Source organism: Neodiprion pinetum, chromosome 2, assembly GCF_021155775.2.
Source record: "Neodiprion pinetum isolate iyNeoPine1 chromosome 2, iyNeoPine1.2, whole genome shotgun sequence".
NCBI lineage: Eukaryota > Metazoa > Arthropoda > Insecta > Hymenoptera > Diprionidae > Neodiprion > Neodiprion pinetum.
In genome coordinates, this window is record NC_060233.1 from 34,092,597 (window position 1) to 34,360,008 (window position 267,412).

A 267,412-nucleotide genomic window follows, 5' to 3' on the forward strand; every position below is an offset into this window, starting at 1 on the left:
TTGGTCTCAGATTCGATTCAAGTGACCCCTACCTGACTAATTGAATCCTCAGGAACTCAGAAAACGCAGCGAAAACAGCGCAAGATCAACAGGAGAGAAATGCCGAGCGAAAAAGCACCTGCTGAAATTTGTCGAAAACACAGGTCTCCGTTTTTTGGCTGTAACTTTTGATGCGTTCATCGCAGCGTATTGGGACTGCGCCCAATCGATTTCTCTTGCAAAATGACGTCCGAATAGTGCATGTAAGAATTTATTGCAGCACTTTTTAAAATCGCGAAAATTTTCGGCAAAAATGCAAAGGGGTTAGCCTTACTTTTTCTTCATTTTTAGAGGCGAAAATTTTTGGTCTCAGATTCGCTTTGTGTGACCCTCTCCTGCCTAATTGGACCCCCAGGAACTCAGAAAATGCAGCGAAAAGAGCGTGAGGTCAACAGGAGAGAAATGGCGAGCGAAAAAGCACCTGCTGAAAAATGTCGAAAACACAGGTTTCCGTTTTTTGGCTGTAACTTTTGATGCGTTGATCGCAGCGTATTGGGACTGCGCCTAATCGATTTCTCTTGCAAAATGACGTCCGAATAGTGCATAAAAGAATTTATTGCAGCACTTTTCAAAATCGCGAAAATTTTCGGCAAAAATGCAAAGGGGTTAGCCTTACTTTTGCTTCATTTTTGGAGCTGAAAATTTTAGGTTTCAGATTCGATTCAAATGACCCTTAGTCGACTAATTAGACCGTCGGGAACTCAGAAAATGCAGCGAAAAGAGCGTAGGACCAACAGGAGAGAAATGGCGAGCGAAAAAGCACCTGCTGAAATTTGTCGAAAACACAGGTCTCCGTTTTTTGGCTGTAACTTTTGATGCGTTCATCGCAGCGTATTGGGACTGCGCCCAATTGATTTCTCTTGCAAAATGACGTCCGAATAGTGCATGTCAGAATTTATTGCAGCACTTTTTAAAATCGCGAAAATTTTCGGCAAAACCGCAAAGGGGTTAGCCTTACTTTTTCTTCATTTTTGGAGGCGAAAATTTTTGGTCTCAGATTCGATTCAAGTGACCCTCTCCTGCCTAATTGGACCCCCAGGAACTCAGAAAATGCAGCGAAAACAGCGCAAGATCAACAGGAGAGAAATGCCGAGCGAAAAAGCACCTGCTGAAATTTGTCGAAAACACAGGTCTCCGTTTTTTGGCTGTAACTTTTGATGCGTTCATCGCAGCGTATTGGGACTGCGCCCAATCGATTTCTCTTGCAAAATGACGTCCGAATAGTGCATGTAAGAATTTATTGCAGCACTTTTTAAAATCGCGAAAATTTTCGGCAAAAATGCAAAGGGGTTAGCCTTACTTTTTCTTCATTTTTGGAGGCGAAAATTTTTGGTCTCAGATTCGATTCAAGTGACCCTTACCTGACTAATTGAATCCTCAGGAACTCAGAAAACGCAGCGAAAACAGCGCAAGATCAACAGGAGAGAAATGCCGATCGAAAAAGCACCTGCTGAAAAATGTCTAAAACACAGGTTTCCGTTTTTTGGCTGTAACTTTTGATGCGTTGATCGCAGCGTATTGGGACTGCGCCTAATCGATTTCTCTTGCAAAATGACGTCCGAATAGTGCATGAAAGAATTTATTGCAGCACTTTTCAAAATCACGAAAATTTTCGGCAAAAATGCAAAGGGGTTAGCCTTACTTTTTCTTCATTTTTGGAGCCGAAAATTTTTGGTCTCAGATTCGATTCAAACGACCCTTACTCGACTAATTAGACCCTCAGGAACTCAGAAAACGCAGCGAAAACAGCGTGAGATCAACAGGAGAGAAATGGCGAGCGAAAAAGCACCTGCTGAAAATTGTCGAAAACACAGGTATCCGTTTTTTGGCTGTAACTTTTGATGCGTTCATCGCAGCGTATTGGGACTGCGCCCAATCGATTTCTCTTGCAAAATTACGTCCGAATAGTGCATGAAAGAATTTATTGCAGCACTTTTCAAAATCGCGATAATTTTCGGCAAAAATGCAAAGGGGTTAGCCTTACTTTTGCTTCATTTTTGGAGCTGAAAATTTTAGGTTTCAGATTCGATTCAAATGACCCTTAGTCGACTAATTAGACCGTCGGGAACTCAGAAAATGCAGCGAAAAGAGCGTAGGACCAACAGGAGAGAAATGGCGAGCGAAAAAGCACCTGCTGAAAAATGTCGAAAACACAGGTCTCCGTTTTTTGGCTGTAACTTTTGATGCGTTCATCGCAGCGTATTGGGACTGCGCCCAATCGATTTCTCTTGCAAAATGACGTCCGAATAGTGCATGTAAGAATTTATTGCAGCACTTTTTAAAATCGCGAAAATTTTCGGCAAAAATGCAAAGGGGTTAGCCTTACTTTTTCTTCATTTTTGGAGGCGAAAATTTTTGGTCTCAGATTCGATTCAAGTGACCCTTACCTGACTAATTGAATCCTCAGGAACTCAGAAAACGCAGCGAAAACAGCGCAAGATCAACAGGAGAGAAATGCCGATCGAAAAAGCACCTGCTGAAAAATGTCTAAAACACAGGTTTCCGTTTTTTGGCTGTAACTTTTGATGCGTTGATCGCAGCGTATTGGGACTGCGCCTAATCGATTTCTCTTGCAAAATGACGTCCGAATAGTGCATAAAAGAATTTATTGCAGCACTTTTTAAAATCGCGAAAATTTTCGGCAAAAATGCAAAGGGGTTAGCCTTACTTTTTCTTCATTTTTGGAGGCGAAAATTTTTGGTCTCAGATTCGATTCAAGTGACCCTTACCTGACTAATTGAATCCTCAGGAACTCAGAAAACGCAGCGAAAACAGCGCAAGATCAACAGGAGAGAAATGCCGAGCGAAAAAGCACCTGCTGAAATTTGTCGAAAACACAGGTCTCCGTTTTTTGGCTGTAACTTTTGATGCGTTCATCGCAGCGTATTGGGACTGCGCCCAATCGATTTCTCTTGCAAAATGACGTCCGAATAGTGCATGTAAGAATTTATTGCAGCACTTTTTAAAATCGCGAAAATTTTCGGCAAAAATGCAAAGGGGTTAGCCTTACTTTTGCTTCATTTTTGGAGCTGAAAATTTTAGGTTTCAGATTCGATTCAAATGACCCTTAGTCGACTAATTAGACCGTCGGGAACTCAGAAAATGCAGCGAAAAGAGCGTAGGACCAACAGGAGAGGAATGGCGAGCGAAAAAGCACCTGCTGAAAAATGTCGAAATCACAGGTCTCCGTTTTTTGGCTGTAACTTTTGATGCGTTCATCGCAGCGTATTGGGACTGCGCCCAATCGATTTCTCTTGCAAAATGACGTCCGAATAGTGCATGTAAGAATTTATTGCAGCACTTTTTAAAATCGCGAAAATTTTCGGCAAAACCGCAAAGGGGTTAGCCTTACTTTTTCTTCATTTTTGGAGGCGAAAATTTTTGGTCTCAGATTCGATTCAAGTGACCCTTACCTGACTAATTGAATCCTCAGGAACTCAGAAAACGCAGCGAAAACAGCGCAAGATCAACAGGAGAGAAATGGCGATCGAAAAAGCACCTGCTGAAAAATGTCGAAAACACAGGTCTCCGTTTTTTGGCTGTAACTTTTGATGCGTTCATCGCAGCGTATTGGGACTGCGCCCAATCGATTTCTCTTGCAAAATGACGTCCGAATAGTGCATGTAAGAATTTATTGCAGCACTTTTTAAAATCGCGAAAATTTTCGGCAAAAATGCAAAGGGGTTAGCCTTACTTTTTCTTCATTTTTTGAGGCGAAAATTTTTGGTCTCAGATTCGATTCAAGTGACCCTTACCTGACTAATTGAATCCTCAGGAACTCAGAAAACGCAGCGAAAACAGCGCAAGATCAACAGGAGAGAAATGTCGAGCGAAAAAGCACCTGCTGAAAAATGTCGAAAACACAGGTTTCCGTTTTTTGGCTGTAACTTTTGATGCGTTGATCGCAGCGTATTGGGACTGCGCCTAATCGATTTCTCTTGCAAAATGACGTCCGAATAGTGCATGTAAGAATTTATTGCAGCACTTTTTAAAATCGCGAAAATTTTCGGCAAAACCGCAAAGGGGTTAGCCTTACTTTTTCTTCATTTTTGGAGGCGAAAATTTTTGGTCTCAGATTCGATTCAAGTGACCCTCTCCTGCCTAATTGGACCCCCAGGAACTCAGAAAATGCAGCGAAAACAGCGCAAGATCAACAGGAGAGAAATGCCGAGCGAAAAAGCACCTGCTGAAATTTGTCGAAAACACAGGTCTCCGTTTTTTGGCTGTAACTTTTGATGCGTTCATCGCAGCGTATTGGGACTGCGCCCAATCGATTTCTCTTGCAAAATGACGTCCGAATAGTGCATGTAAGAATTTATTGCAGCACTTTTTAAAATCGCGAAAATTTTCGGCAAAAATGCAAAGGGGTTAGCCTTACTTTTTCTTCATTTTTAGAGGCGAAAATTTTTGGTCTCAGATTCGCTTTGTGTGACCCTCTCCTGCCTAATTGGACCCCCAGGAACTCAGAAAATGCAGCGAAAAGAGCGTGAGGTCAACAGGAGAGAAATGGCGAGCGAAAAAGCACCTGCTGAAAAATGTCGAAAACACAGGTTTCCGTTTTTTGGCTGTAACTTTTGATGCGTTGATCGCAGCGTATTGGGACTGCGCCTAATCGATTTCTCTTGCAAAATGACGTCCGAATAGTGCATAAAAGAATTTATTGCAGCACTTTTCAAAATCGCGAAAATTTTCGGCAAAAATGCAAAGGGGTTAGCCTTACTTTTGCTTCATTTTTGGAGCTGAAAATTTTAGGTTTCAGATTCGATTCAAATGACCCTTAGTCGACTAATTAGACCGTCGGGAACTCAGAAAATGCAGCGAAAAGAGCGTAGGACCAACAGGAGAGAAATGGCGAGCGAAAAAGCACCTGCTGAAAAATGTCGAAAACACAGGTCTCCGTTTTTTGGCTGTAACTTTTGATGCGTTCATCGCAGCGTATTGGGACTGCGCCCAATTGATTTCTCTTGCAAAATGACGTCCGAATAGTGCATGTAAGAATTTATTGCAGCACTTTTTAAAATCGCGAAAATTTTCGGCAAAACCGCAAAGGGGTTAGCCTTACTTTTTCTTCATTTTTGGAGGCGAAAATTTTTGGTCTCAGATTCGATTCAAGTGACCCTCTCCTGCCTAATTGGACCCCCAGGAACTCAGAAAATGCAGCGAAAAGAGCGTAGGACCAACAGGAGAGAAATGGCGAGCGAAAAAGCACCTGCTGAAAAATGTCGAAAACACAGGTCTCCGTTTTTTGGCTGTAACTTTTGATGCGTTCATCGCAGCGTATTGGGACTGCGCCCAATCGATTTCTCTTGCAAAATGACGTCCGAATAGTGCATGTAAGAATTTATTGCAGCACTTTTTAAAATCGCGAAAATTTTCGGCAAAACCGCAAAGGGGTTAGCCTTACTTTTTCTTCATTTTTGGAGGCGAAAATTTTTGGTCTCAGATTCGATTCAAGTGACCCTTACCTGACTAATTGAATCCTCAGGAACTCAGAAAACGCAGCGAAAACAGCGCAAGATCAACAGGAGAGAAATGGCGATCGAAAAAGCACCTGCTGAAAAATGTCGAAAACACAGGTCTCCGTTTTTTGGCTGTAACTTTTGATGCGTTCATCGCAGCGTATTGGGACTGCGCCCAATCGATTTCTCTTGCAAAATGACGTCCGAATAGTGCATGTAAGAATTTATTGCAGCACTTTTTAAAATCGCGAAAATTTTCGGCAAAAATGCAAAGGGGTTAGCCTTACTTTTTCTTCATTTTTGGAGGCGAAAATTTTTGGTCTCAGATTCGATTCAAGTGACCCTTACCTGACTAATTGAATCCTCAGGAACTCAGAAAACGCAGCGAAAACAGCGCAAGATCAACAGGAGAGAAATGCCGATCGAAAAAGCACCTGCTGAAAAATGTCTAAAACACAGGTTTCCGTTTTTTGGCTGTAACTTTTGATGCGTTAATCGCAGCGTATTGGGACTGCGCCCAATCGATTTCTCTTGCAAAATGACGTCCGAATAGTGCATGTAAGAATTTATTGCAGCACTTTTTAAAATCGCGAAAATTTTCGGCAAAAATGCAAAGGGGTTAGCCTTACTTTTTCTTCATTTTTGGAGGCGAAAATTTTTGGTCTCAGATTCGATTCAAGTGACCCTTACCTGACTAATTGAATCCTCAGGAACTCAGAAAACGCAGCGAAAACAGCGCAAGATCAACAGGAGAGAAATGCCGAGCGAAAAAGCACCTGCTGAAATTTGTCGAAAACACAGGTCTCCGTTTTTTGGCTGTAACTTTTGATGCGTTCATCGCAGCGTATTGGGACTGCGCCCAATCGATTTCTCTTGCAAAATGACGTCCGAATAGTGCATGTAAGAATTTATTGCAGCACTTTTTAAAATCGCGAAAATTTTCGGCAAAAATGCAAAGGGGTTAGCCTTACTTTTTCTTCATTTTTAGAGGCGAAAATTTTTGGTCTCAGATTCGCTTTGTGTGACCCTCTCCTGCCTAATTGGACCCCCAGGAACTCAGAAAATGCAGCGAAAAGAGCGTGAGGTCAACAGGAGAGAAATGGCGAGCGAAAAAGCACCTGCTGAAAAATGTCGAAAACACAGGTTTCCGTTTTTTGGCTGTAACTTTTGATGCGTTGATCGCAGCGTATTGGGACTGCGCCTAATCGATTTCTCTTGCAAAATGACGTCCGAATAGTGCATAAAAGAATTTATTGCAGCACTTTTCAAAATCGCGAAAATTTTCGGCAAAAATGCAAAGGGGTTAGCCTTACTTTTGCTTCATTTTTGGAGCTGAAAATTTTAGGTTTCAGATTCGATTCAAATGACCCTTAGTCGACTAATTAGACCGTCGGGAACTCAGAAAATGCAGCGAAAAGAGCGTAGGACCAACAGGAGAGAAATGGCGAGCGAAAAAGCACCTGCTGAAATTTGTCGAAAACACAGGTCTCCGTTTTTTGGCTGTAACTTTTGATGCGTTCATCGCAGCGTATTGGGACTGCGCCCAATTGATTTCTCTTGCAAAATGACGTCCGAATAGTGCATGTCAGAATTTATTGCAGCACTTTTTAAAATCGCGAAAATTTTCGGCAAAACCGCAAAGGGGTTAGCCTTACTTTTTCTTCATTTTTGGAGGCGAAAATTTTTGGTCTCAGATTCGATTCAAGTGACCCTCTCCTGCCTAATTGGACCCCCAGGAACTCAGAAAATGCAGCGAAAACAGCGCAAGATCAACAGGAGAGAAATGCCGAGCGAAAAAGCACCTGCTGAAATTTGTCGAAAACACAGGTCTCCGTTTTTTGGCTGTAACTTTTGATGCGTTCATCGCAGCGTATTGGGACTGCGCCCAATCGATTTCTCTTGCAAAATGACGTCCGAATAGTGCATGTAAGAATTTATTGCAGCACTTTTTAAAATCGCGAAAATTTTCGGCAAAAATGCAAAGGGGTTAGCCTTACTTTTTCTTCATGTTTGGAGGCGAAAATTTTCGGTCTCAGATTCGATTCAAGTGACCCTTACCTGACCAATTGAATCCTCAGGAACTCAGAAAACGCAGCGAAAACAGCGCAAGATCAACAGGAGAGAAATGGCGATCGAAAAAGCACCTGCTGAAAAATGTCGAAAACACAGGTTTCCGTTTTTTGGCTGTAACTTTTGATGCGTTGATCGCAGCGTATTGGGACTGCGCCTAATCGATTTCTCTTGCAAAATGACGTCCGAATAGTGCATGAAAGAATTTATTGCAGCACTTTTCAAAATCGCGAAAATTTTCGGCAAAAATGCAAAGGGGTTAGCCTTACTTTTTCTTCATTTTTGGAGCTGAAAATTTTTGGTCTCAGATTCGATTCAAACGACCCTTACTTGACTAATTAGACCCTCAGGAACTCAGAAAACGCAGCGAAAACAGCGTGAGATCAACAGGAGAGAAATGGCGAGCGAAAAAGCACCTGCTGAAATTTGTCGAAAACACAGGTCTCCGTTTTTTGGCTGTAACTTTTGATGCGTTCATCGCAGCGTATTGGGACTGCGCCCAATCGATTTCTCTTGCAAAATGACGTCCGAATAGTGCATGTAAGAATTTATTGCAGCACTTTTTAAAATCGCGAAAATTTTCGGCAAAAATGCAAAGGGGTTAGCCTTACTTTTTCTTCATTTTTGGAGGCGAAAATTTTTGGTCTCAGATTCGATTCAAGTGACCCTTACCTGACTAATTGAATCCTCAGGAACTCAGAAAACGTAGCGAAAAGAGCGTGAGGTCAACAGGAGAGAAATGGCGAGCGAAAAAGCACCTGCTGAAAAATGTCGAAAACACAGGTTTCCGTTTTTTGGCTGCAACTTTTGATGCGTTGATCGCAGCGTATTGGGACTGCGCTTAATCGATTTCTCTTGCAAAATTACGTCCGAATAGTGCATGAAAGAATTTATTGCAGCACGTTTCAAAATCGCGAAAATTTTCGGCAAAAATGCAAAGGGGTTAGCCGTACTTTTTCTTCATTTTTGGAGCCAAAAATACAAAGGGGTTTAATCGTTTGATCGTTTATTTCACATCTTTTCCATGGCATCATTGGAAAACATTATTGCAACATTAAAAATAAACAAAGTCTTAATTCCTAAACCTTAGCCTAGTTCTATATTACTATTTAAGAGATAGGGATAAAAAATTAGAACAGAGAATAGAACAGAGAAAGACGGCGAAGACAATGTCAGGGTTAGCCTTACTTTTTCTCCATTTTTGGAGCCGGGAATTTTTGGTCTTAGATTGGATTTGAATAACCCTTACCTGACTAATTGGACCCCCAGGAACTCGGAAAACGCAGCGAAAAGAGCGTGGGATCAACAGGAGAGTAATTGCGAAGGAAAAAGCACCCGCTGAAAATTGTCGAGAACACAGCTTCTGGTTTTTTGGCTGTAACTTTTGATCCGCCGCTTGCAGCATATCGGGACTGCGCTTAATCGATTTGTCTCGCAAAATTACGTCGGAATAGTGCCAGAAAGAATTTATTTCAGCACCTGATCCTACACCTACTTCTACTCCTAATCCTACTCCTTTTCCTACTCCTACTCCTACTCCTGATTCTACTCCTGGTCCTACTGCTGCTCCTACTCCTACTCTATTCAATACTTCAGAACGTTATACTCGCAGTGCACAAATCCTAGTCATCCTCGTCCTCCTCCTCGGCCATCTCCGACCACCGCCAACCACCCTCAACAGCCACCGCAAACCACCACGAGTTATATCTTAAATACAAATTAATATTTTTAGTATTAGAACACATTAAAAATATTGTGTAAGGACTTATAAAATTTTGTTATCGACACATTTTACCGAGAAGATTATGAGAAAATAATAAATAATTGTAGAAAGCTTATCAGCGCATTTATAGCTACTGAATTCGGACTTGCGCAAAAAATGAATTGAAATAATTCATTGTAAACATGACAAGTGTAAAAAATTTCAGATAAAATATAATTACAATTGCAATTAAATGTTACACTCACCGCGCAGAAATGCTCGTCCTCCTCGTCCACCTAGTTCTCCTTGTCCACCTCGATCACCCGTAACCACCCCGTACCACCTCCGACCACCTCCAACGATCACCGCTAACCACCTCCGGTTGTACCACGAATACTAATAAATATTCTCAGTAATAGAACACATGAAAAATATTGCGTAAGGATTAATATAATTTTTTTATTGACACATTTTATCAAGAAGATAATGAGAAAAATACTGTCAAATGAGCTACTGAGCGCCTGTCCCTGAAGTCGATTTTCACCAGGTACTGTACCTGGAGCGCAGAAACTACGGAGCGCTTGCTCTGGAACTCGAGTTCCACCACGTACGGTACCTGAAGCGCAGAAATTACGGAGCGCCTGTCTCTGAAGTCGAGTTTCACCAGGTAGCGGACCTGGCGCGCAGAAACTACGGAGCGCTTCTCCTGGAACTCGAGTTGCACCAGGTAGCGGACCCGGAGTGCAGGAACCACGGAGGTAGAGAACCCGGTACTCGAAATCGGCGGAGCGTGATTCTCACACGTCCTCTCTACTGCGCGGTTATTTCCAAACTGAGGAATTCGGTTAGCTGATTTTCGTCTATATAGATCGAGACGTCAGAAGAAAAAAAATTTTGGGCGACGTCACTTTCAGAACATCCTAACATACAAACTTTGGTTTCGAACTTCAATACTATGTATGATGCATGTCGTATGATATATGATGAAATGATAGGACGCATGATGATTTTAGTTTTTACAATTCAGACAAGAAATACGCACTTTTTTTTCCTGCCAATTCCAGACTCATGCGGCTAGGCCCTTCGATGGTCAGCCGTATACGGAAGATATATTCTTGAGTTAACGGGTCAGCTAATAACGCTGCCGATCTGCGACAGTTGGATGATAAAAATTTTTGCTCGTACCTTACAAATTTGTGTTAAAATACACTGAAAGATTTAAGAAGCTTCGTTCTATTTCTCCTTATAAAGAAAAATCGCCGACCATCACCTTTTTAGGTCTTTAAATCAGAACACTGCGTTAAACACTGGCTCATATACGGAGCATCCGTTTCATCTCGATCAAAATTAGTGCGGTAGACGCGGAGACGCGGTAGACGCGGAGGACGAAGGTGGTCGGAGATGGTCTGAAGTGGTTGGAGGTGTTCGGAAATGGTAGGAGGTGGTCGGAGGTGGTAGGAGGTGGTTGAGGGTGGTAGGAGGTAGCCGAGGGGGACGAGGACGACGAGGGGTTGGGGGAGGAGGGGGCCGAGGTGGACGAGGAGGATAAAGGTGGTCGGAGGTGGTTGACGGTGGTTAGTGGTGCTCGACGATAGTTGGGGGTGGTATGCGGTAGCCGCGGTTACACTTCTTCTCACGGGGATGATTGAGCTGTTCGACATTTCTAAGTTGCAGTTGACAAGTAGTTTTACGTACTCATTTTGTATCGATTCAATCTCAAGCTTCTATACTGACACTACTTTGGCTGCTACGAATGTCGGTGCGAGCCCGTTAGGTAGAGTCGATAGAGCAGAACCCTCCTACTCTCCCAGACCCACCTGGGCCCACTTGCCTGCCAAAAACCGGTCACAAAAATTTACCCTGGGGTATCCGTCTTTATACATATATTTCAGTCAACGAGCACTACATCGACGTCATTTTGCAAAGGGAATCGATTGCGCGCAGTCCGAATACGCTGCGAGCAATGGATTAAATTTAAAGCACCAAGAAACGAAAAAGCTATTTTGATTTTCCTATCATATCATCTTTCAGAGTTCTTCTAGTACGGATAGTCATTTAATCCACGGAGAACACACAAATTTTAATTATTACGGATAACACTCTTGCTCAAATGGACCTTACACACTTTTCAATCATCTGTCAATTTAGATCAACTGATGCGATGGATTGAAATTTTTCATAGATATACCAAGAACATTGTGAAATCATTCGATGAAGAAAAAAAAGTCTGCAATCATTCTTTTATCCTAAAAAATTTGTGAAAAATATTTTTTAATAAATTAAATTGTTTTAAAAATATTTTGTGCAACATAAAATAAACAACAAAAATTACTAAACGAAACACGAATTTTTTTCAATTTTCAACAATTTTGGTCAAAATTTAATTTGCATATTCTCAAGATGTGTTACAGTTGAAAAAAATTGTTCTTTAGCGTACTTTTAAAAAAAAGTATATTCATCTTGCAAACTAATGGAGGTGAATTTCAGAGGAAAAGAAAATGTATTCGTTGAAGAAAGTATCAAAATATGTATTTTTTTTACATATGCGTGGATATTTTATTTTCATTGAAGTGTGATGAATCTTCACTAATTGATGTATCTTTGACACAGTCGTTGCATAAGTAAGCGTGATGATCATCACACATTGGTCCTAAGCAAAATGGACATTGTAGTTTAGTTTTTTTGGTTTTCACATAAGGGCAAAACACACACTTTGCTTTTCAAAATAACTGGTGGTTCACGTTCTAGGACAGCATTACACAAGCATCTGTGCTTCATCTGTTCGAGCATACTTGCAAACAGTGCTTGCAAGTACACAAAATCCCTAAATTAACAGGCGCTTAATCAAGCATTACTCTGTTGCGCGAACAAATCAATGTTTCGTATACACCATCACGATCAAATTAACCCTACGACTTCTTTGAACCATTCAAACCATGCCAAACGTGTACTGCTTACTCATGTGCCTACTACAATGTACAGGGGAAGAATCTTAACGTACATTTAGGACCCCAAGTTACCGCTAAACGGCCGCAGGCCCACCAATTTAAAGATATTCCTGACCAAAATCGATATAGGGGTCAAATTGACCCTCCGTGTTTTCCAAGGGTTACACCAATTCTAAGACAAACAGTTTTTGGCAACAAAATTACAGAAATGTGAAAGTTAGCTATTCGCGCTGCGAACGCCGAATTCAAAGTTACAGACGAAAATCGAAAAATCCTTCGTTTTTCTTTGTATGACATCAGTTGTTGGTTTTGCAATGTTCTTGACATCTTTTTCATTCCTGAAGGTTCAAGTAGCGGTAAAAGGCTCACTCAAACCAATACCCAGACAAGAAAAACCTGGAACCCCAAAAATCACAAATATGCTAATGCTATCTCCTTGCAACTTCTGTGAAAATTTCAAGACTTCGAAAAACCCTACAATGAATTGTTGTGTACGCTACGCTAGCGCAATTGTGCAAGGAAAAATGATTTCGAATAGTTTTACTCTACTACAATCGATGATTCTGAAGTTATAGAAAATAAGAGAAATCATGTCGTATTTCTAAATTGGGTGGTTCGATTTGGCTCTACTTATGTCGTTTGAGTTTGTAGTGTCCTCTAATGGCATCTAATAATCTGTCTCATCGCAATGAGTTTTTTGGCCCAAACAAATAGCATGGTTTCGTAGAAACTGGATATGCAACATTACTTCGAAAACACTGAATTGTTTGTAGTGAGATTACTTCCGTTTTTTCCTGGCTTGATTTGGATTTTTTCTCATCCAGTGCTTTATATCTGTTCCGGATCTTATACCGAGGATAGCAGATTTTGAGTTAATATCACGCATTACAAACGGTGAGTAGCCAGCTACGTAATCATCGTTTAGAGGATCATTTCTTGTTCGTGCTAATCTAGACGGCCGCTGATCAGGCCTGGGCTGATCTTCAAATAAAATTGGATTATTGGCGTGTTTTCCGCCCTGTGGTGTAGGTAGCGAGAACTGGAACATAATAAAGTTTAGTAATTAGTACAGATATAGAGGTAAATAAAAATGCTGCAATGATCAATGAGAATTCTTACAGCTTTAGCATGGAAGATGTTAACTTTACCTTTTTCCCCCTTGCCGTAAGTGGTCTTTTGTGATTAATATGGATCTGTTGTTTGCCGTTTTCATCTAGTGAGACCGCGACTTTTTTTAAAGTCTTATTTCCACAGTTGGGACAGAACTCTTTGGTCATGATGCTAGTAGTCTTGAAACACGTGTAACACCTTAGTATGAATGTTCTTAGCTGCTTAATTACTCTCCCATCCAAGCTAACGACTTGGAGGCCAATTTGTTTCAAAACATTCTGCATAGCGAAATCGGTTGTAAGGCAGGCAACTTTAGCTGGTTTTTCTTCTTGAATATCTGCATCCATATCTTTCTTGACTTTCACAATGTTCCCTGGAAAATTATTATTTTGAATGTATTCACAGACATATTCAATCAACCTATGTTATCATTAGTCAAAAACAATTCAACGGTTTTTTCAAAACCTACGAGGTGTAATCCAACCCTCATCGTTGTCATCTTCACTTTCACTCTCTTCAATTTCTTGGTCCTCATCAGTAAACTCTTCACAATTTTCAGCTGGGAGAATATCGTCAACGTCTTTGCCATTATCCAATTCCAAATCTTCTGGATTGCATTTCAAAGCAGAAAATTTATCAGGTAAACTATCTTTCTCTATGTTTTCTAAGTCGGAGGTTGCTGTCTCATAATCAGAAATTGATGAGTATTCTGACAAATCGTCCGATTCAGAGGTAGAATCTGCGCTTCCATTTTTCAGCAAGATTACCGTGTTCAGATTATTATGCAAATCTAGTTCTTTTGTGTCTTCGTTTTGGTTAAAAGTGCAGTGTTCCACAGTTTCTTTTTCAGTACCTTGTTTCTAAATGAGATAAAAAAGCATTGGTACAACATGAAACCAAAAGTTTTGCCAATTGAAAGTGCTTGTTGTAAGTTAATTTTATTTATTCCCTGTATTGCTTACATCATTGTCAGGTAAAAAAAATCCAGCCACATTATGCGAGTAATTATCTGGGAGATTGATGCTGATATCGGGCTTTACAGGTGTTATAGGTACATCCTTCAAGTGTTGAGTTCCAACTTTTTCTTTCTCAAGCTGATAAGTTAAGGCAATCACCTTAATATCAGTTGCCGAAAGACTGCGGTAGTCTCCAGTCTTTTTAGAAAATTCGGTAACTATGGGACATACGTACGAATAATAGTGATATGACTGACAAAGTCACAACTGAATGATGTAAATAATGCCAAGTGTAAACAAGAAGGCCATATCTATTTGCACACTATTGTATTTTTTGCAAAATAACAGGTATTGGCACGATTGTTTCTACATACATACATCATATGTGTATTGTAGTTGCAGATAGTAGTGAAATATGATGATTCATATAGGACTTGATTACAAAATGCTCTAGCCATATCATTTGGCATGTTTGGAGTATCGCATATAGACATGGAAAGAGCTATAGATAGAGACATGGAAAGACACGGAGGCGTGAAAAAAGCCACGTGAAGAAATAATGAATACAAGTAGGCTGATTGTTTATTTCTCTCACCAAAATGAATGTTCTCTGGAAAGACATCTTTAATAATCAAGTCGTAAGGTAAAACAACGAGTCTTCTGAGCTGCCGCTTGTTGGTTATTTCATTAACAACATCTTGAGGAGTTATAACGTTGGCAGCGATATCCTGTTACGAAAAATTGGGAGATGAGCTTTTATCATGATGTGAGAATTTTGAGCTGAAAAGTGATACGATATCAAGTAATCATAATCTTATCGGTTTAAGTTATGATAAAAAAAGAAGAGTACAAGAAAACGCATTACTAATTAGGTAACGAAGATGGCATAACCTAATTCGAGCTAGTGCAATGTAATTGAGTGTACGCAGGTGAGTGGACAACTGTACTTTATTTATTATTTATCATACCTGTATAGCTGCGTTTCTAATAAATGCACTAGTATCGACAATCAGATACTCCACTTTTGCGTCAGACTTCATTTTTCCCAGTTTCCAATGGGAGCTTTACATGTGGCCACGCTACACGGAAAATATCACACTTCCATTAGGATATTGGGTCTTTAAATGCTTAAAACGTCTGAAACCACGGAGTGGGAACTACGCAGCTCATGTGAGTTGCTTATGTTTTACAATTACGCTAAAAGACGAGGAAATTCTAGACCCCTGTTCCCTTTGAATACACTCTGTAATAATGAAAAAAAATAAACCGCACAAATCATGACGTTACCAAATTTACGTATCCGTATAAAAATTATTAATCCATTCCCGATTTGTTAAACAATTTATTTATCTCAACTTCGTACTACTCACTTTTAGATCTGACGGACAGCAAGATGGCTGACGTCAGATAGTGAAATATCATGATAACGAATCCTCCGAGTGTTTTTCAACTCAGTTTTTGTGTCTTATAATCGACGATACCGAGCGAGCGATGTTTCAAGACTGCACGCGCCTTAGAAATTTGTTCAATACTATATAGGTTTGTATCCTTATAGTTGAAACGTCAAAACCTATCTGCAATGTATGATGAATCAACCATTCGCGAAACGTCAAGATTAATGTCCCGTATATTACTCATAATTTTCGTTTCATTTTTCTGTACCTCATTTCCTAGTCTAATGTAATACTCCCATTGTTACCAAATAGTCAGTTTACATTTCTTAATTTGTTGCTTGTAAAATAGTATTCCATTTACAGTTCGTTATATTGATTCCTCAACAATTCACACCTTTGTTTTTTATGAATTTTATTTTTGGTAATTATCTTCTCACATGATCAATCAATTGATAGCGACAACATTTACAAATTTTGCTGATCTGTTACGTACTTCATTCTTTCCTCTACGCAACTTAATTTCTATCTGCACCTAATTTATTAAATGAATTGTAATCGTCTTTGTTTTTTTGTTCTATAGTCTTACTGCGCAAACCTCAATCTGTATTCTATTGGCTACAAATATTTAAAGTTCTCTCACTTTGCCAACTAACAAACGATCTAAGCAATTTTTGACCATTTTTTAGTCAGCAAATAATAAGACAGGAAAAGAAAGTATTCTTCTAACATATAGTTTAGTCAGTTCTGCTGAGTAACAGCTGGATCCGTGATAAGCTGAATTATAAGCTTTCTGAATCACGAAAATAGAAATATTTACAGATTGATCATTTATATTTACCTTACACCAGAGAATCTGATTCACAGAAAATATTCCTAGATTCCTTGAACCTATTGTTTTCAATGATTTTAAGTAAATTCTACACATTATACTAAATGTTCTTTTTTATTTTTCAGTTATACAATACTCTGAAAGCTGAGTTTTAATATGAATGGTATTTCAAGATTATTTTGGTGAATCACATCTAAAGGCAAACCATGTCACAGTGCGAAGTGGAAGCTGCAACTCCAGGGTTTCATCAGCTTAGCATCACTAGTAAATGATAATAGTTTTTTAAATTTTGCATCCACTATGATCAAGTTCTACCTCATCTACTTATCTTAAAAACATGTTGATTTCCAAGATATATTAATTTTCATTTCAGTTGAAGCAGCCGTATTGCGCAATTCGTCATTTCTGAAACCTAATCCTTACGTTGAACTCTCAGTTGATGACAAGAGTCCTCGCAAAACTGAGATTGCAAAATCCACATATCAGCCAAAATGGGTGGAAAAGTTTACCATTCTTGTAACACCTTACTCCCAGCTGCATTTTAGACTCTTGGATCACAGCACCTTTCGTAGGGATGCATTGATTGGTGAAAAGAGAATTAATTTGTTTCAAGTTTTGTCCTACTACAATGGAAAATTGGATAATGTTGAATTAACTTTGGATTTAATGAGCGAAAATAAACACGATGCTTATGGTCCACTATCAAAGGTTGGAGAGTTGGTAACATTATTTGACGGACTAAAAATTGATATGAACGAAGTCATACCCTCTAATTCCTGCGAACAAGTTCGCCACAATCAAGTTACAAGCGGTGCCCTGACGCCACTTGGTAAGGCCTTAAATCTCAGAGATATTTTTTCGCATTAGCTGAAATGTTGATCGAACATTTTTTATTTCTAGGTTCTTCAAACAGTGACTCTGGGAACAATCGAAGTATTCTAAATGGTGGTGTGAGAGCTCGCATGCGATTACACGGATCAGAGAATGCAGCACCTTCCGTCATGCAGCCAGTTATGCATCGAAGTTCAACCAACATTCTTCACAATCCTAGTCACACTGCAAGTCAACCCAGTAATAATACCAACAATGCTCAAATTGTTGGCCTTACCTCTCCTATGGCTAATGGAGTTGGTAATCATTTGGCTACTGAAAGTAGCAGTGGATCAACAGGGCCCCCACTGGGTCAACCAGCATCTGCTGGACCATCTGGAGTACCCGGGGAGACTGAAAATGGTAATCAACCTGAAGAACCTTTGCCTGCTGGTTGGGAAATGAGATATGACGTCTATGGCAGAAGGTAAATTATGGATTGTCATTTAATTAAAAAGGTTCGTTTGTTTCTGGCGATTTTACAACCATTCTTGTACAGAATATCTGTATCATTGAGTATCTAAAGAGAAATATACTGCTATAAATTTGAAGATTGACGAACTATTTCAGTTTTTTTAGTTTTTTATCGTTCCAGGTATTATGTAGATCACAACACTCGCAGTACATCCTGGGAAAGGCCACAGCCACTCCCACCAGGCTGGGAAGTACGAAGGGATCCTCGAGGGAGAATTTATTATGTAGATCACAATACAAGAAGTACTACTTGGCAACGCCCCAACACAGAGAGGCTACAGCATTTCCAGCACTGGCAGGGAGAACGGCAACATGTTGTCCAACAAGGAAATCAAAGATTCCTCTACCCTCAGGTGATCACCAACTGAAAAAATTGGAGAAAATTTCGTCATTGGAGATGAATTTTTTTTCAGAACAACCAAAAATCTTTTTATTCTTATCTTCTGCACATTTTTTTAAAGGCTCATGGTGGACAAGCAGCAGTGGCTGGTCTTTCAACGGCAGTCGTTGAAGAAGATGATGCTCTAGGGCCCCTGCCAGCTGGTTGGGAGAGACGCAAACAGCCCGAAGGCAGAGTTTACTATGTGAATCATAAAAATCGAACAACTCAATGGGAGGATCCAAGAACACAAGGACAAGAAACAGGAATGGACGAACCACCCTTACCTGATGGATGGGAGATTAGATTAACTGAAGATGGAGTCCGGTATTTTGTGGACCATAATTCGAGAACTACAACATTCCAAGATCCAAGACCAGGAGCGCCGAAAGGGTATGTGAAAGTTTTGAGAATTTCGGTTTAATCGTAAATTGAGTCTAAATTACTCCAAGTACCATAATACATATTTTGGTCACCTTCTTTACAGGCCGAAGGGTGTCTATGGGGTTCCAAAGGCATATGAGCGATCTTTTCGCTGGAAATTATCACAATTCAGATATTTATGCCACAGTAATGCTCTTCCTAGTCATATAAAGATCAGCGTTACCCGACAAACTTTGTTCGAAGATTCTTATCACCAAATCATGAGACTACCGGCTTATGAGCTCAGACGACGATTGTACATTATATTCAAGGGTGAAGAGGGCTTAGACTATGGCGGAGTATCAAGGTAAAAAATTATGGTCAATCAATTTTCAACCAATTTAAATATTATTCCATGTTTAATGATTGGATCTTTTTCCTCATAACAGGGAATGGTTTTTCTTACTGAGTCATGAGGTATTGAATCCAATGTATTGTCTCTTTGAGTATGCAAACAAAAGCAACTACAGTTTACAAATAAATCCGGCATCGTACGTGAATCCAGACCACCTACAGTATTTCAAATTCATCGGCAGGTTCATTGCAATGGTATGTTAGGATTATTAATATATTTTGAATTACGAGAACAAGTAATCAAGATCTTTAATCAATTTTCCCCATTTTTTGCATTACCAGGCTCTTTACCATGGACGTTTTATCTACAGTGGATTCACAATGCCTTTTTACAAACGAATGTTGAATAAGAAATTGATCATGAAGGATATTGAGTCTATAGATCCGGAATTTTACAATTCACTTGTATGGATAAAAGATAATAACATAGATGATTGCGGTCTCGAATTATATTACAGCGTCGATTTCGAGATTCTTGGTCAAGTCATACATCATGAACTTAAAGATGGTGGTGATAAAATTCGAGTTGTTGAAGAAAATAAGGAAGAGTATATGAGGTAAAGTTATCGCATTACACCTTTTGCTACACACATACATGTAAAGAAATAATAAAATATAAGAATAATAAATAATAATAAAAATAAAATGCTCGCATTTCCAGACTGATGACAGAATGGCGAATGACGAGAGGTATCGAGGAACAAACTAAAGCTTTCCTCGAAGGATTTAATGAGGTTGTGCCTCTAGAATGGCTAAAATATTTCGATGAGCGAGAACTCGAGCTCATGCTCTGTGGCATGCAAGAAATAGATGTCGATGACTGGCAACGCAACGCTATTTACAGGCACTACACGCGCAGCAGTAAACAAGTACTATGGTTTTGGCAGGTACTTTGAAACGATAAATTATTAAGGAAACTGAAATTACCTCAATTTTTACGATTATTGTAAATTAAATCTTTTCAGTTTGTACGGACAACTGACAGCGAAAAACGAGCTAGACTGCTACAGTTCGTCACAGGAACATGTCGTGTACCAGTTGGTGGATTTGCCGAATTGATGGGTATGTTGTGAAAAATGTTTTAATCAGCTGAATGAATGTAAAATAGCAACACTGCAGTGTTATCGAATCCTTGAAATTGATAGAGAACATTATTCATTTTAGGGAGCAATGGACCACAAAGATTTTGCATAGAAAAGGTGGGTAAAGATACTTGGTTACCGAGGTCACATACGTGTTTCAACAGGCTGGATCTTCCGCCCTATAAAAGTTATGATCAAATGGTGGAGAAGCTGAACTATGCAATCGAAGAAACAGAAGGCTTTGGTCAGGAATGACCAGTTGCAGTTGCTTTAAAATGAGAACTGGTAAATCAGTTTTTAATTTTTAATCTATCATGTTTGAAATTTCTAAGATCTTCTGAAAAATGTTCAAATAGTGAATTTATTATGTGCTAAGCGTCTTACTTTTTTTTTCATATTTTCAGAATGAAGTCAAACTGCACCAGAGTGTAATGCACTTTTAAGAACCAAACTTTAATGTTGTATAAATATTTCATCATATTAATAGTTAATTATATACAATAGAAACTCTATAGTCCTTATGCAAGGTGAGTGGAATTGAACAACTCTTCTATTTTACTGTGCCTTTGATGGTGCTGAAAGGTCTGGATAGAAATATTTTTTCTTGCACGTATAATTATCGTATTTTTTATACTAAAATACATATGCATACAAAATCATGGGATTAATTCTTACATAATAGTCCGAGGACTGTAAGAATTTCTGCATCTTTACCACATAAGATATTTTTGAAAAATTATTTCTTGTTATTTGCTCAAAATCATGTTATTTCAAATCTTTTCAACTTATACTCTTTACCTTTTATTTTTAATCTGCCCTAGATTAGAGAAACTGTGATTCTAGAGACTGGTCTAAACTTTTCTACAATCGTTGCATTTTGACTATAGATCATTTGGAAATAAAATACATAGCTGTGGTAGCCAAAATTTGGCGCGATTTGTCTCAAGTTAGAGTACTTGGGAGACATTGCCAAATGCTGAGGGATTGTGATTGGTTCATGTAGAAATTGTCAAAAATCGAGAAAAATAACAAAATTTCAAATACAATTGGTGTGATTGTTCTGATCTTCAAAAAGAAAGTAAAAAGGACCCCAAAATAAAAGTAGTATAATTTCTTCATAACCCTACTCAGAATTGCATTCCAATGAATCAGTAAGGCATAAGAATTTTCGATAAACTAAAAATTATATATCTTCGGTAATTGAAAGGTAATAAAATATGAGAACGCTAGTGAAATTCAGTATTTGACGCTTTCTATATCTCACCAATCCAAAGTATAGATTCCTCGTGATGATAATAAATATTGTACATAATTGAACTACACACAATAATTTGTGGCATATATTAAAGCCGTTGACAAGCAATGCTTTTAAAGAAATAGTTATCTACTGTATAAAAAAATTTTAATTCATATAAAAGAACCACGTTACTTTAAGAACAAAATAGCAAAAACGAACCTACAAACTATTTCAACACTGATGGCAACAAATAGTTGATGATTTGCTTGACTGTTGAGTTGCAAACAGGCAGATAGAAATTGAACATAAATTCGTCGCTTGTTCACGATAATATGGTATATATTATATATATATAGATATATATGATTATATTTAAAAAATAATAATAATAATATTACATCAAATTAAATGGAATAAAGCACCTATATGGATTTATTTTTTGATTCACTTACTTGTTTTTGTGAAATTTCTGAACCTAATCAATAATCGATTTAGATGATTGATTATACCTATTTACAAAGTGATCAAAATTTATCTTGTAATATAATTTAACAAGTAAATTCACTTTTCAATTACAATATAGTGTATTTTTGTTAGATGTATATTAATATGTATATGTCGTACGAGTTTCGTTGTATGTCAAAAACAGTATTTATGGGAGTACTGAGGTGCCTAAACTTTATGTATGAAAAGATATTGCACATGTGCAATCGCTTATTATATTATAATTTTCGTACAATACATTTTTTAATCTGTCGATACTAACGATGTTGCATGATTCGAAACGTATGAAACACTGCTAATATTTATCCCTAAGTAACATTAAATAATTTTCATTAAAAATCATTACAATAACAAGTTACAATTATCACAGAGTTGCCACTTTACCTGATTAATAAAAGAATTACGTTTTATTATTTCAATTTCATAAGCAGTGTCTTCACATCGTTTGATCGGTAGTTGTATAAACTCTCAACCATGTAATTAAATTTTTAAGTATACATAAAAGTATTTAATCATCAGATTGATGAACATTTTAATACGTTCTATTGCAAATGTTCGGTGAAGTGGATATCTCCAGGCCATTCAAGGTGACATCGAGTCTTGCGCTCATCGTAGTAAGTGACACCCACTGTACATGACTGCGGTCTACTTCACCATATATTCTCAGTATAAAAAGTTTTATTTATAAATGGCCAAATACTAATTATTCCATTCTCGTACGAGTATATTTTTGAGATTAGAATGAGTTATTTTTACTGAGAAGAAATGTGGTTCGGTTATACACAGAATAGCCCAATGGATTTATTAGATTGTATATAATTATGTAAGGTGTACAGATTATAAAGCAGTGAATAAATTTGTAGCGGAAACACAAAAGTTTTTTTCTCAAGTAATTCAACCTTCCACAGTGTAATTGTATAAGTTGAGATAAGTCAACTTTATTTACACTACATAATCGATACTATTAAGATTGATAACATTTTTACATCACTTTCATCCTAAACATTATATTAGAAGTCTATAATCTACAATTTAGGACCAAAAAACTTATGCCATGGAAAGCTGCTTAAAGGACTCTGCTGCTGTCTCTGATCATCCATAACACCTATGAATGTCTGCTCAGGATTAGCTAAAATTTTTACAAACAAAAAAAAAACAGGTACCAGGCTTGTTACTCTTAATTATATGCAATGTTCAAAACTTTGTGCGACATTTTGCGTAAAAGTAAATTAAATGTTGAAATAATTGTTTGAAATGTTGGTTTGAAGCACGTATTCATTCAGGCTAAAATATTGCCCGTGATCAAGTTTTGCCGTTTGAAAGTTCAAAGTTTAGAGCAATATCAAATCTGTGCATCATTTCAGATTTCAACCAAAATCACAAACTCAATAAGTCTGTAAATCAGGTATGTAGAAGATAGTGGGCTGTAGTTTGGCAGAACTTACTTTCTTCAAATTTTCAGTAAGTAAAATAATTAGCTATGAAAATTAAAAATTCAAATTATTGTCTGATTGAACATGAAACAGCCCATTTTGAAAAAGAAAGAAATATAGTACGTATTTATACAATTTAATTAAAGTTCTAAACAAGAGACGCTTCTATTTGAATTTACAATTGCACAATAAAATTATTACTGTACTTACGTTCCATTGGATTGATGGGATTCACATACTTAGTTTCAGTTTTCTCCCCATTTTTCTCTTTTTTTACAACGACGGTATGTGATTTATCGCCAATCTGACGTGTGACAGTAGTTTCCTCATTTCCTACAGAGTCTCTGACCGTACGATATTGTTCAATAGATCCATCTGGCTTGCGAATAATTTTTGTAGAAATGGATTGTCCGAATGAATGGAAAGAAAATGGATGCTGCTGAGATGTATTAGTACCAGAATTATTTCTTTGTAAGGATGAAAGATCTTTCCAGGCTTGAGACAACTCTTCACTAGTAATCCTGTATTAAAAATGGATGATAAATATGTAACCAAGTGAAAAAGTTTGCATTTCCTTTGCACTAACACAAGTATCTCATTTAGCTTCTTGTCATGGCATATTCAAAAAATAATGTACATTGTTGTAATAAATCCACAACTTACTTTCCATCCAAATTAACATCCAATTTTTCTTCGACAGGTGCGTGAAAATTCTTAGACTCAAAACTTTCGTAACCTGGTTTTAAAACTTCATCCCGTAAGTTTCCTTGTTTTGGTGGTTCAATAAGCATCGAATCCTGAAAATGGCCCTGAGCTGTAAAATGACAAGATCAATGAACAAAATCTGATGTATTATTTTTTATTCACTACTATGACTGACTTAGGACTAATAAATACTATCTGGTACATACCTTTGTCGCCGAACGGTAACATAATACCATCTTGACTAAATCCAAAGAAATTTTTCAACATGTCATCTATTTGGCGTTCAAAGTACTGAGTGATTTCAAAAGGATTGCTGTGAATGTTGAAGTGTCCGGAGCCAAAGATTTGCTGTCCACGTTGCCTGTGATGAAATGATTAAATAAAAGTAAATTAACTCTACTTATTTAGATTTGTGAAAAGATCAATGATCTTGGAAGCAAGCAAATTGCATAAAAAAGTGAATTGCTGGTAGCTCTCCAATACTATTGCTGTTCCAAAGCCAAAATATTTTTATGCAGATGGAATAATTATTGCATGTACCTGAAATCGTCGTTGTCATCATCATCATCCTCATCTGTCTGCCAGATTGGATTCCTAAACTCATGTCCGTGTTGCCACTGGTCTTCAAATCTGTAAATTGAACCGAATTACATCTAATTTCGATTTAACTAAATCTTCACGAAATATTAAGTGATAGCGGTTTTAGGTTTTGTTACATAATGGGACGATTGATAAGGAGTAATAGAGTGCATATTAAATTTTCAAAAAGAAATTGAAAGGCTTATAGCTTGTATTGAATAATAGGGATACTTCTTTTAAAATAAAATAGAATACACAAAGCCACGGCTTAGTATTTTGGCGGTCACGCAATATCCCTTACGGCTGGGAATGTTAAGTGCTGGTATTATATTCACCCGTATTGCGAGTGGTTGTTTTGTTGATTTTTTCGTCCTCCGAAGTTGAAAAGGTCTCGTAAATAATTATAAAATGACATTTTTCACCACTCTAAACTGGTTTAACGAACCGCAGCAAACTGTCGTCTCAACAACAATTGCGTCATGCTTTTTAAAGTTTTCCGAATTACATCAATGCAATCTACCGGGAGTTTAGACTTAGTAATCAGCTGAGTTCATGCGGACTATTATCACGTCCCGACATCGCGTATCCGCATAATTCTAACGTGAATATGATCTCGCTCTAATAAACTTATGCGCACTTGCTTCTTACTGCAGTTTTCGTTCTAACTTTGCTATGACAACGTCTATATGTATTGACAATGAATCCCAAAATAATACTACGGAAAAGCAATAAGTCGTTTCGGTGACAACTCATTGGTTTGAAGTCGCCATGTTAGATGAGATGAGCTATGATTTGTGAAACACTCGACTCGATTCTAATGGCATGCTGACAGCGAGTTCTGTGTTGCTACACGATTATACGAATTGTCGATTCAAAATCTATTTCAACCCACGGCAGGTTTAATTTGGTATATATAGCTAGAATAAATCTGATTCTCAAGGTTTGCTGCTAAAAAAACACATCGAGAGACTTCATGCGGATCAGCACAAGTAAAGTACAACCGCAATATTATTAACAGCTGAATACATCTTCTTCTGATGATGATTCCGTAGAATACTTAACTGCTTTTTTCACGACAAACTTATTACTATTTTGCAGATTCACTAATGTTTGCTGACATTAGTACACCAAAATGATGAGACTTCGGACTTTTGATAGCTAATCTTCGCCGATTCAATGCACACGGAGCACCCTGAAGAGAACAAAATAAGATGAATAACATTTCTGGACAATTTCGAAAGATGACATGGGATCCAATCCTGATAATATCACAAATAATAGCCGTTCAAGCAGTGATATACGTTTGCCTTGGAGTGTGGATATGGATTGTTGCCTCACTTCTTGGATCGACCAAATCATTGGATTATGCTTTTCAGTATAGCGAACTCCACGTTCGTGATCTGGGTGGTAAAATGGTCATCACTATGTTCTTGTTCAATGCCTTAATTGGAGCTTTGGTCTTGTGGTGGATTGTACAAAGGACTAAACAATGTATGGATTTTGCGTGTACCGCTCATCTGATTCACTTACTCTGTTGTTGGGGTTACAATTACAGTTTTCCAACAAGTTTCAGCTGGTGGTGCCTGAACATTGTTTCTGTTACCGTAATGTGCATATTTGGAGAATTCTTGTGCATGAGAACTGAACTTCAAGCAATCCCTCTTGGAATGAATACCCAAAAAACAGCTTTGTAAATATTTGCTTGAATTATAAAATCATATTAATCAATCTAATTTATTATTAAAAATAAAAAACGCCAGAGAAAACCAATGAAACCTAATAAATTTTGTTAACAAACTTTTGAAAGAAAAAACCAGAGTATCATTTTTTATTACCAATGTTAAAGTAACATTAGCCCATAATCTTGTAGTTAACACAGGGAGTGATAGTAGAAGGAAATTAAGGAATTCAGTAACAGATTGAAGTGACGAAGTGGTTGACTAGTGTAAGGAAAAAAATGTTACATTATAATTTATATTATACACATATGGTTGTACAGAGTAGCGATGAGATAGATACAACTAATTCAATACATTCTGCCAATTTCTTGACACACTATAAGTTTTTGTTACCGAACCTACAATCTAGTGAGCATCTTCTTTGTAGAATCTAAGTCCGCAGTACCCACAGGAATGATTCCCAGGTTTGTCCTGTAATTGGTAGAGATTGCTGAATTCTTTGTCTTTACAGCGGTATTAATTTATGTGTATGTCTAGGACATAAGTTATTTGTCTGAGGTGATTCAAGATTATTTATAAAGTTATAATCTACCAAGTTAATGTAGACTTTAGGGTGTCCAGTGGGTCCACCTCCACCGTCACAGGCAACAACTCTCTTCGTTGTTGGAGTTGGCGGAACGTCATCGATTAAATTAATAGCCCAGTTTGGATTCACTTGTTTTGGTTTATCCACAAATCTCACCAATCGATAATCCTTCGCGTCCCATTTCTGAAGTCATAATAAACCAAATTAAATAACTTCAATTGATAGCAGACATAAAGATTTTAAATTTCATGGAATACGAATCAAGGTTTACGTCAACGCACCCAATTAAAAGTGCGGTAACAGTTCATTAAACAGAGAAAACCAAAGAAGATGAACATAACCTCACATTTACGTAACAGGATAAGTCGTAATTATTATTCACCTGGCCAGTATGCGTTTCTTTTTCGACGGGCTCCCAAGAAGCTTTGTTACGTATTCCGGTTGTGAAAGCCGGGACGTTTATTTTGCAAACTTTCGTTTGATTCCCAAGCAGACAGACAACTTTCTTGCACGCCATATTCACAACTACTGATCGGCTAATCCGTCTGAAGTTGCAGTGTTGCAGTGAGATAACAGCTGACTCACGGCTCTCGCTGCGCGACAGTTTCATAAACCTGTTCAAATGAGTACTCACCGTAGTATCTCAACGTGTTTCCCCGACCCGTGCACAAGTATCACAAGTGTTCAAGATACGAGAAAAGTATACCAATTATACGTTTCTTAATCCCTAATTTTTTGCTCTATTGAAAATAAAAATAGCAAGTTAAGCGATGAAGATAGTCGATTATTTCACAGATCGTTGTGATGTTCTCTCCGTATATTTTGCAAGTCTCATGCATGATGTTGATCAACTCAAAGTACTACAGCAATCAAACCGTAACAGTTTTTTATAGAAATGATTATTATAATCCAATGGTGTAGTTAGATTCAAATACATAGATACGTATATGATGAATATCTACGTGACATGCTACAATTAAAACATAACATTTCTTTACAAGTTAGAAAACCTGTATAACCTAGGGTAATTTCATAGTACAAACACTTATTAAATAAATATTTATTTGGTTCTTGGTTTGTTTTGGGGTTTGTTGCCACCTTGATTACCACCTCGACCTAAAGGCGCAGGGCCTCTTCCCCCACGTCCTCCGAAAGTGCCTGAAAGAACATAAGCATAAACTATGAAATCTCAAAATTCCTTTAATTGCTTCATTTAATGTGATTTTGACTATCGAATACCTCTGCCACCACCTCCACCTCCACCTCCGCCTCCGCCTCGACCGCCTCGTTGATTTTGACCGCCACGTCCTTTCATTTCACCTCGTCCCCTCGATTTCATTTGAACGTCTTCTTTAACCATGTCTATAACTTCATCTGGAATTCTAAGATACTTAATGGTACTACCACGAATGTAGCATTCTGGCATCCTCCAAAATTTGTCACCATCCTGTATTGACAATTTGTTATGATGATTAGCAATGATAGTATAGAATAAACTCAATAATTTACAGCAATTTTTATAAACACATTGCAATGAAAGTAGACTTTCCAAGGATGGTTAAACTGGAATGGAACTTTCAGCCTTACAGTACTGCACACATTATTTAACGAGTTTTTGGACGAGGTTACATTCAATGCTGTGCCCGTAGTAAATGTAAGCAAGCTAATTGAACGCCAACTGAGATTACCCTGGATGTGCAGATAACTTCTCTGAGATTAATGTTCATCCAATTATCACAGCTAACCAAGTGTCCATTGTATGTTTCTCCATTTTTGAGTTCGACGAGCTGAAATAAAAAATACCAAACTACAATTGGCAATAAGTAATGAAACGACTAGAATTTTGAGGTTAAGATTTACCATAGGATGATTTTGTGCTGTTCTCAACAATGAAAGCGGTAGCTGGAAAATGAAAGAACATTATTATTTGAATTTATTAAACCATCTACTGATCATAATTTTAGCATGATCAAACTTTACCATTTTTAAAACCTTCCCGCACGATTTGTTACGTGTGAAGTTTTAAACACTTTCAATTTCGACTAATGAAGTAATAAGTCAACATCACAATTCACAGCTGATATCGACCATATCGACTACATCGCCTATCGACTAGCGAGCTTCGATGCAAAAGTTTTTTACACTGTTTTTTTTACCGTCATATAATGCATATAAATTACCAAATGCGACTCGCGAGAGAAAGAAGTTAGGCTTAATGAAATCGATGCCAGAGTGCAGCACTCTTCAGATTACTGCACGGAGGGAATATGCTGAGGATTTAAAACTAACTAATTTTGATTCATATAAGAGGTAATTACAAAACATGAAATGAAAAGCTAATTTATTAAAAATGAAGAATTTACGTCTTCACACTGACTTGGCTCACGGATGACCATTTCAAAAATCTTGATTCTTGGCGCTGCCGACGGCTGACCATATTTTCGTTCAAACTTAGCCAACTTCTCTAAACTCCCGCGTTGGTGGTGCGAGCGCCACACGAGCGCCACATTACTAGGCAGAGGATGCAGAAAATGCTTCTCTTCCGTATATTTTTCGGACACTCCTATGAAGCAATATGAGAGCTCGACTCACCGGCGAGATTTGAACGATGTTACTCCACTTTTTTTTAACTGAATTCTGACCCACCCAATCTCAGAATATGATTTGACTCATACGAATTCCAACATTACTCATACAGTTGGCTGAAGAATTTTGCATAGGGCCCGTAGAGAAATTACAACGAATAGCTTTATTTTGATACTATACGATTGGCGATTTATTGAGTAATATATATTTCTGTGTCAACATATATACATATACATATGTACATATACACGCGAAAAAACACACTGAGTCCTTAAACTATAAGTGTACATACAATACGTAAAGTTTGTATATACTTCGCTTATATACTCCAAGTAAGACTATTCACTGTAATTTCATTGTTACTTAACAATATTGACTGCTTGGGTTGGTAACTATTCTATATTATACGTGTATTCGCAAGATCTTATCATACGTAATGTTTATATAGAGGTATAGATTATATTGTATGTAAATGTGTGTGTGTATATGTATGTATATTTTATATATATATATTTAAAAGTTTGTTTCTACGAGCAGGGTGTTTATAATCCATCAACAAATGTGTATTACATACGAATATAGGTATATGTATACATGAATAATGAATTAGATCAACCGCGTACCTGCACGAGTAGGACTGTAAAATGTGTCAAGATTGGTCCAGAAAGTTTATGGGGAGGTGATCCTTCAGCTTCATCTTGGTTATCGCTATACTTCTAATGGAAATTAATATATAATCGATGACAACGGACTGGACTTACATCGGACTGGACTTACATCATAGTTCGTATATATCGTGTACATGTGATCAAAGAATTATTAGATAAACGTAATTCTAAGTGCAGTATCGACACACGATTATTGATCTCATCTATACACATATATATACACGCACTTCGGAGAGTCGAAAAAGCTGTACGTGAATTGTTGTTAAATTAATCAGCGGAGACTCAAGTGTTCTTCTCATGTTGCGTAACACTAATAATTATCGTGATATTATTCTGCAATAAAAAAACAACAGGTTGATTAGAAATAATTCGAGACAATTTGATTCCAAGATTTTATATCGTCTGTCTAGTATACAACTGCGATTTTATGGAATAAATTAATACGATATTGTATATAATAAGATAGCTGCAATCGACTTATCAATCCCTGAAGTCAGTCTGATTCGTACTTTATGCGTACTGTTAATTGACAATTTTCAAAAACCTGTTTCCTGTACAAATGCTCTAGCCACAATGCATGTAGTGTCAACGGAGCAGCAACAGAGTTCCTGTCAAGCCCGGAACGAAACAATGCTTTCTAATAACATCTACAAAAGACGAAAATAACAATAAGGCAAAGGAAGATAAAACGACTTTGAAGTAATATTAGTACCATCACGATTGAGTAAATTATATTGGGCTCAGACGTATTCCTTGAAACTCTCTGTTGATTACGGGTGAAATCGAAGTTAGGGATTGATTACCACATCCACCCATTATATTCCTCTTTTTTGTTAGGGGCCGTACTTAAATTACGTAACAATTTGAGAGGCAGAGGGAGTCAAACGAGTTTATGACGTAATTTATCTAAATAGAAATAAAAGTTTGGTGATTGCAAAAATTTTGTAAAAAAATTTGGCAAGCCAGAGTTCGTCTATGGCAAATCTGTTAATATCGTGACAGTAGCGCTTCTTGGCATAAGACAAGTCAACTCAATATAGGAGTTTGCATGAAGATGACCAGAAATTTTCAAGGATCAAAAAATTACGTACAATATAGGAGGCAGGGGGAGTTTAATATTTTGTTATGGTCTGTTGTGTGAGGGGGGTTGAGGTAAAAAAAGCAAACTTAAATGCGTTATGTAATTTCAGTACAACCCGTTAAAGTAACAGCCTGAACGTTAATGAGATCCATAATTATCTAGAACTAGTCAATTTTGATTAGGTATTCACTGTGATAAGTTTCCCAGAAAACCGATAAACCGTTTTGCTACACACCAAAGAATTAATAACTGCCCAATGAAAATGCGAAATGTAACTGATAATTTTAACGTTGGTTGTTTCGTGAAAAAAAATCTTCAACTCGGGATACAATTTATTATTAAAATGATCATCCATGTACTGAAGGTGAAGAATAAAAATTACGAATTAAAATAATGAGTTAAGATCCCTCGATTAGCATTTGTACTCGATCATAATGTATTTTCTCAATTTCTTTCAAATTAAATAAAAATAAGTATTGAGTCTCGTTTGAAATGCCTATCATGTAGTATGTAATATGTATATTATAACAATGAAAGCGGTAGTGTTTACAATAGTTATTGTGAATATCACAAAATACGTTAATTTACTAAATATTTATCAACTATTTATGTATATATGTATATATATATTATATGTGTATATATGTATATGTATGTAACAATAATCTTATCGGTACTCTCGCGTTGTATACAGTTATAATATACTATTTATACGTTTCGTCATCGACTTTATCATCATCATCAAAAGAATAAGCAAAACGCAGAACGATCTACAGACTACAATTTGTGTGTGTGTTTATATATATGCATATTATCATCTAGCAATATAACTAGCAAGCTAGTAGCTAGGCAAAAGGCTATATTCTCTTATGCGAGATCGCTTGATAATTGGCGACCCAATAGCTCTACCTTTATTATTTAGACAACGTCGATTTAATTCAACAATATACCCTACAAAACAGTTGTATCATACATTTTTTCCCTCAATTTATCAACTACAATGACTTATGTATACGGTATCATATTACATCGCGCGTTTATTACAACACATAATTATGTATACATATAATCATCGTTAATTGTGAGTCCACCACAAAGGCAGAGCATTTAAACATTAGACAAACGGCACGAGAATGAGAAAACTTGAAAAGAACGTAGGGCACGCATGATTCTTTGTCAAATTGATACTCTCGATCGTACAGATTACAGCAAAGTAGTTTTGCACCACTACGGGGTAATTTTTTTTACCTATTAAATCCTTCCTTATATCACGAACAACTAACCAATGCAACATAGATCGCATAGCGTGACGTGTTATATAATATAAATATACACATACACACGGGAGTAACTGTGTGTGCGTGCGTGTGTATAGGCAGTTTCTTCTTAGACGATGACGAACGACGACCCAAGGCGACGCTACTAGGCTATCCTACTTCGTACGCATTATACACATAATTCTATAGACCCTAGATGCCAGATGTGTTCGACTGTCGATGATATTATTTCATGTTACATCTTATTGGTAGTATTAAACGTGGATACGACGATGTCGTAATATAACATATACAAATATGTGGGTATATTGTATGAATATTATATATCTATTCTATCTCTTTCTCTCTCCCTCTCTTTTTTCAAATCCCACTTTCTTTCCCTGTTTCTTACATTCTTTCTGCTGACACTCAATATCTACATTATCTACACATCAATGAACATTTACTAGGCTAGTGTACCGGTGGAACAGTGTGCTCAGACGGATGAAAACACACAAGTTCAGCCTGTAACCAGTTAGATGACATACGTCATGTAACGAAACTGAAAAAGAACTGAACGAATTATACAGGCTGCATTGTTAGAGTGATCAGCTATGTTCATCTCTTGATTATAAGGGCAAGTAATTCACATATTTCTTCTGTTTTCTATCCTCAGTAGCCAAAATTTGTAGTGCAAATATGCCTGTTTTTTAGAATTGGATCGAATTAGAATCAGATAATTTCAATTAATAAAGAGTTAAAATTTGTTTGGCATTATACGAAAAAATGCTATCAGGCATCTCAGCAAATAAACATTAGATATAACCGTCAACGAACCATTACATAACCCCCCTCCCCCCTCCCAATTAATCGTGTTCTTATTATCACATCGCAGACAACACATCGCGGGATCAACGATCAGTAATGTAATTACTTAAAATATAGGATATAAAAAAAAAAAAAAAACATAAATACACTAGGATTATACAAAGAGAGAAAACGATCGAAGGAAATACTAAAGAAAAAGAGTAATAACAACTAACAACTAATTCGCTACACAACGTAAAGTTTGGTAAATAGCAGCTTGGCGCATCATCTCCCCTGTATCAAATTGTTTGGCCACTTTCTTTATCCTCAGAGTACATCTATTTCCGTTACCCTAATCCTTACCATCAAATTTACACGAAACGGAACAACAACGACGATTACGAGGAGTTTCGTTGGGTCAAACTTATTGTCGTTCAATTGTTTACCAACAAGGTTATTTCTTGCATTCTCTGCCTGTACAGAAGAACACCAGTTATTACATCACATTGCTAGTGCATCAGTTAGCAATGTTTTTAGAGCTCTTCTCCTGGACCCCAGTATCTATCCAGTCCTATGTCCAGTATGGTGCAGATAAGTGTGCAACGGCAAAGGTCGGATAATTCGGACCGCCATTCGCAGTTTCAAGGCAAGAGGGTGATCGGTTCGAGCATATCTTATACGAAAGCCCAGCACTCCAAAGTTTTGACAACAAAGTCCTCGTGCGGTGCGAGGGGTTCATTACCATAGGTACTGCATGATTGTGTCCTACCCTGGTACAAGTCACCATCTAGCCAGAGCCCGAATTTCCCACTATAGATAATCAATTACCACGATTTTAATACATAAATTAGCAACATAAAACGCCAAATGATTTGATTGCATCAGTCGATTTGTTCTTAGTACTTCTTTCGGAAAGTTACCGATCTACCTTACACAACTAGATTGATAACATCGTGAAAGAATGACCACAAGATCTTTTTCGTAAAAATTATGTGATACTAAGCATGAAGTTATCAAATTAAGTATTCTGTACAAGTTTTTATGCCATTACTTTCACAAATCTCATTGTAAAAGTATTGAATATAGTTGATTTTACATTTAAGAGATAATTTTTCGTAGAAATGGTATAAATACTCACTCTCCAGCACCAATAGCAAGACTCTCGTTATTCCCCTTGATAAAGTAGAGGTTGTCACCAGTCCAATTAAATGCCTGAAACTTTGGTGTGAACCGGAACAGCAGAGATTCCCCAGTTCCATAGAAGTGATCACTTACGTGTAGAGAACAGGACGTCAATGCTCCAAATACCTGAAAGATGGAAGAAAATTGACATTTTCAATGAAGCTGCAAACACACAAGCAAATCATGAGATGGGAGAAATTTGTGAATCCTCTTACGTTGCCACCTGTGTCCTCGATCACCAACAGTATAGGACTCTCAAGCTTATTCATTTTACGGTACATGCTGTTCAGACTGAAGCCGTGAAGGCTGGTACTGAATACAAGCTTCCATTGGTAGCCCTCAGCCCTAGCTGGTAAATGACGACATAGGTGTTCTCTGTGCTCATCGCTCAGTATTTCTGTGGTCCCAACTAGGTCTGGTACAATCACATCTGCATCAATGGATCCAACACTGGTTGCGTACAAGGCTCGTCTGAGCTCCTCGCTCTTGGACAGCGCCTGAGAATCACATAGGATCAAGTTAAATTCAAGGTAATAGATGATTGATTGAACGTACATACATAGGTAATCTATAAATACGTATGTATGTCGTTTTCACATCAAGGGTTGTTTTGCTAAGTAGCAGGACACTATAAGTCCTCAAAAAATGAAAATTTGCTCCACTTTAAGTGTCTAGCCAGTATCTTATATGCGTTCAACAATACAAGTCCTTGATTTTTGATACTGCTGAATCTTATACGTCTGAATGTAACCAATCCTACCGGTTCAATATTTTCTAAAACGACCTCTATGATTGTACAACTTCTTGGATACCATAAGTATATGTGAAGAAATTTTATTAGAAAAATTACATTTTTTGTAATTTCAGATAATTGAAAATTTAGGTTTATATACAGTCTGGATGTAAAATGAATGCATCTCGTTGGAAGTTCAATAAATTTAGTTCTTGTAATGAAAAACAATAAAGGTAATGATAAAAATTTGAATTAATGTTTTTTTTACTACTTATCAACTTGACAGAAATTTTGTAAGAGACCAAAAATTCATCACTGAATTTCCACGAAGCCAGAGGGTGTCGAATGAGCTGTTCGTGATGAGCAAACGTGAGCGTAATACATTTTTTAAAGGACCAATCGTGTGCCGCTGATTGGTGTAAAGCCTCATAAGAGTAGCTAGATAACCTATGTATCAAGTGCAAAGTGCCAACTCGAATTGGGGGGCAACCCCACAGCAGCAGGTGCATCACCGCAGACCGGAAACAACACCCAGCGTCGCATGTATCATTATATACATTATCCAAGGCCGTTAAAGGTGTGGCGATAGGAACCCTTGAAATCTTGAAACTTTTAATTTCATCATTTCCCTACATTTTTGGAGCATTCTGTGTTTCGCGTGACAGCGGAGGTGTACCACAACATCGAAATAAATCAGTTTAGTTTAATCTACTGAAAATTAATTATTGTCTTGTTTCTCGGGAGGCCAAAGTTCATGACTACAAGAGTTCCTGGTACCCAGGTAACTGTTAAATGCCCCGCCAATGGCTTTCAACAAGAATGGGTACATTGACAAGTTTAGCACACATCACTTATTCTTTACAAGAGGAATACCTCTGATGCAGAGAAAAAATTTGTTGTACCTACCAGATAAATGTAGTTATACAAAACTCAATGCTTCAAATAAGTTTCAATTACTATATGAATAAACTACGTTTCACTCAACAGGCAAAGTGTCTATTCAAGAAAGATTTGTTTAAACGATGAAAATACTTGTTTATTCATATTGGCGTGAGTCAAATAAGTCAAATAAACGCGATTAACTTCCTAAACAAATCTGATCTCTCTCTCTGTCTAACCTGTGACAAGATAAAAAATAATGATTATCATTGGCGGTTCATTTGACAGATATGAGTGTTTTTAACGACTATTATCTACGAATGCACCAAGCTACGCCACTACATACTAATATATATAGGTATATGTATAGAGATATGTATATATCGGCAAAACATACATGTTTGTAAGAATATACAATATAATTGTATGGATTATAGTCTCAATTATCTATGTATATAGGCTCAACAACACAACGTGCGTACATCCACCTACACTATACTAAAATGGTATTATATGCAGGTAAGTATAATGTATCATGTATCAATATAATACAATAATATAATATAATATATGCGTCCGGTAGTGGGTTGATGTTGCTGTTTAACTGTGTCGTGGGTATGTATATCGGATAGTATAATGCAGTTGTATATCGCCGACCAACAATCACGTGCCTTTTCTTTTTAAAACAAATTTTTCTCGTACAAGAAATTTCCAAAAAAAAAAAAAAAATAGAAGGCGTCAATGTGTTTCATTGCACATCCTGGCGGCTCTATAAAATTGTCTCCCTGTATACAAATTGCAACGTATTCACGGACGAAGGATTAGATACCTCACATAACAAGGGCTTTATTTACCCGCTGATTCATTATTCCTCTACATAGTGGCAAGTTTCTGTAAAATAGGTATTCCGACGATCAGTTATAAACGTTTGCATACTATCTTTGTGTACACGTATAACTAGAATCTTGCATGTCGCACGTCACGTCTGCAATTTGACCAGCAAACAGTCATCAGCGACTGCAATGCGAAGGTATGCGAAAATCACATTGGCCGATGTTTGTTTCAGTGTTTGTTTGTTTATTTATTTATTTACGTCTTCGTCATAGGCGGATTCGATGACGCGGCGCTGTAGGAAAGTGGGAAGGGAATAGAGATAGGAATAACGGGAGAAAGACAACGATATAACTGCGCGATTGCAAGAAGTTTGTTTGTCCGAACGGATCGTGCCGAGATCGGCGACGCGCCTTCCTTTCAAATTATTCCGTCGATACTCGCATATGCATAAGTATTATATTCGGTATAACATAGGTAAGTGCCTACAGTGCTCCTGTACATATGTATAATACTCGATGATACGCAGGTATCGAAAACCAGTTTTTTTTTCACTCGAAGATATTCGTATGGAACATGTAGTCTCGCTCACATATACAATACATTACAATATGATGATAATATGGTATTATGGCGCCCGCGTCATTTGAATTTTCATATCTATTTCGGGACAAGAAAATCTCGCAAACGCGAACGACTCACGGATCTGAAATATTATTCAATAACACATGTAAACGTAAAATTTACCTTGCCCTTTTGCTTCAGGTATTTCGTGATCTTTGCGATCGAGTTGGGTATTCTTGACTTCGGCATTGTATTCGTATGTTGTATACACGTAAAAAAATTATAAAAAATAAAAAAAATCCACTCACGCACGTAAGTATAATATATTTTTTCAAATTTGTCCGTTCGTAAAGAAACCCCTTTTATCCTTCTCGGCCGAAGAAGAGGACAAGAGTGTTCTGATGGATATCACGGTTATCCGGCGGATTGAAAATGCAAATCCGGAATTCGCGGGTGAAAACTGCAACAGAGTTCGTTTCACCTAGCACGCCAGCAGCACCGAGTAACAATAACCAGTTCGTGAATGTTAATCGTGATATATTTACACCGCGCCCACAAGACTGCGACACATTGGCTCGTCAGCTATTCCCATCCCCCACATACACACGTGCACACGTGTACTGATGTACACATATGACCAAGTAAAAATAAAACTTATCGATGTAACCAAGGATCAGTGCGGTGACGATCGTGGGTAAGGAACGATTGATCGATCCCGAAAAACGAATCCCGATTTTGTTGTACCCCCACCTCCCACGCCGAATCTCCTTGTTCAAAGTCTGCTTTGTTGTGTCTCTTGTTAATACCTCGGGGAACTTTCACCCCGAACTGATTAGCACCGAGGCTATTTGAGCAATGACTATCGATCGGTGGGAAGCATCTCGAACCGACACTGCGGGCGACTCGTCAAGTTGTTTGCGCATATAATAAAGCGTTCTGAAAAATTCAGTCCGCGAAAATCGATCTCCCGTTCACCAGTCACAATTTAGCGACAAAGCGGATGTTGCACAATGACCGATGATCGCTGGTCTCCGAGCGAGTTGACGCGATTTTTCTTATTCCCACGATTTTTCTCGTCAACATATCGAATAACGTGAAAGTCCCGGAACCGAGGTTCACCTATCAACGTGTAAACCCGAACTGGTCGATCGGCCAGGCGCGATAGAGGTTGGCTACGCGCCACGCTTCACGTATGTTTATAATGGACATACATGTACGTACACGCGTTGCCGATGTTGCTGCTGCTGCTGCTGTTGCACGTTCTATAAAGTACGACCAGGTTACACCGCAGCATCAGTGGCCGAGAGCGAGTTGCGTGTGCGACGAAACGAACGATCGAGGGAATCGGGAACGATCTTCCCGAGACCAGCGGCTACCGTAATCCATCTTTTTAGAAGCGATATTTTTAGTGTAACACATAAGATGTATGTAGCGTCGTAGAAGTAACGAACAATGGTCAAGAGAATATAACAATAATTATTGACAAACGTGGCGAAAGAATTGTTTGTAGAGAGAAAGAAAGATATAAAGAGAAAGAGCGAGAGAAAGAAAAAAAACGCAAAAGAGTCCGTGATAAAAACAAAGGCGAAACGCCATGCCAATGCAACGTTTTGCAATCGCGCGTTTTCCACCATCTGTATCAGCTTTACTACAGCCATGTTTTTGTAATCGATTTATACTTTATAAATGTATACCCTCGTATAATATGCGTATATTATGTCGAACGGCAAACACGACAATCGCGATGAACGCTTTGGCATTCAAAACTCTCGCGAAACTATTCCAAGGTCCGGTTAAAGAGATCGAAAGAGAAATAGAAAGAGAGATCGTCTGTATAACAAGATAATTGTGTTACACGACTTGTATGCATTATATATAATACTTTTTCAACTCGACGGACCCTCGATAACTTTCGTAAAAAAATATTGCAAAATCGTAGTTTTTCACAACACACAGACGTGTAAAGGCTATACTGATACACGTCGCGTACGCTCGAGGTTTAACAGCCCGGAGGTGAATATTAATTTGAACAGATATCACTACGAGGTGGAAGAGTCAGGAAATTCGAGTTTTAACAAACCCGAGGCTCATCAACATCCCTGCAACTAAATTCAAGGTTCACGTGACATTTGATGCGTGCATGGGTAATTGAGGAAAGATACTCGCCTGTGACAACATACAAATTTCCCCACCGATCGTTAAGCACATGTCTTAATTGCCGTGTCACACGTGTATACATATATGAGCATCGCGAAGGATGTCGATCTTACCTTGATCATAAGCGCGGAGGGAAAAAAAAATCAAGAAAAAAGCAAAGTGGAATGCCGTATTAACCGGCACAACGAGTCACAGTTTTCACCATTCTACATGTATAAATCTATTTTTGAATACCTCGGCACACATGCATAATGTTTAACCGCGACGTATAAGGTAGCTGATTAGAAAGGAAATCCTAGTATGTATCTACCGTCTCGGTGGGCTCTGACAATTATCCCATACGCGATATGTGTGTACGTGATCGCGTTTTATTACGTCTATATTTAACCGTACCAACATAGACCCTAAGGTTTACACAGCACAAAAATACACATGAATTTATATACTGCGTAGGTATAAACTAAACAATTACGACCTACGGACGCGGACGAACGATATAGACGAGCTTTGTCGATGGCAAATTTACCGGACGATCACGCGTGCCCGATGCGGGTGAAAACTGATAACAATTCATATTGTTGTACAAAAACTATACACATGTATATAAGTATGTTGCAAGTACGTACGTACGCGTAACAACGAAACATGACTATAACGAAATCGATCCGGGTTGAAGGTATATTTGTGTTACTGTATACGCATCCATGGGGAAGTTATATACTATACTTTCGCAAGTACATACGTATCGGTATACTACATTATATAATGTAATATAATACTAATATGCATCGTTCTTGTGGTAGGTATTTGTAATATTTCTGTTTGTGTATATGGGAATCGTGTTTGTTGCGATACTGGAGCCGACGATTTACGATGATATATCGTAGGATTTGTACCTCGGAGTCGTGAGCCAGCTGCTCCGAATCGGCCGATGCGCTCGACGTCTTCAGGATGCTGTACAGCTTTGCGTAGGGGGCCTTGATCAGCTGCGGTACGCGTATACATATATGTATCGGTATATATAAGGTATATATATGTATACACACATTCAATATATGCATACACATCTATGATGTACACGTGTTTCATCACCTTTACTCAACACAATAATTAGAGGTATGGAAATATAGCATACGTAGGGTTCGTCTCTTTTCATTGATTCGCTAGTCCAATGTTCCATTCATACACCAATACAGGTACACACACCTACTCAACTCTCAATTATGACCGTATAAGCGAGTAACGCGTATACGCCACCCACCGTCACCGTATACCTGTACATGTGTATGTACAATTATATCATAAACAAAAATCATGAATTTGAAAACGAAGAAAGAAGATCAGAAGATAACAGTGGAAACGTTTTTTTAAATGACGCCCAAGACAATTATCTTTCTGTCCGTCAACACTCACCTCCCATGATTCACGGGTGCGTCCTGATATATCGTCGATATCTGATGAGAGTCCAGATTTCCCGGCCTCGGCGAGATCGGCGAGATCTCTGTCTTGAAGGGGCGAGTACTCCGGCGAAAGTTCCGCTGCGAGATCGGTGTCGGTGTCGGAAAGAATGTAACCCCGTTCCCTCCATAGATTCTCGTCTAGTTCGCCGTAGAGGGCTGGTACCCAGGCGCTTATGAACCGGTAAAGGTCGTCGACCCTAAAGCCACAACACGTAATGAGAAATTTAATTCCACATTTACAATAAGAAAAAAGTGCGGCTCTGCCACCCAGATTTCTGGTTTTTGTAACTATAGTCGAGTCTGTGAGTACAATTGTGCGGCTGTAGTCTTTAATATACGACACGTATTCCGGTAACACGAATGATGCGGCATAACTGCTGGGGCTAAATAATTTGTATATGCGAGTTGTTGTCGTTACATACCAATTATCGCACGAGGAATCTAAAACTATAGTCAGTTCATCTATACCTATGATTACTGCACCATGCGCATAGCTCCGACAACTATACACAGAAAAAGTGCCGAATTTGATTACTAGCTGTATTTTCGAGGAACTACCTACGTACTGCCTGTTTCATTTCCCTCGTTGTAAATAATTGAATCTTTGATTTGTACTAATAGAAATCAGTTTCTTGCGCACTAATTGCCAACTGGCAAGAGCCACACCGATTGCAGTTTACCGTTTCCTAACAAAGTTTCGTTGCTCCTACGTCAGGTTCCAGTATGCAAAACGCAAATAGCTACATTAGTGGCCAATGCGAAAGATTGTCAATTGTATCCTGTGCGGCACCAGATTCCGTGAATAATACGTGGAGCCAAGTAATTAGGTGGTACATGTTTACATAGGAAGTGATGTGTCACTTTTTCGGATCATTACAGACTACAGACTCAGACCTGCAAAAAGTTCTATTAGTGGCTCGGCAATATTTAATTGGCAATACTACTCAGATAGTTGGGGAACCTCGAATAAGAGGATCAAAATTGCCCGTGTTCCCAAAGAGTTATGTGATTTTAATATAACGATAAGTACGCATTTTTAATCGATTTGCGATTGACGGTAAATTCGTAGATACTCAATGTACGTACGGTGCCTCACACGTACGAGATAAAATTACGCGCAGTTGAACATAAAACAATTTTTTTCTGTCCATATAATCACGACAATCTTCGATTTTCAGTGGACCATTCAATATTGTAGGTCTGGTCTACAGCGCACGTGTACCTGAGTATTTCAGTATTGTCTTTACATTATGGCAAAGATACAGTAAATAAAAGTCTGATCTCCCTCAACCTGCAATCCCTACATCACCATGATATATACGATACTGTCTAAGATAGGGATAAAGGAAGAGCCCTCCATCGAAAAACAAAATCTTTAATGTATAACTGAAGAGAATCCGTGCGGGTAATATTACTCATTGTTACAAAAACAAACACGGGAGCGAATAAACTATACATGGATGTTATGACAATGCTGATAATTTCAGTAAGTAATATGTGTACACCTGTATAATTCATTTTGTTGCATGACCCATTCCATTATCTCCGTGAATTTTGAGGAGGTAGAATATTCATGGAATAATGAGAACTGCGTCGAAGCGTTAAATACCGGGGTGATTCGCAAAAATTTCAATCGGGCAGCTGGAAATTAGGGACCAGGATATAACTGGCAGTAATAACAGAACGAGACACGCGGGAAAAAGTAGGACACATCGCGTTGCACAATGTTGGCAAGATTTCAAACTGTTCTATTCGCTGCTGGCAATGCTGCATGTTTGTTCTTGAAAATTTTTTAGATTAGCGTATTATATCGTAAATTGAGGATGTTAATTAATTCATCTTCGTCTCTTCACGGTTTCGTGTAGCGGATACATTATCGAATTCTGTTTGTAGAGTCTTCAAATTTTTTGCACCTGCAACGTCTAACATTGTTTTATATAAAATTAATCAGCATATCGTGTGTCATACTAGACTCGCAAATTAGCGCACTTCATTACAATATGTGGTTTAAAAAAAAATGTCAGTTGGGAGAATGTGATTCTTTAAAAAACAAACTTTTCAAGTGATGGTTCATCAGCTTTCGTTTTGAATTCATCATTTTTTCATATCATATTATGTCTTGGTAGAAATGGATTAACAGAACTTCCATAGGATTAGCAGTTTAGGGCGTGTAAGTAATTGCGTAACAAGTGGTTTTTCATTAAATATAGAAATACTCGTTATAGTCGTTGTCGAAAATACTTTACGCGGCATAATTCCTCCGTCGTGGTTAATAGCCGTAAATCGATCATGTCATATTCATATCTTCAAAATTCTAGGTTGATGACTGATCTGAATATCCGTAATTACTTACGTTCGCGTTACCTAACTTTGCGCAACCTGATGAAGTATAGTTTACTCTTGCATTACTCGTCAATGGATTTTCGAATATTCGAGCATTTGAAAAGCGAAATCAAAAACGGATGGGCCGAATCAATATAAATATACTGACATCGGTCCACTTAGATTTTGAGTAACTAAATAAAAAAGTTATTACTGATCGAATGACAAATATTATCGTAGTCTTCGTATCATTGAAGCCGTAGTTGCCAGAACGTTAACCGATTCTCTCTTTACCTTCGATATTTTCACACCGCACAATGTTTAGCGAAAGTTGTCATGTCTAAATAAACGTACTCTATTTTTGCACCCGTCAGTATCGTCGGAATTGCTCCACATTCGAGATCCATTTATATCACATTTTTCGTGGTACTTGAATACGAAACAAATAAACGCCCAAACTTCCATCTCTGTTGTATAAATAATTTTACATTGCAATATTTCGGCCTCAAAATTCCAAGCTGTAAGTCATCAGATATTACAAATCATTGCAGATACATGGAGTGTTCAGAAAGATTAAAAAATAAAAAAAAATAAAAAAATCATAATCCTGTTTCTTAGTTGGCGCCGTTGTTATTTATTAGGGGCCATACTTAAATTACGTAACAAACGTAAGGGCGGGGAGGGGTCAGACTCGATTGTTACACTTTCTTACGATACGGGGGAGGGGGTCTTTTGATGCTTGTACGTAATTTTTTGAATTGAATGTAAAATTTTTTGATAATTAATAAAAAAATTCAAACTGAATTCCCGCGCCAGATTCTGTTATAGCCAAACCTTCAACATTTTGAAACTAGCGCGCTGCGGTAGCTCTTGGCATTAGATCACTCAACTTACAGTATAAATTTATAAGGTCGGTAAAGAAGTAGATTTATAAGTTTATAACCTATGATACTTGGTGATCTATAAACATTCAATACATATTGATTTAACTTATACGAAAGTAATAATTTTATTTGCATAATGGATTATGATCTCAATAAAGTATATCAAAGATTATTTGATGCATACAAAAAAAGCCATCGGGAGATATCTGCACAGCAAGCTCAAATTAACCTGAATCAAATTTGGAAAGAGTTAAAAGAGTCTTGCAAAACAAAACTCGAAATTGCTGAAAAAGCAGAAGCAAAGATTAAAGAGTACACCTCTTTGTTGATGCAAAAAAAATCAGAAAATATCTTATTAGATTTTAATAAAATTTTATGCTATTTCGTTATTTGATTCCGAAAAATTACGTACAATTTGGGACGGGGGGAGGGGGGGTTGACATTTTGTTATGATCTGATACACAGGGGGGGTAGGGGTTGAAAAGTTCTTGAAATTCCGTTACGTAATTTAAGTACGGCCCCCTACCTGCGATAGAGAAACGGCGACACGTGACGTACGACCGCTCTCAACGGCGGAACATAGAGTAGGTCGAAGAGACGGCTGACAGCGTAGCTCATTTTCAACTTTTTCAAATCCGGGGTGAAACGATAAATACTCTATAATACTCAGGGTATTAATTTAAAAACCCCATCACAACAAATCCGACCGGTACTCATTCGCCGCGCCGCGTGCTTTTAAATCAGTTCATTATTATCGAAAGTGTGATAAGAGTGTTTTCGCGATACGGAGAAAACGAGATTCGTCACACCGCCGTCACGCGATCTATTTCTAGAAGTAGCTGTACATGTCGCGAGCGCGTGTGTGTGCGCGTGCATGTGTACGTGTATATACTCGGGGGCGTAGCGTTCAACCACGTGCTTTCACAGTAGCCGATCTTGGCGTCCCCAGTTTGTGCAGCGTAGTTAAACGAGAATATAAAATTTATTCTTGCGACAGACTCCTTCGCGGATTATAATCCCAAAAATGAACTGTAACGGAAACGAAATTTTATAGTCTTGTTACTTGGACGCGGGAGAACGGATAACTGAACCTGCAGCACACATTACGCAACTCTTTCAGTACACACACACACGCATACACACATATGTCACATACAGGTCTGTATGATAATGAAATCTCGCATACGCGGAGTTCTTTATCCTACTTCTCCTTCTCCCTGCCCACATCGTGCTCTCTCTTTCTTGTTCACGATTTAACATCGCCTCCCGCCACGCGCCCAAACTCTCGCGCGGGGATAGATACTATTAAATATGTATAACTTTCAGATTGTAATCAATCAAATTTACACGTGAGCATGTAGAGAAACTGCATTTTGATAGCTTGTCGTTTAAGTCGATGCTATATTGAGCGAGGAATTTCGAAGTGTCTGTAATTGTGATTGACTTTAGATTTTCGTATTCGTTTTCGTATTTGATGATTCATTAAAGGTATAATAATATAACCGGAGATAAAAATATTTATTAGCATCACTGAAAAAAAAAAATAGGAACCAAGAACTAATTTTAATCCAAAAATTATTGCAGTTTAACGTTTTTCTAAACTAGATTGTTATTTTAGCATCAAATCCAGTAATCTTACGAGAAAAAATCCTTTGCTCGATTACACTGAATACCTCGAAGTTTCCACAATGCTACCTGTCGTAAACGATTCAATGCGAATAAGATCAATTTCACGTCTAGATTTGTGGTAAATTCGACAAACTGCAATGGGCTTAGTTACTTTGAATACAATAATATGTAGCGTTTCGCTTTGCGATAAATTCACCGAATTATCATAACCAAACATGTTTACAGCACATTTTATCATTAATGGCCTGAAATGACTTCATTATGTACATAGGTATAGTTTACTTACCGATTACGCGGTACACTGAACCAATATTCTGGTCGAAGTTTCTTTTTCCCGTAACTCATGATCGGTGTTGATCGTGGTATCCTCTTGTCTTTAGGACGTCCAGTACGAAGGCGAAGGTAGAGCGGGGGATCGTCACAGGATCGGGCCGGCCGCGGAATCAATTCTGCCATAACGCCACAAACACACACATCAACATCTAGCTACCCGCACACGCACGCACGCGGAAAGAGACACTGGCTCAAAACTTGTGACGTATCAAAAAGTCAAATAAAAAGAGGGTGAACAAATTCAAACATCTTATTAATACTATAATAGTGGTAACAATAATAATAGAAACAATAACTTTGTTCAGAGTGGGTATATTGATCGTAGACATTGTGCGTAGATAGGAATGTAATAGTAAGAATCATTTATCATACGTGTATATCAATGATTTTGAGTATTTAATACACGAAACAACATCGACATGACCGACAACGACGACACGACAATAATAAATATAGCATGTCGACATAGAATGATAATAAAATTGGTATTTAGTATAACGTTGTGTGTACCACTGTGTAATTATAAATGTGTATATAGTTTCTGCATCATGCTAGGGATTGTTTTGATAGTGTTAAGAGGCTGCTGATATATTATACAGGCGTGCGTGCGCGTATAAAATAAATCTCAATCCAAACCAGAATAATCATGGCAAAAGCAAAGTTGACGAAGAATGCCCGTATAAATTCATAGAAAGAGATATGGTTGATTGCAGTGCAGTGGAATACCCAATATGCACCTTCAAATAGATGTACAGTGACTGTTTGATAACATGTTTTAGCAATTTTTGGAAATTCTCGGTACATTCTAGGAAAAGGGAAGAAGTTGATGAATGCCTGTACAAATTGGCTTCGCTTGCGATAACATGCGGACGCCGTGAATTTGTATAGGTATGCAAGTGACGATCAGGTTGAATGGTAAGCTAGAATTCTAAGAAAACTGTGGCAAGTTATTAAACTCTACCGTACATCTATATGAATAATATCAAGTCACGTTCACCCGCCTACACCCTTGCCAAGTATACAATTACTGTTCGGCAGTATAATATATTTGCAAAAGAAATCACCGCAAACATTTATTCACCGTCGCAAACGACATCCACCGTGAGTAAATTGTAAAAGAACAAACTGCGAACGAATTAAACTGTTATGTCTTGTATAAAGCACAGGGGTATGCAGGGCGCAAGGAGTGGTAAAGTAAAAAAAAAAATTCACAAGCAAAGGGACTTGGGGTATAACAGATGGTGGAAAGCGAGTATTGCGGGGTTAATAGGTGTAGGAGAGAGTCAAGCAAGTACTACACTGTGAACCTACCGAGGCCTTCGAGTTCGGGAAAATTGGGTGCTTGGACTAGAGGGGCAACAGAAACAGATACAATATGACATCAGTGTAGGTATTAGTATACTTGAACGTAGGTATATCGTATGTATGTATGTACGTCGAGAGATGAAATTGAGAAAGGGAATCGTGCAGGCATGGTTATCTCGAGAGGAGATAGTATACAGAATTTTCAACTCATATTCAATCTTTATTTATTTTTGCTTCAATCCTGAATTAAAAGTATAGATTTCTTTATTAATATTTTTTTTTTCTTCATTAGTCTACAAGACATTCTATTGCAATATCATATTCTTGAAACACCACGTTTTGAAAACTCGTATCTCAAGACTCTGACATCACACATAGGCTCAAATTACTTCCATGTACCCGATGAAAGCAATTAAACTCTAACCAATTAATTATATTAAATCAGGTTCTATTTTTTTTTTGGTGAGTAAATAAAAATTGCTTATTGTATTATTAATAAAAGGTGTTTGAATCATTATCAAGTTTTGCGAAACATTTCATCGTTTCAGTTTGAAAAATAAAGATTAAAATAGCGGTGAACACCCTGTATACACCTGCAAAAACTACACTACACTTAGGCGAAATATTTCAATGATAGGTAGGTAGGACGCGATGCAATTGTATGTTCGTTACGTGTCACACGACGGTGATACATACGGTATACACATGGGTATTTGTAAATGTATACATGGTAAGTATGTACTAGCGAGCCTATATTGTTTAGAATAGATATACTCACTGTCAAAACTGACAAACAGTTCCGGCATATCCTCGACCGATACCATACTGCGGTAGTCCAGTCTCGGAGGTGCCGTTGAAGTCTTGCTTCCACGGCTACTGTCAATGCTGCTGCTGCCAGATGAGGTGAGAGGTTGTTGTCTGATAAAAGTACCCATGGACGATCGTCTGGAATTACACGATTGCATGAACAAAAAAGATTCTTCAAGTCAAATCGAAGACCATCATTGAACCCACGAGATTATTTCATACAAATTTTCAGAATAGAACAAAAGTATAGGATCCACATAATATAATAAGCGAAAGTCTCTGTGGTTGTCGCATAATATGTGTTCAACACGTACATACATAAACAATTAGACAAGCAGGCACAATTCACAGGAATTCTGAATTGACGGATATTGGGATTTAACAGCAATGACACAGTATTATATCATTCTAGACGCAGCTGCATCTGTTAGATAAAATCTAGATATTCCACTTCTTTGCTCCGAGGATAAATGTAGGAGAAATGACAAATATAGATCAAGAGGCAGGCAGTAGTAAGTTCAAGGTGAGACAACGACAACAATAACAACAACAACAATAACGATGAGAAGACCGAGGGAAATCTTTGCAGGGCGAGGGGGGTGGGTCGCTGATATTGACTCACCCGGCAGAACCTCCCGAACCTGCAGGGGAAAACTGCGACGATGCATTGCCGTTGTCTTGGAAGTGGGAATAGGATGAGGCTGAGAGAGGAGGGGTCGCTCCCCCCCTGCCAAAGCCGCTTTCCTCGCTGGGGGTTTTGGCGAAGAGACCCGAGCTAAAGTCACTCACCAGATTGATCGGTGAGCTTACGTTACACAGTTTTTGTTAGTCATGGGAAGGAGGCAGTCATTTTTGTTATTACTAACTGGTTACAACGCATAACTAATCAAATCACCGAAAATGTTTCACATGTCGACATTTGAGTAGGCTTGAAAAGAGTACTAACTTATTGAGCTACAACTCACCTCAAGACTCTGCTGAATACACTTGACTGGGGAGCCTCTGCGCTGTTCGGAAGGCTTGATACTTTGTCTGTGGCAGATTTTCCGCTTTCTTCCTCTCTCTCACCGGTTAGGCCCTCCATCCATGACAAAGGGTAAGAAAGTCGTTTTAGCATCTGTAAAAGGTCATAATGAAAATGATCGTATGTACAATCGAACATGTCAATAAAAGGAGGACTTGTTTATACAATACACTGATCATCAAATGCTTTCGTGACTCGCGTATGATTTCACATAGGGTTGTACTATTTCATGCCAATTTCAGATTAGATAAATGCTACAGAATCCTGCGCACCTTCATGTCGATTTCAAGTAGTTTAATATCCACCAGAATTTGTTTGATTCATGCAATGTAATTGTAGATACCTACAGAGCAATTTTAACTAGTCTACTTTAGATGATTCAATTTAATTTAATAATTTTAAGATGGGACAAACCATGAGAGTTGATGACCATGACTATTCGGTGATAGCGAATCTTTAATTATTCCTTCAATAAAGTCTGTGTATGAGTATGACGACATGATTTTTATGAGAGGTGCTCTCTCTAATGTATTCAATCAGAAGTCTTGAAAGCTCTGTTTATTAGTAGAATCTGAACGTATGATTTAAAAACAGCACAGGAACTTGTGGAGGCAGCTTTTCATATAAGTCATGCCTATTATTCCACGCTAAATAGGATTACGAGAGTTTGGAATACACTACCAAACTATGTTAAAAACTGTGACACAATGCACAGCTTTAAATCAAGCCTACGGAAATATAGTGCAGAATTTTACTATACTGTTAATTGTAGGTAGAAAGGGAGTAGAGAGATACGTAAAGCTAGTCTATAAGACCTACTATGATTATTTCAGCTTAGTTTGAATGCTCGGGATGTTGTATATTTTATATCATTAACATCCATTCATTAATAATTATATATTTTAACGCATATTATGTATAGGGCAGTAGTGCCCATAGATTATAAATAAATTATAAAAAAAAAACGTTGCACAAGTCTTACAGTAGTCACTGATGATGTATAAAATTTGCGTGCAAATATTAAAGTCGGTTACCGATTGAAGTGATTATTTCACAATGTGTTTGGAAAAGCTACATGGCTATGCGTCATGCTGTTTGAGACTAATATTAGCAGAACAAACTTTTGACAACTGTGTCTTTTTTGTGTTTCTCCCGTTTTCTCTCTCTATTTTCAAACGTTATGAAAATGTTGGTGTTCACCGCGATCGCTAATACGCTGCAGCTCAAGAACCAACTGTAGGCCGCACAGAAGAATCATATTACAATAAATTGATTAGATTGAATAGCACGTACTAACGAAATTAGTCCCACCAAATGCCACATACCGCGAGTTAAGATATTACACATAAAAAATGTCAAATGTCTTACTAATATGTACTGCATCTCATAAGCATATCTTGAATTACAAGTGTATTTATAATTTATTACTTACTTTATTTTTCTTGGATTCTTGCTTGTCGTCGTCCCTGCGGTCATCATCTTTATCTGCATCCTCGGCGTTACTGTCAAGGCTGAATGATACAGAACTGGCTTTCTTCCTACCATTAATTGCGATTAGGCTGTCAGTTGGTGTAATGGTCACATTGGTGGGAGCAATAGTTATCGGGGGTACCCAGTCCGATGAAAGGACAATATCAGCATCAGAATAAACTTTCTTTGCTTGAATCGGTTGCACAACAGGTATCGGAGGTAACGGTGGGTTTGGATCGCGGATGTCGATGCCAGAATCATGGCACGACTGTTTGACTAGAGATGCCTCCTCCTCAGGAATTACGTGCGGTTTTGGCTGTTGCTGATCACTCTGTAAAAATCAATGAAAAAAAAACAATCATTAATATTGGTTAGTGAAGGAATCATGAAAATCGATTGCAAGGTTTGATTTGCCACCTTATCTGAACTGCTAACTACAGAGGAATCCTGTTGCTCATCATCGACCGAAAGGGAACAAGACCTATCCTTGCTTGGCACTGCCCAATGGTGATCAAGCATAGAACGCCGGCGTTCTTCCAAGGTCCTGCTTCCTTGAGTGGTGTTAATTATGGTCTGCTCTTCTTTGCTGTCTTCCTCTTTTTCAGTTTTCTTATCCTTATCTTTTTCTTTGGTAGAGTTAGTCCCATCATCCTGTATCGTGATATGGGGAGAAAAATATTACGAAACCATTTAAAGACTAGTTTGAGCAGAATGTGTTGAGATTGACTTACACTCTGTAAATTAGTGGGTGTGACTAGATCCCTTTCAAAAGCTTTGGGAAAAGCATCGCCGTCTCTCTCAGCGCAGCTGCAGACACTCTCGCTATCGTCACCAACAAGTTCAGGAAAATTGTCATCTTTTCCTGGCGATAGTCGACCACGATTGTCGTCAGGCTTTTTCATGTAGTAGATCTCTGGCTTTTTGTCACAGGAATTTGTATCTGTGTGACCAACTCGCATGTGAGCAATGTCGTAGTAAATGGCAGCATTCACTATAAATTCCATGGGTGCTATTACTCCGTATGATTCGGCGCTGTGTTCAATTACTAGCGGGTCTGACACATTCGGATCGAACATGACAGCGTTGGGAGTAACCAACAGCACACCTCCCACCACCCCCTAAATAAGAAAAGCAAAGGACTTGTATTATTCAAAATTAATTTGGATGAGAATGCATTGTTAAGATTTTTGCGAATTTACATTTTTGAAATTTCTTAAATATTTAAACTTGTAGCGTTCATGCAGCCTTGGGAAGAAAAAATTGTATTTATAATAAGACTAAAGGATGGTAATAAAGTTATTCAGCTCTGTTATCAAAAATCACAGTAATAGAAATTGATTTGCAAATAGTTAATCGTAAACTCTAATCGTAATAGTCCTACAGCAGCGTATTTTTCAAAAAATATGTCTCTGTGTCAATGAGGCTTTTATTAAAAAATTGTTGTTACACTCTAACTTTTATATTTACAATAAAATGTCTGCACTTTTCCAGACTTTCCATATCTATGAAAATTCCTCAATAGCAAATTCTACTTGCAGAATTACTGCTATAAATTTCAATTGTAATACCTGTCCATCAGTTATGTGGCGGACATTGATCCTAAGAAAGCGTTCCTTGAAAGGCTGTTCATCCTCATCCCCAGTGACATTGGTGTGACCGACAGGAGTCTTTATTCTTTCCATATGTCCAGGTTTTGGTGACACAGGACGCAGGTTATCCAAAAGTTCTGTAACAAAAAGTTGGAAAGGATTTTTTTTTTGAGTTAGAATTTCACCTGCCTTATGGTAACTAATGAATTATAACAACACCAAAAAAACCTGAGGTCTTAATCAATTTTCATGAATTCTTTTATATCACAGGCTGACGCACGACATAACCTCAGTTCTGAGAATATCACAAAAACAACAGCAAGATACTTCAAGTTCTCATTTCCTCAAAGATTGCCTTGATAATAGATATTATTTAGAGCACAGATGCCATTTGTGCTAGATTTACGGTCATTCTGACATTTTCAACAGAATAGATAGTCATGCACAGCTATGTGTGCCGAAACAACGCCATATTGTAGATTAGCAGCTAACGTATTGCTGACAAACTAGAACAAAAAACTCCGCCCTTTCTCGTCAGGTTTCTGGCACAGCTGTCTTGTCAAATGTATATTTAAATAAAGCTAAATAAACAGCAACCTGCAGCTTTGCTTCTATGTAATGCTCCAATAAATCATGCCTGGCACATGTGAGGCTAACAAAAACAAATACAAGTTAGAATTCTTTTACTACCTGAACCGCTATCATTGTAGTACAGATATGAGAAAAGATCAAAGTAACCACAGCACCAGGTGTACCATTTTCTACTATTTCAGTTTTTTCACCTACCTTTTTCCTCCGGGGGCAAATCGTCGTGGGATTCATGATCAAAGTTGGGGTCAGGGCTAGGGGAGTCCGAGGCAACTGCTCCAACGCTAGTTCTGTTGCGTCCCTCTCCCTTGGCAGGCACACGTAACTGCAGTCCTGGGTAAACGAACGTACTGCCGAGTCGATTCAATTTTGTCAGCTCTGAAGGGGTCGTGTCAAATCTGGCAGCAATGGAGGTCAGCGTATCCCTGTCGCTCACCTGTCGATTCAGGATAGTAAAATGATTGATTAAAAAACATTTTTTGTCTATTAACCAATTCTGATTTCTCCTTTATTTCTTTTAGATTTAAATGCCTTTTAATTTAAAGTATTCTAGTTAGTTTTCGTCGGTATTAATCATTTCAATCTCCTACAGTCTGCCAGAATCTCAGACATTGCTTTTTTACATGTGCAGATAAGTTTCCATTGACATTGTTATGGGAAAATCGATGACATTTATTGCCTCAGGTATTACGATTTATCTATATTTTTTTTCCCATTCAAACGAAAAAAAAAAATCTTAACCACTGATGTAATTAAAGGGGCTTTATTTTTGAACCGATTCGGTAATTTTTCATCGATATTTTGACACACAAAGAAGGGAATTTGGGGAACAGGTAGAGGATCAATTACGCCCTCCACTTAGTAATCAATGGCATCAAAAAATTTCATCAAACTTGCCGTGTAGGGTACAGTTTCGATATGCTGCCAGGCACGGCTGTGCTTCTTGTCCTGAGAGCCAGTTTCATCCTTACCCTCAGAGTCGGAATCTGAAATATGAATAGACATATTTATATGCAGATAACTATATTCTCTTGCATCTTTCCACTTTCCTTCCGATTTCATTTCAACTACGAATTTGTTCGAAATATTTGTGAAATGGTTTCGAAGAAAATTGGCTTAGTGCCTACTCCTTGGAAAAAGTTACCAATGCCTAGTGTCGTTGCAGTGCAAACAGATTCGGTGTTTGTCAACTTATTCATCTATTCATTTCAACGAACAATACGATTCATACAATTACCGGACATTGACCTAAACTGTAATTGGTTATACCTTCTTCACGGATATTAGGTGCAGGCAGGTTCGAATTCCCACCGACGACGTAGAAAACTACATAACCATCGATTTCCGTTTCCGAAATATAAACACTTGTTGATTCATAATCGGTGATTCCACACTCGGAATCTGCATCAGGATAACGGAATTCCATATCGAAACAATAGCGAACGAATCGAGGATTCAACAATTGTCAACCGAATTGCAGGCCGTAGAAACAAGTTTGATAAAGAGGTAAAAGACACATGGAAACAAAACAACCTTTGTGACGTTGAAGAACGTCGAACGATTAGGTCGAAAGTGGTTAAGGAAAGAGATAACAGTCTATTTTTCACCACAAACTGTCGACACACTTGTCAAGCCGTTGGTCGATAAATTCATTTAACAAGACTAAATATCCAAGTACTTAGATGTCGAAGTACACAAGATTGAAAACTCGGCGTCTTTCTACTACTTCTGGAATACCGTTAAGCTGGCGTATACACTGTATACGTCGTAAATCCGCCCAACATGGATCCCTTCCTTTCACCATTGCTGATAGGCGGAAAAGCATCGGTATTCGTCCATGTTTATTGATAAATCGCAATAACAAATAAGTTATATTGTCGTATCCACAGACTGTACCGAGTAACGGGCATCCGACGCCCAACAGCTAAAACAGAAGCTGCGTAATAACCCGAGATTAGCCATAAACACACAATACGTGAATCGCAGTACGAGCTCACTCGGTAAATGTTGCCGAAGCTACGCGTGCCGGCGACTTACTGGAGTCATAGGTTCTTAGAGCATATTTGCTCTAGCCCCTCTAGGCATAGGATAAGGCGCGGATGGGGGCGAAGTAAGAGAGGTAGAAATGGGGCGGGAAAGAGGGGGGGGGGGGGGGGGGCGAGAGAGAGAGAGAGAGAGAGAGAATCCCAGGGCAGAGAAAGAAAGTGCAGGGAGATTCTTATTGTTGGATTTTTTTTACATTAGCCTCGAAGTTTATCAAATTGATAGCGTGCTCAGAAAGCCACGATGCAGGAAAGGAATTAGAAAGGATCAACGAAGTGTAATAATACTGGAACGTGCGATGATAGAATGCATGCCGAGAGAGGTCGTCACGAGTGGTATATTCATCTATCTCGGTGCACTACAATGCAAAAGTTGCATCGATACCATCAACAAAAAATATATTTTCACTGCGCACGCCTCGCCTGGAATAAAAGAAGATACCGCTTGCGATGGTCTCTCTCTCGGCGTGTACTTTCTTACTGCAACACACGCTTTAGCGTTGTTATATTCCAATGATAGGGATATGACGCGACTAATCCATAGCGTTGTTGGCTGCTTATATAATATAAGCAAGGTAAGTGTAACAGTTATTGACCCTGTCCCAATTATTGACCTTTTTTGGTTGCATCTGTTTGATATTTAGTTCTAAAATTACGGAAAAAATTAATTTGTAGTCTCTAACCCTCTAGAAAATGGTTATAATCATCGAAAAATTCACAATTTGTGCAGCCAATTTATAATTGTGGAAAATTAAAGTGTCAATAATTGGGTGTAACCGTATTAACAACTGTTACACTGACCTTAACACGCGGATTGCTCACACGGCGCAGTCTTCGTACGGTTGGTTGAAATCTTGGCAACGGTTAATGCACTAATATATCTGTGATACACTGCGTGTTTCAGCGTTGTTCCCAAAAATTATTGTGTTTCTATTAATGTTCGAAAAAAAAACATGCACGTTTATTACGATCGGTATTATTGTCGTTACTATTTTCGCCGAGCTGACACGCGCGCGCGCCTTCGACAATATTAATTTAACAAGCGAGTTTCGGGGATCCCAGCATCTGATGGTGGCGTCGCCGTTGCGGCGATATTACACGGTACATTATTTTTATACCTTTACAATGGTGTTGATTCGAGCCACGCGATGAATTCGGAATATATACAAGAAAGTTTCCACCAAATGTGGGACGTATAACAGGTACGTTATTATACCGGTTTGAAGAGTGGACGCGAGTTGTTAATCAGAGCCATCCCAAACGTCAGGTAAACCTGTCCGTAACGTTTTCACGAATCATCGTTTTGCCAATACACGTACACCTACGCATGCTGCACATTGCAGATAATATATCGGAGTACTTTGTGACAACGTTAAACGGGCATTTTGCCGCAGGATAAAATCCGCCTGCGATTATGCAATTCAGGGTACATTTTACCGATCGACGTTCGTTCTTGCGGTCCGCAATTGGAGAGCGCGAGGAGTCGGCTAATCGTAAATAATCCGATAACTGTCGATCGGTATAACAGGATGTGCTCTTGGTTGCCGAAATGCAGGCGGAATTCGATAAAGCGTATCCTGAATTGCCTGAACGCAGGCGGGTTCAACCCGGGTTGAAGTCCGATCGATGTGACGCATCGATAACTTCAAGTAAATATTATATTACGTTATCAATCGCGTCTCGTTCCTGCATGGCGATGGTTGAACGTCTTCAAACTTCCCACGCGCCTTCGCCGGAATAAACAAACAACACGGGCTCTATTTTAACTGTAAGATATCATCGTTCGAAAACTCGAATCGTACATAACGACTCTGATTGATCACTGCGAGATGCAGCGAGTGAATTTGTTTTATACTTACCTCAATGACGGAGCTATATAAAGCAAACTACCAATTACCGCGTGGAAAACTAACAGAGCTCACTGTCAACGAACGGATATCTAACCTTGGATTCTGAACACTATCCGGCAATCTCTGGAAGAGTTGGCAAGACGCATATAACTTCAATTTGCTTGATCTATTTGTGAATTTCAAAATCTACGCCAATCTCTCAAATGTTTTACCACGAGCTGAATAACTCGCCAAGTCCGCGAACTTTTCCGTGCAGTATTATTGCAATATTATTACGTACCAAGTATATAATATTATTTTAATCCCATATTTTACGAAATTTTATAAACAATTTCTGCAAATAAATCATTCGTGTTTCCTAACATATGTCGCAATTCTGCAACAATTGTCATCAAAATAAAATAACTAACCTTTGGAGAGTTTATCAACCGACTCGAAACGACCTTCGACCTTGCTGCGTAATGCTTCGAGGTCAAAAGGGGCGGCAAATCCATGATCGACGCTCCGACTTTTGCTCCTGCAAATGGTAAAGAAAAGGTTTAGTTTATTTGGTAATTTGGTTCACCTTCGTCGTATTACTTACGTTTAGGTATACCGTGTAGTGACTACAATTTATATGGGTAGTTTAAGGTACGCTATAGAATATTCTCTATCTATTATAGTATTATATATCGCGGCCTATTACGTCACGCGATGAAAACTTTCACACTTCCCGTCTATCGCGACGAGAGTTTCGCGAGAACTCTGGAATATGATTGGACACGGTTAAAATTTACCGGTTTATAAGGATCATTGATCGTTGCTTGGGTCTAGGACGACGAACAACATCTCTGGAATAATATGACCTAGCCTTATATTATACCTCCTGTTTCGTCGATTCGCCATTATAGCTTACTGCGATACTCAAGGGGGGGTATTAATATGCGATTATTGTTATGCAAGGCACACCGCCACACAACGGTCGTTAAATCATTCTCTTGCATTACATTATAATTCCCGAGGGGCATAAAATATAACAGTGAAAGAGCGAAAAAAAAGCAAAAAAAAAATTATAAAAGTAAAAATGTTAGGATAAAACCAAGCATGAATATTGCGTAAAACTGAGAGTGTACGATATATAAATCCGTGCACGCAAAACGTGGCAGCCAATTTTGCGGTATTTAAAAATAAATACAAGAATATAATATGTATAGCAAATGTGGCAAGCGTGCAAATCTCTGAAGATAATGTAAGTATGTATACGAACCTGAATTGGGTCGACAAATTCTCTGTGGATCTGGTGTGCGTGACGTCCTGGGACATGCGTCGCAACCTGTTAGAATCAAACGAAAGAAAAGAAAAAGAGAAAGTAAAATAAAACATGCCAAAAGGTAAGACGTGCTAAGCTAAAAAATTAATAAAAGTAAATAAATAAATAAATAAATAAATAATAATATAGAACCAACCAAAACATATTTTACGTAACAGCACAGCCGTAAGCGCGGTGCCTATAATATACGTATCGAAACACACAGATGCGTTATAGATATGTCAAAGATTATACGCGTACCTCTGTACATAACCGTCAGGCATATGACGGTGTGTCTCCCTGAGAATTTTATCTGAACTGCGATGTATGAATGAATAGCGTTGTTCGCACGCTCAACAATAATTAATTTTTATTACGCAACCGCGTACAGGCACACATGTAGGTACACAAAATTCGAATAATGCGGACAAAATTCAACAGGCATGCAGCGTCGCATGATTAGAATGGGTATGCCTCCAGGGTTTGGGTCAGTACGGGGGATGCGTGATTAAAAAATAAACGTGCACTATAATCCGCTTCAGCAAAACCTACGTACGTATAACATTCGTGTCAAAGCTGTGTATCGTAAATACACACCGACGGTGCAACTACGGTACATATAATTCGCGTGGCCGTAATGCTCGACGGGATAAACGGCCGCTTGGGTTTGAATCAAAGCTTTGACCCGCATTCTCGTTTGATCTTGGCTTTCAATTAGCTCACTAACCCACGGCGCCCGAATACTCAGGTAAAACCCGAGCAAATGTAGGCATATGTGCGTTTAAAATATATATACACAGAGATCAGATTCCGCGACAGGCGGGCGACTTTTTCGCCTCTCAGTCATTCGCGTTATATCGCGCGTATCGACGTGTTTCTTCTTTTCTATACCTACCTTCCTACCTACATACATCGTAACTACATTTCTTGGTCAACTTTTCACGGTTAGCGATTATCCATTTCTCAGAGATTTATCCTCGCCCGTGTGTCTCACGGCAGAAATATTTATGTACAAAAAATAATGATCGTGCGGTTCTTTCGAATGACTTATCCGGTATTTTTCAAGAACGACGGAAACTTCATTCTTCGTCGAATATAATTTTTTGATCAATCGGTGATCGGAACGTTGATCTAAGCTTTTGTACCAGACCAACCCAATCAATAAGCGAATCAATATATTTAAACGATATACGCAATTTATATGTAACGACCGTCACCGGAAGTTGACAGAATCTTGCGCAGAGTCTCATATGAAATTATATAAGACATTCTGCCGATGATAAGTTTGACCGGAAATTTCCTACGAACAAGTTTTTCGTATAAAGAAGAACGATCGCATTCAGGAGGAATAATTTACGTTATATTGTAACGATAAAAAAAAATTGTAATTTGTCGTGCTAGAAATATGATTCGTTAACAATTATTGACGTTGTTATTGAACCGAATTCTTTATCTAAAAATCGTGCAGTAAACATACGATGTATAATAATCATTTATACACTGTGGAAATATTCGACGCCGAATTAGCGGGTTCTCAGATAAGCGATGAACGGCAACGAAAATTTATAGTAGCATACTTTCGTTTCACATTATACCTTGTAGATCAAAAAGTGTATACATTATACGGTTTAATTTAGTGGCACATAAAAAAAAAGCGAATATAAATAAAAAATCGATAGTCAGGGGTGCGGAAAAAACAGCAGACTCCAGTTTATCGTCTTGAAAAATTAGTAGATACACGCAAGTTTAATTGCATCTGTACATGTTACATTATACGGTAATACGCATGCAACTGTTGAACTGCTCCGCTGCTGGGCGAGAGTCGTTCATTCGTTTTGAAGAAATAGAACATTAATCGAAAGAATGATCGCATTATGAGGCGTATTCAAGGTTGCAAAAATACAGGTTTTTTTCTTTCTTTCTTCTCTCAAGGCGTAACACTGCACTGATGTGTAATCTAAATTTAAAGGTATGCGTATAACACTGATGTATATATATATATATTTATATATATGGTGTTTTCACGAAGATCCGATCCCGCGGTTTATACGTTCAAAGACATTACTCGCGGTTCAATTTCTTATTCTTCTTTAAATCTCGATGCTACAATTTTTACGAGCAGTTAAAAAAAACCGAGATAAAGCTTCTGAAAGCAATTCTTACATATAGCTACGAAACTCTAGGTAACTGTGAATTATTTTTCTTGTTTTCCTCAACATATCCGCACCGCTGATTTTAGATAGCACCTGTAGTCACCGATAGCGGTCAAATAATAATGGTTAATTTAATAATGTTATCTTATCAAGATTATTTTCATGTTTTATAATTCAGTGTTGGTACAACCGGACCCCTGTAGAGTGAATTTTCTCATACATATAAATTTCACGGCTGACGTCGTCCGTCGTCGAGAAAAAAAAAAAAATATGTGCGAACAATAAAAGTTCAAGATCTAATCGATGACCGAGTTTTGTGTATAAATTGTTACCAGATGCTGCAGAGAGCAATAAGCGTGGGTAAAACCCATCGCTGTAGCAGCCGATGGTTTCTCTCTTCTCTTTTCTCCTCGTATCTAACAAGGAAGGTATCCCATTCCAGGTCGATCTCTCCGATTTGATTTCTTTTGTAATACGTTACAGTTGACTAAAAATTAAGCGACACGTACTTCTTTCTTTTTTATCTTCCATTAAACACTTTAAGGGGGTAAAACCACCCTCCAAACTCAGGCGTGTCAAGGGGCGATTTGGCATTTTCACCCACAAGAACGTAATATTTTCTTAATCAATCCACCTGGAAAAGTTTTCTCTTGACGAAAAATGAAAAATGTAATTTCGTCAATTGAAAAAAAAAGAAACTCCCAAATCCCTCTTTGACATGCCTCACTTTGGATGGTGGTTTTACCCCCTTAAAGTGTTTAATATCAGATAGAAAAAAAAAAGAAGATATCGCTTAGTTTTCGGTCTACCGTAACATATTACAAATGAAATCAAATCAAAGATTTCGACCTGGGATACTTTCCTTATAAGTATTGTATAAAATAATAGCAAGAGACTATGGCTCGCAGACTGCAAACAACCACCCATATGGTGTGCCTTATAGAAATTTTATTCGCTACGTCGCGTCGTCTGTTGCGTCGCAAACGTTGCACACGTAGATTATTATACCCATACATACACACGTGTCCAGATTTGAGTTGGTGTGCCAGCAACTCCCAGCTAAATTCCGATGCTCTCGGCCTGCGGAACGTGGCTCGAATTTAACAGCTGATATATACACCTAACTACACACATACATCTACCATACGTACGTACGTACCCCGGATGGCAACGTCGCGCAATGGCGTTGCGACACTGTACATACATGCGGACATACGCGGATAGATAGCTGTACGTATTTACGCGGTAAGTACGTACAATGCGTGCCCGCTTACAGCGTAAGTAACGCAGCGTTATTTCTGAGCTTTTTCTGAAAGCGCGTCACGAGGTATGTACCTACATACATACTCGATTACACGCCGGCTGGTTTCCTATCGCCAAGAAGAGAATAACAAGAAAATCTCTAAAATTGGGTCGCACTGCGGCCTGTCGCTCGATACCGCTCGAGACGCTTCGCCGACTCGTTGCATGTCGGTAAAAGTTGGAAATATGTAACGACAAGGTCTAACGAAGAGGCAACAATTTTTAAGAGTATCCTTCTTTTCTTCTTTTTTTTTTCCTCTCAACGAATTGCACAGCGGCATTCTTTCGTTGTGCTACACTCGCGGCAGGAATTGTTTAACCACATAATTGTGAAGATGAACGATATTTCATTTCATTACTTACGCACGGAGAGAGGGAATAAGAGAGATGGAAAAAAGAATTCGCAGATAACGCGAAAAACGGTTGCAGTCACAAAAGCCGTATAGAAATTTGTAATACGTATCTAAAATTCTTGGTAAAATTCTACAGTCCGGAACTGCAGTTGGAGAATTTTATCCTGGAATGTTAATGTTTTTCGTCAAGATTAATGACTGCACAATCTTGAAACCATGACTGCATAGAAAACTCTAATACCTAAGGGACCTGACTAAAAAATTTACAATTCGTGTAAACGTAAGATTTGACTGTAGATTGATTTCCAGTTTTAAAACATCCGCGGAAGACTTGAAAAATTTAAATCTCAATTTTCTCACGCGCTTTATACCTTGAAGATTAGTATCTTCATAGGTATGAAAATAAATTTCTGCAGTGCAATTATAATATCTTTTTACAATCATGACTGGGTCGTACGATCACTTTTCAACTCAAAGCGAGCGACTAACTGTACGCAAAAACTAGTGAAAGCAAAGTTTAAACGCTCTTCTTGATGCCGAGAAAAAAGTAAATGGTACGCGTACCTACGATACATGTATAATTAAACGATAATAGAATAAAACGTTTAAAAAAAACTTGTTCAACGTCAAGCATTATTCTATCCAACATTTAGCAGACCAATTCATCAGAATTTGAAATTTCCCACAATAATGTACATGTATACGTACGTTGATAAAATGACGAACATGTATAGATATAATCTAACGAATACGAAGAATATATTTTCGCAACAAAATTCGTTGATGCGCGTGACAGACAAAGTCCCAATTTTTGTAACGAAACAAAACGTCGCGCACAACGCTCCGCGATATACGATTACATAGGTTTAAAATCGATTCGCGATGGTGCAGGTCCGATATCATATGCGAGAAATCGTGAGGTATCTCACGTAGGCACGTTTTATACGTACGAGTACGTATGTACGCATATATACACATGTGACTCGAGCGTGTGCGCGATACTCCATAGAAATTATAACATGTTTCATCGTCCGAAGAGCGAAGTAACCGAACAACCTCCGCCCCGTGGCCGCTTACTAGCGCAGCAAGCGGCGAATGAATGCGCGCAGCGGATTCGTTGCGTCGGAGAAAGGTAGGTGGATCGAACGATCGATCGATCTACAGCGATCCCACGCCCGAACGTCGAACCAAAGGCCTCGTCCCCGTCCCCTTCAGTGGGTCAATGTCAGCTCCGGGGCGAGCGGTCCATGATATCCGATATTATGCTTATCCTACTCCGGAGGAGAGTCGATAAGAGCTACGAACAACGACGCGGTGTTCGGTATTTGGCATTTACGCGGTTCAAGTCAGTAGCGTTACTTTAACGATACGCGTTAGAAAAATTCATTTAGTAAATCGTGACAAAGCAAACCTGTTGATATTAGTTCGAAAAGCCAACGATTTTTTCCACCATGTTTCGTTATGATAACGTTACCAACTTCGGTCTCGTTAGTATTCAACACCCTATCATTCACCCTTACTTCTATTATCTCGAGTACGAAGGTATTGAAGCTTTTCATCGATCACTGTATTACGGACTGCATGGCGAAACGAATGATCTGCAAATCCTGCGACGATGCGACCAATTTTTTTCCTAGTTCCGATACAACGATGCAGAAGCTGGTAGCGCGAATTAGCGGCCAAACGTTTTAATGTTCATTCGAATAAGGTGATAAAGTTCGAGAATCAAAATTTTGTGAAATACCTTGAACCCCCGAAACTTTCGTACAATCATGAGGATAAAATTGAACTACATTGTTTTTATTTCCAAAAAGTTTGAAACGTTTGGCTGCTAACTCTGGTTTCTAGCTCCAGCTTCATTCCGCATCAGATTATACCTGTGCGGTATAATCGCGACCTCTGCCAAGGACCATGAGGATTAATTTCGCCAACCTTGACCCCAATAGGGTCACTGACCCCAAATCGCGTATGCGTGCGGAATAGACGTACAAGAATACAGTGATACGATTCTTGGATCTTAGAAATTACATTTTACCCGACTGTACGCAGGTACGTATAATAAACATGACGTGTAAGAGTTGCGTACAAATGTGCAACATTTTCTCCATATATAGGAATAAGGCTTGATCCACGTACGGAAAGAATTATACTCGTAGTTTTGATGGATACATCGATCCGTGCGAAATAATGATGGTAAAAAAAAAAAAAAAAAGAAAAGAATTTCGGAAGGTTATATTACACAGACGGACTTTCATCGTCGTTCAATGACGTCGGGTTCCACTGGCCAATGAAACGAATCCGTGGGCGTGCAGCGAGTTCAATTATCGAATTGTTCCGTCCGCGCCACCTCTGACGAACCCCAATTCATTACATTGGCGTTTGCATGCTAAATATTGCGAATATGCATAATAAGATAGTTTTCAAGAATCGCAAAATTAGGAGGAAAACGATAGTTAGCATTCTTCTCAGAAATTTATACCGCGACGTGTGCTAATTTCAAGTTCAATTCGTCTCTTCTGACACAGTCGTTGTAGTCGTTGCGCCGGCGACTACTCAATTTCGCTCGACTCTTCCTTCTATACACGCGTATATACATGTATTAAAATTATGCGCACAAATTGGCAATATGTGTATACCATAAATATAAATCGGGATTTCCCAGCGACGGACGAGACATGACTGAAAGCGTACGTACGCAGTAACTATCAAATCGGAATAGTAGGCAATAGAATAAATAGTCGCGAAAGAACAAGAACAAAATTTAAAAAAAAAAAAAAAAAAACAACCTATTATAAAAAATGTTGATTCACAAATATTTACAGCGTACGCCGTATCACCGCCGCTGTTTACAACTCAGAACAATACATGAACATCACACGCATATGCCTGCATATAATCGATGTTCCTTGAAGTTGAATTCGACGATTTACATACACGTACCTAAATTTACAAGGTAATTCTAAATTCCCGTGATTTGATTGAATTTTGCGAAGAATTGCTTCAATAATATTTCGTGATTCATTGTGCAACACAACGATGATATACCAGCTCTCAAAGCGCCAAGGATACTCTCGCCCGCGGAACTACCTGCTTTGTACGAGAGAACCACAACAGCCAGTCTACCATGCCACGGTTATAGGATACGACTCGTCGCGCGTGTTACACCCGACGCGGACAAACGTCACGTAGGTACTCCTCCTAGGTAATAATGACTTGGATCATCGGCAGCGTCGCTGACCTCCGACGTATACATCCGCATGGGCGTCGTCGCATCGCTCTCGCATAGCTAAGTGCCCGACACACTCGGTATATGGTCATGTATTTGCCCGGGCCTCGGATCGCCTTATCGATACGGGCGACGAATCGCTCGGATAATCACCAGGTATATCATATACGGCATAGTTGCTGCACGTTCGGTATTCCAATCGCGCATTTTTGCCGCGATCAACTGTATGGATTTCCTGCTCCCTCCCCCCCCCCCCCCCCCCCGTGCCGCTGGCCCAAACGGTTCGACCCTCTTCGCCATCCGCGAAGCGTTATACCGTATAACATTTAATGTAACAACGTGTAACGTAACCTTCGGTGTAACAGAAACGTCTGCTGGATTCTTCTCTCGCATATCTGTAACGCGTGCTTGACACGCGAGTCGATTACATGCACGTACATCAACATCGATTGTTTCTCGTTGTTCCTGGTTTTTGTTCTTACAATTGATTGGGAAAAAGGAGACAATCGGACGCGAGAGGAGTGAAAATTATTGGAAGACACGGCCTCTGCGCTGCTGCTGCAGCCGCTGTTTATCGTCGTCGGTATGTTGCATATATGTACGGTGCATCGGGGGACGGGGGAAGAGGGGAGGATGCGATCGTTATTACACGCACCGTAATGTACGTTGTGTACATAATCGCGAATATTATTATACTGCAGTGCACCGCGTGCTGCGGATGAAACGTAAATACGCCCGTGCAGATGTTCGACGTGTAACTCGCGATGATGATACGCGTCTGTTTTTATAACCGCGTATTTTGACGAAGCGTATCAGTGGGCAGTCTACCTGCCCTGCGATAACTGATCAATCGGATAAATAAACATATATTTTTAATCTTACGACTCGTGTATGAATTTATGCGCCACCGAAGCGAGCGATTCGTGATGCTGCGAGAAATTTTATCCATCCATACGCTTATACACTCATGCATCTTCGCTGATTTGTACACACATGTATAAACATGTGTTACATACATGTGTGTATAAATTGCTATTATACGTATAGCATGTGTATCAGACTGGGCCAAAAAAACGAAGAATTTTTTTTTTTAATGGTACTGTAAAAACATTGTTCATGACGACAAATAAAAATTATCCTGAAAGTTTGAGCCCTTAATATTAATATAATGTGTATAATAACAAGTGATAATGGTTTTACCGACACGGTGCAGAACAATTTATAACAAATTTAGCGTTTCCGTACCGTTTTGCCCGTCTCTCGCATGGGACGAATTAAGTTACAAATTGATACGACCTTGCCGGCGATTATATACCTAACAAAGTGCAGCACAATGTTTCTGCACATCGAACGCGACCGGATTCAAGTCTCCGGTCTTTTTACCCCGGTAGAATGGTTTCGTTGTTTGAAAAGAAATTGGCGAAAATTAGAGTGAAGAGGGAAGTCGGTGAGACGGAGGAAAATTCAAGCTCAATGAAACAACATTTATCGGTGTTGTGTGAATATAAAATTAATCGTGGAATCATGATTTAAATATTTCAGATTTAACCGTTGTACAGGTTCGATTTATCGATCGGCGATATCTCTGTCGTAGTGGTGATAAGCGAAAATTTGGTATAAAGATCGAAGAAGCTTCATTAGCGGTGAAAAAAACCAAGCAACGGTGAACACTTGTCAAACACGAAAGATCGATTTGAAAGCCCAATATCATTCGACGACAACCGAGTCACTTTGCTGCTGACAAATTATCTTACCTGCAATTTTGTAAATGACAGGGTTTATTGATTGATAATGTATTATCTAAAATAAGTTTTATTAAGCCTGCATTAACCTTGACTCATATATCGCAACAGACGACTGTTTTGCGCGTCGTCTCTAAAACGTCGGTTATCGCTTTCGAGCATTGATAAATGCGTATCGAAGAATACACGGATTATACGTGAACTTTGTGATTTGAACGAAGGAAAAAAAGGATTGCACGTACTGCTACGTTATATGAACGAGTGAAACATCATCGGTCATTATTTAAATGAACAATTTCATCCAAATCGGAGTAATACGGATCACGAAATCGGAACTAGGCGAAAACGCGATCGGTTACTTTGACGAACTTTTGTCAACCAATTACACGTGTAACGATATAATCGAGAATCGAGATGTTCCATACGATTCTAAAAACAGTATTAAACGAATCTGTGAATCTAATCCCAATTTGATTATTCTATACTGATTTTGCCCACCTGTCGATAAAACGATTTTTTTCAACTTTTGAAACGCCTACTTGTAGTACGTGACCGAATCGGAATCTGCGCACCTTCGCAGTTTCTGATAGTGAATTTGGTCTGAAAATCCGTCTTAGTCTCTTCGGCCGGAGTGGAATTCTTTGGAGGCTTTATAGGAGCCGTTCTCCGTTATCGAATACGGGATCAATTCGAAAACCGAGGCCTTTGATTCCGCACGCCCTCGGCCATCTAGGCTAACCAACACAACGATCTGAATCTGGTACGGCAGCATGCTAGCCTTGTTGTTGTGTTCGAGTCTCCATAACGCGAGAAGTTGTTGTACCTTACCAACTCACTCACTCACTCACTCACTCACGAACCAACCTACTCTCTTGCAAGTCGGACGAATACGGTCGACCTCTTTACTCTTTCAAGAGAGTGCCGGCCTGGCAAAACGGGTTGCAGCAGCACAAAGTGGGCAGCAGCAGCAGCAGCAGCAGAAACAGGGGACAGCGACCAGCCTTGGTTAGCGGCGTCGAGTTGCGCTCGCGCGAGTTGATGCGAGTTTTTTAACTTTACTTACTCGCGGAGCGAGTAAAAGTGAAAGAGACCGGCGTGTATACCTTCGTGCATACATTACAGAGGTATACAAATATACATAGATATACGAGTTGTACGTATGCGTACGGACGAGGAGTTGACAACGCGAGACCGACTACCTTTCACGTTGACAATGAATCGTGCGTCTTACGATTAGACATAGACGTTAGACATACTTGCGGTGACATGAGCCGCTGAGCTGCGTTTACCCTTCGCCTAATATTATCCGCGCGTATTAACATTATCGCAATGTCGGCAAGGCCGGTGATCACGCGACGAATGGTTCCATCTCCCTCTATCCAATTGTTCGGGTGAAATGAACCCAAAAACTCGAGATTCTACTTGGTACCTTCCATTGGAGTGGGGGAAGAGTGCTCTTCTCGAGTTTACGGTCTAACGTATAGTTACAACGACATTCTCGAAAGAATCTTACAAACCTCGAGAGTATTCTCGTGCGCAATGTTATTTAAACAAGCGTGTAATCTATCATCGAACAATTAATCAGCAAGTATGTTGCGTATACCCTACACCCAGCGTCACGATTACACGTGCATGGAAAGAGATAAAGCAGCCGGGTGAGCGCGCGAGCTGTTTTCAAAACATAATAATCTCCGGCATCGATTTGACCGATCGTCGCACGATGCATCATGACTCGCGTTGCTCTCTTCCATGAGCCGAGTATAAAGATAATCGAGCATAAAAATTACTCGCGTTACGACGTGTAACCGGACACACGCGGTTTCTCTACCAGCGGCCGGCCACCGCTGCAACAGCAGCAACAACGTCGTCGTCGTCGTGGTCGGGGAGACGCGGTCCGTTACCTGAACCTTGTCGGTGTTGAGTGTGCTGCCTTCTCCTCCAGGTACTTGAATCTCTCGAATATTTCTTGCCCGCAGTACTGCAGGAGTAAAAGGAGGAGAGAGAAAGACTCGACGACGATGGTTCCGCAACGGTACAAAACCGAGAGAGAAAGAAAGAACAAAGAGAAAGAGAGAGAGAGAAACACCGACTCGCGTGCCGCTTGATCGCTGTTCGGGCCGTCGAGTTGTCGTCAGTTCCGGTAAAACGGTAATAAATAAAAAAAAAAAAAACCGCACACAAAGTAAATGAAAGAAGGGGAAATAAGAGAAACTAGATTAAGCCTGTAAGTATGTGACCGTAACCGGCGAGGCGTTTTCTACCTGCTGTTTGTCTCCGTGGCGAATATGTTCCACCAGGATCCTCTCTTTTGCCGAACGTTATAAACACCCTCGGGGCTGCTTCCGGTCTGCGGCGGTACGTTCGTAACACCCTTCCTCCGCTTCCGTTCGAGCTTTGGAGGTTTGGCGAGGGGATGCCATGACCTTCGCCGGCCCTTCTGGTCCTTCGCTTCCGGTTCCGCGACCTCGATTTCGGTTTCCGCCGCGACGTTAGCAGCCGCGTCGTCGTTCTCCGTTGCCGGATTGTTACTTTCCTCGGGAAGCTCGTCGGACACGTAGAATACCGAACCTCGACGGTTGTCGTCGCTGCTCCGTCGCTTCTCCCCCTTGACGACGACGGCGACTTCGTCTCCCGGCGGAGGTTTCTTCTCCCTGTCCTCGAAGAGGCTGCCGCGTCTCGCCCGTTGAAAAAGGCTGTCGCGTCGTGCCCTGAGATCGTCCAAAACGCTGTGACGACGCCCCCGATTTTCGCTTTTCTCCCTGCCGCCCCTCGGCGGTGGCAAAGGCGGCGGTCCTACGTCGTCGACGGCCTGGACGAAGGATCGCTCGATAAGCGAGGGTATCGAGTCCGCTGACGAGGCGAACTTTACCGAGTTTCGATGATTGTTGTTCTGATGATGCAGGCTGGCGTTATCCGTGATGTAGACTTTGCTCTCCATCGCGCCTTCTCACGCTAAGTTATCGCAAGTGGATTCGTTACACGCAGCTTACAGTTTCGCTCGACTTTTCTTTCGCCTTTCTTTGTCAATTAATTTCTTCTTCTCTAACTTATTTATTTTTTGTACTCTCTTACCAACCCGCCAAACATTCGCACACACGCACGTAAGCACAAAACACACACGCGCGCACACTCGGCGCACAATTTAGCGACGGCCTTTGACGGTTATCACCATCGTCGTTATCGTCGCTGTTCGTCTGGCTCGTCTGTCTTCTTTTCATCAAGATCCCTCCTCACTCGTCTAATGCGCAACTTCGCAGGTTATTGTACCCCTGCGATTTCCTCACTGCGCATCGAATATCATATCCCTTCTTCGGCGGAACGTTTTATAACAACCGGGGTAATTCCTCCGGGGTTCGTATAACAGCAGAGTGTGCTACGCGCGTAAACAACAAAAACTATAGTCACTCATGAAAATAATGGTTTTATGTTACACTCTCCCCTTCTTTGCAACCTCCTCCTCTTCCTCCTCCTCCTCCTCCTCCCCGTTAGAGCGTTGTTGCAATATCTCTTTCACGATTCACTTTACAACTTGTCTCTTCTTCTTACATTATCGTCATTAATACTATATATCGCTTGTATTACGATTACTTTATTTTCACACAACCGATAGCTGCGAGAACGAGAGACTGAGAGAGAACTGACCGAGTGAGTTGACTGACTGCCACTCCGCAGCCGCTGTCGTTGCCGCACACTTTCACCGGCAGATATTTCTCTCGAACGTAGATACGCAGGATACGTCTCCGTATTCAATTGCACACATGTGTCCTCCCGCCTGGGTGTGAGTACGTGAATGCAGCGCGTGCGGCATAAATTCTTCAGAAACGCATTTCCCTATACTTGCGGTTCGTTCACTCTCTTTGCGGGGGGTTAAACGGTAGACCCGCTTCGAGTGGTACGAACAAGTTCAAGTCCGATTCCTCTGGACCGGCGCCCTGCATGTCACCCTGGTTATGAGGTGCAGCAGCGTTTCGAGTAAATTTTACCAACGACACGTCAGTTTTATTCGTGCACAAAACACCGCACCGCGCACTTTTCGTTTTTTATTTTTTCAAATTTCCTCGAGTTTGCTTCGTTTTATTTTGTTCATCTCCTCTCGTACTTCCAGAAATCGTTACATCCGCCGTCAGTCCCGCGAGCGTGAGACTGCTAACGTAAGTGGGGATCGACGCGACTCCCGTACCGGTAAAATACAACCTACTAACCGTCCGCCGTCTGACTCGGCCGTATTTATACGGTGCCCCCGGTGTCTACCGTCTGGCAGCACCCCCACCGTCTTTCGGAGAGTACGTCTCCCGACGCCTTATTCCCCGCAATCCCCGCGATCCCCGCCTACCACACTTGTAGTCGTCTTCGCCGTCGTCCGCGGCCCGACGCAACCCGACGAAACGGAACGAAACGAAACGAAACGCACCCCGCGATCCATCGAATACTCACACACAGCGCAACGACGTACGTGCGTAATGTTCGATGGGTGAGCGTCTGCAATAACAACATGCAATGAATTATTGGGCAGTTTGAGAGTAAGAAAAGAGAGAAATAGAGAGAGAGAGAGAGATTAGATACAACAAGCAATGGCTTCGGTGAAAAGAAAACAAACGAAACGACAAAACTGTGTGAAATTGGGGGCGAAAGGTTGTTTGGTGTTTTTATTTACTTGGCGACGTTTGTGACCGTCGCGGAATCGGCCGTTACTGATATCGTCAGTGGTTCTCTTCTTCTTCGTGATATAATACGTATTATACGTAGAATTGCGAGAGATAGATCGAAACGAAAGAGTGGACAATCTTTGTTATGTCGCGGCTGGTTTTGAGGAGCGACAACACCGACGATGAGGCAGAAACACCCAACGACATAATATTACCTATATCGCGGTTATATTCTTGGCGCAGCTGTTGCGCTTATGCATATGCATATGCTGCGTTTTGTGTATTATAATAAATATACGGCGCGAGAATAGGTAAGACGATGTGTGAAGAATAACGTGTGCAATTAAATTCCGACGGACGTAGGATAATATGCCACGTGATATGCCTGCGTGCTGCATATGTAATGTAATGCACATTTTTTGAATTACGCATAAACCTTGTCGGTTTTTTCTTTTCCTTATTTTTTCTCCATCCTCCGCGGATAGCCGTGCAGCCTGTGAATTTTTATACGTACAAGTACTCGCGAATAATATCGTGACGCGTGTTTCTCCCGAGGACGAACGGAGTCTCGATTCGTCCGCTTGATTTTAAGATTCTTCAAATTGATGTCTTTCCACGTGTATCTCTGATTTTCAATCACACTCGATCAATGTGCCAAAGTATCGTTTCGATTTGATTAATGGAACAAGGATTAGCGGAGCGGCCGAACTGATGTGTATCTTTTATACGTCGTAGTGTTACACGATCTTTCACCGACCTGCTTGCCAGCTAAGGCTGAGAGAGAAGGGTATTTATTATACTCTGAAATCTGGCAAACGCTACTTCCACGTTACACCGCTATCCAATGTATACAGCTATAATACTCTGTATAAGTGCGTCGTAACGCATCAGCAAAAGCTCGTCTTTTATCTCTCTTTATTCTTTTCTGGCAGAAGGCGACGATACGGGGTTCAAACTAAGGTAAATTATCATTATTATTATTTCTTGTTTGTTTCTCTCTCTTTTTTTTTTTTTTTTTGAAAGCAATATTATGTTGATTATGCAATGAGCGTAAAGGAGTATAGAAGAGAAAAAGTAATAATATCAAGAATTTCGACGGATATGTATATTATCAAAATTGCGCGAGCGTGATACATGAAATTTATTTTACAGAACGGTAGACGGTGTATGTTTTTATTTTCTCATGATGTTATTACTGTCTCGCTTCTCTCTCCCTCTCTCTCTCTCTCTCTCTCTCTCTCTCTCCTCTCTCTCTCTCTCTCTCTCTCTCTCTCTCTCTCTCTTTCTTTCTCATGCCTGATATAATTTTATTTTCTTCTTTTCCTCAACGTAAATATTTGACACTGTTATATATTACGGCGTCGACGGTGCATATATATGCAGGAATCGGTGGTAAAGTGGAAGATACTCGATGGATATATATACCTATAATGCAAGCGCTACAATAAAGATGTCGTTATTTCTAGTAAATATCTCTGATTTATACTCATATTATTTGTATGTGTGTAAGTGCGTGTTTAAAATATTATACATATTACGTCAACCACTTCAGTACGATATCAATAAAAGAATTATATACCCCATGTAGGTGGACAATACATGTATGTAAAATAAAATTTCTAGTATTATAATACAGAGAGTAGGTATAATATATGCATGGATGTACGTACACACATACAATACGAGACTCGCAGAGAAGCTTGCAGTGTGACGTAGATATGAAACGTTGAAACTAGAGGAGCATCATGGCTCGTTAAACTAATAAAAAGAAATGACAACGATGACAACAACGAGGATCACGGTTAGAAGAAGGAAGCAGGAAGCAGAAGAAGAAAAATAAGAGAATGAGAAATGAGGAAACAGAAACAAGAAAAGGAGAATGACAATGGGCATTGAAAAATACATCAACACATCGCGAAACCCAATCACGCGCCGAAACGCGTACAAATTATGTATAGGCATTGTGTATATTCAAGTATATTTAACGTACATATACATCTATAGGTATATACACAGTGAATTTATAACGATAGAATGATCCGTCGTCTGCTACAGTTGAATGCGCATGCGCTACAATCCGAGAGCAGTTGTTTACCAGGCTGCCAACCGTCATGAACGTAACCTCAAAAATTTCGACAACTGTCGGTGTCGAACACAACTGTCAGCGGCAAATGTAAAACTTTTCGAGGTTACGTTCACGACGGTTGGTCAGCCTGGCAAACAACTGCTCTCGAATTGTAGCGCATGCGCATTCAACTGTAGCAGACGACGAACCATTGTAACGTTAGAAGTTCATTCTGTACATACATGCGACATTGTACGTATAGGTATGTATACATATGCATATACTCACGCTTGGGACAGATTGCATTATCGTTCGTAATTGTATCCCCCCTCGGTCCTGTCGTCGATGATACGTAAGCAAAAATGTCCGGCGTTTGCCAAAAAGGATTTGAAACTCGTGACCGCGTACAGCCTTGTTTCGACGTCGCCATCACCTCGGAATGTGTGCCGCGTGTGTCTTTTCTTTTTTTTTATTCCATTACTCCTTTTTGTTAAACGCACGCGAGAAAAGCTGGCAGTAATGTGACGATATCGTAGTTTAAAATATATGTATACTCATCCATGCAACAGGAATTGGATGTATGTACCTGCAGGGTAGAGAATATCTGTTGCATCATCCTGTAACCTGACCGCAAGAATGAACCGCAACTCTGAATAATACATTCGCATTGGCATCTCTGCCATTAATAATAAGTGTGCAGCATGACGGGCGTCAAGAACATTATCCTTATTAACTCGTATAACATACCTATGTACAGAGTGATTACCAATCGACAGAGTGGTCCGTCGTCTGCTGTTGTTTAATGCGCATGCGCTAAAATTCGAGAGCGGTTGTTTGTCAGGATGACCAACCGTAATAAATTCAGATGACAGGTCACCGCCGTGTACGTAACCTTGAAAATTTTTCCAGCTGTCGGTGTTGAACACAACTGCCCGTGACGGCTGTCGAAATTTTTGAGGTTACGTTCACGACAGTTGGTCGATCTGGCAAGCAACTGGTCTCGGATTGTAGCGCATGTGCATTCAACCGTAGAAGATGACGGGTAATTCTGTCGATAAATAATCATATACATATATATGCTATATATGCATATGTATACTCTTGAAAAGGATAATGTTTTTTAGTTACCGAAAAACCGGCGTACCGAGAAAAAGTTCGGCTTTTAGATTTTAAAGATGTAACCATCGGAGAACCTTCGTCGAATTTGCAAATTTCCATCCTACAGAGAATTGTTCGCATTCAATGTCGCGGTAAGAAATTACACGTGCTATCAAGTTGCTTGCTCGGCTACCACGGAACGAATACGGAGTATTGAAAAAACGAAAATTGTTGCGATTCTTGCTGCAAGGTAAGTGGTTTTTTCTTTCCGTTTTTTAATATCGCGAATTTCAAAAAATGTATTCATTTTACTTCGACTTAGGTTCTTCCATACGAATCTTCTTATCATGCAAACTTGGTACGAAACTATACATATAGTATATAAGGATTTGCATATATTTTTTATCACGCGCCGTGGAAACTCTGTGACTCAATGCCGTATGATTCTAGCTACATACGCAGATCTGTGATAATACAAGGTTATACTTCTTCTACCAGCAAATATATTTAAAAAAAATATGTTTGTTACGGTTAGGGTAATTAAGAAAAACACGGTTTATTGTGACGAGAGACTGTATCACAATATATCTAAATAAACGTGCACCCTATATAGATATATAAACATACGTTTGAGAGATATATATTTCAGAGTAAATCAGACGAGAATGATTGACAATATCTGCAGATTGCGAGGTGGCTTCCCCCCTCTGTTCCCCCCCCCCCCCCACCATCTATCGAGCTGTCTGACAATGAGATAAGAATTGCGAACGTGCTCGGAGATTTTCATCGCGGGTTCTTCCTTCTCTCCCCTCTCCGGCATCAGGCACAAGAGAGAAAGGTTGTAAAACCGTCATGTCGGTATATTCTACGCGAATATATTTACGCATCTATATATGTATGTTTTATATGTATAATGTATATAAAAAAAAACGGCTGCGCGTATATATGTACTAGGGTATCAAACATTTACTACCATGTAACCACGTGGTGGTGGTGGTGGTGGTGGTACTGCTGCTGCTGTTGCTGATGATGATGATGATGATGATGACGACGATGACAACGATGACGATAAAGTCAAATGAAACAAACAATATGACACGTTTGAAACGGAAAGGCAAAACACATCATCGCAATTCGTGGGCTTTCAATCAAGTTATTATAAACTATAATAATCGAGGACTGGTGATCGGAGGTGATAAAAAACTGCAGCTGCTGCTTTCAGGTTTCACAGTCCGACTGGTCTTTGAAATTGCTGTATCGTTTACGATGTAAAGGGAGGGGGGGGAGGGGGTCATTCACCGAAATCACCGAACACGTCTTCGAACCTAAAAATAGACATGACCTGAAATAACATCATGGAATTGCCAGAATAAAATTAATTCGAAATCGGATTAAATCGTCGGAATGTCCAAGTCGCTTGTTGGTCAAACCGTCCGAAATGATTTGATATTATCTGTAAACACTTGTACTGTATTATTAAATATGATACCGCGGAGTGTTAAGAGTCTCTCGACTGGGCGAGAATCGCATCTGGAATAAAAAAAATAATGGAAAAAGTGAGAGAAAAAAAAGTAACTAGTACCCGATATGATACGGTGGCGTTTATAAATTTAAAAATATAAAGATCCGTAGAGCCTGCGTCCATCTAAAGTTGTGCAATTATTTTTCGCTATTTTTACTCATCTTTTACTCTTTTTCGTTCGCCACGTTTCAATTATCTCGAGGCATGTGACTAGCAAACTGTGTTACATGTGCCTATACGAATATATACATACATACGTAATGTAAAACTCCTAAATCACTCAATCTCGGTAAGTGGGTGGTGTTTAATATGTTCACGTAATTCGAATGGCAAAAATGCTTTTCGCCTACAACGTCAGGGGCGCAGAATTGACAAAAGAAGAAGGGGGGGGGGGGGGGAAAGTCAATATTTTTTTAGACGCACAATTATATTACCTGCTGCATCGTGTTTTATTTTCTTCTTCTTCACATTGTACGTACAGCTGATACGCGAATGTGATTAAAGTTAATAGCGATTCAAATTTAGCCAATAATTATATGCGATGTCCGTCACTTTGAAAAAGTCTTAATTCCCTCAGTGCAGTTGGCATCAACTTTCTTGTTTCTTGTCGTTAAGGAAACAGTGGTTTCGATTAGGCAAAAAATTCGGGTTAAAGTGTAGAAATAAGAGTAAGAGGAGTGAGTAACGAATCGCGCTAGACTCGGGGAGAGGGAGAAACGCCAATAAGTTAAGAACCTTGAAGTTCGTAACGTTGATGTAACGATTTATTTTTAGGAAAAATTATTATTTCGCAACTGTAGGATCGTCTCAAATCGAGTAATCTATTTTTAAACATCAAAGTGTATTTAGTTTTTGAAAATTAAACTCCTTTAAAGTCGTTCTAAATTTTCTAAACAACGATTTAAATTTCAATATTTCGTTCCACTAACGTTACCAACTTCAATCTGGTATGAATTATTAATCTACGGAAGCACCGCGCACTTGCGGTGCAGCCACGACGATTACGACAATTGTACGCCCTTGGTGCCCCGTAAACGGGATTATGGGGGGCCCCATTCTCGTTGCACACGCACCAAATAGGTACATCCGGCACACCGGCCAGTTTTGACGGTGTCAAGGATATCACCAATTTATCCTCCCGTATAATACATCGCAAGGTATAATTGCGTGTACCTGTAGTAGCGATTGTTCGGCGTTAGGCAAGTGTACGCGATCGGCGAACATAGTATACGAGGCATTCCACCCCGAACTGACCTACATCTAACCTTCGTCGTCGACGTTTGTTTTTTTTTCTTCAAGTACGGTGTAAAGTAGGAGTACAAAAGAAAAGCATACTCTTTAGGCCGTACTTAAAAATTTAAAAAAAAAAAAAAAAACGCCGATGGTGAGAATCAGACGTAGGTCCGTTTGGTCTCGAATGCCTCATATATATGTGTATATATGTATATATAACTGGACTGATAATCAGCAGTGTGATGTATGTAATACTCTGTGTTAAAGAGAGTTTCAACGAAGATGATTTCCTGGCTAACTTCTTTTTCCAAATCGTTTCCAAAAAACATGTTTCAAGAGAAATTTTTTTCATACACCGCTCAACACTTCAATTTTTACAATTTTTACTCGCAATAAGGTTCATATTTTTAGAAAACATGTTAATAATGTAAAAAAAACAACCATTTTGCTTTAAGATAAAAATAGCGACCTCTCCTCGACATTTCCCGCGAACGACGAACTCGGACGACGACCTTCGGTCGACAACAGCCCGTAACTTCGACATTTTCGCAAAAAATTACTTTAAAAAATTTGTAAATGTAATTCAAAATATCCATAAAATAATGTCAAAGTTAGATAAAACTTGAATTAATTTTTTCCACTGAAAAAAAATGCGGTTTCCCCCCTTAAAGTATACCAAGGGGTGTTTCGCTGAAGCAAAAATTGACACCACGATTGTATGTTTCATGATTACACTTCCACTTTACAGAGTAATTACGAGAGATTACTCGACGAATAATTTTACTTTGACTAATTGTAAGTAATTACTCACGATTTCTAATATTTCATACGATTTCTCAAGATTACAATGACATTTCGGTAATCCTAAATGATTTCACCGATGCTTACTAATGCAGAATTTTACTTTGACATTACTGATTTCAGGTGTGATTTCGGAGACTACAAAGCGATTTCGAACGATATTGACTGCACCACGATCCCTTGAGTGAAACAAATCCCTTCGTGCAATGACGCGTTACAAAAATTTAATTCATTTACCTGTAGGTATAATAAAAATGAAATCGAAGTCTGTAAAAAAATGGACGTGATTTCGAACACGTATAAGAAACATGAAATCGTCTCGTACAAAGCGAGATCCGCATAATCTAGGAAGTGTTCATGCCGTCGCTGTTCCACTAATTATGCCGTAACGCCGTATTTACGACCAGTGTAGAAAGTCTCCCCGGCATTTGTTTGTAAGGTGTATTTACGTGTCTGTCCGTAAGGGATATTGCCTCTAACTCATTTCTATCGGCGACGAGCTTACCGCTGCAATTTCTTCCTCGATTAAAATTACACCTAATTTTTAACGCTAAAAATAATTATATCTATATATCATCCGTGTATAATACCTAACGTTGATTCGCATAGTTTGAATAATATTCAATTGCAGAAGGTTACGATTTCTTTTTTCTTTGTTTTTGTTTTTTTTTCATATAAATATATAAAAGTTTGAAACTTTCAGATTTTTTCTTTTCAACTCCGTTTTCGCTTATTCTTCAGGGATCGTTCTGGAACAATTTATCTAGCGCAAGAACACCGCGAAGGTAACTGAGCGACCCAGTTTAACAAAATGCAAATGAATATTGACAGTAATAATGAAGACAGTTTTTGGGATGTACGTTACACGTGAGAAAATAAATGAGGAAACGTTATTGTAATTGTTGACTAATGCGTCCTGTCATTATTGAAATTGAGAAACTCGGCCATTCCCTTAAAACTGCTTCCATACCATGCACTGCAAACGTTAAAAACGTAAACAATTTGTTCATTATACTATAATATTAAACAAAACCTTCATTATGATCAAAAATTTAACGGAACGATGACAGTGCCGGATATTGATTGACACATGTGCATGTAAGTTTATCGCGACATTTCATTACGTCATCGAAGAAAAAAAGCAGAAAGTAAACTTGGCAGGAAATTGTGTGTCATATTATTTTTTCGTTGAATATTTTCTTTGCGCTACATCTGGAAGAAATGAATTGCGCGTAACGTAATTTTATACTTCTACCGAAATTAACTAGCTTCTTCTTCTTCGTCCATTGCCTGCATCTTACATCACGTTTATATTACATATAAAACGCGTATATATATACCTACAATATAACGTTATAACGAACGGATAAATATTTGTATAATTTTGCACGAAAGAGGAATTTAAATAATCAAAGGATCCAATTTAAAAAAATGTGCTTTACCCCCGTTAATTAAACGAATGAAATTATTCGAGGTGAATATAAAAAAAGTTTCCTGACGAAAAGCTGAAAAAACAAACTAAAAAGAACAAGTCTCCACATAGCTATAGAGCCAACGAATTACATTTATTCGTTCGACTTAAATGAAACTCCCAAGCAAAGCGGAAATGTCGGCGTAATTTTCTTCTTCTTTTTTCTTTATTTCGTTATCAATTAATCAGTTTAATTAACGTACCTATATACGATAAAAACGATCGAGAACGACGACCAATTACCTCGATACATTCGGTAGGTAATTATTGAAACAAGTGTCGAGCGGTTGATTATATCACCTAAAATCGTTACACCTCGTGGATAACACAAAAGTTCAAATCGCGGTCCAGCTTCTAAATTACGAACTTTACACACGTAGATCGTAGCTGCATACCGAAACAGGTACATTGAATATATGATATTACGTGCAACGGCACCGCTCGCCACAGATTCACCGCACAATGACACAAACCCAACAGATATGCAGGCGTGCGTGGAACGCTGGCATATCTCGAAGTTGCCGCATAGGTTGTAGCTCGAATGTAGGTATCGGCTTTTCTCGTTCCGAACGTTTTCCGACTTGATTGCAGGAGGTAGGCATCAATTATATAACGTAGGTGCCTACCTACGTTAGACGCGAGACCGGAAACTAGGTCGGACTCGAGATTACTGTTTAACTACGACTCGACGCGGTACGTTCAACGTTCCTTTGCATATGGGTTACGGGACTTGGGACTCGGTCTTGCAGGCATCCGCGGTGCATTTTCAAGGTACATAATACGATGCCGCTCCTCGATTATACCCGACTCCGTTATACGCGTACCGTGCCGATAACCCGCAATCTTTTCTCCTACGCCTTCGATACGCGGGCTTCTCTGTACTGTTCGTTAAAACGCTGGCAGCGAAAATTTGCTCAATTTTCTCCAGTTCGCGAAGCCGTGCATTTACAATTTTATAAATATTTTATTTTCGGTACAAACTGTACCCGTACGTTTTATCGTAAAGAACGGGAATTGTAAAACGAACGGTAAACTTTTCCCAATACGTTCACGTGTAGGAAAATAATCGGTCTTAAATTTTTTCTGTAAAATAACGAAGGTGAACGTCTATTTTCGATAGACGTCAATTATATTTACCGAAGTCGAAAGATGAAATATTTGCACATACAGATGTGCGGAAATATACTCGGTAATTATAATCGTAACAAAATGTGGATATCATGCACACACGATCACCGAACGATCAGGTTTTAGAGAAAATAGTAAGCACGAATAATTCTGCAGAGGGTGATTTTTTTCAATTTAAAATAATAACGTAGAACGTGGGATGATGTTGGGAGAGAAAAGAATTGTTACTAAAAAATACGTAACGGTTTTCAAAAGCGAGATTCAAACGTCGACGTTGTTTGCGTCTCATCTCCCGTCTACTGTAACAAAATGGCGGAAGGATTGGAAAAAGCCAGCGCGTTATACAACGTATCTCTGTGCATTGCAAAAAATAAAAAAATAAGAAATAAAGAACATATATATATATATATATATATATATAAACGAATGAATATAGCATGAAAAAGAGCGAGAATGAGAGAGGAAAGGAGAAGGAGGAGGAGGAGGAGGAGGTAAAATCAATAAATATTTATCCGAGAATCGTGCCACCATCCATAGCGTTGCCTCGGGGTCGGGCATCGATTTCGCGCGTTGGAAAATTACGAAAATAGTTTGACGGGTGCTATACGTATATATATAATGTACATACATATATGTATAGTTATGTATACACGCGAGTGTATCCAATGGCGGTTGAATATTTCATCAATTGATACGCCACGGCGAAGAATCCAACAATAAGCGATCTGATGTCAGCGGAGCCTTTTCCCATATTTTATTTATATAAATTATATAGATGTAATGAGAAATTCCAAGCCATTTTCAATGTTTTTGCAACATCGGTATTACGCTCGAATACAACTTGTACCTGCATCATCGGTATAATATTATTCGTCAAGATTATGCGACCCTGCAAAGTAAGCGGTTTTCTAATTTTTCAAAACCTTTGTGATGATTGTTAGAATTTTAAAAGGTGTTTAAAAAAAGAAGTTCGGAACGGTGACCGTCTGCGAACGCTGGTTAAATCAGCGTGGAATTTTTCCCATATTATACAGCAGATATCCGTTTTATTCTGTAGATAGTTGCAGCATAATATCTACGTGCAGTCGGTCTTCGCGTATTTCTATAGTCTCGACTTTTGCGCTCTTTACTGCATCACTTGTTACACGAACGTACAGAAGAATTAAGACGTCCGCTTTAGTGGGTTGTTGTTTTCGAGTTTCAAGATCGCCTGCATGGTCATATCTACATAATATACGATACATCGAATAAACACGTTTGTTATATGTGCGATAATAGACCGAGATAATACAGTATTGACCGAGCATATCAGCTGGGACCAACGGTCAAAGATCATGCGACGTTGTCTTTTTCTTATTCATCGCGTTCCTAAGAGCTTCTTATTTTCACGGATATTTTCTTTCGTTCCATTCCTCGCTGTCGAGAAATTCTTTTCGGCGTAATTAATTTTGAAAAAATTTCATGGCGAGTTCAATCGCGAGATGCGTAACGATTCTTTTTTAACCAGTTGTTACAATTGCTACGAGCGAAGGTTACTATACGTATACTATGACTGTCGTTATTTGGTGTTGATGATCGTTCAATCACGTGAGAGGTCCTTTACCTCAACGGTATCACGTTTTCTAATGCGATTTTTATATAACGAACGAATTTCCGTGTATACAAGAAACGAGAATGACGGTAATTTCGTACCGTCCAAAACTCTTCGTATTTGCATCGTTACTTGCTGTATTAATTCCATGAATTGACATACGTTGGAATAAAAAAAAGTCGAAGATAACCGTCAGCGAATTTGATATTAAATATGGGACCAGCTGTCTACAATGAAACTTAAATATAATACAAAATTGATTATGTCTCGACCATATCTATAAAGGTCAGAGCGATAACGTGTAACAGAAAACGAGAGATGGATATTATACGCAGCAGCAGCAGCGAACGATTGACGCATACATTTTATTCACATCGTGCAACAGAAATTTATCTTATTTATTGTTAAAATTTATGTCTACGATTACACGAAATATACCGGGCGTCAAAGTGTATACAATATAATATAAATTGCTTTAATTTCAATATTTAACGTTCGTCACGTGACTCACAATCGGTCATTATCACGGAGGCTGTTCATTTGTCAAAACGACTAATCACTCATTATCGTATTACTTTTATTATCCCTCCGAACGACCCCCGCGACCCTTAATCATCTTTCCAAACGTTAATCCGACGAATTAACGAATACCACAGTTGTACGGACACCCGTTCAGGATACGCATGATCCAAAGTTTCGAGCGTTAGATTACACTTCCGGGCAGATAGCCATCGCAAGATCGCAGGCATCGACTCGATGCACCCCCATCGACGAAAGTTCACATCCCTTGCACAGGGCTCGGGTAGCTCCCTTTCTCCGTCTCTCTATCCCTTAAAAATTGCTGAAGATAACAAGAGGAAAATAGAGAGAAAATGTGGAAAATCAGCAAAAATTTACCAAGCCTTTAATATCCACGGCTGGTTGAAAGGCACGAAACGATCATCCGCTTACCGCGTTTACTTTACACCGTCACGTATAACGACGGCTTGACTCTACCTGTATAGCGGGCTTATTATACCACCAGCTACTGTCTGAAGCTGCAGATAACGCGAAGCGCAGACAATCGCTCGGCATTACGCGGTACAACGTAGGTTTGTAAGTGTGGACGTGCAAGTTAATTGTTATATCTGGTTATTTGCGTGGCTCGCAAAGTGCGCCACGATGCTACTACACTTGGATGTAAAGGTATACGTACAACGCCTCGCGGTTACATCCATTCTCTGTTTTACAGACAAGTAGGATACGAATGTGCCGCACTAACGTCACGAAGGATTATTTGGCTCGGTGAATTGTGAATGACGAACAAGGAAAGAGAAACTCGTATGGAGATGTGAATTGAATGTGAGCGACGATGAGTAAGAACGTAACGCACGTGTTATACGATTTAAGGCGATGTCCCGGTTGGACTGGAAGTTCCCTCAACGTCACAATCCTTGTACGTTTTACTCCTCGGCAGGGTTATATTATACCGCGAATGCCTGATGCTGTTCTCGGGATATCGTTTGGTGGCGTATGTATTGTTTGAACGAGAAATAAGAACGACTTCTGACCTCTTGGAAGGTTGGGAGAAGAGAAAAAAAAGGAGAAGAAAAAAAAAACAAACGTTTGAAAAGACTTCGATGAATGAAAAATGAATCTGAGCAAATTGGAATGGAACACGAGTCGAGATGCAATAAATAATTAAATGAAGGGGGTTACCCATTATCGAGAAAGTTATAATATTTATGTGACAGCGTCACTCGCGTGAACGGGAAAAATAGAATGCTTGTACACGCGACGAAAGAAATGTAGAAAAATCGAGTGGTATCAATTCTGCGTAAACGATGATACATATCATATGCAGACGTTTGAAACGCGGTTTTCACGTTCACGATTACTGCACTCGATGTCGGACGGAGGCGGCGGTTCGTTAGCAAGCGATACGCTCTGCACGTCGGATGAATTTGGTCGTAAATCAATTTTTGATAGGCAAGATTTACTGCCGATTAGTAAGTCTTGTTATACGCGAGTACATAAATAAAATGTGTAAACATACTACTCGAGCTTAAGGATAAACGACAGACATCAAGCCGCCTAATCTCGTCTTACGTTTGCTGTAAGTATTTAAGTCAATGCAGCCTTATCTGACAATTACAATCAAGAATCGAAGTCAAGTTCCGGCGTGGTTTGTCTCTTTTCCTCCTTCTGTATCCAGCGCACTTTCAATCGCTCGTGTACCTACGTATGCGTTTTCACAGCAATGATCCGCGTACAATTATTACCCATAGGCCACTACGACTCGGAAATATCCGTGACGTTTTCTCGAACAGATATCCCTGTGAATTCTCGCACTCGCGACTCTGCGTCAATTCCAAATTATATCCGGAAAAGACCTTGATGCAGGGTTGAGGTTGGGAATCTGAAAAGTTCCGAATTACTTGGTGGCGATACTTGAAGTAAAGAAATCAAACTTTGAAGAAACAACAAAGTTTCGAATCGTCGGAAGACCGACGGTTCAAAATTCCAGGTACGATGGAGCAAAGTTCTGAAAAATAAAGTTTCGATACAGCGTAGTTCTCTTAACGAGCGGATGTAAAAGATCAGAGAAACCGAAAATCAGAATGACCAGGATTCCGAACGTAAAAATATCGAAAATCCAAAACAGAAAAAGCTCGAAGCGATGAAATTTCAACAAACCAGAAATTCACAGAACTGAAAACTTGGATAATTCGGAATTTCGATGTTTCAGATTTTACAATTTTCTCATTTCCGCACTTTTGGAACTCCGAATTGCCGAGGTTACGCCTTTTCGACATATTGTCCTTTCGAAATTTTAAGCGTCGAGTTTCAGACCACGTTCGAAACTTTATCGATTCGTCAAAGTTTCACATCTCTACTTTAAGTTTCGCCACAAAAAAAATTCGGAATTTGGCGCTATCGTGACGTTTCAAATTCGAAACTTCAACCCAGCCCCGAGACTTGTAGCGAAAAAGATTTTCGCTACTTGACGAGACTGTTGAAGATACGTACGTAGGTTGTACGCACAGACAATGCGGCGTGATCTGTTCCACGCGTGCATAGCGTATACCGGTATTAAGATCTAGCGATATTAGGAGACCGGCAGTTGCAAAGTGACATACTTGATTGCGTGCTGCGTGCATTGTAAACGCGATAGTGCAAGGCAAGTGTGCCGTTTAATACTCACGGTTACGCAGCGGATCATCTTTGACGTACACTATATGGAGCATGGTTGGAAGTAGGTTGGAGGGGCTTCATACCTACCGGTATTTATCCTACGTATATACGGCCGGTATGCATCTGCTGTATACATCACGTACTTACGTACATACACATGTGTGTACATGTAAGCGCAACTCGTTTTTCAGGATAATTTTATCCCAAGAATCGAGAACGTTCACCCAAGATGTGCCATTGATGACGGACATTATACCTACGGTTTAAATCCAAGGTATACTCACCTGTAATCAGAAAAAACAAAGAAAAAGGTGATCAATACACAAAAGTCATTATCCGAGCGCGGGTATGAACGTAAAGTGTACAGTTTGAATCTCGCGTTTCGATTCCTCGATACCATTCGTCAATCGCATAAACATCGATGATAATTCTTCGGCGTCATTCGATACAAGCGTTTTACAATCAGCCAAAAAATATATTATCCCCGACAATTAATGACTTTCCGTCTGTATAACCAAGCTATAAAAAATCGTTCCATCAAATAGTTTCTCACACATAGACGTGTACGCGTAGTTATCGTACATCAAAAGCGTTTGATGCACAATTACGAGCCGACTATTTTATCGGGCGCAGTTAACGTATCGGACGTTGGATCGGATCGGCCAAGTCGACAACGATCTTTCGCTTTACGGTAGCGTTGGCGTAGCTCAAACAACGTGTCATCATTGTGGCGGCCCTGCGAAAACACGCCGGCACCGTATACCTATAATTCGTGTTGTTTGATCAGGCGAGGATTTATTTACCGCAATTTACGAGCGGGCCGAGTCGAAAAACACAGGCTTCCGTAGAGAGCATCCACCCACGATGCACGATGCGTTAAACGGAATCGCGCGTATATACGTATGCGGCCTCTGAACGTTACTCGTTGTACTTACGAGTGCAATATATCTAACGGATATAGGTATATAAATAAAATACCGGATGCCGCAGGTTACTCTGCCCGTAACACACAAACTCGCACCGTTTGACGAATCGTCATCCAGGCTTTGGTCAATTCCTACGTACCTCACACGCCATGTGTTTGAACCGCTCTATGGCGAGAGCGGCCGATGAGCGACTTGGAACGATGCGATTATGCTTAATCGCAGCCGGAAATTGCTGATATTACACTCGATTCGGAACGGTGGGAATGTCTGTACGATATATACGATTCCCCGATCACGCGTGCAGCGATGTATCGTCACTTGTACCGGCATCGTTGTGTAACGTATTACACCTACGTCCGACGTTTTGTAATTGTTTTGTTGTAGCGTGTGTGACTGTGGTATAGCTACATGTGTGGGTTAGGAAGATATAGCCTGCAGCCCATCCGAGACGGAGGGCCATCTGTTCACACGAATCAAACAAATTGGAAATATTTTAACATCCAGTCTCTGTAACACATGTGCGTATTTGCATTCGAACGACATTAAACTCTGTGTTTGGATATATAACGATGTTGTCACTGTGTTTCTCGGAACGGTAATTAACTCTTCCTGAATCATCTCCTCAAATTATTTTACCTGCGTACTGTAGGATGTACGTGATATATTACAGAGCGTCGTAATCAGGTATTTCCTTACAGCCGGGATAAAACGCGAGTTTCGTTCGTCGTCTGCGAATTGGCCGGTTGATCGTTGAAACGGTTCGGAGCTGTTCGAAGTCCGTTCGGAAGACAAGATCGCCCGAAACGCATCGACGAACAGAAAGATTCGTGAAAATTAATGACGAACGACATTTAGAATAGAATATTAATGTTTCGAGATAACGGAGAAGACGTTTTGTTCATTTCTCACTGAAAAAATTCCGGGTAGAGACGCTCTGTGCCAAGAAATGTATATAAGTGTAATTAAGTGCACGGATATTACCGAAACGGTTGATTTAGCATTGGAGATATTTCAGTAGATATTTTTGTCGGTTTCCCGAGTTTTACGAGGTATAAATACCTAATAGCTCCTAATGTTGTATTAATTCTGAGAAAAATTCGTTCGAAGAGACAGAAATGCATAAAACGTTTATCTCGTTTCTTTTGCGAAAAGATTTCGAGATTTGGAAACGCTATACCTAATTTTCCTGGAGAAAACGACTTTGTATAGTTCAGAATCACCGGGTCGAAGAATACAATAAAAAAACGTAGAAATGTAGTTACGTGTCTTAATTGGCTGATTAAATTCAGTTTTGTGATGAGTTTCGAGTTTGTGCGAAGTCGAAAATAGATAAAGGGCTACAGCTTTCTCCTTTTCTTTGCCTCAAACTTCCAGGAAAAATATTTTGCTGACGAAATGCAAAATTTTTATTCGCAATATAAGGAATACTTGACTAAATCGTTGGAAACGTGTTATTATTTCAGTTTATACTTTATTTTCACACCGATATTATCACCAAGTTTATTATTAAAATTAATCTTGTTTAATACTAATCAATAGCGATGGCAAATTGTATCGCTTCTCGTACCTAATCAATTGCACAAAAGATTTATCGGTTATTGCAAGATATAATACCGATACAAAATATTCAATGAATGAATAAAGTATGACGAAACTTTAAGCCTAGTTATGACTAATACGTTGTAAAGAAAAATGCAAACACACAAACTTCGAGTGAAACGGTGCCTAATACAAGACAAAATTAACGATACTTGCTATTTATGCGAAAAATTCCATATAGTATTATTCCGTGAAATAAGTTCGGAAATTGGATGAAGGAGTAAAATTTTTCAAACCATAGCACGAACGAAGCTTCGAGAAAAATGATCTAAGGAGACAAAGAAAAAAAACTCGTTGGGTTCGATTAAACAATATATTTTTGACCAAGTAGCCTGTTTCTTTCGCGCTAAAATTACCGAGTATAATACGTATGTGTGTACTTATGTATCATAGGTTTGTGTAAAAGCTATTAAATTGTTCCCGATAACACGGTAGATTTTCCGATAACGTCGCTTGCACGCATTAAAATTCAAGTGAAAACGTCGTGTGAGTAAACGTCAACAACGGGTTTCAATCACTTGGAATATATAAAAATCATAACGATTCACCAGAGTAATCGTAAATATATATGATATTTTATATCGACCTAATGACCGATGAAGTCTTCGTGTCGTGGACGAGAAATGTAATAATAGATAAATATCTCGGACGTTATGAAAAAATTTCACAATCACTATAATTTCAGACTCGAACTTTTTACATAACCGAGATCACTTGCGCCCTCGATTTTTATCGCCAGTAATTCACGTGGCCAACTTTTTTTTCTACTTTTTTTTGTCTCTTGAAAACATTTCGAGCTCTGCCAACGAGACGGAGATGTAAACAAGTATATACATGTACACGTAGGTGTTGCTTATCAGGGCACGGAATAAATGTTTTTATAAGATTTATCCTAAATAACTTATATAAGTATAACGAATTCGGAGGGGAATGAATGCGAAAATAAAACATCCAGATATAAACGTGACGAACGTGTATGTTGTGTAAGTATATTAAAAATATATAGGGAATGAACGTACAAGCTAAAGGGAATTTAAAACCTTTGAAATCAGTGAAAAACGTTCCGATCTTATCGCGTAGCAATTAATCGAAACAGGATAATCGCAGGTTGCAATGATACCAGAGTACAAGAAAAGGATATTTAAAATTAAAATTCTGACAATAATGTTAAGGGAAATTGCAAACTGTTGGAATTCCATGAATCTTTCTGTAAAGGTAAAAAAAAAAAAAAAAAAAATAACAGGAACAAATAATCTCCATTGAATGACGTCACTTTACTTTGCGTACAAGGGTATTCGTAGAATCATTCAAGAAATTTGATGTTTAAAGAAAATATGCACTGCGTGTTTAGACACGAGGCAACGCACAATAATACTTCGAATTTAAATTGGTTTGCGAAATGAAGGATGTACCTACGGTGTAAACGAAACCACTGTAACGTCAACGAACGATATACTGTACGTATACCAAATATACGTAGATACGTGATCGCGAGCAGACGCGACGCTTCTCTGTAATTCGATTACGCATTCCCACGATCCTAGTGTGCCAGATCTGTGATAATAACGGGCAATGCGATGCGATGCACGTTGATTGAATCGCGAGAGATAGATAAACACAACGGATAGGAAGAAGAGAAAAGGTGGAAAAAAAAAAAAAAAGAGGCAGGTCCTTGTCGGAGCGATTCGATGGGTGGGCGAGGCTTCGCGAAATGACAACTGCACCCACACACGCGGATTGACAAGCCTTTGTTCCCACGCGCTAACAGGCGGTGAAAATACGTCGGCATATTAAGCAGGTGTGAGTCGTCCACGCCTATGTATACCTATAATAACAGAGAGGTGCATGTGTCCGTTAATTGAGCATTTTATAAGGTACCAGAGCGACCTCGGATGGATTGGCATCAAAAACGAGGACACGATTCGAGAAGCCCGACTTCCTTGAGTCCGGTGTTCGGTCTGTTAGTTATTATTTCGCACTCGTTTGAATTTCTTTATAATTTTTGCGCCTCTCTTTTTTTTTTCCTTCTTCTTTTTCTTTTCTTCCGCCACTTTTCAGGTTTACTTTTACTTTCATTTCTGTCTCTCTCTCTCTCTTTCTCTCTCTCTCTCACTCGGCGTTCGCTGAAATAATAATATATTAATCCTCGACAATCTTTTCTGCAGCCTGTGTGTGTGTGTGTGTAATGATATACGACTGCACGTTTCGCGTACAAACGCTTCTTGCCTCAACGCGACTGCTGTCCTTCCACCCGTTAAATCGACGCTTCAATTTAACGCCCAATTGAGTAATTATCATTTATACGCCAGGCGAAACGAGCTATAAATTACGATCTAATTCATTTCACGTTGCGTATCGCCATGCAGCAGCGCCGCGGGTATATAAGCAGAATTCTAATTGTACTCGTTAGCCACACTTGTATGTCACACCCACCCACATATAGCTGTATTCACGCATACATATGCCTGCTTACACACGTGTGTATTATTATTGGGCACGCGCACACACGCGTATATATATATATATATATATATATATATATATATACTGCGTTATAATGTATTTATGTAATGGGATTGTAATAAAATATCTAATGATAATGAGAAAATAAAAACACTGATCTAGCGAGCTAGACGCTGCGCGCAGAGGCGCCGTCGGCGCGATAATTGATAAGAAGAATATATGGATACATGTATATAGATACAAAGATACATGGATGTGTAGTAGTATATCCTTATATAGACATCACCTTGTTAGACGCGACTCTGAATGAAATTATGCATCGAGTATAAAATGACCGCGGTTTCACTTGGACGAAAAGTTGTCTCCGCCTAATTTGACTAATAATATGTGTGTCATACGTACCGTTTAGTCGAGTTATTAATGTATAATTCATGGTCATTTCATTGTCAGTAAGAGGAAAACGTAAGGAGTGAAGAAAATAAAATAAAACAGATTTCAAAGATACCGTACAAAGTTTACAAAATAAAGAAAAAATTCGAAAACCGCGGCTTGAGATCAACCGAAAACGACTCGTTGGAATAAATCTATCTTACACCGATGTATAGAATGCGGTTTGGCAAATTTTCGCATAAAAATTGTACAACACCCGTTACATATTTATTTATACACCTTACGTATTTTTCATTGCAAATTTAGTAGTCTGCCAAACTATGTTATACCCGCACGTTTCAATGAATCCCCTTTCCCTGTTATATCGAAGATTATAATCAAGGGAAATATTAGCTCATTTCGACCGAAATTAAGCACACATTTTTATGCGTAATTTTTTTTATCGCCTTACTATCATACCTATATCTAAGAACGCGGGTCTGCGGAACAGGTGTCGTCATGTAATCCACGGCTTTACAGACTGAATAGGTTGGCACGAATGTATTATATACGTTATACCCTGCACTGCACCGCACATCGGCGTTACATGTGTCGTTACGATGGTGTGTATTATACGAATTACAGTCGCACGCGTAACGCGAAACAACGTGCGTTATATATCAGGCACATATTGCTGCTCGATTCGTCGCAAGAGGTTCGTACATACACCTACCTACGCGCATGTAACATAAAATCGACGGTGTTGAAATGTCGCGACACGCAGCCGGTGAGAAAAAAAAATGTTTATACTTTTCACTACTGTAATTGTACAGTCATTCGCTTTGATTGTCAATTTTTATAACCGTAACCGAAAAACATTTTAATATATATTATAATTTCGGTAATAGAATGAAAATTTCATCAACTTTCTACCCGTAACTATAATAGAAAGAATCGAATATGATACGTGTTACATACTCTTTATATTATGTATATTCTTTTTGATCACGCAGGTATAACTATTATACTTGTGTATACATTTTTGTCTATCCAGATATTGCAGCGATAATTCAATGTTGATGGGACGATAAATCGATGTTAAGATCTATAATCGTTCGTCTGACAAAAGTACAAGTAACGACAAAAACAAAAAAAAAAGAAAACCACTGATTTTTAACGCGTTCCAACAAAGATATCCAAGCAAGCCGACGATGCAAATTCGGTTACAGAATTTCCTACAAGTTTGCACGTAAACCGCAAGGAATGAAATTTTTCTCAGCGCATAAATAATTGCTGTAACTGCTGTTGCAAACGGTCCTTAGCAGCAAACGTTCGCCGTCTTCCCAAGGGTGTGTAGCTCTCCCCATATTTCCGCGGCCTCACTCCACCCCCGTCCAATTTACAGAGATGTTTAAACTCTCTCACCTCGTAAGCGTGCAGCACACATATGCTCGTATCCTCGCCCCGCCAATTACCGTAATTGCGACTTGAAAGTGTTTAATTGAAAGCCGGCGGCGCGAGGGGCGTGTATAAAATAATAAGAGTAAGCTTTTTGTTTATTCAAATTAGCATTCAGGCTTCAACGAGTATCCCCAAGATTGTTATTTTCTTCGACGAAAATACAGCCCACGCATTTTTAATTGTTAATCGTTCGCTCGATGCATTCTCCTCCTCCTCCTACTCTTCTTCCTTTTCCTCGTCATCGTTGCACGCTTTTTACACGCCACCGGTTGTACATGTGTGCAAATACCCCGAGGACAACTGCACATGACCCACATTTGTCACGGTCAATCCGAGTCGCAATATTTCACGGAGATGCGGTAAAACGGATGATATACGCATGCATTTCCGGAGGTCCTCGCGGCTAGTTCAGATTCTCAACTGCAGAAGCCGAACGGAAATCGCATCGCGATTACGGATAATTTGTAATGCAATGCTGTGCAAATAAAAAAAATAAATAATGTAATTTTGTCTAATCGTCAGGTCGCAGATTCGACTAATTATTATTCAATTCGGATATCGGACAATTGAAAATGTCGCCCAATTAACCTTTCGCTCAACGATTCATGTAAATTTTCTTTATTACAATATCGACTGACTCGAATTATATATCGGTGTAATTATATTATTGGTTAATAATCGCGGTTTTTTTTCAATTTTTTTTAGAATAGTGAATAATTTAGCGAACAATTACATCACTGCGCTATTGCGGCGCGGTTGAAGTAGTAACTTTGAAACCGCTATAATATTACATCGTAATAAATTAAATTAATAAATCGTGAAAACAAATCACTTTATTTCACTACATCGTTATACGGGCGATAAAATTGATAATATTTTTTGTTGAAGTTACTTTGTACATACTTACGTATAACAATTAAAGGTATCACAGCGTGGCATCTGACAGCCGAGGGGAAAATAACTCACTGAATTGATGTGTCAATTTTTTCTTTGTCAATTAATGCGGAATGACTGAGTTAACCAGAATCAACTGAATTATTAAAAATTGACTGAAATAACGATAATTAACTGAGAAATAACTGAATGACGGAGAAATTAAGTCAAGTTGATTTGAATTAGTGCCAGAATTATCCGTTTATATAGCATAAAAAAATGAAATCGAAATAAAACAGTACAGTTGAATTTAAAAAAATTAATTTCAACAGGAATTACAGAAAGAACGAGTTGAAATTATTTTAAACTCACTTCTATCACAGTGAATTATCGATAATTATCTAAAAAAAAAATTAAGTTGCAATGCATGAATTGATTTAAATTAATTCAAGTCAAAAAATTATTGTATCACTCAAATTTCAATTTATTTCTGCCTCTACAACTTGTCGGGTACAAGTTTTTCATTTTCCGGGTTGCCTGGATTTATAATTGACTCGTTGATATAATAGTTACGTCCCACGGCCTGGGTCACGATAGTTGTCAACAACAATAACAATAAACATTGTTCAATAGAAATTCGAAACCGCTACGTAGACACACATACAGTAGCGCTAAAAAGTATTTTGAAAATATGAAATTCGTTATTACTTTGATCCGTGATTCTTCTTTTTTTTTTCTTTATTATAACATTATTTTTTAACGAACGAGAGTTAAAGTTCTACAATTATGTAGAACATCGAATTTCCTTGAATAAAAAATATCATTGATTCTTGTATTTTATATTTGTACCTAATCAACCCAACTTCTTTGTCAAAATACTATCGAGCGCTACTGTATATATATATACACAATATTCAAAGAATCGTTATAATAATAATATTAACAATAATGATAACAATAATATACGAGCCTGATTATAATTAATTCCGTATAAATTAACTGCACCTGTGCAGACGCGACGACAAGATTTCATCTTGAAATTGTTTTTCTTTGAAATCTCCTTATCTGTATAATTTGCAGAATTTACAACACATCGCGCCGAGAGAATCCACATATTCCGCATACATCGCCGCATGTTATACACGATACGCGTCGGCGCGTAACGAAAAAATTTCACGCGAATTTCGATAGTCCCCGTAGCGAGCTGGAGAGGAGGAGCGCTATTGTATATCTTTCCACCTGTCAGCAATCCCCCCGTTTTCTCCTGGTACGTACGTGACACACGGTACTCCAATTTCTTATCTTCGGCAACGACCTCGATAAAATTATTCTCGGTAAAAATTTTAATGTAATTTTTTCTTGCTTCTGTTTGATAAAAGAATGAGTCTTTATCGTTAGTCACAATATTAATTTCTAGTTCGAAATTCGAATTGGATATTATCCTGTTTTTCTCTGTGAACTTGGAACCTGCAGTGTGAGAATGGGAAATTCGAGGGTTGTGTCATGGTCAGCCTAGAGCAGTTTGTTTTTTCCGTGGGTACATCAAGCACGGTCCTGTTAAAGTCACGCGTTTCTCCCTTACACAATAAAGAGGTAGCGAAACCTTGTTACACATGGATAAAAAGCACGTGGTTGTGCAGAAAACATTTGAACAGGTGTCGTCGCAGTACAGTGTCGATATAACACCTTATTATATGTTTCAGCAGATAGAGAGAAAGAGAGAAAATGACAGAGAGAGAGAGAGAGAGAGAGAGAGAGAGAGAGAATTCGCATACGCGTACAATGTACTCGCGGTGTCGTATACCTACACGATAGGATAAATTGTGGATGTACAACGTATAATAATGTATATACCTGACATACGCGGGATTAAAAATAGCGATTACATAAATCGACAAGACGTCGCGTCGCGTCGGTTGCGTTAAATGAATTTTTACAATCTCCTTGGACCAGTTTTATTTTTATTTTAAACGCACAATTGCAATTAATACTTAATGCACGTGTATACGCAATGTGTTCTGGTTATTCGCGAATGTAAACCTGCCCACTGTCCCAGCGTTACCGAGAATGCACCATTGCCCCTTCGTTCCGATTCATGCTAAATAAGCGTCACTCACTCGCGACTCTGAACACGGCGCAACGATCCAAGGTCGAGAGGGTTAAGTGCGATGATTTAAATTATAAGTTCAAAGACTTTTTCTTTCCTCTTTACCATTCTATACTTCGTACGTGTCTCTCTCTCTCTCTCTCTCTCTCTCACTCTCTATTTGTGTTTCTGTGGGTGTTCGATCGTTACACATATATGTATACATACAATAATTCATAATTGCAATATCATTCGAGGGCCGTGTGTATAATAATAAATGCATGTATCTGCACTGTGCGTGAATGCACAGAGTGACGCTAAAATTAGGATCGAGATTAATAACTATATAATGAGTGTAAAGAAACGAGCTATTTCTAGTCTCCGGGTACTTTTATATGAAATTCATGCTTTGGATTAAAGCTATACGTATACAAAGCATTTCACCCTAAACCGATCTACGTATGACACCAAGATGGAAGTGAAAAGGGAGAAAAATTGAATTAAATATGATTTTACATTTTTTAAATTTATATTTAATTCGATTTCGCGGAATGCCTTATACATGTATAATTATCGGTCCGGTGTAGATCGACCAGGTATTTATTACAGCGGGAAAGCGATATTGTAACACGGTAGCTGTAATCAAATCGATTCTTAACGCGATTGTTGATTGAATTTTTATCACGAGACAAAATTAATTACGATTCACCTGGCTGTTGCGTGAATAACGTTACATGGAATTGGTGGAATACTCGAAATGCGTACATGACACAAACTTCCGAATGAAAAACTACATCAATATTCAATGCTTGGCGTTCTAATGTTTTAATTCAAAGGAAAAATAACTACATACAATAAACCACAACGAATAATTTAACTTTTCCTCGGCGCACAAATTCGTTGTTACATCACGTTAGATTTTCTTTCCATTTTTATTTTTTCCAACAATGTTCTATGCCTAACGAAAGAAAATAAAAATATATTGGATACTACTTGGACAGTCTAGACTTCAATCGATTGATGTATAGAGCACAAATAACAGCAAAAAGATCTTTCGAAATAATAGTGGTAAAAACTATACAGTAAACGTAGAAATGTTACAGAGGTCAGCACGCATTTCTTCGTCGGCCGAGGGGTGAGTTCGAATCGTTTAAACGACCGTCTGCGAGTGCGGGAGGCAACAAGATAAATCTATAGTTATAGTTATAGTTATAGTTATAGTTATAGTCACACACACCCACACGCAATGATTTGCGAGAGAGTTTCCATAGTCTTTTGGCACTGCGTTCGGTTATCCATGCGCATAAGGATTATACGGGCCGTTTGTCGTACCATGTTCGTGGCTATACGCCGTTGCTTGTGTATACGTACATTCAGGCATACATACCTATACATATGTTCTACGCACAGTGTGCAGAATAAGAAGAGATCGCGTCCCGAGAAAGACTGGACGTATTATCGCGCGATAACTGTCAGTCACAGCCAGATATATGAGTATATATTACGTATATACATGTATAAGGATACAGCGTAACACGGCACGTGCGCGTTACTCCCGTTACTCGTATATTTGGCGAACTAATCGCCAGTTTCTGGGTGATTTTACGCTACGGCATATTTACGTTACAACCCCCATAAATTTCCCGGCTGATGTATCGAATCAATTGTTGCCCCGCGGTTGTTATTATTATTATAATTTTAAGTTATACATGACTGCGATTTATTAACGCGTTGACGGTTATAATAGAGAAACTCTACGTATTCATCACATATGTAAATTCTACAATGTATGCACGTATGGTACGTAATTTTCCGTATATATTAAACGTGCAGCACATCGTGTAAACTGCAGAAATACTATGTTGTGTAATAAAGAGGCAAACTTGGTCTTTTCGGGTCGAGGGTTAGTTTGCAATATGAGTCGTAGGTGAGTCGAAGACAAATATTTCAAACTTATGTATGATTCTTGTTATGTATGTATAACTCGAGTATGTTACGCGGTTTTTCACAAATCGCGAAATTGAGGTTAGGGTCGCGTAACGTCAGATTTGTTCGCGACAGCGCATGCGTGCAGTGTAGAAAGTGCCAGTTTAAATATTCGCGCATGCGCATTCGCGGACTCACTATACCATTATAGAAACGGGTACTTTGTGTACGGAAAATACGCATGGAAAAACGCATAAAATATGCTCGCGTTATATAAACATATTTTGTCTTCGTCCTGATTTACATTTTGAGGAGGTTATAAAAACCGCACCAATTTCAAAACCGTGTATTTGAGAAAGGAATAAAAATTTCACAGATCTTCAAACGCGAAAGGAAAGGTTTCTACTACTACTTTCGAACAATAAAAAGTTTCTGAAACTCGTTTCATCGCCGTCAAATTTCATTCGCGTTTTAAATCGATCCGATTTATTTATATTTTTTTTGCCAAAATTAAGACGATGCACGATATCCAGAAGCTTTGTTATATCAAGTTTAATATCATTGGTTTGTTTATTCTAGATTCGTATATAAAGGCTGATACGTGTAGCGCAAAGAGAAGGAATTGAATTGACGTATTTTTACCCTCACCGGGTTTTTTTTAAATATATTCAGTAGCAAACATCGAGCTTACATTGAAAATACAAACTACAATAAAATCTGGGTTAAAAAAGAACCGTTAACCTATAAAGATTCAGCGATAGTGAAAATCCAGGGCACGCAATTATTTGAAACCTAACTACGTCGAATAAACGACTTGATTAATGCTCGCCGATGAAAAATGCAGTGCAGGGATAATTTCCCAATTCTCAGTCTCGATTTAACGCGTGTTGTAAATCCACGCGAAAACACCCTGATCCGCGGATTTTCGAGTCACGTATTTAGGCCAACAGACTCACAATCAAGACACTGGGTGCGAGTGAGTGAGGACGAGGAAACAAAAACGCGTCCAGATCCCAGGGTATCATTGTACGAAAAGACACAGAGGTTAAAAAAATACCTCGACTTTAATGCGCTATAATACTGCGTGAATTATGTGTACCGTATGTATTTATATGGTTTGTTTATCCACGGTCCACTTTGTGTTGCATTACGTATGTACGATATACATACCTATGTATATGTATCTATATTAATTCTATATACAGCGCACTCTCTCAATAGGGCCGCAACAATACAAGACGGCAAGCGATTTTCCAGGAATCGGGGCCCCCCCCCCATTATTGCGAAAAAGTCGCAAAATCTCTTATTAGAGCGCAGCCTCTCTTGTTTACATCGTTTGGACTCCAAATTCATTTCGCGTGTCAAAATTTTATTAACACATCCGTTTAAATGGGAATAAGTTTGTTTACATGGTAATAGAAATGACAGAACCATTGCATTTGTTGCGCAGCCCATTGAGAGAGTTGTACTTCGTGGATAAACTTGGGCAGTGTAAAATATCGTCCATGCTGTTCTTCACATCCCTGGGCGTAGTGTGATATTATTATTTCTCCCGCAGTACGAATATATATGTATTAAATATACCCATATTATACACATACCGTGTGTGTGCTAATAATGTTGTACTCCCTAACATTCATCTCAATTACCGTTATACATGTGTATAACACAACGTTTCACTGTAGATATATACCGATAACCTTTCCCACCGACACGGCGATGCGTTAAACCGTATTATTATACGTATAGCTCTGTACATGACACATTGACCACTTCGTTAATTCCAACAATTCGTCCAATTTGACCCCGTAATATGTGCATGCAGTACACAGCGCGAAAATGTCGGAGAACCGCGGTGGCATAAATTATGTATAATTATTATATGCCCATTGGCTTTTAAATGCTTTTGTAAACATTGCTATCCTGTACAGAGTGAGTAGCTAACGGTCGAATGGTCCAATGCGCATGCGCTAAAGTTCTAGAGCAAAGACGGTAATTTTGTCAGGACCACCAACATTTTTGAGGATACGTATACAGCGGCGACCTGTCATCTGAACTTACGACGGTTGGTCAACCTGACAAAACAACTGTTTTTGCTCTAGAATTTTCGCGCATGCGCGTTGGACCATTCGACCGTTAGCTACTCACTGTGTAAATTACTGTTATACATATTGTATTGTGCTGTATTAAAACATACATATATATATATATTACACGTAAAAACGCGAGGCGTGCCGAATTTGATTTCAATAATACATATTAAATTCCCTCCGTGTAATCCGTGTCTTATGGTATATTGTAGTCAGACTATGTGCTAAAAATAACGAAGCTGAAGTTAGTAGCGTTAATGTATCGAACCGTTGAAACAAAAATTACTATTTCGCACCATTAGAATATACCTGAATAAGTTGAATTTACAAAATCTAAGTTTTTTAATACTGTAGTAAACCTAAAGTTGCCAAATGACGATTATTTTCCATAGATTCATCGTTACAACAACGTTGCAAACTTCAGCCTAATTAAAAATACAAGTATCTATGTATGTATCGTGCATTTCGCCTATTTATAGGCAATGCAGGGCACAAGTTTACTCTGAGAAGCTCCGAGTTTCGGCATCAGCCGCGTGCCAACAACAAACAAATGAACAGCGTAGCTGCTCAGAGTGAACGTGAACCTTACGATGCGCGTTCACAAAAGCGTTCGGAATGAGAAATATCGTGTACTCACTGCCATGTAAATCCTCCGGTGATTCCCTCCCGAAGACGATCCCGGAGGCTGCGTTGCCTCGAGGGTCCGGTTCCGACGGGTGGTGCACTCGAGGAAGACTGATCGGCGCCAGGTACACCCTGAATGGTAACGCCGCTCGAAGATCCGGTCGGCGGCTGATCGCCGCTGCCAGGAAGCAGCGCCATTATTCAGCCGTTGCAGGACTTCCCGATCCTTCCACAGACCGCCTTAGGATGTCCCTTTGCCCGGAAGTGAGCGCGCATTCGCCTTTCCGATCGCGGTTCAGTCCCCTCGCGTTTTCGCAAAAATGCCGCTGCACCACCTGCAATCGAGGACGATACCTATAACTGCGCACCGAATTTTTATCCCAGAGTTTTACTGCCGCGCGGAAACGCCGGAGAAGCAATTCGAACACCCGCGACTCGTACAACGACTAATAATATCGCTTATTCGACGACCGTAGGATTATTCGTTGCCAGCTGTCATTACAAAGATATCACCTAGCCGATGCCTCTCGGCCGTGTTTATGTCCGGCGCCTTTGGCACCATCGCTCGTCTTGTTTTCTTCCGATCGGATAGATTATACACGTCGAAACGATTTCTCCCCCTTGTGCCTGCCTCGATTCTCAGCCTCGTTTCGCTCGCACTTGTAATAAGGGACAATTATACGTGCCGATGACGCAATCGAGCGATTACCTACAATCGATAAAACGGGAGATAACGACACCGGCCATCGTTACCCGTGTTACCATTTTCGTACTCGAAATTGCGCGCAGCGCTTTCACATTTTTTATATCCTTGAGTTTGGGACGTTTGGATTTTAACGACGACACGTTTATTCTGTTCCCTGCGACAATTAAACGAACCACGCGTATAATAATAGCGAATAACTCGAGGATTGTATGTATTGTGTGTATGTTGTTGTGAAGGGCATTCTTAGGATAAGCGAAATATCTCCCCGTCCCTTTCAGCTTGGGTCGGTGCTCCTGGGGTTTCGAGTAATTGTACGTAAATACCGCGAGCTGGGTACACGATCTCGCATATTCTGCAAAATGAATGACTGGCCGACAACAATTTGCTGGCAAAGACCAAATTTAAATTCACAGTTTAGGGCTGTGCACGTTTGTTATATTATTGTACCAACGTATACCCAGATGTGTTTTCATCCCGCGCTTAATTGTCTTCTGTTATAATTTTTATAAACTTCTTTCTGTTCTATTAATTACACGCATCCGATCTGCATGTAATACGTAATAACGCATGCGCAGGGTTTTGTCTTCAGTTTGAAAGAATTTTGATATAAAAAAAACCGCGAACGGAGAAATCTGTGCACCATTGTTATACTACACACGAGAATCTTTATAGAGCCAAAAATTTGTAAGATTTTTGCGTTATGTTTGTAGAAATTATTATATACTTCTCAAGGAAAAATTCTCTCTTGAGTTGAACTGTTTTTGCGCTCTTGGATCTATGATTCAACAGCTTGGCGAATTAAAACGGCGTCATCTCGACTTCTTTCCATTTACATTTGAACCGCGCATAAACCGGGGATAATATTAGCTTTATAAATAAAAGAGACGAGCTCAACAACTTCCTGTGGAATTCAGGGAACGGATATATGCGAAAACAAACTTGTAACTTTTACCGCAAAAAATCGTTCACATTGAAAAGCAAATGATCATATTCCCCGCAGTTATACACAGGTATACACATTACTAGTCAATTCTTCGAAATTTCCGTATGTATATATGTACATAAACATTATACGAAATTTTTTGGATTACCGCCAAAATGATTTCGCCGCGACTAATTTTTGAATCCATGAAAGGCTGCACAGATGAATTCCCGATTAAACTTGATCCTTCTCGTTGTATTCCATCAAAGTTCCCCAATTCAAACGACAGTGAAACGCGGATGTTGCGGATACCTCGTAGTAATATCGACCCGCCATAAAGTAAAAATCTCTGTATACGTATCTGGAATGAAGAAAGAAAAGAGGCGGGCTCGCACAATCCTACTCGTAGGTGCGGAGCAGCTGTTGCGGCCCGTCGCTCTCCGTCGCTCTCGTCCTCGAAAAAACATCCCTAACTTCCTCGTTCTGCCCCCTCAGGTATTGATCGTCCTTCTCGCCGCCGGTAACCAGGCCGACATTACCACCCCCACCCCTCATCCCACTCCCACCTACGCCACCACCGGCACCCGGCAACAAACCGAAACGGCTGCACCTTCCAGAAACCAACAGACATCGGTATGTATTTGTATTCTATAGACTTATTACGAACAGCGATCCAGATCTCTTATTATTCCTTCATCTTCGTCGCGTGCGAGGGATATTCCAGGTTTTGATATTTTTTTTTTTTTGGATACGGATGTATTGTCAAGTATCAAGTTCATGGGTAAGTATAACAACAACGGGATGGTTGAGTCGATACCGAACCGTGCGTCGGATCGGCGTATATTAGGCTATTTAATTTGCTCCATTTCTACCTTTCGATTCGTCCTTTTCGACACATTATAATGTACACAATATATACGCTGCGTCGAATAATATCAGTAGAAAAGCGCCATTTAATTCCTGAATCATTGAAATTTTTGAACCTTTGCCAATTTTTCAACACATAATATCCATCCGTCATCGTTTACTCGATCGTGTAAGCGTGAGTGCTTTAGTTGAATTATCGTATAAATAATAATAATGTAAAATGTTTGAATTGAATGAGAAAAAAAAAAACCTGTTTAAAATGTAGACGTCGCGGTTCTACGTGTATACGTACATAAAGTACGTGCCTACTTAACGATACGCATATATGTGTATACTACACCCGTGCATAGATCGATGTAGGTGACGGATGGATCGGCGGTGGGTCTCGAACGAAGAGATGTACGAACCGCTGGGGGGTGGGGGGTGGTTTCATGGCTCGAAGGAGAGAACTAGGCGCGTATCGATTCGGCGGGGTGAGCGGCGATGAGAAGGGGAGGACGAAACGGGGGCGAAGGAACCGCCGATTGACCGACATACCGCAGTGTTCAACCTATTTCTCCGTTCATGCCGTTACCTGTGTAGGTGCTTTGTATCTTACGGGCACAGTCAAGATGACGAAGACGACGCCCCTCCTCCGAGAAGAATCGACTCGCGCGGTTTTTACCCCGCGGATATAGGTGAGTATATACCTATTACCTACGTACATAACGGCTCCCTCATCAATGTCCTTCGCACCGCGCTCCTATCGAAGATTACGTACCCTGAACCCGGCCGAATATCCCCATTCACTCGAGTGGCGTTAAACGAGCTTTAAAGACAATGTCACGCGCCGTCGTACCGAGTGCTCGCGACATCGATGGTTCTCTGTTTTACTACACAGATGATGCATCCCCCCCCAGCCCCCATCATCATCGTCATCCTCCTCCCGTTCATTCTCGGCAACGCGGTGAGTTTTAAGGGGTGCTAAATCCTGAGGAGGGTAAAAAGCACCTTTTGTTTTCGAGACTGCGTCACCACGCAGCAATCCTTTTTATGCTCCGATGGTCAGATTTGAACTTTCGTTATACACCTATAATACGGTATCGACGGAGGTCGGGTTTTATTATCAGAAGACGATCTCGTGATTCGCGGTCGTGTTGTTTTTGCATGTAAAGTAATATTCATTTATGCCGTAAACTTTCGGCTCACTTGTTCTCGTTCCGAAACAAGATGCGAGTTCGATTCTTTACAAATTAGGTAACGATAACTGGAGATGAGGTCGACGTGAGAGATTGGAAGTCATTGTTAGATAATTCGTATAGAATCGAACTCGCATTTTGTTTCGGACCGAGAACAAGTTAGCCGGAAGGTTAAGGCTTCAATGAATATTATTTTGCATACCTGTATCTCTAAACACTAAAGCATAGTTCGTGACATAACGTTTAGTCGAAATTACCTCCACTTTTTGTTCCCGTTTGTACACAAGTTGCGTGCAATCGATTTTTTTTCTTCAACACAGGACCTCGCGGAATCCTTATGGGAATTGGCTCTCATTCAAATTGGCTGTAATTTTAGTATGTTGAAGTACGTACCTTCCCGATCAATAGTTCTCACCGGTACAAGTGTGAAAAATCCGTAGCTTCCGAGATACAGGCCTCGAAAGGGAGGCGTGCGGATTTTTTGTTACCTCTCGATTGCGCGATTTTGACGAATTACAAGGCTTCAAGGGAACTTGAAATCAAACAAATCACTCAAAAAGTTACACGGTCGATTTTCAAAGATAAGCAGGAAGCCGCGATTGATTCCATCAATGAATTTATTCCATCCACGAACTCGCTGGTTTACCGGCAGGAGGTGCAAGGTCAGATTTCGCGCGAAGAACGAGATCCTCCGGCTCTTGCAATAATCGACTTGCCCTGTTTTACACGCGTGTACGGAGTCACTGCGAATCGGCTGTGCAGTTTTTCGGTGTGATATGTGTTATTTCAGGTCCCCTTGAAGCTTTGTAATTCAAGAAAGCTGCGTAATTTAGAGGTACCAAACTAAGGATTTTTACACTTGTGCCTGTGAGAACTTTTTCAAGAGAGCATATACTACAACATACTAAACTTTAAGCCAATTCCCATAAGGATTCTACGGGGTCCCTTGTAAAGATGAAATTTACCCTTGTTCGGAATTTTCGGGTTTTCAAGTGGACGCTTCCAAATCCTGCGTGTCGTTATACGTATATTATGTAAAAACAAAATACTCTCTTGACGATACGCGAGAACTTCCATCAATGGAATGATAATATTATCGGGTTATACTCAAGTACTTGCCGTTTGTGAAGCGTTAATTGTTGTACATACAATATCTGAATTTGCTCCCGCTATCGTCGTCGGTTACACTTCTCTACGTGTCATAGCATATAGTACGCTGTAACCGTTTTGTTAATGCAAAATCGATTAGGTCGGTTTTATCTTCGTATAAATCATACAGTCGTGATAAGTCCGACTACTGCGTGCAATATCGTGACAGGCTGTCCGGGCGAGCACGCCTGTCGACATTCGTACCTCGTTCAATGTATCTCGTCCTACCTGACACTTAGAGTTTTTTCTATTACATGAATGATTAGGCTCAAAGTACGACGATTCTGTCAACAATACCAAACAATCGTCGATCCAGATTCCGGATGTGAATTTAGATAAACGTAGAGTAAATGGGGGCAAAACTGTCAACTGCACCTCGGCTAAAATTGTGAAAACTTGTATTTAATTCCTTATAAAAACGACTCGAAGAGAAGAAATTTGTGGAAAGTAAACAGTAATTTTTGTTCGCAAAAAAATCTGCATCTTCTCTCGGGTTTACGCATACTTTGCTTTTTTTGTTTCCTGCATATTAGTGCCTCGGACAGTGTGAACTTTATACAAGTTGTTCGAAAAATCAGCCGCGACCCTTGTGAGTCAGTGAACAGGTTAGCGAATGTAAAGTGAAGCTGAACGTTTCCAGGGTGGCGAAAAATTTTTGGGAAAAACATTCCATGATATATTTAGTTTTTCCAGGACCTAAAACATAATTTTCCCTGACATTTTCTCCCTTTCTTACCTAACTATTATAAGTACCTGGTATATATATTTTGTGTACATATCTTATTCCACGGTTTGGTGGCTACGTAACGGAATATAACGTAACGTAACGTAACGTAACAGAAATATATCAGGTAGGAAAGGGTCACAACAGGGAGATGGAGTGAGAGTAAGTTATAAGGAAGAATGTTGCATAATCCGCAGGTTTCGCGAAGACAATCAGGAATCCATTAAACCGTCGTCGCCGCGGCCGATCGGCCGGAGCTATAAGAGAGTCCGTAGCGGGCCGTAGTTCTCGCGTAACATTGTTTGATTAAATAAGAAGCCAATTGAGCCCCATCATCCAATTACTCGTGAATGTGGGTGGGAGTGGAGGGGGCGGGGGAAGGGGGAGGGAAGAATTGGATACCGGCCCCTGCACCTCCTCTCTCTACGTCGAGGAAATTCGTCATCATACCAGTTGCCGCTTAACCGATAGGTATGTACGTACGTACGTACTTATACATACAGGCATGTAACTACATTGTGCATACCTATAGGTATGTCAGTGCGAACTGTGCCTACGCGTACAACCGTCCTGTACGCACGTATACACACATTCCAGAGCTGGAAATTCGTCACTTCCACCCCGTCTTACAGGACCCCGTTTGATCGTTTCGCTCTGCAGGGTGTGGAATTAGATTCTCTGATTATTAGCTAGTCGACGTCGTTCCGTATCACTATATATATATCTAAGGTTTCTAAAGAGGAATGGTGCAGAACAAAGAGACGATTTCGCGTCAATGTTAAAGTATAAAAATTTACGCAGCATTCACGACGGGTGGACGTAAAGTTTATCTTTTCAATTCAATCCGTAGGTACCGAATCCCATGGACAAGTTAACACCTTCCGTTAGTTGTTTCCCGTGCATTTCAAAGATCTTAGAAACTCATCGTCCCGACGACATTGCATATGTATTAGATATATGTACATACGTATGTATTCGCGAACTTTTCCGCTGCAGCTTCTCGCATTCAGGCACAAGTCAGACATCTGCTCTCGGATTTTTGAGGGGTGGGAATGTGCAGAAGGCCCGAACCGTATGCGCGGTCCTCGACGTTCGCAGTCGGTCAGAACGGAGGCGACATTGACCTTGTCTCGCTCTTTGCCCTGTCCATCGGCTCTTCGTAGCGTGTATACATAGGTATATGTGTGTTAGGGGGATTCGGTGCGATCCTACGACGCATAACGCATCTACGTACGTACATGCGTAAATGACACGTTCCAAAAGTCGAGCAACACGTTTTCAGCCATATCTCCCCCCTCCCCCCCCCCCCCGCCCCCCCTCGTCGACCAACCTCACGAGCCTATAGCTATCGAGCAGGAATGCGAAAACGATCGATCCTCGCTACCAAGGTCACGTTCGATCGAGCTCGGACTTTTCGCATCCGCGACTCTGGTTTTGCGGCGAAACTGCGGGGAGGAAGGCGATCAATCCGCTAAAGTCTCGAGAAATTATAGAGGGTGGCTTCGACTCACGTTGCGTATTTTAGAATTAGGACTAATTCTCCCTGCACGCGGTGAAACAAAATTCACGGGGATTATCTTCCTCCTCCGGAAGATCTTGAATTTATTTCGCAAGGTGTTCGCGGGCAGCTGTGATACGATACGATCGCGATCCACGCTTTATTCACACACGGGCACTACGTTCTTTCACTCGAAGTGGTGATCAGTCGGATCGCGCCCTTGGCAGGGCTCGGGACCCGCGCGTAGGTGTTGTCCTCGGAACACTGCTCGTCGTCCTCGTCGACGTTCGCGAACCCTCGACCCCGCTCCCCGGATCCCCGAACGGCGAACGGCGCACGCCGACTCCCGTCTACGTTCATATACGTATAGGTGTGTAGGTATATAGATAAATAGGTATATATTCGACTAGGCGGCGCAAAGTTCGAACCCCCGATTACAGGCGTATGAGCCTCCATCGTCCAAGGATCGAGGCACGCGCCTCCCTTAAATTAACGCGCCATTAAGCCGTGACGACTAATCGCGGGATTAAGGCAGCCGCCTTATCTGTTATCTTTATATTTTCACATCGATGTGGCCGTTTTTGGTCTGTGGATATATGTAGATAGACGCGTCGCCTCCACTAGACGAAAAAATCATTCTACGCCACGGGCCCAATCTCAACCAGCTATTCCGTGACCGAGTCAACGGGACGATCGATGCTATCCCGATGATGTCCGTTGTACGACGTGCCTCCAGATATTGTTAATTCATGAAGCTTGAGCTAGCGGACAAACGTGTGACACCTTTTTGGAATCCGAAAATGCAGATCAGTTTTATTATAATAATTCTGTAAATGTATCGGGAGTTCAAGGTGTTTCACAAAATTTTGATTTTCCGACTTTAGCTATACCTTATTCGAATGCACATTGGAACGTTTTGCTGCTAGTTTTTTCAGTTTCCTCACGTTTCGGGAAGTCAATTTTTTTAACGTAAATATGAATAAATTATACTTTCTTACAGCGATTCATCATTGAGGGTCGAATCGGTATCCACGGCTCATTCGTCTCGCAAATAATTCCTCCTTCCTATAATCGACCAAGTATTTTACTGTGATTACGTATGCAAAGCGTACAAGTAATAATAAATGTACACGTCGTCGATACGTGAGTCAGACGATCGGAGTCTTTCATTATTTTCGAATTTATATATAATGTATAACGTGGACTTACAACCGTCTCGTCTTTACTGCGAACAGTCTTTACAATTTCGCGAGTTTTTTGTTCCAAGCGTAAGCTCACTTGCAAACGTATATATAATATATACACTTGGGCAGCGCGATAACGAACGAGCAGATTGATTGATAGTTCTTCGGTTATCGAAAGTAAACTGTACATACACACATAAGTACAGGAGATTGTTCGAGAATCCATTTTCACGAAACGATATTAAAGTTAAATTAAACTGTGATTGGGCCGTCAGCCTTGCTCTCACTGTTGCTGTCTAGTTTTTGCGAATCCCGCTCACCCTTTCAAAATATATCAACGTCGGGAAAAGAAGATCGGATCACACGTGAACCACCCTCGTCTAGAACAGATTCGTGGCTTTTACTTACATTTCTTTACTCAATCTTCCAGCTTTCGTTTGTCTCCCGTTGACGAAATCCTGGATCCGCAGCACCGTTACGAGTCTCGAACCTCGGGACGAGTCAGTTTTCAGTTTAAATACGCGAAAACTGACGCGTGTCGAACTTGTCGTCACACTTTGCCTGGCGTCTTTTCTTTTTCTCCGACGATCATGCACACAGATATTTACGAAACTCGACGAGAGAAGAGAATAAAAATAGAAAAAAAGAAAAAACAAAAACACGCGAGAGACACCAACAGCCCGCGTTGCAACGATACGCAATCACGCAGGGACCCGAATGAAGTCCGGTTCAAATTCTAATATTCAACGCATTTACTCGGCGGCATTCGGTTGGCCCTGCATATAGGTATGTATCGCGAAAGGCAAAGACCATAGAACGACGAGCACATTCTCGAGACGAACGACACACACGTTGCATCCGTCTTTTTCTACGGCTCTGTTTTCTCGCCGTGGAATCGCCCTCTCGCAGTCACTCTCGGCACGTTCGTCTCGACGGCGGTGACGGTCCGTTGTCGAGAGTTAAAAGAGGAAGAAAAAAGACCGAGGAGGATATATATGACAACGTCATACAGGGCAACCTGCACTTTTGCGCCACGTACACCTCTACGATCTGTCTCCGTGTAACGTAACGACGAACAACATGACGCGCACCTTTTCACAACTCGGCTCTTTTACTTTTGGCATTAAAATCGGTCCTTTATCTTTGGAAAAATAAGAATCGGCGAACAATAATACGTACCCGCGATTCTCTCATCATCGATCGTTCCCGCACCTTGTATACGTACACATGTATGTATAATTGTATGCCTACATGCCACCTTGCCCGGCGTCTCTAAAAAACACAAACAACTGGCGCCATCTCACGGGGGCCTTTGGAACACGGAATGAAATCTGCCCGCCATCAATTGTTTGTTTGTTTTTGGTACGTGGGGGAGTTTATTCATTAGCACGAGCGAGCAGATAGCAGAAATCTGATAACCATAACACCGTGGAATGAAAACCAAAGTACGAGAAGAAGAACAATAAGAATAACAGTAGACGGCAGCGGGAAGAACAAATGCGAGAACTCACATTTATATATATGTATGCTTATCATTTCTTTATATCTTCACTAGAGTTCAAATGTACATTTGTTATCGGCGATCCGTGGTCAGGGTCCGCGTAATGTGTGTCTCTCTCTCACGGACACACGTTTGAATTACATCCAGTAAGCGTGTTTCTCGCACTAACTCTGCTTTGGCTTATCCTCGGACGATTTTGCCTGCGAAAAACGATACAACGATGCATTTATACCTTCATTATTGGTAGATTTATGGGAATGTCGGTGCTTCGATTTACCTCTTTAGATTCCGACAAGTATTCCGACGCTTTGCTGGCTAGGTTGCCGATGGTCTCTCCTGCCACTGCTCCCGTCTCTACTACCTGATCAAAGAGCCCGTTAAGCGACGTCGGTATCTTCAGCTTAGGAAGTTCTGGAAATTGGATCTCCAACTGCTCATCTCCCGGTTTAACTGAAAATTTCTTCCTTTTCTTTCTGTATTTTGAACATTTCCGATATAGCTTATGACTCCTGGGATTTGGAATTTTGGGGTAGGATAGGGACCTGGTGGTTTCATTGTGTCGCTAATGTTGCTTTTTACTTTTGCATGTTTCTTTGTGTGCTAGTAACGTTGCAACTTTCTGGCTCCTTATCCAGGGGATCTTCCGTATCTAGTTTATCGAGGAAGTAAAGAGGATAGGAATTGTCAAAGATATTCGGAAAACTTTTAAACTGTATGCCGGTATATACTCACTTCCGTAAGCAAAGTTGTAACCTATGTTTGCGTAATGTTTGGCAAGATCAACCCCTTCTGCGGCTTGTTTTGGGTAACAGAGCGAGGCCACGAGCAGACCACCCGTGGTTGTGTACAACGTTTTCTTGAACGCACCGCCTCGGAGGCTCAGTATTAGACCAGAAAGAGCTCCGATCCCGATCGCTCCCATTCGTGGCAAAACATTGCTCTCCTCCTTCAGGTACTCGTAGAGGGCTGTAGAAAAGACGAATTGTTATGAAGATGAGAGTTTTGTTACACGACCGTTTCTATTCATGTGTAATAATTTTTTAAACCTTGCAGTAAAAGTCAACGGAGAATACAATAGTTTGCTGAAAAATTAAATTTTGATTTTGCACAGCATTTTGCAATATTTTATAACTAGACACCTCCGCTGTCCATGTATTTATTTTTGAAACCAAATTTATATTCGCGTCTAACTGTTTTACAAATTCTTGAAAGGTAATTGTGACTTGATTGTGGAAAACATTGCGTAAGTGAGAAATCTATCCTTTGAAATGGGTGTTTTGAACTCTCTCTACAGGATGGCTGAGTTCTCGATACGACAGGATTTCAAAAGCAATTTCTCGTTATTCTTTACAGCGAAGTCAGTTACCAAATCCAGATAATAATCATAGCAGACATATTTGATGTAAATCATTTTAAAATAGATATTCCCAACTAAATCTTATTTCAAGATTTTTCCATGATCCTCTGTTGCAAAGTGGAATTCTCAACTAGAATTACCTTAATTTTCAGCGAACATCTTATAGCTACATAAATTTGTTTACTGAATGTATATTTAGAAATATTTGAGAAGATGGGGGAAAAATTGTCATAAGAATCGGATCGAAGGAAAAATTGTTTCGTGCAATTCATCATGGGTCGAACCTGGTATGCTCCTTGCATCTTTGAGCAACATTTTTTTATACTGTACATGTCGAACTTTGTCTGGATCCATTATAAAAGTCCTTATTAACCAGACACGACGGGTATCATATGGAAAATTTTTTCTTCGTCATTTATTTTCTTACAAATTGGAGTAGCTGGAATATGAACAAATAACGTTTGATTGCGAGTCTAGCAGATGCTAAGGACCTACGGCAGTGATGTTCTGCTTCAAATTTGAATTTCCGTTGTTTACAGTGATACGAATAAGTACATCGACTTACATTCACTGTGTGCAACTCCTGTATCTATTTTGTCTGTAATAGATTCGGTAATATGTTGATACTGCGTGAAAACACCAGACAAGGACTTCCTGATCGTGCCAAAACCCTGTTCCAAGTACGACGGCTCACAATTGACAGGTGTGGGGCTGAAACAATGCATGTCTAGTTTAGAACATCATGACTCTCGATAATGTAAGCAACCTAAGAAAAATTATGTCTAATACTGCTGATACTTGTGCTGAAATAATTCACACATTTTATGGCTGAACCAATGTTATGAAGTGCGGGATAAAGGGGGACGCGATCGAAAGGATGCCTTACTGGGTTCGTTTGCTCTGAGGGACGTCGAGTCAGATATCCAAGCATCAATTGCAGGCTTGACTGAAAACAATTCTGAGCGTTGATCAATTACTTGCTTTACCATTGGTCCACTTTTGACGGTGAGCCAAGCGTATATATCGGCAACTCGGAGGGGCGAATCAACTTCTTTTCGTCTAGTTCGCAAGGCGTTGGACAATTTGACGGAGGAGGGGCCGGCTTGACGATCGGTGTCGCTGCGCACAGCCCACAAGGCATCAGGAATTTCTTGAAAAACTTAAGTAACAACAATTGTTAAAAATATGAATTGAAAATAGAATTGGAAATCGGAGTACTGATAGAATTGATATCAAAATTTGAAATTAAATGTCTTTCTACTCCGTCACGCAATATTTACCTTGATTCCGTGCATGTTGGTCGACGGATTATTTCTCTTCTACTTATACCGAAAGGTCGGATAACCTATCAAGAGTGTCACTGGTCAGTCAGCTGTACCAGCAGACATTCACGTGACGTAATCGACGAAGAATATTCTTGACCGGAACGAGCGGAACGGGCGGAACGCGGACCCGATTGTTTAAATTTAATGTCCGCGTGATGTTGGGAAAAAATTTCACAACAAGCTGCGATTCGGATATGCACGATACCAACGGTTGTGAAATGCGAATATGCGAGGTAACGAGAATTTGAAACGGATGTTTTTCGATGCTATTAACGCTATGTGTGTATAATTAACGGTAAAAACATTTTCCCTCTTCGCAGTGTCAATCACGCATGCAAGTGAAGATGGAAAAAACAATTGACCTTGTTTTTACAACTCTCGACTTGTTCGTTATTCCTTTTCTTTTACGTCGTCTCTTTCTGTCAATTATTAGCCACATGTTGTGCGCTTGTACAACTATTGCATACCCGTTATACATCGTCCTGCATCTTGAAGAATTATCTTATCTTTTCCTCAATACCGACATTGAACTCATGGACGATCCATGCGCACAGCATCGCTGAAATGGGTCTTAAAAATGACGTGATAAAGATACGTACTTTAACGCCGGTTCGGCCAAATTCGACCAAAGTTCCTGGTTGGTAGTCGTCGCAACGATCGACCGGCTCTCGACAAGTTATGTCTTTACCAAAAATATTGCCAACCGTTTTTTCCAAAATACTGTGCACGATGTCCTTCATCCTCCGTTATATTGGTTCTTAATCTTTCGCTCACGTCTTACATATCAAACTAATAATTTACCATTTGGATTTGTTCCGTTTTCAGGTTGAATTTCGGGTTGGGTCGTTCAAATATGGCGGGTTCGTCGCAGTCCGTTTCCAGCTTTCCACTCGGCTCGCGGTCCACCGTCCGCGTTCCTATCGAGGAAAACCTCGGAACGCAGCGTAAACGCCATAAACGCACGTATGTCGGAGTTTGACGGCGCATTTGACTTTTCTGGTCGAATAAACACATTGGGATACTACAAAAGTTGATTACCAAATTCACGGTACGAGGATAAAGCGATGGCACTATCGACCAGTCCAATTTCACCGTCGGTTGACCTCAGCTCTTATCGTGACCAGCACTTTAAGGTTCGTACTTCGATCACTCTACGCTAACATAACCTGTTCAATAACATTATTCGACGTGTTAAAAAACATTATTACTCCTCCTTTAGGGATCTCGAGTTGAACAGGACCGATTATTAAGGAACTCGACGACTCTGTACATTGGTAATCTCTCGTTTTACACTACAGAGGAGCAGATATATGAACTATTTTCAAAGTGCGGAGACATTAGACGAATTATTATGGGACTGGATAAGTACAAAAAAACTCCATGTGGATTTTGCTTCGTCGAGTACTACTTGAGACCCGATGCGGAAAACTGTATGCGATATGTTAATGGGACCCGTTTAGACGATAGAATTATACGTACGGATTGGGACGCTGGGTTCATCGAAGGCAGACAGTATGGTCGAGGAAAGACAGGTGGTCAGGTAAGATACTTTATTCTATACCTGAATATCGGGGAACTTGAATACGGAGCACCGACTAATTCTGCCAGTCAGGAAACTTATCTAATAGTTTGAATTGATTTTAAGATTCAAGTTGATACTTAAACATGTTGCGTGAGTTACTATAATGATTGATAATTTTCATCTAATTACCAGGTCAGAGACGAGTACAGATCCGACTTTGACGGTGGCAGAGGTGGCTATGGAAAAATAATCCAACAAAAAGTAACACCCGTTGTGGATGGGGCATTTGGTCGATGAAGTACACACCTATGGATGACAATCACATTTGATCATGATCGGTGATGTGCGTATTGTTTAATTCTATTCATTGACAACTACAGGCATATTGTGATGAATATACAAAGTTTTGTGGTGACAAAGAACTTTCGTGTGCGAAAGAGTTATTCTATCTGGTTCTCCTTATTTCATTTATTTATATTTGTGTAAGTCATTAAATGATTCATGTTTCGTGACAAATGGAAGAAAGGTTTTCACACCCACAATATGCACGTAAAAAAACTTTATTCCTACGGATATTATATTTAATATGTATAACGTACACGCGCGATACAACTTTGGTTGACAGTTGAAGATTTTTTTTTTTATTAATTATTATATTTTGTACAGAAAAGACACACGTATATTCGCACATTATACATTACAATTATATATGCATATCGTATTGTTCTGGATATAAGCCGAGGTTTTTTTGTCGTTGACAGCAGCCGCCAAAATCGTCGTCGTCTAATACGCGGACCAGTCTTCTGTGCGTGTAATCAAGAAAAACATCCTGAAATACTGTCGCAGAATTCGGGGACCGCTTATACTCTGAACAATACTGTATATATATATATGTATGTACACGGCAGGACTCGAGAGGGATTCTTTGGTTATAATTCGTTCTTTTCGCGTCTTTTAGTATCAGAAATGAAGCTTCGGCGATATAACTTGTCCAATCATAATATTAATGTTATTAATGGTAGGCACCGGTTAAAATAATAATAATAATAGTAATGCTAAAATTAATAACAATAATCTTATCGTTTCTTATTGACGGGTAGTCCCGTAACATCAACAATTTTCAAAGTACCGCGTGAATATATGTGATGTATACGATTGTGCTTGTATTCCGTTTCAAAGAATACCGCACAGTCTCCGCGGTGCCGGTTTTTTCAGCACGGATCTAATCCCCTCTACAAATACCTCTTCCAGTCCCTCTGACTTTATTGCCGAACATTCGACGTATTTGTAGGCCTTGATTCTCTTCTTCATCTTCTTACATTCTGCCGGTGTTATTACATCCGTGTCCTCCCTGTTCCTCAGGTCACCCTTGGTGCCTATCCAAGATATATGATAAATAGTTTTAAGTGGAATCTAAAGTCTGATCAGTTGTTGGCAAACACACATCACTCGTAGCAGCATAATGTGGAATATTGAATACTTGAAATATTTATTACGCACTTACCGACAAGGACAATTGGCACGTTGGGACAGTGGTGCTTGATTTCCGGATACCATTTGCTGGCTACGTTTTCGTACGAACTGCGCGCACTTATCGAAAAGCACAGGAGAAAACAATCCGTCTAAAATGAATATCGTAGTTTGGTTCGCAAAAAATATAATACGGGATTTTTGTAGTGTTAAAAATTTGATAGAATTTTCAACTAGTGTACGAAATTGAAATTGTAAACCTACGTTCGGGTACGACAAAGGCCTAAGCCTTTCGTAATCCTCTTGACCGGCTGTGTCCCAAAGCACCATATTGAACTCCTGTCCATCTACGCATATGTTGTCTGCATAGTTGTCGAACCTGGACGAAAGAAATGTTGAAAGTAACTGAAAGTATAGCTGATCTCTTTTCTGTTTACACTAAAAATATGTGATCACAGCATTGCGGTAAGGAATTGCAAATGTTCCTAGAATTGAAGCCCTTTCTTTCGCAAATCTTGACATGAACATGAATTACATATCAAATTATTTATTTTTTAAAACTTTCATTGCAATGAATTCGAATCAGAAAGAAATAGAAAACTTTTAATATTAAATTAAGGGTTGAAATTCACCAGAGAGTGTCTTTTAGTCTATGAAAAATTGTATAAAGTTTGGTAATAGAACAGATTCGATTTGATTTGAAATTAGGGAATTAGTATGTCCGATTTATTTGATGTTTCTTGATGCTTACACTGTGGGAACGTATTCGGTGGGGAATTTCTTGGACGTGTATGTGATAAGCATGCAGGTCTTACCGACCATGCCGTCACCAACCGCGGTGACCTTTATCGGTCGTATCCGAGACACCATACTCGCGTCCTCTGGAACAAAGAAGAGAATTTCCGGTGTTAAAATTTACGCGCGTGCACCCGTAAACTCGTTAATTATCGTTCATTCGCTGATACGGAGTGAAGACTTGACACTCTGATCGTAAAACTTTATTCTCGCACTTGACGAACTCTTTAAAGAACGGTCGGAAATCGATTACCGAGTAAAATTCATCCTGACTACAACTGCGTCGCACGTTCATTTTATCGACAGTTTTTTGGGCCGGTTGACAATTTAACCCTTTAACGGCCAAGCCTTTTTCCCCTTTAAAAAAAAAAACATATCTTCCAACCGCTTGAAATTTTTCTCAATCAAAATATTTGAAAAATTACACCTTTTAAAAATACGATTTTTCTGTTTTCATCCTTAACCAAAAAGTTTTTCAAATGAAATTATTCAGTGAAAATTTTCTTTACCGTGCGTTACAATTTTTCAAATTATTTTACGGCTTTTAAATTCAAGTTGAAGATAATGTTAGAAAAAAATAGCTGTTTCGTCATTGTCGCGAATATGCTGCAACGGCAGTCAAAGGGTTAAAAAAGAAAAACCTATGCCTTACGACCTGCAAGTTGGAACAGTTGTAGCTCCTTGTTCGTCCAGCTCGGAATTCACGCTCGGCGCGCCTTCGCAAAACCAATTCATTAGACTCGCTCGTGTCACTCATTGTCAATCTACGCATCCTGTCCTCGCACGCGCTCCGGTAGTCGCCATAGTCTCATAGTCTCTCTTATCTCCGGCTCGTTTATTGTACTTAATTCCTACGTATTACCATCCCTCGGAACGCGCGGCCCTCGGAGCAAAGCACTTGTGCTCGCCTGTGTGGAATCGCAAATATTACACCTACGGAGTCGGTGCGTTCAAGTATCTCCTGCAGTGCATACGATGCATACGATGCATATTGGCAGACGGACAATCGTGATAAGCGGAAAAACGCGATGGTGACCACTTTGAGTAGGTATTTGTTTTTCAGACGAGAAAGAAGTTATCGCACGATACCGCCGCGTTTCTCCCCGTGCGATGCAGTTTGTGTCCTCCTCTCTACCACGGTGCAAATTATTTATACGATTTTCTACGAATTTTTAGGAAAATTGGGACATTTCGTAAAATTTTGTACAAAGAATTGTTTTCCGTGAAAGATTTTAGATTTTCATGAAAATTTGTATTTTTTCAATTATAAATCTACAAGGCACTACAATTTTTAAATAACATTGACAAATCATTACGAAAAATTATGCGTATTTACAATTTTGAAAGAAATATGTAATACGAAATGGCCCAATTTCTGTAAATATTCTCAGTAGTAGAATTTTTCACCAGGATCCCTCTATCTTCTTAATGCTTGAAATTGTGTATAATGTTAATAACGTGAATTCTAACAGAGCCCGCATTAACTCGGGACGATTTAATTACGACGCTTACTTCATGCACGTTTGTTCTAAAACTGCAGGGACGTCCTGAGCCTCCCAAAGGCATCTTTTCAGCTACCAACAAACAGCTGTGGGTTGATAGATATAATATGATAATGAACACGCACATGTGAGTAGGACGACTGTGTGTATAAAACCGTGCTCGTCCTACATCCGGCGGGCAAGGCTCATATACTTATATGCAGTATCAATGGGCCTGTGCGGCGCCTCGCGCCGCATGACAATCAACTCTCGACCTTTTCCTTTTTCTTTTTCAACGTCCTACGATTCCTTCTCTCGGGCCGAGAGAAATTTCTTATTATCTTACATGCCGTATGATTCTGCACTGCCTGTAATACGAATCACTCGTTGGAGGACGTGTCTGTTCGTGAATCGTTATTTTCTTGATACCTAAAACTTGTGCTAATTAATCGGTGCCATGATAATTCATTCTTATGCAGGCCTTGACACGAATTTTGAAAATTAGCTTCTTTTTCTACTTCGAAGATTCGTGTTTAAAGTACAGAAATTGAGCTCGGAGACATTTTCGGTGTGCCTATAAGGCGTTGATATTTTTATACTTTCTAACGTAGAATATTCAGCTGAGAAAAATAAAACTTTCTATCTTTGCGTATTATTATATACGGTACAGGTTTTAGTCAAATGTGTGATAAAAATATTTGTATTTATATTTCGTAAACGTGTGTTCGAAAAATTGTTGCTTCCGTCGTATCGGAACATAGAAAATTTAAAACGCGTAGATTTACAATAGTTATAGTCCTTTGAAGTTTTCGTGCAAGTCATATGCTCATTGTTAGACGGGAAGTAGAGACTAACGCGCGATGGATCGTTCATATATCAATATTCATTCACGAGAAGAATTTCAATGTGTTTTAAATCTGCCTTATCCATACTGTACCTCTATTTGTACACGCCTAATTCGTTTTACGAACGTATTACACACGCGTTTTTAATTCTCAATTTATACAATGCTGTATAACTTGAGAATGTACCAGGCATACAGTCTGGTTCAAAAACTGTAAAAACTAAACAGTCATAGAACAAATGCTTGAACATTGATATTTATAAAGATTGTTCAAATAACGGTTGATTTTGGCATAAGCAGGGGAAAAAATTGGAAATAATTTAAGTACTGTGCCAGTCAAATTTAACCATCTCGATCCTTCCTGCATAACGTTTTTTTTTTTACCATAGATACTAATCTTCCAGCCAGACTGTACGCCCGATACATCCGTAACAGGAGTTTATTTTAACCGAGTATTTCTGTCCATAGACATCCCGTCTGCATTATAAAAGCGTTCTTAAAAAAATGTATGCGTACATGAATGGTGCCAAGACTCTTTGACGTTGCGGGTACGTAGACGCTGCTCTAGGATAGGTCAGGTCGGTGACTTTGGTGCGATGCAGGTAGTCGTCACTTGGTTACATGCATGATAATAAACACGGCGCGGCCATGGCGGTCCGATAAAGAGGCGCAGCGTTCCTTCTTTCACAGAAATTATCATACGTACCTTCCGACGCTTTTCCAACGCACATCGGACAGCCGTCGCAGCTCTCTATCCCTTGTTCGAAAGAAGCTTCACGTATATATATTACACGTTGAGCAGCTTCTTCTTTCGCTTCGTCTCGCGTCCGGCGTTCCTTATCGCGCCGTAGGTTTTTCAATCTGTTGTTTTTTTACTCCCAACGTTTTGTTTAACAGTCCCTTCCACGCGAGCTTTTTCCTCTCTATCTTTATCGCTTCCTCGGCTTTGGACCAACGGCTACATTATCGTTCACCACCTAAAACACAGCACAGATTCAGCGTTCTCGTATTTTAAATCGACCGACAACCGAGACGCTTGTTGGAATACACACTGGATACCATTATGCTCAATTAACCGTCAAAAGGATCGGCCTAGCCGCTTCGGTGCGCAGAGCTCGAAACGCGAACTGTTATACTAATTGCTCCAGCAGTAATTGGTTATATGATCGGGGGAAGCCTTATCGCGTTTCTAGCGCTGTAAGCCGGCATCGATTCGTACCAATTTCAAGCAGCAACTAATCAGATGATGATTAAAGAATATCGGGAATTGACCTGTTTTTTAATTCTTTTAATTTCTTTATTTTTTTTTATTCTCACACATTTCTCCACCATGATATCATCATTGAACATGGTATGCACCCTTTTTGTCTCATATCATATAAAATTATAATGCATAATGTTGAATAAAGCGTTAAAATGAATATTTATTCTTGCTCCAAGATCGAATTATAATACTCGCAACTTGTACGTATAATCAAGGTGAATACTAAAAGATGCTAGATTCTCTGGTAACATGGTAGCTTACATGTACAAACTCACGTTCATGTCGTACCGAGAACTACTTACCTACAGCTACGTTAATTGTTGGTCATGGTGAAAAATGAGGAGAATCAAAAACCATACGGTAACCACTTATACTAGAGAAATTTCTCGCGGTGTGAAATTCACGGCCTCTGACGCATGACTAACGTTTTCATCAGGGCGGAGGGCGAGGGTCTCTGCAGAGGATGACTACGGTTCATAGAGCAAAGGACGCGCGTAATTATCCGAGTTCTGATGACGAGGCGAGAGGGAGTGAGAATTAATGTTCCCAGTATTTTGTGGTGCAATTTGAGGCGAACGACGTTACGCACATCGTATTGTCTTAATGTCGGCGTTCATAACCGCGATCATCCCTCCACCTCCTCCTCCTCCTCATCCTCATTTTCCTCATTTAATCACGCATTCGGTGACGCCCCAGCTCATTCCGGATCCGCGATCATTGCGGAACGCAGCTGCGCGATATTGCCGCGGGATGTCGAAAGGCGAGACCGAGTACCTTCCGCCTTCCCAAGAATCTCACCTACAAATATACGCGTATAAACACCCCGGTCGACCATACGACTTACGAGTATTTTCAACAAACTTGCTCCACTTTTCTTCCCTACGAGTTATACGTGTATCCCTAAGCGAAGAACCGTATCACGAAACATGTCGCGATCTCTCGTACGTCTCTCTGCTGGTGAACTTTACTCATGTATGCGTGCAGTCATTGTTTTCCGTGACGTGACGGGGAAAACCACTTCCTTTGACCGATCGTCGCCGCCCTTCCGTAGCTCGCTGCGCAGCGTCAGTACGCTTTGAACTGCTGCCGATAGAATGGAAGTTAATTTTAATTTTTTTCATTTGTATTTTACACGTCGTGTAATCGAAACAGGACAAGCTTCGTTACTTTCAGGCTTTTTATCACGTCGATTTGGCTCTTCTACAGCAGGGTAATGTTTGTTCGTATTGTTCGGTCGTTTGTTACCGAAATGTATTGGCTGAATTTGGCAGCTGACTTTCAATGGGTATAAGATTCAAAATTAGAAGCCAAAACTAACTTGAGCATAATTTTGCCGGGTTAAACGATATTCTTGGAGCCTATAAACCTCCTTTTCCTGTCAAACCGAAATTGCGTTCCCCGAAGACTTCGCCATATCCACGTACGAAAATATAACACAACCGGGATTCCCGACAACACGTTAAACGCTGGAGTTTTCTGCGATTAAAATGCGTCGCAATAACGCGTAGACTATATTTCCCCGATCAGAGTTATTGCGGTTTTTAACAAACTGAATCGGGGAAATTTGACAATCACATTTGACGAGCAAGTTTATTGAAATTTTTACGGATGTAGTTTTTCGTACGTTTAGGTAGATCAGGCGAGTTTTTAGCACTTTGTTGGCTAACCGTGAATCGTGTAAATGCGAGCGCTCTGCGTATTATCTGAATGACTACATGTGAAATGCCGCTGAAGTCAGTAAAGACTTGCAGGTTTTTCACCCCGACGATAATAGTAGCCGGTACATGATTCATGTATACGCCGGAGAAATGTTTAAACATATCTGGTCAGATTAGATACATAAACCACTGCACGAATTCATTACAGACATCGTTGTGTGTCCTGTATGCATGTGGCCATTACGTTATTACAAGTGGAAAACGATGGAAATATTTCTGAATTATTGCACTGATACGTTAGAATTCTTGTCGCGAGGAATATCGCTGTAAAGTATCGACCAGGGTTGCAAATTTTTTGATGAAAAAGTAATGCATTAACCATTACTTTTTCAATTCATAATGGAAATAATTTCCATTGAAACATTAAATTTAATGTTTTAATGGAAACACTAATGCAATTAAAAAAGTAATGCATTATTTGCAACTCTGGTATCGACGAACGAAGACGTGGCAGAAATGCTTTCCATCATCGAGCTTCACAATGCTGCAATCTTTCGGCAATGCTGTTACGCCGGGTTTAATATGCGCTAATTGCTCTGTCGCGTGTCGCTTTGACAAACCACGTTGTGCTTTTTCGGTATTACCTACATGTCACGCGAAAATTGTAACTGTCCTCATTTTTTCGTTCTATGTACAGGTACGCACGAAGCATGAATGTCGAACTCTGTTTACACGGCTTTACCCCGGCCTTGGCTCATATATGCTGGATAAAATATTTACGCCAGAAATAACCAACTGCATTGCGGCTGAAAATGAATAATTTCGGAGAGTCTGACCCTCGATTCTTCTCGCTAGTCGGACGAATCGCGAAATTGTCTCGGTATATCGGTATGGAAACGCTTTCAACTTGCGTTTCGATCTGCATTTTCACCGTTCGCCAAAGTTGCGGCAGACTGGTTCCCTCGGAAATCCAAGCAATCGGAGGATATGCGGTAGGTGGGTAACGAAAACGTGTTCTTGTCTTTATATGCCGTAGGTGCACGTGCGCATTCCTGGCATATGCATGTACGTGTATACTCGACTCGTTATCGACGATTAGGAATCCCATTTCGTTGCCAACAGCCGATCGTTAATTCCGTTCCATCGACGTCGATCGAGTTAGGAACATACGCACTGGCATATGCGTCGCACAGACATCGTGTACTATATTTACGCCGGGACTTTACCACGTGTAGCGATCATTTTTCGTCTCTGTAGGTACTATACGTGTATAAAAAATGTTGCCATTCATCGTGATAGACGATCATTCTCTTTGCATACGCATAAACAGGTACGCAAACTGACTTACACGCGGAGAGAATAAAAGGGCAGATTTTACTTGAAACTAAAGGAAAGGAGGGACACATCAGGTTTTTTTAGTAAAATATGCTTGGCAAAATGCAAACTTTACTTCAAAAACAGTGAACGATTCTGTGCGCGGACTAAAATCTGAAACTGAACTGAATCTACATTTATAGTAAAAGTTACATTTGTCATGGGTATTATTTACCGAAAACCTTGGTGTGGCCCTCCTTTGCCCGCAGTGTTGATTAAAGTCTACTCTTTTCGTTCTATCCGTGCAGCAAAGCAAGAAAATAGTAATTAAAGTAAATTCTCTAGAAGAAAAATCAGATAACGAAAAATTAGAGTTTATATCAAGTCTGGAATTTGTTCGGTAATTTGCAGCAAGAGTTCATCGAACTTTAGTTCAGTTTTGAAAAACTATTACAAACTTGGCTAGTAGCAGATCCTTCCATAAAAAGGTCTTTGAAATTCAATCTCGTGACAGGACTCAAGTTTTGTGGAACAGATTCTGGGACATGCTAGTATTGTAAACAGTAATACTAAGTTGAAATACGATCCAGTGGTAAATTATCATTTCAGTTTGATATGGGGTGTAAAACGCACCACTAAACAAACACCTAGCTAGCTGATATACGTTTGCCGGCTGCTTTGCCCTATCTAATTCAAAATTAACCTGAAAAGTCGCTGATACATATAAATTGTTTGGAAAAGCGATGGGATTATCACGTATAATTATCATATATTTCCAATTAGTCGCTGCCATCCCGATAGCAACACCACTGTGTTACATAATCGGTGAGTTTTTTATGCCGGAATGATGTGTACTTCGGTATTCACACCTTATATCATCTCCCCCTCTGGTAACATACGACCTGCAGCCACCGTGAATAAGAGTGAGAGTGATGATCGTGAGGCTCCGGCGATCCCGTAACGTTTAAAAATAGAACAGCTGTTACGCGATGTCTGTTTTTGTTTACTGAACCTTGTTGTCAATTATGAGTTTTGATGAATATTCTATGTATACGTAAGTTCTTATGGCCAACTATGGCTATGGTTTGAAGATATGACAATGTGGTTACGGATCTACAATGACTTGCAGCTTGAGGCGATGGAATAGCTTATAACAAATTATATTTATCGAGGAATTCTGGGAATACATTTCTTTGAATAACTCGAAATTTCGTGATTGTACCAAATAGATTTTCATGTTGATCTTTCGCGATAGATTACGTTTAGAAATTATAGTGTCATTTGAAATTTATGTACTTGAGATGCTGGCCGTTTACGGGACTCCTATTTTATTTGTTCACGAAGCAAACTCAATGCACAGCTTGCACATTCCGCGGTAGACGGAGAATTGCGAAACAGTTGGTATTTCCTTGTTTTTACAATCGTTAAGCTCAGCTATAAAAAAAACCATTTACAAAACTGCGAAGCCATACTTGCGAACGAGGAATTGTTAAAAGGCGCAGGAACCAAGGCCTGATTCTTTTCTCTCGATTCACCAAAAAAGAAAAGAAAAAAAGAAATATATTACGTTCCTCGTTTACATTCCAAACGGTACAGCAGTTTTATTCTATCGAAATTAATATCATAAATGTATCGCTGAAGAAAATAACAAACTACAACTAAGTTCGCGTGTATCACGATTGTCGCCGATGACACACAGAGATTCAGTTTGTGGTATGGAACTCGCGGTGAGATAAGATTAGCCCGAGTTGATATCGCGGAGCGAATTCTAATCTAGATCCCAGGGTACCGAGTCCCAATTTTTTTAATGTCATCGCCGAGTATCGACTAATGAGCAAAAATCACGCTTCGCCTTAGAATTCGCTTACGGTACTTTTGTTGCCTGCATTTTTACTTGCGGTGATAAATGCAGGTGGTAAAAAATTTTCTGCAATTAGATTTCACTGGATTTCACTCGATCTGAAACGACACCTCGGCCTCCAGATGCTACCCCACTCTACAATGCACTCTTTAAGGCGCACTTCGCACGTGTAATTGATTGTAAGGCAGGACCATTAATGAACCATTCAATCGAAGTACGGATGCTGACCGCAGGATCGGCAAGCCAAGGACTAGGACACGGTGAAGGACCCTGCATCGACTCACCATCAATAATCCTCCACGCATTGGTGACACGTATTTCCCCTTGCATTCAAGTGACAAGCACAACTACTGGGCTGCGGTCCAATTCTTCCTCGCGAAATTGTTACGGCACTGATAGATAAGGACGGTTTTTTTTTATTCTTATCGATAAGAATCGAGGTACGCGCTTCGACGACTTGCAACCAACTGGCGACCAGGTATCTCACTGACTGCGTGACTGACTGACTAACTGACTGACTGACTCGCTGCCGACAATTGACAAGGAACGTGCTGCCTCCGAGAACCATGCCCCTCCACATCGACTACCCGGTAGAAAACCGCAGGACCAGCGACCACCAACATGTTCCAGGTAGCCTTTCCAACACGGATGTATACAAGAGAATATATACGGATATTGTGAAAACCTTTGTCCAGCTGGGTTCGATCAGCGATGACCCACTTGCCGCAGTGAGCACGGAATTCGTAAACCAGGTATAACTTTTTCGCGGCGAGCTGATACTCCGATGTGAATTAGTCCTTCTCGAGTCGAAAGTAACGATCGGATAGAGAAATTTTTAACTAATTAACGATCAACTTTAATCGAGGAATTGTTACGCCGTTGAAATGCTGCAAAGGTGACATTTACGTAATCGGCTTTTCAAGCGCATTTATAAAACTGGTTTAAGTATCGAAATAGCAATAGAATTCAAGGATGGAATTACGCTTGCTTTACAAATTTCACAAATGCGATTTCAAACCGGAAGAATCGTATCTTAGAAGCTTTATTGGTAATATAGTAACGGTAAAAGGTTGTAAGAATAATGGGAAATAAATATGAATAGATGTTTTCGATAGTTCTCGAAAGCTTCTGACGAGTTTTTCGTGTTACACTTCAACCCTTTCGCCCGACGATTTTCATGTCAACCTTAATTACGCTCGTTGAGATTTAAGACGGGATTTTATTTTCTTATCAGCAACAATGCGAAGACGGGTGATTATTCAATGCAATGAAAGAACGTAGAATTATTTTCTACGGTGAGTCTACCAATCGTAAGAGCGCTGCGCATGTCTACTATACCGTCTTATCGCGACGTAGAAATGATACTCCGGGCGACTTGTCGCTTATAATTCGAATTCCAATGAAGGTAAGGAACGTATAATGGTCGCGCGGAAGAGAATCTCGCGCAAAAACGTACACGAGATTTCCGTCGCACAATGCCCCGTGCAGTCTTTTATCGAGGCTCCCGGTCACGTTGACGCATTAAAAATTCTTTCAGCAAAGACAGCTCTTGAGGGTGTCGATTGTTCGACGAGTATGGCGCAGCGCATAATTACTCATTGCACGCAATTTATTATACATGTATGTACATACGTGGTATAGGTATTTGTACGGATAGACGTGTGTACGACACGCGAAGATGCGGGATAGCGTATCGTTGTAATACCGCGAATTGGAATTCGCTCGTAATATTCATGGATGCAAAATCAGTCATAAATAAACATGAGTTTTACTCCAAATCTTGCTTCCTGTCGGCGTGGCAATTTATTCGGTGCATCGCTCCCGTTCGGCACAATCGACATTGCCTATTTTCAATCCAAATCAGTTCCATATTAATCAAAGTTCGAGTTATACGACTTTGCGCGGTTCAAAATCGGCTGCAAGTTTCAATGTCAATGAGCGACACTGCAGGCTGAAAAATTCAAGGTGTCGTTGAACCCTCCGCGGGCAACTTTTTTGGCGTCGGTAAGAACGGCGTGTGGCAACGGTCGGTAACGGTAGTTCGTAGTTGTTTTAGATGTCAACAGATGTCACCGCGCGCTCATGTCGAAGCCAAACATGATTCAAACCGACACTCTGTTGCCGGTTAGCAGCCCATCGAAGAGTTCAATGGATTTGTACCTATGATTGCTCGCTTGCGTCATGCGTGTGTAGGGATCAATAATTGATTGCTCGCTGGCAGGTTGAAATATTGATCGACGTTCTCGAATCCTCTTTGTACGCGTACGCAGGGTTTTATGAATTATAGAGGTCGGGTTTGTAGTCCCGTAGACGTAAAGTGACGGATGTCGACTGTCGGTAAGTACAGCTAAATTGTGTAGTAGAATGGGTAGAGACGATAAGAGGTATAAAGTAGTGACGATATTTTTTTTTCATCTCTGTACTACATGTTTTATGTGTATATTCTTAGCAGAGTGTTTTTTATGCAAATAGGTTTATAACGATTTTCAGTAAAACCTAATAATATATATTGAGAAATTACGAGGTCAGGGCTTGCAAATAACTAATTTTACAAGAAACATGAACAACTAATTGTCAATTCAGGTACCTATTGGTTGAAATTGTTATTTTTTCTTCAAAGTTATCAAAATTGTAATCAATTTCATTTGAATTTCGAATGATATACATTTAAAATCGTTATTGTGTGGGTAAGACGATGAAACACCCTTAAAACCGCGATACGGTGCACGATTCGATGATTTTGCTTCTCACGATCAACGATTTTTTTAAAACTCGCGTAACAGTCAGAATGATTATTATTTTGGTTCTCATCATCGTTAATCACTATTTTTAATTCTTAATGTTTTTATTCGGATGAAAACTTTTCATTCAGAGTGCCGTGATTTTAAAAGAAAACTGGCGAATAGACCATCGTTAGATGTTAGTATTTTCAATTATATCTATTTGTTCAAACCGTAAAGAGACTGAGCCCCCCCCCCCCCCCCCCTCTTCAATTTAATGAACGAGATTATAACCGTATTCCATATTTCCAAATCCTGTTTTCTGGAGTCACATGCAAATCTATACTTTGATATATTTCTGGTAAAACAAAAATTGCATTTTACGTCATAATTTTCAAACTGTAAATCATGTATTTTCCGGGATACGCCCGAATACGCTAATGTAAAATAAGTCGTTCGCGAATCTAAATATCTCTGAAAAATTATCCCGCGTTGGTTGGATGGATGTAAGATATTTACACGTTCCTATATTTGTGTTTGACTCGCAACGGAATTGGTATACGTGATAGGTAATTGAACCGAAGCATTATAAAATTCGAACTTCTAACTTTACGGAAGTGGAAAACAAAAAAAAAAATAAATAAATAAATAAAATGCTCATGGTACCTTCGACTGCTTAAATTGAATTTTTCCCTATATCAACGGTCTCTGACATTTCCAGAACTGAATATTGTGACGATTAAAAGAGATACCTAATCGAAGAAACGAGTCACCTCAAGAGTGGTCGAATTGATTTATTTTCCGTACCCTCGCAGCGTCGGCTCGTCGCGGGTTGTGCTTTACCCAGCATGATCGGCGCAACCCTCCCATCAGTACCGCGTAAACAACTCGTACCCTTAGCCCTCTTTTAGCTCGTGTAAGGGATAGGCGTAGCCGTTTCCGTCGCCATTTTGTATAATCGTATTAGCGCGGGGCGTGTCTCGGGTGTGGGAGGGGTCGACCTGGGCGATACCTGGGACTGCGAAGAGGAGGAGGAGGAGGAGGAGGAGGAGGAGGAGGAGGAGGAGGAGGAGGAGGAGGAGGAGGAGGAGGAAGAGGAGGAGGAGGAGGAGGAGGAGGAGGAGGAAGAGGAGGAAGAAAGGGCTCCCGCCGCAGGAAGACCGAGCGATTCGAGCCGGGCGCGCGCATTCCCGTGTCCCCGAGTCGAGAGAGAGTCCGCGACGCGACCCAAGCGAACCGAATATATACAAACATTATAAATACACATTACGCAGAGAACCGGAGGCCCCTACGTCCCTTGACAATAACCGAGTCCGCGTCGTTCTACGAAGGAGGAGTAGGAGTAGGATGAGGAGGAGGTGGCGGAGGGGCAGCGAGGGGGTGGGGGGGAGGGAGCGGTGAAAGAACGATGAAAGTATAATTGGCCCGATCACGTGTCGGACGTGAAAACAGCGCGTTTAGCACCCGCGAACGCCGCGCCGTTCTAGTGTGAAAATTGTACCGAGATAGAGAAAGAGAAAAAGATAAAGAGACAGAGAGAGAGAGAGAGAGTGAGAGAGAGAAAGAGACAGAGAGGTTTTGTTTACCTTAGGCCAGTCGACACTCGTCACTCGCACGGCGTAGGACAAGCTCCGCTCTCCCGCGTTCAGGACTGACTCTCAAAGTCTCTCGTCCCGTCGATATCCTCTACGTATCCGTCACTTGTATCGGGGTGTTTTGTTCTTACATACCATGTACGTGTGTACTTTACTGTGCGCACACACGCGACGGGAAGGAACATCGGTCAGGTGAAGAAGGCTGTTGGATTCACACTGGTCGGACTGATTTCGAACGGCGCGGACGTACGTATTTGACCGGAGTGCAGAGTGTGCCGTGTCCTGTAAACATCTCGTGTCGGGGGAGCTCGTTTTTCGTTCACAAATTCAAGGATGTACGCAACGCGTTAAGACGAACGAAATAATGTGATAACCAGGTTGACGACGTGTGTGCTAATTTATGCGGTATAACTCGATATTAAACTGTGCTGCGGTATTGGATATATATATATATTATATGTATGTATATATATATATATGTGTATACACACATATATATCCGTCGGTAATCGACTCCAAGTACAACGCGGGTCATGCGGATATCGAGTTTTATCCCTACAGTGTAGCGCACGTGGCATTCCCGTGACAAATATACAAATGTGAAGAGGGGATAAAGTGTTTAACGCTCGGACGGATTAATGTGTACATGTATAGTAAAGTATAACGTATAATCGTATTGTGCAACGAAAAACGAACCGGGAAGATATTACGCCGCAATGCCGTAGGTATTGATGTTATATCTGATGACGCTAAAGAGTTGGTGCAAGTAACGCGCAGGAACTGATGCCGCAGGACGAATACGTACAAGTATTGTCGCGAGCGTATTATCTATCCGGTATAATTAACGGCATTGGTGGCTGATTTTATGGGCAATTATTTGACGAGTGAGGTTTTTGCCGCGTGCCTTCTAGATTGTTCACGTAACTCACTGCGCGCACATGAGAGGCGGCACGCGACCCGAAATCGACGCCGCGTCGAACAGTGACGTTACGTTTGAAAGAGGAAGATAGCTGGATCGGCATCGAGGAATTTTGGAGAGACTGTGCCGCTCCGGGATACGTATGATGGATTTGAGGACGACGCAACGACGCCCAACCGACGGCCCGGTTTCCCTCCCAGGCGATCTGCACAAGACCCGGGTCGCCAAGAGCGTCTTCAGCATCCGGAGCCTCGTCGACGTTGGCGATTCCGACGGCTTCCCGTCCAAACCAGCGCAACGCTCCCTGTCGACGCCAGGTAAACACCTCGATTTTATTACACGATCTATGAATTTTGACGAGAGTCGATATTTCCACTTTCAATTTATTGGTACACGGGTGCAAAAAAAAAAAAAAAAAAAAATAGTCATTTGCTTTTTTTCGAATTTTACATGTAAGTGAATAAGTTTTGATTCTGTACATCGAATAACACGTAATGCAGCAGGTGGCGGCGCATTGAAATAAAAAAGCAAATTTTATCTAATATAACTATTTTTTCTTTTATTAGTTACGTGGACAAATTCAAAATTTGATGTATAGAACCCAAACTCAAAATTCGTGTTGACCGGTGTTACAGGTGTGAACGCCGATGTTGAATTGTCAATAGTTTTTCCTGAATTTCTTCTGCGCCTTTTTTTCCACGTGTGTGGATTTCATATTTTTTAAACTCGAAACTCTGGATGATAATCGCTAGACGTAAAAAAAGTGCGGATTTTATTGACAGCCAGTAATATTGTTATCAATTATATGTAGTATACAGTTGTGAGCCTCGCAGATATATTTCAAAATTCAAGACTTTGAGACATAGGTATTTCAAATTCCGCTGTAACACTGTAATTGATATCGTTCCATTAATTAACGATAGGTACTCTGCACCTACTCATATCCTCAAAGTTGAATTGATTCACTTGACAGCGAACAATGTAAAGCAAAATGATTCGTTATGCACATTGTTCTACCACTGTGTTCTAATGTAAAGTTAAATCTTTCTTTTTACATCCTAGTCGCAACAAGGAAAATCTTTACTCCGATTAAATTAGAATGTGAATTATTCCTTCTCTTAGTATACATTTCTGTGTTGTTAAGTATTTGAAGTTGCCCAATTGTTGTTTGCACTTTTTCATCTTCCATACGTCGATGGTTGAATTTCAGCGTTGCATTGGTATATGCCCAAGCAATTGAACGGTACGAAACAATAAAAAGTGTCTCACTTATCCTGGCATACGTACCGATCGTTCAGTCATTATATATACCTATGTAATTTACATGTATACTCGTACTATTTTTTAAATTGACAATGATTCGGTACATCTACGTACATTCAGTCTTTACGGATTGAGCGAAAAATCACTTATTTTGACTGTTGCCTACGCTTACGCATCACTAACGCAAAGAAGCATCGGATAGCGTCGTTCTATACATGCAGTGCCGAGTGATCGAATATCTGGAAAAAGTTTTGTTTTACGCAAGAATAATGCCAGCACGTGTATTCCTGTAATTCAATTACCACTTATTGCAGGCCTACGTTTCCTGGCGTTATTCTCGCATGAAACAAAAAAAGAAATAAAAAATTTGGGATGTCCTGTTCGGCATTGCATGTAGAATGGCGTTGTAGGTAACTTTTTCTTTGCTTCAGGGATGCGTAAGCGTGGGCAATAACAGAATTCAGTGACATTTCACTCGGTCGGTAAGGTCTTAGTACAGTATCCTCTTAATCTATGGAACATCGTACACACGATGTATAATACGTACGTCCTTTCTTGTTCTTAGGTACTGTTCTCGCTCGCGATTAGAAACAGCAGACCTCGCTTATCCACCGACGCTTAAACTTGACTCGGCGTCAAGTACGCGCATCATAATATACGCTTAGACTCTCTAAATATGTATAACAAGAACGTACATGCAAGACGTTAGACGCGGTTCCGCGTTGTGTGTAGATTACAATCGGCAGAGCTGGAGCGTCTCGCTGTCTTGATATCACTGCCGGGGACAGGAAAAAAATTTTTCATTCTCTAGCGTGTAACTCTGTCTTAGAACCGCGTAGATGTATAATTAATGATCAAAATGGCGTCCAATTAAAAACGCATTATTATAACTTTCCGCGGGACAACGCGTGCAGGTGTGCATATGTATACATATCACGCATTTACGTAATTTTCTCTATTCTCGCCGCTTTGTTGTGAAATCTTCTCTAGTTCTCCAAGATCTTATTCAACCCTTATCCAATTCTTCTCTGTCAAAATTCAAATCATATTTTGCAAACATTTCTTGCAATCGGTAAATTTTTAGTGTACATCTTTGTGTTTGCCATAGATTGTTATAATCGTGGTCGAAAAACTGTCGCGTGTCGCACTGTTTCAGAAATAAGAGGTAGCAAACTAAATTTTACTTGTATGTAACTTCCTGTGTTCGTTATACGGAGTGCAACGAACTTACGAAATCAGATTAGAGATCCGTTAAAATATGTTTCGACAATCGTGTCGTTTCGCTGACAAGTTGTAAATTTGCTGTATGTAATAAAATATCATGAATAAATTGCCGAATGATGAATAGACTGAAACGCGGTTCAAAACCGCTGAACGGCGTCATTAATATCAAAAAATTTCTGCTCGTTAATGTAAAAAATTAAGTTCATTTACGCAAATAATTACAGCGTGTCCGAAACTGCGTTTTTGCTCCATTTATCAAAGTTAGCTGATACGTTACGCTGGTCGCGTGAGATGGTTGAGCCTCTCTCGACGGACCGAGATTATCCTGTTTTGCAAATTAACTCTGATTATCTACCGAGATTATCCTGCGTTTTCAAACCACACTTCTATACACAATGTCTTAATGGTTATTCTTATTTAGCCAAAGTTTCGTGAACTCGGCAACACGTTTCCCGCGTTGCCTGTTGATATATTTTGATCGCGTTAACTCATGTATACGTTAATCTTTCATACATACCTATACTTAACTTTGCAAATTACGCTGTACAACAGAAATTATTTCTTCACTGACCTTGTCCGACGAAATCTATATATTTCTTTCATGGGTCCAGATAGAACTGAAAACTCTCACCTTTCACGAAAAAAATCTCAGCTTACCAGAGCATACGATAGTTGATGGTCTAAAAGTAAAGTTGTAGTCTTGATTTATTTGTAAACAAAATTTCGTTTTTTTATTTTATAGTCATTAGATAGGTTTTTAGATTCTACTTTCGACACGATATCGCATAGAAATCGCCTGATGTATACTTCACGCTGAGTCTGAATTGAGTCGGCATGTATTCAATAATATATATTGATGCATTATTTTGTATTCACTATACGGTTATTGGATTGCTAATATATGCTGGAGTCTGAATAACCCGAAAAAACATTTTATGATATTGGTGAAGGGTCTCAGAAAAATTCCAAAGAGAAGTTATAATCGAAAATTGCAATGAATATCATCTCGAATGAAAGTTTATGATTTATTGAAAAAAGAGGCATTAATTATTATTCTTGAGAAAATTTGCTTTGGTTTTGAAAACTCGACGGTTCGAAGTGAATTCGGCAGTCTGGTAGAATCTCACGGAATGTTTTACATTAGCTGAAGTGACAATGACAAACACGACGAAAATCATAAATTTTTTTTATTTCTCTTTATTACGAACATCTAACAATAAGAGTTGCGATGACAATCAACGTTTACCTCGGCGCCATGAAGTTCGCCTTACCAAAACAGTCAATATAGGATAGAGAGAAAAAAAAAGAAGAACAATTTATTCGATCACCAAGACAGATTTTCGCGCGTCGTCCAGTGTTATTGTAACGCGAGAATGAAAATACACGATTACCAGTAATCCTCGTCGCCGCGACTAATTATTCAAGAAAAAAACAAATCACGATTGTTTTTATGGTTTCAACGATACGCCTCGGACTTCCTTACGGTGACCGTGCGGCGGTTATCGCCCCAAGAATACGTACCTACGTACATACCTACGTACATAAGGGTGTAATACAAGAGGGAGCTGCCACTCGGGCGTACACAGTGCGGGTATATAATGGGTGTTGACGGAAAGGCGATAGTAATTGAAAAGATAAGTAATTACCCGTTATTACCCACTGCACTGCGAGCCGTACAGAACGTATAGATATAGGTACTTATAACTAAACATTTACGTGTATATCCACGTATGCAAGCGCGCACGTAAAGTATCTAGAAACCAAGTGGGTATGTATTAAAGATACAAGTCCATCCACCATTATTAGGTATGTCGAACCTCAACGTACAGGTGCTTGTAACGCTTAAACGTGTACCTCGATACACACACACAGGTAGGTACGAATGTACGCATGCGTGCATGTATGATTCGCTGCCGCGTATATGTATAATTGTTCTGCGGGCGATTAATCAAATCCGGCTCTCTTTTTCCGCGATAGCTGATTCCCGATTCTACACCATCGCGAAGCTGACGGATGTATAACGCAGCTTGTACAAGGTACCCTGACCGTATAAATTATATACAGATAGACCGTTGTTGGTATAATCTACGAGGGAATGGCGTCGCCGGCTCGCGGCTGATTGGCCCTCGCGATTCTCGTACACGGGGTATCACGCGTATCACGATCCGTACTGTGGCACGTGATAGGCGCTACCGAAGGGGGCGAAGATCCCCTTCCTTCCTCGAAACTTGGGGGTAGTAACACGTTTGTTACGGGGGATCGGGGTAAATGGAGTATTTATGCGTGGTAGGTGTGTAACATGTACGAAATATTGTCAAAGTCTTGTGTATCCATCGCGCCTTCCTCGGCTTTTGTTATTGCTACTGTCAGGAGATATCCCTTTAACAAGTAATGTCTGTTACGCGTAATAAATTAACCGAGTGATTGATGACGAACGGAGACACGAGGTGTAGTCCTGACAATGAACGCTTTCTATTACATCTATGGAAACGGCTATTATTGTTTACTGGAAAATTGAATGTTGGGGAATAGTGGAAGCTCGTTGAGCTACCGCGGGTTCGAGGCTGCGAAGTTAATTGTATTTACAGCGGCGAAGAATTGACGACGAAAAACGGGGCTGCGGGTCGATCATTGTATACCTATAGGGTGAAACGCGACGTTGACTCCGATCGGGAGTACCTGGTCCATCGGCTTTTAGATGGGGAGCTTCGGCTGTGTAAGTTCCTGTAATTGCGGAAAACCAGTCGGACGCTTTGCGAATCTGAGAATGAATAAATCAACCGATTCTCGAGGCTCGTGTTGTCTCGTTTAGAAGCTTTTCGGGGACTCGATAGAGCCGATGTGGTAAACTTACCTGTATTCAAGCGGCTCGTCGCGTCGCGTCGGTCAGGCCGAATCACGAGAGAAAACGAAAGAAATAAAGCAAAAGATGGTGGAAGGAGGGGCGAAAATCGCGAGCCAAAAAGTTGGCGAGTGCTTTCTGAGAGGCAGCGACTATGCGCCGGATCTGCTTCTCTAATTGCGTTTTATCGGTAACAGCACCTCCTCTCTGATCTTCAGCTCTCCCTTCCCGCGTTCTTTCTTCCGATCTTGGCTTCTTCGTAGCCCGATTCTTTTCATTCTTCGGCTTTTCTTCCGAGGACCGATCCCTGTAGTCCGTAATTTGGAGAAACCGGCTCGTTAGCTGCAGCGATGATCAGGTGATCAGGCTTCGCGATGCCGGCGTGGATGGTTGCCGCTGATCTCAAGAATCGTACCCTTCGCTAATTTAAAGTTGGTGAATTTGTTTCTACGTTTAGAAAATTTGTTTGTCACGTAGTTGGAAAATTGTCGCAAAGGTCGACAAATTGCAAATCGTAAATGGTTTTTAAAACAGATTGCCTCGCATAGGTAGATCATCGCGAGGATCTGCTTGTTACGGAACAATCGCAAATTCAAATTATCTGCACTTATTGTTCCTTGGTCTTATTTATAGCAAGATACGGTTTCGGATGAGTCGAGCTTCGATTGGCGTTGATTCAGAAGGAAATATTGTAATTGTTTTTTTTTTCCGTATATTATTTACCGGTAATACGAGCGAAGAGGAGTAGGTATAGATTACAAAATTAAGTTATTACATTCGACGATAGTTCGCGTTGCATTGCGACTCCAGACGAACACGAGGGTATGTAAAATATACAAGCACGTTCCCTTATTAAAATTCTAGTACGGTTTTCACCCGGTCATTTAGCCGCATGGTGCAGGTTTTGTGCGTTAAAGAACATGTAATAGCCGGTAAAAGGCATACGCAAAGAGCGCGTCAGCTGCACGGATGCAACGGTGGCGATATATCGGATACATATAGCTGAGGGTTGTAGTTCGTTTCTACCTATCGAACATGCCCAGCTATACCTACGTTTATAGGATCAGTTAATTGGCTCGAGTGCCTCCGCCCTCCGTTCCCCTTGGTCCACCACGGTATCGTTGGTAATTAGCGATTAGCAATTACTCGGAACTAATGGACGCGCCAGGCTCTTCTCGTCCGTCTGTAACGCTACTCGTCGGGTTGGGCATACATACAAATGTACACGCTCATCTCACCTATTAAATGCGCCTAGGTGTACGTGTGTATGAATAACCAACGAATCGACGCGGGGGGGAGATCGGCTCGATGGAGCGATTAATGGTGCAATTCGCTAATACGACGCCCACTCCGGCCGCGCGGTGTCACGCAACGATTATTCGGCATTGGTACCTGCGGAATCGACGAATATTGTTGCTTCTACCTACGAGATATCGATGTTCAGGTAAATATATTATTTTTTTTAATTTATCGCTCCGGGTGATTTTAGATTGATTTTCACAACTTGACTCACGTGCCGCGTCGCGGGCGAAGAAGTTGAAATATAGTTTTTGACATTCCATCGCGCTAATTGCGTGCTTTTTATCGGTATCAGCTCTCTACGGTAGTTTGATCTCCTAGTCTGAAAGATCAAAGCGTAAACATCTCAGATATACCTGCATTCTTTGAGATCCTATCAGTCATCAGGATGCTTTCAAGTCGATTCTAAACTTCCCATATATCTGCACACTACTAGAAGTATACTTCTGCATCAGTGGAAATCGAAGAATTTACCCCGTGTGGGCAAAGATCGTTCTTGTTTACGTATTCGTCGCAGCGAAATGATAATTTTATCTGGCAATATCGGAATACTTGCAGAAATGACAATTTTTTTTTTTTTTATACCTTTCGCACTTTAATGCAATACGCGTGAGGTATTGTTATAAGACTGCTCGCAAGTTTGAACTTATAACGGACGAGTCGCCATTATTGCAGCGAGCCACGTTTGGCTGGATAATAAATAACAGGGATTTTTTACCTAATTAAATTTCGGCCTAACAAAAATGTAAACAAGCTACGATCCCTCCTCCCGGTCAATTAGGGCTAATAAATGGTCATCGGGGGTGGAGACCTGCGGCCGAAAGCTCCCGCGCCTCTTATGTATACCCCCGGCATATCCCTCCTTCACCCAAACGTTACGTTATTAAAAATGTAAATATCTCGGAGTCGGCTCGTTAACGGATGTAAATATGAAGCCGCCGAGCGGCGCTATTCACCGCTTTGTTTAGTTATTTATTGGAATTTGCTCGGTCCGATCCTTTCATGTATGCATAAGCCGTCAGTGCAGTGCACAAGAATTAAGCATCATCTTTTTTCCCCATCTTTATACCTACACATATACGTATACATATATATGTATACACAATCCTGCACCGCGTTGCGGGTATTCGCAATCATCCAAAACTGGGCAGTAAAACACCGCGCACTGCAGTGCACGACGTATGTTATAAATAACAACGCGTCATTATTTCATTTCGAACGAATAACTTGCACAGGTTTCGCGAATGAGTTTTACCAATTCAAAAAATAGAAGACGGTGAAATTTTCGAAACGATGCGGTTAAATTTTTCAGTTAAAATATTACGGACGATCGTACGTACGTACCTGTATCGATACTCGTACTCGGTGGAATCTAGATTGTAGAACAAAGTCCCGAGAGGGTTTCAAGATCGAGGAAAAAAGCTGCATAACCGCGACGAGGGTGTTTTCACAGACGATCTGCAGAGGCAAGAGAGGCCCCATCGTCTCTTCGGACTGCGGCGAGATTTGATATACGGCTCAATAAAACAAGAGCCAACTCTCGCGGCAGCTTGCAATCGGTCGTAGGTATGGCACGGCGTCTCACACGTATACGTATACATATATGTATACATACACACACCTGTATCAAAAAATCAACCGCAGGACCGTTCGCATTCACCTCGTTAGTAACGATCTTGTTGGACAGGAATATAATACCGCGAGTTTGCTGTTACACGGCAGGCATTATATTGTATGCATGTGTAGGTATGATGCATACCGCGTGGCTGAAGGAAAAACCGCGATCATCCCGCGATATTATTATATTGAAGTTTTTTTTTATTCAGTTTCAGTACTTATCATTTACCGCAGTACGAGAATATATATGAAAATGTCATTGGAGAGCTTCATCACCCGTGAAATATGTTTGCTCTTGCGTTAGAATTCAGTCGGTTGAGAAAAAAGATTCAATCCAGACGCGCCGGATGATATCCCCAATCTTATGGAGTCGACCATTTTTAGCTGAGAAAGAGAATTTAACTAACGGGCTAGTGGGAAGAAAAGTAATTACGAAAAAATTGTGTGAAAATTGGCAAAAAAAATTGTAGCAGTTGTAACGAGGATCATAAAATTGAAATGGAAAAATTGAAAGAAAAGGGAATTCGTGTTCATAAGTTAAATATCAAATTTTATCCCTAAATTCCGAGCTGCTGTTGCGATACTGAATAATAATAGGTTCGAACTCCAACGATGCTTTGGTAATGAAAAAAAAAAAAAAATTTGCCACTTCCCAGCTTTAGAATTGTTTGAAATTCAATAAATTTAATCTAGCATTAACGAACACGCATTCTTCTAATTCCACCCTTTCAAACTTATACCCATATTCCGAAGTTCGAAACAGTGATAATTTCCTTCTAACCTTTCGTTTCGTTGTTACGTTAATCTGTACAAATAACCTCGATCTTATAAATTTTCTTGCTTATTTGTCAGATGTTACAAAATTCTCACCACTCCGCACGCTTCACTTATACAATATGAATTTATCAGCGTCTATCTACACACCTATCTGCAATGATAAACGGGACTTCTATACACGACAGAGTTGCAAAAATTTGAAGGCAATTTGAAGATGAATTTCAAGTATAGTTAACTATTCAGAACTAGTGTATATTTTGTTTACAACGGTTTACTAAACTTCGGAAAGTCATAAACGTGTTAACTAACAGCGTTTTTTACCAATGACGCGTCGTTACGGTAACGACGCTACTCGCTTCATCCTCACGACACAGATCCCTCTGATCCATGCAAGACTCACGGAGGTGTGCTCGAGGCAAGGCGACGTCGTCCATCCGGTAAGAGTTCCGCGGGCCGTGAACCGGGGGGTTGGCCGAGAACAAAGCGATTACGACAGCGTTTCTTTTTCACGCGGCTGCGGCTGCGGCCGGCTGAACGCCCGGCGCTGCGGACAACCGGCTGCTGCAGCGGGGGGTTACCGCACCGACGCAAAAGGTGTTAACCAAAGTTATACCCAACTGCTGGTATAGTTACAAGGTACCCCGTCAGGGGATCTCTGCAGCCCCTCCAGGAGGATGGCTTCTTCGCGTATAAAGTCGTAACGGCGCAAACGAGCGACGAGGGAGGATGCGGAGGACAAGGAGGAGGCGTACTCGCGAGGAAACCTGCGGAACCCCCGGCAATTCCCTCAGCCTTCTCATCCTCGCCTCAAACCGCTCGACCTTCGTCATTTTTTTCGCTCTGGTGGTGGGATTTTTTCTTTATCCATTTTTCGACTTCTCGTATGTATATATAATATATATACACACGCACCGTTCCGAAAATAATTAATTTCTATTCAGTCCGCGTTATGCAGCAGAATATTCTCGTCGCGCGTCGAGCAACCGTGAAATTTCTCTGAATTGAGTTTCGTCGCGCGCTCTGTACCTACCTAGGTACGTACCATCCGATCTTCTCGCCTTTCCACCCGAGTTATGTATCTACCTCTACATAACAGGTATGTAAGGTGTATCTACGAATTAACAAATTTATCCCGCAGGCTAGCCGCTCTGATCCTCCAACACTGTACCGTACAACAAGTCGAGCAATCGTACACGGGTAATGATCCTAGCTGTCTCGGTATCTACCTTTTATCGACCTGCACTATTCCGTGGGGACAGGTGCGCGTTCGTAATGCAGCTACGTCTTGTCGAACATGAAAAAAAAAAGAAACATGTATACCTCTGTCAAGAATGTCTCATATTTGTACAAAATGTGTCACATATACCTGTATAAGCTGAAATTTTTCAACCATACATTACAATCACTATACCTAGTACATACGTGTAATATGTGCAAGGTTTTAATTAATTTTCATTGCTGTACACGGCAATAATATGTATAAGTTATAAGTATACGTATTATTTACGTTTATACACATATACATTGTACATATGTATGTCGTTATTTATCAGCAGTTATTTATCCGTCGTATCGACGCTCCCCGGCGTGACCGCCGTGCGACGTTTCATCGTCGCGGCCGTCGTCCTGGTTTTCTTAGTTCCTTTTTCTTCGCTGTAATTTTTTACTCCCTCACTCGCGTAACTAATTTTTGTGGGCGGTCCCACAGGCCGCAATATTTGTTTTCACTGCGCGGGTGCGACAGGCAAGAAGGCAGACGGTCAGGCAACGTCTCTGGATAACAATATATTATAATACGCCTAACCATCTATATACTTTTACGTAAAAGCGGTAGTCTAAGACTTCGAGGAAAAGAAGCAGTGAAGAAAAACGAAGCAAGAGAAAATTAGCGAAGAATTGACTATTTAGAGATATTCATATTTTTCACTTCAGATATATACCTATATATATATGTACAAGGTAAAGCTGCGCAGAGCGCCGCTATTTTATTCCTGCAGTGTTTGATTATAAATTTAAACTTCGTTAAACGGAAACTTATTATTCCATTGGTACAGAATTGTTATAGAATCGTACAAGTGTGCAGGTGTTTTGTCGTATAAGGGGTAACAAAACGTAAAGTGGTTTGAAAAATATGTGTGAAACCACCGTATTATGTGAACGCTATGTCTCTTGAGCGCAAAAAACACAATGCGGTTTTATGTTCGGATGAGCCGCGTTTAATTTGGGAACGAATTGACCACCGTCACGGTAATATTCTCTGCATACCGACTCGAGTTCAAGTTGTCATTCTGGATAATTTATTTGGCGGAGCTGCGGCAACGAGTGTAAATGTCGAGCACGTACGTTCTACGTACAAGAATGTTGAATCTGACGATTATTTCGAGGCCATGTATACACGGTAGACAATTTCATCATTAAACGTAGACGGCCCGGGCAACGCGGAGTTCGAGACGAGTTCATAAACCGTGACGATCGAATTTCGAAAAGGTAAATTAGTCGAGAAGAATCGATTCCTAGGCTCCGAATTGACTTCGGCCGTAATCTTGGGGGGTTCAACCTGCTCGAGTGTACGTTATCGGTATAGCTATGCCAATGTCTGTATATATGTATATTATCGAGTCGAGATTCGAAACCGTCACGGCGGAACGACTCGAGATGTCGCGACGCAATAAAAACCCATCGATCGGTACGGTGTAATTAGCGTGGACCGAATCTTGCCAGTCTTCTTATTCTCACTACCGTTCGAATTCTTTATTTTCATGTAGGACAGCGTCTTTGTAAATAAACAAAGGCGCACAGTGAATGGCCGCCCCCGATCGCCGAGATCGCCGAGATGAGAGTGCAGCGAGATATCGAAGGAACGAAGGAACGCCTTCCGGTTCGGTACTGCAACGCTTCTCCTCTTTCAAAATATACAGCCGGCTATGGTTTTTTGTCATTAGTTCCGCCCGGATCGCGACGCGTCGGACGACTAGATAGATAGATCGGTATATCTGTCCCGATCCTCCTCCTCCTCCTCCTCACGATCGGTAGCTCGAGAATGAAATTACCGATACCCACCGTCAGGTGCCGTGTAACGAGATTTTCCAATGACTGCGTCCGCCTTTCTGTTACACACAATCTATCTGCCTGTAACTCTGTTCGATCTATCATCGACCGTATTAGACCTTATTATTAAAAATATCGATGTCGCAGGTCGCATGGTGTGTAATTATGTAGGAAAAACGACTTGCAATCTATTTTGCCTTGGCTTTTTTCACTCCGCGTACAGCCCAGCGATTGCAGCCCCTGTATATCGCGAGAATGTCGTGAGAATGAATATATTTACAGTGCGATCGTGGCCGGGGTACTTTATACTTGTTATATCAGGTCTGTTAATAATCTGTTGGACAAAAAAATGTACTTTGCTTCTCCGGTGTAACGACATTTACTCACGGAACATGTCAGCTGTATATCATGGGGAAACATGTTTGGTGTCGTGAGGTTATGGGGTATCGAACTGGGGATTCCTGCATACAAATTTCATACGCTTTCCTCGAATATCTTGATTCGGAACACTCGTTTAGATTGATTTAACAGAAATCACTGGCCGTTTAATCGGAGCTGCTAGAAGCTACCGTTTGTCTGTTAAATCAGCCAGATATATTCAATTGACAGCCCGTGACCGTCGCATTTATGTCAATCAAACCAGCATTTTGTTGAATCGACGATTTCTGCAAACACCTCGTGTACCTTCGGTATACTCGGTTTAGCCGAAGACAATGCCAATCAAATCACGCCTATCATGACAAGTGTATACCTAAAATAATGGATATTTTAAAACTGTTGCGGTTTCACAGAAAAGCGGCAGTTTCGGCTGGAAAATATGTTATCGATAAAATGAAAGAACCCGACGATATTTTTTTGAATCGCTAATTCGAAAGAAAGGATATGAAAATCTCGAGCAGTTGAAAACGCAATGTCAAACCTTAACCGTCAACTGATTCATTCTCATTTACGCTCTACTCGCGAAACAAAGTCACGCGTCAGTTAAACCGGTAAATTTTTCGATCAACATTTGAAAAACTGACGATAAAAACGAAGCTAGTAAGAGAGGGGAGGGAAGCGATGCGTTTCGTACAGGAAACTATCCATGCTTTCTACGTCTGTTTCTTTATTGAAATAAATCCTTGCACACGTTAATGTAAGTCGGAGAGAAAGAAAAAGAGTGAACCGCAATCGAGTGATCGTTCCGTGTAAATATAAGTTTAGTCGGTTCGTGAAACTTCTGGTAAATTTTTGCCCCGTCTGGATGTATAGACGAGGAGTTTTATAAAACCAATCCAATTTCAGGCTGGACGTTGAAAAACAATGAGAAAACTAAACACGGTTACAAAAACAAGGGTAAAAACAAAGAATGACTAATGTTTCTTAAACATCCGTTGTAACGTTATAACGAGTAAAAACAAAGAAAGAAAACTCATCTATACCAACAATATTATCTACGTGGGTACCCGGTACATCGTATTATGCGCTGTGCCCAATTACCATGCGAACTATTGCTATACTTATAAACTTCTCGCGGTCCATTACGCACGGCCATTCTTACGACTATAAATTTCTTTCTATATGTACATTTATATCTATATAACAATATAAATATAGGTGTGCAGTGTGTACGCGACGTCGATATCGACGTTATGGGTATCACATCAAGGTGCAGCTGTAGGCATTGCACGATTCTATGTAAGATATTATCGTGACCACGGCTTGATGTTGTCGATGAAAAAGTTAATTCACTCTTTTTCGTATAACTATTGTACGTGTTGTACATAGGTGCAGGTGTAATATATACGTGGATTTGAGGTATCACTTACCTCGTGTTGTAACAGTAAGGCATGCCACGAACGATGTTGAAGCTAGTAACGTTACGGTGACGAAACATCGGGGAAAAATCACCGCTTTCCTAATTTTACAACGATCTTGAAGGTATCAAGATTTCGAAATGGGACTGTGTTTTGTTTTATTACGGTCTACCGGATTTCGGACGGTTCCAAAATCGCGGACTAACAGTTTTTCCTCAGCACGAATCGTTACAGCGACGCTTACCGACTTGAATATGATTTCCACGATCAGCGATCGTACACAGATTATACGCAGCAATCACGTCGAGATGCGATTGTGTAAGAAGAGATTCGGGATGACGACGAAGAGCAGGAGGAGGTGGATGAGATGATAGACGACAAACGGTTTCGAGCGATCAATTGTCCTCCGTTTCCCCTCGTAGTCGGTCGAATTCTCTCTTATTCGGGATACCGGACTGAGCATCCGTGTCCATGGAGAAGAACCCGAGCATATCGGTTCAGCCGCCTATACGTATATAGGTATATAATTGTATACAGACGCTCGTACAGCTTCACGGTAAATTTTAATAACAAAACACCGACCTAACGGTTGTTGGCGCGACGCGGACTTGCCTTGTGACTTGTTGATTTAGATGTGATGAAATTTGTAACGCTGTACCTGGGCAAGAACCGATCTACCTGTCACGTAATTCGACTCGATTAAAATTTCATCCGAAAAAGAGGAGAAAAAATTATACAAATGAAAGAAAAAGAAGATGAACAGAAAAACAACCACCCCGAATCCCTCCACCTCCCGACGAATAAACTTTACTAGCTGCCCGCGTTCCGCTATGTACGAAATTGTATTATACGTATACGTGTAACACGGACAAATTATAGGTACGTAATTACTCGAGGGAATTGGTTTTGGTCGAAAAAGTGTCGACGGAAGAGATTGACAAAATATATACGTGCGATGTCGAAAAACCACCGCAGCGACTTATCTACGGTGAACTTGACCAGTTCAAATTTCGTACAATCGTTATCTCGTTAGATTCGAGGAGAAAAAAAAAATGTAACAATGATGAAAGAAAAAATTAAAAAACAAACAAAAAATAGAGAGGCTTGCGAACAATTAATGTATAATTATGGCTGTTGAGGTTAAAATTGACGATGGTTTTTCTCGAATTCTCAACTTGGCCGGGATGCAGGGGTCGTCTGTAACGACCATTTTGTTTATCCACGGAAAAGAGCGGCGAGACTAGCTCGCCGTTTATCGGTCGAAGCAACCGCGAGATTCGAGATCGGAAGCCGGACTTGGCCGGGGTGCGTTTGAGAAGCGGCGTATGTTCTGAGAATCCATTAGAAAACTTTGGCTCAGCAGGCCGTGTCACTCTGGTCCGTGGTGTGTGTGGCGCGTAGGTGGGTCGTGACACGTGCCCACCCTGCCCGACGATATCGCGAAGGGCATTCTCCAAATGCCACCCCGAATGGCTGCACCGTAACGACATTTTCGAAGGGTATAAGAGTCTCGGGGAGAGCGGCGCGCATTCCTAGACATGTGAGGAACCGTTGTCTTGGTAAATTTTGTCAATTTTACTCACCGTCAGCCCTGATAGTTTCGTTTAGATAAACGCGGGGGTTGTTGGTCTTTTTGGGGTAACGGACACGTGCTCGGTCGCAAGAGTGGCTCGTACCTACCTTACTCAAACCGCGATCGTCGAGGCTGCACAGTCGTCGTTTGTAAATTACGAATCGTGAGATTGACACCGCGTGACATTTTTATCATCTGTTGTAAATCGGAATCGTTGCGAAGAAAGGATGTCTCGTTGGTAATGACAGGGCGATAGAAATATAGGCGCAAGTCGCTGCAATGATCTATGGTGGAAAAGTAATTATGCTACTGTATACTAAAAACGGCGAAACCTTGTTGTATTTTCTCAATGGTTGAACTCGCGATGTTTTGTCTGAACGTTTTTTGACACACTCAGGTTCCGATTAGTCGGATATAAGCGGTTACGAATCGATTCTGACAGAGAAAAAGTTTTCGCTCCGCGTAAAATCGCAACTTTGACAAAATATTTTCATTGGATTATTCTTATTACATTCTTTTTTTTTTTTTTCTACAATATCCAAGCAATTATTTTATTGACTTTGACGTTTGCTGCGAAATGTTGTGTCTCGACGAAAAAATCTCCTTAACAATTGCTCGGAGAAATCGATTTCTTTAAAAAGACAGAAGCCTAGTCTTCTGCGAAGGTGTGCTTCATTGTTTTATGAATTTATCAGTATATATAATTTCACATTTCTACATCTACCATGCCGCATTAAAGGTGACGCGCTAATTGCAAGTACCTAGTAGTTTTAATTGCGTTTGTTTTTTGTGCCGGATTCGTCCATTTTTCATTTTGTCTTTCTCTCAGATAGACATGTAAGATCGGCCTGCCAGACAGTTGAATATTGCGGCGTTCACCGTGCCGATTTAATCTCTACAATCTTATCAATCTTCACGGAAAGTGAACAAGTTGTGCAACACTTTGAAACTTTAATGCTGAAAAACATTCGGAATATAAAGTGACCCTGTTCAACGCCCGCGTTAAGTAAAATTACGAACCGATATAATTTGTATGTAAAAAAAATTTGTCCGTTAATCGTACATTTCCATTCAATACTCCGCCGATCAGCAACTCGTACGAGGCGCGTGCGTCGAATGGGTCCTCGGACGACACCTCTGATCCGTGAGTTGTTACGTCACTGGATACACTCGCACTAATGGATTCCTCGAACTTATTTTGCATGATTAATCCCAGCGGCCTTTTTTCCCTTCTCAATTCTGTATAACCGAAAGTATCGAGAGTAGAAACTGCGTGTACGCAGATAGAGAGACGCATGCCGCGGGTGTGTGGGTGCGACATCGATATACTCGAATATTACACACGAGGAGGAGTTAGCTGTTTCGGACGGCTATCGCGCGGCCTGCGGTTTTCGGCCACTTATACTTTTATCAAAGCTCTCAGAAACGTTTCGCAGATTAATCGACACCTTATTAATAATACCTGAAAACCTCTCGGGGCCTGGCGCCTTTTCCGTCTCGCCTTTACCTACATTACTCGCATCTGATCTATGTGTAAAGTATAATTTATACTCACATGTGGTATAGGTTATAACTCTGAGCTGTATATCTCCGCGTGTCATGAGCGCATAATCACTTCGGTCCGGGTTTTTGTTAGTTCTGTAGTTCGATATGCTTGTCTATTTACGTAGGTATAGAGGGATTTCCAATTAACCGATGCTGCGGTAATCTCCTGGCAGAAAAAAGAAATCGACTTGAAATTAACATGCATTATATCATACTTGTTATAAAGCATCCGCTGCTTCATACGTGACGTGTATAAAGTGTTGAATCTTCTCTTATACCAAGGTTTTTTTTTATCCCCTGGCGAAAAATTCGATCCGATGCGTATATTTTTTTTATAAAATATACTCTTGAAATCAACCGTGCGCGTCATCAGGTTCAATCCTAATTTATATTCTGACAAAATTTTGGGAATGACCTTTGAAGTGGTCGGATTCAATCATCTCTATAACTGTATCTGTACTTTGGAAAAAAAAATGAGTTCATCTATGAGAATATTTTACAAGATCGAAGCATTGATGTTTTGAATAAAGTAATTATTCTTTATTTTTATTACCTCACCTTTCATACGCACGAGAATCGATTAAATTGCTGCCGAAATAATAAATTAAGATTACACTCGATGAAACGCTGTATTACTTCTACGTTAACTCACACACGTATAGGTAGTTACACCGTGACGCAAGGGAGGAGGTGAAATGCTCGCGTGCGGATCGACTAATCAACGCGAGGTAACATTAATTGTCTTTATCTCTGCCTTGTTTGTCGGAGTTGGACCTTAACGCACTTTGCGAGGTACTAAACAACAACCCCGCGGAAATGCCAGATAAAATCGCTTTCACACACCTACCCGTATGTACGTATTAGTCTGACAAGCATTCGCGGATAGGTCTATTCACGCTGTGCAGGTATTCCACCATAACGTGTGTAACGGGCGAGTATCGGTACGGTAAATATTGTTTAAAATAAGCGTCATGCGTAAGGGGTACGCGGACCCTTGCCGACGCCTTGCATCGTCAACTTTCGTATCATCGCGATATGATCGAACTAATCAATCGGTGCAGAGCCGGGGGCTGGATAAACAACATTTCGCTCATCCCTATATAAGGTACCTACTTCATTATTATTACACATGTATACTTCTCTTATACGCGTGCCTTTAATGTTCTTATATGCATGTATGCGAATGGTATAACATATGTACGTACAACGCAAGTATAACGCAATGAGTTACATTGCACAGTTGTTACATACACGTATGCATGTGTATAGGACTTGTCGCAACGGGTTGATCCGTACAAATTGGTAATTTTAAGATTTTTATTTTCATTGATCTTATTAGTTTTAGTTTTTCGTTTTTTTTTTTTTAGTATTTTTCTTTTGTTTTTTCTACATTACATCGCATTTCGTGCGCGGCCAGCTACATAACAATATAATATAGAGCGTCTCGGTAAATACGCTGCCGAGCTTGATGGAAGGGGCAATGGAGAAATCGATTGATCAACTTCCGTACATGTATTCATACGTAACCCATATCGTACACGTATACCTTTATACAAACCGCCGCCCTCCGCCCGATGGATCCCACGCGAGGACCACCACCTAATTTGTAATTACCCAGCGCCGGGACGCGGTTTAACCGAACCAATTAAAACTTAATCTAGAATCTAGATTGTCCTCTATTTGATCCGTCCGCGGGATCCTGCCGCGTTGTTATTGGGTGCGGTCGGATTCGTATCACCGACTCAGGGATATACCGTATCGGTTTGGACCAATGAACCTCTTTCAATATTCTTTGTCATATTTCGCGACACTTGGACACGAACGGAGCACAGCTTTTGTATTATAGAAACTTTATATCTTCATGCCCTTGTCTGACTTTCTTTGAGAATTAACTATAGGTAATACGTACATTGTCCATCAGGCTTTTTGACCACTTGTGGGTGGACTTCATTACTTTGTTCTTTTTTTTTCTCACCGATCGATGGTACATTTTGCTTCAGTTTTTATACGGATTATTACAGACTTGTAATAAATTACTTTGTCTATACTGCATATTTTAGTATGGTACTGAAAAAATCTATCAGACTCGCGTGTCAATTCGCGATTCTGAGAAACAGGCCGCTGGAGAGCCGTGAAAAGCTTATGAATCGACGGGGGAATTTTTATCGAATCATTTGCCATAATTCTAAACCCTCGCTTTTACTGTTTTATCCCTTCAATTTTTTCTTTCCTCATTTTCTACGAGCCATGTTCTATATTCAGCACAATTTCTGGATATTGCGCGAGCGAGTGATACGTGTCGTCGAAAAAACGATCACGACTCGAGGGACCTGATCGTGCAGGTTGTTCTGTTATTTACTCGTTTACTCCTTCATCAGTTTTATGCCCCCCCGAATGAATCGGATCAAAAAAGTGTCCTACACTTTCCATCTTATTTTTATAGAGATGAAATTCCAAGACATTCGTATCCGGCGCTTCGTGGCCGCGGGTAATCTTAACGGTACAATAATTAATAATACGCGGGGGTTCGTTCTCTCTGAGTTACTAGTTTACGTGCACCCCGTGCAGTCCCACGGCTGATTTAATCGAGCAGGGTAAGCGTGTATAATGAGACGTTCTTGCTCCAAGTTACAGATCACCGTTTACTCGCCTCGAACTTCCACGCGTATATCCGCTGCCAGGGTGCAGTGAAACATTGCCGCTTTCATAGGTAGACTCTTAATCGCATCCGGTATATAATACTTGTAGACCCGCGATGCGATCGTAACGCCTGCAATACCTTGCAGAATAATTAACTCGCTCCTGATTCAATCAAACTATCACGGGTTTGACGGCAATCATTGAGATAAACGAACAAGTTATTTTACACAGTATGTTAACAACCATTTTTCACTTTAGTCACGAGAAAAGTAAAAACGAATAAAGATATTGTGCCGCATTGGCATTTTACTATATTTGGAAGACGCGGTGGCGCGAGGAGAAGAAATTTCAAATTCGTGGGTAAAATTTTAATGCGATATAATTTATCGGACGGGCAAGCTCTCGTTTTCCTAATTTTCTTAATTTTTTGCAAAACGATTTAGTTCAACTACAAGAACAATAAATAAATAAATAAATAAATAAATAAATAAATAAATACTGTACGATAGATTTCGAAACGAAACGTGTTTTTTCCAGTTGGCGTATCATTTCGTTTTCCCGTAGGTATAAATTATCAGGTACAAAGTAGTTTGAACCGATACTAGCGAGCAGTCAGTAGGTACTTTGTATGCATTGATGCATGATAATTGGTAACACAACCGTAAAGCGTATCTGCGTCTCGAATGCCAGGTACCATACATTAGACGGAACGTTGAAATGTGGAAATTCCGTATCGAGGAACGCACCGGTCACAGATACACAGGCTGCAATTATATTCCACGGCTGTAATTTATAATGACGCCGCGACGCGGTGAAAATTAGTTGGGTAGTCGTTGATTATACGTCTTGGTATATTTGCACGCGGTTTATTCAACGCTGCAGAGTGCACGCAGGTATGTATGCGCCTGTAAGTGTGGACTCGCGTTAGATACACTTTACGGCGTGATACGTTACGTACAGTCTGTCCGTGAATTCCGCGCCACTAGGCGTTTCGATCGCCGTTGCTGCACCGGCAGAAACGAAAACGACACAGTGTACGTTGGTACTTAGGTTACCCCATTCGCCATGCTCGCGCGGCAATTATAATTGAGTATGAAACCGGGACGTCGTAAAATCCAATTAAACGTTATTACCCTACTCCTCGATTACGGCAGTCCCGCGGCCATGCGGCGAACGGCCGATTGTACCGCTTGTAACTAGCCGTATTCCGTACACCACAGTTCATACCATATGCTCGGCATCGTGCAGCACATTAATTGGTATTTTTTAAAAATTTATTTAGTTCTTTCAAATTCGTGAAGCTTGTATACGAAAAACTGCTTGTGTTGTGAATAATAAATTGTCAACTTGTTAGACAACGTTCGTGGAACTGTAGAATTGTATGGAAGAGAATCCGAAAGTATGTCTTATATTTACGATTCGGAGAAAATTCACACCGGCAAGTTATCGGGTACATTGCTGAACCGTGTCAGAGCACTGGAGTTCAACTCCAATCGTGTGGGATTTTCTTGACTCTGGTAGAATACTGCGTTTAATAGTTGATCCATATACATGCGCGTTAGTTTATTCCAACGAGCCACTAGTGGACGAGTATGCTGTGAATTTACACGGCGTCGTAATTATTCGTTAGGTAAGAAACGGTGATTTGACTAAGAAGTCGGGATCTTTCGGTCGTAAAATTCATCCCCCGCATCCCTGAACCTATTAATCAGAACCGAGGAACGGCGACGACGGAAATGGATCCACTTAGGGTAGAGGGTATATAATACAGGCTTGCGCATGCGATGTACGGTTGGATGGGTAGGTACCTCTACGTATCCCGGAATATATATATATCTAAGGTATTGCCGCCTCGGATCATGGTCGTTTCTTGGAGCTCGTCCGATCGCAGAGGATCGATCATCGCCCGAATCCTATATAATTTGTTAAGCTGGGCAGCTTAGGCCCGTCATTACGAGCAATCACACTTGATTATTTTTGTCTACAGAGCTAGTTATAGGTATAACGCCGAGGCCTGGGTTTCCGTACGGCCATGCAACATCCTTCAGCTCGGCTCGTTTCTCGTCTCTCGGATTTCGGATCATCAGATTATTCTACTATACGAGAAGCATGGGGGCACGAGTAGGTTTGCGTCCGCGCTATCCACACGGGATTCGTTGGGGTTTCGAGCAGCTTTAACCTCAGACCTGGTCAGCCCAGGGTAGGGGGGCTCCATTTACGTGATTACCGCCGAGCTAGCGGGGCCAAGGGCGAGATGCATACTACGACCATCGACGTGTACGAATTCGAACCGGTCAATCGGATACCGACGTTCGATTACCACGAGTCGGGGATGTCTTTTTACGTATATACGTATTTCTCTCTTTCTCCTGCTCCGCTCCCTCCCTCCCCTCTCTCTTTCTTCCTCTCTTTCTCTCTTTTTCCCTCACAGAGACGATCCGATCTTTCAGGGTACACGCTCGATTGAACCGTATTACGATACGGGGATCGAAGCTCGAATCGTGATTATCCCGCAGAATTCTCTGCGCAGCGACCAAGGCCAATCGTTAATTTTCCTCGTCGAATCGCAATTAGGACAAAGTTTGCACGAGATAATGTAACAGGTTCAATGATAAATCGGTATCGCTCTGCACGTTATATACCCAGCGAACGTTTACTTATTCCGCGAGAGATTCGTCGAGGATTGGGTATAATAAGGTACGACGACGGATCGAGGATCACGGTTAGGACGGGCAAAAAGTTCGGGCCGGAAATCGTAACGACTTAAGTTTCGGTCCTGTGTGGAAAAACGACTTTGAACCGGCGCGGAAACGGCAAAAACAAAGGGCGGGGGGAACTCGCGTCTCTTCGGTTTCACTGTTTTACCACATCAGGTGGCCTTATACAGAGTCCTCCTCGTTCTCCTCTCGTGTCCATCGTCCCGAGACACTGCTTTATTAAATTAGACTTGTACGTACCTGGTAATTCACGGTTGTTTAGTAGTTCTAAATTACGAAATCGCTTCTCTTGCTCGGTTCCATCCCACGATGCAGGAAATCATCGATGTTCGAAACACGTTTCCAGGTCAGTTTTACAACCACCATCGTCATATCAGTTTTACTATATGTATATTTATTTTTGCGGGATTCTGCCGCAATTGTCCAAGCTAATCGTCGTGGAATCGATTACTGCAAAAAGATGTCGCCAATCAGCGGTTCTTTGTCACTGCTCCGTTAGGTAAAAACGTATATATGCATCCGGTGTACGTGATATAGAGCCTACGACGAAGTCTATCCCGTATAATAGGCGGGCTAAGACGAAGCCAGAGTTTATCGGTCTTACACCTAGTATACGAGAGTTATTTGCCACCGGATCTCCGCCTTATCTGTTTCTCATTAGCTACCGCCGTACCGTCGGTTCGTGCACGAGTATCTAAGGTACCAGTGACTCTGTCATGGCGTCAAATGATTCCAACGAGTCGGACAATGAATCAAAGTCGAAGCGATGCGAGAGTGATTTCATTACACTGTTTTTCGACTGTCTTTGGATCGTGAGCGATTTTTATCATCGCGAGTGAGTGTACGACAGTGTGACATGAGCCATCGATTTTCCTTGACGGCGTTGGCATCTACCAGCGCTCATACTTGTAGGCGTAATTTGGTGTAACCGTTGTCGAGTAGTAACGTAATTGCAGTAGCTGGAGGCGAGGCTCTAACCAATTTATTGTACCTAATATGAAATACAAGAAACTTTTCTTCATCTATTTTCATACCTCGTTGTTCCTTTTTTCCTCTTTGGTACGTTGTATTGGTGAAGTGGACGTCCAGCTACCGAGTGAGGCCAGCCCAACAACCGTTTAGCGTTCGGTGTTCGAGCCTTTCTAATTACAAACCCGTAACCACGTCTTCCCGTTCGTTCATTCGTTCGTTCGTTCGTTCGTCCATCCCACGCTGCACACGTGCTCGTGCGCGCACGAGCTCTTTCCAACCGTCGGTTGAAAGTTTACAACGTATATACGGGTAGACACGTGATATCAATATGTCCGGTTAACGAGCTAATGGACGTCTCTGGGACTCGCCTTGTTCCCCGGTCAAAACAGGATATCACCTACGTACTTTATACCTCGGTGACACCTCCCTGGTAAACTTTCTCTCTCTCTCTCTTATTCGACACGGTCGCGACGATACACGTGACTAGTTGTCTAGAGATTTTTATACTCTCGAACTCGTACAATCGACGGGCTCGATTCGTACACGATTCGGGAACAAAGTCCTCCGGATACAGTATCGAAAAGTTATTTCGACGTTTACCGGAACGAAGCGTAGGTACACGCACGTTCGAGTTCGACTGAAATATGAGAATAATCATTTCTCCGCACGTCATTTCTACCGGTACACGATGGTAATGATAATGTATGCCCGATCTCCGCGCGATGCCGTGAATAGCGGGCGGGGGCGGATCTCGGCTACTCGTTGTTTCGCACCGTCGAGGAATAAGTCGGCGTGAAATTGGTAGGAGTTGGTCCGAGGAGAAAGATGCCGAGTCACTCGACGATCCCGCGGACCCGCGATTCGTCTCGGGATTTGGGATTCATTGCCCAGGTATAGGTATAGATTATAGGTACTCCCCTTACACTCTCGTAGGCATATTAACTCCCGGTGGGATAAGGTATAGACGTACGTGTAACGATTCCTCTTGGGAGGTGATGCTTTTTACCGGACTCTTTCTTCATTGAGCATAACAAACCTGTTACTTTTTACAGAGCCCCGTGTTGGCTCTCATGTTCCAACGTTTAGACGTTCGAATTTTCCGCACAATTCTCGAGCTTGCCGCGGTGTTGGGATCCGTGCTGGAAGCACCTGCGAGGGCTAATTGTTTTTTCTCATTTTAAATTGCCAACTAATTCGGCTGGCCTGGGCGCGGTGCAGCCCCTGGGTCGGTCATCCTGCAGCTCTGGGCAAGCGGCGATGATGAATGCGCGACGCCTAATGAATATTTTTCAAATTCATCACCCGGTTTGTGTATCTTTTCGAATTAATGCATGGGAAAGTTGCGGTACCGCATCCCCCTTACACCCCCGGTTACTGGCGCCCCGGCCTGCGGCTCTTGTATTCCGGCGCTCCACCTTCACCTTCGGGAATAATCATTTGTCTCGAGGACCCGTGGAAAAGGTGCGAATGCCACGCATTATACGTATTATACGTATTATACGTATTAGTGCAGCATAGCATTTTCTCGTTACAACTCCGTCGTTTTTTAAACATATTTTATAACGCGATGATGTTGTATATACCGGAAGTGGCCGTTAGGTGTTGATGCCTGACTCGGCGCGGGACGGAGCCAATTGTGTATGAAATTAGATCGGCAACGATCGGGTAAATTAAGGAAGTGAAACGTGCAGTGCAGGATAAAACTCGACGAGCCGGCTATGATGCTCGTTATTCTGCTCGATTGAACAGAAGTGCTGGTTATAATGAGTTACCCACCTACTCGTACCTATATTTCATATTATATTTACATCGGTGCAGCTTCTATACATACGACATATATGTATATACACGCTTTTATTGCTACTCTGTTATTTGCTTTTATTCCTAACACTTCTCAGATCCTCCAGCCGTTATTCTAACCATTCGCAGTCATTGATCAATAGTTACAAAATTCGTTATGCTCACGGAATTTCTGATTTCTGTATTTCAAGTCGGATCTTGCAGATTAAACGGCACTTTTAGTCAGTGGAATGATTCCTCTACCGACGATTAGGTTTCATAGCTACCCTGTCCATGCTACCCTTTGAGTCTAGGATCACCCTTCACGAAGAGTCTGAGAGATATCGGAGGCATACGGGGTAGGTCTGGAATATCAAAGGGCGACACGTATAATGACAAGGCTTAGCGGCTGCGGTCATCTGGTATAATTTCTAGGGATAGTCATCCTATCCAGCCTCTACCCCGGGTGCAGTTTGACCGTCGCCGAGGATCGCGGTCTGGGACGTTTGCGGTTTCCACGATCGCAGCAAACTTGGAAGTAATTTGTTGACGCGCGATCGTCGAGGAACGAGGTCTACCTACGTAGTTATAAGCCGTGTGTATAAGGGAAGCGATGCCCACCACCTTCTTCTTCTTCTTCTTCTTCGTCGTCTTCGTCTTCTTCCTATTCCACTGCAGCTACGCTTCGCGGCATACGCAGGACCAGACGAGATGGTATCACGTTCGGTTTGTTTAAGCCACTCACACACAACACAGACGTACACCTGGCTATACCTTTTAGCCGAGGTAATTGATTCTCGGCTTGGACTTGCGGGGCCCGCGGGGGCCTCCGCCATCAATCACCGAGGGCCCGCGCGGGACCTGGTGCTCCGACGTCGTTCGACGACGAGGAACCATCGCGGTTCGAACGGACAAATAGCACCCCCCCCCCCCCCCCCCCTCACTCCCCCACCACCTCACTACCCTCATTCTCGCCTCCCACCGACACACGTTCAATCAGGGGAGGGCGAATGCTTCCAAGATAGGGTGTACGTCCAAGTTTGTACAGCCTCCAAGTTATATCTACTCGTACTGGAACGCTGTAATGCGATTCGAAGACGTTTCGTGCGTATCTTTGGTTGATTGGTCTTAGGCCGGTACACAATACAAATATCCTTGGTCGAATATACCTAAATAGCTTTTTCTCTCATTTTAATGCGGTAACGTTGTCGGTTGACTTTCATTCTTTGTGAAAATTTACCGCAAGTACCCGTTATGTACCTACTCGATATATTATTTACTCTTCATTTAGTAAGTTGAGTAAACTCAGTTAGCTTGTTCCGTGAACCGTGTTAATTGGTTTCTTTCGAACCTAGGGGACTCGCTTGATTCGTTTCTTTGCGTTGCTGTTATTCTAATTTATCCAGGACATTTTTCTGCTTATCGAACGGCATGTCACAATTTTTTGGAATATACCAATTTTAACCTGTTTTTCTCCCTACCACAGCAAATTGGTTGAGAAATCTGTCTAGGCATTGAAAAAATTATAAAACTTGAATAGTTCCGGGACATGGTTGGTTAAAACGTATTTTCTGTCGAGAAACGTGATTCGACGGTTGCACTTTATGGTTTTTAAAACCCCCGTGTGATATGCTATGGTTATAAGACGTTGTTCGGATCAGAGCTTACCGTTCAAAGCGAAAAGTTCTGATCGATCAAATAGATACAGCGGACATGGCAGTTTCTCATTCCGCTATGCAAGGCTAAGTTCAGTTCGTAATTGACTACTCGAACTATGCAGTCAACTTCTGATTATAATCAAAACAAGTCATGCGTCTCTTTTTGTTATTTTTACTGTCGGTCCGTCAACAATTGCCAGAGTAAGAAAAACTCTTGAAGCTTCGGCTCTCCGAGCAGAAGATACTTTCGGTACGGGTAGTCGTTCGCCCCGATCGCTCGATGTCCAGTGGACCGAACCGCGAGGACATCTTTTGTTGGCGCGCGCTGGTCAAAACGCGTGCAACAGCTAATGGCCGTGATTGCCTGCAGCCGTGGCCGGCCGATTGTCAAATTATTGATAATCTCGCTAAACCAACAACCAGCTGCGGGTGAGATACACATACGCAGATATACACTTTCTACGCCTGCAGCTTGAGTCGGTTCAACCGCAGACCAAGATTATTACACAGCTCCACGTCTCGGTCGCGGTCGCGGATGGATGTACACATTATAGGTGTACGCGGCATGCCGTAAGTCTATACATATTATTTACTTACAGTCGCTCCGCGTTTGTGTGGGTACACAGCTTAACCAAAAACTCACTCGATTGAACAATGGTCGATCGGTTTCCTCCCGTCCGTACCTTAAGCTCTTTGCCTCAATAATTGGCTATAATAATATAGGTGCACGGACCGAAGTGCACTGAAATCGCCAGTCCTGCAGGGGAACCGGCCGCGTTGCGGTACATGCGCGGATTATCGCTGGTATCCTGCTGTAAGGTATAATATATGCACACCGGACGTGTTGCAGTATCCATTGCACCTCGTTTAGATCACTTGGAACCAATCCCATTGGAAATTATAGAGATTATAAACTCGCATTTATCAATCGGAAGGTCTCGCTGCTTCGCAGAGTCTGGAGTGCCGGTGCCGCTGATATAGGAAGAGCGGTAGGATAGACGGTAAAACACTTTGATTAAAGATCTCTCGTGGTGACAAGTTATGTGTCTAAGAAATTGAACCAATTTCTTGGGTGGTGAACGATAAGCCTGTACGCTTTCTCATCCTCGTCTCGCTGCTGCTGCTGCTGCTGTTCCTCGTGCTGCGAGGCCAAGATCCGTACGCGGCAAGGAGGCGTAGATTAACCAATCAACCGGGCTTTGGTGCCACCGCAGCACAATGGCCACTTTAACGAGTGTTGCCCATAGATATTATATCGGGTAGATCGATCCGTCGTTCGTTTCTATCGGTCATCGGTAGGTAGCCCTTTTTTGTCAATCTCTCATCCAATGCCAGCGGGGGCGATGCCTACGCGCGTAACAACCGGCAGCGTGCGCGAACGAATATCGATTCTCTCGGTGCATCCTCACGCGTCGAAAAATCAGCCGAGCTGCTTTGGTGATGGATCGCGCGTGGAAATCTGACTGTATAATTGTATTACTTTTATAACGAGTTTGTTTGTAATTTTTGAGGGCGTCGCGCGCCTGTTTTACGCGTCAATTTGCTGTTCTTTTGCCGCAAAAACGATAAAGGGAAGCCCCGACCCTCGGTATAATCGGTTGAAAGGAAACGATTGCGTCACGATGATGTCATTAGCAGGCGCCACGCCCCCTACGGCGCTACCCCGTTACGCCGCGTCATCTTTCGATGACTCGCGATCGCTGGTTTCGGTTCCCGATCCTCCTACTCCCCGTTCTCCACAGGGTCCCGCTTCTTCTTAGTTTTTTCGGGAAGGTTATACGTACGCCAACCGCATTAGGCATGGCAAGCAGGTGAACGTATTTACCGGTGAAACAATGTAATTTATCCACCCTAATGGAGTCTAAACCTTCGTAATTATTTCAACCGGATCCCAGGTTTCGGGCAAACGAGAGAAAAAATAAATAACGGAATGGCTCGTCGGCAAACTGTGCAGGGTTGACTGCTCCAAAGACCCTCTAAGTGGTTGCAGGTTACGGATGGCACTTCGCCTCCATTGACCGGTTTCCCCCTTTGCGGCCTCATGATTATTCTCATCTCCGATCGATCCTCGTATCTATTTTTTGGACAATTTGCCGTACGTTAAGGCTCGGCACTGTTTAATAATAAATTTGAACCAAAACTGGAATGGAATATACCTATACTGCTATCGCAAGTCTTACACTTGCTTTCGATAACTTTTTTCTCCAGAATCTGTAACATAGTTTCAAAAGTCTACGTATACAGATACTGTTAGACATTTCATCATTTTGAATTTATCGTTTGATCGACCTATCATATATAGGTATCCACATCCAATTGATAACGACAGCATGTTATAATGCAGGGGAGGTTCGGTTGGGTTAGGTTAGTCATTAGTTTATTACTCGTATAAGACGCGGGATAATCAGATAAAACGTACACGTAGCACACGCCTTGTATGATATACGTATAAGAGAGGATGCGCGGATCGGATATAGGCAATACTGCAATCTAATTGCGCGTAATGAGGGTTATAAAATTCGATTATCCCAACTCCTGTTCTTATCTTTCACCTTCCGTTTAACTCACTGCAGACTACACACTCATGTTTCTGTAACCCGTGCACGCTATGTACTGTAACAGCTATTACACCGTAGCTCGACTCATACTTTATACCGCACACAGTTTCCTCGAACTCAACTGTGATGATGCCAGACTCATGCTCACCCATGAAACCATGGTGGCTCATCCACACGCGCTATGTGTATATCTCTATGTGTCTGCAGTCAATATGTTGCGCAGGGAAAAACCGGCTATCTCCCATATGCTTTTTCGTCCGGGCAACGAAGATGACGGTGATGATGATGAAGAAGAAGAAGGAGGAGAAAAAACAAAGAAAAAGGGGCAGGGGGGAAGTTATTGGGAAGCTACGGGCCGATCGGTGATAATTATAATCGTATATAATTTCTACTCGGTAGCCAGCCTCAATCATCTTGATCAGATTAAAGCGGCATCTGCGGGATCGGGCACAGAGGGATGTCCGAGGCTCGTAGGTTAATCGTGAGATAACGAAGATCGACCCGCGCGGTGCACGATGCCTATGGAATTGACTCGCTGCTGCCGTTGCTGCAAGGATCGTTCACGGTCATCGGCACCGCGATGATAATGATGACGATGACGACGACGACGACGGTCCGCGTGATCAGCTCTTGCGATCTCCGAGATCCGGATTTCTTCTCTCTCTCTCTCGGCACTCGATGCGTGCATGGTCCGTTGGTACCAACCCTGTTGCTACGTGCTACCAAATTCACCCTCGTAGGGAAAAGGGCGCCGAGGATCATAGCGGTAAGATCGGTGGTGGTTACGCCGCGTTTCCATACCGGCGGTATCTGGTTGGTTGCCATTCCAAGCGACATACCCTCCCTCGTCTCTTCTCCCCCTCGCGTTTCTCCCACCCCTGTTAGTCCCCGGAGGGCACGACGAGGCAGGTTAAGAGACGAAGTACCGCAACGTCATGGGCGGTGTTGCGTACGCGTAGGAGCCCAGTGGTTAAGTCGTACGGATGCGGCTCGGATTGGTCGCCGAACAACCGACGGGGAGGACCTGCGCGTTCGCGGGCGGTTACCATCGCGGCTACCAAGAGAGAGGAGGGACACGCTCGTTCGACGGAGAGAAAGGCCGAGGGACGAGGACGAGGGAGAGCGGGACGAGGTGGGGCAAACCGGGTTGCCGATGCGGGAGTCGGGATTCCATCTGCCTCGCAGGCACACCGTTTCACGCAGTCGCAGTGACCGCACCTACCACAACGAACCGTGTACACCTACCTGTAAACACCGGCCGTCGCGCCTCGATCGCGTTACGTTAGAAACCGAAGGCGTTGCGTAATCGAACCCGTGTACTTGCCCGTCCACGATACGGACGTTTCGCGCTACGCGTATTATCATACCTCTGACACTGGGGTGCGGATCACGTAACGATCGAACGATCCGTCCGATGATCCCGCGATCGCGGCCGAACGGTGGTCATCCTTTGCCTATGTGGTTGTACACGCGGTTGTGCGTTGTACCACGGTGTTGTGACAAATATATATATATATATATATATAATACATGCATGTATACACACGTGTATATGAATGTATGTATGTGTAAAGAACTAATATTTAAACAACTGTGTTTGAACTGTCGCTCTTCAACGACCTCACGTTTCCTCACCACCGATTGTGTGTCGTAACCTAACCGAGTGCAATTTAACCTCCCTCACGAGCCCCAATAACACCCGGACAACGCGATCATTAACCACGTCGTCGTTTGTCAAGAGTAATCCTGTCGACGCAGAAGGGTGAGTCATTAATACCGCACGCCTTTGCCGCAATTTCCCGATGACACGCGACGAAGAACAACTTTACGCCGACGATACGAGCCGGGGTGTCGCGATGCAATGGTCAGTGTTCGTACGCGCGCGGATAACACTTACGAATTACGCGGTTCGATCGATGTTATACACACTTACGTCCTGCTGCACACGGGCATGCAACGAACCGATAAACTTTCACTCTATACATCCAGCTTCACCCTTGGTGTATTTATTTATTTATTTATTCTTATTGATTTTTTTGCATCACAAAACACGAATTACGCACGAGACACTCTACGGTGGCTCGGTCGATCTCTCCGATCACGTAGAACTGCGGCGAGGTACAGAAATACTCGAAGCAAAACACTAATTATCCGAGTAATAATCGAGGGGATATAATAAAGCATTCAAGTACATTTCTTGGTCGTGGTGGACGTTGCTGCTGCGCCTCCTTACAGCCAGCCGAGTCTCCGTGATAATTTGATTTTAACGCGCGAATGATCGTGCCGTGTGGTTACCATGCGCTTTACGTACAGCGACGTCATGCCGTCAGAATCGATTGCGAAAGCTCGAGTTGTTTGTCTGGATATAATTATCTACCGATGAAGTATATGTAATACCATGGAGTTGATTGATACCGAGTATGTATAATATACGTATTTTATACTTAATACAAACAAAGCTTGGAAATATTGTTGAAATATTTGAAACGCTGTGCCGTGTCAGATAAATATAATATATATATATATATAATTTAACGGTAATCGTGTTCTTTGCGATAAGCAATCTTAATTGGATATTACTTATATATATGACTACAACATCGAGTATTTATGTTGTATACTTTCCTGTTACACGATGTGTCGCGATTATTTCCTCTTTTCTTTTTCCTCAATGCTTATTGACATTGCGATGGAAAATTGTAAGCGAATCGTATGTATTATATGTTCTATGAAAAGTTGCTTCGAGGACTTTTATCCATCGACTTACCGTTATCCCGTGCCCTTTCAACGGCAATCGCTAATGGACCGACAAAGATGTGGCGCCCGGCGTGCCTAACATTACCTGCAGACCGTCGATGCAGCTGCCATGCACCGAACGAAATCGGAGGCGACCCTGGCAGTGATTCCCGTCATTCCTACGCGACGGATAAATTCCACTGTATCCACGCGTGCACGCGTCGAAGAAATATCGAACGACTGTGGCGACGCGGTCAATTCCGGATTCCGTATTACACGCCCATACATCCCGGTACCGGAATAATTGCATTGTGCATGTGAGCTTGTTCAATAAGCTTTCCGATAAGAGGCGCGTTTACTGCCGTTCGAGGCTGACGTGTTCCAGAGCTCGGTTCACATCGTGTACAAGATTCAATCTATGTAAGAACATACAATTCTGTCACGATTAGATAAGATATGCATTATTGTATACACGAAAAGAGCTGCGGTCGAACGAATCTCCTCGCTCAAAGCTGTGTCAGCACGTGTAAATGTGTTCGAGCCGCAAGGTATGCAAGGGATATTTCATCGGAAACTCACGTTACACGGCACGAGGATAATCTCTTACGAAGCTTCGACCTCATCGGGGCTTGTAAATATACGTACGAGTTTCGTGGAAAGTATACTCAGGGCGAAAAGATTTTGCATCTAATCCGGGGTCGGATGCAGGAATTAAAATTGCAAATAAGAAGTGGTGATAAATGAATTAAAAAAAAATGAATAAATAAATAAATAAATAAAAAACGCCAACGACCGCGGGATCCTTCCTCGAATGACAATCTCTCGGTCGCGGGCGAGCAGATTATTGTATGAGTAACGCGGATGGGCATATATATATACACACACACTCACATATATATATATGTACGCCGTGTCCGGGAGGCAGGGAGGCAGGGAGAGGCGGCTGATAGGGAACTAGTCCTCGGGATCCCCATTAGCGTAATGGGGCAGCGTATATAGTCCCCTTGCGCGGAGTGACGGTCATCTCCGAGTGTACCCTACCTGTTCGGGACCGACCCGGGGTGCCAGGGTCGACTGTACCGTCGCCCGATACCTCGGGCCCAAGGATTATGCCAGCTTTTAATAAGAGGGGATCGGGGCGAACCGAGATAACGACGGTAAATAACTTGTTTATATCTACGGCAGCGCGGACTCAACCTGAAAGCGTACGTTGTACCACCGACAACGCGATGCTCACAGAATTTCATGGTATACCGGTAATTCCGGGCTGCGGGAGAATGTCACTCGACGTTGCGTTCGAGGTTACGTCCTAGTTTTTGAAACGAAAAATGGAAGCTGGGAATCCCTGTGCAAAGTTGACACGCGGTAAGCTTTCCTGCATCTTTGAAAAGATGTTATTCTTTGAGGGAAATGTGAGGACATCGTCGAATCGAAGACGATAGATATGCGATTTTGAGGGAATCATGGCATGACCCAGAATAAGACCCGTTCAAACATAAAACGTGTCTACTAGTTTCGCTCGTTGGTTAAACTTAAGTTTCAAATCAACCGTGTCGTTTTTGTCGTGTAACGTCAATTAATTCGTAGAGATGATACTTCGGATTTGTTGGAATGTCTAAAACTTTTCTACTTTTGATTACACTCAAATTTACATAATGTGTCTTTGCAACGATTGTACCACGACGCAACGAGAGATATTCGAACAAATATTCCATAATCTATACGCGTATGCTAAATAAATCACAGCGTTTATCGATACTTTCTGAAAATTACACCGTTAATTTACTTATCGTTACTTTTACCTGTAGGCGCGGATCTTTACTATGTGAAAAAAATTGAGGAACAGGTTTAAAAATAACGCCAAAGTGGCCTCGCAAGAACCACTTGGAAACGATGAGGACCCTGTGCTAAAGCTCCAGAGGAGAGATGCAGAGGAAAATATACTTATAATCTGGGGTTGAATTACCGGGATTTCAGAAGAGTGCTGGAAGTTCCAGAGAGAAATAAACTAAAAACCAAAAAGAAGCAGGATCGGTGAGTAAGTGGGAGAGAAATCCTGTGGGACTACCAGGTCGTAAATTTTTTTTACACAGTATCCGCCGCTCTGTTATTTGCGGGGGTTGCGGAGATCCACTACCACTCTTTTCGCCACCGGTTCGTATTACACCTATCTACTAGAACGAGACGGAACAACCCTAGCTGGATGTAGCGACCTGCGGTTACCTGGGTGGTAGCTGCCTCCCTTTACCCTTGGACACCATCAGGCCTTACCACTTACCGGCTGCATCGCTTCCGGTCTCTGGGTTTCTGCTCATCGATCCACCGTTTATCTCGCCGAGCAGAAGTCCTCGTGAATTTATACCTGCAGCACTGCGACGCGTTGTTGCACAAGGTCCTCGAGTATCCTGCGAGGAACGAGACAATGACGGGAAAACGACGAGAGCCTTGTGCATTCGCAAGTCCGCTCGAATGACGGTGTAATTTGATCCGACGCGGAACGAGAGTCGCTGCCGGTTTCAATCGAACATGTCAAGCTATAACACCGTCTCTCACTGAAACATAAGGCACCGATAGTCCGTCGAGTGGACAGTTTTGTAAATCGATTTACCAACAATGTAGGAAATCGCGGTGCCTAAGCTTCGTTGGCCGAAGTTTTCAATCGATGCACCATCATTATTTTGATTTCGGGAATTTTGAAAAAATTCCGCACGCCTCGCACTGTCGTCCGAGATAACAACCGGCATCGAATCTTGCTGTCGAAGAATATCACGGTGCGTTACATATTTCCCGAAGCGAAAATGCATACTTGCAGCAGCGTGCATAACTTGGCATAAACTTTAGATAAATCTAGACAGTCCTCGCCCCCGGCGGGGTATAAATTCTAGCGTAACCGTTGGAGCTTTTCCCCGTGGTTGACGCGGGATGCGTGATAATAAACGTGTTGCCGCGAACACCTCACTCCACCCTCCCTTGCGCCTATTTTGTAATTGTGTACTTACGCAATCTTCGCTGTAATATAACGCGGGAAAGGATGGAGGCCAGCTCACGTATTACGGCTGCATAAATATACAATTCACGAGCATCAAAGCGAGAGGGTACCTGCCTAGTCCGTCAGGCATACATGCGATGCAGGGAAAATGATGACGCGGCATTATCATATATAATGCAAGGAACATTAGTAGCTCGTTAAAGATAGGGAAGTTAACAAATGGATGTGTTCCAAATTAGCACCAAGACCACTCACCGTGCTCTGCGCCTGAAGACCACGTGGCGTTAGGACGCACCTACGCGTTACGTACCTACCTTTGCAGTGTGTACCTAACGCACCCTACAGAAATTTCTACCTACGTGTATGTAACTACCTTATTTCCTCCGGAATAGACCTCGTTACCGTACGCGGCGATTTATCAAACCTGCCGGTTACTACCGCCTGATGATATAATGAATTGCAAATTTATTCCAAGGCTATGGTTAAAAGTGTCTTGTCCGCGGCGTTGTAGGTGTACACCCATCACTCCCCTGCCTCAAACGTTCATTGTACTTTCGTACTTGCTTCTATTTTTTGCCCCAAATACGACGAGACAACGATCGCGTTACATCGTGCGTCGAAGCTGATATCGCGCACAGTCTGCCGGATAATTCAAAAAGAAAATACCTGCGCTGGTTATGTTCTCCGAGAGTTTTTCATATTATTAAACATGTTTCTGACGTGCATACGTTACGCATACCGCAGCTTAACCGTCGTTCATTATAGTGGTAAAAATTGAGGAGAATTTATATCTTTAATGTCGTTATTGCGCCGATAAAGTATATGAACCTAGAATATACATCCGTGATTTATGGTTATCGCCAGACGTAAATGTTCCGTACAATGTTGAAGATCAATTATTGTTCGACCACGTCGTCATGTGACGGCTGATAAATGTGAGGTGTGGCTGTGTGTACACAGCGGTACGCACACTCGTAAGCCAAATTCTGTTGTACATATATTATACGTGCGTTCGTATGAAATAATCGCTAATAACGTAGGTATGTCGCGACGGAGGTTGATTACATTTTACGGATGTTTACCGAACAAAAGCCTATTCGCGAGGAGGAAAAAAAGAACGATCAAGGAAAAAGGGGCAAAAAATGGTGACTCTGAAAAAGTGCGCGGCGGTATGATAGTCGGAGAGCGGAGAAACCGGGCAGGGCGTCATGGAATAAATAAAAGCGAAAATCAACACAACCTGCTGCAGGCCTAGGTATAGGTAGGTAGGTACCGTAACGGGGAAAAAAGTTAATTGTTCTTGCCGAGGAGGAGATTTCGGCGCTCGGCAAGAGGGTGCGGCGATGAGAGAAGGTGCTCGCTCTAGCATCTGTAAGTCGAATGGTATACGAATTTTGGCAAAGAAGATAACGCGTAACGCGCTGAAACGGGGCCATTCAAGTACTAGCTAACGCTAAAACAGGGGTTGGCCAATCAGAGAAACCTTGTCGAATGTTACCCTACAGTCGTAGGCGTTTCGGGCAAGCGTTAGCTAGCATAGGAAATTCCAAGTCCGTGCTCAAAGCCGACACGCCTGTTACAAAGCCTGCTTGAGAAAAATAAGAAATTTTCTTCAAGGTGGTAATAATGCGTTAATTGCTCAATAGTAATATCTCAGCAAATATAGTGTTGATTGCATGCATTTAAAACGAATGACAATGTATCGTGTATTTAATAGTCAGTGAATAATGAATCGAATACCGAACACTTTAACGTGTATTGGTAATTAATAATAATTAATATTTAACGAAGCAGGGGTAATTGACTACAAGTGGCATTTTTGCCATTCCCAGGTAATGAATCGATTTTTCAATCATTTATCGAAAAGTATTAGTTAACGTTGAAAAAGAGCAGTTGGGCAAAACAAACTAACTTTACCAACCGTTAACACTGGGAGTGGGATGCAAACATTTGCAAAAAATGAGTTAGCTAATACTCGAATGGACTCAAGTCACCGGAAGCAAGAACCTGCCGATGAAGACCGAAACTTCCTCTCTTTCTCTCTCTCTCTCTCTCTCTCTCTCTCTCTCTCTCTCTCTCTCTCTCTCTCTCTCTCTCAATCTCTCTCTCAATTTGTTCACGTGTTTCAGGCATTATACTGCAGCCATTCTTCCTGTGACAATTACATTATTCCTCGTTTTAAAGATCATTATATATTTGCCGGAAACGAGACCGGGCAGAGGCCCGGCAACACCTGCTGCTGCAAGTGCGTAAGCTGTTCAGCTGGGCAAGGCACCGGGTGCTTAAGTCAAGTTGCCCCCGCGGCTCGCGTTGTTTCTACGGGCAAAAGTACTTTGAATTCCACTTAACAGCATGGTATAAACTACCCTCTCATTTCCTAAGTAGTCGGCCATTAATTATCCACCTCGTCTCTATACCCGCTCCGCCTCGTGGCATCTTCTATAACTCTCTTCGTTCCTTTTTAACATATCTATTAATTACCCTTCGAGTGAGGAAAAAGCTACCCCGGTTATTAGCTCTTTCAGCTATTCCAATGGTGGGACGTTACGGTATATATTATATGTGTATGTAAATATTCTTGGCGCCCGCACATCCGTTCCGATCGCACTCGTTCTTTCCTCGGTCGTTTTTTCCTGCGATGTACATTATAACGGTTTGAATCAAGACTCGTCGATTCTAACCCATGCATGAAATCCGGCTTTTTAAACTGCCTTGCGGCGGCCCGCATTACGGCGTTCATGACTACCTTATATCTCCACATCCGCACCGTTAACAACTTTTACACAGTACACACGTTAACGTCGAGTTGTCCGGCCACAGGATATGACTCGATACTCCTGCAACAGCTCGCTTGAGACCTCAATTTACCTTGAGCAGCTGCACATGCCTTCGGCACGAAGAAAGTAATGGGGATCCTCTACTTTATGCATTCATTTATCATCTTATACAACCATTCGATTCCAGTTGCACATCATCACCACTCTTCGTGTAGTTTTTTTCAAGAATCCTCGCGTATAATCGACCGTCAAATAGAACATTCAACAGTGCATTTCGGTAAGTCGGTCTGGCCCAGTGAAGTTTGCGCCTTTTCTAACGAGCAGTAGCTCGGGTGAGCGTGCAGGTGATTTGGTCTCGTGGTGGCAGCTAGTCGTTATCTCGATGTCGGGGCTTCCAGTTAATGGCAAACCTCTCGTCGTCGCCGGGCTAACAGCGTCAGTCTCTCGATGCACGAGAGATTCCTACGGGCCCCAGAGAATTTTTGCTGGAACATCAAAATGGGTCTCTGTACCATACCCTGGACGATCCGAAGGCCTGGTCCAACCTAGTCGGTCCGGTATCGCGTTATCGATCGTGACCATTTGCCATCTTCTCGGTACATGAAGAGGCAGATAAAACACACCGTCTAACCCTCGAGAGAATTGTGTGTTCCTCATTGCGCAGGTAGTAGTACATTGTACCCAAAGTCACGGTTGACACGTTCTGTGCCACGAGTACAGGTGCGGAGAAGCCTCCGTTTCGACAACCTGCAGACCCGCTCGTTTCTTACTCACCTGGGGGCATCGGAGACGCGGAGAAGGCAGGTAGGGAGGCAGGTAGGAAGGTATTGTCAGCGTGCGACGACTTCATTTCGGACTCGGCAGGGAAAAAAACTGGGTCTGACGGCCGCGACTCGCTACTATTAAACGAAGATCAAGACGGACCTAACGCCGAGAATTAGCGATTATCATCCAGCGGTAAAATCCTTCCCTCACTTCCGTTGTCACGCTACTGTGATGTTGTACACCAGGTAGACTTTGGTCAAAATTCTCTCGAGATGCACCCGCGGTCTTTGAGCTAACAAATCGCATTAACGCCGAGGTACGAAATTTACCGTTAAACCGAGTATAAGGTCCCTGTACTACGCGGAGTACAGTTTTTTAAACCACCACTTGCATGGTTGGAAAAACTTTGTAGTAGCAGTACTATATTGACCATAGACCAAGTTTCGCGAGTAAAGTTTACTGTATTTTTTTTCTCCTATTGTCACGACGCTCGTAGCTGGTAGCGAAGAACGGCACGAGGTGATTGTCGAGTATCCGTAGGTATAGCTACTCCGAGGGAGACGATTAAATAAACCCAAGATAACGGCATTATTCCATTGTACCTACTCTCGTGCAATTAACAGACGGTGGTAATTATTCTCGAAGTGCACGTCGAAGATAACAACATAGGTATACCTACATTAAATGTATTCAATGGAAGGAAATTGTTGATCGATTTTCAATTACCGGGACACCAAAGTGGGTTTGACTCTTGTAATTACCGCAAGATTGGTGGAAAAAATTAAAAATTCCGTGTAATTCTGTCTTCTTCTAAATTACAAGGCGAATTCGCAAATTTCGTTCTCGGAATGACTTCGTGCAAGGAAAATCGCAACAGAGACGTAAAACGCAACGCGGTTCCTTGTAAGGTCGCGGGAGGATTCGGCGGTTGGCCAAGTCACAGCTGCGCTCGCTCGAGTTCCTCACCGCAGTCGAATCCGCGAATCTCGAACCTCCGCACATTCGCGCGCGTATGCACGTTGCACGCAGGTACACGAAATATGTACGTTTGCGCGCGTCGTCGGTACGAAATGAGTCGCCGGCTGCGGTATAGCGGAATTCCTTTATTCGTTGATGGAGTTTTTGCGCGGAGAGGAGGCGAAATTCTTTGCAGTTCGTTACCGCGAAACCTCCCCGCACCTGACGAACTCTCGGACGCCTTGTCGCGGCTACCCGGAATTGACTCTTTCTCCAGCTATTGTAGGTATACTGCCATGCCGCCGCAAATGCCCGATCCTTGCCGTAAGGTCCGACATCTCAAGCTCCCGGTCCTCGGCAAGAAAAGGAGCCGCTCGCTCATCGAAGACACGTTAAACGAATTAGACAGGAGAATGCGACCGCTCGATGGATTGCCTCGGACTACCTCCTGCCTCGTCTTGCCGAACGATCGTTCTTCTTGAATTAGAAATACGCGCTTGACGAACACCGCGGTGTAAAAAATCGATTCGACGGATCGCTGCCGCGGCACGTTGCGTAGACTGATAAATCTGCAGAGTAATTGGCACTCTTTCGTTTATTGTGAAAAGAAATACATATATATCGTGGATATTCGTACCGCATTCGTCGAAAAAATTTTTCATGGAAACTTGGAACGGCTGGTTGTCGCGTCCGCGAGGACAACCTCGACCTCGTCCTCTTCTAAATACGAGGTCTCCTCTTCACGCCTGCGGTTGTATACCGTAAAATGACGAGGGAATGACTCTTTGCCGCGAGGTATCGCGACAAATGTCACGCCTGTCGGCGTCGTCTTTCTAATGGGACTTAATTGTGACCCGGTATAATTTTGTTCGCTTTAAGGGCGCGCTTGACGAATCACACGTCGCGGGTTGTAATACGCCTTTACCTAAACTGTTGCGTACCTGCCGAATGCCGGTGGCTCGGTTATTTCACGTGTAGTTCCGCGGTTGAGATAAGCGCGTACACAGATATACACGTAGGTAGAATACCTGCCGAGCCACCGTGCTTACGGAAATTGAATAATAATTGCCGCTGCTGCTCGCTCGCTCGTCGCTACCGTACGTGTTATACCTGTTTATGCCTTATACCTGCTATACCTGCAGCAGCTACGACGGGGTGAAAGTCCGTGTAGAACACACGCTCGATCTACGTATCGCGATGAGCGAGTTGCGAAGACCACATCCATTCACATCTGTTATACGAACGTACACGTATCATCATCATCATCATTTAATAAGCCGTCCGCGGACCCGCGCTTTTCCCGCCCCGAGTCGTTTCTATCCTGCGCGATCTCTTTTAAATTAGGATCACTACGGGGAGATAAAAATTCGAAACAATGGGTTGTAATTGTTGCCTCGGGTACGCTGCCTTTTTCATCATTATTTTATCATCCTTTCCTGTATTAGACTCGTCCCCGTCCGTCTAGCATCTTGCCCTCCATTCTCTGTTGAATATTGACGATTGAATTTATACGAATTCACGACTCGCTGTGAAAATATCAATTATTCGCGGGCGATGTGGTTAATTTTTTTTTTTTTTTCACATAAATAAAATTTATTCAGTCATTATTCTATTATGTGATACTCAACAAGTGTTCGGATAAATTTAGCAAGCGAAACGTATCCTGTAATTATCAAGTGATCAAAGATAATTGAAAGTGGTTTTGTGAAATATAATCTGCTAAAATCGTGGTATTTGGTATCTCGTATTTTACCGGCCGAATCCCGATGCAGTTAATCATCATCGCTGGTCTCGGTTGTAAAAATGTTCAACCTACGTGGTGTACCTATACACGCGTAATGTGAAATGAATTAAAATGGTATTTTTATTAATCATAAAACGATCAGCTACGCTAATAGCCGACATCCGTTGCCTCGTACCTTATACTCTGCCGCTGTATATCCGACTTGTTTGTTTGCGCGTCATACCCGCAGGTCTGATTGTGAGAGGGGATAGGAAGACAGCGAAGCAAACTCGCGAGTGAGTCGCCTGCGGGGTTCTCTGCCATGCCGCCTCGATCCAGAGAATAATTACGCAAGCTGGGATCCGGCAAACTTCTCCAGTCCTCGTTTTTCACCTTTGGGATCGATGTTGCGGGCATGACGTATCGTTTATAGGGAGAAACAGTGGAAAATATAGGGGTTCATCTGCGATATTGAAAGACACCTGTGTTTCATTGAAAAATTGGACATTCTGCCATTCGAGTATCGATCAAAATTGCAGTTCAATACTTTTCACGGTAATGAAAAAAAAAAATGCCAAATTTTACCAATATCCAACCACCGGTAGGCCTACACGTACTAGCCAACTACATGAGAGTATACGCACAGCTGCAACGCTCGCTTAATTAACCTGCGTGCTACGTGCGCGCGTGATGCGCGGATCGAAGAAGACACGTACGTATCAATTATTATCAATTATATAACGAATTGCAAAGCGTGTAAAAAACGTAATTATACTTCATAAATCAGCCGCGTCGTTCGCCGCTGGCTACCGAGCTTCTGCACTGCTGCAGGCCGTGCAGCGGCTGCACGTTGCTACGGCAAACGAGGAACTCCATCGGCATCGTGGAAGTTGGTCGCAATAGGGATGTCGCCGATCGGGGTGAAATGAAAATGCGTTCATTCTTTGGAAGAAGTAAATCTCAAACTATGTTTCAAGCAGGTATACAGGCATGGGTAATTGCATTCCGCACAATCCGCCTGATTCGATGTAGGTATCGTTTTGAATGAATGTTATACTCGCGTTCAAAGACTCGAAAGAAAAATAATTATATAATCTCACAAGGTTTGCATACGTCGTATAACGAGTTCGTTTAATTTCTAGTACAGCAAAAACGTCTTGTCATATTCTCGGCTGTATACGAACACTTCGAGATTCTGTAATAAATAATCCCAGTTTTTTGCAAAAATAATCGAACAGGTTATTAACGAAGGCTGACTGACAATGAGTTAATTGAGCCGCGGCAAAATAACGCTTACGATTAGTAATGTACATTGTACAACGCGGTTTATTGCGCATGCGGAATCAACGACGGTAAATAATAGAAACGCATGTGATTCCGTCGTTGAGCAGGTACAGGCGCACACACCTTACACCGGGGTAATTTAATAATTAATAGTGACATTGTAGGTAATTACCTGCCGTGGATAATTGCGATTGTGCCAGAAGCCATCGTTCGGTGCGGAACAAGAAAACCTGACAATATTAATATCGCCGCCTCGCATATCACGCCTGCGTGTATCGCGCATAAAGTGCCTCGTATACCCGCCTATTCTCATTCTGTTAATTATACCGCTACGTGTTCAACGGCGCGCGTCAGTTCCATCCCTAATATCGGGGAAATTCTCGGATGGTCCGTGAAAATTTTTAGTCATTAAATTTGACCGCGCGAGTTTGTTGGCCGCGAAGTACGATAAATGACAATATCTCCTCATCGTTGGATAGAAAGTTTCCAATCGTTCCATAAACTTGGACACGGGGCAGGAGTAATTAATGCACGGTCTGTTACGTGCCGCTGCTCCGTCGTCTATCCCCACGCAGATCGAGATCAAAATATGCAAACCACGTATCTAATCACTATTTATTGATTGGATTATAGCCAGTCGTTACTGTGGAGAATTAGGGAACTCCCAATCTCCCAGTTTTTATGTCAGATTCGGAGGCGTGCTCGTAGGAAGCATGCCAGGCTTTATTCAATTATGAAAAAACATTCTCGAGAAATATATAGAGGGATAAAAATGTTCAAATCGACTATCCAATCTGTTCCTCGTTAACTTTATAAAAGTCTTTCGATTCTTTTAGACTATTTATAATATTCAATTCTACATTTTTTTTCTTTCCTGTTTACAAAATAAACGCATGTAATATAACCGACTCTCGTATTCGATTCATTGAATTGCATAATGCAATGACCGCGGACTGTAAAATCTCGGAAATTTCTCGTGTCAGGTAAGATGGACATTTGTGATTGGTTTTAGCCAGAGAAAAGGTCTTCCAACAAGAGTTGTAGATATTGTAGGTACCTGTAGCATAGGCGCAAGAACCCGCAAGCGTTTGCGCTCGTTGCGCACCTATTATAACGTACGTCGTAAATAAGGAGGCGAGGCTAGCTGTAGTATCGTTTAACCAAGGAGGAATTAAACATGCGTCAATTATTGTACCATAAACATGAAAATTATCGCGGCATAATAAACTAATTAACCGACTGATTGCGGTTGGATGTTATACCAGTGGTATTTTACAGGTAATATACAAACGCGTGGCGGTGCGTGTGTGCGACGTTCGCGGGTTCGCGTTTATTAGATCCGGTCTTTTTTTTTGTTACTGAAAAGATACCGTGTACGATAGGCTCGTACGTGGCCCACCTAAATGCCCAATGGATTTGTCCTCACATGACGCGCTAATGGAACGTATTAATTACCGGCGAAAAAAAGATAGACACAAATATACGCGCCGGTAAGAAATCCCGGCTCCCAGCCTCCGGGGAAAAAAACTCAGCGATATTGTATTCACAAGTAATACATGCGATGTAATGTAATCGGCGTACTTTCGAATCATACTTGCAAATGGTATTGTATTATATACGAGGCGCAAAAGCAAGCAGGCAGGCTGCGTGTCGTGTCGATACAGCACACTGTGTATAACACATCGGACCTCTCCACCGTCACGTGCAAACTCTGAGGCACAGTCCGCGATGCTTATCCAAGTAATTGAGTAATCGACCCGGGCAGTCGAGTGTAATTGGACGTTGATTATACCCGCCGTAATACACCTACCGACGCTTTACATGTTTCGTGGCGAACAAGACCCGAGGGCCAAGAGGCGGGAGTCGAGAATCAGGGACTCGCGGATGTCGTACATGGAAATCGAAGCCAAGCCGGTATCCCGCTGCTTACCGGACGCGAGTCTGCCGCGGCAGTGTCGTGGAAACTGACGAAAGTCATTCCTGGGTGCGAAGAGTCGCGGGAATCGGAACCAAGTCGCGACGACGAATTCAAATCCGACACCCACGGACGATGTTGAATTAGAAATTGACACGGCGCGGAATACCTTCAACAGCTGTACGGACAAATTAACGTTATCCGTGGTGCGCGTCGTTATTAAGTGTACAAGGCGCGGTGGGGGGCGTTTTATTTTACATTTTATTTCACCTTTACGATCCGTTGATTGCCTCGTTATTGCCGGAGAAAGTATAACCAGCCGTAATGACGGACAGACCAATTAAAACACAACCGTGCATGGTTGCCGGCTCCGTATCACTCGGCGGCCTCTCATCTCCGTCACTTCCCAACGCGATCTTACGTCCGTGAGGTCCGTGGGTGTCGCGATGCGCAAGGTACACAACCACGAGCGAATACGAGCGAATACGAGCGAATACGAGCGAATACGATTTGCGCAGAGTAGAATATCACGGAATTTCGTGACGTATTCAATTATCTCTGTCGGGCCCCGCGTGCACCTGGGGGTCCTTTCACCGACCTTGTTGCCCCTTGAATAACGCCTGTCAGACTTTCCGTTCGTATACAAGCTAATTTCATACAATGTTGTTGGCGTATCTTACCTACGCGCTTGGCTCGAATTCGTTTTGGATATTATTCTTGACTTGTAATACATCTCGACAGGTATTTCACGAGTCGGGCAACGTCTGCCGAGTCACGCACGCAGCTTTTAAACGAGAATCCAAAGATCGACTTCTCACGATCGTTTGAACATTCGGAATTCAAAACTTGTGCCACGTGTTCTCGAGACTTTGTCCTTAACTCGATATGTTCTGGCGAAATGGGGATCTTGACATTGGACAACTTATACTTGTACGTGGTATCGCGTATCGGAATTGAACGACAGATTCTGTTCAGAGCGGCGACGTATGCACTCGCTTCTTGACTGAAATATCGTTCGTTCAATTTTCAATTTACGACAAGTGTAATTATCCCCTCTACGCATACACAAGAGGTATAAGGGTACTCTTTTGTTTCCTTCTTCCAAATATCGTTTCGTCTCCGTTGTATCCCCTTTTATTTCATTTTTTAAATCAACCTTTCTGCGAGACGCTTCGTGCGGCTCGAGTCCCAACGCAGAGACAGCTTTAGGGAGATTGCGGTTAGGCTGTGGTACGGTTATACCGAAGATCGGAGAGGCCGGTTTATGGCGTTCGAGCCCCGGAGCTGACTGTTTTGCTCCGGAAACCAGACCACAAATTTTCCAGCGTGTTCCGGGAATCAATTATGATAATTCTACGCTCACGAAACGGTAATGAGGTTAATGGTCCCTCTCCGCCGCCCATTGCAGGCTAGGAGGCATCCACTCGACAATGAATCCCGATCTAATACACCGTAGCGTATCGTACATAACACTGCAGCGAAATCTCACTCTCGTGTTGTTTTTTCATCATCGCTGAGGGAATATTTGGGCCTTAATTCGTTGCAGAGAACTCGGTGCCAGGCAGCAGCGAGGCGGTCCCGCGGACGAGTCCCGCGGGCAGCTCGAACGGGTCTGTAACCGGAAATCACCCGTCGGCCCAAAACGTCCAGACGGCGTCAAACCAACAAATGGGGATATCCACCGAGGATGCTCGACACGACGACGACGGGGGTCATCCCCGTGCCGCCGCCCCCGCCAGCCCCGAGAGCGAACCGGAAACCGACGAATACACCCCCAAGCGGAAGCAGAGGCGGTACAGGACCACCTTCACCAGCTTCCAGCTGGAGGAACTCGAGAAGGCATTCTCAAGGACCCATTATCCCGATGTTTTCACCAGGCAAGTGCACTTTATCCTCAATTTATACTACAGTGATCGCGGTACGATAAGTACCCACGTTCAATGCAGCCCTCTTCGTTAACTGCTAACCCATGCTCCGTGTTATTATACACGATCTTGGGGTAATTTGACGGAAACGATTTCTTTCACGTTTCATTTCATCCTTGCGTATATGCCCTACCGTTCGCTCTCGCGAATCCTTCAGGTATACCATCGACTCGCCGGTCCTAACAATTTTCAACTCTTGGTCGGTTTCGATTTCGAATGGCTTTCGCGCGAATGAGTCCCTTCGAACGATACAACCGAAAAGCTCATCTCTCCTTTTGGATGGCGACGAGTAAAGAATGCGGTGGCGTATTTTCACTCTCGAAATGCGGAAATCACTTATCCGAAGAATCTGAGCTTGTCTGGAAATTGAATATTTCTCATATGTAGCTCGCACTCTGCAGCGTGACATCGTCGACGCGAAGGCATAAATCACGGTACGTAGTCGTGCAGTATTTGTGCGCCCGCTCGATCACGCCTGTATGCGACTATCGGAATATACCAACGAAGACCTGGACCAGTATAGTTTTCCTGCCCGTACGAACGGGTATATACATACATCCATACATCCATACATGTACGTACGTACATACATAATATACATAGGTCTCACCGTTAATTACAAGAACCCACACCGTGCCCGCAGCGCTGGGAGCGCACCTATTACGAACGATTACGGCGCTATTAGTTACCAAGTCCGGTTTAAAAATCTCAAGATAGATTACCCCGTTGCAGGCTCGGAAGCCATTCCACCCATACGCTTCGACTATGCCTCACGATCCATCCATCGAGAGCTGGGTCATCACGGGTCGGAAGAATTCTGCTGTAATACGTGCATTACACATTATATCGGGTGTAGTCCTTCCGGGGATGTCACGCGATATCCGTATGCCCCATTTATTTACCTGTTTATTTATTTAGATTATTCAAATTCGAACGCCTTGTGTTCTCAGACGTGTGCTTGGAATAGTTATTGCGACAGGAAATAGCTGAGGTGTAACGAAGTGTATTTCTCCTGCGACCGATTCGACTCGTTGCGTTCTCCGAACGGTACGTCTGAACTCATCCTCGCGCAGGCGACAAGCATTCACGAAGTTTCGGCCTATGTAAATCAGACATCTTGATATCATAATTCGAGAGAACGGCTACCGGACGCATTAATTTTTTCCTCACGATCTATTAGACAGCGCGGTTAATTTCAACGAGCGCAAACTTTCAAAGGTCCAGGTTCATTATAGAGGCGTCCTCCTTCCGTCTCTCTCGATCTCCTGACTCGTATGCCGCGTGACTATTATAATGGTCAAAAACTAACATCGATCGCGGATCATATATATCGATGATATACATTTATCGAGGCGTGCGGCGAGTAGGCGCGGTAGCCAGAGTTATTTTCTTTATCTAAATTAGATCTTGGAAGAGGCGGCAGAGGGGCTGACGTTTATGATCAAGGAGCGTATACGCGCTTTACGTGCCTGTATTCTCCGTCGGTGCTTCACACCAAAATTACGAGCACGTGTTCGTACACTATGAAAGAAATATTCAGCAATTAAGACGATCGAGATTTTGAAAAAACGTTCAAGCTTTTCGAGACTCATTTTAGATTGCAGATCGTTCGTAATATTGATGATACGGTGATATGGAGATTAACGAACGATTATTTTGTACTTTAGTAAAATGAATTTTTGGTCTAAAAACTTATTTTCAAATCAATGATCGTTGACCCGTAATAACAATTACATTTCTTTTTCGAAATAATTAACCGCGTATCGTCGAGCTCTGTTCGTGACAGTCAAATTTTTTTTTCTAAACAAAGTCCGTCACTTTGTCAATACCGATTAAAAAATTACCACATATTTCTCGCTTTCGTGAGCAATTGTTCGGTATTTTGAGTCTCGTTGCACTCGCGGTTTATCAAGCAAGCTTATCGCGTCCCTGCACAGTGACAGTCAGGGTGCAGCCGATCCTCTCGGCTCCTAGAGGTCTAGACGATAGCTAAGAGCCAAGAGCGGTTGCGCTTTGGGATGGGATAGGAAGGCGCGTATACCTACATAGGTATAGTTATACGGACATGGCATAACGGAACCGCGATAGGAGCTACACCCTTCTATTAGTTTGTCCCCTGGTCGAGACCTAATTCCATCGATAGCACCGATTCCATTCTCAGTGCTCCTCAACCGGGTGGCTGCGATATCGTCATACTCAAGATTCAAGTTGGCTCAGCCAAGGTTTACGGAATCGGGGAAAATGGTATTTTCAACGCATTCTCGCGTAACGGAGTAACAGAGTAACAGAATCTTAAGCCAAATTTTCAGGGTGTCAAGCCCCTCGTTCCATCCTTTCTTGGTACCGGCTGGACCACGCGTGTCGTACAGAGCCAACTTATCGCACACGCCTCGCGGCAAACAAGATGGCCGTGTGTCGCCTTGTGGAGCTATCACACATGTCGTACAAGAGAGAAAGAGAGAGGGGTATAATATACTCGACAACGGCGAGAGGAAAGTAACGGGACCGGTTCGATCTGACTGGACAACTCTGATTGGTTGGATGGATTCCGTTTGAAGTTTGTTTTGTATACTCTCTCGACTATGGCTTTTGCAACTCGTGAAAAAAACGTGCAACGGAATTACGTTTTCTGCTAGCGTTCGCTAAATCATCCCATCATTTATATAGTATTAAAGTTCGAAACCAAATTTTGGATGTTCGGATGTTCGGATGTTCGGATGTTCAAAAAGTGACATCACCCAAAATTTTCTTTCTCCTGACGTCGTCGATCTATATAGACGAAAATCAGATAACCAAATTCCTCAGTCTGGAAACAACCGCGCAGTAGAGAGGACGTATGAGAATCACGCTCCGCAGATTTCGAGTACCGGGTTCTCTATCTCCGTTGTTCCTGCACTCCGGGTCCGCTACCTGGTTAAACTCGACCTCCAGGACAAGCTCTAGGTAGTTTCTGCGCTCCAGGTACGCTACCTAGTGACTTTTGACCTTCAGGACTAACTTTCTATAGTTCTGGCTGTCCAGGTCCTCCACCTGGTGAAACTCAACTTCCAGGACAAGCGCTCCGTAGTTTCTGCGCTCCAGATCCTTCACCTGGTGAATTTCGATCTCTAGGACCAGCGCTCCGTAGTTCGTTATAGTTCCTGCGCTCCAGGTGATTTGCCTGGTGAATTGCGACTTCCAGGTCCTCTACCTGGTGAATTTCGACCTCCAGGACCAGTGCTCCGTAGTTCTCGCTCAGTGCAGCGAGCAGTGAGGGCGTGAGGTAGCTCATTAATCTCGTATCATCTGGTAAAACACTAATAACGAGGAAGCAAGCGCAGCGAGCGCACGAGCACAAAATCCAGCTACACTAGGCATCCGACAATAGGTTTTACAGCTGGTTCACATTATTATTAAATAAATAATATAAGACAAAATTTTGTTTTGGCGATGAGAAACGTCGAGCGTATACTCGAGATTGGTGCTCTATAACTCGATTCCGTGGAAGCCGTATACTTAATATCTGCGGAATCCTTAGTATAATACTAGAACAGCCCAGTTCGCCGGAATTCGTCTCATCACCTGTTATTTTCGAATTATTTATTTTCTTTCGCTGCATCTGTAGCAGTTGCTTTGTTGCGTGAATAATTAGCCGCGTCAACCCGCAGGTACGTTCGTCCTCGGGACGGCGAGTCAGTCAGCGAGGAGGTTCAAAGTCGGGTTTAAATTGATTAGATTCGTGGGTGAGAGGTGTGGGTTATTACGGCACAGATTTCTGGGAAAGGATTCGCGCGTGTGTATAAACAATTATAAATATAGCTATGCGGTTCGCATATATCTGTAGCGCTTCTCGCGCTCCACGGGACGTGTCTAACGGCTGGTACTTTGTACTTACGCTTATACGTACTCGTATATATGCATTTGTATTACACCTACACATGCATACTAGCAGCCTTCCAGGGTTCCAGGCAATTCGAGTAATTGCCACACAATTACATTATCTAATTAACCTCTTGGGGGAGCTGGGGTCCCATCCAGCCGTGATTGTTCGTGCCGCAATCCTAATTATTATTGTTAACTGCCGCTGATGCTGATGCCGATGCAGCCGCCGTGCGACGCACTGTGCGGCAAACCCTTTTTTTGCAGCATCCCGCACACCTCTGACTGTAATCTTTGCAGTTTACACGATTCGCCGGAGTGCAGCTAGCTACTTCATCCGCCTTGATACTCCTTGCATATTATCCCCCCGTGACCTTCGTTGGAAAATGTACCGCAGGATCGCAGCTGAACACCTTTTGCACCGGCACGTCGTCCCTTTTGTTTAATACTTGTTTCTTAATTACACTTCGCTCATTATACACAGTCGTTTGAAATTTGCCCGCTGCTGCAGTACGACGTATAAATTCGGGGTGCGGTATCGGTGGACGCGCACACACGAATGACGCGTACACGAAGGTACACCTACCCGTGCCTGTACACAACCTGTAATTTATACACACTCGAATTTCTTACGCCATTGCGGCGCAAGTGATTCTAAACGCTGAATCGCGGCTTCTGTATAATCAGGAACATTTACCGGCGATTTTGCGAACATCTGGAGCAATTTTCGATCCAAATGAGAGCGCTCGGCTTCGTCGGCCGCCGCTCAAGGGCCCCGAACCCCCGGGCCCCGGGGCCTTCGGGAAGTCCTCCAATCGATCCGGTTAATGCTTTCATCCCATCATCCATTTGGGCTTTGGTGTACGAGTATAGAGAATTGATGATCGAATCGTCTCTGCTTTACCACTAATTTTATCCCCTTTTGTATTTCAGGGAGGAACTCGCGATGAAAATTGGACTTACCGAGGCTCGCATACAGGTTGGTCATATCTTTTTAAGCATTTTCAAACTTATATTTACACTTGTTTCAATCCGGCATAATTGCGACATGTTTTGCGAAGAAGTAGATACTTCTCATTCTTGTATTACAGATATAATTTGATGTAGAGTCCATGTAGCTTCATCGCCCTCAACTCGCGTATTTTCAAATTCCCATATGTGGTTCCGGCCCGAAATTCTAAAACAATCTGTACCAGTTTCTTTTCGATAAAATTTTTCGATCATCCAACGTACAAAGGTGGGAAAACTTGTACACCCTTATGGCGAAATACGTGGTTTACCATGTAACCCGCGACCTTCGCGCCGGGAATGAGAAATGAGATCTCGGGTCGCTTACCGCGGGTTTTCACTGCACTTATAAGGTCGTACGATAGACAAACATACCTACCACAGGTATAATGTATAATAATGCACATTACAAAGTAGGTAAATGTCGGGGGGAAGAAAAATCGCGCCGTGGCAACGGCTCTGTTGGTATTGCGCAAGATGAAATTGCACGGTCTCGAGAGCTGGCAACGAACATCAGGCACAAGGCTTAACAGCTCAGACCTCTCGGAAACGATTTAGATCGGTGAGGTACGCCACCCGCCCCAACCAACTCCTTTCGCTGCTCCGTAACTAAACCTGCAGGGTAGAAAAATTATCCTACGTCTAAAGGAGCCCTTCAACGCAGGAACTGCTAGGCAGGTAAAACGCGGGAATAACCAATGGTTAATTTGTGCGCGGTACGACGATTCGGCCGGGAGGTTGATTCATTCGTTGAACGAGAATTGCCTGTATATATATATATAGAGGTATATATATACCTGTATAATTGGAGCGGTAATTTCTTGGCAAATCGTAAAAATTATGCTCCCTCCGTTATTTATAAACATTGCGTTTCTTTATTATTTTCTTTCTCTCTTCTTTTACACGTTACGAACCTACTTCGACCCATGCAGCAAAAGTGTAATAAGATCGAATTGTTCCCCGAGGATAGATGATTTCTCTCATTGCAGAATTAGGTAATTCTTCTCGTAACGTGGGGCAATTTGTTTTGTTTCGTTTTTTTTTTTTTTTTTTCCCAAACATACTTCCGCCTATTTTCCGATCCATCCGAGACGTGCGGGCTTAGTGTAAACGTGGCTGAGAACCACTGACGGAATGACACGCATCAAGAGCCAACAGATAATTATTTCGAGGAATCACTCAAAGTCTTAAGTAGTAGCCTGACTGCGGGATCGCTTGGCCGGCCCTCCATCTCTCTTTCTCTCCACCTATTTCTACGTCTTTCTCCTTCCATTTTTTCCATTCTATTCTTTTTTTTCCCCTTCATCTCGTCGTCCTTCCTCCTCGTCCACCTTGTCCGAGTCTCCTACCGTTGCCTCGCAGCCTGTGTAACGATAACCCTTCGAGTCACCCCGCAGCCTAGACTGCAGGCTACCGTGCCGACATAATACGAAAAAGCTGCATTGTCCTCGTGCGGGATGCGGTTTGATGCGAAAAAAGGGATGAATGACGAAAAGCGAAGAGTCAGAGTCAGCTTTCTTACACGTATTATACCTACTGATACGTACGCGGATGATACCTAGCTAATATATTGGCTTCGTGCCGCGTTGCATTATCGCAGAATTTATGCAAAGTGCTGATTTATTGGCTGTAAGCAAGAGCAAGGCGGACATTAGGGTCCAACTGGGGGCTCGTCCTCCTTCTTCTCCCAGCACTTACCCCGCAGACGACGGCAGCAGCAGCCGTGTTCTACCTTGTAATACCAGCATAATAGCCGCCGTCGCCAATTAGGAACGGGTCTACCCTTCGCCACTGCCGCGAGACGAGACGAGACGAGAATCGGTTTGCTTTGCCTCTCTTATCCTTCGGCTCTTACCCGCTCCTCGGGCACCGATTACGGAGACGAAGACGACGACGAAATGCTCGCGAAAGCGACGAGAAACGAATGAATTAGGCATCACCGTAGCGCGTGATTCCGATCGAGAACACTCTGCGCCACGCTGAATCGAATTAAATAAATCTCGTATCTCGTTTGTAATGCGCGCACACACGCGCAAAGGGATAGGTATGCGACTGTTATGTTGTGAACCCACCTTTGGCGAGATTAATCGGGGGGAATGGAACGGGAGAGACGCGACTATTGGACTTGATTTCTATATCGGGTCAATTAACGAGTATCGCCGACGTTTCAATTTTGTATTTGCAATTGATTGGTTTCATAATTTGCGATATTGATGCGCCTGTAACGAGACTTAACGAGCAAATGATACTGTCGTTAGATTATAATCGCGCGAAATTCTCGTCACCAACTTATAAACTGTATTACGATCCCTGTAAAAATATATTCAATCGTATTAGCTCAAGTTTCAACATTCCAATTTTAAATGTTAGACGTATAGTTGTGTTTTTTGCCGTTTGTTTATTACGCGCGTAAAGAAGTTGGCGCCGTTTTTTCAGAGTCCAATGTACGAATAGGCGATTCTCTCTTTCTGCGCATCCAAGTCATCCTGAAAACAAAGAAACAGGTTCGCAACCTGTTTCATTGTCGGATGATCCCCATTAAGCAAGTCAAGCCTTCGAAGTATAAAATGCGATTTATAACGCGTGTCCGTGTGGATCGATTTGGCGGACAATCGTTTTCTAATCGTCACATTATCACGGTCCACCAAACCCTATAAGATCCGTAATAATTGGCTGCAGGTACGTAGTGTAAGAAGAATAGCCGGCAAGTTTTATTCAATCAAATTGTACTGTTACATAGTCTCGTTTCAGGGGATTCCGAGAACGACATGCACGGCCATGCCACCGTGTGGCTCACGTGTATATGGTAGCTGACTAAACAACGTAATAGAAATAATTTCGATTAATCACGTACCCGTGTCCGTGACCGACAGCAGCGCATCTAGCATATCTACACGCGTTATGCAACGATCATTATTCACCCCAACTTCCTAGAATCTCACGCTGCTGGAATTAGATTTTGGATTTATAAATTTTTGGTACCGCAATTAACGCGTCTTTTCAAGTTCAGTTCATTGTATTACGCCAACGTTGTATTTACATGTACCACGTGACATACGTTGAATAGAGAACAAATGTAGAACGTGTATCATCGTTTCGTTGCGAGGACACAATGAATACGAATTACTGTCGTATATTATGTAGAAACAAAATGAACGAACGTTAAGTTTTTAATACAACCAGAGTAAAAAGATTCTCTTCCGACAGTGACTGGCTTGTACGTAGAATCGTTTTAAAACACACAATATATGCGGTGGTATGTCCGCACGCGGCGTTGAGTGCGGGAAATGGCTAATTAAATATATAAAAAAGGTGAAACATCATCAGAGGGCACCGCTAACTCGACGTTACGCTGGGCGAGTTAAGGCCAAGGTTGGAGGACTCGTAGGTAGGATACCTTTCATACAACGCCGTGCGTATGTGCCGCGCCTCGCATAGAGCACATATTAGGTACCTACATTAGAGCCTGGGTACCATATCTCGGGGTATTATCTTATCCCGTATTTCTATCGCAGCTACTCGCCCCGCTGTCGCTAATCGTTATTTAATCGAAGAACTTCCTGCACAGGCGAGCCTGCAGGGTCGGGCTGTTGGGATGTCGAGCGCCCTTGCAGATGGACGGATTTCAGGGTTACAGCTTATGAAAATATTGTAATAATGGGACTACAAGCCGAGGCGGGAGCGAAACGGAACGAAAGACTCCCATGGTAGGATTAATTGGGCGCCGGGATGGCGAGGAAATGCAGGAATTTATCGTTAACGCGTTAATCGAGGTACACGTGTACCTGTTTGAATATCGTTACCACGCATGCACGCGGCAGTGCGACGACATGCGTGGTGCTTTTTACGCCGGAATCGCGCGGATGAACCTTTCCTGACGCGAGTTGACGTCGGTCTGGAGAAGGAAGATGCCACTTAACCGAGGCAGCGGCGATTGTGTGAGATAAGCGTAATCGTTCTTCCCTAATGGTCGTACCTTTCGGGTTGCCCGGTAGTAAATTTCTACTCGGGAAAAATCCTGACGACGCCCTTTGCTCCCGAAGCATATCGAACGAGCTTATGCCCGTAGGTATAATAAGCCGCTGCGATATGGCTTGGCATGCGTGCTTCGTATATTGCAACTCGTTGGTAAACGCGATTATACTCAAATCATGATATCGCGTACAAGGATCTTAATTCAGGATCGGGGTGTAGCAGTTCCGATGCACTGTTCGATTTTATTCGACATGTTTTTTTTTTTCAATGTCTAATCCATGTTGAAACGGAGTATCGAAACTCGGATGTTTTCAACAAATTCGACGGTGCGTGGATTAAAAAATAAACCCTGTCACGTAATAATTGTTACAATTTTATAACTTTTCGATTCGCGTGGATTAATTTCATGTGATATCAATCTTGAAACTGTCTTTTTTTTATACAAGGTAAATTATCGTTGTAACGCTTGAGTGGATTGTTCGCTCCGATACGAATCAATTTGCCCTTCTAATATCGTATAACGGGTTCACGTAACTCCCGAAAGCCAATATGCCGTGTAAATAGCCCGTACCACGTAACCAAATTGTTTTTCACATTCCGGGAGTGGTTCGTAAATCTCTAGAATGGACACGTACGCATCAAATTCTACAAGTAATCTAACACAATAAAACGTTTCGGATGATGGGACTTGACGAATAACCGCAGCTATCTCCTTCCAAAAAATTCATCCCTCTATGGCGTATCCTCAGATCACTTTGAATATCTCACCTCTTCACAATTAACTCGTAATATCTACAACATGTGCCCGTTTATCCAGAAGTACCGAGAATCCGTGCAGAGGACGCATGTGCGACGATTGTAGGTACCTCTTATTCCGGATCGCGAGTCCAGGAGTCCAGGTTCCGAAGCGTTCGATGGGGCAGCGCTTAATTATCTCGATTGAGCGGAATGCCAACTGGCCTCCTTCTCCCCGCGACCGTCGGTCGGGTCGAATGGCCGCTTCCTGGGGGCCCGGACGCACGCGATCTCTCCCGCGCGTAGTTCCAGGAAAACCCCTGAGCGACAACGACTGGGAGAGGACGATGATGGGGGCGGGAGGGGGCGCCGACAAACGGCGATCGACGCCGCGGTCCCGCGGGGACCACCATGAGCAAAGCTTTTTGCTAATCGCCGATTGTTTCTTCCCTTTTTTATTTCCCATCTAATTTCATTTTTTTTTTTTTTTTTTCTTTTTTTTATTTCGACTCTCTTCAGATATCTATCTTTTGTCTATTCGGTAGATTTTAGGAATGCGCTTAACTTGCACAGAGAGTCTTGGGACGACACTGCGCAGCTTTTTGCCCAATCAGCCAAGATTTTCGGAACTTCTCGAGTCGAGGAATTCCGGTTTTCTGTAGAAAAATGTTTCCACCAGTTTTTAGCCTCGCGTAGCTTACGTAGGGTATAATGGTATCGCGAGGGATACTCGAGGGCGCAAAGAATCTACATCGTCGTTCCACGGACGTCTTGAAGTCACGTGCAGTAGGTATATGATACACGGTTTGTTTTTGTTGCACGTTTCTCAGGTCGACAGAGCCATCGATATAACCGTACGAAACTTTTAGTTCCAGAAGAGTAAACGAGAATATGATTGATTACCGATCACGTGTTTTGCCGTTTATACGCGATGGAAAATTTCAACTTACTTCGCTTACAAATACTCGGTTTCTTTGGCCCAAAAAAATGACTTTCAAGTCGGTTTATCATAATTATATATATTGATTAGGTTACACGCGATACGCGAGAGTAATAACATTAGGAGGAAAATGCTATTCAAAGATTGCCGAATCCCATAGCTACGGAGGAAAAGCTAGGCAGGTAGGTCAGTAAGATATACAGGTATATATACGGATTATACGTATATAGTTCGGTGCAGAGAGCCATTGTCCGTGTAATTAATGTGGTACAATTAAGTCCGGAGTGACCGCGGGGTCCCGCAGTTCGTCGTCGTCGTCGGCTTGTTTTGTTTTAACCCGTCGATGTTTAGCGTCCTGCTGGGGGCAATCCTGGTCACGGCGGGGGGGCCGATCCCCCTTGCCGCCGACAGGCGAGGCAGTGGCGCAGGGGGCGGCCAAAGAGGCGTCGTCGTGGAGTAATGAACCGGCGTGCAGCATCGGGGAGCGAAATAATAACGAGAGAAACAGGGAGTTTGACGAACGCGCGGGTGACACCTCGCCTTGATCCTCGAGGACCGCGGCCAATATCCGCAACGTCGCGGCGTCGGTAAAGGCGGATATATCGTACGTATAACGCAATAACCGGGCTTTATTAATCAAATTTGGGAGTCAAAGGGCCGCTCGGAGTTGTAGATTAGGTCTAAACATGCCTCGGGACAAGGGCCCGCGGCCTCCGCAGCCTCGTCATCGGCGATGGGGTGTAACGCTGACTCGGCAATCCTCTCTCTGTACCGTCCCTGTAATAATTCGGGCGCCAACCCGGGGGACGAATAACCGACATTGTGCCCGTACGGCACCCGGAGAGCAACGCCGACCGTGTGCTTCGTGCGGCTGGTAGCGGTCCGTCCTTTACTCCCTACCGACCCCGAACCCCATCCCGGATTCTAGCCGCGGCATTGCATCGGTACCGGCACCGGGAGCTACGTCGCATCTTGATTAAACGAGAAATCGAGCAGTGCACCGTCGCGTCGGCTTCTCATACACCTCGGACCGGGCCAATCAGCCGTCCTTACACGTTCGGTATTATACTATAAGGTATAGAGTGAGATTGCTCGACGCTTGTACGCACAGGTATACTATGCATACCTGTACCTGCTTGGAGAACGTATAAAGAGATATAGTAATTTCGGTGGGGGAGATTAGCTAAATTGGGACAACTAACGTTTCAATTAAATTTTGATACACGCGTGTTTATATACTTACACGTGTGTATAGACTTCGATCATTACCACGGCACAAAGGTACTGTGCCCTTCTGTACTCGATAGAAATATGCTTACCCACAGTTGGATATATTGGATAGAACTGTTCGATACTCGGATGTGCGATGATACTGAGCTTTGAATACCGATTACTTCGTTGAACTGATACTGTAATCGTAATCGCGTTTACAAAGTGTACATCAACCACCACCTCCACCGCACGGGAGATTTATCGGGATATTTATTTTCCTCCGTTCACGCGTGATCAGAGAGTTTTTCATTCTCTCAATGTCAATCCTCGAATGGGAGATTCGTATGACATACGTTAGAATACCGCATGCCGGTACTTCACACATGTTTTCTGCAGATTTTTCCCGCAGGTACCGAATAACGTGTAGTTTTGTCCCGGATTCGGCAACCAGACCTTTATGTCTAAAATAATCAATCATTATGAGTGAATATTTCTGCCGATGATTAATTGCGGTAAAATGAAATGTTCTTAAGCCCTGTTTCACTCCGCTTATCCACACGTCATGTCGCATTATGTACGCTGTCGGCGTCACGTGTTTGCATTTTAACCAAGTATTCGGAAATCCCGAGCCGCGACTTGATGCACGGAGTAAAGTAAAATCCTCACCCCGTCGCAACCCTTAGATCGACGTTCAGGTCTCGCATAGTTACATTCGGATTGGATAAGTTGAATTTGTTATTGACATCCTTAATCTGACTGCGCCTTGTCACGGCATTTCGGAATAACGCGGCATGCCAACCGCTATCTACTCGTACAACTCCCTCGCCACCCGATACAACGATCTCGAAGCAGCAGCCATCGGACTGTCAGAGGACGGCACGGATTCTCGATCGATCCAACAAACTCGTTGCGTTACGACGGTCGCAGTGTTTTGTAAAAGCTGCCTCGATCAACGTAAAAATATATTTACTTAGGATAGGTACAAAAAGGTGGGATAGGTATCAATGTTGAGGGTTTGAGCCGCAGAAACCTCCAAGTCACGGACCATCGCGATCCCTCGTTTTATGGTGCTTATATATCTGGACGTGGAGTAATTTTTCTTTACATGACAAAAAATGGTCGCCGTACATACTGGATTGAAATAATATATCACGTACTATCCGGTACGTAAGTCTACCGTTATGCGAGGGTGTTTACCGCACATCTAACCATTACTCCGTGCCCGTTTCTGTTTCAGGTCTGGTTCCAAAACCGTCGAGCAAAATGGCGGAAACAAGAGAAGGTTGGGCCACAGGGTCACCCTTACAACCCTTACCTCGGCGGAGGCGCGCCGCAACCGTCAGCGGTGGTTGCCCCGACGTTGCCTAACCCATTCGCCCACCTGGGTACGTTCGCGCTGAGGAAGCCCTTCGACGCCTTTCGATATCCACCCCTCGGCGGGTACCCGCCGCACCCCTATCACAGGGCGCCACCGCCCCTTTCACCCCTGTCGCCCCTACTTCCTCCGGGGATTCCCCTATCCTATACGAGCGCAGCCCAATCCTTCCAGAGCTTCCTGGCTAACATATCGGCCGCCCAGCGTCCTAAACTCGTCGACGTGCCGCCGCCCCCGCCCCAGAGGATCGGCCCCCCAGCCCCGCCACCCCCGACGACGACACCCACGCGAACTACCAGCTCGCCCCAGGGCTCGCCGAACAACGGAACCAACCACGGTGTCGGGGTGCCGCCGGACATGGACCGCAGAACGCACAGCATCGCCGAGCTGCGACTGAAGGCCAGAGAGCACGAGATACGGCTCGAAATGCTGAGGAAAAACGGCGACCTTGTCAGCTGAACCGTGGCGTTCGAAGACCGCTGAAGAAGCGCGGAGGATACGCACACCCCGAGGGATAAGATCGCGCCGTATCATTCCGTTGATCGGTAGGAGTTATCGGTGGTAACAACGTCGATCCGGGCGGTTTCGGATCGGGGTTGAACCGTCGTTAAGCACGCGTTAGCGATCTTCATTCCCCGTTGGGTTGATCAATATTCCCTCGCAAGACTTGGGCGGAACGTCCCGAAATACCGGCTCGACCGACACGTCCCACGGATCCTCGCTGACGCAATCGTAGAACCCAAGGAGAGACGAAAATGTGGGACCGTGAAAAATCCCGTTTAATAACAGTCAAGTACTGTTTTGGTGATATTTTTCAAGGATCTCTCTTTTGGATTCTACGCTTCTGTCGTCGCGGTTTAGCGAAGTATCGGTCGGACGATGGAGGTCGAGGCTGAATTTTCACTGAAAACTAGCATTTCTTCTTCTTCTTATTCTTATTCTTATTATTGTTGTTATTATTATTATTATTATTATTATTATTATTATTATTATTATTATTATTATTATTATTATTATTATTTGATCGTTATACGCAAGAGAAAAACACTGTCGTATACACAACGCGAACGTATACATACATAGGTATAATTTAAGTGTAGAAAATGGATTGCTACAGGATTTACTTCACAGACTTGTGGCGAAGACGAAGGCGTAAATGACAAGAAAACTAACTGTATAAGAAAGAACAATTACCAGCTAGGGAGCTGAGAGAGGTAGAGGTTATACTCTACGACATCTGGTGATATCTACAACCTATATCTAGTATTTATGACAGGCATCTTCACCACATCTTACATTGACTAGAGGAATTGCTCCAGAAACCGCGGCAACGTGACGTGCCTTATTTACATGTATAGGTATACATCATCCCTATAATACTACCGATTCACATTGTATGTATGTATACATATATATATATATATATATATATATAGATACATATATATGCCTGTGTACATGTATGTATGCATATGTATGTATGCATATGTATGTATGCATGTATAATATAATATAATATTTTTCGCCAAAGTATTTCAGGGTATAAACTTGGCGGCACCCCGTAGCCGCGGTATCCTGTCTCTATTTAACCCGGTTGCCAGATGCTGCACAATTATTATATCCAAATATGTGTTAATCAATTCCCTGTCCTGTTTTATATGCATATACACATGTGTGTGTGTGTGTGTGTGTGTGTGTGTGTGTGTGTAATAGATGTATGACGTTATGTATAGTTTTACAACCGATATGTAATACGGGTCAAGGTAGGAAGAAATCCAAGTCCATTGTGGGATATCCGTCCAAGAGTTCCTTGTTATAATAGGTGTGGCTATTTTCACCGTCGGGTGTAAATTCGTCGTCGCCGCGTTACATTCGCGTCTATAGCGCAATTTCGGTACGACACACACACATACCATACACACATGCACACGCAATCATCGCACAATTTACTTACGATATATCAATATACCTAGATAGATATTTATACATATTATTACTATTATTATTATAATTACGACATACTATGATATTAATACTATTACTACTGTTATTATTAGGTATATTATTATTATTATTATTCTTACGGCTACATTAACGCTATTACTATTATTTTTTAATTGACGAGGCACGTATATATGGAGTAATATTGTAAATTGTATGATATATATAAAACTTCCAAGTGTACTTACAAATATATAAGTATACATATATATACATAAAATGTATGCATATTTATACGTATTATTCAAAAGAAACATTCATCACGTGATTAAATATATATAATACATTTACATGCGTACTGATTGTTGCTTTTGTTCCAGCAATTTATTTTGGTTATATATTACGTATACCGACTATGAGTAATATATAACCAAAATAAATTATAAATTATAAGCTTTTCGTATCGAGATGCAGTATCACGCTGCTGCTGGCAGAGATAACAAGTATGTGTATAATGTATGCATATATATGAGTCAGTATGTGAGCTATGCACCAAGTATATTGCATACATGTAACTGCTGTAACATGAACAAGGCGTTAAAGATGCGAAACAAGAAAACGAAATATCAACGTGAATGACAAATTGAAAATTGTAATTGACGTGCGAAATATCGCGGGTTTATCTCATATCGGAAGTACAAAAAATCTTGTAAGATAGATGAAAAAAAAAAGTGCACAACTTTGCGCTTCGACTGACGAACCCTCTCAATCGGCGAGACTGAGTCAAAGTGTTAATCGCGGTAATTTTCATGCGAGGTAAATTAGCGAAATAACTTTGACCAATCACGCAAGCGGGATCGGTGCTCACGGGTCGCGGAACACGCGGCTTATACGGACGAATCTTGGGGCGAGAAGAGGATCGGATGCCGAGACATCGCCGCGGACTTGTTTACATCGAAGTAATTTGCTAATCGGGTAGATTCCCCCCGGCACTTTGCAGGGCTTATTGAGATCGCGGGCGCGTGATCCGCACCCAAATTCTCGTCGTGTAAGATATCGTCAAGCGGACCGTCGTTGGAGAAGCGAGGAAATTTAATCAGATGTACCCCGAGCCCCTTTCAGGCCAATTTTTCATCCCGCTAAACGGCACCGATGCACGTGTGCAATACGCTCCATCGCCTTTCAAGACTTTCAACCAGGCACCGCCGCACCACCCTCCGCCTCTCGGCAACGCTTTATCCATCCGCACGTACAGGCACCACTGAGCTTTATCCTCGATTAAGAAGCCTCGATTACGGGTTATCCGATAACCAACTTAGCGCGAGGTCTCCGCACCATGCCTCCGGTATGCCACCGTGGTTCCTCCTTCGGTGAATGCATTTAACACAACCTGTGCGTTACTTTTGTACAGGACGATTCACAGATGAGGGATGACTTCGCGCTCTTTCGATGGAACGCAAATCGGTCGGGTTTGCCGGTTTTGAAAACGTAAAAGACTGCGCTTTAACGGTTCCGGGATCTAGATATTTGCAAATCAAATTTCGAATCGTATTCAAGTTTGACGAGTAAGGTTTAAAAAGATAAAAAATTCTGCAACACCGCGGATGGTGACCGTTTAATTTGCGCGTCTATCGCCGGGAGAGTATCGGTTCGATTTTTGCCTCAGAAATATCTGATCCGTGTTTTCACCTGTACGCGAGACGGTATCGTCTACAAGGATCCGACGATGTGAAAGAGTCTGTATAACGAACACCCGGTGGAGCGGGAGGCTGGCCAGCGAGATGAAGGATGCGCGCCGTGACGGTCTAATTGAGGCCTTCTTGATTGCATTTACACCGCCGCTGCCTCCCGTATATACCGGCTTATGTACCTATGTACCCACATACATAAACACAATATCCTGCACCCGGTTCTCCCCGGGAACCCGCCAAGAGTTACACGTGCACCAACCGTCGGCAGCAAGGTCGGAGGAATATGTATAATATTATCACGTCGAGCGGTTGAAACTGCGCCAGGGAATTCCGTCATCTTGCTGGTGTTTCAACTTCTGAGCGACGATAGAGAATGAAAAGGAGCTTGCACATATTCATTGAACACGCGTGCGTGGGTTCGAGAATCAACGGCAATGGGTAAACATAGGTATCGTCAAAAGTGACTGTTTTCAACGGTCCGAAACGACGCCTCGACTTCAAGGGCTTATACAATATGCCCTGCGGTATTATCGAAACTATTACCTCCTAATTTATTTCCTTATTCAAAAAGCGACGCGTATCACAGTTGTGCCCGGCTCGCCTCGTTTCACCGTGACGTTCGAGTCTCGTGACTCAGGCACGGTGTGCTGCGTCTGTAATGTTGAGCGAAAGAAACGTTTATACTGAAAATGATTTGTTCCAACATTAATAACTTGGGCTTGTACTTCGAGTGTTACACGAATCGTGACCGCACACACATTACGTCCTGATAAAGTACAGAAGCACCGTGATTTTTAGTTATTTTAACAAGGATCGTTGGTATTGGCCATTCCGGAGTTCGCGTGAAAGATCAATTACGTAGTTGCAGTACGGTTCAAACGTTGAAACGGTTTCGGGTAAGACCGATCGAGCTCGCTAAAGGCGACAAAATTATGTCCGAACTCTTGCGATCGACTGTACCGCGAGGTTATAATGTCTGGCGTGTAGTTATATTCGAGTGAGAGATACGTTATTGTGGTCAGTAAATTGCTGGGGCAGCGGTCGACGTTTGCGCCTCCAGCTGTGGGAAACTGCAAGTTGGTGATATGCACGCGTGCATAGAGGTGACCATCGTCGGACTCGGAGATCTATGCCGGGTATACGGATGGTACGATTAGCGGGTTGACGAAATCCGCACGTCGCGAATGCACGACGACCAGTATCAACCCGCATTCGTGCGGTGCGCGAACGTGACGCGCGGAGACGAGGTCACCGGCTCTTTGGCAACGACACCTTCGACCCGGCCGCGGTGCACCCAAAGCCGCAGCCTGGCCGTCGTCGTCATTAGCGGCGGCAATTTAGTCGGCATCACGAGCAATTCGCGGCTGCGGAAATCTCTCGCATTACGCTGTGCGCCGCGTGGCGTCGACCGATATGCAACTGCGGGGTTGCGAGGCGACGTGAATATGCCGGTTGCACGCGCCCGCATCTCAGCTGGTGCACGGGGTCAAATGCCGTGGCGATAAATCAGCCTGCACCTTCCTACGAGGTAGTCGATGGAGAAAAAGCCGTGTGGATCAGGAAGCCCGGCTAATTCGGTGATTGTGGGCTGTGCGGCTTCTTGAAATTAAGCCCCATTGTTTAAAAGAGAATCCATCCTGATTGTCGGTGAATAATGTTGCAGGCGCGATAACGCGCGCCCTACGGCACATCGTCAGAGCTGAAGATCGGTGATGAATCAGGTGTAGGAGGTCGTCGAATGGGAACGGGAAAAGAAATGCGTGTGTGTGTAAACGCAGTTCTGCCTGCTGGCTTCGGTGAACGTCGCGTCTTCTTGCTACTCCGGCAGTTGGCACCCAATGCTCGTGCCGCCGCGTTGCCACCTAGAAAGTTCCGAAGGAAATAATAGATCGCGAACGCGGACAAGGCCGCGTCGCATGCCGGCATCCAGGTATTATTATAATAAATACGACCCACCGCAGCTGCGGAGAAACTTTGCAGCAGCTCGATCCTCTCGAGACGCGACGATGCTGCGGAACTGCAGCTCTTATCTGGACCGGCTTCTGCGCACCAACCGCGGCATTAGGTACACCGGTATTGGTCCTAATTGAAATGTGCAGACTGGCACAGGGTGGTAAACGGCGCTGTGCTACCTGGCGTTGTCGCATCTCTCTCAATTTCATACAAAAACTGATATCGCGTGGGCTCTTTGGAATGATAATTAACGTAGACCAAATAGCCAAACTTCTAGCGATAAATTTGTGCCAATTAGGTCGTACCTCGTATCGAGCTTCCGGTCCCGCCACCCTGGCTAACCAACGCCAGACACGCGATCGTCGCACTGCGATGCTTCCCGAAGTTTTCTTGGATATCAAGTTATACCGAACACGGTGTGCACGGTGATTTTTTGACATTTTTGCTTTATGCGTACTTACGTGTTACGTAACATATCTTACAGGCTTCGATGATACAGCAGTCGCTTACAGTCGCATTACACGGAGGTACGAAATTTTTTGGCCTGAACAGGCGATTTTCGATAACAGGTGAAAATACTGATTTGAAAAAAAGCGGAGCACCGGATAATAGCGAAGTGCGCGTACCCGTGGACGCATGCGTTGATGATACAGGGAGGTTGAGTGCGGATCGGCGGGTATATAAAGCGGGTGAAATTTCGGTAATAACGCGTTCGCTACCGAGCCGCGTTCGCGGGTACGAGGGGACGCTAATCGGCAGGCATTATCTCAATCACGTAAAACTCCAAAATTGCATTTACCTTTTTAAATGAATATTTGGCGGGGAACGGGTCCCAGCCGTTGCCTACGCTCGGTAAGTTAATTTACCCTGGAATGCCGGGTAACGCCCTATGCGCCGCGCTCCTCGAACGACGCGAAGATCCTACCACGGGGAAATTATTGTCCGTGCCTCCGACAACATCTTCTCGATCCCTGATCGAAATCCGACGATATACGCCTCGCGATTCCTCTGCTCCACTTTTCGAAACTTATCGGTAAAAGACAAAAAACAAAGAGAGACAGAGAGAGAGAGAGAGAGAGAGAAAAAAAAGAAAATTGCAGCCCCGAGGAAAATGGTCGATACGTCACACGCTGCAAACCGCGACCACGGACCGATCCAAGCTCAACTCCCATGAAAGCTCGGTTAACAGATTCCCCGCGGTCCTCGGTATCTTCCCATCGGATCATTCGGAGGGTTAATTACACGGTGATTAACGGGATCGGCTCCTGCGCACCACTCCTTTTCGCCCCTCGTCTCGGGAGCCAGTTCGTAATCACTGACGTGCCGATGATTCATTTCTCACAAATTTGTGTGCTTTTGGAATCTGTGATTTTTGGCTGTGACGCCGAAGGGTTCGCTGGGATGTTCGATCGAATCTCGAGGCGAGACTTTTCCCGCAACTTTGTAATTTTAGGTACATTCGGGACGATTCCGTGATTAGCACGAATTTTCGCTGTCACGTCCTCGCGGGCTCGGACCTTTGCAATATTACACGCGCGCCCGAGTCCGCTCGGCGCAGGACTGACCCCTAAACGTCCGGTTAATTAGACTTTTGTTCTTCGATTTCTTAGCTCGAGCCCCCTAATAACTCGGGCCAACCGTAATGAGGAGTAAACTAATTATTGGCTGCTAGTTGGCCGGTAGAACGATATTTCAAAGTCGCGCTGACAGCCACCAGGAGCAACAAGGACGACGCTTTTGGGTATCGCTCGCAGTCTGCGGCGGAGGAGGCTCTCCCTCTCTGCAGGAACGGGGGACGGGGACAGGATATGCTACAAACTTATAACTACGGCTACCTTGCTACCATAAAAGTGGCCCGGGATCAGGTTGCGCACCTTGTTCGTTTGCTGTGCGAATTGCATACCGTGTTCCCGAATATTTTCCAACTCTTCGACATCGAGCACAAATCAATAAATGGGAATTTCAGATTTGAATAGACATTCTCGCGTTTTACTAATTACGGTATTTTCAAGGTGTTTCAACAAATTTGGAAAAACCATTTGTTAACATTTGCTAATGTACGGCAAGTTTGCCGTTCAATCCGTTTCACGGAGTGGATAGAAATATACTCGTACGAAGCTCGTCAAGTTTAATACAAGTGCACGGATATATTGTTCTCAGCATCGATACTCAAAAGTTTTAAGTCTCTGCATTTGAACTACAATGAAAAAATCGAACCACTTCTATTTACCGGTAATTATTGTACTCGAGCTCGAACAATTTTGAAATGCATCGAAAGGTGTCCGTCAGTTAATGTCACGGGTGGTTTAGCGCGGGCGCCTTCGCATAGAAACGGACACATTATTTACGTACCCGTTGACCGTAACCGAAAAGAGTTCGGTGAACAGGTAGATTAATACCGATGCTAAGTACCTGACTGGTTGAAAACTTACCGGCAAAGTTGTGTGCGTGTTATGTGTCGGATGCATAAACGGGATGAAAAAGAACAAACGAATGACATTAGGCGACTCGCTGACTAGACTCGTTGGCCGATAAATATTAAGTGTAGAAATTTTTCCACCGCGTCACTTAGGGTCGCTTTTATAGTCGAGGGTATTATATAGTTTCGTAAAAAGTTTCGAGGTCGTAAAATCTGGTTTCCCTTTGAGATACGACGGCCATTCTCAAATTTTAATCAGTTATATCTCACCGTAATTAACTTGGTTATACAGTTCACAAAGTTATACGCTGCGTATACCGCTGACATATATAACGTACGTATAAGGTACGTCGGCCGGGGGTGGGCGGCCTTCGTTTACTCCGATGTGCGTGTATCCAGGATATTCGAGTTTCCTCGGGATTTCAAAAATACATATAACCCATACGTACGCAACAATGAAGTTGAACCGCTTCCAAAGCACGCACACCCCGGCGAGAGGGCCGAGAAGATGATGGGGGGGTGCGGAGGGAAAGAGGCACAAGACCCATGAATACGAAATCAGTTCTTCCCCGCTACGAAACGGTCGGAACCTCCTAAAATGCTCGGTTCGTAATAAATTGGAATATAATCGTAAAAATTCAAGATCCAATGCAAACAAATGCATTCGAGGATTCCGTCGAGCGAACGGACGGGCCGTCGTTAAAGAATAAAGAATGTGAATATTATGCCAGCCGTTTAGGCCGACCCGGACGCCGATCGTCGATGCCATGGACCTGGATTGTAACAGAGGTTAGACAATGTGGCGGGAGAGGCGTGGATACAACAAATCAAGCGCCTCCCTCGAGATAGATTAATTATTTCTATGAGTCCGAATATCGAGCGGGTACACGCATGTCTTATATACAGCGTTGGCGATAGCAGCCTCTAAAAAACCGTTCTTTACGAGGGACGAATGCGCCGCGCCGCCACGGATCGACTCGGACACGCCCATCCGAACCAGGTTCCGAACGAATCCTAATTTAATTAAGACAGACTGTTATTAAGTTCTGATCGGTATATGGAAATTAGTCGCCGACCCGGTCCCACTCGCTCTCTCGCTCACTCGTCCACACACCCAGACACGCAGACTCGCGAGAAATTAGCCGGAACATACGAGACAGTGAGCACCACCTCATCTGCCGCTGTATATCACGATCCCGATTGTCCGCTTGTTGGAACAGTTTTCATAAAGGAGGTGAATAAACAAAATTACAACAAGAATAAGAAGCCATTGAAGAAGAGGGAGGAACCACTCCCCCGTGGTTCCATTCAAATAGAGTCCGTGTCCGCGTCGTTTTTACCCGTTAAGATCGGATTTTACGAGAGGTAAACGTCGCCTTGCTCCTCGTGAAATAATGGGACCGTAATTTGATAATTTAAAGGTCCCAGTGGCGCCAAGCTGGGCTGTTCGGAGGGATCTCTGGAGCGTATCATCCTAGCTTCTATAATCTTCGAGGAATTCCAGTTCCTATAATACGTGTGTAATGTTCCTTAATTTTTTTTTTTTTTTTTTTTTGATCACGGTATCCACGGTTAAACGTACCAGTTTCGGTACAATCTTCGCCCCGTGAAACACCGAGCTACAGTATAGTTCTTTCAGCGATCCGTGAAGTTTTCACCTTCACCGACAATCGTGTGCGATATAATTTCATTCCCACTTTATTACTACGGAGCGAAACGAGCCAAGCGTTAGTATCCTCGATCGTTTTCGATCAGGAATTACCTGCAGCGGCTCCCTCCGAATCCTCGCCCGCTCGGTTCCCCCGTATTCCCGTAGTGCCGAGTGTCTTAATTTCGGCGTTGTCGCGACATATCCGTATTCGACGTTAGGCGCGAGAGCACGCGTCTCTCGGTGTCCTGGAGCCGCAGGTACCGGGCCTCCGGTGAGCTCCCGGGGCGCGCACCGGGTTTCGACACCCACACGCCGTGTCGCCTCACCAAAGGCATAAATAACGCCGAACGGCCGAGGCCGGCGTCGCGTCGCGGGACTTACTAAGGGGCCCCCTGAATTCGCCGAGTTGGCAAGTTGCGAGTGTAAAGCGGGCCCCCGAGTAGGTACAAGGTGCGACGGTTACGATGTTCGAAGCGGATGTGGGTCCGCCGATCGGGCGGCAACAGGTGGCGAACGTAAGGGGCGAGACCACCCCGAGTATCCAATCCCCGTTTATTGGCCCTCTCGGGGCGCGGGCAGCAGGGCGCACGGGGGTGGAAAGACGCTCTTCCCGCACGAGGGTGACCCGGGCGGGAGTTCGTTGTAATCATCCCTAATTCAATAACTTGTTAGTTTTACGCTGGCGTGTCGCGTACGCCTTCGTCCGTCTTAGTGTTGTTTCGGGCGTTCCCGCCATGCGGCGGTAATACGTACACATGCATTGATACACACGCACACACACATATATATATACGCACAGCCGGAAATGGTATTTATATTGAGATCCTCGCGGTAACGTACGAGCGGAGTCTTCGGCCGGTAACGAGGCAACTTTACCGAGGATTCCGTATTATGAGCGTATACGGCGAGGGTAGAGCTGCCCCCCATATGACGCAGCCTGCAGGCTTCCGAAATATTATTTATTTTCTTTTTCCTATTCTTCCGACGGTCATATCTCATCAAATATCGAGAAGAATGTTATATACGGATGGTGCGCGGGTATTTACCTTATACACACACCGGGGCGATCCGGCGCTGAGTCGTAATACTGGAAATTTATAACCGAGAGTCGGTAACGTTTATGCCCTTGCGTCTGCCCATCTGTCCGTCCGGCTGCAAGTGTATGCCCGCACATTCACGTGTACAATGCACGTTAAGCGGCAGAGGAACGGCGAGACTTTTCAACTTTCGTAAACTTTGTCGATATCCCCCCCCACCCCCCCATCCGGGAACCCGCGGGCACTGAGAACGCGCGATTTTGGCTCGCGAGCAAACGAAAGATCCTCCCACGCTATTTATACTCCGGGTATATCCACGGTGACATAAATTCCTCTAACTTTATTTTACGACCCCTGCCACTTCGTCTTTGCGAGCCTCTCGCGAATCCTTTGTTGTAGTTGTACGTAGTTTTGTTTCACGTTTTTACGGCACGCCGAATCGTTTTTCCGAAATACTGCTGCACTCGCGGCTGTTTTTCAAACTTCTCAATTCCCGCACGTCGCGTGGGAATTATAGACGTATATGTAACAAACGCCTCGCTACTCGGCTAGCTTCGCCGTATATCTGCGCCTCGGCGGGGGGTCGCGAAATTTTATTTCGCAAGTTCTGGGGAAATAAACCGCGATGCGACGCGATAAAGTCACACCGGCGTGCCGCGACGCGGCGAACGCTATTACCTTTATTGCGATTGACACCGGGCGACTTTGCTCGCGGATCGGACCCGCCGCGGGGTGTGCGACGAGATAAGGATCGCCGGGGCGAAACTCGAATCTCGGACTCTCTCGCGTGTTCGGGAACTGACAATTACCTTTATCAATAAATAATCTCGACGAAGACGGGCCCGTTGCGGGGCTTCCCACGGGCCCCCGCTGGGTATTTAAAACAATTTCACCCTTCGCCTCGCTTCGCCCGCCATGTTACGCATTTGCATGCCGGGTATAATCCGAGTAGCTTGTACCACGCGGGCACGTATAATTCCCGTCGGCGGCCGCTCGCCGCGGACACGCGTTTTTATTCATACCGCAGGTTACAAACGGAAGTAGGCACAGAGCGCGTTGTCGGTAGCTGATCATCGCTAATAGCACCGCTTTACCCCGGAATGCTTGAAATATATCTATCCGACGATAGGTAATAATCGGTTGCCGCTAATTCCACGTCGTCGCCTCCACGTACCGCGCCTCTGTCGAAGGCACGGCACTCGGGGGAGCCGCGGGACCGAAAGACGATGCTCCGGGGCCACCGGCGGGTAATTCCGACTAATTCTTACGGGCGATCGGGAGGATCGGGGCGAGACAGGCGCGCCGGGCCTCCGGATTCTGCCCGACTCCCCGTAATCGGCGATACCACCTCGCTCGCTCGCTGGGGCATAATGGGATGGAATTAAGAGGAGACGTGCCCTCTGCTAATCTATTAATTCCTCGGGCTCGACGGCCATCCCGCTCAACCTTGCCGCGGAACTGAAGATTTAAAGTGAACTTCGAGCTCGGATTTTCGATAAAATCGGTCATGGGTACCGTCGCACTGTATTAACCCCTTTGGATTTTTGGTGAAAATTTGACGGTTTTGAAAAGTGCTTGAATAAGTTGGGAGAGGAACCAAATGCGCGCAATCTGAACACGCTGCGAGCAACGAGCCCAGATTCACAGCCGAAAAATAAGAACATCTCTTAGTGTTCCCTGAGTTGTTTTTCGAACGTTGCTCTGGATGTCATTTTTTTTTTACAAGGGACTCATTTAGTCTATCAAAAGTCTCACTCATTGATTCTAGACGGGAAAATTTCGGGGTTCGAAAATCGCACAAATAGTAATGCTGTCCCAGTCGAACGACGGATTAAAAGTTACAGCCAAAACAGATCAAATAGTTTACTGGGTTCGGAAAAAGGGAGGGGTACAATAATCACAAACCTATTACTATCAAGTTTCAGCTGTTTATTCAATGCGCCTTAGTTTTAGCACATGTGTTTAGGCGTCAGTGTGCAGTATTTTAACAATTTGCCACAAACTAATCTAGTATTAAAGACAAATGGACGTGCAAAATCAAGATTGAATGTCACATATTAATTCAGATTATTTTAGTAGGAAAATGGAATGCAACACACTCCATTTTCAGCACAATAAGAGAATTATTATATCAGGTCGTCATTGTTATAGTTGGTAAGTATATTTCAAAGTTTCGGCTTGCGTACAATCGTAACGTGAGATACGGGCATAGTATATACCGTATTGTATCGTTACTATTCCTTGCAATTTTTTGCCTATACGTGCAAGATTTCAATGCAATGCAACCACTCTTCTTATTATTCGCGCGCCCTTTGCCAATGAAAATCGTAAGGACCATCAATCAACGTTCATCGCTTTCAAGGATTGTTTTTTGAGTGGAATATTTCAGGTTCAGGACACCGTGATTGCTAAATGAACGTTACGTGCATCAGAACCGATTTCCATACCGTTCCAACCGTTTCCCATTTCTTTGAAATACTCGAGGTATATGGAGGACGAAGTATGCGTATAGCCCCGGGAAATATGTGTATAAATTATTGAGTGCCGCTCGTAAACGTCGTCGAGCAATGCGCCCGTGAGTATCGAAAGAATGCGTCCTCAATTAACTTTACCCCGTATTGAGATTTGTTATTAGTTACAAATGTCATTAGATAAACTCTCTGCAGGTTTCGTAATATGCCCGGCACATATAGATGTAGATATAATGCACAGTTATATTATCGTAAGGTGGTTGATTTATTCAGCTCGCAGCGTCTATAGGCTTGGAAATCGAGAAAACCGAGAGTACATTCCGCGCGGTTATCTCTGCACCGTTCTTGTCCACCGAGTGCAGCCGTACACTTGCAGCTTCTTCCGGTGATTAGGGAAAATTTTCGTCCTAGACACGTCCTTAAGAATCCGAGAAAAACCACAGCCGCGAGTAGACGCACCGCATAATGTGGCTTAGGGTATCTGCACCAATTCCTGCCGGCGCCGTAGACTCAAACTCTTACATTAGTAAAATCTTTGCGGGCTACTCGCCCTCTCTCTCTCTCTCACTCTCTTTCTCTCAGCTCCGGAGAGAGGTTTAGGTGAGTCATCATGGAATGCGTCGACGGACGGCGTCAAGGAGGAGCTCCAGCTAGGACGACGGGCAGCCTCTTATCGCGAGAACTAAGAGTAAACATTCGTCTCGCATCGGCTTATCACTGCTACTTGTACCCCGCCAACCCCACGCTACAATAAGTAAACCCATCCGTCTTTTGGCCCTTAGAACGGCCGTCGGCCGTACCTTTAACCCCCGTATGTATGCGGCCCTACAGGCATACGTACGAACTCATGACGGCTCGTTGGCAGCGGAGAGACTCTTTCGAATCGCCTCTAATTGATCTCTGTATCTCAACTTTTACCGCCAAATTCACAAATTCACTCTGTTGTATCGCAGAAGCTGTATTTCTACTTCGGAAGCGCGTACGATCAAATCCGCGAAATCAGATTGCACGGGCGGATTTGAAAATGTCTTAAGGGACTTTTACACTCGGGAATTCAGTTTGCGTAACACAGATGTAAGTATACGACAAACGATAAGTGGGTATCCTTGAATTTGAGGAAGAGATCTTGACGGGCATAAGATCGATAGGTGTCTCCTTCCATAATACGGATAAGTGATGCTCGTCCACGGAGAGGAACGCAGACACATCCAGCCGTCGGAAGTTGCGCGTTGTCTCTCGAAGCAGGTATGAAGGTTTTAGCTCCTAATGCCTACCGATTAAGCTCGACACGGCAATCTGCCGCAGCTGGGCCCTCGTCCTCGGAGGGTCACAAACGACATTCAACCGGCCGAAAATATGCCTCTCGGCGCGAAGGATTCCGTGTCGGGCTAATCAGACGCCTGGGCGCCGTGACATAAATTTTCGAGGACCTATCAGCCCTCGTGACTTCACCTCGTCTCCTGCAGCGACGATCACTACTTACGGACGGAGTGAGCAGTCCTCGCGATATTAACATTTTCAAACCCCCCGCGCACCTCATCGTACAACGAGTTACGAGTGGCGCGCATGAGGTAGTTGAACGGGCTACGAATGCAACGAGTTTGGATATGCACGTACCTACACACGAGCCGTGGGCAACCGGTGAGTCCGGACTTTACTATTACAGAGACGGTGGGTAGGTGGGTAGGTAGGTAGGTAGATGGGTAGATAAGGGGTGGGGGGAGGACTGGCGCTAGGGCTCATTACGGTGATTGGCAGATTCAATTAAGGTCCAGCTCGACTCGACGGCTCCAGTTTGAGGTCGCGCCGGCTTAACCCCGGCTAAATAATATTAATAATAATCAGCTCATTACCAGCTCCATTAATTATATTCGGTAAGGCGAGAGCGGTCCAGATTCGAGTCGGCCATTCTACACCGCGAGGATATGAAATTGTATCACGGTGGTCCCTCTTCGTACAAACAACGATATTACCTTATACATATATCCCGTAGGTATACCAGGCATGATACGACCGGCATTCGAAGCGTTAATGGGGACCGCGCGCGTTTCACCTAGTCGTATTGTGTAATGAATACGATTATACGCTGGTATGATTTGTTGTTTGTAATTGGGTTCGAGGAGCTGCTCCGGAACGAATCCATCAATACGCGGTCCGTCCACACGCTTCCTGGAACATGGTACAACCTATACCTACGGATCGGGACAACTCTACCCGATACCTACTCGTTGCTCCCAGTCTGACCTGGGAACATACGAACTGTGCGTGCGCGAGTATGCGCGCATCAATTACGTTTGATGGTAATTGATTTTCGAACTTGCACAATTTCGAGATGGGTATTGGTACCCGTCGTATCGTGAGGCGTGGCCGGGCAGTAGGTACGGCGCGAAAAAAGTAATCGGCAGCCGATCGATTCGGGTCAATTGTATACTGCAGCGAATATCGAGATACCGAAACTTTGGGTTCAAATTTTTATATTTCGTTAGACTCGCATGCCATGCAAAAGGATTTCCATCGTCGGACATTCTACTCCGTCATATTTTCCGCCACCAGACAGCGTTCGGCAATGTGACTATACCTGTGTAAGTGTGTATGTATAATGCTTCCACGCAGAGGTCGGTCGCAACCGTATGCGCGTGCTGATCACTCTCTCTCTCTCTCTCTCTCTCTCCCTCTCTTTTTTTTTCCCTCCTCATCGCGATCCTCCGAATGCTCCGAAGGTAAGGAAGGGGCGCGGGGCCCCTCGGAAACCGATATGATTTACGCGACGCGGTCCTTTCAGTTTTTAGAACAATGTTGTTTGTTGCGCTCTCGCTAATGGCTGCCGCGGGGGCCTTAATTATAACCAAATACGGGCCAATCAGCCCGTGGGGACTGACCGGGTCCCGCCGCTCGGGCTCCGCGGCGTAAAACGTGTGTGCGCCGCGTCGGTGTGAGAGCGCGATACCCCGAAGCTGCCGAGGGTTGCGGGACGCGTGTATGGGTAGTTATATCGTGTCCCGGTTATGGGTACGTGTAGGTACCCTGCACCTTATACCTCCATACACGAGCGCGATACGCCGCGATGGCCCCGGCTCGTTAGCACGGGCCCGTAAATCAAACCGCAGGGGTGCCAACCGCTAATACCCGGAGGATCGTTCGCGGTGTGGATCGCGCACGGCCCACGGTAAACGTTAGAAATATCTCATCCGTAATGAGTTTGTTAAATGGATTAAATGTTGCGCCTTCCCGCATTATACGAGAACCCCTGCATGCAGGTTATACGTATAACCCGTACATATTCCTCGCGATCGCTTGCACGTACAGATCCACGTAAATCCACGCCGGCCGCAATCGGCTCGTCCCGGCTGCTGCAACCGAACACGAGCGAGATGAAAATTTTCCGCGATGTCCACGCTGCGTGTAACAATGTCCGGGCCTGCTCGTACGGCCCGGATAATTGGGCCCCTCGACTCGAGCGCGAGGGGCACGGTAGGCCGATCCTTGACGCGCCACGCGCTAAGATTTACCGTGTGCCGTACGCTCTTCGCGCTCGTAAAATAATCAATAAAATCCAAACTGAGCCACGGCGCTTGACGCGCGTTCGTGATTTAGAGAGCGCCCCGTCCTGCCGCCTGCTTGCCGCGACTCTCTCCTCGACTCTCATCCTCGCCCTCCCCCAAGATCGTCTCTACGTACGTGTAATATCAGTTTTTCTTACAGGTACCGTCGGTTCCGTATAACTTTCCGTATACGCCTATCCGGTATAATTCTTACGAATCCAGTGAACAGGTGATTTGCGGTTCAAGCCCCGTGTAACCAGCCGCGGGGAGTCGTGGCATGCACGCCGCATTGATTCGATGCCGCGCGGCTCTGTGAAAAAATCATCTTTATTATTCTTATTATTACTACCTACCTTTTTTTCATTCGGTACTCCTCGCTCCCGCGAGGCGGAGATGCGCGTCGTTGATTGGGCGGCTCGTTACCCGCCAATTAAACAGCATGGCGTATGCCGTCTCGCTGGTTCGCGGGGTTTCTTCATCACGGCGCTAGCGGTCGGGACTTGAATGTCGCGGTATCCAGCCAGGGGAAAACGATGTTGCACTCTGCCTCACGACCGGGTAAATATTGGCTCGGTATTCTCGGTTATAACACGCAAGGTATCAAATTATTGAATTCATCCAGTCACCGCGTGATACGGAATTGCTTTCTGTAAGAAGTTCGACGGTGACGATGACGGAACCAATGAAACGAAATTATCTGCGGAAATTTCGATACCTCTTACAGAACCCTTTGAAAAATTATACGACATTCGACATTCGATGCTCCATAATGCCTTCCAATGGACGAATCTTCATATTCGAAACTTTCCACGGATCCAAGTCTCTGTGGAGATTTTTAGTTCCGACTAGTATTTTTTGAAATTCTGTACCTATCACGAGACTGCAGAAGCAATCGATCCAACCGAGCTGTTTGTCTACCCGTGTATCACGCGTATTATTTAGGCTTGACCAACGAGAAATAAAACTGGGACACGGGTCGATAGAGCAGGTTAAGAATAGGGGCAAATAAAGCGATCTGTCGCACTCCCCCCCGATACGCAACGCGGCAGCGAAACTTTCCGGCCGTGTACTGACTTGCAATTTAAATCGTCCGATTCATCCCGTAATTCAGGATACTTCCAGGAAGAATCGCCCTCTTCGTGGCGTTGCTTGAGTAAGGACGACTGTTTTATTTTTGATTTAGCTTCTTTCACTTTCTTTTTTCAACCCTTTATCTACCTAGTTCGAGGCTCACTCCTTCTGGGAAGCATCGAATGGCCGCATCCTTCGCAGGACCGGACAGTGCAACTCAATCCATTTTAACAACAACTTAATCCACCAGGATGCGAAGGGTTGGGGTTGAGAATCTAGCCGCACGGATAGAAAATCGGTGGAAGGGGTGGGTGGATGCCCGATTGGAAATGCTGCTGGCAGCGAGTCATCGAGGTAAGTAATTAAATCTGGAAATCGCGATTGACAAACGAACAGATACCAGATTTGAGACGGGGTTTAACGATACAAGGCGACGACTTTTATACACTATGCGGTTCGCGGAAAGCATCGGTCCAACTCCGCCACGTCTTCATTTTTTCAAATCGAATTCACCCTCGCTTCCAAGGATTCATAATAACCGTACCTTTTGTTGTACTAATTGTGTGTTACCAAAGTACACACTGTGCCGAGAAATCCCATTCACCTGTGGGCTGCGAGCAAAAAATCAAACCTTTTGTTAGGTAACAACCGACCGCCGGTGTAACTTCTCCGTAACGTGATCAGCGCAGCTCGATTCTCCAGGACTGCAGCCTCCTCAATCGACCCCTGCAGCTCAACTTTGTTAGCGTTTAAAATTACTGGTTCGAAACGCGCCTTGGACTTACAGGTGTATTTAGATGCGGAAGAAATAAGGTACGGCCGTAAGATCGACTTATCAATTCGATTTTTCATGTATTCATCTATCCACGTTTCCGCTGTTTATATCAGCAAACGAAAGTCGTTGCAATGATACCGAGGAAAAATTCATGTCAATACCTACTTACATTTAAAGCAAATCAGCAAATTACCTTAGGCAAATAACGCGAAACGACGTTGGAATTAAGAACAATTGTGACTCACGAATTATATAAAAGAAGATGTAATAGAATAATAATAATACTATGTAACCGGATGAAATAATGATTGACCGTACTTATATTAAATTTGTAAGATGTTTAGATTAGTATTATTGCCATAATTCTTAGTGTGTAAGTCAGAATTCATTGTGTTTCTGAAACTCAAATTGAGAGGTTGTGGGTTGTCCTATTTCGGTCATAATTTGACTGATTTCAAATATTGCTATAATTAATCATTTGATGCCTCATATCGACGTAATATTGCGAATGAAATCAATTTTGTGCAGTCTCACGTCGCTGCGAGCAACTGAACGAACCGTATTTTTTTTTTTTTAAGTTTACCATGTTACAGTCATAGGAACAGTTGATTTCATTTTGTATTAAAACAATTCTTGAGGTGACACCGATATTTTCTCATTTTGCTGCAACTCTTGCAAGTAGATCCCTAAATATGAGTTTTAATGTTTTTAGAATACTGATTCAAACGGCGACCGTTATTCAGTTCTTACATTAACAAAATTACAGAACGAGATGAGGAATAATCAAATTTTTTTTTCATCTACGTCATACAGGGATGCTTTATAAGCATGCAATTTTTTTATATTTTTATGTTTTTGGTGTTAGTTTCTTTATCAGATAATTCAGTTTCGAGCGCTCTTTCGTTTCACAAAGTGCGAATAACAACTTTTCATTTCTCACTCAGTTTTCCGACCTTCGTCACGACGCTGTGCTGACCCATTCACAGCTACAGTAGATTTGAAGTCTTAGTTTACATAAAATATCACGAATAACGCTTTTCCATGATGAACAGGTGGGATTCTCCCCTCAAGTGTCACTGGGCTGTGGACTCAGTGCCGAACATGGGATTGTTGAAAGTAGATTTTGCGGCCTTGTAGATTGGATTTGTGCCCTGTAACAGCGAAGCAATGTCCCGTAGCCGATTACAGACAGGAATAAACGTTTTTTTTTCAACGAAACGTTGCGAGTAATCTTTTCTCAGCAAAAGTAATTCTGATTCGGACTTATCAATGCCCCATAACACGTGATTTGATTTTTTCATCTATAATTCAGGGGAAAAATTCGGTTGGCGCCAAAATCAATCGACGTCTAATAAGCGGAATAAAAATTGGGTCAGATCGTGTCTCACCCCTTCGTAAGTAGCGCATACGCGTTCCTTTTCAAATTTGACGTATTCTCGGTGATCGTGGAACATCGTCACTGCTTTCCAGGCAAGAAGACCCAGCAGCCCAAGAAAGAGCGTAAGCAATATCACTCCCGCTGCCGTGGCTGTAAAAAGAACAACGCGTTTTTTGTTTTAACTTTCTACTCTCACCCCAAATTCACGAAAAAAATATGCCGGGTGAATCACTCCACACCGTGAAGTTGACTTATACGTAAATAAGTATTCTGTAGACCGTGCAAATTAACGCATAAACTTACTTAGCGGGCTGAACAAAGGAAGAGCACTGCATTTCTTTTTCTTTTCGGCAATTACTGTGTCAAATCGTTGGTCTCCTCTTTGGTAGCCTCCAACCTCATACTTGAACGCGAAGGTACAACCATTGTCGTCGGGTACCACACACTTCTTATACTTGGAATCTGCCTCCGGCTCGTCGATTGTTTCAACCTGAGGTATTGGTATCCACATACGCATCGTTAAGCAATTTTTTCTCCTAGTCATTGTATAATTGAACTCTACGCGGTGTGTACGCACCGACGGGATTGACGTTCTTACGTACATACAGTTAGTCATTTTTATACCCACCTTTTCGGACACTTCAACGTTTCCGCACTGAGTTGAATCGCAACCATCTCCGACCACAGCGAGTCCAGTTTTGTGAACATAGCACTCAACACAATCCTTCAAAGTCTCGCAGTACTGATTCGAACACGTCTGTAAAATTCAGGTTTATGATAAACGATACCTTCCTCGGTCTATCTTTGAAAATGTAGAATTCGTATAAATTTTTACTGATCGATTCGTCGATGTCTCATCATATGAATTGTCACGGACCGTCCACCGACCTTATCGAACGTGACATGAGACATGAAATTTCCCACACGATTTTCTAAAAACATTTCTACAGTCGACATCTCGACCATACGAGGTATTTTACGTACCGGACAGTCCTGACAGTATTGCCCGGTTCTTCCCTTGGTAGTGTCGCATTCGCAGATACCGCATTTGCATTCCCCGAACCCGCTGCACACCTTCTCAGACACCGGGTTAATGCAAGTATTGGACGTGCTGCACTCGCAAGAATCACCGTTCCAACCCGGCTTACATTTGCACTTACCGCAGTAGCACGTTCCCCGCGATGGACCACCGCAAACCTAAAAAACGTGGAACGTGGTGAAAGCCTTTTAATGGTAGAGATTTTTTAATCAAGATCTCACCTTTAGGTTGGACCGCGGGCATGAGAAGTTGTCGCACTCGCAAAACTTCCCCATATATTTATCACCCTGTTTTGGTCCCGCGAGGCACTCGCACTTCCCACAAACGCATTTGCCACGATTCTTTCCACTGCAGGGCTCCGCTTTCGTGGCGTTGGCAGGTACACAGCCGGTGGATGATATTTCCGTCACTTCGGGGCCATTTCTTGGGCAATAGCAGTCTTTGCCTTGGAAATATTTGTTGCATTCGCAAATACCACAGGCGAGGTTACCTTGGCCGTGGCACTCAGGCGCGTTGGCCTTGAAGTACTGCGCGAATAAAAAATGAAATTGAACGTAAGGACTTCGTCAACATATAGTAGTGACTTTTGCCATCAATCAGAGGAACAAAGTTTTGTTAAATTTAACACTAAAACGAGATTGGATCTGAACATTTCTGTGTCGTATATGTTAATCTATACTCACGTATCCTTCAATATACTACACTGGGAAAACAATCTTATTTACGTTATTGAACAATTTTTGAGTAACTAATTCCACCCCAATCGCACGGCGCTGACCAAATCGCTTTACTTGCAATTAGTATAATGAAATTGAACGTCTGTGTAGAATCTTACCCCGTTGTCAGGTTTGGAACACGGACAATCGCAGATTAGATCGACTTCGATCGTCAGTCTTTCGTCGACTCCCTGCGGTTTGATCTCGATTATCTGGTGCCAATCTTCGGGCCGTTCGGGACACTCGATGGCCTGCATGCGACCGTAACGAAATCATAAAAATTAAAGAGTATCAAGGTATGCGATTTCAATTCATGATCACGACATTTTAATTTCCCCACCTTTATAGAAATCTCAAATTGCACGGACTTATTTACACGGATACCGCCGCATTCGTTAGTCTCACTGAGTGGAGCCGACTGGTTCATACAGCGGGAGAAAAATTTGACTTCGATGAATTCTGGGTGGCTACTCGTCATCGTGATGCTGTTAGTTAGTGTCTGAAACAGGATTGCAGCGAACATTCGTAACTCTTCCACAAACCCTAATCGTCACTCCAGTGAAGAATGTATACGCTACCTCGTACTGACTGAGGATGATATCCACCACTGTCTTATTGTCAGACTTACTGTCGAGGAGCCCGACGGAAGAACCGTTGATACGCAGGCTCAAATCCCGGTAATTCTCACTCACAGCTTTGGTCACGTCGAATATAACGTTAATGCTGTTCTTTTGAATTTGCTTATTTATCTGTAATAAATAATTAATCAATCTCTAGGCTTGCAGTCTGCATTCTATCCCACCCGGTCTTCTGAAGTATTGCTTACCTGCGTTATGGAGGGATAATCGAGGATTTCAGCGTGTGTATAGGCACCTTTTTCGTCCAAGTGGCACGTCTCGTCGTTTGGTTCAACGATTCCTGCTAGCTGTAAAAATTATTTCTCCGTTTGATTACTTGTCACACCTTTGAAAGGAAAGTATTCCGTTTTTTTCAGAGAGTGCGGCATGGTCTGGAGTAGCTCTTATTAATTAAGACCCATCACTCCCGCCACTCATCTCAATTTGGTGGCTTTATTTACAATGAGTTTCACTTTGAATCGACGTACTGTAGTGTATTACACGTATATCATACACACCTTGCCATCGCCAGCTATGTGATATGTGGCATCGGATGAGTATACCAAAAGGCGACGCGCATTCTTACGCCAACCGATATCATGCTGGCAGACTATGGCTTGCATTAATCCATCTAAACCGCCTTCTGGGACGTCCAGATTAGCAGAGATTTCCGCCTTTTCTACTTTTGTCTGTTAAAAATACAGGACTTGAGTGATACACGGAGATTTGACGTATTAACTTGTTGTAGATGTATCGGCAGAATCGCACATACCGTAAAAAGTGAGACATCCGTGCCCAGTTTCATTTGATGCTTGAATTCATAGGGTAAAGCACACGGCGTCCCATCCTTCAATTTGCACATTTTTAAAAGCCTGAAATTAAAAAGTGATACATCGAGAGAGAATAATTTTTAATTTCATAAATATTATAGTAGAATATACATATTTCGGATTTTCAATATTTTTCGCATTAGCATTTATTTCTAATTATGTTGATAAAATTGCATATCTCTCCGAGGAAAAATATCAATTCATACATCTATTGTGTCATAGGCAGAATGAGAAGAAAAATAATTATGCAGGCGCATAGATATTTATAGATAATCACACGATGAATAAACTCAAGACTCATTCATCCGAATGAATGAAAAGGTGAAGAATGAATTTCTCAGCCTAAATACTAATAGACACTGTTAACAATTCGAATTTAAAGTATGACGTAAGTCTTTGATATTTAACAATTTTTACAGCTTTCCAGGCTTGTCATCAGTTCAAGATTATCCTTGATGCCTACCATTCTCTCTCCGTGTTTGTCATAGGTAGGACTACCTTGTCGATGAAGCTACCAAACCCGAGATGAAAATTGGAGGTAAGTTTGCCCATGGCTTCTACCACCTTTGCGCCTAACTTAGCAAGATTGTTTCTATAAGGTTCCATTGATGCGGATAAATCCATGAGGAAGTAGAGATCGACAGGGTAATCATTGGCTTGCTGATAAGATATGTTTATGCGCAGCTCTTCCTGACGGCGCAAGGATATCTTTACGTGTTGCGGCTTCACCTGGGTTTGATTATTTTGCTGGGAGGAAAATGGATCATCGTTCAGGACCAACGTCTCGTTTTTATCCACTACCAAATCTATGCGACACCATGATTCACTGTTGAATTTTCGGTGCGTGCAGCGTGGTTGCTCGGGGATATTTTCAACGGCATCCTCGGACTTGATTGGTCGCTGTAATGCAACGAGCATACGTACGTTTTTAAAGAAATAAATTTCAAACTTGACGTGATAAAAAATTAAAAAATGATGTAGGTATCCAACGAGCATACGCGGTGAAACTTTTTAAATTACCCGGACTTCCGTTTATTGAACGGCAATCTCGTGAACATGAGAAATACCATTGCTGTATTAAGCTTCCGTGAATCGTTACACAATTTACACTTAAAGCACACTCGTTGGCAGTTTCTAACTTCTTCAATTTTCTCTAAATTTTGCGTCGGAAAGATTCTCAACTGCGAAACGATCCCATTGATTCGAATGAATGTCAGACGAAAGATTATGTAGTTTAGTTGAATCGAACGCGGAAAGTCTTACGAAGACTTCATCATCTTTAATTCAGGAATAGCCACGGTTTCTATCTCGTCATTGGAAAATTCCAAAATTTCAGCAATCAGCGGTGCAGCAGAGGTCTAGTGCGCTGATTTTTCGAACACCCAGATGTCGTTAATCCGCAGCATTGTTCTTGGCTCGAATTCCTGGTTCTTTCAATACTATATATATATGTATATATATGTATATACCTATAACGCATTCAATACTCACAATATCTGCACACCATACGCATTGCGGTGTCCGGATGCATGCCGCGCAGGTTTCTTTAGTCTCGCAGGAGATGTCTTCGGTGTCCGGGTAGCCGTATGCAACTATTAGATGAATAGACACTAGGCACACCAGCACCCTGACTCCCGGCTTAAGGCCCATCGTTCAAGTCAACTTCGCTATTACTATATCGTTCTTATTGTTTATTTATTACTGACTATTACGTAGGCCCACAATAATTAAAAAATCTCAAGTCCACCTTGCAGATACTGCTCTAAGTACCGTGAACTGTCAGCTCATATCGTCAAGTGAAGACTTTACGACAAGGGCGAGGCACGGGTGACGAGAAAACAGCGGAAGCTGCGGTATGCCCCGGAAGTATGACGCAGCGATACAAGCATAGCGTCAGCGTACAGTTTTGATTGCGTTCAACCTCCACAGTGTCACTTCTGCGACGAATTAGCCTGCACTTATTTATCACACGTATACCAACTTTCAACACAACACGTGATTTGCGGTGGATTTATCAAATCGCTGAGTGTGTGTGACATTTCTTTCCTTTCAGTGCTCCGTTTTATTCGATTATATAATGTATACTGGAGTTATTAAATATTTAATTGTATTGTATTGAGCTATGATAATATCGATTATTTTTTAACGATACGAACTATTTGACTGTTACAAATATGGAGCTAATTATGGCACTATGACTTCACGAGGAGACGTATTAGGTATAACGATAGATTACATTATATATTACATTACGTAGAGTGTTTTATAACTTGGAGTATAATTAGAATAATGCGATTCGCGCGGAGTTACGTGGTTTTGCCAAGGTGCCGAGCTATTTTTCTATCATTGCGCTTTGTCGTTTCCTGAAGTTGTTTATTCAAATGTTCAATTCGTTTCCACTCCGAATTTCTGCTCTGATTCGCTTTGTTCCTGCATGGTCATAACATTTTATTTACGAAACTGTATAAAAATTTTACTATAGGGTTCGTCACAATTACCAAGCATCTTTGAGCTTCTGTAAATCCGTTACACCTAATTCGTGACTCGGTATCGCGCTTACAATCCCTTCCTTTATCTCATACTTGGACATCAGAGCTTCGACTTCTCGATCAACCATTGCGATTCCTTCCTGAAATTCTTGGTTTTCACGTCTGATATTGCCAATGGCCGCCGTTGCATTATCCGTGGACTGTATGGAAAAATGAAGAGATTATTCATAACGTGAATATAATCCACAACCGATGATGTCTAGTTGACCTACTCACGTAATAGGTCAAGGCATTTAAAAACTTTGGCACCGCCTCCGCAACCCTGTTTTCGAATATCACTCTGAAAAATATCGAACGAATTTAATCCATTGTTCGTACCATAAAATTCCATGTTGCGTGATGGGAGCCCAAAGCGATGTAGTACATATTCTCAACGCACCGAAACATCTCGTCTTCGATTTTTCGGTGAATTAATTAACCAACAAAAACTAAGAAAATAGGTTTGAACCTCTACAGTACATTGTGCGTTACAGCAAGATGCTGAGAAGTTTGTAAAAGAAATAACGAAAAAATTTGTCACATCTGCCTCTATGGAGTTGATAAAGGTATTTCGCACAGTCAAAGAACGCCCAACGGCTGGTAACGCAGTTTTAGATATAAACATATTATCATAATCACAGTTCATTCGTTCGCAGACTTTGGGTCCGATCCGCTGCGCCGTTTATCCCCTTGATCTCCTCTCGCTTCTTGCAGAGGAGTATCCTAGACGCTTCGATGGATTCCTCGTGGGTTACCTCCAGACCGCGGAAGTGTTGAGACTTCTCAGTGGCTGCAGTTTCCATTTCGTCATATCGCCGAAATTTACGCAGCAATTCGTACGACTCTTCTCTCAGTTTGTTCTTCTGGTTGTCGAGGTTCGCATTCTGCGGATAAACGGTTAACGGTTAGTTCGATTAGGGTTACCTACAACCGTTCTTGTCCAACTCACAAACCTTTGGCCTACCTACGCTCGCCAACTTACCTTCAGTATGGATGCGTCGATCCTAGCCTTTACCGAGGACTGGCTACGGGCTAGTGCTTGTGATTCCGCCATTCAGCTTTCTTGACTCGTCTCAGTGGTAACAGCGTGTAATTCTGCGAACGCTAAATCTTTTATCACGTCAATTAAATCCACCGTGCTACGTTAATATCCGGCGTTCCTTGTATCAGGTTATGTAGAAAAAAACAAAAGATATTAGGGTGTAGAATAAACAGCAAATAAATTGCTTGCGGTTAGGCGTTTACCGCGCTGCCCCCTTATTGATAAAAAAGGTATCTGCGCGGTATAGCTATCGGCGGGTTGCCTTGGATCAGGCGCTATGCACAAACTTCAAACTACCTTAATCAACTCTGTTTAGTCTTGAATCATATTGAACGTTGACTTATAAAGACAGTTGCCCTAATGGACTTTGGTATGACAACCAGAAATCGTTACCGATTTCGACATGATGCTGGCAGCATTCACCTTCCGAGTAACACAGTCTTCGCAATGGTAAGCCCAAGCCAGTACTTAGTCAGTGTGTACTTACCGACTTGTCGGCGATACAAGAAATCAATAATGCGAGAATAAATTTTTTCCAAACTTCGTAGCAAAACAGTGATTTAATTGAAGTATAGGTACCCGAGAGAAGAATGTACATATAGATCATAAAAGATAATGGATCAGATGTAATAATGATGCAGAGACCAAGAAGTATATGTGTATGTGCGGTTCACGTACGATATTAATATATATGATCCATTTACGATTAATACGTCATACATACTGTAAAATTTTATAGTTTTCCAGGAGACAAACTAGATTATCTACAATAATGCGGCTACGATATGAAAACAGACGAATTATTGATTTCGAAATGGGATTCTATTCGACACGCGCTAGATGTATTCCATAACATTAATATTCATAATTATTCCAACAACTTTTCATTTGCTCTCTCGATCTTAGATTATCGTGAGAAGGAATCAAAACGCTGTTTTAGCTAGTCGCAAGTGAAGACTCTACGTTGGGAGAGAAGCAGAATTGTTTTTCGAGAAGTGTTTGTATGGATGTGTTCTATTACTGAGAATGTGAGGTGGTTAGCGGTGGTCGTTGGAGGTGGTCGGAGGTGGTAAGGGGTGGTTACAGGTGATCGAGGTGGACGAGGAGAACTAGGTGGACGAGGAGGACGAGCATTTCTGCGCGGTGAGTGTAACATTTAATTGCAATTGTAATTATATTTTATCTGAAATTTTTTACACTTGTCATGTTTACAATGAATTATTTCAATTCATTTTTTGCGCAAGTTCGAATTCAGTAGCTATAAATGCGCTGATGAGCTTTCTACAATTATTTATTATTTTCTCATAATCTTCTCGGTAAAATGTGTCGATAAAAAGATTTTATAAGTCCTTACACAATATTTTTAATGTGTTCTGATACTAAAAATATTAATTTGTATTTAAGATATAACTCGTGGTGGTTTGCGGTGGCTGTTGGGGGTGGTTGGCGGTGGTCGGAGATGGCCGAGGAGGAGGACGAGGAAGACGAGGATTTATGCTCGGTGAGTGTAACGTTTTTATAATATTTGATGGCAATGTTGATTATATTTGATATATAATTGTTCAAACTTGTCATGCTTACAATAAATTATTTCAATTCATTTTTCCCGCAAGCACAAATTCAGTAGATATAAATGCGCTAAAAAAATTTATTATATAATTGATTAATTAATTAAGTACATTTATCCTTACACAATATTTTTGATGTGTTCTTATACTGAAAATATTTATTACTATTTCAGGTATAACCCGAGGTGGTCAGCAGTGGTCGTTGGAGGTGGTCGGAGGTGGTTGCGGGTGATCGAGGTGGAGCACGAGAACTTATGCTCTGTGAGTATAAAATTTTTATAATATTCAATTAAGTAGGAGTAGGAGTAGATGTGGGATCTGGGGTAGAATCAGGAATGGGAGTGGAATCAGCAGGAGGAGCGGGAGGGTAGGGTATATTAAAGTAGGGTAGGATAGGGTAAGATAGGGTAGGGTAGGGTACGGTAGGTAGGGTAGGGTATAGGGTAGGTTAGATGCTGGGTAGGTTAGGTTAGGTTACCTGCTGAAAAATGTCGAAAACACAAGTTCTGGTTTTTTGGCTGTAACTTTTGATCCGCTGCTCGCAGCGTATCGGGACTGCACTTAATCGATTTGTCTCGCGAAATTACGTCGGAATAGTGCCAGAAAAAATTTATTCCAGCTCTTTTCAGAATCCCAAAAATTTTCGCCAAAAATGGAAAGGGGTGTTGCGAACGGCCCTATTGGACTTTCGCGACACGCGCTTGGCGGCAAGCTGCTTGCTCAGCGCATTCCTCCGGGAATCGCTGCCCCGCACACAACCAGATGAGTCAGGAAGTGCACCGATACCGAAAGGTGGCGCGATGGCTACTCTGCAGAATAACGCCCCACTACCGACGAAACCGAGCTGTAACCGGTAATCCGTCGACACCATCAAATCAGTCGTAATTGAGAAGTGTAAGATCATCGAGATCTCAGCCTAGAGATTAGTGAGTGGTGCACCCCATCGATCGAACCGGCCGCTGGAAAGGACCTCCCATCACCCAGGAACGGCAACGTGGAGACTCTAGCTTTCCTGACGGAACGGCTGGGCAAATCGGTGGTGCGTCCTAAGAGTCTCCCTCGCGCTACCCAAGGTGGCCCACTCCTTGACTCACCTTTTCCTCAACCGTAACATAGTACTTAGTCATACTAAATTCGCTCTGTCACATTTGAATAGTTTGTTTGATTACGCTACTCGTTCTTAATCTCTCTTTGTAATTTGCAATACTGTACTTAATATAATTCAGTATACAAAATATAAACCGTTGTGGACAAGACGTTTCCCATCTATTTTTCTTGTCCATACCACTGGGATCCTGTCACCCAGAATCCCAGACTTTCATCACAGCAGGTGTGTTTACACTTTCTACAAGCGAAGCCCAAAGTAATCTATTTCTAACCGCTCGGAAAAAGATTATATATATATATTCTTTCCAAGTCACGTTGATCGAGATCGTTCAGATCATCGTCTGCACGTGAGGCAGACGGGTGAGGCCTACTTTTGTATTCATTTTTGGAGCTGAAAAGTTTTGGTCTCAGATTCGATTTGAATGACCCTCTCCTGACTAATGGGACACCCAGGAACTAAGAAAACGCAGCGAAAAAAGCGTGGGATCAACAGGAAAGAAGTTACGGAGGAAAAGGCACCTGCTGAAAAATGTCGAAAACACAGATTCTGGATGCGTTCATCGCAGCGTATTGTGACTGCGCCCAATCAATTTCTCTGGCGAAATTACGTCCGAATAGTGCAGGAAAGAATTTATTGCAGCACTTTTCAAAATCGCGAAAATTTTCGGCAAAAATGCGGAGGGGTTGGCCTTACTTTTTCTTCAATTTTGGAGCCTAAAATTTTTGGGCACAGATTCGATTCAAATGACCCTCACCTGACTAATTGGACCCTCAGGAACTCAGAAAACGCAGCGAAAAGAGCGTAGGACCAACAGGAGAGAAATGGCGAGCGAAAAAGCACCTGCTGAAAAATGTCGAAAACACAGGTTTTCGTTTTTCGGCTGTAACTTTTGATGCGTTGATCGCAGCGTATTGGGACTGCGCCTAATCGATTTCTCTTGCAAAATTACGTCCGAATAGTGCATGAAAGAATTTATTGCAGCACGTTTCAAAATCGCGAAAATTTTCGGCAAAAATGCAAAGGGGTTAGCCTTAGTTTTTCTTCATTTTTGGAGCCGAAAATTTTTGGTCTCAGATTCGATTCAAATGATCCTCACCTGACTCATTGGACCCTCAGGAACCCAAAAAACGCAGCGAAAAGAGCGTGAGATCAACAGGAGAGAAATACGAGCGAAAAAGCACCTGCTGAAAAATGTCGAAAACACAGGTTTTCGTTTTTCGGCTGTAACTTTTGATGCGTTGATCGCAGCGTATTGGGACTGCGCCTAATCGATTTCTCTTGCAAAATTACGTCCGAATAGTGCATGAAAGAATTTATTGCAGCACTTTTCAAAATCGCGAAAATTTTCCGCAAAAATGCAAAGGGGTTAGCCTTACTTTTTCTTCATTTTTGGAGCCGAAAATTTTTGGTCTCAGATTCGATTCAAATGATCCTCACCTGACTAATTGGACCCTCAGGAACCCAAAAAACGCAGCGAAAAGAGCGTGAGATCAACAGGAGAGAAATGGCGAGCGAAAAAGCACCTGCTGAAAAATGTCGAAAACACAGGTTTTCGTTTTTTGGCTGTAACTTTGGATGCGTTGATCGCAGCGTATTGGGACTGCGCCTAATCGATTTCTTTTGCAAAATTACGTCCGAATAGTGCATGAAAGAATTTATTGCAGCACTTTTCAAAATCGCGAAAATTTTCGGCAAAAATGCAAAGGGGTTAGCCTTACTTTTTCTTCATTTTTGGAGGCAAAAATTTTTGGTCTCAGATTCGATTCAAATGACCCTCACCTGACTAATTGGACCCTCAGGAACCCAAAAAACGCAGCGAAAAGAGCGTAGGACCAACAGGAGAGAAATGGCGAGCGAAAAAGCACCTGCTGAAAAATGTCGAAAACACAGGTTTTCGTTTCTCGGCTGTAACTTTTGATGCGTTGATCGCAGCGTATTGGGACTGCGCCTAATCGATTTCTTTTGCAAAATTACGTCCGAATAGTGCATGAAAGAATTTATCGCAGCACTTTTCAAAATCGCGAAAATTTTCGGCAAAAATGCAAAGGGGTTAGCCTTACTTTTTCTTCATTTTTGGAGGCAAAAATTTTTGGTCTCAGATTCGATTCAAATGACCCTCACCTGACTAATTGGACCCTCAGGAACCCAAAAAACGCAGCGAAAAGAGCGTAGGACCAACAGGAGAGAAATGGCGAGCGAAAAAGCACCTGCTGAAAAATGTCGAAAACACAGGTTTTCGTTTTTCGGCTGTAACTTTTGATGCGTTGATCGCAGCGTATTGGGACTGCGCCTAATCGATTTCTCTTGCAAAATGACGTCCGAATAGTGCATGAAAGAATTTATCGCAGCACTTTTCAAAATCGCGAAAATTTTCGGCAAAAATGCAAAGGGGTTAGCCTTACTTTTTCTTCATTTTTGGAGGCAAAAATTTTTGGTCTCAGATTCGATTCAAATGACCCTCACCTGACTAATTGGACCCTCAGGAACCCAAAAAACGCAGCGAAAAGAGCGTAGGACCAACAGGAGAGAAATGGCGAGCGAAAAAGCACCTGCTGAAAAATGTCGAAAACACAGGTTTTCGTTTTTCGGCTGTAACTTTTGATGCGTTGATCGCAGCGTATTGGGACTGCGCCTAATCGATTTCTCTTGCAAAATTACGTCCGAATAGTGCATGAAAGAATTTATTGCAGCACTTTTCAAAATCGCGAAAATTTTCGGCAAAAATGCAAAGGGGTTAGCCTTACTTTTTCTTCATTTTTGGAGGCAAAAATTTTTGGTCTCAGATTCGATTCAAATGACCCTCACCTGACTAATTGGACCCTCAGGAACCCAAAAAACGCAGCGAAAAGAGCGTAGGACCAACAGGAGAGAAATGGCGAGCGAAAAAGCACCTGCTGAAAAATGTCGAAAACACAGGTTTTCGTTTTTCGGCTGTAACTTTTGATGCGTTGATCGCAGCGTATTGGGACTGCGCCTTATCGATTTCTGTTGCAAAATTACGTCCGAATAGTGCATGAAAGAATTTATCGCAGCACTTTTCAAAATCGCGAAAATTTTCGGCAAAAATGCAAAGGGGTTAGCCTTACTTTTTCTTCATTTTTGGAGGCAAAAATTTTTGGTCTCAGATTCGATTCAAATGACCCTCACCTGACTAATTGGACCCTCAGGAACCCAAAAAACGCAGCGAAAAGAGCGTAGGACCAACAGGAGAGAAATGGCGAGCGAAAAAGCACCTGCTGAAAAATGTCGAAAACACAGGTTTTCGTTTTTCGGCTGTAACTTTTGATGCGTTGATCGCAGCGTATTGGGACTGCGCCTAATCGATTTCTCTTGCAAAATTACGTCCGAATAGTGCATGAAAGAATTTATTGCAGCACTTTTCAAAATCGCGAAAATTTTCGGCAAAAATGCAAAGGGGTTAGCCTTACTTTTTCTTCATTTTTGGAGGCAAAAATTTTTGGTCTCAGATTCGATTCAAATGACCCTCACCTGACTAATCGGACCCTCAGGAACCCAAAAAACGCAGCGAAAAGAGCGTAGGACCAACAGGAGAGAAATGGCGAGCGAAAAAGCACCTGCTGAAAAATGTCGAAAACACAGGTTTTCGTTTTTCGGCTGTAACTTTTGATGCGTTGATCGCAGCGTATTGGGACTGCGCCCAATCGATTTCTCTTGCAAAATTACGTCCGAATAGTGCATGAAAGAATTTATTGCAGCACTTTTCAAAATCGCGAAAATTTTCGGCAAAAATGCAAAGGGGTTAGCCTTACTTTTCCTTCATTTTTGGAGCCGAAAATTTTTGGTCTCAGATTCGATTCAAATGATCCTCACCTGACTCATTGGACCCTCAGGAACCCAAAAAACGCAGCGAAAAGAGCGTAGGACCAACAGGAGAGAAATGGCGAGCGAAAAAGCACCTGCTGAAAAATGTCGAAAACACAGGTTTTCGTTTCTCGGCTGTAACTTTTGATGCGTTGATCGCAGCGTATTGGGACTGCGCCTAATCGATTTCTTTTGCAAAATTACGTCCGAATAGTGCATGAAAGAATTTATCGCAGCACTTTTCAAAATCGCGAAAATTTTCGGCAAAAATGCAAAGGGGTTAGCCTTACTTTTTCTTCATTTTTGGAGGCAAAAATTTTTGGTCTCAGATTCGATTCAAATGACCCTCACCTGACTAATTGGACCCTCAGGAACCCAAAAAACGCAGCGAAAAGAGCGTAGGACCAACAGGAGAGAAATGGCGAGCGAAAAAGCACCTGCTGAAAAATGTCGAAAACACAGGTTTTCGTTTTTCGGCTGTAACTTTTGATGCGTTGATCGCAGCGTATTGGGACTGCGCCTAATCGATTTCTTTTGCAAAATTACGTCCGAATAGTGCATGAAAGAATTTATTGCAGCACTTTTCAAAATCGCGAAAATTTTCGGCAAAAATGCAAAGGGGTTAGCCTTACTTTTTCTCCATTTTTGGAGCCAAAAATTTTAGGTCTCATATTCGCTTTGTGTGACCCTCTCCTGACTTATTGGACCCCCAAGAACCACGAATACTAATAAATATTTGCAGTAATAGAACACATCAAAAATATTGCGTAAGGATTAATATAATTTTTTTATTGACACATTTTATCAAGAAGATAATGAGAAAAATACTATCAAATGAGCTACTGAGCGCCTGTCCCTGAAGTCGATTTTCACCAGGTACTGTACCTGGAGTGCTCATCCTAGGACTCGAGTTGCACCAGGAAGCGTACCCGGAGTGCAGGAACCACGGAGGTAGAGAACCCGGTACTCGAAATCCGCGGAGCGTGATTCTCATACATCCTCTCTATTGCGCGATTATTTCCAAACTGAGGAATTCGGTTAGCTGATTTTTGTCTGTATAGATCGAGACGTCAGAAGAAAAAAAATTTTGGGCGACGTCACTTTCAGAACATCCGAACATACAAACTTTGGTTTTGAACTTCAAAACTATGTATGATGCATGACGTATGATGTATTATGAAATGATGCGACGCATGATGATTTCAGTTTTTACAATTCAGACAAGAAATACGCACTCTTTCTTTTCTGCCAATTCCAGACTCATGCGGCCAGGCCCTTCGATGGTCAGCCGTTTACGGAAGATATATTCTTGAGTTACCGAGTCAGCTAATAACGCTGCCAATCTGCGACAGTTGGATGATAAAAATTTTTGCTCGTACCTTTCAAATTTGTGTTAAAATACACTGAAAGATTTAAGAAGCTTCGTTCTATCTCTTCCTATAAAGAAAAATCGCCGACAATCACCTTTTTAGGTCTGTAAATCAGAACACTGCGTTAAATACTGGCTCATATACGGAGCATCCGTTTCATCTCGATCAAAATTAGTGCATCCGTGACGTATTACAGTTACTCTGAATTTTCTTTCACACAAACACTTCTCGAAAAACAATTCTGCTTCTGTACCCAACGTAGAGTCTTCACTTGCGACTAGCTAAAACAGCGTTTTGATTCCTTCTCACGATAATCTAAGATCGAGAGAGCAAATGAAAAGTTGTTGGAATAATTATGAATATTAATGTTATGGAATACATCTAGCGCGTGTCGAATAGAATCCCATTTCGAAATCAATAATTCGTCTGTTTTCATATCGTAGCCGCATTATTGTAGATAATCTAGTTTGTCTCCTGGAAAACTATAAAATTTTACAGTATGTATGACGTATTAATCGTAAATGGATCATATATATTAATATCGTACGTGAACCGCACATACACATATACTTCTTGGTCTCTGCATCATTATTACATCTGATCCATTATCTTTTATGATCTATATGTACATTCTTCTCTCGGGTACCTATACTTCAATTAAATCACTGTTTTGCTACGAAGTTTGGAAAAAATTTATTCTCGCATTATTGATTTCTTGTATCGCCGACAAGTCGGTAAGTACACACAGACTAAGTACTGGCTTGGGCTTACCATTGCGAAGACTGTGTTACTCGGAAGGTGAATGCTGCCAGCATCATGTCGAAATCGGTAACTCTCTGATATTCTGCAATAAGTTCTCAACTCTACCGTTGGAACATCCCAACGAGCGCAAGGGTGCAAGCGCACGACGATTTTCGGTTGTCACACTAAAGCCCATTAGGGCAACTGTCTTTATATTCTTCAATCAACGCAGGAGGTGTTTGGACGTGGTTGGCGGTGATCGGAGGAGGTCGAGGAGAACGAGTACAACGCGGAGTACGCGGAGGACGAAGGTGGTCGGAGATGGTCTGAAGTGGTTGGAGGTGTTCGGAAATGGTAGGAGGTGGTCGGAAGTGGTAGGAGGTGGTTGAGGGTGGTAGGAGGTAGCCGAGGAGGACGTGGACGACGAGGGGGTGGGGGAGGAGGGGGCCGAGGTGGACGAGGAGGATAAAGGTGGTCGGAGGTGGTTGACGGTGGTTAGTGGTGCTCGGCGGTAGTTGGGGGTGGTATGCGGTAGACGCGGTTACACTTCATCTCACGGGGATGATCGAGCTGCTCGACATTTCCAAGTCGCAGTCGACAAGAAGTCTTATGTACTCACTTTGTACCGACTCAATCTCAAGCTTTCATATTGACACTACTTTGGTTGCTACGAATGTCGGTGTCAGCTCGTTAGGTCGAGTCGCTAGAGCAGAACACTCTTACTCTTCCAGGCCCACCTGGGCTCACTCCTCTACCGAAAACTGGTCACAAAAATTTACCCAGGGGTATCCGTTTTTATGTTCTTCAGTTAACGTATTGAACTACAGTGTTGCAATGACAGAAATGAAATAAACATTAAAAATGAAACCGGTATCGGTATGCCCTCGACATATTTTTTTTTCTTTTCCTTGCGACAGATTATTATTCAAACGATGTCTGTACAGCAAACGGAAAGAAATCATTTCCACATTTCAAGAGGACATTGAGCGGGCTTAGACAAATTTTCATTCATTTTGGGCTTTATTATACAATAAAAGTCACTAATTCTAACGTTTTTATGCTGACTACCGCACGATACAATAATAACATTGATATAATATATCATAGTATCATACACGTATATCGCTTGAATACAATCCATAATATTATGCCATAGAATATGCGTAGGAATACAGTATGTACAAAAGCTCTCGTCTCACTTACAACAGCAGACTTGATGTCTAGTTTTATGCCAAATAAATGGACTGTCTTTTTCGCATATAAATATCGTTAGTATTTAAATAAAGTATGATATACGTATCGTTACATGCAGTTGCATTTCAATTATATTATTTACGGATTAGTAAGCACGCACACTGTCTTTTGTGATAGGTGTTCATTATAGTGGTTCAAAAGAATTTTCTCATCATCTTTTCTTTTTAAATCTCTTTAAATCTCTTAATATACCGTATGACCTACAATGTATACCTGCATATGTATAGATTTCCATTCGATATTTATATTTTACTATTACTCATTTTCTTTCCCAAGTCCATTTCTTATTTGATTCTGATATTATTCTTTCTTAAATGACTATAATGAATCTCGAATGCAGAGAATTTCGGTGTCTAAATAAGCAATGGTATAATGTAATTGAGTTGAGAAAATATAGTTTGATATATTATCTCAGAATTCAAAGTGTTCTACATTGCTTTGCCTATATTGAATTGATTAAAACTATCCACTCGACAGTTTTGTAGAATAAACAATTACAATGATAATTAGTAATATTCTACCAGCGAATGGTTGATGATAACAGTAATATTAATAAGTAATAATAACAATAGTCGACTCATTTATTAATACGGGTAACAAATTGCATGGTAAAAGTATAATGAGTAAGGGAGAAAAATGAAAATAAAATAAAATTAAGTGGCTAAGTACGCGAACGACGAAACGAACGATAAATTGTAATATTCAATTTTCTTTGCATTATTCATTATCGATAATGAATCTACGATATGGTAAGCTCGCTGATCATATTTACCTCTTACTCGAGGTACGGGAAGATTATGCTGATTGTTGGGAAAACGACGTCCTCCCCCACAAATTAGCCGGACTCAAATATCGCCACTTTTCTCGCGTAATTGAAAATCGAGTTCCGTACGTGGGAGGCATTAGACTAACACCTGGCTCACAACGAATATGGAAGGCACGGGGTATAAGGATATTGAAAAGAATATTCTTGAAACTGTTCAGGTCAAAATACAGAGTAATAAAAATATCGTCATCAATCCTCGGTAGCTGGCGACTCTCTTCCCCAATCCGTGCCTGCCCAGGCGGGCAGAGGTGTTTCGTATTCCCATCCTGGACCGCGATAACGCCACGCATGCAAGTACATCACAAGATCGGAGGGTTTCGGGTCCCTGTACTTCACTTTGCACTCGTAGCAGTGGGGATCCGTCGTTACTTTTTCATTTGCAAAACTTGAGTCCGGAGGTTCCGACCCAGTCTGTGTTCCGACTGTGACTTTGAGGGCTTTCAGGTCCTCCTCGGGTGGGCTGGGTGAGGAGGAAGGCGAGGCGGCGTCCTTGTCGTTCGTGGCTAATACCTGGTCCTCGATATCGAGTTTCGGTTTGAACAGACTCATTTCGGAGTCTCCGTCCATCCCCAGCCAGTTCTCGGCATTGTGAATACCAATCAAATCCTTGACCAGTTCTTCGTCCGTCTTTCCGATGTTCCCACCCTTTCCCTTCATCGGACCAAATACAACGTGGTTGTAGAGAGGATCGTTGACGACCGGGTACCCCAGGTACTGAAGGTGCACTCTGATCTGATGCATGCGACCTGTCTGCGGTTTGCACAGTACCACCGATGATTTTCCGTTAAAACTTAACCGCTTGAACGTTGTCACGCAATCCTTGCCCTTCTCCGACACTTTGCAGACTCCGATCTTGTACGATACCACCTCGATCGGTTCCGCGCAGACTACCTCATCTTCCGGAAACTCACCGTCAACACGGCAGACATATTCTTTGTGAACCTGAGGGGGGAAAATAGAAAAATTTTTTAATCATAGGAGCCTGCCTTACAGTTCGGAGTGATTGATCCATGAAGCCTTTCACCTCGCCGTGGTTAAGTTCTTGTCTCAAATACTCGGTGATACTAATAACTTTTCTAACATTACCAAACTGTGTTCTACCTTCGATTAGATTTTGTTCCAAGCAAACTCGCCTCGACTTTGGTGAATTATTTAATATATTCAAATATTTCAATTAATTCAGAAGCCCAAGCTAAGCTGCGGCCTGTGGTCGGCTCCTTCTAAATTTCCCAGATTTGCAAACACCGAAATTCAATGAAAACATTGAAAAAATTCTAAAACTCAACCCACTCTTCATTCCAACATAAAATGGGACTCAAACTGTAAAAAATCATCAAGTTTACGAAAGCAAGATTTTACACGAAAACTGATTTGATTTTACGGATAAGAAATGGACAATGTAATTTTTGCCCCGTTTTACGTACACAGATATATTCCGCAACGTTTATCCATTCTCCCCGTGTACGATTGTATCGGTTTTGTAATGCATGATAATTAACGAAGTTCCCCGAGTATATCGAAGGAGAAATCTAATAACTGTTGGTGGCGTACGAGATGACGGCATATGAGAACAATAATTACATGTAATTAGGCGATCAGTGCAGTTGGACGTAGTTTTTCTATTACACATATTTTTTTTACATTGTCCGTGCGTATGGATTACCAGATATTATTCTGCATAGTAGAATAACGTTTGTTACAGACTATCTCTTTATACTGATTCTTTGCAAACCTGTCTATTTCTAATTTGATGCTCCATTTGTCTAGCTTTCTTCGGCGTTCGTCCAAAGAGTAAAATTCCACTGGTTAATCTGTCAAGCCTGTGAATGGTGCGAAGATTCTTCAGGTTGTACTCCTTGGCCAGGATGAAAACGACCGTGTTGTGCCGGTACCGCCCGCAAGGATGTACCTATAATTGCATTTCAATTATTTTACATGGCTCAAAAAATATCGCTTACTACGTTGAAGATTATCGGCAGATTTATTGTAATATAAGTTTCAAATAACACTCAAACAAATGAGAGTTAGAACTCTGACGGATATTAGATGAATAATCATCGATCACAATCCATTGATAGTTTCATGCCGAATAATTTACTGATTCAATGATTTATTCGTCTTTTGGTCTCTACACAAAGGTTCCGAAATTTTATTGGCGAAAACCGTGTTTATTTTCTCGACTGAAAATGAAAATCTGCATATTGCGCATCAAATCAACGTTTAGGTTTTAGTGCTACGCTGCGTACACGCTGTAGTGCAAGGAAAGGCATAAACAAATGTACATACGTGTATACATATGAGAGAATCCTGTAAACAGGAAAGCAGCTCGCGTCGTAATTCAAGTTAGATATTTGGAAAACCACCCGACAAATCGAAGACTTTACCCAATTTATAGAGAACATACTAATAAATTATACAACGTTTTGAAGGAACACTCGTTATTCAAAACGAAGACCTTTATATTATGTACACCCTTAGCGAGTCATGATGATATCATACTGAAGCGATATCAATATCGCGTGATAATACCGTGATAATAAATAGAATGAGAGGGGAGGATAAACGCCAAGTCGGTGTGATAATAAATCCATTAGAAAATAACGAGAGCGTGTTAGAATTTTAATACAGGATATACCTGTTTGTTTATTGTCATATATAAAAACCGGAGGTTACCCCCCTTTCTGGCAAAACAACATCATCCTCGGAATACGTCGTCCCCCGTCAGCACTACGTGCGGGGGGTAAAATTAATTCCGACGAAAGGGTGAACAACAAAATTGTTTGGCCGCAGGAAACGTCGAGAGACAATTAACCGGTAATTTAGAGAGAGCGGAAAGACACATCTAGTGAGACACATAACGCGAATGCGAGTCAAGGACCGAGTCCGTCCTTGTCATGGTGACTATTATACGTCTGTGTGCAATGTTCATACTTATACGTAGGTGTGCGCCTTGCAATATTTCGCGTAATACAATTTTACCCAATTTTCTGCCCGTAACTGTCTTCTTCACGTAAGCTTGAGGAGCGGGCAAGGCTCCGACTAGCAATGAAACGTAATTAGAGACCATAAGAAAAAAATTAAGAAAAAACAGTTAATGGAAAAATGAGGACGAAAAAAATACGGCGACAGTGAGGAGAGAAAATAATCCAGAGATGTACGTTGTTACAATTTCTTGGCTTTGATCGCATAATTTTTACACAGAGAAGCCGTTTTCGGATTAGTTAATTAAAATTTATTGCACAGGTATGCATGGCGCGATCAATAAGGCGCAAGATCTCAAGGGGAGAAGTAAGTCGTAGTAGTATATAAGACTCAATATCCAGACAACGGTGACTGTATGCATATAGATCTTTCAAAGAGATTCCCGAAGTCGCTGAGACGCGTTAAAATCTCTTTGTGGCGTTTACGGCAGGCAGGATGTATTGCAATTACAGTAAGACAGCTGACGATCGATAAAATACAGAAGCACTGCTACGGTACGGAGAATGTTATATAATCCGCAGTAATTGATCAAGAGAATAGAGTCTGAGAAGATAAAGAAGAAAAACAAACAGAATAACAGAGAACAAGGAAGACGAAGGATTTAAACCTAAAAATAAAACTTATTAAAAAAGAAAAAAACAACCGAGCAACATAGCAGCAGGTAACCTTTGTAGTTCGTTTTGTTAATTAAAGACACGCATGTCGCGTTAGTGTCCAGATAAAAATATCAAAGAGAAAAGCCTAATCGTGAGCAGTCGAGGCTCTATAGTAACTATATTTAAAAGTATAGAAATGAAACGTGAAAGAAAAATCGACAAGTTGTTCAAAGTGGCGTTTCAGCTACTGAGTTTTTCGCAACATCGAAGTTGGATGAAAGAGCATCAGAAAAAATATAACGAGTTTCCAACACACGTGTGTCGTGCAAGCTTTTTACACAAAAAATAAACAAATAAATAATAATCTACGTAAGTTACCGCCATGCGACATGCGGAGCATTGACTAAAGAACTCTGCAGAGGACTTTAATTAATAAATAATAACGTGGTTTCTGTGCGAGAAATGCGTTGGTCATGTTACACGCGCAGACAGATAAGTTGTGTCAAAATTATACTTTCAAAAAGACCGGATAGCCTTGAGAGAGAGAGAGAGAGAGAGAACGAGAAAGGAAGAGAGGCACGCGCAGGTTACCCCGGGTTAAGGTAAAATATGTGTATATAGTAATGTTTGCACGGCAAAATTTGTATATGTAATATCCGATCCGGCGAGAATTCGCGAAAAGAATTTTGAAGGAAATAAGTGGAGAGAAGATTGAGAAGAATAAAAAATTGCAAACATGTATTTCGAACGTCACACGGCTGCTGCGGCAAAATCCCTGTACGTGTGAGTAGGATGTGTACAAAAGCTTAGCTCGAGTGGCTCCTTCTGCTTTTTAAATCGTCTCTCAGAATTCTTCCGAAAAGAGATAACGGTGAAAATTTTTCGGGAGACTGAAAAATCATATTTCACTGTAAACATCGCGTATAAAATTACGAATGGCCGAAGGGTGTAGCCTGAAAGAGGCGACGATCTGCGGACTTGAGCCATCTTCCATAAAGTGTTGGACGAGGGATCTACAGGATTGACAATCGAACCCAGAGAAGCCAGTAATAGCAGACTTCAAAGGTTGAACACGCATGCAGGCAGCCAGTGCGAAGTCACGAATCGTTTGTTCGCGCCGCGACTACATTTAGAACTAAATTTAAAACTATAAGTTTAGAAGGTAGCATCCGCGATGCTTTGAAAAGACAAGTCGCGTGTTAACAGCAGTTCGGTTGGTTACGTAACCGTCCGAGGAAAGCTCGTTCTAAAATAACCGGGAACGGAAAAAGTTCGTATACGTATTTAATAAATTCGTGACTATAGCTCAATGCTCAATTTTTGCGCATTTTATCATAACTCCTTTTTCCTTTTACCGTTCGGGAAAACCTGAGCCACCCGTTAACCCTGAACCGCGACGTTCGGATATTTGTTTATTAGCGAGTAGCTAACCGCTTATTTATACACTTGAGGAAATCGGTAAAATAATCTGTTCATCGCGTTCATACGTTCGAGGCTGGATGATGCGTGTCGCATTTGAATTCTTAGCACGATTAAGCGAGAACGTAAGTGTATATATATGTAAGAAAAACAAGTAATTCAACTTTATTCTCAAGGATACCGGGTTTGGCATGAACAACAGTCATTATTTTCACGAATCACAAAGCATTGAAATTCGACTAAACTCGCAGAGTGTCGATTCCGATTTTCCTCTCCGCCAAGGAAAAAGATTGCGGACAAAGTTTTTAGCAAAAAATTTTCCCTATATATTTACTCAAGAATTGAAGGATGTCACAAAGGAAATCGTACGTCTTTGTGAATAAATATGGAAAAAGTGTTTGCAGTTTGTTTTTTTTTTTTTTTTTTGATAAGACGATAATCCGTTGGCCTCTTTTCCGCAGAGCTCGAAACCCTAAAATTTAACGAATACATGACCTGTAAAGTCTAATGGAACAACTCCAAACTAGTGAAACGATACGATCGATTCCAAATCGAATTAAAGTGATTCAATACCGAGTTCTTCAGGGCTAAGATATTCAATTACTGTCAACGAGTCGGAAAAATCGATTGTTCTGGAAGAATTCGATCGAAAAATTGAATCGTAACTAATTGTAAGTCTCTCCAATGTTATCCCAATTTACAAAGTAAATAATCACCTTCCGGTTACCTTATCGCTGTCATCTCTTTATAAAATACTTATTTACATCAATATGATACATGAGAAATAAGGAAAATTCGAAGATACATATGTACACGCACATGTATCTAGGTACATCGGAAGACATTGGGGTGAATATTTACAGGCAAAAAGTATTGAAGAATAGAGGCGTGAAGAAAGTGAGATGTACACACACACACGCACATATATATATATATATATATATATATATATATATATATATATATATATATATATATATATATATATATATATATATATATATATATATATATATATATATTTGTATGTATTTATATTTATGTATGCATGTGTGTGTGTGTGTGTATATATATACTATATATATATATACAGGTATAGATGGTAGGAGAGCGAGAGTGAGAGACAGATTGGCAGTACAGTTCTAGCAGTACACCACTTACAGGGATAGATGCGGGCTTGTTGACCACGACCAAGTCTTCGTCCATGTGCACCACCGTGATCGGCTCCGAGGTGACCGGCACCTCGTGTCTGCAACACACCAATCGTAACCAGCTTAACATGGCTTTGTTTAGTCGAGCTACGCGACCTTTGCACATAATAGCAACAATTATACGATAGGTTATATACAGATACATATATACGTGTCACAGGTTGGCCTGTGCTTGTAAGGATATGTCTATATTCATGTATTCGTCAATTTCTCTATATACATACATATATGCGTACATACGTGTTGTTCTTTATCATTTTGGTGAATTTTCAACGTATATGGGAATATACCTATATACCAAGCATGAGTATTGTTAGACAATTGAAACAAAAAAAAAAAAATTAATTTATTATTAATTAAGGGCGGGGAATCGATGTGAGCGGAGGAGAGGGCGAAAATTTGAGGGATATGGGAACGAAGAGTGAATCATTTTTATAAATTTATAATATATATATATATATATATATATATATATATATACATATACATAATTATAAATTTTGTAGTTTAAAGCTGAACTATATGATTATAGGCGATAATAACATATGATTTCTCATTCTTTTCAGAATGAATTTATTCCTCGCAGGTTGGAGAAAAAACAAATCACAGGTTCAACATTAGAAGGGGCCGTGAAGCCGGAAATAGAGGAGGGGGGAGGTTATACGATTCTAACACCCTGCAGATGTGAATATAATGTGATGTAAACTAAATGAGTGAATGAATGATTGCTCCAATTTTTTTCATCGAAGGGAACGGGCATAAAAATTGAAGTTAGGACAACAAATGAACATCAACTTGTTGTATTTTTCTGCATCGCATTACTCACTTGATATCCGTGACGTTAGTGTACCCGATCAGTAAGAATCCTATTTGGGAAATACGAGGAGGATGTAGAAAAAAAAAAAAAATTAAAAACCAACGAAGCATAGAATTATGTGGGGTCAGGTTTTCGTTTTCAAATTTCAGGGTCCAACCAGCACAGATGAGGTTCCTGCAGGTCTCGCGGGTTGATCAAACGCGAAGCTGCCTCCTTTTACCTTTCAATATATTTCACCATAGCTTATATACGATCCCTATACCGGTCATGCTCCTGCGATTACCCAAGAGCCATTCGATACACGTACATAAAGGTTGTTTCTCTGGGGTCGCACGACTTTGCGTTTTATGGGTAGATACTAAAAGCTGGTCTTGTGCGAGGAAAAAAATTATATTCTCTCTTGTCTCTGTCCAAGGTAAAATTAGATAAACCGTATGCTGAGAAAGTTGCCTGTGCCTTACTCTTCTGTATTCGGGTACACAAATGTAACTAAAATAGAGAAGACCGTGTGCAGTTGCACGGATATGTCACCTTGTTATGAAAAATAAACTTTCAAGACGAGAAATTCGAAAAAGTCCGATGAAATTTTTCTTCCCATATTCAAATGAGCATGAAACTAAAATCGGATTAAAAAGAAAAAAAAAAATTTATTCGAATATCAAATGAACAAAATTTCCATCGTTCCTTTCGGTTGCAGGGTTCTTTTTTGGACTTGGGGTGCATCTTCGAGATTCGATGTAATGCAGAAGTCACCGTTTAGCGTTTTAAGCGTAGTACATTACACCTGTTTATGTATATGTTATTATGTAGGTGCATGTTTTATATTTTTGTTCCATTTTACTTAAAGAGGGCTCTTTGCAGACTCGCTCTATGATATTTAATCGGTAAAAACAGAGAACCATACGAAATGCTGCTGAAATTGGTTGGAAACGAGGCGGCCACTACAAACCTATATACCTACTTTGATGAATACTTGAGCTTTAAAGCCGACACGCGTACGGAAGACCGGGGTAAGTGTATTTTTTTACGAGCGCGTCGGGTGTTGATTTGTTCAATAGCAGATTCCCGTTATAAAACGCCTTCGCCGTTAGTAATTCGTATTTTCTTTACTGATTTTGGCAAATTCCAAATTTCGGTATTCAATTACAATCAAAATTCTATACTCCGCGATTATATCATAACCGCGCGGATAGGAAAACAACGCTCCGACTATAATTCATTATACAAGAAAAATTACAAAATTTAAATAACGTACAATACTATTTAAAATTCAACAATAATTTTACAAAACAGATTTTTAGATGTTCGAAATATCCAACATACATTAAAGTCACGTGTAAAGTTATTTGAATGAAAAAAAAACAAAACTTGTCGGTGAATGGGAAATAAATACACTTGAGTTAAATTTTCAAAGAACTTGAAAAAATCTGCGAAAAATACGATGCGAATAATTTGCGATGGGTGAAAACCCGCCCACCGTGAATGTGATACGGTTGCCTTGCGGCGAATAAATACATTCTTCGAGAATATCTGTAAGCGCAGTACGTGTATGCATAAACCCTCGCAAGTCCCGAGGGGTTTTTGTCCCATCCCACCCTCCCATCCACCCCCCCTACCCTGTCTGTCCGCGGGGGGATTTGTTCGTGAAATTATTCGAAAACGTGGAATGACATATTACGTTCCTCGAAAGCGGGCGTATAAGTTTTTTCTCACCGCGATTACACAGGGGGATGGCCTCGGGTCGGTAAAAAAAATCTCAATTCGCAGCGCTAATATACAGTCATTCCGTACTGCACGGAATTAAGAATCAAGTTTGAAAATAATCCTTTTTAGAAAAATAAAAACTTGTTGTCGAATCCGCGTCGAACTCAAAGCTTGAGGGTCGTTTGTGCGCGTAATAAAAATAATGAAAAAAAAAGACTGAGGATGAGAGAGAAAAATGAAGAAAAAACAACTAAGTAAATTACCTCGAACGCGGCTGGAGATCAACTGAACGACGAAGGACGGTGGAAGGCGTTAACGTAATCCATGTTAATTATATTATACACTCAAGATCCTGGGCGTTTTTCGTTTCTTGGCATAAAATCAAATAATTACAATGATTCCTCGGAATTATAAGGTATACGGTGAAGATGCTATTAACGGACACGTTAGAAATCCCTGGTGGAAAAGCATTGCCTCTGATGGAAAATATATCCCTTGATAACAGACGCGAGGACACTGCCTGGAATAAATTTGTAGCATGAAAAATAAAGAACTAACCATTTTTCGAATAGCGGACACTTCTCAACAGCGGACAAGGTTTCCGGTCTCGAAGGTGTCCGCTGTTGATAATTTTCACTCCAGGTACCGATAACCGGTATAACTCAACGTCTTCGCCGTTGTAAAGAAAATTTCGTTTTCGCCTCGTCGACGAAACGAATCCTCGACGTTTTTTCCCTATCTATAATAATAATAATAAAAATAAAAATAATAATTTTCCTCGATCTTTTCCGCAGACGCGTAAGATTGTTATTTCACGGATCGCGTACCGTTTTCCTCGTCTCTTTATCACCTCGTCGTTTCCACCCTTGACAATTACTTTAGAACCCCCTCTGATTTATCCCAGGATTTTCTTCCGCAGGATACTACGGCAGATTTCTTCAAATTTCGCATCGCGCAGAGGCCAACGCGATTAACGAGGCACTCGACCGGATTATCGTCACGCGCGCTAATTCGCGGTTTGCAAATAAATTAACCAATCTTTTCAATCGCGGGTATCGACGATGCCACGACGATACCTGGAAACGAGTTTAACCTTGACAAACAGGCGATACGTGCATGCGAGTGCGCAGGTATTGAAACGCGTTTATCGATTCATGCATATATTAATTAACATCGAGGAAAGTTTGCTGCATTAAGCGCACTTCGAAGAGTGCGAAACGGGTTCACGCAACAGCTCGATACAATTTTACCGACGATACCCGGCGTTGTTAAAACCGAGTAAAAACCCGAAGTAGTTGCATCGGGAAAAAGAAGCCTTGAGGCGTGTGAAAACGGGCTGTGAATCATCAACGAACGCTGTGTATATGTATATATACAATTATACTTGAAAATTACAAGTACATTGGGAAAGGATCTGATTATCCGTGGCATCTTTCCACACAGAGAGCTGAAATTGCGTTATATCGTACACGCGAAAAATTAGAAGACCGCACAAAGGGGACTGAATCTTCTTTCTTCGTTAGTCAATTAAATTAAAGTGACTCATTATCCTCGAAGCCCGAAAACTCGTTATAAAGATATCACGTTGAAAGTGAACCGAAACGCAAACGCAAACGTTCGGTTTAGATTTCGCGACAAAGTCAGGGTGAAGAAGGAAAATGCGGGTGTATTGTTTTACCCGGATAACGGCGATCCTGTTTCCGAAATAGCCGTGATATTATGCCTGTACGATAGATCGGAAGGAAAAAAAAAGCTCCCCACAGCTGTTGCGGTATTATAACTACCAAGCAACACCGCGCGGGGTAGAGTAAAATACAACAAGGTAGGTGCACACCGACACACGTACCGGCGTACATAAGTTAGGTACATACCGCAAGATACTATCTCCCGCATGAATGATATATCTCGATGCCGTTTGCGGTACATGCGAAGACACAAAGCGCCGCGGTAATGTGTGTCAAGGATCGAACCGATTCCCACACACGCACACGTACGTTTGTACTCAAGAGTATCAGGAATGCGCACGCGACCCTGACGCTTTCGTACGAAGGTTCCGTTCCGTTCTTTCTTCTGCGTATTATCTTATTCACACCGTTGTTCCCGCGGCGTTATCAGGGTGCGTATCGGAAGGTGGAGAAAGGGCGACGACGACGTCGAACTCGTCACGCCTAGACGACGTTGCGAATTAGACGCGGATCGGGCGTTAATCGCGTAGGTTCAAGGGGGTCGGAATTCGGCTCGAGTGAATTTCGAGGACGTACCTGTGGACGACGTTCGCTAGAAGGTCGTTGTGCCGGAGCCTGTAGTCGATCTCGACCCTCTGGTAGTTAACCGTCAGCGTTCCTGCCCTGATGCACCTCTCGTACTCCTCGGCCGGATGGGCGCGAAACTCCCTCGCGAATACTTCAAGGATTTTTTCACCCACCCAGCGCCCTTTCGTGAACGTCGTGAAGGTGAAGTAATACGGGTAAACTTTTCTGAGTCCTGAAAAAGTAAGCAACGGGGAAATTTTTCTTCATTCTATAAGGTGTACTGCACGAGTTTGATAGTCAACAATGAAATTCCTTTCCTGCTGCAGGTCGGCGTGATGGAAATTCGGTGCGTCAACTCGTTCTTGACAAGGACACGCACTGTTCAACTTCGTTATTTTACTGTCGTGCAGTTAATCCGAATATATTCTCGCATATCGCGAAGTTGATTGTTCAAACATGATGGAATTTTTCAACTATAGCAGTGGACAAATTACGTTGAAATCGACGAATCCGTTGTTATCGGTGCAGAGAGTATTATTGGTTATCCATTTTTCTTTCTCTCGTTTTCTTTTTTTAACAGCAGCGAGCCGATGAATGAGTTTGCGCATTGTTGTCGCGCAAATGTTGTGCATATTTTTCGGCGTAGGATTGTTCGTTCCATTTGCATACGGAGAACTCCGATTAGTACCGCATTAGAGAGCGCCGCATGCATCGGTATTTTCAACGCGAAGGATTTGCTGTAGAGGTACGCAGATGAATACGAACATGCAAAGTGTTAGAATGCGTGTGTCGTTACAGGCATGTATGGATTGTTGGCACGTTCTGCTTGCTTGTTCGACACACAATCATTGATTTAAAATAAATAGTTATCTATAAGCTTGTATAAAGCTTCCACCTCCATTCTAAGCCGTACTCAATTCTTATTTTTTATTCTACTGCAGCGACTCGTAATTGGAATGTAAAACAAAAGTAAAATTTGAAAACACCGCGTTTCCCATTTATAGCAATAATTGTCTATACCCCCTTTCCAAATGTCTGTTTTTGTACCAGTACCACAGTGTACACCCTGGCATAAAAAAAAGAAAAAAATCACAATATCCGAACCGGAACGACGGGTATGGTACACACGAAATTCGAATAAGCATAAACCAAACAGCAGAGTCGGCCAACAGTCCTAATATTTGCAGTTTCAAATGTAATTTTTCGATCATACAGCGCACAATTTTTCTATACGAAACGTTGTACCGAGGCAGAACCATGGCTACAGCATCACGAGGTAAAAATCCTATAAACGCGACATAGTTTATCAACAAATGTGATAACCGTTGACTAGTCAATACTTCGGACAAGGTAGTCCTCCGTGAAGGGGTCGATCCGAAAAATCGTGACAAAGAACCCAAGATAAATAGAGATAAAGGTGAAGAACACGGGCCTGCATAGAGACGCACACACACGCGCACCTAAAGTGTACCTACGTTAAACCTCGACACGACGATAGCGCGGCTTGACTGGGGATTCGGGTGGCTGCGGAACAACTCGAAGAGAGACAATGTCGACCGCATGATAAGGGGGAAGGGGGATCAGAAGCGGAGAGCTTAAGCCCCTCAGGAAGATGCCCATTCTGTGCGGTGGAAAATCCGGTTGGGGGATGGGGGTAGAAGAGGAGGCCTACCTGGTTGCCTAAGAACCGGAAACGGCGGGGATAAACGCCGCGGAAAGAGGAAAGCCTGAAGGCCCCACTTGACTATTCGGTGAAAAGCTCGGGCGGAAAGTTCCCCCACCTCAACTTCCTCTCCTCGTCTTCGTCGTCTGGTGTGCGAACCGGCATTTCGACCGGGCATATTCGAGTCGTCGAGGTTCCCTTGTTCACCGAGTAACGCGGATTAGCATCAGCGGCATTTGAACTTTGACGACGCGGCCAGGTACCCACGTGTCTTCAAAGGCTTAGAGTATACTGTACCCTTGTAGAATCCCGGAAGAGGAAAAGCTCCGGTGGTCGTTAACACGCTGCCGCGCTGCACCGCGGAGCTCCGCATGCTGCATGCGCTCAAATAATACCGGGACAAAGGAGGACGGAGGAACGGAAGCCAAGGGAAGGGAAAACAACCCCCGAGTCGGTAGCGGCTTGCACCTTCCTCGCGGTATCGATTTCTACTTACACCTGTTCGTTAAACTGATTTCCACCGGACTCGGAAAAGGAACGGATGGAAGCCGCTGCTACGGGAGTCCCGGTGACGTCAATTAACACCAACACCGCGGTATTCAAATGTATTTAAATCCAGCTCAACGTTTAGCGAGGTGTAACGGGCATTCCGATCCCTTTCTACCGCGTGCCCTCGACTCTCGCTTAATCACCTTCCGTTCTTTCTTCCCTTAAAATACAAGCTGATATCGCTTCTCTGTGATTTGTATCGCAAAAAGTTGACTACAGGTTAGCGAGAAACGTAACGCCAGAATCCATTCTTCCGTGTCCCCATTTTTTCTTTGTTGCACTGATAGATGAGTTTATCTACCGTTAAAAAACGTATATTTCGATATGGGGAAATAGATGTTTTGTTTTTATTATCAAATTTTAGTTTAGTCAAATAGTGATCGATGGAACTTTGTTAATAGTTGACAAATCGTATTTGGCTCAACTAAAGTTTGATAATAATAACGAAACATTTGTTTCACCATATCCATAAATATACGTTTGTTAACGGTAAGTAAACTCTTATCTCAATGTGTAAAATCACATTTTTCTAAATAAAATAAACAAAAAAATAATCGCCGGCGAAAGTTTCATGGAATTTATCGGGGACACCGTGTATCAGTCGCAGCTGGTTAACCCCTGGGCTATAAATGCTAAGGAATGCCCCATATACTTGTAAGCCCGCAAGAAACAGGGATATTCGATCGTGTTTCAAGCTGTATAAAATTATAGCCCACGGTTCACGTTTCGCAAAAATTATTATTATTATACATCGAGATTGTTATCAAAGTTAAGAGTGAAAAATAATATTCTTTGATAGCCTCAGGCTGCTAACCCCTGTATAAAATCCAAAATTCATACGTTACATGTATTCCTGCCTGCCAGGGATGTGCAAAAACTGCAGAGTATCAATTCGCCGCACGTCGACGAAATTTGTTTCCCGGATAAGCTCGAGCTTTCCGATTTCAAGGTTATTATAAGGGAAGAAAAAGAGAAGGGTAGAGAGAGAGAGAGAGAGACGAAAGGAAAAAAAAGAACAAACAACTTTGGACTGACCGCGGAAATGAGACCGCGGAGAGAAGATGGATTGTTCGAGGATAGGATAGGATATCAAATTATAAACCTCGTGCTTCACGTCCGTATCTCGGCATGAGATTGTCACGCCCTCTCGGCATACTTTTGCCCCCGAGTAATTTATTAATGCTCGATTAAGCGTGCAGGATGGCGATGCCCCGAAGAGCTGAAGTTGGATGGGAGAACCAGTCAACCTTTTTTTTTTTTTCATGTATTTGGTAAATGTTGTAGAATCGGATACTTGAACACTAACCGAGATACTCGCGTATCGAGAACGTGCGCGAATAAAAAAAAATAAGGTTTGAAACGTTCAAAAGAGTGAAGAGGGTTTGAAAAGCGTTGATACTGGGGGAAAATGCCGATGACACGAAGAGGAAACGAGGAGGAAGAGGAAGAAGAAAAAGAAGTTAGTTATTTTATTCGAACGTCGAGAGGAACGTCGCTTCTCGCAATGCACGCATTCAATTTCCCGTTCTTCCCGCAGTTTACACAACCAGCTACGACTCTTAAGGGTGAAAGTCAGAATTCTCAGAACAAATATGAACCGCCTCCCCCCTCCTAGGTTATACAAACAATGAAACGCTCACGCACGATATGCCACGTATCTATAGATCGTATGTATCTAGGTGTCTACGTTTTCAAAAAAAGAAAAGAAACAATTGTTTGTTGGATAAAGTTTGCTTTTGTAGAATCCGGAACGATATTTTGAATGTTAAGAAAAATTGCTTGTTAACTCAAACATTTATTGTGAATAACAATTAAACAAGCTTCAATTTCGCGTTTAAATCACTTTTATTCCAAAATAATATCGCTTCAGTTTTTTATTGCTAAATAATTGAAACAGAACTCTCCTGGCTACAATATCAAACTTCTTCCAAAAATATTAGTTTTTGTCTGTTTAATATCACTTGGCATATAACAGTCACGTAACACTAAACCCCAGGAAAAAAATCTCTCAAGACATGTGTTAGCAAAATTATTAAATCGGTATTATTTCTCCCAAGACTACAAAAGCAAACTTTAAGGGAGGTGTATACATATTTTTCCATTGTTTAGATGCAGCACAAATAAAAAAATAACCAACTCAACCCAGGCACAAATATTACATTTTTTTTTTTTTTTTTGAGCGGTAACATCTGACGAAGCAGATTAGGTATGTAAAACGAATGTGTGTAACGAGTCAACGAGTCAACGATTCAAAGTTCATTGGTACAGAAGTAGATCCGGCGTGACTTCGATTCAATTAAAAGGGAGCGTAACCTTCGTCCGATTTACAACGAGGAATATATTCAGGTATCAATTTTCCGTCGAGAAACTCCCTAACGATAAGAGGAAGCTTTTAAAAGTCAAGCGATTTTGATCACGAAAGCTGACTTAGCGAGGCATGCCGCAGGATTTCTTGGCTCAATACCTCTAGATCGATGATAACGGCGAGAGATGCGATCGAATCAAGATTTGAATCACGTATCCTCACACCACCCGCGCCTCCATACAGCAGGTATTACCGCCACAGGTATATTTACCCGAATACAATTTTCTCCATATTCTACCCTGCAGGAGTTGCCCGCCTTGAATTCAACCATGTGGAATAAACCGAATTGCTCGAGCGTTTACCTGAGGTATCTATATAAACGTTGCCACGGCCATGCCGGGGTATGAATTCGACACGTGATTAATCCGGGCGATATTGAATAAGCGAGCAAAAAATTGAAAAATTTTGTTAAATATATTTCGCACTTCCATTCGTCGGATTTTTTTTTTTTTTTTTTTTTTTCACTTCTTTTAACAATTTTAATTTTTCTCCCAGCATTGTTTGTTGAAAACACAGAGCGGCATCGGCGATGCGACGAGGGTGACGCGCCCCGGGGAGCCAGTATTAATAGGTCTTTGTTTCAAGGAGGTTTTCCTCTCCTCCTCGTCCCGGCTGTCTCCATTATTTGAATATGGAGCAGATATCGGTTGTCGATATTCCAACGTCACACCAAATATTATTTTCCAAGGAATTTTTCAAACTTTCCGCAAACGAGATTTTACGCGGGAACTCGTTCCCAACGAATATACGTACGTACGTATCTGCTGTAAATATGTACACGTTATACAGGTAACCACGGACGTAAGAATTTTGCGAACCCTTTAATTTCCCTCTCGCCGATTTCCTTCTCTTCCTTGCAATATTGATATTTGTATTCAAATCGGTAGCCTCGAACCCCGAAATCGTTTAATTTGAAGCTCTTCGTTAGGAAGACTTACCGCGGGTACGATTGAACTTCAACGAACGAAAAAATACCTACTCCACAGTCGCAATCAGTCACATTTTAGGGCTAATAAAGCTTCACCTTCAGGCATATCGTCCGTTGTTGGGGGCCGGGGTGGGTAGGAATTTAATTTTCTCGACGAGGTACGCAGGTATACATGCATAAAATAAAATAATAAAACGATCCGTTTGTATATGTATATTCCTTGAGTATACGAGAACGCGTATAATATCGTACCTATATACCGATGTATATTGTACGTATAAACGAGAGTTCCATCAGGCTGCGTACAATACACAACGAGTTGGACAAAGATAGCGGCAGAAAACGGCTGGCTAGAAGAACGGTTAATTGTACAAAGCGAGCGCTGATTAAAATAATATATTTACGCGATATTTTTTCTTTTTTTTTTGTTTTTCTTTTTTGCAACAACGTCCGAGTAACGCCGCAACCGGGCCAAATTTAGGGGTACGCGTATGACGTATATACCCGAACGAACTAAAACGTAAAAATACAGTTCATCCATCAACTCACCATTTTCAACGTAGTAACTCGTCTCGTTGTATCGCTCGTCGGTAAAACCAGGCCTCTTGGCTTTCAGCGCTTTAGTTTCTAGCTTTGCCTGGAAAAAAAATAAGAGAATTATTACACTAACGGGATGTACGTTAAATATATTTCGATAGCGAAAACCGATCGACGATCGCAGCACCGAACCGGAACTAAATCGATTGGCGTAATATATTATGCATCGTTGTTAATCTCGTGTCACAACAGTGCGTATTATACCCAGGCAAGAATACGGAGTATGAGCAATTGCAATTAGACTTAATGGACGCTGCAATGTGCGGTGCAGCTTCTAATTATCCCATTAACAGAGTCAGCTCTGCACGCGCGGCGCAACGCGTTTAATCGAAACGACCGATAAACTGTCGGAGTGAAATATCTCTTCGTTCAAAAATTTCCCGCGATAAATAAATAATAACGCAGGCCTGCATAGCACGAGCGCTGGGATAAATAAATAACGGGAATCCTTTCAGGATATATAATATCTGGCCTATACGCCATGGAATATCTCGGCGAAGAAAATGCCTGTATATGTATATGTATATGGGGAATTCCACGCGGACCCAACCACTGTCTGATCCTCACCATTATTAATTTCTTTCAATATTGTTTCTGCTGTTTCCCAACTCTTAAACAGTACTTTCAATTTTTTCACATTTTTTTATGCCACTGATTAATTATTTATTTATTTATTGTATTTTCTTTCCCAAAATGAGGAAAAGAGAGGGAAGTTATTCAATTAGAGTTATATAGCTCGTTATTATATTACTAGCGGCACTTAATATCACGGGAGGCAATTTTCCTCCGACATATGGGCGTCGGTCCGCCGGATGGCATCCGCTCTCCAGACTCGTTGATGATCGAGCAAACGTAGACGAGGGGTTTCGCATGGTTTGTGTAACGCATAAAGAGGTTCTATTTTAGTTGGGGTAGACGCCGCTAATCGCAAGATGTTAAGTCGGCGAACGCTGCAGAGAAGAGCAGAGTAAAGCGTCCTACACGTGGTTTCCTAGAGTTAATAATCTTAACAACGTTGCTACAACCTTCCCAAGTAACTCCGACTCGAGTTGTAAGTTGCGGGGCGGTAAAAATTAATTACACGAGAAAAGGTTACGGAAGGAAAATAAAAAAAAACAAATTTCGTACAAGTTGCCAACACCGTAACTAACGGTCTTTCGTTTTCTTTCTCTATGGTTTTTTTTTTTTTTTTTTTTTTTTTCTAACCATTCGCAGAAAAGTATCATGGCTCTGAGTGAAGCATGTAACAACGAGATAATATTAAAACGACTCACGTACCGCCGTTGATACGACGACGATGTTATTTGTTTCCCTCTAGGGTGACCTATAGGTAGGGCTCTCTAGTGGCTGTACAACAAGTCGGGAATTTCTTTCAATGGACTCTAGCGAGTTTCATTCCGTTTCGTAGAAGAGTAAGAATAACACTGGAACAACATCGGGAAAATTCTCGTTCCAAGTCCTAGGAGGGTCAACTTTGTTTCACAATGGCGGCCTCTAAGCTGACTCTTGTACCTATAGCAACCAATCTACCCAACTTCCCGTCTACTTACCTACCTTTCTACCCACCTACTACTCGGCGCTAATCCCAGGTGTAAATATTACGCCAGAGCTGACGTCGAGAAGAAGCTTCCAGAGCTTTCGGCATATTCGGTCAGTCTTGACTTTCCGCGACTTGAGAGGAGGCGCAGCGTCAAGGGAGGAAAATCTTTCCATTGCTCTGGAATTCCAGCAGCAAATTCGACTCGAAATTTATACATAACAATGAAACGTTACAGCGCAAGTTGATAATTAGTGAAACGTGATGGGATGGTGAAATTGTTCTCATTGATAGTTGCCGCGAGCCCTTATGCGTCAATTCTTTACGTTCCCCGAGACAAATCGTCTTCCTCGGGGTTTCGAGCATCAAACATCGTCGCGGTATTTACGCATGTGTAAGGTAGTTAGCGCAACTCCTCCTGAAGGACGACTCTCGTTATCTGTTATGGAGTTTAGAGTAGTGTCGGCTTTATCGACCGAGCCGAATGGATTTCGTCACGGAGTCATCCCGGCGGTTTCCGCAGCCCGCTTCAAACACCCTGGATTCCAGTGACTATATAAGGATGAGGGGGGAGGGCACATATTCCGAGAAATGCGCATCCGCCGTTTGATTTTACCCGGGAAATTTTTGGGTAGAGGAAGTCCGCGAAGGGCAAAGAATCGGAAACGAGAATTGGTTATACCTTCGATTTGTCCGAACCCTCTCGCGTCCAATGCCTGCTACCCTAAACGGTGGCTACAGTTCAAGTCAACTTTTCAATAAATGTAACCTTCACACACACTCAAGTGGGTTTATACATATAAATACGAACTGAAATTTAAATCCTCAAATTCTTTTGTTCCCAAGAACACGGAGCGTGAAATTAGCGTCGATTTGCTCTAAACGAAATTCCGCAGGTCCGTACATCCAGAATATCTCGTAATGAGAATTGGTCGGCGAAAAAAGCGCTCGAACCCAGCGTTGAAAAAAGCGGTAAAACCTAGTTGGCCACTCGCTAAAACCGGCGGGGAGCCATCCGGCCGAAAGGTGGGTCGTTAGTCATCCGGCAAAACGTGGAACGCCTGTTGCTACTGGCACATCAACCGAAGAGGAAAAGCATAGTCGAGAGCTGGGATTCGCAGCAGTTTCGGGGTCGCCACTCGAACGTCGACGGGAGCCAAAAACCGCCTCTCTCAAAGAAGAAGAGGACCAAGAAGAAGAAGATGAAGAAATGGTATGAATTTTTATTTTTACGTAGCTTTTTTTTTTTTTGTCCACCACATGGAAAGAAGATGAGACGTTGTATATTTAGTTAAGGTCGTGTTCAGGGTGCGACAGCTTGACGGTGGCTAACGACAGCTGTGACGCCCGTCAGAAACGCCCATCAAATATTGACGAGACCGAAACACCCACGCGTCCTATACGCCTGACTAAAATACGTATCTTACGCCTTTTTTCCTCACCCATGGCACGATCGCGTTTCTAATTTACCCCAATGCGTCGATGAATTTCGACTGTTTATACCATTTCATCGGATGTGCGATTCTTGTGGATAATTTACATGATTTTCTATTCGTCGATTAACCTAATTCCTTAGTACGGTTAATAAACTCGCAGTTGTTTCATACCGCTAAATTATTGGGCACATTTTTCATCGTACATATATACTGATAATACATCGTGCGGAATGATGGATAGAGTGGCTCAAGCACTGAATGACTAGAAAATACTTTAATTCACTGGGGAGTATTCAAGAGATTATGAAATAAAATTCTACCTTCCAACGTTTATTTCTCGGGGGACAAAACTTTCTCCAAGAGATTATGAGACGGTTTTATGAAAGAGAAAAAAGGGTGGGCGAAAAAAGGAGAAGAGAAAATAAAAACTAGAAACCTCGCATGCGATTCGTTAACGGAATATTAAGGCATTCGCACGACATAAACAACTTTTGCGACATTTTTCATACGATATCATTAAAAAAGCGTGGGTTCGATGAATATTTAATCGAGGTGACAAAAATTGAGAACAAACTCTGATTGTCAACATTTCGTTCCGAGTACGGTGAACGGATTAGATATAACTATGGATTTACCCGATGCGAGCTTTCGCCCTCGTATAATAATCAATAGAATACATATGCATACATATATTTTTTATTGTAGTTTCAAAACGTGTGCCACCGAAAGGCTATCAAGTTTTTAATTGAAAAATTATCGGAAAGATTTCGCGCAATTCGAAACAAAAAGAAACCGGTTAAGCAAGAATGAAAATTCTTCACGAAATTCTCGAATCTATCGAATTATTCGGATCAGGCTTATAAACAAATCATCGGCAGCTCAATACATACCAAAGAATATTATTTTGCTTCGCCACACGACCGTCCGTCTTTTCTCGCTTCTGTTTACATATGTATATAATACATGTATACATGTGCAAAAGGAAAAAAAAAAATAAATAAAAATTTCTAGTAAACAGGTTCAAACGTATTATTTAGATACAAAATTACGCCCATTAAAATTTGAGCTTTTAATATTGACATTAAGAGATTGCGCGTCGCACTTTTCTGTTTTCCATAAGAATAACACGGGAAAAATGGTTTTTGCTCCTTATGATTTCTATAACTATCTAACGATGCGTCGTACACAAAATGCACAGAAATATTTTCGTAGGGAATCGGACGCTCTACAAAGAAGGGTCTGTTATCATTTTATGATAAATCTACTCTTTCAAAAGTTATTTAAGGTCAAAGGTCAACAAAGGACCTTAATGTTAATATTTTTATACCTAAACAAAACTTTTGATCCTGTTTCCGAGAATTTTTTTTGGCATATCCTAATATATGTTTATGTATATGTATTTTGTGCGTGTTTGTGTGTATTAAATATGCACATATTTTGAGGCAGTCTTTCATTTGACCTAAACAAACTTTTCAGGGAACGTGCGACGGTGGAAAATTGCAAATAATTTTTTTTTTTTGCCGAAACAGCATAATACACAAAATGTCGCGGAAGTAGAAAATTCAACGGTTATAACTCAGCTCGCGCGGCAAAGGCATATTAGAGTATTATAAGCAGGAGGATCGAGGGGCGGAGACACGCGTCGCTCTTCGAAACGCGTAAATCAGGGAATGGAATGGGCCGATCGTTCGAGCGGCCTATCGATCGAAAAAAAGAATCCGGTAAGGTCGAGAAGCCGAAACAGCGCGTATACGCGTACGATACGTACGATACGTACCTGACCTACCTACGTACAGGCGGGAGTAAAAAACAAATACGCTCGACTCTCGGCTTATCTCATAAAATCGAAGACGTTTCTTACGCCGCCGAAGCAATAAGAAGGGCGGAAAATGGTAAGATTGGAAAAAGAGAATCCAACTGCAGACACATAAACATAAATAATCGAGCACTCGCTCACCTTTTTCAGATCCTTATTCGCGTCGGCGTCCTCCGCCTTTCGCTTCTCCGTAAGTTTCGGCGCAGCTGTCGTTATCACGGGCTCTCTCAGGGGCTTCAAGTCAACCTGGAACACGAAAATATCGAGTTTTGTTATAAGGGCGGAAATCAGGGAGGATCGCACGCAAAGGAGGGGGAGAAAATTGTACGGAACCTCAGCTCCGCAGGGCGTGATGGGCGTGAAAGGTGCGAAGGGTTAGAGATGCAGGTTCGCGTGTCTGTCTTTTATACCTGCCGACGCGATGCGATGCGATGCGATGCGCGGGCCAGATTACGGCACGTATTTCTGAGCCCGGCGATGCATCAACACTGGAATCACTCGGGAATCAAGTCTTGGTCACCGCCAGGCGCTAAATCTAACCTTCGGGTTTAGTTCCCCCCACAGGTGGCAAGGGTTGCCCTGACAACCTCCTTATACCCGCAATGCAGTGCTCAACCATCCGATGCACGGTTCCACCTGGTATGCCTGATTATTCGTTTGCTCGAAGCTCGCCTCGAGTATTCGAAATTGGGATGAAATAGGGCACGAGGATCGTACGAGCGGTCACTTTTCGAGTTTGCGGATGATTATGCCCAACTCAAGAATTGGTCGGCGGTTCGTTTGAATTACCGTAGAACGCAACGGCGGCGCACTTCAGCGCACAATACTTTGTTACCGATCCGTTGCAATTACGACATTTTTAGAGGTATAAAATATATGTATATACCGTTAAATTTTGAGAAACCTGTTCTACGATTATTGCGTCCAATGAGGATAGGAGATAAGATTGAAAGGAGAAGAATTCGTGACTGAGTACGTGTTAATCGAGAGACTCGAGACGGTATTACAAAATAATTTAATTCTAGAGAATATCTATCTGTGCCTAGGTACATGTAATATTCGTTTCAATTCTGGGATGACTACAAATTTCTCCATTATCGTGATATAATTAAATAAATGCATTACGTTGCGTGAGATAATTAAATTGCCTCTGTAATTTAAATCACGGTGAAAGGAGAGAAGAAATATGAAGAATGGATCGAGTTAAGTAGAATTGATGGTTCCCTCGGAAGGCAAGATTAGAAGTTAGAATACGTGAGTGTGGCAAAAATGAGACGAAATAAGGGGGTTAGAAGAACCGGAGATAGCGAAGAGAGAGAGAGAGATATATATGGATAGATAGATAGATAGACAGATAGATAGCGAGAGAGAAACGAACTGCGCTGGAAAGGCGCGAAGTGATTAGACACAGCAACTTATTGTTAGTTGGACTAAGAAAGTCCGAGGCTCGAGGTAAGAGTAGTGTAGCAGCTCAGCGGATACATGGATAGCAGGGGTGGAATTTCGGTGGCGGTAGATATAAACCATCTGGCGAACTTTTGGGCTAGATGTGAAATGCAGTGATTCATAGGGAATTAAAGCCCGCGGAGCGAAGAGAGAAAGGCGCGAACGGAGAACGAACGTCGTCAGCTCGGGTGCAAATAATAGCCGAGAAATCATCATAATTCACTGCGGGGAACGAACGAAGGAACGATGGAACGAAGGAACGAACGAACCCTGGAGGAACGGGGGAGGATATCGTGCCGGGAGGCGGCGGCACCAACCTTCCCTCGCTTCCATCCCTTCAACCCATTCAATCCCATCCCCTAAGCCCCGAGCAGTGCGTTGCGTGCCACGGATGCTAAATTGTTATTAATTTGTTAATCGTTATTAAATGTAACACTGGGTACGACGGAAATGGAATTTATGCATCTGCTAATTGCGGACAAAATGCAATTACTAATCACTGAATTGAACATCTTCTATATTTACGCCACGTGCGCACCACACTGTTCACGGATTTATTAAACAGTTCGTCTACCATTAATTAAAACCTCGTAACAAATTTACTCACGATCAGGATCAGAGATTATTACATCCAACTTGCGCAGCAGTTTTTCAGTCACTGCTCAAGTACGGTTATATCTATTTTCTCTGCAATATTTCTCAAAAACAGAGAAGAAAAAATTCTACGACACGTCTGTCGGATAAGTAAAACCGATCGATTAGACGAAATGTAATTATACTCTTTTAGTTTTTACTCAAGTAATTAGCCCTTCCTCAATAAGAACGAACGTTTAAAATCGAATCAATCTTTCGAGTGTGTCGTATTCAGGAACCGGGTTGTTGGGAAAAATGTTTTCGAGATATAAAGAGTTCGCGAGGCTTGTCGAAGAAGGAGAGGATTATCATTTCAGCGTGGGATGATCTGAATATAAAACTCGATTGTCTGTTGCGCGTCGCAATTTCGGGTGAGAATGAAACCCCTGATTGTGGGGATTATAAGTGTACGTATCGACTCGGCGGTTAGTTTGATTTATTGTCAGAAGGAAGTATTATTGTAGGTGCACGTACCTAAATACAACGCACAATGCGAGGCAATCTACGTCGAGTGTCGACGTCGAAGACGGTCCGAGAGTCTAGCTAACGCAATCACGCGACTGCGGGTTAGAGCTATTGTCTGGATTCGTGGATGGTGAAGGAGGAATCGATAGGGCGTGAATGAGGAATGAAAATCGCGTGAAAAAGAAGATAAACATGCGACCCCGAACATTTCATATCCGCCAATTTCCTACCCGTAATCGTCTGAGAACACAACGCCGCTGCGCTTCACGCATATATATATATATATATATATATATATATATATATATATATATATATATTTGGTTCTTTGCATTACGCCGAGCGCCGATCTATTTTTGCGCAAATTGGTAGGTAGATCGGTTTCATTTCCGACGGACGTGATATTACACGTAATTAAACGTGAAAACTAACGACCTGTATAACAACACAACCGTTGCCTGCTTGTAATGAGAATTATAATAACGGCATCGGTTTAACATACGTGCTGACGTTATACATATCTTCGTGCAAAAGTGAAAAGTCAACTTTGTAATACGGGTTCGATTAAAATTCTCGTCAAAAATTGTTTTAATCACGGAAAGTATCGCGGATCGCGTGTCGCAGGTGTATTTATTCGTCAATCAAGCCCGACGCAGGCCAAACACCAAACTTTTCTGTCCACTTTTAATTAATATACTTGCCTGAAATTTCAATTTTTTTTGTTTTTTTTGGTATATGTATAGGTAGGAATATAGGCGTGTAAAATTTCACATGAAACATATATGTAACCTCAGTCAAATTCACAATCGAACGTGTACAATAAAGTATGCTGTGTTTCCAAGGTCAGGTATAATAAAATGCCTGTCAAAATTTTGCAGGGTTGCAATAAAAACAGAAAAAAGACGAAGAAAGGAAGAAAGTGTTACGGTACTTTTTTTATATACGTACATATATATATATAATATCTAGCTGTATGGAAATAATTGGTTGTTCAATTTGGTATTTTCCGCAACTCATTAAGTGCACCGAAAGGGTGGGAAATCCTTAATTTTGCCCATCGAGGAAAATGGGTGTGATAAAAATTTTATTCATGTAATTACAGCGATCGAGGTCTGGTTGAATTGAGCCCGCGAAACAGTCGGTGAAATATCATTACCAATACAGATACAGAAATCCCACGAGTATAATTTAATATTGGAGGAATAAAATCGTCTTTTTCACTTACAATTAAATACGCTGCACGTTTCCTTAACCGCTAGCCGGCCATTGAGACAAGGTAGCGAAAATCGTTCAAAGTGGTCGTTAGTTCGGGGTTAGAGGTACAAGGGATAATATAATTTTCGGCGTTATCCGGGTATAATATACGTAAAAGTGGCGGTGAGGTAAGGAGGAGAATTCCATAAGGTCGAAAACGTTGGGGCTGTGGGATAGTCGAAGGGGAGAAGATTTTCTTAATTCTTGCACGAAACCCGGTCGTTAAAACTATATAACCATCGGCTTGCGGGACGCAAAGGGGTGAGGGTAGGAGGGCGGGGGCATGGAAAACTATCGCAGCTATGTAAGCTGATAAAGTTCCGACCGTCCTGCAGGGAGGCATAATGGCGGGTAGGGGGCCCGTTTCACTTTTACGAGTAATTTGTTCCCGCGGCCGTCGCTCGCCTAACCGTTACCCGCCGCTTAACAAACTCTCTCGGATGGATCCGCCTCTCTATTGCCCTGGATATTAACTTTGATGGCTAGATGAGGTGGGCTTGCATACGAACGTGTAGATGGTCTCCCTTTTTTCCCAACCCATCCGCCACCACGTCACCCTGCAGATGCTAACTTTTGCTTGGAAACTTATCGCGAATAAAATGCAGAGCACGACGAAATAAGGAACGTTATTGAAAAGTGCGCAAGTATTGTGTATAATTACCAGAGTAATTACTTGACTCGAAAGATTTTTGTACGAGTCAGAAACGCCCCGCGACATTTTCCACCCTGCGGGGTATAAAACTGCGACCTCATTTGTCACTCACTACAGACTCAACGCCGCGTCGTCGTCGTATTCGATGGAAATTGGGACAAGGTGGTTTTCTTACGGTGAAACGGATGGCCTATAATTCGTACGGTGAGCCGCTGCAGAGGCACGTTTTTTGGTGAAAGACTCCGGAGCTTGGGGGCGGGTGTGACAAATTGACCGCCGCCTGCACGGGGCGTGATCGAATCTACGTGTGAAGTGAATTTCCCGTCAAAGTAGCGCCTCGAATACGCAAGGTGAAGGTTATACCACGGGAATTCGTCAACGGTTAATTCCTTAAAAAAGAAAAAAAAAAGAAAAAAATCATGCAGGGACGAACTCGGAATAATTTCTGACACAACGCGGTCAACTTGTAGGGTGAGGAAAAGTTTTCGCGGTCTAAAACCAGTTTGTTACGAGTATACCGGGGGCTCCCCTCATTACCTAATGGGCACGAACGCGCCTCGGCGTAGCGTCATTCGGTCGAGTAAACAATCAAAGAGATTTCGCAGTCGGAATGAAAGAAGAAGAAAAGAAATGCGGGGGGGGGGGGGGTGAAAAACCGCCGACGTGAATTCGCGGTGTTGCAGTCTCGAGATACTCTTCCAGCGGACGACGACGACGCCGCGACGAAACGTCGAAAAAGAAGCCGCGCAGGCATAACGCCTGTAGGTACTAAAAGCGCGGGTCGTTTGCCGTTGGTTTCGGTTGTTACATTGAAACGTTAAAGTATGCAGCGAGGAATACATATACATACATACATACATATATATATATATATACATATATGTATAGCACGCTAGGCTTTGAGAACAGTGCGCGGACGGCCGCTCGTGCAGGGAGATAAAAGTAAAAAGTAACAACGTCGAGGGGGAAAGAAAGGTGGGATGGCTCTACGTTAAACCTTGTACGGTTAAACGTCGTCGGGTCCCGCGTTTCAAGTATTTATATAAATTTATAATATATTTATCGCAGTCACGGTAACGGAGTTGATGAATTCTTAAGCCGAGACGAGCCGGTCGCCTGCTGCCTCTGTGCCGGTGCGCAACGACGAGACGCGACCTTTTTCACCCCCCCCCCCCCCCCCCCCCCCCCCCCAAGTTAGCTAGAAACGCCGGAAAAATTTCCCACCCCATCCGCGCCATTTCAAAAGGTGTATTTAAACACGGAATGTATTTCAGGGCGAAAGTGCATCTGAATAAAATCTGAATACCGTGCGGTTAACGGTACCTACTTCAATTAATGCCACGTTTAACGAAAATTTTTACCTTCATATTTCGCAACGTTAGGTTATAATGGCGGAGGTATACATTCCGCGAAGACGAGGGCGCGTCCCCTTCGAATCGAATTACATTCGCAATCAGATCTTCCTCCTCCAATTAATACTCAATATACCCATAGCGCAGCTCATGACGAAAATGAAAACAAAACGAATGCAATATATCTGGCTTAGCCAATTTAATCCCAAATTCAAATTACAGGACAAAAATTATCCTACTTTCCAGTTCTCTGACCCTTTTCCCCCTTTTGTACTATACGATACAGACAAAAACGATCGAACATTATTTGATTAAATTTGACTGAAAAAAAAATTGATTACGTATTCACGTTTTTCTCTCATCGCAATCATTATCTCTTTTATATTTTTTTTTGTTTTAATTAAATTGCCGCGAATTTACGTGAGCAATATCAAGTGGCCCGTTTTCTTTGCGCTCCCCTCGATAATCCTCGCATAACCTCCGCGCACTTGGAAATTGTTGAAAATTCCGGCCGTGGTTACACGCAATGCAGAAAATAAACGAACAGTCTTATCGCCAAGTAGTAAGGGTCGGTCGACGCTCGGACGGCGAGTAAGTGGTAACGGCGCACATGGTCGGCCAATGCGATCCTGCGTAAGTAGTAACGCGGCGGTCGGGTCGGCCGGGAAAGAAGAAATTTGCTGGAGATACGAAGATACGATAAAGCGGGGGGGGATTTATTTTAGTCGAGGTGGGGGTTTGACGAGGGCCGCGAGGGCGACATGAAAAACGGTGGAAAATAATACCGTCTTATTTATACGTTTGTTTATTTATTGCCACCGAAAGCTGTAATATGCACGGGAATAAAAATACTGCACATGAGACCAAGTTTTCGGAGATTCTAGATATTCTCGTCATGCTCGAGTTTTATTTGTTATCCGTAATATTTTTTTCTCTTTATTCCCTTATAGGTACACATATATATAGTTTTATCTCCAATCCGATGTCCGCAAATATCGAGGACCGGGATTACGGGAACTGCACGCTGGGGGTTCGACGTGGATTGCTCAAAGCTCGTCAAGATCCTACATGTTTGTCGGATCAAACTTTATGTCTAACAAAATAAGATAAAATACAACCAAATTTTCACATTTATGTTTCGTAGAAAGCAAGTACAGTAGAATAAACGCGGAGTCAAGAAACTACACCGATCTACTTTAAGGATTTAAAGACAACGAGTTGTACATCCCAGTATTGAATAATATTTTGAAATTGCAAGTGAATTGATATCAGAATAAATTTGCTCGCGCATACATATTCTGAAATTAGTTGGTTGAGTCGTCGATTTGTAAGAGAGGAAAAAAAATCACGTCGCGTGACTCGAGAGTCGTTTATAGTTTGCGGCAGAGGCGGAGAAGATAAAATAAAAGGGTAAAGATATGAAGGAAGAATCGTGACAAAACTAATAACTTGTAACGACGGTTATCTACGCGATCGTGTCATCCGTACATTATACACCTCGAGTCATTCGGGAAGCGTGTAAATACGATACCTAATGAGGTAGCCGGTCTGACAGGGTGGTTGGAAGTATACCGCGAGTCACGAAGCAGATAGCGGCTACGTCTTGGAGGATCATCGTTTGAGCGGAGCGTCGTAGCTAAGGGAACTTCGAATACGACCCGAGAGCCATTCGACCCTAAGGGTTAATTAACAACGATCGATAATCTGGTCACCGGGCGACCAACTCGTTCAATTTGTCCCCCAACGAATTGGAGCTTATCTCTCACTCGCCCTCTCTCGCTCTCTCTCTCTCTCTCTCTCTCTTTTTCTCCCCCCCCCCCCCCCCCCCCCCTTGCTCTACCGGTTCAATTTCATTTCCTCTTTGTTTATCCGTTGGTCAGATATTCGCGCAATTCGTCAGCCGGCCCTCACGAAATACACAAAAGCTCAAAGAAACGCTGATGCGAAAAATCAAGTAAGACAAAACGTTCAGACGTATGAAATAAACGAATCCAGGTCTAATTCATGCGCCGTACTTGTAACCAAACCGCTTTACACAACGTTGTACGATTCTTCATTCCCCTTCCCCTTCCCCGGAGGGAATTTGGTTCCGTGATAATTTTATTATTAATTGATAACCGCGAGTCGATCGTATTCCCGCGGGTTCTTCTCCTTGGTTAACTATTCATTGGTTGTCACGTGAGTTTAATATCCTTCCTGCTGTGCGCGCGGGGCGGTGAGGGGGAGAGGGTGCGGTTTATAAAGAATGTATATCCCTCGCAAGCGTCGGCGGCGGAACGAGCTCGGTTCGGTTTATCCGCTTTGCCTCGGCGCTTTAGCCTTGTTAAAGGAGTAAAACTAATCAAAGCCTGAAGTTTGGCGGACATTCTTCACCGGCTTTCGCGAAACTTATTAACTCGGCGCACGGCGCAGCCTCGCCACCACATGCATGGCTCAACGTACCTGTACGTATACCTACCTAAACGTGGACTCTGACTCGGCTCATGAATTTATGTGCCTACATATACCTTACATGCGCACCCTGCAAAGATTGGCTGTGCGGATTACGAGGTGTTTGTGCCTCGCTGCTTTTTCCAAAAGCGCGAAAACCCCCCTCGCCGCCGCTTAATACGCACGTTCGGGGTTTTCTACGCGCACGCACACGCGAGTTGGCCACCTTTCCTTGCAGGCAGCTATCGTTATTCAGGGGATACACCGAGGCATAAAACGGGCCGACCCCCAGGGGCGTCGCAGACTCGGAAAGTCGCGAGGTCCGGAGCCCGATCTGAAAATCCGGTTTTCGAACGCCCTCCGAACGAAAAAGCCCATGAAAAATGCATGCGAGTCGAAGGGAAGAAGCTTCGCTCCACTTGTCTACCTCCGCTGCTTTTATACCTTCGGGTGGTTTTCGGAGAGGTGAAAAATTCGCACGCATTACGCCCAAGTATAGAATATAACAATAAATTACATATTCGTTTGGGAAAGGAAACGTATTCGAAAACTTGTCCGACTTGACTGTGAATTTTTTGGAAAAATCGTATTATTTCGCAAGCTTTACAGGAAATAGTCTGAAATTGGTTAAACGATGTTCAAGACGAAACGTGTTAATGTTTTCCCGAAAACTCCGCAACTCGGACAGTCATTCGATGTTTCGTTACAATAACCGTCGACCTCGTAAAATATTCAAAGAAACTTAAACCTCAGCTGAGCGAGACAAATTCACCGAAAGGCAATTACGAGGTGCATGCAACTCACCTTAGTTATATCGTCTAGATCTCAGCTTCTATAATATATCCATGTTACGGAATCCACTTCGGCGCTGGGGCATTAATTAAAATTTTTATTGATATAAAACTGGTATGGTTTATACGGCCTCACGCGATCCTCGGCTTTTTAAACTCCCTTAAAACGTCCGACCATCGTGAGAAGGGGATAACGGTGGTAGTTTTTAGCCAGCGGCGATTAGCATTTCAATTACCTTGCGGAGGAGGGAAGGAAAAGAAATGTGAAAAAATAAGAGAAAAGAAGTATATAGACGGGTAAAATAAAAAAGCTTGCCCTTCTTTTTGGCATCACTGGACAGACACGAACCGCGGGTGTTTTCTTTTTTTTTCAGCGTTTCAAATGCGTTTCAGTAGTGCAACGGCGCAAAAACTTGGTTCAGGAAGACTTGCTCAGAGTTTTTGATGCTTTCGAATTTCAAATCCATTCGATCAATTGTTCCGTAACAGCGTGAACGATTTCAAACCGATTGTAATAACGACACGAGAAGGACACTTTTACGAGTCAAGTTATCACACGTAATATAATTTCAAACTAATTTCATCCATGTTTCATTCGAATCGTCGAAAACAGTGACAGTGCAAACAACCTAAGACCACCTAACCAAGTTCCTCCGCATGCTCGCACAGCGTTTCGCCTGATTTCACCGCCAGAGCAAGACGATAAAAATTTCATGAAGAATTGTGGAAGTTGGAATATCAGAAAGAAAAAGAAAAAAAAAAAATGAACTTTGGACGTTCTTTTCGTTGGTAAGATATTTCGATTAGAGTTGCAAAATTTCCCTCGCCCTCGGAGCTGCGGCGGCCCAAAGGGCTGGGAAAAGTTTGCCGGTATAAATGCGGCACTGGCACCTCGCGTGCCATAGTGTGCTACCTGCATGACATGGGCGGCGGGCTTCAGCCTCCGCACCCCCCGCTAATTTTGATCCCGTTACCCCCGGGCCGTACCAGGAGCGCGGTGGCGCATTAATTAGCGTCGCGACGCTACGCCCCTCCGGCCCACTTTTCGCGGTGAGAGATTTAGAGAATAGAAAGAGGAGCGGCGGAAAGGATGGTGGGGCGCGGAGGGGTGAGGGGAGAAGGGAAGAGGGAAAACCGGAAGGAGAAGCACACCCCATAAACATCCTTAGGAGCGTCCCTCGGGCTCTTTGAAGATCTTTAGGGACGCGCCGATGAAACTGAAAGGATGTGTTACGGCTACACCGTCTCTCCTTTCTATCCCCCTTTTCCCGGTATCTATCCACCCTTTCAGGAGGCAGTGATTCTCAGAACGAACAAACCCCGAACGTGTCGGCTTATCAAGCTGCTATTAAAAGTTGGATTCCATTATTTTCCTCTTTTTTTTATTATTCATTTTTTGTCCAACGGATCCGCATTCCTGAATATCAATCGTACGATTGTATAAGAAGAAAAAGAGAGACTCTGAGTCGGTTGAAGCATGCACACTCCGTATTTTCTTTCCTTTTTTTTCACACAACCAAAGCTAAAACTACAAGTTTTCAGTAAAGATAAATTCCAGCCTCGGAGTTAGGTTCGCTAAATTATTCATCGAAATTCGCTGCCTCCTCGCCGTATTGAAGGAGAGAAATAACGATTACAAATGACGGAGAAAGGTTACAGGACCCAAACAAGAACCGACTCTGATAAATGATGAACCGGCTAGAGCTGTCAATCTAATCGTGATTTTACTTACTTCTCGTTTTTTCATTCGAGAAAAGGGACGGTAAGTTTTTGGCATTATTTTTCGGTTAAATATTTCCACGACGACGAGTAAAACAACGGCTCGACTAATCGATCAAAAATGTCAATCGTACAAAAAGGCACGTACTAACTTTCATATTATTATACGAGGAATTCTCCCCTGCAGCGCAGAACTCTGTAACAAAAATATAGCATGCCGCACTCTCTCTCTGGTATTGGATACGATTTCGATATAAACTGAGAAACTGTATTATGAAGAATTGCAGAAATTGTGTGGTTAATATTTATGAAAGAAAAACCGAACGTGTAAAAGAATAACGAATAAAATGATCAAGCGCGTAAAGTACGGTAACAGATAATACATGACACTCCTTAAAATTTATCATATTGAATACTTGCAACGATGCATCTTTGTACTTGAAATTCATTAAGCTGTGAACACAGCATCAACAAACTACGATTTTGTAAATTCAACTTCTCTTCAGCTTTTCCAATAGTGTAAAATATTAACTCATGTTTCATCGTTTCGATACATTAACGTCACTGACTTAAGCCTCGTCAAAATTTCATATAGAAATGAGAATAATCTTCGGAACACGGGACGGAAGGCGCAGCAAATTTTCGAAGGAAAGTCCGCGCATCAAGAAGCATTTCGGCGTGCGAAATTGCAGCGCCAAGTTCGACGTCCGCGTTTTCCGAAGTCTGGATGTTTTCGCCGTGGGCGCAGACGGTCACCCTGAGAGGTTCCCGACCTTGGCGGGCTAGACGCACCGCCGCCCACCACTTTCCTCGCGCTCTCTCCTCCGCCACGGCATCCTTGTTTCACAAGCCCAATTTTCCATCCCCGACGCCCACGATCTCGGGGTAAACTTCGCCCCGAAACCCCCGAGAGCAACAGGACCGTGTATCGACCCTCCCTCTCTCCAAGGGTATGGAATGTAGGGTTAGGGAGGTCCCAAAGGAGCGCGATACGAAAGATTGGGTCGCGGAACCGGACGATGCAAAGGCTCGTCGTCGAATCTTCTTCGATTCCCGAAAAGGGTAGAATTAATCAGCTCGAGAGGCCGAGGCGCTGTTGAAACTTTCACATTTTACATATCGCGCATTTTCTTTTTCCGTCTCGAGTCCTTTTCGCATCATCCAGCGGATGAGTTTTTCTCGAGTATTTGGATAACTGGTACATAATATATTAGATATTCATGATTTTCTATAAACTCGTAGAAACTAGTTAATTGAATTCGTTCGTGACGGATCAATCTTTTTTTTTTTTTTTTTGTTACTAGTCCTGAACGAAAATAAATTTCATAAGTGGTATCTGGTGTACCAAAAATGCATTTTTATTCTAATCCATGGAAACAATTTTTACCGTTATCAGCAGATAAGATTGAGATCATTTTTTCTTTCTCCAAAGTAATCAATCATTCAATAGGTAACATATGCGAACAGATTATTATTCTCGATTCTTGTACAGAGGTTCAGAAAAAATGTACGATATCAAGTGTGCCGTCAAACTTTGAGATGCTGTCATTTATGGAATGAGTAATCAATCAACCCATGGTCGCAATTTCTTTCGCCGCGAAATATTACTGATCCGTATCAAGCACCTACTTTACTTACTTTAATCTTATCGTTCGCGTTTTAATTGTGCCGTTCAATAATTTCACGAGCATTGTTGGTTCCTCTTGATCTCCTCTTCACATCGTACACTACATACCAATGTCCGACGACGTATTATAAATGTATAAACTAGGAGCGGACAAGTGACTTGACTGCAATTTTTACTTTGGTATACATCGATACCTTTCAAACGCGTAAAGTGGGATTTTCGATGTACGTACGTTATTTTCGCCAATCTCAGGAAAGCATTTCAAAAATTGAATAGCAAGGCTCGACGCACGACTGCGGGCCAAAGCGTATATGAAAAGTGTACCGCACGTCGGACGTACGTACCTTGATGAATAGATAATTTTGAACGTGATTTAGAACACCCGACGCGGATGGATTAGCGCAGGGTAGCCAACGGACAGTGACACGCGCCAAAAACCTCAGTTTCATCACGTACATATTTAAGCTCAGGTTGTTTCAAGACGAGGATCACTTGGGTGACCTGCAGGACCCTGCGGGACCCGATCCTCGCCCCTGGCTAAGCTAAATATTATACATACATATACAGTTTGGAGTTGGGCTTTTGCCTAGATATACGTCCAGCGTGCGGTATAAGTCCGGGGTTAAATAAACAGTAGCCCTGAAACCCCCGCGCGGTTTTATATACCGGGAAATAAACACCGCGCGCTGTATAAAAAATTGAAAAAAATGTCTGGTACCCACCGACTCTTTTTTTATATTATAGGTGAAAAAGCAGCGCCGCCTATAAACGGGTGAGTTATAACGGTTAATCCCTATCGGCCGATACTCCGATACACCAGAAATACGGGGTCGAACCACCGATAAACACCTGCTGCAGTTCCGGGCGGAGATGCGTTTATTTATCGCGGTCCAGAAATGATCGAATCGATGTCCCGATTTTCATATTCAACTGGTCGTTTCTCCGGCATAAAATTTTCAAAATTTCGTACACACGTTTCGTTTTATTTCCCCGAAAATTCACCGAGCAAAAGGGACTCGCGTACGTATATAACGGACTAAAATTATCCCGGAAAAGTGATTGCCGGAACGCGGCTGAGTTACAAGTACGAACCTAGGACGCGTATCCACGCGACGTGCGATCAAGTGGTTTAATTTTAGAGGAAAATAGGAAAATCTTGCTCGCCCGAGGAGAGAGGACCGTGCACCGTCTGAGAGGTAGATTATACACCTGTCAGTCTGAACGTATAGTCTGGAGAATGTATTCATAGCACGGCTCAAGGGGACAACCGAAGCCGGTTAAAGTCACCGTGGGACCGAGGAGAGTGATGGTGGTTACGGATTTGCGAAATGTCCGAGGGCTACGGAAAATGCAAGTCAGAAGTCGAAGGCATCGAATTATCCTCGTCTCGTGGGTGTTACGCGTTGAATTGAAAACTGCTGTTCAATTCGTGACAATTACATTTTCACAAGTAACCTGCGGCAAAAATGCTGAAAAATTGTTATTACAGTACGAAAAAGCTCATCTTTCGCGCAAAATTCAATGATAAACGACTTTGTTATACCGATCGGCGATCGCGATCCCGATACCGATATGCGACGCATGCCATTTTCTCGAATAACCCTGTCGCAGAGAATATTGAATTTTGATAAAAGAAAATTTCGTTCTAAGCGGGGGAGGAAAATGGGAGTAAATAAAAAATATAAAAACGATCCCTCGCGATCTTCTACGAAAGGGGGAGGGGGGGAAGAGGTCCCGAGAAATCCGTTGTAAATAAAATTGCGTGGAAGGGCGTCGGGTTAGAGCAGCGGGCGACTATTAAATTGATTAACCGAAAAGCGGAGGTGAGCGAACGCTTACCGCGACAATGTTCAGGATTTATTCCCCGGTTCGGGGGACGGCTATTCATCTCGCTCTACGCGTTAAACGTGCCATCGAACGCCGTGACTTTGGTATCGAGAGGAATCGATGCAGGGACAAAACGATTGGAAATTGTGCGGAACGGCGGTTGCAGGTCGGAATGCGAAGGAACGCAGAAGACGTGATTTCCTCAGGTCCCCGACGTCGTCTTATCTCGTTAAGAGGGGGAGGGGGTGGTATTCGATCGCCTGTATGCACCTCGGGTGAAGGAAGACATTGCGCTAAACGCGAGCCTGCAGTTTGTACATATACGAGTAGTTCAGGGACAATCGTGCGAATCGGCTTTGTCCCGCATCGACGATCAGACGATATTTTCTATCTCTATTTATCATCTCTGTCTCTCTCTCTCTCTGCGTCTAATCTCCTAGGAATAACTCCTCGTAGCAGTTCTTGTACAAGTCTTCGCTCGAATTAAAACCACTTTATGACCGAGACGAAGTGTGTAGCTGCGAGCCATTTTGTTGGAAAAGAAAAAGTAGAAGAAGAAGAAGAAGTAGAAGAAGCAGAATAAGAAGGAAAGAAAAGAAAAACAAAACCTGAGACGTAGAAGTAATCTCGGGGATCAGTTTGGGATAACTTTGAGAAATGGAGTGAAACAGAGATTCGGTCACGTTGTAATTATTTTCCTCGACGAAACTTATGATTTTTCGGTCAGACTCACGGAGGAGAGTGGAACGCAAAAAAAAAAGAAAAGAATCAATCAATTACGTAGGGCGAATGAAGAAGATCCCGCGATACTTTATTTGAGAGTGATTTCGGCTGACCGCAGTTCGTCTTAGAATTAAACGGAATTCGGAAAAATGAAGAGTTACATTTTAACTTTTCTCTCTCAATCAATCTACCCAACTAAAACCATCTTTTTCTCGATGAAATAATTATAACGTGACAAAATCAGTATTTCACCTCATTCGTCAAAGTGAATTCGTACCCACCGTTTCTCCACTCAAGACAAGGATCTGATAAATAGAACGCCAGCACGAAAGGTGAAGACTTGTGAAAAGGAATATTTTAATGACGTGACGACGCTTAAGCGGAAGGTAAAAATTATACCAATGGTAAGATCTTTAAGCTCTTCCCCCCCTCCCTCTCTAACTCTCTCTCTCTCTCTCAGCTTTTCTCTCCTCGTTCGCCGACTAAAAAAAAAAACTCTCAACAATAATTTGGGATTTTTCCAACTGTTTTAATGAGTCGAAAAACTCCCTCGTCGCGGAGTTTAAAAATCTTTTCTCTTTCCTCATTCATAATCGTCCGTCTTCGGAAAGAGAACGAGGACTCGAACTGTCGTTTCTTTAACACCGCCAGGTCAGATATCGTACACATATAACCCATCGGTTTAACGGATAGAGCAATATCAGAATTAGAAACGAGGTAGGGAGAGAAGGAGAGAGAAAAAGAGAGAGAGAGAGCGAGGAGAGCTACAAAGCGAGATACAGGGTGGATGAGGTTGTTTTGGTCAAAGGCCCGGGATGAAATGCAGCGGTGGTTTATAGAGCGGCGCCGCGGCGGCTTGTGCAACAGATGGAATCACCAATAATGGATTTCGCCATTGAGGCAAACGGCGCAGACTGCACGGCTGGTTCGCCAACCCTCCTCCCACGCTTCGAGGGAATTCCCCTGAATCCAGATTGATGATTACACGAGGCTAGTCTGCAGAAGCGTTCCGTCGAGATCGGAACTATACGTATCTACATACGTACGTGGATACGTATGCATATGTATATTATGTACCACAAAGCATAAGTGGCGTTACCGCAAGCGCGGAAAGAGCCTTTCGAAAAGAAAAACCAAGCGCGAGCGGAAGAAGAATATTTTCGTTCGCTGACGCGGGTTCGACTTTAGCACACGTACGTGTATTTCTCTCTCTCTCTGTTTTTTTTTTTTTTTTTTTTCCCCATCATTTCTTCACGCAGTCAGCTTCGTTTCAAGCACCCGGTAGACGCGATAGACAGCCACGACCTCCTCCACCTCTTTTTCCTCCACCTCCTACTACTTTCAACCTCTACTGCAGTCAAACTGGTGAGAATTGAACTTCAATTATCGGAGATATAATCCAGATAGCAGCGGTACGAAGGGTGGCGACTCGAACGACGCCGACGACGAAGCTGGTGTATTTCCTGCGATCAAGGCCGATAGCAAAGCTATCTTATATCAGTGATCTCAATGTCTGTACGCACCACTTCTCTTTACAGACGTGAAATTATATCGGCGGGATAATATTCGGCTGGCTGGCGGGACTTCTTGTCGTCGTAAGAATGCGGAGAAGGAGGGAGAGATAAAAGGTTTTTTAATTTCGTCTAATTGCGCGAGAATAATGTAGTACAAGTAAAACGATACGGAGAAAAAGTTTTATACGTATACGCTTTATACTCGTAAAAAAAGAATGTAACGCGCGAATAATTCCCACATTTTTGTGACAAAAATGTTTTTTTACATAATATTTACATACGGGGACGAGGTGAATTTAATTTTTCTTTCCTCACACGTCGGACGGTAAAGTGTAAATAAGAAGAAAAAAAAGATAAAAGTAAACGGACAAATATCGTCGACCGCGTAGCGAAATTTTATTTCATTTTCTTCAATACACGCAGTCAAAAGAATCCCGGCTAACGATAAGTATGTAAATGAAATATAATGTACATGAATATAAAATTCGTGTTTTTTTTTCACGCAAAAATATGTGAGAAAAAGTTATTAACAAGGGTAAGACTTTAGGTTTTCATAATCGTTATAAGTTAAACGTGAAATTTAACCGTCTTACCAGCTATACGAACCTTGACACACACGCGACGCGCGTTCACTTAACACACTTCTTTTCAATTCGACCCTTTGCATGTGTAAATATAATTTACAACTACAGCTAATTGTAAGAACGTGTATCGCACGCGTTACAGCAACGTGGTCGGGATACAACTGGTTACAGAACCAGTCGAAAGGTGACAGCAGGCGGGAATAACATTATCGACACGATCTAAAGGAACTGAGTTTTCAACAAGTTTAAGAGGACTCAGTGTTGTTTAAAAACGGTTGAATCAACAATTTCGATAAAAATTGACGCTGTTTCGTCGAAAGAAATGTATTCTCTCGTCTATGTATATTTATTGATAAAGAGGGTATTTTCGAGCTGTCTCCTTTCCGACAGCTGGTTTACGATAACGTCGATCCGTCAATCAATTTCAGCAAAGTATACAATTACTCCGACTTTCCCACGGGATACAGAAGATAAGACGTAATGAAATGGAAAGGCGCAGGCATCGAGTTCCGACGATGAGTAGTCGACTCTTGTAAGCTCCATTCACGAGATATTTCGTCTAATTTTTCACATATATCGTACCGTTCGTACGGATATTAAATAAATTACGACTACTTGCCGACAAATAACGATAGGAGTATAGTATGGCCATGGGCCAAGGCACAGCAGCATCGCTGGCCGCTGGAGAAGCTCCGGCATGCAGAGCGTATACATTACGCGATATATTTTTATATCCAAAAGTCTAAAAATTCTCTCCTAGCTGTAGCGGCGGTGCGGCTGTGAGGGGCGAGGCAGCCACGTGTCGTCTTAAATTTTAATGTCACGGTCAAAGGTTCGAAAAGTTTAACCCAAAGTGCGACGGGGGTTTCACGCCTGACCCAGGAGAGGCTGCGTCGCGATCGTCGGAGAGAAGGAAGATCTGGAGGTCGAATTCGGCTAACAGAGCCTCGGCACTCCGCAGATAGTGCAGACGAGGTGTACATACACATACATACACGTATATCTCAGACGTCTCATCTCCTCCCGATCCAGCGCCGCCGCCGCGCCGCGCTATCTCCAAATTGGGTTCAAGCCGCAGCGCCGCCTCCTTGTCATTTTCGCGAGAAGAAGACGAAGACGAAGACGAAGACGAAGACGAAGAAGAGTGGAGAGGAGATGGGGGAAATATCAGGGTGAAAATGGGGAGGGCTAGTCGGGGATGCGGGAGAATTTTTCCCGTTTCCCAGTGCTTAGAGAGCGAGGGATAACGGACAGGCGAATGCAAGGGTCGGGGGATCAGAGTTGGCTAAGCCGAGGCGAGGCTCGAATTTAATCCGCGGGAATAACTGACGCATCGAGCGTAGAGCAGCGAGCTCGAGTAAAAGTAAAAATCCCGAGGGAAGCCCGATCGGGCAGAACCCCCAGCAACTGGATTAAGAGTGCGCGACGATGCGCCGAGTGACGAGTTAGCTTACACAATGTGCCTGCCGGCCGATCTGATTTCCAATTTCAACGCGAGTGAGTGCGTTGTCTCGCAGAGCCGATAGTTTTACGCATCTCTGTCTCTGTTTTATTATTTTCGCTCAAAGGACGGGAAGAAATCTCTTGGCCGACCGAGGAACGATATCCGCGATTCCAGACTTCCCCAACATCGCTCGGTACGACGCACTCGCGCGCAACCACGTTTACAACCGAACCTACGTACATACATGCATATGTGTATGTACGTATACATGTACCTACGCAGAG

At 42.0% G+C, this 267,412-nt stretch overlaps 14 protein-coding genes and 1 long non-coding RNA gene across 41 annotated transcripts in view; 5 read left to right on the top strand and 10 right to left on the bottom strand.

The window, feature by feature from the left end:
• Positions 1–11,773: 11,773 nt before the first annotated feature.
• On the bottom strand, positions 11,774–15,779 carry LOC124211270 (RNA-binding protein NOB1). Of its 3 annotated transcripts, none has more exons than XM_046610155.2 (7): positions 15,655–15,779; positions 15,253–15,363; positions 14,880–15,012; positions 14,291–14,502; positions 13,798–14,188; positions 13,367–13,701; positions 11,774–13,257 (listed from the first exon to the last, which is right to left on the bottom strand). In XM_046610155.2, the coding sequence occupies exons 2-7, from the start codon at positions 15,322–15,324 to the stop codon at positions 12,997–12,999; spliced, it is 1,404 nt and encodes a 467-aa protein (XP_046466111.1). In that variant the 5' UTR covers positions 15,325–15,363; positions 15,655–15,779; the 3' UTR covers positions 11,774–12,996. The 3 variants fall into 3 exon arrangements, with proteins under 3 accessions (XP_046466111.1, XP_068989301.1, XP_068989300.1); XM_069133200.1 differs by having other exon boundaries at positions 15,253–15,527; positions 15,655–15,772; XM_069133199.1 differs by having other exon boundaries at positions 15,253–15,759.
• Positions 15,443–22,861, top strand: Su(dx) (Suppressor of deltex). Its single transcript, XM_046610154.2, has 13 exons — positions 15,443–15,823; positions 16,633–16,771; positions 16,881–17,336; positions 17,408–17,804; positions 17,973–18,204; positions 18,313–18,623; positions 18,718–18,960; positions 19,043–19,202; positions 19,290–19,564; positions 19,669–19,894; positions 19,973–20,069; positions 20,172–20,374; positions 20,494–22,861. Exons 2-12 carry the CDS (start codon positions 16,714–16,716, stop codon positions 20,342–20,344), a joined length of 2,628 nt encoding a protein of 875 aa, XP_046466110.1. The 5' UTR covers positions 15,443–15,823; positions 16,633–16,713; the 3' UTR covers positions 20,345–20,374; positions 20,494–22,861.
• LOC124211273 (HCLS1-associated protein X-1) lies at positions 20,826–25,130 on the bottom strand. The gene is made up of 6 exons (XM_046610163.2): positions 24,883–25,130; positions 24,509–24,598; positions 24,175–24,329; positions 23,927–24,077; positions 23,474–23,784; positions 20,826–22,959 (listed from the first exon to the last, which is right to left on the bottom strand). Exons 1-6 carry the CDS (start codon positions 24,960–24,962, stop codon positions 22,856–22,858), a joined length of 891 nt encoding a protein of 296 aa, XP_046466119.1. The 5' UTR covers positions 24,963–25,130; the 3' UTR covers positions 20,826–22,855.
• A 9-nt stretch (positions 25,131–25,139) lies between these two features.
• Sys1 (Sys1 golgi trafficking protein) lies at positions 25,140–26,598 on the top strand. Of its 2 annotated transcripts, none has more exons than XM_046610174.2 (2): positions 25,140–25,541; positions 25,646–26,598. In XM_046610174.2, the coding sequence occupies exon 2, from the start codon at positions 25,759–25,761 to the stop codon at positions 26,239–26,241; it is 483 nt and encodes a 160-aa protein (XP_046466130.1). In that variant the 5' UTR covers positions 25,140–25,541; positions 25,646–25,758; the 3' UTR covers positions 26,242–26,598. The 2 variants fall into 2 exon arrangements, with proteins under 2 accessions (XP_046466130.1, XP_046466129.1); XM_046610173.2 differs by having other exon boundaries at positions 25,141–25,536.
• Positions 26,494–27,330, bottom strand: ND-13A (NADH dehydrogenase (ubiquinone) 13 kDa A subunit). The gene is made up of 3 exons (XM_046610175.2): positions 27,195–27,330; positions 26,819–26,995; positions 26,494–26,697 (listed from the first exon to the last, which is right to left on the bottom strand). Exons 1-3 carry the CDS (start codon positions 27,327–27,329, stop codon positions 26,632–26,634), a joined length of 378 nt encoding a protein of 125 aa, XP_046466131.1. The 5' UTR covers position 27,330; the 3' UTR covers positions 26,494–26,631.
• Positions 27,331–27,681: 351 nt separating this feature from the next.
• On the bottom strand, positions 27,682–28,994 carry LOC124211279 (U6 snRNA-associated Sm-like protein LSm4). The gene is made up of 5 exons (XM_046610177.2): positions 28,793–28,994; positions 28,673–28,714; positions 28,501–28,599; positions 28,052–28,259; positions 27,682–27,970 (listed from the first exon to the last, which is right to left on the bottom strand). Exons 1-5 carry the CDS (start codon positions 28,793–28,795, stop codon positions 27,873–27,875), a joined length of 450 nt encoding a protein of 149 aa, XP_046466133.1. The 5' UTR covers positions 28,796–28,994; the 3' UTR covers positions 27,682–27,872.
• Positions 28,995–30,444: 1,450 nt separating this feature from the next.
• On the bottom strand, positions 30,445–109,433 carry mtd (TLD domain-containing protein mustard). Of its 13 annotated transcripts, none has more exons than XM_046610145.2 (20): positions 108,706–109,433; positions 100,083–100,404; positions 58,106–58,171; positions 57,270–57,376; positions 53,865–53,953; positions 53,166–53,403; positions 52,359–52,516; positions 51,522–51,908; positions 51,208–51,441; positions 50,753–51,121; positions 49,262–49,413; positions 48,919–49,101; positions 48,268–48,434; positions 47,496–47,531; positions 46,138–46,300; positions 40,970–41,213; positions 40,453–40,542; positions 34,608–34,889; positions 34,349–34,518; positions 30,445–34,020 (listed from the first exon to the last, which is right to left on the bottom strand). In XM_046610145.2, the coding sequence occupies exons 2-20, from the start codon at positions 100,265–100,267 to the stop codon at positions 33,885–33,887; spliced, it is 3,456 nt and encodes a 1,151-aa protein (XP_046466101.1). In that variant the 5' UTR covers positions 100,268–100,404; positions 108,706–109,433; the 3' UTR covers positions 30,445–33,884. The 13 variants fall into 13 exon arrangements, with proteins under 13 accessions (XP_046466101.1, XP_046466102.1, XP_068989299.1 ...); XM_046610146.1 differs by lacking the exon at positions 108,706–109,433 and adding an exon at positions 107,127–107,377; XM_069133198.1 differs by lacking the exons at positions 58,106–58,171; positions 108,706–109,433 and adding an exon at positions 107,127–107,379.
• Positions 109,434–109,809: 376 nt separating this feature from the next.
• Mic26-27 (MICOS subunit 26/27) lies at positions 109,810–112,579 on the bottom strand. Its single transcript, XM_046610164.2, has 6 exons — positions 112,436–112,579; positions 112,142–112,314; positions 111,721–111,866; positions 110,531–110,764; positions 110,076–110,248; positions 109,810–109,998 (listed from the first exon to the last, which is right to left on the bottom strand). Exons 1-6 carry the CDS (start codon positions 112,448–112,450, stop codon positions 109,963–109,965), a joined length of 777 nt encoding a protein of 258 aa, XP_046466120.1. The 5' UTR covers positions 112,451–112,579; the 3' UTR covers positions 109,810–109,962.
• An 811-nt stretch (positions 112,580–113,390) lies between these two features.
• Cbp20 (cap binding protein 20) lies at positions 113,391–115,146 on the top strand. 2 transcript variants are annotated; one of them, XM_046610172.2, is made up of 4 exons: positions 113,391–113,613; positions 113,700–114,020; positions 114,195–114,345; positions 114,764–115,146. In XM_046610172.2, exons 1-3 carry the CDS (start codon positions 113,545–113,547, stop codon positions 114,297–114,299), a joined length of 495 nt encoding a protein of 164 aa, XP_046466128.1. In that variant the 5' UTR covers positions 113,391–113,544; the 3' UTR covers positions 114,300–114,345; positions 114,764–115,146. The 2 variants fall into 2 exon arrangements, with proteins under 2 accessions (XP_046466128.1, XP_046466127.1); XM_046610171.1 differs by lacking the exon at positions 114,764–115,146 and having other exon boundaries at positions 114,195–114,424.
• On the bottom strand, positions 114,547–129,200 carry LOC124211275 (ras-like GTP-binding protein RhoL). Of its 3 annotated transcripts, none has more exons than XM_046610168.2 (6): positions 128,996–129,200; positions 119,299–119,569; positions 116,224–116,353; positions 115,737–115,851; positions 115,507–115,624; positions 114,547–115,378 (listed from the first exon to the last, which is right to left on the bottom strand). In XM_046610168.2, exons 2-6 carry the CDS (start codon positions 119,321–119,323, stop codon positions 115,176–115,178), a joined length of 591 nt encoding a protein of 196 aa, XP_046466124.1. In that variant the 5' UTR covers positions 119,324–119,569; positions 128,996–129,200; the 3' UTR covers positions 114,547–115,175. The 3 variants fall into 3 exon arrangements, with proteins under 3 accessions (XP_046466124.1, XP_046466123.1, XP_046466121.1); XM_046610167.2 differs by lacking the exon at positions 128,996–129,200 and adding an exon at positions 124,974–125,217; XM_046610165.2 differs by lacking the exons at positions 119,299–119,569; positions 128,996–129,200 and adding an exon at positions 124,974–125,217.
• On the top strand, positions 128,883–191,692 carry LOC124211272 (homeobox protein aristaless). Of its 5 annotated transcripts, none has more exons than XM_069133201.1 (5): positions 128,883–130,240; positions 175,924–176,258; positions 181,098–181,138; positions 188,810–188,984; positions 189,268–191,692. In XM_069133201.1, exons 1-5 carry the CDS (start codon positions 130,066–130,068, stop codon positions 189,862–189,864), a joined length of 1,323 nt encoding a protein of 440 aa, XP_068989302.1. In that variant the 5' UTR covers positions 128,883–130,065; the 3' UTR covers positions 189,865–191,692. The 5 variants fall into 5 exon arrangements, with proteins under 5 accessions (XP_068989302.1, XP_068989305.1, XP_068989306.1 ...); XM_069133205.1 differs by lacking the exon at positions 128,883–130,240 and adding an exon at positions 160,397–160,993; XM_069133203.1 differs by lacking the exon at positions 128,883–130,240 and adding an exon at positions 171,243–171,890.
• Positions 191,693–208,486: 16,794 nt separating this feature from the next.
• On the bottom strand, positions 208,487–214,336 carry LOC124212021 (integrin beta-PS-like). Its single transcript, XM_046611695.1, has 14 exons — positions 214,028–214,336; positions 213,000–213,436; positions 212,479–212,578; positions 212,225–212,395; positions 211,916–212,014; positions 211,668–211,838; positions 211,430–211,588; positions 211,209–211,340; positions 210,595–210,900; positions 210,319–210,531; positions 209,963–210,091; positions 209,638–209,824; positions 209,345–209,484; positions 208,487–209,107 (listed from the first exon to the last, which is right to left on the bottom strand). The coding sequence occupies exons 1-14, from the start codon at positions 214,184–214,186 to the stop codon at positions 209,030–209,032; spliced, it is 2,481 nt and encodes an 826-aa protein (XP_046467651.1). The 5' UTR covers positions 214,187–214,336; the 3' UTR covers positions 208,487–209,029.
• Positions 214,337–214,587: 251 nt separating this feature from the next.
• Positions 214,588–216,118, bottom strand: LOC124212485 (uncharacterized). Its single transcript, XM_046612559.2, has 5 exons — positions 216,047–216,118; positions 215,704–215,948; positions 215,302–215,365; positions 215,035–215,225; positions 214,588–214,966 (listed from the first exon to the last, which is right to left on the bottom strand). The coding sequence occupies exons 1-5, from the start codon at positions 216,116–216,118 to the stop codon at positions 214,843–214,845; spliced, it is 696 nt and encodes a 231-aa protein (XP_046468515.2). The 3' UTR covers positions 214,588–214,842.
• Positions 216,119–216,812: 694 nt separating this feature from the next.
• LOC124212487 (uncharacterized) lies at positions 216,813–218,853 on the top strand. The gene is made up of 4 exons (XR_006881662.2): positions 216,813–217,249; positions 217,511–217,607; positions 217,848–217,935; positions 218,304–218,853. It is a non-coding gene; the product is annotated as an uncharacterized lncRNA (long non-coding RNA).
• A 6,863-nt stretch (positions 218,854–225,716) lies between these two features.
• LOC124212480 (pseudouridylate synthase RPUSD2) overlaps positions 225,717–267,412 on the bottom strand; it is an 89,011-nt gene continuing 47,315 nt past the window's right edge. For all 5 annotated transcript variants that reach the window (XM_046612545.2, XM_046612548.2, XM_046612547.2 and 2 more), the window contains 6 exons: positions 248,809–248,913; positions 243,831–243,918; positions 237,786–238,008; positions 232,954–233,041; positions 228,528–228,704; positions 225,717–227,737 (listed from right to left, as the gene is read on the bottom strand). In XM_046612545.2, coding sequence (XP_046468501.1) covers positions 226,985–227,737; positions 228,528–228,704; positions 232,954–233,041; positions 237,786–238,008; positions 243,831–243,918; positions 248,809–248,913 — 1,434 coding nt within the window. In that variant the 3' untranslated portion in view covers positions 225,717–226,984. The remainder of the gene's footprint in view (positions 227,738–228,527; positions 228,705–232,953; positions 233,042–237,785; positions 238,009–243,830; positions 243,919–248,808; positions 248,914–267,412) is intronic.

Coding starts and splice junctions, on each gene's coding strand:
- Sys1 (XM_046610174.2), top strand. CDS start 25,759: ATGAATAACATTTCTGGACAATTTCGAAAGATGACATGGGATCCAATC.
- LOC124211275 (XM_046610165.2), bottom strand. CDS start 125,019: ATGCAAGGGGAAATACGTGTCACCAATGCGTGGAGGATTATTGATG. Junction 115,852..116,223: donor ACCGAATACGTTCCCACAGT/GTAAGCATCAAG, acceptor TCTTTCGTCCAG/GTTCGACAACTATGCAGACA. Junction 115,379..115,506: donor CGTGCCAATTGTCCTTGTCG/GTAAGTGCGTAA, acceptor TATCTTGGATAG/GCACCAAGGGTGACCTGAGG.
- LOC124212485 (XM_046612559.2), bottom strand. CDS start 216,118: ATGGCGGAATCACAAGCACTAGCCCGTAGCCAGTCCTCGGTAAAGGCT. Junction 215,949..216,046: donor TCGACGCATCCATACTGAAG/GTAAGTTGGCGA, acceptor GTTTATCCGCAG/AATGCGAACCTCGACAACCA. Junction 214,967..215,034: donor CAGAAGCTCAAAGATGCTTG/GTAATTGTGACG, acceptor ATGACCATGCAG/GAACAAAGCGAATCAGAGCA.
- LOC124211270 (XM_046610155.2), bottom strand. CDS start 15,324: ATGAAGTCTGACGCAAAAGTGGAGTATCTGATTGTCGATACTAGTGCA. Junction 15,013..15,252: donor TTAGAAACGCAGCTATACAG/GTATGATAAATA, acceptor TTTTCGTAACAG/GATATCGCTGCCAACGTTAT. Junction 13,258..13,366: donor TTACGGCAAGGGGGAAAAAG/GTAAAGTTAACA, acceptor ATTATGTTCCAG/TTCTCGCTACCTACACCACA.
- LOC124211279 (XM_046610177.2), bottom strand. Junction 28,600..28,672: donor CAGCACAAAATCATCCTATG/GTAAATCTTAAC, acceptor TTTTTATTTCAG/CTCGTCGAACTCAAAAATGG. Junction 28,260..28,500: donor AAGTTATCTGCACATCCAGG/GTAATCTCAGTT, acceptor TTGTCAATACAG/GATGGTGACAAATTTTGGAG.
- Mic26-27 (XM_046610164.2), bottom strand. Junction 110,765..111,720: donor AGGAGTTGCACACAGTGAAT/GTAAGTCGATGT, acceptor TCTTTTCTACAG/CCCTCTACGAGTACCTGAAG. Junction 110,249..110,530: donor TTACAACTTTGCTTACGGAA/GTGAGTATATAC, acceptor AGAAATTTTCAG/TTAAACCGGGAGATGAGCAG.
- LOC124211273 (XM_046610163.2), bottom strand. CDS start 24,962: ATGTCATTTTATAATTATTTACGAGACCTTTTCAACTTCGGAGGACGA. Junction 24,599..24,882: donor AACAACCACTCGCAATACGG/GTGAATATAATA, acceptor TTCAATTTACAG/ATTTGAAGACCAGTGGCAAC. Junction 24,078..24,174: donor GTTACCGTTCGGCGACAAAG/GTATGTACCAGA, acceptor GTCATTTTACAG/CTCAGGGCCATTTTCAGGAT.
- LOC124212021 (XM_046611695.1), bottom strand. CDS start 214,186: ATGGGCCTTAAGCCGGGAGTCAGGGTGCTGGTGTGCCTAGTGTCTATT. Junction 210,901..211,208: donor GTTCCAAACCTGACAACGGG/GTAAGATTCTAC, acceptor TTATTCGCGCAG/TACTTCAAGGCCAACGCGCC. Junction 209,825..209,962: donor ACGTTGAAGTGTCCGAAAAG/GTGGGTATAAAA, acceptor CCAATACCTCAG/GTTGAAACAATCGACGAGCC.
- LOC124211272 (XM_069133201.1), top strand. CDS start 130,066: ATGATGGATTTGAGGACGACGCAACGACGCCCAACCGACGGCCCGGTT. Junction 130,241..175,923: donor ACGCTCCCTGTCGACGCCAG/GTAAACACCTCG, acceptor AATTCGTTGCAG/AGAACTCGGTGCCAGGCAGC. Junction 181,139..188,809: donor CTTACCGAGGCTCGCATACA/GGTTGGTCATAT, acceptor CACGGCATTTCG/GAATAACGCGGCATGCCAAC.
- Cbp20 (XM_046610172.2), top strand. CDS start 113,545: ATGGCACTATCGACCAGTCCAATTTCACCGTCGGTTGACCTCAGCTCT. Junction 113,614..113,699: donor ATCGTGACCAGCACTTTAAG/GTTCGTACTTCG, acceptor CTCCTCCTTTAG/GGATCTCGAGTTGAACAGGA. Junction 114,021..114,194: donor GAGGAAAGACAGGTGGTCAG/GTAAGATACTTT, acceptor TCTAATTACCAG/GTCAGAGACGAGTACAGATC.
- ND-13A (XM_046610175.2), bottom strand. CDS start 27,329: ATGGCGTGCAAGAAAGTTGTCTGTCTGCTTGGGAATCAAACGAAAGTT. Junction 26,996..27,194: donor AAGAAACGCATACTGGCCAG/GTGAATAATAAT, acceptor TTATGACTTCAG/AAATGGGACGCGAAGGATTA. Junction 26,698..26,818: donor CTAAAGTCTACATTAACTTG/GTAGATTATAAC, acceptor TACCAATTACAG/GACAAACCTGGGAATCATTC.
- mtd (XM_046610137.2), bottom strand. CDS start 69,861: ATGGAGAGCAAAGTCTACATCACGGATAACGCCAGCCTGCATCATCAG. Junction 57,377..58,105: donor AATTTGTCGACCCAATTCAG/GTTCGTATACAT, acceptor TACCATTTGCAG/GAGCAAAAGTCGGAGCGTCG. Junction 52,517..53,165: donor TTTGCCCCCGGAGGAAAAAG/GTAGGTGAAAAA, acceptor TTTTTGTTACAG/AACTTTTGGATAACCTGCGT.